Raw genomic sequence first — 206327 nt, forward strand, 5'->3', positions numbered from 1 at the left:
TTTAGTTATACTTCAAGTATACTAAAAGTACATTGTTCGGTATACTTTCTCAACTTATACTTATACCTAAGTATTCTTAATAGAATTTACTTCAAGTATACTACTTTTTGCTAAGGGATAAGAAGAGACTTTTTTTTTTAAACACAGCTGTATAGATACCACTTCTGAATGCTTTCAGGAGATTAAAATAAGCCTGTTTTGTAAAAACAAAAAATACCCACTACTAATTGGTTAAACATATGTTCCACTACCTGCATATTCCTGTATCAAAAATATTTATTGCACATAAAAAAATAAAAGTTGGTGTTTTCATTAGCTGTAGAGGAAATCGTCAGCATAAGAAAACAAATGATTAAAAAGACGAGTGTGTGTTCAGTTAATCTTCACAATGTGTTTCACTTAGTAAAGTGAGTAACTTGAATAAATGATCTAATTAATTTAATGGGCTGTTATAGCACTGCAAGTTTCAGGAGTGCAACTGCTGTGAAGCCCACAAGGGGGCATATATTCCCATTTACTGGAGATGTAGATAAGCATGACTGACAGAGGACCTCACTCATTGTGATTATTTTCTAGCTCAACAAATTATGTAATAGCAGCCAATAACTGTCACACCTTAGAGGACCAATGTTCTGTTTTTGGGTTGTTTTTTTTACACAGCCCATAAAGGGGTTTTCCTTGCTTAATAGACATTGCAATTATTACTTGAAAGTAATTACATTGATATTTATCCATAAATGAAATTATGTATTTCAATATCCAAATTATAGATAATGGTGTATACACTGTATACAATTTAGTGTTTGCAAACGATGTTAAAAATGTGTTTTTCAAGAATAATTTAATGTACAATTTGACTTGATGGCTGCTAAGTGATGCAGTTGGTAGCACTGCTGCCTTGCAGGAAGAAGGTTCTGGGTTAAATTCTCAGCTCTGGGTCTTTCTGCATGGAGTGGTGCGTTCTCTCTAGGTACTCTGGCTTCCTCCCAGAGTACAAAAACATGACTGTTAGGTTAATTGGCTGCTCTAAATTTTCCTTAGGTGTGCCTGAATGGTTGCTTGTCTCTGTATTGCTCTGCGAGGGACTGGCGATCTGTCCAGGGTGTACCCCACCTCTCCCCCGTAGACAGCTGGATATAGGGACCAGCACCCCTCACGACCCCCCTTGTGATAAGTGTGATGGATGATGGATGTATTTAACTTGTTGAAGACATAATCAACTTTACCTATGTAAGCTACACTTAATAAACTAATACCAAATAAAAGCGCTTTTGTTTATTTTTGTATTACATTTAGAGCAGCAGTTGTTAAATATGCAAAATAGTTTTCTAATGCAATGCAGATATTAGCAAAATTGCATAATGTTATTGCCAGTTATTGTGAACTGGTTTTGTAAAATTTAAAATGACCAACATTGCTACAGCATTGGCAGATATTAGGTGGGCAGAAGCAATTTTACCCATATCAAAAACCAGTCTATGTTTACAATCAGATGTTGGTGATTCCTGGTCCACGCTGACTGCTCTCTTACGGGCAAACCATAGTTTAAACAAGTCAAAGTAAACATCAATTTGCTTGGCTGAAAATTGCAAGCCTGCCACGAAGCACAAACACAAACTACTTGCAGATGCAGTCAGACGTGCAGCAGGCTGCAAAACGACAAGCACACCTGTGTGGATGTCTAGATCACAGTATATGAGCTCCAAGGGGACAAAGCTAATGAGGGTGATGGCTTATCATTAGAACAACAAGCCACCTGTGAAACAATAATTAGGTGAACATGTGTGTGCGTTTGAATATAATTGTGTTTCTGTGTAGAGAGCTGTCAAACAAAACAGCTTGCTTGTTACTGTAACAGTAAAGTACCATAGTTCCTCCATAGGCTCAATGCCTCATTTACCTCCATGCCACTGGACCATCATAAGAGAGCATGATGCAGAGAGACCTCACAACAATCTTTCCATTCACTCAGATTGCAGTTATTTTGCAAAACATTTGTATATATGATTGTATAAATAGGTTGGAAAATGTCGGCCTAGTGGTTAGGTCGTTGCGTTTGGAATCCAGAGGTTCAGAGTTCGATCCCCACTCTCAGAGACTGCAACTCTGGCTCCCTGAGCAAGACCCTTAACCCCACACTGCTCCTGTGGGCTGCACAATGGCAGACCACTGCTCCCCAAGGGGATTGGTTAAATGCAGAGAATTCATTTTGTTGCTCTGTACTTGTGGCAGTGCAATGAAAATAAAAGCTGTAGAAAAAGAGTAAATATTTAGAGGGGCAGTGGTTTCTTTCTGCAGTTTAGCTATGTTTAATTCCTACATCAATGCTTTATGTGTTTAAGTAACATTTCAAGCTCCCCTTCTTAATACTTAAATAAAATCATTAACAAAACTCCCACTCTTAATGATACCATGATGCCTCTAATCACAAGACACATCAGCATCTCTTTACATATACACACAAATCTTTGGCACAAAGCTGTGCATAACTAAACACTCTGCACTTTTTATTCAGTTTCAGTCTCCATTTTACACTTGGTATGAACAATAGCATTAACCTGATATAACGCTAATTTGTCCTATTAGGATTTTCTTGGCTTACATTAACCAGCAATGAACATTTTGGATAACAGGATAACTAATATGTATATATATCTTCTTATAATAAAGGCAGCTTGTGCAAGTGCAAATATGCTTATTTTGTTTAACAGTTGGAGGAGTAATGTGTTAATGAATTCCCCTCAGTGTTATAGATCTGAAGAACCTTTGCAAGTCAGGGATGGAAAACAAATTCTCATCAAATCAGCAGCAGGTTTGAACACATTTAAAGAAGCAATGTTTTTGGCAATCTCATGCCTTTACCTAATATCACACAGCATAAACTAAGGGAGTTATATGTAGACTTTGAATTGAGGGAAACTGCCATTCGTTCTGAAACAGTCATAGTTGGATGAACTAAAGAGATCCTCAGAGTCCAATAAAAGCAAGATGGAAAAATGATAAGGCCGCTTATAGATTTTCATGGAAGCATACCTCCCTGCAAGTTTAGCTTTAGGTCAGGCTTTGCAGAGAATCTCCAAATAACCGATGAGCATCATTTCAACCGCTATAGGTTTTCCACGAGCAAATAGGATATTCAAAATTTCATCTTTGCAATTAGACTAAAGACCAAACAAGTACAGTTTATCCAGAAAAGGTTTCAAGGGGGAAACTACTTTCTTTTTAAGCATTGCTTAGTTTGCTAAAGTACGTCTGAACAAATCACAGGATCTGTGGGAAATTGTCCTTTTGACAGATGAGACCATTGCAGAGATATTGGATAAAGCATGGGGCCATAAATACTTCTTATATTTCTTCCCAAAAAACTGCATTGAGAATTATTTGACTTCATTTCAGAATCAGAATCGGGTTTATTGCCATTGTTAGTGAAGGAGTTCACAACTAGGAATTTTTTATGGTACAATCGTGCAACATGAAACATATAATATGAAATAGGTAAATAAAATTATAAAAATCTCTAAAAACACTGGGGTATAAGGCATGCAAAAAATATATTAATATATACACTTAGGATAAAAATATGGATAAAAAAATCTATATATAAAAAGTATAAAAAGTAAAATGTACAAGGTAGTGCAAATAGAGCAGTGTGCAATACAGCAGTGTAAATGGCATGGGCAGGTTATGGAGTCTGACATATAGTGTTCATGAGTCTTATGGCAGAGGGGAAGAAGCTGTTTTTATGGCGGGAGGTTCTGGTCCGTATGGACCGTATCCTCCTCCCTGAAGGGAGAGGTTCAAACAGTCTGTGTCCAGGGTGAGAAGGGTCGGCTGTGATGCGACTTGCACGCCTCCTGGTCCTGGAGACATACAGGTCCTGGAGTGATGTCAGCTTACAGCCGATCACCTTCTCAGCGGAGCGCACAATGCGCTGCAGTTGGTATCTGTCCCTGGCGGTGGCGCCAGCGTACCACACGGTGATGGAGGAGGTGAGGATGGACTCAATGATGGAGGTGTGAAACTGCACCAACATCCGGGTTGGCAGCTTAAGTTTCCTCAGCTGCCGCAGAAAGAACATCCTCTGCTGGGCCTTCTTGACGAGGGAGCTGATGGTCGACTCCCACTTGAGGTCCTGGGTGATGGTGGTGCCCAGGAAGAGGAAGGACTCCACGTTGGAGATGGGGGTAGGGCTGTCTGTGACCTTTCTGAAGTCCACGATCATCTCCACTGTCTTTTGGGCGTTCAGATCCAGGTTGTTGCTGCTGCACCAGGACACCAGCCGGTCCACCTCCCTCCTGTAGGCAGACTCATCACCGTCCGAAATGAGCCCGATGAGGGTGGTGTCGTCCGCAAACTTGATCAGTTTCACGGACTGATGGCTGGAGGTGCAGCAGTTGGTGTACAGGGAGAAAAGCCAGGGGGAAAGGACACAGCCCTGGGGGGATCCGGTGTTGATGGTCCGTGTGTCCGAGACAGTTGTTCCCAGCCGCACGTGCTGGCTCCGGTCCGTCAGGAAGTCAGTGATCCACCTGCAGAGGGAGCTGGGCACGTTGAGCTGGTACAGCTTGTCCTGGAGCAGACCCGTGAGGATGGAGTTGAAGGCAGAGCTGAAGTCTACGAACAGGATCCTGGCGTAGGTTCCTGGGGAGTCCAGATGCTGCAGGATGAAGTGTAGGGCCAGGTTGACTGCGTCGTCTACGAGCCGGTTGGCTCTGTAGGCGAACTGCAGCGGGTCCAGGAGGGGGGCAGTGATGGATTTTAGGTGTTGCAGAACCAATCGCTCAAAGGACTTCATGACCACAGACGTCAGCGCCACCGGCCTGTAGTCATTTAGTCCTGTGATCCTTGGTTTCTTCGGGACAGGAACAAAAGGGGCTCATGGTGTGATTATAAGCAGTATCCACTTGTCTGTATCAGGTTTTTATGGTATAATTAAGAGGAATAAAGCAGCATCAGTGATTCATAATATTTTGACAAAATTGTGACCACACAAATTTGATGGCTTTTTTGTCTAATGATAAGATGAGATGAGATGAGTTGAGATAAGATAGGATTATTGGTTCTTGGGTGTTAGGTATTATGGGTTCCTCTATTATTTCATTTTTCTGTTGTATATGCTGTTTATGATTTATATGCTCAAGGACTTTCAGGACCGTATGAAGACGGGTTCAGGAGCGACTGTACAGTCATTAATGTGAAGGATATGTTTTAGCCACATATTTCTCATTGTTCTTTTTTTTTATTTTTGCCTAATTTTAACCAATCACGGATTGGATGTAGTTGTATGTTGTATGTGACATTCAAATTATCTTCTGATTATTTCATCTGCATTCGCTGTTGCATTTGTCCCTCAGTATGTTTGCTCACTGGCTACCATTGTTCTTTGCTGTTTTTTCATTATTCTGCCTCATGCTCATTTTCACCCGTGCCTTTTCCTTTGTTCCTGAAAGTCCTAGTTTATCTTCATCATGAACAAGCTCTGTTTCACTTAGTGGATCTCTGCCTTTTCATCCCTCACAAACTGAAACATGAAATTTTATTAAAAACATAAATGTGAGAAAATATCTGCTGCCAGAGAAACAATTTAACAGATTGAGTGTTATGGGAGGAAGGTTATATGGTCATATCAAAGCAGTAAATGACATAGTGGAGGAGCAAACACCCCATATATTTAAGGGCTTTTTGAATTAAATGGTTGGATTCCCAAACTGAGATGTCTGAGTAAAACTTTGTCTGCAAAGTTTCTTCAGTCTGTAAAACATGTCAGTTTTGTGCAGAAGGAAAGACTTGAAAAACAAGCAAGTTGCCCTCTTTTAGACAAGTGACCAGCATATTGCAGCAACAGGTTAGTCTACGCTTCTTCTCTGCTATTCCTCAAAAGTTTCTTTAGCTCCAGCATTTAGTGTAGAGCAAATTGCACAGATCATGACCAAAGAAATATTGTCTTTCTTTACCTTCCGCTGGGATTAAGCTGTGTGGTTCAATCGGGCGAACAAGAGATTTTTTCTTGCCAGCTTGGCTTAGCTGTAGGCACAGAGTAATTACTTTTACAGATGTTTGTCTAGTTGATACACTATGTTGCTTGGCATTTAACACTGCCACAGCCTAACAGCGTAGTGAATACTGTAAAACTGATCCTCCATCTCAAATTCACAAGTGTTAACTACGCAGCAGTGCTACATTAACTAAGTTCTAGAATATTAAAGGGGAAACAAATAACTTAAAGTACCTTACAATATTTTACACTTCAAAATATTTACACAAACCCTTTTGTTTATTATTGATAGTATGTTCTTTACCAAATGGGAGTTGCCTGGTTTAATCCCAAAACAGCAACTGCAATCATAACAATGGCCTTCCTTGCTGGGAAGATACAGGATATCTGCATGTTTAAGACAATGCAAGGGAAGAACAACTGATTAGAGAAACAGACTCAGCTTATCAGAAGCAGGATATTTTTGGCAGCCACTTTGCACGCACCTACTGGTAAATTGTAGCAACATATGTAGTGCGGTTGAGATGTACAGTAAAAAGATAGATATCTGAATCAGAGTTACTGTAGTTGTTGGGGTCTATATTTCTTTGTAAAAGTGATAGGCATTGATTATGACACACAGCACTATAAAAAAAAGTCTTTGCCCCCTGGCTTTATTTTTTTTGCCTTTTGGTTCACAATTTAGTGTTTCACATCATCAAGATAATTTTGATCTCAGATAAAGATAGAGAGCATATTTCATGGTTCCAGCATTTTTAATGAGTTGTGGGTCATAGACCCTCGAACAGAGAAGCAACCCATAGCATTATCAACAGTATTTGATAGTCAGTATGACATACTTTCTCCTTCAATATTATAGTTTTACACAGGGAGACACACATCTTTCAAAAGTTCGCTGATGAAGGTTCTCAGTCATCCAGGTCATAGTCATTCCGTAAAAATTCAAAAAATATCCACTGAACTTGGTTTTCAAGATTTGAAGACGTTTCGCCACCTCTCCAGGAAACTTTTCTCAATTCAAATGTCTGGATCCGCAGTGAGTTTGAGTCTTATATAGACAACGCCTTGTATCGCTTGGAAACATGCAATGGAAACCGATGAATGGGTCGTTAGTGCTATCGTTAGCCTGTAATATCTGAACCTGTCTATGATTCTAGGGGTCGGTCGTTAAAGGGGGGATTGTCATTAAGGGGGGGATTGTCTCCTGTAATACCTAAAACCTGTCTATGATTGTTAAGGGTTGGTCGTTAAAGAGGTATTGTTCACCGGCTGGAGCGGGTAGGTCCCTCGTTCCTCTGTGATGGGGTGGGGGGTTTGGTGATATCTGGAAGGGATCATGTCTATGATTGAATTGTATGTTTTTGGAAGCTGGAATCTGAGTCCACCACCTTCAACTTTCATCAAATCAGTCCACAGTTTGGCCAAGAATCAAGATGGAGCAGGTGGATCAGATGAACAGTATTGAGAACCTGGGCAGGTGAATGGAATGAGTAATCAGGCCAGTCATCAGCGCCAAGACCATAATACTGAGTGATTCATTGATAAATTTGTGGAGTCATATTGGTTAGTCAACCACTTCTTGAAAGATTTAACACTATTTTATGTTTTACACTTTTTGGGGAAAAAGTCTCTACACATTTTTTTTTAAGTCATAAAACCTTAGGAATGGCTTTATAAAGCTAACAGAAATAAGATACTTTATTTTCTTCTAATAGGGGGTAATAATGTATTTCTCTTGTCTGCTTCATGTTGTTGGGCAGGTTCTATTTACATGTGTTTTTAATCCTACAGTTCAATCAATAATCTGGCACGGATGATGCAAGTGGTAGTCAGCCAAAATTATGAGTATAATCCTAGTTAATTCATGTTTTACCAATTATGGAATTTCAGTTGGTTTTGGTATCTTTTTTCCTCTTGATAAATAAAAGCATAAAAAAAAAAGAAACTTGTATCTTTCTCTACATGTGATGATTTAACTAATTTAAAGTGACTAAAGAAAGTGAAACAAAAGAAATCATATGATTTAGTTTTTTTCATAAAAATTAAGGTTTTTGTATCTGGAGGATCACAAAGGAACTACAATATGTTTTGGATGCTCTTGTGTTTTTGTCCCCTGCAAATATACTTGACTGTAGACATGAAAAGCTGAGGTTGCTTTCTTGTACAACTGTACAAGATATCTTTATATCAAGCTGTGGAGCTGTGGATACAAACTACCCATCCATCTGTTTTCATTATTCATTTTCCTCAAACCATCTCTTTCCTTTCCTGGTTGATAGTATAAGCATGAGTAGTATAATTCGCAGTAATTTGGTCTGAGCTCATTAAATGCTATGTGTAATGCATGCATGAGTGCAGCTTACACTGGTGGAGGAATATTTTGTATGCATAAGAAAACATCAGTAATTGTTCAAATTCTGCACAAATCAAATGAAATCAAACAAACACGCAGACTGATTCTGTTTTACGCAGTATGTTTTTAAATCCTCTAATTTATCTCTCTCACAAACACACACACAAACACACACATACACTTTGAAGTGGAAACGTTGAGAAGTGTGGGAGGCAGGCAGGGCATAATTTGAGCTCAATAATGTCAAGATGCACACCAGTTAGTTTGAGCTCTGGAAATATGCTCGGTGTCAGAGCTTGTTTCACTTATCCTGCCAAAGTTGTCCCAGAAGCATTTGGGCTTGGCGCGCAGAGCAGAGGAGGATGAAATTGAGCAACCATCAGAACCCAGACTAGGACATGCAGCAGTTACACCACAGCAGTTCCTTAAGATTTAAATCAGCTCATAGCAATGTTTCCTTTTCCCTTGAATAGATAACCACAGCTCATCCCAACTGCCTTATTTTCAATATCTGGAAATGTTCTTATTCTCATACAAATCAACATTCCAGTAACTCCTCATGAAAAGACATTTATACTGTAACCCTGATACTAATGCTGTATAACAGATGTAGTAGGGTATAAAAAAGAGTACATCTTTGGTTGAACAGTTATGCAGAAGCATAACTAAAAAAAATAATTAAATAAACACCAAAAACAGTACTAAAAGTTGGACTGATTTTGCTCATAAGGTGTAGCAGGGACCACATGTCCTCTCCAATTTCATGACAAATCAGAATAATCTTGTATTTTCAGTAGTTCAAAACATCAGTGGCATTTATACATTTTTCATTTATTTAACAGTGGTGATAAAATGTAATTCCTCATGAAAATAATAAAACATTATACCCCTTAAATAAATTAGGTATGTTGGTAACTTAGACTGGGCTGAGCCGTAGAAAGAAGCTGTTTTTCTTGAACTGCGTGGGTCGAGCTCATAACACAGGTTAGCACCATGCCCTGCCTTCCTTGCTCCTTTGCAGGTCAGGAGGGGTTTCTCCCCTTCAGCGGTGCGTGAGCGTGTGCCGACCCCCTGGATTTACCAGGTCCCAGGATTGGCCTGCACCAAGAAAAATGGAAAGGGTCCACTCAGCAATAAAAAATAATACAGCTAAAATACTTAAAATATATGAAAAAATATTTGAAAAAAAAAACAAAGTCTTATGAGTTGACATCAAGAAAGAAGTAATGTCTCTGCTAGCACCACCAACACTCCCTCCCCATTTAGCACACTTTTCAAAGTTAGTTTGGTTTGCAGGAGCAGTGATTGAGACGATCAGGTTGCTGTAACAGGTATCAAGCCCTGGCAATGGTGACTTGTCTTGTCAACTAACAGGAAACAAAGGCTGAGTATTGAAATCATTGTTGCTTAATAGTGCAATATGCCAGAAAATCTAAGGGATATTGTAACTGATCAGCCATAAGGCCTAGAAATTCAGCAGAGCATTAAGCAGGTTTTACAAAAGTTATTGCAGATCTGCCGCTGGTTGGAGTCAGGGTGCATAAACACTGCTAGTCCTGTCCAGGAATCCGTTCAGGGATTGGTTAAGGTTAAAAAAATAATAATGGCTTGGTCTGCTTTTAGACCTGGTCAAGCTCTGTGCAGATTGTGTTTGGTTCAGTAGTGCTCCAATAATGGCAATAACAGAGAAGAAAAAACAAAGAAGGTTTGACTCATGGAGTTTCTGTTGCTACATTCCTCCATGATACATTTCCAAACTGTTTTGTCGTCTGATTCACACTCCTGCTTTGGTTTCCTCTTCTTCTTCTGCTCAAATGCACTGCTCTTACGTCATATCCTCTCTTCCTGCTTTGACATGCTGGCAAAGCAGGAGTTCACCCTGCAAGGGAACTGATCCAAGGTCTGGATAAACTGTGCCAAGACCAACAGTTTTAACCATGCCTTGTTGGTGGTAACATGAGGGAAACAAAGAAACACTTCATTTATAATCTGGCATATCAGAGGTGACTGAAGTCGGCTAAAATAAAGAAGATCTAATGTTGTTGAACTTGTGCTGATTGTAGATGTGTGACCAAAGGGAAGATTAGAAGATGACAGATAACATCTGTTTTTGGGTTGTAGACTAGTTTTTATTTTAATTTAAAGCATGTACACCATGTACACCAAACCTTGATTGGATACGTCCTTGATAAATAGAAAGTCATTAGTGTATATATAGACATTGATAAAACCTTAACTGTCAAAATAGAGGGGGCTCACCCATGGCGCTATTGATGTCAGAACTGCCTACATTAATATGTTTATGTCCAAGTTCAACAAAGATCATCAAATCTTGGATCATCTTTGTTGAACTTGGCTGCTCAAATCCTACAGAGATGTGCATTTTACTGCTGGATCACTGAGGTCACATTTCAAAAAGGTTTATAGGTTATATTGGATATTTAGGCTGCTGCATCATCAGTTTCTTTTCTCATCAGTAAATTAAATGATTAAGTCTTTCACATTTGTGGTAAATTTCAGATTTATTGTTTGACACATTTACAGAGGATATCAAAATTTAATTTAAGCAGTTATATCTATTTAGGAGCCGAAAAATACAGTCATGGTATATAGAAAACAGTTCTATGATACAAATCAGATCTTTCTTCCCTGACTTTTCATGTTCTTTTGCTGTTTTTCCTAAAATATGGGAAAAGCACCATGGTATTCCTGGTACACTATACGTACATGCACCAGGAGAGCATGCAAACTCTATGCAGAAAGTGTCACGCTGTGTGGAGGTTTTGAGGACCCAAATGCAAAGAGGAGTCGGCACGGATGAGTTTGGATGATTTAATAAAAGTCCAAGGGGAACTGAGGCAAAAATACAAAATACAAAAAAATACTGAAAACCAAACAAAAACCAATAACGTCAGGGAAAATACTTGAAAGAAGTTAGAGACTAGAAAGAAACAAAACAAGCTTCTACAACACACACAAAACCAGCACTGAATGGAGGCTCTGGTGCCCTTTTAAGCCCAGCACTATGATTAGAAAGATTATTTTTCACCTTTGTAGGATACCCAGGTTATCCACAAATATCCTCTATTGTAGAGATGCACAACTCGCACTAACCCACACACAGGAACCCTGACAGAAAAATCTGATTAGAACCATATCTCTACAAATACTATTATTTAATCTAAATTTCCCTCAGCCCAGCTTGATTGTTACTCTCTGATAGATGGACGACATGTAGAGTAAATATAAATATGCATCACGCTCCGTGGCGGTACATCAATTTATTAATGTGACCCCCAGGTTATCCAGTTATTAAAAATACAAAAAATAACAAATGTACTATTCATTATATTACATTTTTATGTAAAAATGGAGGCAAAATGAAAAGGTAACTAACTACAGCCTTGCTTTTTCAAAGAAGAACTAAGGCAATATATCAAACAGGTGGTGCCGATTAAATGCAGATTATGCAAAGGTGTGAAATAATCTCTTCTTGTCAGTTGGCTACTCTGGATGTTACAGGTAAGTGTTAACACAATAGTAAATTGGAGAGATTTCAGCGATGATAATAAAGAACATGAGGGTTGATGATCCTTGCTGTTTTGTAGACGTATTACCAGAGAACTTCATGTTCTCTTGTTAAGGTGCGGACCTGTCTGCACACCAAAGTAATGTCCCTAACAGAACAGTTCAATATAAGGCAATCACTCTGACAGCTGCATCACTCAAGCCTGGTCATCAGGAGAGTGATGGTCCCAGAAGCAGCAACTCTGCAACAAAATGTCTGAAAAAGCTGTTAAAAAGTTGACAGTAGAGACTGAAGCTGAAGTGAAGGCTGAAATGGACCTTTAAAAAGCTATGCACACATGAAGGTCTGCAAAATTCAATTAACTGAAGTAACGTTGTATAAAGTTTGGACCAAGACCTGCTTTATGAAGCAGCATCTTACAATCAAGCTTATCTAAAGGCTGAATCAGTACTGATAAAGTCATACAAAGAAAAATACCACTACAAGTTAAAACTGCTAGATTTGGCTTTACAGGGTGCTGAATCAGAGTGAATTTACTTTTACACACATTGAGTTCCCATCATGGATTTTTTTTACTTAATAGCACCTGCTGTGGGGTTTTTAAACAAGACGTCAGATACTATATTTCAGATCCATTTTATGCATACAAGGCATCCTAAAATCTAGGCTTATTTATATATAAATATTGACTTGATTGATTTTTGTCTTAACAATGAGCAGGAGAGGAACTGTGTTGTGTGTGTTCTAGAAGTGCAGGCAGCTGTACATCCATTATCATTTGCCCCATATAGAATAGAATAGAATAGAATAGAATAGAATAGAATAGAATAGAATAGAATAGAATAGAATAGAATAGAATAGAATAGAATAGAATAGAATAGAATAGAATCCTTGTGCTTGAGCATTATTTTGTTTCTGACTGACTGGTGAGATTCTCTTGTTGATGCTCTGTGCCCTCCTAAAGACACACTAACTGACATTTTAACACCTGTCCAAATAAAAACAGGTGTGAGAGTTACACGTTTCCATCATTATAAACAGAAAAAGATACTGGGGAAGTAAAAGTGCCACAAAATCCTCCTTGGTAATGAGCTGTAATGTTTTTGCCCCACAGCAGCAGAATAATGATCAGACACCTGAACTCTCCCTGGATGTCTCACTAAATGTCACTTTCACCTGCATATACCTGCGATTCATGTGCATTAACACGCATGTTCAGGCATGGCATGATTTTACGATTACAAAAAACACACTCAGACTTACAGGAAGAGCAGATCTAATTTAACACCATCTACCCGACAGATAACAATATCCCCCAATTTGTCTCGAGGAAATGTATTTCTGCCTGCTTCTAACTTGGGTTTGCTGTACAGTATGCTGTAGCGCCGGTAAAAAGTTTTGGAAAACTGATTTGTATTCAGAAATATGTCTTTGCAAAAAAAAAAAAAACTCTCATGTGTTCACCTCTTTACTTTAACAGCCGCAAGTGTCAAGTCGTCAGAAATGTTTGAGGTGTGAAAGCTTTTAACAGGTAATTTTCTTTCTAGGATGTTTGAGAATCATTAATAACATTTAGCCGGCTGGTACCAATTTTCTGCTGCGCCGCCTATTTGCATGTTTGCCACTTGCCGTTCTGCATCATTTGGCTATCTGGAAATATGTCAGAGGTGCCACGGTCTCTAAACCTTGTTTATCAGGTACTATCTGCAATTATACTGTAATATGAAAATGTGACTGCATATTGCAGAATATAGACCTATGCTTTTCAAAGGAAATTCTATTCCTTAAACATTTTTTAAGCTATCTCTTGTGTGAGGTAAAAAAAAAAGTCAAATTACATTTATCTGCATCTAGATAAAAACTTACAGTCTCATGGTGAAGTGGTAATGTAGGGGAAGCAGTTTGGTAACCCATTTGCATTATCTAGTGGCCACTAGATATGGAAACAGCTAAAAGGACATCTAGCTGAAAGCATGGATTTTCAAATAGAACCTGTAGTGGCTGCAAACGAATCAGTACCTTGAGTGGAGGTTTATCAGACAGCTAAATACTGGAGGTTTAAAAGAAATGAATCTAGGGTTAAGATTCTCTTCTTCTAGTAGGACTTTGAGCTACTGGGAAGGCTTTGGATCAGAGCCTATTCATGTGCAAGAATTGTCTAAACCCAACTGAGATTTCAAGCCAAATCTACAAATTAAACTTTTGTAGATTAGCCAAAAACAAAGGACAAGATTCAGCCTCTCGTGCAAAGCTGGGTGGGACAGACCCCAAAGACTGACCTTCAATCACAGAAAAAAGCGATTCTTCAAATTATTGACCCAGGGAGGAAACATATAAATGCATGTCTCCAATTAAAGATCTTTACATGTAGACTATTCAGAAGATTATAATTGATTTTTCTATCACACAAAATTCCCATAAAACACAATAAGGTTTGCTGTTGTAAAGTGTAAAAAATCAGAGCGTGCTAATATTTTTGCAGCAAACGTTTCACATACTTCCACTCTTACTAAACACAATTCCTATTCTGTCATCAATCTGTTCATCAGTTGCCTAAAGAATTAAAAGCCTCATTGGAGACGGGCTCAGACTGTAGCCCAGAGGCATATGTCAGCATTTACTGTAAAACTACTGTGTGTGTTACAGTATTTGTTGGTGATCTGTAATGGCACAGCTGACTAAGGTAAAAATAATAAAGTCCTGTAAAAGAGACCATACACAAATGCAGGCAGACACAAACACAACAGCAAGTTCAGCTCCACCCCAACCCGCTTCCATTTCCCCCCTCCGTCAAGGTTTGCATGAAAGCCATGAATAAGTCAGCATTTCTGCATGATAGGTCTGTAACTAGGAGTGACAGTTAGAGAGCATAGTCTTTAGAATCACAGATGGGATGCAGTGTGTGTGTGAGGGTGGGAGGATGGGTGTGGTGGGACTGAGTGCTGGTGGATGGGCCCCTGTGTCCTCCCTGCTCCCTCCCGGCGCTCTACAAATGGAAGCCATGCTGTTGATGATGCTTTAAAGCGAGATTGTTGACGTCAGCGGGAAAATGAAGCAGAGAGGTGGGACCACCAAAGGTGCAGGTAAAGATGGTAGTGGGTACTGGTTAACACTCCAACCAGAAACAAATATTAACTGTTATCACAGTGAAGACATAATATAAAGAGCACTAAGATTTTATCATTTGGGAGTATCGACGTTATATAACAGAGATGCTTCTACATAACAGCATCTCATGTAATTTAAAGGAAAGCATCTATTTCCCTATATATTTTTTGTAACAAATTCCTTAAAGGTACTCCGGAGGATTTTCGCAAACTTTTAAAAGACCCGCCCTCTCCCCTTAAAAAAAATGCACATGCACAACCCTGTACCCGCTCCCAATAAGGAACGCCTATTAAACGCATGTGAGAGCATGCATGAGCCCATTTCTCCTCGTACACGCTCTGTTTAAAAGTTGTTCTCGTAGCTCATACAAGCTTACCGTACCCAAATGTCCGTCCTAAACCCCTAAATCCCTCAATCTCTATTGTAGATTTTATAGTGAACTTAGTTAATTCACTGTTCAGACAGATGATCACTTCTTTTTGGTCACTTAACTCCTCCCCTACTGTGATTTACTCATCTTTGTCCTAGTTGCCGCTGTTGGCTAGCAACAGCCTATGGCATCAGCGAGCCGCTGTGACAGCAAATCCCATGATGCTTTGCAAGGAGAGCTCTCTGCGCAAAGCATTCCGGGATACATCTGCCTATTCTTCGTAGACACTTTGTCTTTTACGAGCCATTTTCAAAGAACTGCAGTGAGAAAAGTGAGTTTCAATGAGTGTCTGAAACCGTAAACATATCACCAGAATGATTGACAATTAAGAGGACCACTTATTTAGACGATCCAGCCAGAAATAAAACATAGTCCTCTATACCTTTAAAACCAGAAAAAAAAAGGAAAGCGCAGAATGGATTCAATTAATTTGTTTGATCCTGTTTTTTAAGATCAATTACAAACACGATAAACTCCTATGTCAATGTTCTTATGACAGTGAGATAGTACACATCTAAACAAGACAAAATGCAGAGTTCAGCTTGTTTCTTTTATTCCCACAAAGCAACTCTAATCCTATCATCAATGACTGACAAGCAGGGTCCATCTACAGTTGACAGCACTGGTTTTACTTTCTCCAAAACCAAAATAAACCCAAAAACATGATTTTCTTCCTTTGTTTTAAGGACACTTTTTTTTAAATAGGCTGCCACATAAACCTAAATGTGGCAGCCTATTAAATGCAGTAAATCCAGGCCTTGGGCAAAGACTTCTGAATTAGCTCTGTGATGGCCTAAAAACTTATATCTAGCTTTAAAATTCTATGTTATTTACTACAGTTCCTACAAGAGGGCCCTGCCAAGGATAGTGAGGATAGTGAGGGGAGTATTAGATTCCCCTACTTTCTGCTCAGAGAGACTGCTCTATTGGCAGTATATAGTCACTATAGAGCGCTGATAAATAAGCACTTTGCATGGTCACTCAGGAAGGAATATAGCTGAGTGTAGACAATTTTACCCATTGTCTTATAGGCAAAGAAGTAGCTCAGCATACATTTAAGCAGCAAAACGTCTAAGAGTGTATTTTATCAGCATTTTTAAAGTACAGTGTAGAGTATACAGTGACATAACACTTACATTATTTGGTGATACTGATGCTATCACCAGTTACAGTCTCTTGTCTCTTGCCTTGCCTTTTAAGACTCTTGACCCACTGATTTGACTTTCAAAACATTCATTAGTCATTTCAGCATTACACCGCTCTAAACTGTATATAAAGAAACAATTTTCTGAAATAGGCTGGGGATGCATATGTGCCATTATTTAATAAACAGCATTGTTTTTCTCATTTAAGCTCTGCACGAAGCATAGCTGACCTTTGTCTCCTTGCTGTCTCAAAGAGCAAACAGGCTATTTGTGTACAGTACATTGTACTTTGTTGGACCTATGGATAGATATCAAGTGTTGAGTTAAATTGATTTTATGGGATAAGAATGCCGCCCTGCGCAGGAAGGCTCTTGAATACCGCCGCAGCACAGGGAGTGGATGCAGATGCATCCATGGCATCATATTGCTGTTTAGATGGTCTCATACAGTATTCATAACCCTTAATCCTTTTCTCAATGTGTCACCTTTTAACCATAAACATCAGTGTATTATATGGAAATCGTATGTATAATAAGTTAAAAGGAATGCACAGCTTCAATGTAAATGCAGACCCCTGAGTAAATAGTGTTCAGAACATCCTTAAACTGCAGTTACAGCTGCCTTTTGTTTTTTGCATTTTATCTCCAGCAGCTCTGCATATTTAGAGGTTCCATTTTTTTTGCCCTGTCTTATTTGAAATATAGCACATGCTTGGTTGGATCCAATGAAAAAGGCCTGTACACTGCAATACTTAAGCCTTAGGTATTTTAGTATCATCACAAGATCTTTAAATAACTTTAGGCCACAAATATTTCATGATCGAAAACATTACATTTCAGCTCGGGGTAAAAGTTTGGGGTCACACTGGTGTTGGAAGATGAACCTCAACTATGGTATAAAGTTTTTTCCCTCTCATACATATTTTCTTTTGGGATTTTCTTTTGTTTAACTCCCTCCATCTTCAAAAGAATCTCCACACCATAATACTGTCACTGCTATGCTTTGAGGTGATGTTCAGATTAGAAAATAGGTATGTTTTTTGCATGCAGAGGAGAAAACCAGCTTCCACTTATTTGCTGTGTCCTCTGCATGGTATGGATTCACTTTTCTTAATGCCATGGCTCCTTAGAGGACAAATTTGAAAATGAATGACTAAAACTTCACCAGTAGTCATATTGTCTCACCTAAGTTTTAGATCTCTGCAGCCTTTAAAGCTGCAGTCTGTAACATTGAGGAGAGAGCAGACTTCGACTGAAAATTTGAAGAAAAACAGGTTTCACGCCACTCCCCCACCCTCTCTGCTTCACTCATTCCCCACCTCCAACCTCCACCCCTCTCACAGCACCTGCGCGGCTACCGCATGCGACCAGAAGGGGGGGGGGGCTGTGATTGACACTCCATCAGACGCTCCTCTGGCTGTGATTGGTTGTTTTGACTCGTCCCGAATTATTCTTTCCAGATTGAAATACAGGCAGTACGCGGTACCAATTGAAGCAGTTTTTTTCACAGGTTACATATCACATGTACTGCTGTCTGGGCATAGGGACAGTTTTAGCCAATATGACAAAAAAGTGATTTTTAAAAACTTACAGACTTCAGCTTTAATGGCATCTGATGTGCTGGACTTTATTTTGGAGTATCAGTAAAAAATGCAGCAGAATCTAAAACATAAATAAATCTTTTTATGTTTCATTTACCATAAAAAAAAAACATCAAAGATTCTTTTATTTTAAAGTTTTATACATTTTATGTGTAAAGTATGCGGCTTAAAAAAAAAAAAAGTAAAAACTTTCAGGGTCATAAACATTTTCATTTTTACAAGAAATTGGAATTGAAATCATCATCCTGGTCTTGTTTTTCTTTCCCAGACCCAGTTTGAACTTCACCTTGAGTTTAACAACTGATTTAATAATGTGTTGACATAGCCCCTACTGAATAAGTCATCAGACCTCAGCTAACACACCCCTAGGACTCATCTGTTTTTCAGTGCAGTGGATTTCTTTCAATTTCAGTGTTTAAACATAAGACCATTAGTTGCTCATCTGGTATTATTACCGGGTGGATTCCTTCTTATTTACAGTGCAGCAGTGATTGATTTTTTATTGAATTGTGTTTGTTTGTGGCTAGTTGGGGTAAAGTGGCCCGGATCTATGTAACAGTAGGAGGTAGAGGAATTGAAAATGGACTTTGCCTTGAATAAACCACGGGATCTGTATTTACTGCAAAGGCTGCTAACAGCTGGAGGTTCAACAGAAACCAGTTTTCTGTGTGTCCTTTAGTCACTTTATATGTTGTGTTGCTGGCTTATCTGCAGCAGCATGGCAAGATGCAAAATACTTCATTTTTTTCACCGTCGCCTGAGAATTAATGTCATCATGATCAAACCGTCAGAGTTCCTCCACAGACAGGTTATAGCTTTGAACTGCTAAATGACTGATGGCAGAGATGAAAGAAAATGTAGGTCACTGTGGGTGAGGGTCGGCAGAAGCGGCATAAATCAGACCGAGATAATAACCAGATATCATGGAGGATAATGGCCTAACCGGAGCCATTACAGGTACATTCAACAGCTGTAACGCCACAATCCACCACAGAGCCGCTAAATACTGGACTGCACATTTTACTGCTGACAGATAATTTGACGTTGGTTTTGTAGGTTTTGAAGAATGAGGTGATCCTGTTTGGAGGTCAGATTGAGTGATGTGTATTCAACAAATAGCAGATACACCACCAGTAACCAGCTGAATTATGGCTTGCCTAAGCTATGCTGATAAAAGGATCTGTTCGGCTTAAAATAGACTGAAAGTGTTTTTTACAGTTGGAAATTGAACTGAATTTGGACATACATGCATCCAGTTTACCTAGAAAGAAGATAACAAACATCTAACTGCTATTATTTCTCAGGATTTCACAGTGAATGTGATTTGTTATCAGATTTCGTTTGAGATTGATCTGTTATGTTTTATGTCTACTTTTTGTTTAAATCCAGATAATCTCTCTTTAATCAAGTTCACCTTGTGTTTTGTAAAGCAGGGGGAAACAGATAAGGAATGGAGCCAAACTATAAAAAAACAGACTTGAGCTGGAAAAAAAGCTGAACATGCACATTCAGTAGCCCAATATTTTTAATTCACTGTTGAAAGAGTTGCCAGTTTTACTGCTTTTTCAAAACTCTAAAGTTTAAAAGTTTGGAGAACTTTGAAAACTTAATTTAAGTTGGTTCCTATTTTTTCTGCTGCTTTTTATGTACAAACAATTTGCAAACGATTTGCTTCGCTCATTGTTTTTTTCCTGTAGAAATCCTAATTGACCTAATTTTCCATGTTTAACTGTGTCTTTTCTGACTGTAGCTAATACTGTTATTAGCTGTTTATAAAATAAATTCTACAAATTAAACTGCCACTGATGTCCCTGCAAGTTATTTTAACCATTTGCTGTTGGGGCTTTTTACATAGAAAGTAGCCATGGGTTATTATTATTGTGTTTAGTCATCTATTTACAGCAGAAAATCTATCGAAAAGCTATGCGTATTCTCTTGTTTTGTTTTTTTTCTCTTACCATTGAATTGTATTCCTGACTTAGTGCTTTGTCAAGTTATGTACTTTTCTGGACAAAGTGTAATGACCATGGATCCAGTAATCAGGCAAGACAGACAGTGGAATCACTTAAAAACGTTTATTTAAAGGCGGGCTGTAGATCTGTGGTATGGGATTCTATTACAATAAATGTCTATTGGAGAGAATCACAGGTAAGATAATTTAATTAAGGATGATTATGAATCTGACAGCTCAGTCCGTGTCGACAGAATGAGGATAATTCCAGCCGGTCGGCTGAAAAGACGCAACGCATGCTGCTAGAGAGTTCCAGATGTGGTAGCCTAGAAGGCTGTAGAACTGACAGGAAATCAGGTCCAAGCAGACGAAGGGAAGCAGCATAATCAACAGGGCGAAGTCAAGAGGCAGATCCAGGTCCAGTCAACAGAAGAATCTAATAGGAGTCAGGTCAGGCAAACACATCAGACAGGGGCAGGGAGGCTCAAAAGTCAAAATACAGAAACAGGTCAGGATCGGGCTATCAGAACACTATAATGCCCGAAAACGCTCAAAGGCTAATCTGGCACTAATGACTGGGACCAAGGAGTTTAAATAGAAGCAGGAGCAGGTGGATCAGATGAGCTGTGATGAGAAACAGGGCAGAGTTAGACAGGTGAATGAAATGAGCGATCAAGCCATCAATCAGCGCCAAAATTATGACACAAATATGCTGCTCTGTTCATATTAGTCTATTGTGGAGGTTTTTTATTTTTGTCTCACTTTAATAGTATAATTCTACCAGCTATATTCCTATTTATTCATGTTTCATACAGAGTCGTTGACAGGACCTTTTGGTGCCATTGACTTAGTCTGTTTTAATTTATCTCTGTTTATTTTGTTTGTTTGGTTTGATAATCCGTGAGTTGTTGTTTGTTTGTTGTTTTTTTGGGTTAAACTGTTTACTTGTCCTTTCCACAGAAAGCGCAGTTTCACTGCACTAAACGCCAACTTTAAAGGACCTACTGTTGATAATAAATATGTGCAATCTGTTTGTCTTTTTCTCTCTCTATGATGCATTCAAGTGGTTTGGTGTTTGATCCCATTGCTGACACTGCCTACTATTGCTATTGCTACTACCAGTTATTTGTACTCTCCTACATTTTTTTCACTGTGAGTACCTGAGTGGTAAAACCTGCATTCCTGTTCTGGATGGTCTAATTGACAAAGCTATTGATGTCATAAATTGTTTGTATTGACCTTGTTTTTATTTTTTAAAGAAAACAAAATTTGGGTCAGTTTTTTTCTGTTTAGCTGTGTCTCTTTTCTGGACATAATTAATACACATGATACCACTCTTATGATTTTTTTTTTTTCGCATAGAAAATGTCTTTATGTTCTGATGTTTTCCTTTTTAAAGATGAAACCAAGTTGAAATGAGTTCAAGATGCAAATTCTACCAAAATATTAAACTGCCACACTCCAGATACAGGAAATCTTTGTAAATGTGGGCTAAGTTTGCTGTTTTTGAGAAAGTTGGAAAAAAGGCTTTACTTTAAGCTCGTGAGACATGAGTTATAAAATGAAATATATATTCTATGATACAACATTGTTGGGAAATATGAAGAAATTATCCTGACATAGCATCTATATTGCATTATCACTTGCCCAATTTTTGGCAGCATTCTTGACACACATTGCAGAGTCCTGAGCTGCCTTTCTCTCCTTTCTGAAAACTCAGACAGAGTTCCTCTCCAAGAGAAATGGGTTAAGTCCCTGTAGCCTTTTTGTGAAACTACGCTCCCTATAACCATATCAAATGCAATCTGCAGATCTGATAAAGACTCAACAGAAACTCTCAACAGAGGGGGTCTAAATGGTTCTCTGTCTATGTGATGGGAAATTGAGACCTTGCTGGGCTATCAAAAGAGTGAAAAGACACAAATAAAAGCCTTTGACAATAGGAGAATTCGGGGGACAGATGGAGTGGGAAGAAAAATGTGGAAATCATAGGCCTAGTTTTAGAGAATAAGAGAAAAGGATGAGGGCCTTAAAGAGAAGACTAGACGCAGAGGAAAAAGAGCAAACACTTTCTGCTGTCAGCATGGAGATGATGGCAGGTGATGGAGGGATAATGACAGAGGGAGGAGCTTGTCTAACCCTTCCTGACCTCCTGGATCCAGCTGCTGCCAAGAGTTGAAGGAAGCGGGTGGAGCGGGAGAACCTAATGTGATGGGATATCCTGCCGCCCTGCCTTCCTAAACCCTCTTGCTTCAACTGCTGATGTCTGTTCCCATCGTTTCACAGCCACCTCTGCAGGATGACTGCGCTGGCAATCACACACTCACAGACACCTCCTGGGATGACGCACACACCCGCATGCACCCAGATGGAGGCAGCATGCTCTGATGTATGCAGCCATTCATTCTCACATGCTGACAGCAAGAAAAAAAAAATCGCTCACAGAAACACACCTTCAGTTGACTCAATATTCATAGCCAAGGATGCTTTCACTTGGGCCACGCAGGGCTGAATGACAGTGTTGAAAATGCAGAATGGAGGACATGAGCTGGACACAGACAGTCTGCCAGAGGAAAAAACTGTTATCTAGATGTGCAGTAGTGTTTGCTTTACTAAGCAGAAAGAGTGCAAGGGATCGCTTTCAATGCTTACTTACAATCTAACGTCTAAATATAAAATTGGGTTTACAGTATATGGATAGTTGCCTCAATATATTAACAAATACTACTTTTTTATAAGTATCCAACTTTTGCCAAATGCTTTATACCATTTTAATGGTTTTATGCAGCTGATTATAACTGCCCTTGTCCTGCCAGACAAAGTTCAGCAACTTGCGGGGGGGAGATTAACAAACAGCCCTCACTCCAACATCATCATCCTTAAAACATCAAAGCAGGAGCCAAAGAAAAACTTCAAGACCTTTCTTCCAATTGCCCTCCTACCTCCATATCCAGTAATTATAGCTTTTGCAAGACATCAGCATTATAACTCGTCTGACCGCTGTGTAATAATACCACAAAGTACTTCAAAGAGGCAACACTCATTTCAGGGGAAAATAAAAACTCATGGATTATGCATAAGGGGGGACTGATTCAACCTTCCAGAGCAGCTGGAAGCTCAAATGGAGTGAGACCCCCAAAAAAAACTTGACAAAGGAGATTTATGCTGCTGTAATTTCAGTGTTAAGCACTGAGGGTCCAGTGGTGAGAGCTGTTTTCACCAGACTGTGTTTTCGCATTAAAAATGAGGAGCCCATTTCTCATGCCAGAATAGGATTATGTAGCAGCTAAAAGTGAATTTAGATTGTGAGGTTCAGTTTTTGCCTTAACAGCATGGGGAAAGAAACAAGACAAAATCCAGAAAGTGTTGTTTTATGTGCTTCAATACTGCCCTCCTGTGGTTCATTTAGGGACTTCTGATAAAAAAATCAAAAGCTACAAGTTTCAGGTGAGGTTGGTGTTGAAAATGAAAACAAATGGGGGGAGGAAGGAAGGAAGGAAGGAAGGAAGGAAGGAAGGAAGGAAGGAAGGAAGGAAGGAAGGAAGGAAGGAAGGAAGGAAGGAAGGAAGGAAGGAAGGAAGGAAGGAAGGAAGGAAGGAAGGAAAAAAATCGGCTAAATGGAGAACCTGTATGGAAAAAAGGAAATAAACAAACAAGCAAAAAATGGCTACTAGGTTTTAGAATAAAAGTACAGCAAGACGCTGCTAATCAATTGCACTTGATTAATTCATCATTTGTTTAACACACCATAATATTTCTAATCACTTTTCATGTCTGTCTGGTCTGGAAACAATGCCAGGAGGGAAATACCCTAACATCAGTAAAAACCTATGTAAAGCGATTGTTACTGCCAGTCAATTTTGGAAGGATTAAAGATATGTTACAAACAACTTTAAGTGCTTGTTTATTCTGCAAAACAATTGATTCGTTCACACCTGAAAAACAATAGAGATAGCTGACAATCATCCCATAAGCGGGCATAACTACACAATTCCTCCAGGGTTCAACACCCAGAGAAATTGCCAAAAAACATCAATTGCATTTAAGACTATACACACTTATTTAGTGTGTCAAATCCAAATAGCACAAGAAAATGTACAACTATGTCTTAATTTGGAAGGATCTCCTCAACAATGCATTCATTTTGAAAATAATACAACAACAACAATCTTTGACATCCTTTTAAAAAAAATGTATCCATTTAGAGATTCTTTAAATAGAAATCAACTGAAATTCTTCTCTTTTGTTTCTTGAGGATGTTTCATCTCTAATCTTAATAGCTTCTTTAGCTCTTATCATGTGTTTACAGTATCAGGCATGTAAATTACACACACAGCCATCCCAGAGGACTGCTAAGGTCACTAATGGGTCCATCAATGCCACATCTGTCACACCCTATCTTCCCTGTCAGCAATAGTCACATTACTATTTTTATCATTTCTGCTCCTTCAGGCACCCACATGCTTGAAGGTTTTGGTTAAGTCTGTCAAAAAAAAGTTACTTAGATTTCTACACAACAATGTAAGAGAAAAAGTCTGATAAATACCAAAATTGTACATATGCACTAATTGTTTGAATGTTTTATACATTGGAGAGCAGATTTAAACCTTCTTTGAATCTGTCAAAAACCAGGATCTAGATAATTACAATTAAAGGACTGAAAAAGGCTCAAAAAAGTGCAAATATATATTTATGTCTAAATGTATTAAAAGTGACATAAAGTCAAGCAATGTAAATTAACCAAAACTCTGGATTTTCTTCTCTCTGTCAGTCAGCACTAAGCACTATTTTTTTTGTGACTCCCAGTTACGAAAACAACACATACGAAAGTGAAAAAACCTTTGTTGATTGTTGCGGCTTTGAATGTTGCCTAGTAAACCCAGTAAAAGGTGGCTGAATTGATGAGCATAGATTGTTCAACACCAAGGCAGAAGGGGTGTTGGAAAATATGTGCATGTGTGGGAGACTGTAGGGAAAGTGCAAAAATTTTCAAATTTTTACACCCCTAGCACTATGCAATGGTTGTTAGATGAAAGAATGAAATTCTAGAAACCTTTTTATATTGGCATTTAAAATACTAGTCCTGATCAAAAATAACATCATTTTTTTTGTTCACTTAGGCCAACTTAATGCAATGCAGAGGTGATAAAAAAACATTCAAAGTCATCCAGGTTGTTAAGTTTTAAGACATGCCTCCAACTCCTACCTCTACTCATACGCCACAATCAACCCTAGATGAAAAAAAGATTGAGCATTTCTATGAACAAATTGGAATTTGACAAACAAATAAAACTAGTGCAGTTCTCTTGATCCCTACAGCACGCCAAGCCTTTTTAAGAATGAATATATCTGTCAAACACAGCACTGAATATTCACATGACAAGTACAGATGCATTAGCTGAGACAATGCAAAGACCAGCTGTGACTTTCACTTCTACCTCTGTGTTACAGTTAATTGACAGTGTTGAATTAAACATGATCAGTTTGACATTTAGCATGGTTAGGCAAAGAAGGAACATTTTTAGAAATGTTGTGACCTACATTCTTACTGGAAGTCAACATTTTCATCATCACTGCATGTCACCAGCCCTCCGCCATGTCACCAACATGTCAGCTATTCTAATTAGTCCTGAAAGGCGTCTGTTATATCTACTGTACGTCTGAACAATGATTTAAAACAGCTTGACATAAAAAAAAAACTTCATTTTAGTCCACATGTGTCAATATAAAGCTATCTTCCTGTAAAACTGTTAGACAACCATTATGCAGATTTCATAATAGGAAAAAAATAAAAACTATGTCACTGAAGAATAATTTATGTTCTGATTCTGAAATAAAAAAATATATTTAACAACAGGGACACCTTGTGGTAGTTTTTGACTGATGCACTGTCATTAAAAGCTTAGTAAATCCTAATCTCACATCTCAGATAAGAGCAAGACACAAACATCTAAAGTTACGCTGTTTGATTTTGGCCAGGAACATGGGGACTAGTATAAAACACTGCAATTATGTTCGATCCAACAAAATAAAAGATATTAACTTCAAATGCAGCTACGTCTGTGCACATATTCAGCCATGATTTTAGAAAGAAATCACCAGAATCACTCTAAAAAAAAAAAAAAGAATAAACATGTTATTCAATAAAAATTTGTTCATATGGGATTACATTTGTCCTTTTTGCACTGTTTGTACCACTATTGCATTGGAGCAAAATAGTCTTGGCCTCAGGTCTTTCTGCATGGTATTTATAGGGTACTCTGGCTTTCTTTACCATCCAAAAACACAATGTCTCTAACTTTCCCTAAGGTGCGGGTGTCCCTGTGATGGACTGGTTACCTGAGCAACCTATACCCAAAGACTGCCTAAGCTACAGTGAGCATTGTGACCGAGATGGACAAATTATTACAGAAGTTGGATGGTTGTCATATCATAAGCTGATTCTACTTAAACAGCTAATTTTGGACTGAAGCAGACCCAGGAGAGCAGGTGATTGAAATGAACATGAACAGAATTTCCTTTATCACTATTAGAAACACTGTCTCAAACCAAAAAAAAAAGAAAGAAAGAAAACTACACTTCTTTACTTCCTTTATGTCTTTTTTTTCATAGCTCACCAGCTCTGTTATACTTTAAATTATGTCTCCATTCATAGCCTCTGTCGATACCGTGTACCTTCTGTGGCCACAAGTAATTAAAAAGAAAACACCTCCTGGTTTAAAATTGAATTTGTGTACCAGTGATAGAGATCTTCATTTATATTTTCAGATTTTTATCACAGCACACCTGGCTATTACTACCTGTTCCCAAAGACACACACACCTTAAAATAAAAGCAGATTATTATACAAATTGAAACATCAATATTTTACCGCTTGTGCATCCCAGGGGAGCAGATATACAAACAAACAGGAACACCTAAGGGCAGTTTAAAGACATTAAACCTTATACTCTATTATTTGTTTGGGCACACGCACAGGTAGAACATGCAAACTCCCTGCAGAAAGACCCAGGCAAATTCATAGCCAGAACATTCTTGTTGCAGGGCACCAGTGTTACAAACTGCACCACTATGCAGCACTACATTTTAAGCATAAACAATATATTTATCTGTAACTTATTAAGTGTACTGTATATGGCTGAATAATAAGCAGAACTTTTAATATTTTTCTATATCATATTAAAGGTATAGAGGACAATGTTTTATTTCCAGGTGGATCATCTAAATAAGTGGTCCTCCTAACTATCAATCATTCAGGTGATATGTTTACATTTCCCCAGTTAGCTATCTTTTTCTCCACATGCACACTAACAGGGTATATCTGTGGTGAGCTACAGTTTCAGACAGTCATTGAAGGTCACTTTTCTTACCGAGGTTTTTTGAAAATGGCAGAGAGGCATAAAAGAAAAAGTGTCCATGAAGTGTATGAGAAAAAAAAAAGGCCTCAGAAGAGGCAGCTATATCCCGCAATGCTTTGCCCATAGAGCTCTTCTTGCAAAGCATTATTGGATTTGTGGTCACACACTAATAAGAAAGATGGCGCAGGCACCGCGCTGTGGAGGAGGAATTACATTACCAACGGGGAACCAAAAGCAGTGATCATCTGTCCAAACGGTAAGTTGACTGAGTTAGCTATAAAGTCCACTATATGGTCCTCCCTTTATATAGAGATTGTGGGATTTATGGGTTTGGGCGTATGTTCAGACACAGTAAGCTTGTATGAGCTATGAGAACAGTAACTTTTAAACAGAGCTTGCACGAGGAGAAATAGCTCCAGCATGCTCTAACACACGTTTAGAAGGTGTTCGTTGTCGGGAGCAGGTACAGGGTTGTGCATGTGCATTTTTTTTAAGTGGAGAGGGCGGGTCTTATAAAAAAAGTTGTGTAAATCCTCCACAGTACCTTTAATATAGTCTTAACTTTTTTCATAGAAAGGGTGATTGAAGAGCCCCCCTTATTTCCTAGAAGGAAGTGAAAGCTTTGTAAATCATGTATTTAGAGCCACTGAGGGCATGTCAGTCAATTGAAAAGATGTTTTTAATTGAACGCTGTAAGATCAAGCCTCTGATTCTTTAGCTGTGGAGGCCAGAGGAGGAACTACAGTAAAATGTTGGTCTGTTACCTGGTTCACATCATTGCTTAGAAGCTAAAATAAATTTCGTTTTGAACAGCTTTCAGACAGTAAATGAGCAGCATCTCAGCAGTGAAATGGACATTTCATTTCCATAAAGTGCAGCAGTGATCAAATGTAAACAGTGTAGGAGAAAAAACATGGTGCAAAACGCATTGATATGGAAGTCCAGTGCATTGCAAGACAAATATATATGGTGCAAATATGCACTAGAAGGAAGAAAAAAAGAACCCCCCCAATGGCTTTGTTGCCATTCAAACCCAGGTTTAAAGCCTTGCAGGGCAGCCTAAAACCCACTTCTCTCATTAAGCCATACAAAAGAAAGAAAGAAAATAATAAACAGCCAGTTCAGGTGTTTTATAAAATATGTGAATCAGGAAATTGTCTATATACCAAACTGAACGATTGTAGTTCTCTACTTAAAAAAGCACTCATATAAAAATGGAAAAATTTTCTTTTTTTTTTAATTTATATTTTTTTTATATAAAAATGCAATGTATAGCATGGATGCATAAAAAACTCATTTTATTTCAGTGTTAATTTCTGTTAAATTAACAGATTATAATTAAAAATGTCTCCGGATCTTTACTGGTTGATGATTTTCTTTATTCAGACCCCCTGATTTTTAATTGGTTACCCATGCCCTGGGGCCTCAATATGGCTAAGTCCGCCTCTGAGTTTTCCCTTCAGTATGTCATGAGACCGCTTTTTTCTTGCTCAACTACAAGCCCCATGATCCTTTGCGGCGACCCAGTCGTTATCATGACACATCTTCAACATAAGGAAAACCTTCCTCTCTGTATGAGCGTTTTATTTGTTAACCTTGGAGTAGGGGTGAATGAATTTGTCTCAGTTTGAGAAGTAAACTTTACCTGGTCTCACCCGGCAGATAATATCCACCAATTAATGTTTGCCATAAGTTGTCTACAGCTACCTTTGACACTCGCGAGCTCGCTGTTAGAGAGGGCTTTACGAGCTAGTTGCAGCTAGCGCAGCTAACCAAGAAGACCCGTAAAGTCGGGGTGCCACATTCGCCGCAAACTGCCGCTGACAGGATCAAATTTTGACTTCATATCTGTGTGGTTATGACACAGAATAACGACAAAAGGTAGGAAGCGTTTTTGATATACGTTTGGGTCTAAAAAACAGCTGGCAACGAGCTAAAGTTGACAGCTAACTTAACGTCCTGTTACACCTGAGTGCAAATAGAAACATGAATATAATGAGTGCATGTTTGCTGTTAAAACGGGGAAAGATTTGTACTTAATGTTGCATTTTATTGGGAGAATGGTGACATTGTCACGTATGGCGTCAAACGATAGGTTTAATGGGTTAGCTTGTGAAACGTTATCACGTGAGATGGGACAACACAGGAAGCTTCTATTAGTTAACTCTCTCTATTATCACTACTTACCACCAAATATTCACACGCAGTCTGCGTGAGCAATACATTAGTAATCATTGTTTTGTACTGTGACCTTAATGCCTGCTAGTAAGAGTTGAAATTATTCCTGAACTCGTGGAATATGGGTCATACGGAAGAAGATTAGGGCCACTGAGAAAAAAAAAGTAAACTGATTTTTAAATATTATTTCAGTTTAATATGGGTCAAGTCAGAATTCTGACTTTAATGTCAGAATTCTGACTTTAATCTCAAAATTTTTACTGTAATCTCAGAATTCTGACTTTAATCTAAGAATTCTGACTTGATCTCAGAATTTTGGATCTTAATGTAGATGGGCACCATGAAGGAAGAGATGTGGGAGCACTCAGCTTCAAAAAATTGATCTCAGAATACTGACTTTTTTCCCCTCAAAATTCTGACTTTAATCTCAGGATTCTGACTTTTTTTCTCAGAATTTTGGCTTTAAATCTCAGAATTCAGACTTGAATCTCAGAATCTTGGATCTTAATGTAGATGGGCACCATGAAGAAAGAGATGTGGGAGCACTCAGCTTCACTGACAAAGATGTAAGCTGTTTGGGAGGGCCACTAACACATTGGTGGAAAATGAAGGAATTAGGCGACTTTTTACGCCCGAGGAGTCCCCAGTGATCCTATTTCATTAATGGAAGAGCAGAAGGTGAATAAAACATAAGACCTAGTTTAGTCTCTAAAACAGACATGGCTACGGCTTAATGCTAACATGTTTGTTAGTTAGAATTCTGAGATTAAAGTCACAATTCTGACTTTTTTTGTCATATTATACTGATATAAAATTCAAAAATAATTTAACTTTTAAAAAAATTTCATTGGCCCTAATCCTCTTCCATAGGATCAGGATGTATGAAAGACAACAAATATTCACCCAGAGATAAATCGAGTTTGATGAAAAGTTGTGAGATAGGGATGCGTCCTCTTGAGCTAATGTGGCTTTCTTAAGTTTGTTTTTTTTGAATGTTTTGTCCCCTCCTATTGGATTTGTTTCATTCCTTATCTCTGCAGTATGTTCATTATGGAGGTCATTTATCAGCTTGTATTACTTCATCCTCATCTGTTAAAATGGCCTATATTCGATTTAGTAATTTAATCAATCAGCTGCCACCTTATGCTGACTGAGCACTTAAAACACATGTTTAAATGTCAAGCTTATTATAGAACAAACACGTTTAATACATTTGTCTAGATTTATCAAACGGTGCCTTTCAAAGGTATTCATGCACAGTGGTGTCAAAAGTACACACATTTGTTACTTAAGTAGAAGTATATATACTGCAGTTTAAAAACATTCTGGTAAAAGTTGAAGTATCAATTTCACCTCTTTACTCAAGTAAAAGTGAAAAAAGTATGTGCTCCAGAAACTACTTAAAGCTGAAGTCTGTAAGTTTTTAAAAATCACTTTTTTGTCATATTGGCTAAAACTGTCCCTATGCTCAGACAGCAGTACATGTGATATGTAACCTGTGAAAAAAACTGCTTCAATTGGTACCGCCTACTGCCTGTATTTCACTCTGGAAAGAATAATTCGGGACGAGTCAAAACAACCAATCACAGCAGAGGAGCGTCTGATGGAGTGTCAATCACAGCTCACACACGCTGAATCCCGCCCCCCCCCCCCCACCCCCCCCACCCCCCACCCCCTCCTTCTGGTCGCATGCGGTAGCCCCGCAGATGCTGTGAGAGGGGTGGAGCTTGAAGGTAGGGCATGAGGGTGGGGGAGTGGCGTGAAACCTGTTTTTCTTCAAATTTTCAGTCGAAGTCTGCTCTCTCCTCAATGTTACAGACTGCAGCTTTAAAGGCTGGCTTAAAAAAGTAACCTTAAAAAAAAAAAAACAGCCAGATGCCAATATATGAATTGAAAACTCAATTTTTCAACTATTTGGAAAAATTCTTTGAGATAGGGCCTAGAATGAGAAAGGTCTTTCAGACATTTCAGCTTTATTTTCTGAATCTGACATTGTAGCATGGAATAGACAATTCATGTTTGCAGTCTGAAGAACACCTGCTTGCTTCTGATGATTTCCTTTAGCAAACCAAAGAGTGTTTGCGTTCTCTGACTCATCCAATTACACTAGTTTTCACTAGATGTGGATGGCGCCAATGATCTGCTTTGGATGGCGCACATGACGTGAAATAAATATTTACAAACATTAAACTGAAGCCAAGAGTAACGAGTAACGTTTGTTTAAAAAATTTAAAGGATATAAAGTGCGAATACTTGTGTGAAAATATAAGGAGTAGAAGTCAGAAGTAGGAAGAAATATAAGTAATGGAGTAAAGTATAGATAACTAAAAAGTGTACTTAAGTACAGTAACAAAGTATTTGTACACTGTTACTTGACACCTCTGTTCATGCACCATCAACATTTTCAGAGTAAAAGCATCACTGTATTTTATAAAGATTTCATGATGGACGCACCGAATTGGGAAGTGGAAAGGAATTATATTTGGTTTTCAAAAGGTTTTTACTCATTGAAAGGTCAGAGAGGAGAAATCCCAACTTCCTTCAGAAGAAGCATAAGTAACTACTAAGTTAATTTGTGTTTAACCACCGAGTAATAAAAATGCACTGCACATTACCCTGAAAACGCACACAAAAAAAACTTGTTGCATTTGAGGGTGCAGGTTCTTGCTAAGATTGCGGAAGTGGGGTCAGCATCATGCTATGGTGATGCTTCCTCCATGGAAGCTTGTTAGTTAGAAAATTGATCAATCTAAATACATAACAGTCATTTGCAAAAACCAGAGATGGCAATAGAATTTAAATATTGCAGGAAGTTCATATTCTATCTGGACAATAACCCTCAGAATTTACAACTAGCCCTACAGTGATTTCTCATTCCTATTTAGATCAAAGTATGTTTGCCTGTATAATGACCAGGTCAAAGTCCAAACCTAAATCCAATTAAAAATTTGTGGTAAGGCTGAATGCAAGCTTGTTATGCAGAAACTCATCCAATGCTTCTGAGCTTTAGCTGTTTTCCCTAGAAGTAAATGTTAAAATGTTATTTTCTTTAATATCAAAGCTTTTGGGAGACAAAGGATGTGCAATTGCAGCAGAAAGTAGTTATGCAATGTCCCACAATTGTTAAAAAGAAGGTTCATGTTCCTAAGCGCTTTAGAAAGCACTGTTTGTACAGAAACTCTTTTTGAAGACTACTAGCATGTTTCTTTCTGTGTGTAATGTATCTGTCCAGCTAGCACATTATCACCTTGCTCAATCACATTTGAAGCTCTGTGAAAGCTCACCTTTAGTTTCACCCCTCTAGTTTCTGTCTATCAGCATTATATAATGCTTGGCAGTTTCCCACTAATCAAGCTGACTTCATGGTTTAAGGAAAAGAGCCCTTAATCATAACCTCTGACTGCCTTGCTTTGATGCTCTACTTAGCTGTGTGATTGCTTGAAAGTTTGCCTCTTTTCATGCACTCTTCTTTTGATTTGCTACAAGCTGCTGAACTATAACCTGATTTTTTTCCTGTCAGAATAAATCCTGTGAGCCTTCGTGTTTTTCAATTTATTTATTTATTTATTTATTTTTGTGTGTGTTCTGCTTACCTGACCGTGACGAGGGAAGGTTTTTTTTTATTTAGATGTAAACCGGATTCTTATCAAAAGCATTTATTCTGTCTTTTCTTGTCTTTGCAGCAAGTTGGCAGAGTTTACAGGCCACAGGCAAGGATGAGCGGATCCATCTCATGGTTTTCCATGAATCTCACCTGGAGTGGGATTGTTTTGTGAAGCTAGGGTGGGGGAAAGGCCATCAGCATCAGCCATGAATCTCCATCAAGTCCTTACCGGGGCTGTCAACCCTGGGGACAATTGCTTCTCTGTCGGGAGTGTTAACAATGTGCCTTTCACGGTAAGATATTTCAAGCTGTAAAAATATTTCCCTTTCAGCATTTTTAGATGCTCTGGTTCTTAAAGAGGTGGTCAAACCTCTTAATTTGAAAGCCAAATGTATTTATGAAATGAGGGGGAGAAAAAATAAAATAACCATAATATTTATGGAATTGTTTTGGTTTTAGCTCCTAGAAAACGCTCTTAGATTGGCTATAGTCTTGTTTTGCTTGATGATGAGTTTTACATATTGCAAGATAATGACCCTTGCCACTACCCCCAATGTTTCATTTATAAGACAACCACTGCAGGGTAAGATCTTTCTCTAAGTAAAGCTCACTCACTGTGAATCACAGCTCATGTGAGGATCCCCTTTTTAAGATAAATACAGACATAGCTGAAATGAATCTGATGAGTAAATTTGTCCCATCTCCAGCTAAAAATGTAGGTCAACTGAACCTTCATGGCTGTATCTGAGCGCAATGCTTATATCTCTGTCCTTTTTTTTTTATCTCTCTGTATCTTCTGTTAGGCCTATGCGTCAGGTTGTGACGTGGTGATTTTAGGGAGTAATTTTGAGCGGCTGCAGATCATCCCTGGAGCCAAACATGGAAATATCCAGGTCGGTTGTGTCAACTGCTCACAGCGAGATGGACAGGTAAGAATTCATGTCGATAAAGCATGGTCTCTGTTCTCTCAGATATATATACAGGCTTTCTCCATCTGATAGGAAGTTCAAATAATTTTAATCAGTTCTAAAGTAGGCCTCTTTAATAAAAATTAGGTTGGAAAAAAAAGTAAAAAAAAAAATCTTCATAGCACATCAAATATTTGCAGCTTTCTTTCCACAAAGACAAAAAACAAATGTAAAAAAAACAAAAAGCATTTGCTTATTTTTCTAATATATATAAAATTAATAGTATTTTTTATGAAAGTTTTTTTAGATAGAGAGATAGAGATAACTTCCCGAACAGTTTGGTTCAAATGTCTGAAGGCAAAGGATATGATTAGAGGCCAATTGTACATTATGACATTTTTTGATTGTTGGCGGTGTGTGTTGGCTATAAACTCTTCTGTTGGCAACATCAAAGGGTGGTTTAATTAACCTTAGATGCACAGCCTAACAATACCTACACTCTTCTATAAGTGAGATAAAAAAATAACCCAATAAAATGTATATATATTTTCATCCACCATTTTGCTGTGGTAAATTGTGCTAAGAAGCCAAACACTCTTTCCCTTTTTCTCTGACATGGATGATCATAGTCATGCTGCCAATGAGCACAAATTCAGTGCCCTGGAGCCTCTCTGGACTCAGAAGCCTTTATGACTGGAGGAAGGTCTGACTTACTCTGTCGTAAAATTCCCACAACAGTTAGAAGCTTCTCAATGAGATGCTCTGCAAGGGAAACACTGGTGAAGCAGTTACTACCATTGGAAAGATGTGTTTGTTTGTTTTTTTTCATCCTGTTGTTGATAACCTGAGGTTTTCTTTTACTGCTGGTTTAGTGAATACTGTGTGGATTGTGGTAGAACTTATAGTCTTGAAATCTATGAGATTCCTGCCCTCTGCAGACATGTTAATTGTCACATTTTGGTAAGCTTTCTGAGTTCTACATATGTCCATGCTACACAAAGGGAAAGAGTAATGAACTTAAAAAATAAAACGGTTAAAATCCTCCCCTGGGACCGGGGTTATGGCCTTAAAGATCTATGACAATGTAAACAGAGTTGAATAACAGTTGTTCAGTGGGTGAAATGGACGTACAAAGAAGTTCAAACCCCATTGACACCTTCTTTCTCTGCAAATCTCACAATTCTAAACTTCCACCATAAAACGGGCGAAAACAAACGAAGCCCCAAATTGACGTTAAATTAGGGATGTTACCTTATTTGGTTCTGGCCTGTATTTTGTCACACCTTGAAATTGACATACAGACCAGCCCACTGGTTCACTGACCCAAGAACATGAATAGAGGTAGATGTAAGACACCAGTTTAGCTGTTTATCCTACAGTTGGGTTTACTTCTACAAGAATTATAAAGCAGGCAGTTTCTCTATTGAAAATGAGCTAGGGCCAAGGGCAAAATACAGTGTTCCAGACTGTGCGGAGAAAGGGGACATTTTTTACAATCTTCCCAAGGATCCGAAAACTCGATAGGCATGGATTATTTTTGTCTATCAGAAGATCCCTGCAAAGTTTGATGCTCAGCTGTTTGCTCAAAGCATTTTACCAAAGAAAGCTTTCAAAATCTTGGACAGTTCAATGCAGGATTTGCTAAACTTCTTTTACTGAAACGAGGGGCTGTTCCGACCGTAAGGCCATCACAACCACAAGCTGTAAGTAATATTCTGTTTGGAATACCGGAACTCAGCAGAGAGCCATGAGCCGCCCGTCCTCAGCCAGAAGAGATGGGCTGGTGGCCGGTAAGGCAGGCGGGGGGAAACACTGGGCCGCCTGTGTCCAGGTTCCAGTCACAGGATCGCGTTCGTTCGCTCCGTCCCAGCTGGCTCCCTGCCCCCTACCGCCGGGGTTCCCGGACCAGTCCCGGAGCTGGCGGCTCGGTTCGAGTGCCCGGCGTGTTGACCAAAATCCCAGAAGATTTTGAAATTGTTGCTATGATGCATCTTTGTTCAGCAGCTTCTCTCGTTTTGAACAAACCAATCAGCGCACAGCTCATCTAAATATTCATTAGCATACCATGAAAAGAAGAAAACCTGTTTCATTCTAGGGCTTATAACCATGCTTACATTAGTGCTCATACAACAGCAAATATGCCATTTTCAGCCCAACCAATGTTACACACCCTATTCAGAGACCTTAAGGACCAGCACCAAATACCTGATATAATCATTCTATGACCCCGTTAAGAGGTTCAGTTCTTCTCGATTCCTCCAGAGTCTGGGATCTTGATTTCCTAATAGAATAAAAAATGTACTTTATCTCAAAGGAGTAATTGGGATAACTATTTATTTCCTCTTAAACACTCCTCAGCTTAGTTTAGAAATGACTAAAAATGAGAACTGCCAAAGTTGTGATTAGATTTCAAAATCATCTTAAAGCTGTTCTAACAGTTTTTCCCTCCACTCTGCTTTACATCAAAGTGAACACCTTGGTAGAAATGACCTGAGCAGCTTAGCTGCTTTTCTATTTGATTTTTATGAGACATAATGTATTTGGTTTGCTTTAGCTATAAACTGTCCATCAAATATTTCAGTCTATAAATCCATGCTAAATATTCACATTTTAAATTGATTTTTTTTTTTTTATTGCCAATTAAGGGCGGAACAAGTTGTTCTTTTTAAATATTCAAATTTGTTGAGATTATCTTTAACAACAGACTCACTTCAAAGATAACTGAAAATACTATTTGTTGCTCTGGTGCTGAATTTCTCTCCATTTATGCATGTAACCTTCTACTGTCCTCTTTTACTAAATATAGACTCTTTGTTTGGTTTGGGTACAAGAACATAGAATAGTAATCCCTTGCATTTCTTGAAAGCATGACAAAGCAGCCCTTCCTTAATTCTTGGTACATACAGTCAAATCTCTGTTCCATTTATTGAGTGATTAGGTGTTGTCACTCTAAAGGGCAAATCAGAGATTGAACAGAAGAAATTAAGTAATGCCTCATCAGTTGTGTTTTAATTGTGGAGGGCAGATTAAACAGCAGACCAGCGTGATGGGATTTCAAATGAATAAAAACTGTTGGCTCATGCTTTTGCTGCTGTGCTCGTGATGTTTAATCCAATTCTTTTGGGTCAAAAGTATCCACCCTTGCCTCCAGAGTGGATCTGTTTAGGAATGTGGAAAGTTGGCAGGATTGTCATTCAGCCTTTCTTGCTACTGTGCATATCTGCAGTACTACACCAAATGTACTCGCTAGTTATCAGCGGTGCCCTTATTAGGGAACGTTTAGGTGTCACTGATTTGTCGTCAAATTATTTTCTTATTATTTGTTATAGTTGAAGAGAACCTTTGCATTTTAAGGCCTTCCTATTTGCTTCTAAATAGCTCCTATTTTTTTCTTAATCAGTGGAATAATATGAAAGCAATGTTGCGAAGCTGTGAAAATAAATCTACTTAGAAGCAGTTAAAATGTGGGGATGTAGAGTTCCAGCTATGCTGTCAACTCAGAACCTTTTTATCGTCTGTTTCTGTTAGTTTAGCAGCATACTGCTGTTTCATATCTAAACTAAAAATAGGTGATATATTCTATAAAGTTCTTTTAGGCCTAACATAAAAACACAGAATTTTATTTATATGTCTTGAATTCGAATCTAAACCTATTACTTTAAACAGAGTTTGTATACTTCTCTGTCCAATCCTGCCTGACTGGAAGGATATCTGTGTGACCAAGCTTTGGCATGTGACCGCTTGTAGACTTTTCTTCCTAACATACATAAACATGCATGTGATTTTTTTTTTTTTCTCCCTTTACTCCTGACTTTATGACTTGCATCTAATATTTCAGGTATTTACTCAGTTTAAAGTTATCTGTGTATTTAGCTTTGTATTTAATCTAAAGATTGGAGCTATAGACAGAATATTTCAGCCTTTGTGTTTTTGTTTTTAATACAGCTAACCTGCTTTCAGTTTTTCTGACCCTATTAGGCATTTATATGATGATGAGAAAGCTTATTAGGTCTGAACTTTTTATTTTTTTGTTGTTTTTGTGGCCTTTCTTTGAAAGTAGGTAGACAGGAAATGGGTTTGAAATAGAAGTGGAAAGAAAATCGGAAAAAGGTCAACAGGCCTTGATTTGAACCTGTGATGGCCCTGCAGGGGACTATGGCCCTCTGAATGGGTCACCTGCTTTACCCCAGTACCCTGCCCTCTCAAATCCATTTTTAAAAATGCACACACACACGAAACCTAAGGCTACAGTACTTCCAGTCAGTCAAGATCATGTGCAACTAGCTCATATATTTTAATTTTTAAATTGTTGCTTAAGTCCTTAATCCTCTTTTTCTGACAGATTGCAGCTTCCTATGGAAGCATCGTTTGTGTCTTTGAGCCAATTCAGCACCAAGATCAAAAGTATACTTCATCAACTGTAAGTGGTCTACAGTGTTCTCTATACCATTGCTTGTGTTATAATTATGTGTAGGTATCTTTTTTCAGCTGGGTAGTGCGTAGCTGTCAGTTTTCTAAAGAAAAAAATATCAGAGTTACCATTAAAAAGTGTGAAGAAGTAAAATAATGCCGCACACGTCCGTCCCTCTGCAGATGTTCCCTAGTTTTATCTCACCATCTGTGTGGCTTGATCACATGTGACTCTTATGACTTACATCTGTTAGTTTTTGTTCAACTTGTGGCATTTCTGAAATAGCTGAAAAAACGGTAGTTGCTTCTTGACTGAAATGGGATTGATTTATTTTATTTATCTTTTTTTATAATTCTCTTGTTACAGAAACTAAGCTGTCAGTGGCAGAAGACTGGGCAGTTTGTTTTAGAGTCAATGGTACGAAACTTGGCTTGGCACCCCACAGGTACTTTCACACACTCTCCTCATTATGTTAAACATTCACATTAAAGAACTGGAACTGCTCTAGAAAAAAAAGAGCTTATTTCAATACACTGGAATATCATAAATTCAGTATATCAATCTAATAGGTAGAGGTGACGTATAGACAACTACAGAAATATTACACAGGCATTTTGTGTTAATTTGATTATTGTTGCTTACATTTAAAAAAGGGAAAACAAAATCAGCTTCTGAGAATGAAACATATCAGACCAAAAATTAAGAAATATCTAATCTAAACAGGTAATGCTTTTTTCAGCTGGAACATGAAATTATCATCTCCATAATGTCAGCAGAAGGAAGCATGAAGAACTCTAAACTTTTTTATAGACTGCCTCTGTAACTTTGGGTTTAAAAAAACAAAACTCTGCAGCAGCTGATGAAATTACCCTTTAATCAGCCCTTACAGTTATGACTTCCTGTTAAACTTGAAGCAAAGAAGCTTTTACTTTCATCAATAGTCCTGTGATCTTTCTCCTTAGCCTAAGTAAAATACGGACATTGTCTTTGGTTCAGGAATCACAGTTCTTAAAATGGGAATATGCCAGCTGTATCCCATGTCTTGGATTTCCACAGCAAGCGCTTCAATGGGCTTTATTTCACTGCCTTCTTTGCTAGGAACTTTTTTTCCAAAACATTTTCCATTTAGGAATCCGTTGAGCCTGAGGACCCGAAATGATTCAGATTCTTTGTCATTTTAATGAGTAAAACAAAAAAATACAGTTCAAGCCTGTGAGCACTGATATAAAATAATGAACAACAGGCAGACTCTATAGAAAGAGGACAAAAAAAAAATATTTGGTGAAAGAGATGGCAGTAGGGAACAAACCATGGTTATGTCTTTTGCTGCAATAACAATTATTTGGCAAATTGATTAAACTGTTCATTATTTTTTCAATTAATCAATAATAAAATAGCCAAAGATTCCTTAAAGAACACTTTTTACAAAGTTAAACCAGGTTAAACTAAAGCTTTTCCACTTGAGTTAATCTTAAATGTTAAATGTTTGTGTATTGTTACAATTTTGATATACTTACTGCTCTAAGTGGGTAACTCTGTCAGCTAAAGGCATGTTTTAGAGTCTCTATACTCTAGTTAACGATTAATACTAAATTAGTTGACCATAATTTCAATAATAGATTCATCAGATTAATTGTTTTAAACCCTAGTTATGTCACTGTGACAGTAGAGACTTCACCGTAGTGCTCGTTATTTCATGGTGGCCATTTTGCATGACAGATTTTATAGGAAAACTCTGTCCTTGGTTTGAACAGTTATCTTTTTACAAATGACCTCTGTGACCTGTGCTGTTTGTGGATGGAGTCAGAGTCTGTCTGTAGATGAAATGGTCAAGTCAGCAGTCTGTCCCACTATTGTGTGAGGCATAACCTGAGCCTGCAGTCTTATTTCTGCTTTAAAACTCATTTGATATTCAACATTTCTATGAATATGGGTCCTATAATGCCATATTTATCCAATTAAAAAAATATAAATGCTTGAAATATATATTATATATGTAATGAATCTGAGTTTCACTATCTGACTGATTAGAATCATATATTGTTTGAGGTGTAGCTGTTAACTTATTTTGCTGCTTACATAAACATATGTTTAGTTTATGACTGGATGTTAAGGATCCTGAAACAGAGAATATATTTGTTGTGTTCAGATGGTACTCTGTTAACCGGCTCTGGCAGCCTTCAGCTGTGGTCCAATGCTGATGGGAAAGATGACGGTGAAGGAAGGGGAAAACCAACAAGAGCCACAGAACGACACTCTGATTCTGGCTGGAGGTGTATCTGGCAGAGCAAGTAAGAAAGGAGTGAAATAATTTTGTTACCTTACAATTACTTGATATTTTATACACTCCTAATTTATGATATTTGTCCTATTACAGCATTGAATAATAAACCAGCTTAAATAATAAAATAAACATTAAGCACCAATTTGTGGTTAATTATCTTCAAATTCCTGTAATATGCTGTTTTTCTTTCATAAGGACTGCATCTCCAGTCAGCCTAATTAAGTTCTCACCTGATGGGCAGTTCTTTGCTACTGCTGGACAGGTAAGTGTATGCTTATAAAGGCACCAATATTACAGTGAAATCCTTTAGTTTAAAACTTTGATAGCAAAACTGCTCTGCGTTGTTTAGATTGGTGAATGTATCTCTTTTCAGGATGACTGTCTGGTGAAGGTGTGGTACAGCACAAACAAGTGGAAGTCATGTGTTGCACAGCTGTTTACTCCACCAGACCCTAGTATGAGTGTTCAGGGAGAGCTGGGCTTTTCCTTCATCTACTTGGCCCATCCTCGCTCCGTTACTGGTTTTTCCTGGAGGAAGACCAGCAAGTACATGCCACGGTATGAATGCTAACATGCTTTCATTTTTACAGCCCTTCATTTGCTGCTCTGGGAGATTCCCATTATCTAATATACAGTAGCTCCATGTTAACTGTACATGTGAATAAGAAAAGCTAAGGTAATCTAACTGCATCTATTACATCTATTTTTAGTGACCTGTTGGTTGAACCTTTTTTGATAAGATGAACTAGAAGTGTAATCTGCTTTTAAATCACTACATTGACAGTGTAGAGAGTCAAAGATATAATAATTAGAAATTCTTGTAAAGTGTTTGGAATTGATTAAATCTGCTAAATTTAGGTGCTATTAATGAATTAGATTTAGTTACTAGAAACTAGATTTGAAGAGATCTGGATTTTTTTTTCTTAATGCTCAGAACCATAAGAGGCAACTGCATGTTATAGCCCACTACTATAAGTCAAGAGTTTAGAAAAACAACTTGTATTAAATTGCAAAGATCAATCATAATATGAAAACTATTTCCATAAATGCAGAATTTCTAAGCATGCTTTTCATAGAATTATAGAAAAGTATTGTCTAGAAAGATAACTGTAATGTTCCTTAAGTTTTCTACAGCAAAGCAAATATGAATGAACAGAACTGGGAAAAAAATAAATGTTTTATTCATGCGGATTCCAATATTTCCAGACAGATACTGTAGCAAAACTACCATCTACTTAAATGCTCCTAGCCTGTCTCTTGGGAAAAGTCATTGCTATCTTTACTGTAGTGTATCTTTTTGCTTGTTCTTTAGCATCCATTCATCATGATATCAGGCTTTTTCAATGAACACATTTAGTTTTACTTCAATTTCTTAAAACATAAAGGCTTGTAGAGTCAACTTGAAGTAATTTTTCTTTTCTTAGGAAAGTATAGACCTTATGGGCTTGAGAGGAAGAAAACATATCTGTTTAAAAAAAAGTTTAGTATATTAAATTAAGTCCATGCTATCAATGTGACTTAGCTTCTAACTCGGATGGGTTCTTTCATAGGTCTTAAATATTTGCTTATTGTTAAGAAGATATTTAGTTGGAGGATAAAGCATCAGATTGTAAGATAATTGACTTTATGCCTGAATGATTCATTGAGTCCAAGTTAAGCAGCAAAACAAACTAAAAATAGCCAAACTGCACAATATATTTGGGTAAAAACAGCCAGAGTTAAAAAAAAAAAAAAAAAAAAAAAAAAAAAAAAAAGAAGAAGAACAGACCAGAAAATGCATTAGGCCACTTTAGGATAACAAAAATAACAGAGGATAGACCTCAATATTATTACAATTATTTACGAGACATAATTATTACCTGATTGCAGATACTTAAACCTGCTTTTGTCTATTGGAACATGTGCAGCAAAACTCTCTTGTTTTAACCTAGTTGTGCCATTACTATAAATGGCAGTTCTGCAGAGCTCTTCAGTAGTTCCTTTTTGTCATCTTTCTTTTTTTCTCTGCTGTTATCTTTCTTTGTTTCTCCTTTTTCCTTTCAGAGGGGCCGTCTGTAATGTTCTGCTCACCTGTTGTAAGGACAGTGTTTGCCGGCTGTGGGCAGAGACTCTGTTGCCAGGTGACAGCCTCATCTCTGGTTACCATAGCAGCCATCTTTCTACTCCTGATGGGGAGACGGTCAGATCTGCTGCCCCCTCTTCAAAACACCCATGCAATGGGAATACAGCTGGAATGTCATCACAAGAGGTGTGTAGCTCTGAATACCAGCAATGGTTACACAAAACAAAGGGTCACAATATAGCTAGAATTGATTTGACTTTGTGGGGGGAAATACTTAACTTTATAGATGAAATAAAAAAGGTAGTACTGCAATGAAACAAGGAAGCTGCAAAATTTTACAAGCAAAAAAGAGAATGTGTGGCTTCATTGTGGTTGCTTTGTCATTACTTCAGCCAGTTATCCTTTGTTCTTCTCCTGTTATATTTTGAAGCAGATTGTAGCTGACAGCCTAACGCTGTAATTCCCAATACAAACTAAAATCCATTTCATCTTAGATATTTAATGCAGTTACAGTGTTCACAAGATCTTATGGAGCCCAGACTACATTTAATTACAGAAAAAGGGAGCTAGCAGATTTTTTTTTCTTCTCTTTGCCTTGAGGACGGTCTGAAAGAGAGCCTGTGTGGAATTATTCATTATAAGACTTACCATGCCTGGTGATGCAAGCTGGATAATATTATGCCTTCAAAAGTGCAGAAACTGTCAAACTATTATCAAGTCAGGTAGATGAGACGAAGATTAAAGCTGGGATGAAAATGACGTCTATTAAAGGATAGCCTCAAACAAATTTACATTAAACTTTAAGATGAATAAAATATATTTATTTCTGTTTCATAAATGGAATGAACAAAGTTTAGAATATTTATTTGGAAACCTCACTTTATGGTTTCCTCCACAAAGTTAGTTAATATATTGTATTAAACTGTTCTTCAATATTTTTTCTTTGGTGGAAATAGGAGAATATGACATGATAACTTGAAAGGTTAAATGAATATATTGATTAAATCAAAGGATTGATTTTCAAATCACTTTGAAATTCAGAACATGTTTAAATAATAAAAACACTTTAAAGAAAACTTTAGACACTATATCTGCAGATAAGTTCAACTGATTTTTAAAGTAGTACAAAATGTTCAACCAATAAGCTTTACTGTTGAATGTGTCCCTTGCAGTTCAGTTTCCAAGAATCGTGGCATTCGTCTTCTTACCGGGATATTCCTCAACCGTCTTTGACTGGCTGCACGTCTCACCATCTGAACCGACACCATAACCACAGGAGGAGCAGCAACAGTGGAGCTCCTCACGCCAATGCTCTCTGCCACTTCCACATTGCAGCCAGCATTAACCCGGCCACAGGTGTGAAGCTAACACGTACATACTTTCTCTTTTTGAGTGAGACCTGTAGTTGGAGCTATGTTTTAACTTTAACACTATCCGATTCCCAAAGTTAAGCACTTGATGATGTGTTCATTTTCATGTTTATATCTTGCAGCTATTAAACTAAATCCAAAATAAATTTTTTCGCTAAAATTTTCACCTACATAAGATGAAGATTTTTAAATGTTTAAATGGGATTTCTTTTGGCTACAGCAGAAGAAAAAAAGTTTTAGTCAACCTCTGATTGTGCAGGTTCTCCTAGTTAAAAAAGTGAGAGGTCCGTAGTTTTCATTTTAAGTACACTTTAGCTATGAGAGAGAAAAAAAGAAAATCCAGGAAATCATGTAGTAGGATTTGCTTTGTGATTTGCTTTATAATAAATAAGGTTTATCGTCACAACTCAGTTTTTTTTTTTATTGTTAATAAAAATGTAAAGAAGTATTTGAAAAATATCAGCCTGTGTGTAATGAAGCTTTATAGCAGGGGTCTTCAATAGGGTGGGGACCCCTTAATTATATATATTGTATGAAATCTTGTTATATCAAACTGAACCTATAGTCACTTTATTACATATTGAGTAATGTAACAAAAGTATTGTGGATTATTAAAGTGTTTCTGATTCCTTGTTGATGGGACATGTGTTGTGAATGAAATGGTGCCCAGTTTGAAATTGCTCTGTATTTAAAGACATTTTAAATGGTGGATAAAATTGCAGGGAGGAATATGAAAAAAAAAAAATCTTATAAACCAAAACTTTTATGACCCCCATGCAGTACCTCTGTGGACCCCCTAGGGGTCACTGACCCCCTGTTGAAGACCTCCCCTTTATAGTATTTGAATTTATTATTTTTCTATTTGAATTCTCAAACAGTTGAGCTGGATGTTATTTATAAGGATGCGTTATGAAATTACTCATTTACCAGGTTCTGGCTGTGAAAGTACAGCCCAATAAGTCAGATGTGACATCCATGCAGTGATTACTGCATAATAAAGTTTTCTGTTTTTGCTTCTGGCTATTTATTTACCATCTCAGTGAGCTTTTGTGCTTAGGGCTGCTCATAGTAGCTGTGAGCGTTTTGTTCACTTCCTGTTTAGAAGGTTTTTTGTTTTTTTTTGTCTTTTGTTTGTGGGACAAGTTAATTTTGCTCAAACTCTTTTAGATTGCTTCTGGCTTAAGGCTGAAAATGCTGTAAGAGTTTATTTGCATGCTTGAACGGTTACACTATAGAATACTACAAGCCATATTAGCATCTATTTAAAGTTATTTGTTCTGACAGATTTAGTGTTTTTCTAATGTTAAATGTAACAGTTTATTTTTTCTTTGTCTTTTTTTTTCCTTAGACATTCCTTTGCTACCTTCCATCTCTGCTCTGAGTGCAGTAGATGATGAGGAACCCGGCGGTCTGTTTACGGTCCACTGGCTTAACAATAAGGAGCTTCACTTCACTTTAGCCATGGAAGTCTTTCTGCAGCAGCTTGGAGGAAGCCTTGAACAAAGGAATGAATCCCCAAATGAAGGTTCAGAAAAATATTCCCCAACATTATTTCTCTATTTCTTAGCAATAAGCCTGACGATTCGCTTTATTTTTTAGACCTTTATGATGAAGATAACTCAGATGAAGAAGAGAATCGGCCAAGTGACTCTGGAGGCCCAGGGGAGCTTCCTGTAGCCGCTGTGGAGCATCAGGTGGACATTTTGTTAGAAGAGTGGAATAAAGGGGCAGACATGCTGTTCAGTATACATCCCCTGGATGGCTCTTTGTTAGTCTGGCATGTGGACTGGTTAGATGAATACCACCCAGGCATGTTCAGGCAAACCCAGGTAAATAACACTTTTTTTTTTTTTATATTTTATCTTTAATGACTTTTAGATTTGCAGCATCTTGCAGATGTATTTATATTCCTATACCCCTTATTGCACTCAAACTATGCTATTTTACTATTATTTTATGAGAATGAAGTAATGGTGAACTAAAAAAAACTTGGTCTTATAATTGAAAGTCAGAAAAAGTGGTTGTCATTTATATTCAGTCCTTTGAGATCAAAACTTTATATATCCTGCTTTTGCTGCAGTTTTTGCACTGTTTCATCTTCCTGTTTTACACATTTAGTATGCCTGCTTGTCTTTGCAAAAAAAAAATCTCAGCTTTAACCAGATTGCGTTTTTGAGTCGCGCTATTCTCAGAAAGTGCTTTAGCAAAGAGGCACGTTCCAAAAAAAACACTCTGACAAATATGCACACATCTAAAGCAGACACTCAGGATATGCAAATCAGTAAGCAACTTGGAGTTTACTGCCCTTTTCAGGGTTGCATCAACAGTTTATTGGAGGAAGCCTGACTCAAACACACATTAGACACCAAGATGAGTATTCTCCCAACTCATCCACTAGCAGCTGTTGACTTGTTTGAATAAGAACCTATTTCTCTTCTCTTTCCAGAACTTTATCTGTTTAATCTCCTTCTTACACTGTGCTATTTCATCATTTACAACTTTTTTAAGGCAATTTGGATTCAATGTGAACATTTTATGCACACTGTTTACTTACAGTGAGAAACGATAAACAACTTTATCATCAGTCACCTAAGCGCATGCCATCTATCTGTGCAGCTTAAACCACTGAAACAAATCTGAACAAAAGGAGAAGATTTTTAATACAACGATGACTGGGGGAAAAAAAAAATTGAGATGCTAGTTTACAGAGAGAGTTAAAGGTGTGTTGTAACCTCTTACCTCTATGGGCGATATTACCAATACCTCAGCTTGCTGGATTACATGTACATGTTCGTTTTGTATACACCCTGTGTGTACAAAATGTCAAACCAGCTGTATTTAATGTAAACAACAACGAAAAATCTCAGCTGTCCTCAATCACAGATCCTCCCATAGTAAACCTAGAACCAAAATAAACTTCAGTGAAATGTCTTTATTCAGTTAATTCAAAGTAAAAATAGTCCCTCAAAAAGAGATGATTAACCACAATGAAAGAACAATGATAAAATAAAACTTACTATTTTGATAGAATAAGAATTACTTGTTTCATTACTGAATTGTCTGCTGAGTTCATTGTTCTCCATGCTGCCGTTTGTTCACTTTTTCTAAGAAATATTTCAGCAATTGTTTATATTGTAGTTGTATTGGGGGTATTAGCTCATCGGGGGCTGAATATTAAGAAACATTTTAATTTTAAACTGTGATAGGATATCATTTTAATTGTATTTCGGTTTTATGTGGCTTTGTGTTGGTCTGTCCAATGCAGTCCCATTAAAATTCAGCAAAGCATAAGCTTTACCATCACAGGCTGTGGGAGGGATGTTTAATGTGGAATTGATACTCCTGAAAACGCTCTATACAGTGATGCTGCTGCTTTTGTAAGTAAGCAGCTTATGAGGAAGATTATAAGAGACAAATCCCACCATCTCAAAAAAATGAAGGACTTATCAACAAAAGATTATCCAGAAATTAAAACTGTTTGGAGAAGAACAACAAAATGCTTTGAGCATGTTTTTAACCATAAGAATTGATTGATTTCTTTCCCCATAAATGAAGCAAATGAAAGGAAGCAAAAGCAGCAGCTATAGTGTCCCTTGTGTCTTAATTATTTTTGGGTCGGCTTGATTTTTTTTTTAATTTATTATTATTTTTTTTATCTTATATTGCCACAAACCTCTTGACAGGAGTTGAGAAAATGTCTCCTGCTTTTTGTTTTGAGATAAAAGTTAATGATCCAGCGTGTTAACTTTGAGGTTTCAGTATTGACACAGTAGCTTTAGCTCCGGAAGAACTTTTGCCTTTTTTTTTTCAGCCTTGAAAAGGATTTCAAACCCTTCTTAATAATTTAAATTGAGCTTCAAGTTTTTCTTGCTCCAGTTTGCGTTACTTGTGTGTGTTTTGTTTCTTTTCTCCCAGGTGTCGTTTGTGTCCCGCATTCCTGTGGCTTTCCCTACAGGTGACGCAATCTCCTTGAGCCACAGTGTGGTTATGTACGCCTGCAACAAGAATGTGGATCTGGCCATTCAACACGGCAGACAGCGGCCGACTGGGACCTCATTGTCTCGAACCAGATCTGTTCTAATAAACTATGGGAGTCATGGAAAGGCTGCATCCAGCAGCAGCCTCAGACTGAGCATTTTCACCCCCAACGTTCTCATGATCTCCAAACATGATGACGGCTCTCTGAACCAGTGGGCTGTCAGTTTTGCAGAGGACTCTGCTTTCTCCACAGTGCTTAGTGTCTCTCACAAATCACGCTACTGTGGTCACCGTTTCCACCTCAATGACCTGGCCTGTCACTCCCTGCTCCCTCTTCTCCTCACCACTTCACACCACAACGCCTTGAAGACGCCAGAGGCTGACAGCATCCTTGCTCCTCCGGAGTCCTACACCACTAATCTGCCATCTCGTGGGTCACGACCCGCCTGTTGTATCTCCCTCGGAGGGGTCTCCCAGGATCCCAATGCCATCTACAGTGAGCTGATTCTGTGGAGGGTGGACCCTGTGGGGCCGCTGTCTTTGTCAGGCGGAGTCTCAGAGCTTGCTAGGATAAACTCCCTGCATGCCTCAGCTTTTGCCAATGTAGCCTGGCTACCAACACTCATTCCCAGCAGCTGTTTAGGTGAGATTTGGCTTTACGGTTTCTTTACAATGAGCATTTATGATGAAAGCAACTTATTTTTTAGGTAGTTTGTTCAGTCTAATGATGGAAATTTAGAGTTTTCTGTTTTTCCTGAATTATCTGCTATGATCACTTGAGGTCAATTGGCTCGAATTCACCATAATTTGCATAAATAATTTCTAAAAATGCAATTGTGTTAGATGTTAAACCTACAAGGGTCAGATTTCAAATCAGTTGCTGCTAAAATGTGCATATTACCTTCTAAGAGTTTCACCAATGGAGTTAAGTCTACATTAACCTTTTTTTCTCTCCATTCTCAGGTGTTTACTGCAACTCTCCCAGCGCTTGCTTTGTGGCGAGTGACGGCCAGTCACTCAGGCTCTATCAGGCTGTTATTGAGGCAAAGAAACTTCTGAGTGAGCTTTCCAACCCTGAGATTTCTGTGAGTGATCCAATCGGAGGGTAAACTATAGTTAGCAGTAGGTGTGTGTGATGTTACATGTATTCCTTCTGAATATATCAGGTGTAACGACCGTGTGGGTTCCGTTCTCACATGCAGAATATTTGCAATGCAACTTTTTTATTTTATTTTAGATACTGGGCAAAAAGCAGTTGATGTCCAGATTTGCCTTCCCATACCATCTAATGAACCCAAACTCCTCTGTGCAGATAAGCACAAACGGGGAATTTAACCAACAGCTGCACATGAGTACAGCTGGTGCATTAAGCTGTTCAAAGACTAAATTGACTTTAAAAGTGATTTCTTTATGTTTCATCCCTTAAATATGGGGACAGGTGTCACAGATTTTTCAGGATCAGCAGTAAGTTTTCTAAGTAGATAATTATATTGTTCTAAAATCTAATTTATCTTTCTACAAAAAGTCTAAATTTTAGAAGAAAATAAAATCTAAAATTTCATTTATTTTTTTTTACTGCTAAATGAATTTAATAACAGCAATAGATGTCGGTCTTGTTTTTCTTTGTAGAATCATCGTAAACTGTGATTCATATACAATTACAGGCTTACTTTGCAAGATATACAATTTGTATAGTATTCTTAAAGTGCTTTGGTTAAATATGGCACAGATAAAGTATCATTTTAATGCAAATGTTACATCATTTATACAGAGCTTCACAATCTGGAACACTACTATCTGCAGTTCAGATAAGTTTGAATAAGCAGAATGGTAAATTTATTGTTTTAGCAGATTTTTTTTCTCTTACTCTATTAAGGAAATAATTTGACTTGTATCCTCCATGTTATCTAAAATAGTGTTGCTTTTTTGGTTTTGCTGTCTTGGTCCAGTAACATTATAAAACGGAGATAAATGTCAGTGGAAATTTTAAGGTGAATTAAGAAGAACTATTTCTGTTGGTAACAGTGTTGAAAAAAAATTTGAATACACAGGCAGAACATTCCTTAATTCAGGAAAAACTGATTCATAAAAGCTCCCTGAAATCTCATTAGGACATCTAGTAGGTTTGTTGACAAGAGTGTTACGGTGCTACACATCAATGAGAGAGTTGGAGCTTCCTTAAAGTTTTTTAGACAAGTTTATGTGATTGCTTTTATTATTTAGCTAGTGGCATAGCCTGTTATATGACATTGGCAGCTCTCCTTGTTTACCTGTTCTAGATTTCCATCAGTTTAACTCTGTTTAGGTTACTATTTTGATAAATTCATTTTAGTTGTTTTATTTCAGAAATACGTTGGGGAGGTGTTTAACATCATCAGTCAGCAGTCCACAGCAAAACCAGGCTGTATCATTGAGCTGGATGCCATTACAGACTTTGTAAGTATGCATGATATCTAATATTAGAGACACAATGTTACATCTTACACACAAAAATCTGACACATATAAGGGGTTGCTGATTCTGAATGTACCTTAGTGCTGCAGCATGTTTCAATAGGCATGAGCCTGTTGGACGTTTGCCTGTGTGACTACATGCACACAGACTTCCAGTGTGGCTTTCTGCACTCGTATAAGAAGCCTTTCAAACTAGTCCATAGGATTTAGCTTGATAACATTTGCTGCTGCTGTTCTCCACAGCAAGGTAAGGAGATCCAGCTTCTGCACGTCTTTGAAGAGGAGCTGATCCTCGGCAGTGTCAAAACCGAAGACATTCAAGACGTTCCCTGTTCTCCTTCTATTGGCAAGAACATTTCTGATTGTTTTGGACATTTGCAATGTGTTTAATTGGTACAAGTTCTTGATTATTTTCTGGTTTTGTGCTCGTCTCCTAGAAGCTTCCAGTAAGCCAGCCTTCTCGGGACATTTTTTTCTGGTGGTAGTGGAATTGACACCTACAGGTCGCTCTCTGCTCCATATGTGGCATCTACATCTGGCAGCTTGTCCTGTCACTATAGGTGAGTACTTTGAGTAACATTGTGCTACATCATAAGGTTTGAAGAATTTAGATGAAGTGTTCTGTTATTGCTTTGCATTTTAATTCGGTGACATAAAAAAGTTTTCATAATGGATAGTTTTAACGTTTTATTTGTTTTTTAAACCGGAAGGAATCCATTCAGATTGTTAATCTCTTAAAGGAATGTCCTGACCAATATGGCCAAGATTTAGATGACTTTATATGAAAACAATCTGATGTTTTGTTTTCCTTCTTTGGTGATATTTGAACTCCCCACTTTTCATTCCTTGGTTTTCTTTCTCTAGCTTAATGAGTCTCCCGACAATCCCGTGATTTCATGACTGTAAATGAAAGTAATTCTACAGGCAAACTGTGTTTGAATTATGCTCAGTACAATATTGGCATTTTAGCTGCTTTACCTTTAGGTGAATGACAGGCCTTCATTTAGGCCAGTTTTGGCCAATAAAATGTGATGAATTGAAACAGTTTTTAAAAAAATCTATAGAGTAGATTCCTCTATTATAAGTTATGAAAATTGAAAATAAAAGTTAGATTTTTATTTTTTTAAAATTACCTCGAAACTGCTTGCTGGGATGCTGGCCACATCAGATCATTTATTCTGTATTTGTAAACCGTTAAAATGTGGGTTTATTTGCAAACTAATTTGTAGTGGATAGAATTGTCTGATGCTTTACCAAATTGGATTTAATCTTATAAAGCACTTAGCTTTTTATTATCTTTATGTCCAAACGTCACTAATTTGTATTCTTCAGAGCTCTATATTTTTCTATATTTGTGTGCTTTTATTTAATATGCTGTACAATTTGTAGCTATGCTGAAAACACACAGCTCAGCATGACACAATAAGAAAATCTCCACAGTGTTAATGAGTCATCGAGATAGAGGCGGTAAAGATTAAATATCAGAGGTTCATTTTAAGTTCTCAGCTATTTCTTTGTTGTAAAGTTCCTTTTGAGGGTACTTTTTGTTTACTTTCAACTCTTTATTGTATTATTACCTTGGAATTTAACCTTTTTGGGTGTTGTCCCTTAGTTTACACATCAACCACTTTTAACCATTTTGTATATAATTGGTGCCATACAATTAAAATCTTTTTGCCTCCAAATTAAGTATAAGTTGGTTTCCATGATACAGGGAAATATGATTGTATGACTCAACTAAGTCCAAGACTAATGCTTTTTTCTTCCCCCTTTTAGAGGAACCTACAGGAGAGAAAGAAATCAACCCAGTTTCTCCTATAACCGGGTCTCAGTTCATCTTCGATGTGCCCACCTCTCCAGTACCGAAGAGTAAACCTTGCACTTCCAACTTAAAGAGCGCATGCCGTCTGAGCCTGACCACGCACATGCTGTGCAGCCAAGAGATGGCTCTGCCACAAGGGGTTGAAGTCCTCAGCATTACTCCTTCAGCAGGTGAGAGTAAAAAATGATCATGTATGAATAATTACAGACACACTGAGGTTTGGATTTCAACAAAACATGAAACACTGGTTTCTTCAATCAATGCTTATTTAAAAAAAAAAAAAAAAAAAAATTATGTTCCTGTAATGATAAAGAAAAGGCCTCGTACCCCAGATTTAAAAGGACAAGATTTTTTTCTTTCTTTCATGTCTGAACAAAGTCTGATTTGATAAAAAAAAAAGCCTTTGAATGAATTAAAGCAACTACTGCTCTTCATTCTTTAAATTTTCTTTACAGTAGCTTATTGTTCTGGTTCTTTTTCAGGGGCCCGACCTTTTCTGTATACGTCCCTCACGTCCTCAGACGCTACAGAAAAGGGGAATTATTTAACATCTTTTTTTTGTTTTCATGTCCTGTAATTCTTATAATGGTACCATATACCCCATTTACACTACCCTTGAAAAACCGTGCCGAGACCGGTCCGAGCTTAGTAACTGAGATAACTTATCGTGTGTAAATGGAAAGCAAACTGAACTGAACCGAGCTAGACACAACCAAACCGAGATAACTGCAGACCAGTTCCAGAGGTGAGCTCGGCTCATTTTTTCCCTGGCTCGGTTCTCTGATAACAGGAGCGCATAAGCAGAACGGGTCATCTCCGTCTGGCTGCACATCGCGATTCACACTCCATTCCAGTAGTTGTCGGTAATGCCCCTCCAGAAACAGAAGAAGAAAAACTTCTTCTTCAACTATAAACAACAATCGAAATCTTCTCCACGCAACATTTTAAATAATGGCATTTTAAACAATAACACCGAAGTGCAGCAATAATAATCAAGCATAACTTTCTGAATGTGACGGGCACCGCCATTTTGATTTGCTTGATTCCCTCCTTCTTCGTCTTCTTCTTGTGTTTTATGGCGGTTGGCAAACAACTTTTGGTGCATTACCGCCACCAACTGCTTGATTTCCTCCTTCAATACTGGCAGTAATACCGCAGATCATCACTAGGAGGCGAGGAGTCGAGGAACCGAGATAGCGTGATGTGTAAACGGTCGTCAGAACCGAGCTCGGCTTGGTTAACTGATCCGAGCTCGGATCGGTTTTTCAAGGGTAGTGTAAATGCGGTATAAGAGTTCATGGAAGCAGGTAGTACTCTTCACCTCCTGACTGGTGTCTAGGGTTGGTCGATAAGTCTTAAAAATCTAAATTTCAGATTTTCTTTTTTGCCTATCACATCAGATTATCATATTCTTTTGTTTTTTTTTCTCTCATAAGTCTAATACAAAAAAATAGACAAAAAATAAGACAAATGACATACACCTTCAAAAACTTATTTTATGTCAACAAGCCCCATTGGGAGTTGACCTTATTTTAAGGGGCAATGAAAATCAAGCTGTGAAACATGCTTCACAAAAAAAGGAAATATACCACACTATTTGCAGCTAGGTGCATTACAAAGTTAGTTTAAGCTATTTTAGCAGTTATGAGTCAAAAACAGATGAAAGTTTGCCATTCTGACTGTATTTAATCTCGTTAAGCGCATTGGTATTTCTTGTTCTTTTTAAATAACTCTTTATTAGCATTTATTCCTTCCAAATTCGGTTATTTGTAATTTTTAAATAATCACTCAGTCTTACTGGTTTCTTTATCTACTGTTAGATACCAATGAGTGATCACATTTATATCCAAATGTAAGCCCAGAACTCGGATAAGGAGCTGTGCCTCTGAGTTTGAGAGGTGGGAAGAGCCTCACTATGTCATCATACATACTGCAGACGCATCGTTTCTTGGTTTATTGGTGGATGTGGCTTTTCCATGCCACCTACAGTTTTGTTAATTGTAGTTGTTAATAAAACAGAGTAAAAAAAAAAAACAGAAGTTACAGCTAGGATGACTAGGGAGAAGAGATAAGGAAAACGTTTTTTTTTTATGTTGAACTTTGTACCTGAGTCACACATTTTTTATGGTATATTATCTAGGCTCTCAAAAGGTTTCAGTCATTGCAGTGAGGTTTGTGTTCCTCCATTTCTCTACAAAGCACAATGAAGTCACTAAATTGAACCTACAAAATTTAATGCTGTTTGATGCAAATTGTTGTTATAAAGTCTGAAAGGTATTTTTAAAATAATACCTTCTACAAAAACAAAAATAGCATTATGACCTGCTGTTATTCGGTTTCACTTATCTCTAGAGAAAAGGCAACATACATTGGAAACATCTGGTTGTATGCCCTAAGGCTGCAGTCCTTTTTAAACTTGCAATATTCAGGGATTCCTAAGCTCATATTTTGAACTGCAATTAAGGATTGATAAAGTGATTAAAATTTTTTTTTTATTAAATCTACAGATATGTTGAAGAAGTAATTTGAAACATAGCAGACATGGTGTCATGTAATGCTCTAAATGCATGTGACACTTGAACCCTCCATGCTTACTACTTCCAAAAGTTAAGATATGCTACAGCAATTAAAGAGGCAGCATGCACAGTGTTCCTCCTTTACAGAATGTTGTTAAAAATGGCCTTAAAGTACAGCTCATAGATCTTTTCCTTTGTATATGCCCTTGTTTCAATGTTATATTAAATCTAACGGATTTTGATTCCAAAAAGCTTCAAACCAAAGATAGTTTTTTTTTGTTTTTGTCTGTTTTGTTTATATCGGATTTTTACTGGTGTTAAATTAAAATTCCGAAACTGGACCAAACCAGATATAAAAAAAGAATGATTTAAGTTCAAGGTTACTAAACCATGCATTGTTTCCGGTCAGTCAGGATACTTGCAAAAAATCTAAACATTTATCTAGATATACAGCACACAGACTTTAGAGTTAGACGGATACAGAACTACAAATTTGTTCTTTTTCTGTCCGTATGGCAATGAGGCGATAACATGTTGTAATTTGAATTTCTTTTGTAGTAAAAGTTAGCTAAAATACGATTGGGTTTTGTCTTGAAATGTGAAGAGGTTTTAATTCAGTTCTTCCCACCTCTCTTCAGGCCATCTGAGTGCATCGTGTTCTCTACCGTCAGGCCCTGTGCCTTATCTCCTTGCCACTTCCTGTTCTGATGGAAAGGTGCGGTTCTGGAGGTGTAACGTTTTGAGAACTGAACCCTCCACTGTCGACCATTTGGTGTATCAGTGGGAAGAGTGGCGTCTGCTGGTGGAGGAGACGCTTCCCAACAGCAGCGCTGTTACCATTCCCGGTCAGCCCATCAAGGTGAGCTGCTGTCACTCTGGAAGGATCGCTGTGGCCTACAGGCAGGCGACCAACCCACCACTCAACTCAACACCCCACCTGAGCTCTCACAGACTGCTACCTTCTCCTCCAGCCTTGTCATCCTCCCCTTTCTGCAACAACGCCTACCTGACCCCGTCTCTTACCTTAAAGCCTTGTCCAAGTTTTGCTCTCAGCCCTAACCCAACCATCACAAGGGAACCAGCAGTTCACATCAGCACCTTTCAGTGTGAGTCCACTGGTGGTTCACAGTGGATATTGGAGCAAACTATAGTCCTGGAGAACACAGAACCCTCAACTTTCTGCGGCTCCACTGATGGACATGCTAATCATGCAAATAACACAGACTTCTCTGCAGCTAATGGAAACTGTCCTGGTTCTGCTAATAGGAGCCCGGTTCATTTAGACTGGGTTTCCCAAGAAGATGGGTCACATATATTGACTGTTGGCATTGGGACTAAGATTTATATGTATGGCCGTCTCTCTGGCAAGCCTCCAGATTTAGGCCTGTCTTCTGAAACAAACAGAGAGCAAAGTCTGTCCCGTCTGGTTCTCCTTCGATCTGTCAATCTGATTTCCTCCGTTGAAGGCTCCTTGCCTATCCCAGTCTCCCTCTCCTGGGTTCGGGATGGAATCTTGGTTGTGGGAATGGACTGTGAGATGCATGTTTACTCCCAATGGCAACCCCCAGTTCCCCCTAAACCCAGCGTTACCGTCGTCCAAGACACGGACATCGGCAGCAGCGTCTCCTCTATACTCTCAGCTGTCAGACAGGAGGACGTTTTCACCACCGGTCCTCCCACAGCGTCACTAACCCTGCCTAAAAGATCCCTAACAAGATCAATGATGAGCCTGGCGCAGAAACTTAGTGGGAAGAAAACCGTCTATGACCTTCCTGTGGAGATGGAAGACTCTGGACTTTTTGAAGCAGCTCACCAACTCTTTCCTACTCTGCCCCAATACCATCCAGTACAGTTACTGGAGCTCATGGATCTGGGCAAGGTAAAAACAAAGTAGAGAAATTTCTCTGGTTTGGTTTTTTAAATTGATTTGCAATTTTAGTTAATTAGGATTTCTTGGTTATCTCTGTTGCTGCAGTGTAGAAACGTCCCAGACACTACCTTTGAGAATTACAGGCGCAATCTGCTCCTTTTCTATTTTATATAAACCTCTGTTTATGTTAAAGTCTAATTGTTACACATGGTGATGTGTTCAAAGGAGCTCTTCTAAAGTTGAGCATAAAACTACTGAGAGATTTGAATATAAAAATATATTAAAACAAGAAGTTGGAGATTAAATGTAACGGTAAATGTAAAGGAGTTTTCACTTCCACTTTAATGCACATTGGCATGTTGGAATATATTTTATCCTTTTTCAAATTAGGAAAAAAATGTATGTCCTTACCAATCAAACCATTGCTTTAAATGCTAACCAGCATCTAAGGCAGAAGCATTAATTTCAGTCATGAGAAACATGTTAAGATAAAAAAACAAACATGTTGCTTACATGTACACACAAAAATATAAAACCAGCATTATCTGATTTTTACCTTTGGGACCTAGTTTTTTTTATTGTTTAAGTTTTCCCAAAACTCCAGATCTGTTTGGTTACACAGTTTCCACAAAATAAAATAAACAACAAAATACTTTTTCGATTACAGCAAATCTATTCATTGTGGATCGGGCAATAGGGTCATAAGGAGATGGAGGTTATAAAACTGATTTAACCACCTCTTTCTTTATGGCCTTTATGGTCTTAAAAAATTAATCAGAAAATTTTGTCATTATTATGAGAAAATCTTCTATATGCGACTGGCAATATGTTTTCTTAATGTTCAACTTCTGTTGGAAATGTGCAGATTGCAAAGATGTGTTTTGAAGGACGTTGCCCCAAGAAACTGACCCAGACTGTTTCACCATAGTAGAAGCAACCACTGTTAGAGTAGGCCTACTTCTCTTCTGATTGACTATTTTGAAATCATTGAGGTATAAAGAAGTTGCCAAAATTTGCTCTTGTAGCTCAAGAGGTTTGTGCAGAGAACAGCTGTTATTTCAATGTAGATTTTTGCTTCATTTCTGTCAGCAGAAACTCTCAAACTGCACAGAACTGAATTACACTCAAATCTGTTTTATCATTCTATAAACCTTGTACTAATTCACTTTACTGTCAAAAAAAAAAATTTTTTTTAGATGGGTTTTGTGGCCAAGGAGAGAGGACATGCCTTTCTTGTAAATGTTTATTTTGTAAAGTGACTCATAAAAATGTTTAGATAAATGTTTGTAACATAATCTGTCTGTCCTAAGGTTCACCGTGCCAAAGCAATCCTCTCACACTTAGTAAAATGCATCGCTGGGGAAATTGTGATACTTAAGGACAATGCCACCCATCCGGAGAAACGTGTGCGCTCTCGGACTATCAGTGTAGGAGGCAGCACAGCCAGGGACCAGAAGATATTCAGCAAATCAGAAAGCTCCAGCCCTGACTACACAGAGATCAGCTCCGTCCCTCCCCTGCCTTTGTACGCTTTGCTGGCAGCTGATGAGGATACGCCACATCTTGGTGAGTTTACAGCATTGCGGTTCTTCAAAATTATCTACATTGGACATAAAACATTCAGCTGGATCTTTGCAAAGTCAAGAAGTTTTTCAGTCTGGTTTTAAAACCATTTGAGTTAAAATATTCACTGAATTATTTCAAAGCAATTTTGCTCTAATAAAGTATAAGAAATGTCTCTCTAAGGGCAGTTTTGCTCTAACCCAAATATTTGATTTATTATTCTGGTACTTTTAAGTTTTTAGCTACTTATTTGGATATTTCCCAGGAAGTGAAAACGGCTTTCTATTTATAACTAGAGTACATTAAAACATACTTATTCCTGCAAAGATGTAAACATTTTACCGGCTTTTTAAAGGTCTTCTTTCATTGAACTGCCTGTGATGCTGACCGAAATTGGGATGGAGCTAGTTTTCTAAAATTTTAAAAATATTTAGTAAAATATAAACACATCTGAATTCACGTCAGAGTCAACCTTCATGTTTTTCCTCTGCTTAGTGTCTCACAGCAGGTCTCAGACCTCAAAGGAAGACACTGGCTTCAGGCACTGAAGTTCTTTTCGTCTATCTCTAGACACTGTTGCTCTGAAAAAGTTTTTAAAAAATAAAAAAAAGGCTTTGAAAAAAAAAAAAGAATCAATTTTCCCCCTGTAGTTATTAAATTACACATGCCGAAAAAATGTCTAAAAAAATGCCTACTAGTTAGTGGAGAAATGGACAGCTCCTTAGAGACGGCACTGATTCACCGACCAGGCATTGCAAGCAGGACCAACAACTCAAGTTTGATCCACTTGTTTAAAATTCTGTTGTTTTTTGTTCATCTAAAGCTTTAATCTTTCAGCCAAATAGTTGTTTGATTGTTAAAAATTTAGAAACATCCAAACACCCACTCCTCTTTGGCAAGATGAAAGCAACCTGAAGGCTGAATCAACAAATGTTTTATAGAACTTCTCTACTACGCTGCAAAAAGAAAACTAAATTTGAGTAAACTTTTCTTTAAATAAGTGTATTTACACTCAATTTTACTAGGTAGGTAAAATGATATGCCAGTGGAATCACATATTTGTACTTGAAAGTCAAACCTAGGGGTGTAAATCACATCCATCATGGCGATTCGATTCAGTATCGATTTCCTGACCCAATGATTCGATTATTTTCGATACTCTAGAATACACCTCGATTCGATTCATCGGTTAATTTTTTTTATTATTATTTTTTTTTTTACACAAACAGGCTTAACAAAGTTTCAAGTTTGAGATAAATCAATGAAAGCTGTCATATCGTTATGCATTTTTTTTTTTTTAGAAACAACAGCAATAACAGAAGTTGCATCAAAAAATACTGCAAAAATACTGCGCAAAATCAGTGCAATGAGTTCAATGCAATACCTCGGCTCCAGACGTCCCCGCCCCCTGGAGAGACGCTCCGCTGCAGCTCTCCCAAATTGTAGCTGACTGCAGACAGTGCCGCAGACAAGAGGCCAGCTTGTTTTGTTTTTATGACCGAAATTGCGGAAAAGAACTCGTGAAGTTTGACCCGCTAGAAGAGCGAGGTGCGCAAGAACGATGGGACCCTTTTTCCACCTGGATCTCCGCTCTTTTTGGCCCTCATGTCCCTCCGTCGTCGGACTAAACTCTCCCCCACTTCCTCGCCGCCTCGGCCGTATCTAGACCCACAGTGTGTAGCACAGACCACGCTTCAATACTGAGCATAATTTAAAAATGTCTGTGTCAAGCTTACTGCAACACACTGCTCTAAGAGTATAACCATGAAGCGCGGTAGGAGGGCAAAATAGATTTAGCGCCACTGCAGCACAGGAGGGAGAATTACGCCCAGGAGCAAATGGATAAAAATAGACCGGAGGAAGAAAAAAAAAAAAACATGAATCGATTATCTTGCGGACGTATCGATGCATCGGATCGTCGACTTTTGGATCGATGCATCGATACAAAAAGATTATTATTTACACCCTTAGTCGAACCTACAACTTTTTTAATCCAATTTTGATGGGTCTAAATTATATAAATATTTACTTCTTGATACTATACCAGTGACACAGAAAGATCCTGCACCATTAGGAATAGTAGGTTGAAATCATGTACATGGAGCTTAGGCATAGCCAGATCTTTGCATCTTTGTAGGAAATGAGAAATGGCTTTGTCTCAGTTACATTTCATAGAGTCAAGCCAAAACAAAACAAAGAAGAAGCAAGTAGAAGTGTCTCTTACTAACCAAGAGAAATAAAACTTTTCAAGTGCATTTTATGTAATTGTCTTATTTTAGTGACCAAAATACTGATTCCATTGGCAGATTATTCTACGTACAGCCTTACATGTAGGGCAAATATGCTTTATTTCAAGAGATTATTTTACTTATTTTAGAAGGATTTTTTGCAGTGTAGGCTATGGTGCCAGATCTTCAGAACCACAGGTCACAGGATTCGGTCTGGTTAGAGAGGTGACTCTTTACTGGGAAGATGTCTCATAGGTTGAACTCTGGATGTGTTGGGCTTTAACATCTATGAGGGCAGATTTCTGCCTCAGTGTGTTGGTGCACTCTCTTTTGTTCCCAGCCTTATCAACAAGGCTCAGAGACCCCCGTGACACTGTCACTGCCTCTCTCCCTCCTGAGGCTATATATATAATTGTCGGCACCATCAACACGAAGGCAAATTCCTTGTAAGTGCAAACCTACTTGGCAATAAATCTCATTATGATTAGAAGACATTCAAAGACCTTCCCCTGTTGATTTCTTTTAGATATATTTTTGGATTTTATGTAAGTTTTGTGAGTAGAATAAATATAATTCTGTGATATTTTTGTTCTGAATGTATTGAATTTTTACTATAATTTCCCCTTCAGAAAGCTTTTAGATAGACAAATCAAACTATAATTTAAGTGAATTTAAGTTAATATGTAGTGATTCTACCCATGCATCATGTGAAAGCTTTTTTAAAAAAAAAACAAAAAAAAAAACACTTTCTAAAGGACTTCTTTTTTTTATGTATGTGTAGAGGAAGAATGGAGCTTTCTTACTTTGTCTCTAGATGAAGAATAGGCACCATTGCAGGCTAATCTCAATGTGGGAGATTCAAAGAAACAGACTGCTTTTCTTATTTACCACTCTTCCTTCCTGTTTGTCTGAAAATGCAAGGCAAACATTATAAAAGCTTGGCAATGTTTTTGGTATTATGAATACTGCCCTGTGATGCTTCTGTTCTCTGCAGCACTCTGCTGTTTCAGGTGCTTTGCTTGTCTTGTCTGACCGATTTCTGTGTCCCTTAACAGAGAAAGGAGGCAGTATGAGTGGTGATAGCGGACATGGCTCCAGTCAGACCGATGCCTATGATGAGCTGTTTCATACCCATAACACCCTGGATCTGGACCCTCTGGACAATGAAGAAGAAGAAACTGGGAATAAGGTTGGCCTTCTGTTCCATGCTTTAAGCAACAGTTAGTTTCTAGATGCATTGATCTAGAAATGTGCATACAAAAAAACATCCTAGCTAACAGATAAAAAAAATATTATACTATACGATATCACTGCTTTTATCAAAAAAGTTTGATTTTGGCCATTGTTTTTCCCATATTTGTAGGTTATAGACCTTTCCCAGTACAGTCCAACATACTTTGGCCCAGAACACGCTCAGGTTTTGTCCAGCCACCTCCTCCACTCCAGCCTGCCAGGGTTAACTCGAATGGAGCAGATGTCTCTCATGGCACTGGCTGACACCATTGCCACGACGAGCACAGACCTAAAAGATAACCAGAATAAGAGCAAAGGTAAAGACAGAACATATGAGCATTATTTGATATGCTCCAAATGACAGAGTTTACTAAATTAGTTCTTCATTTACATTATAATGTGATATTTAGATGTTGAAGAAATGTTTGTGATAAATGTGGCAGGTGGAGAAACTTTGGATGAGTGTGGGTTGAAGTTCTTGCTGGCTGTCAGACTTCACACCTTCCTCCTAACATCCCTGCCTCCTGTCCATCGAGCCCAGCTGTTACGCCAAGGTACAGTAGTCATTTTCAGAGGATCTCTGTTGGATTCATTTAGAACCTGAAGATTTGTTGAATCAATAAATCTGGCAAATTTTCAATCCAGGATGTTTTTGTTTGAAGCTTCATTGTTATTTCAGGCCACTGTGTTGTATAATCCATAAAGAGCTACATAAGCACCAACAACAAACTGCAGTGAACTCATTAGATGGTACTAATGCTCCTAAAAGTAGGTTACCGCCAAACAAAAAGAAAGAGAGTGTTGCAGCTAGCACAGATCTGTGCCTGAGAGTATAGTTGAATCCCAAACCGCCCCCTAAGCACTACCCCTTAAATATGCAGTGTCACTCCCAATGGAGTCACACTTGAAGCTGTGGAGGGCACCTTTATTGAGATGGGGGGGTATAAATGAGAATGGGACCTCTTCCCTCCAATGGAAAAGAAAAGCAACAGTGCTGCCCCCTGTGCATGGCTGTAGATCTGTGGCGCAGGTTGACGTGAAATTAAAAATTGGCCCCTTTCTTAGAACAAATGTTATGCAGTCAAATAAAACTATTTAGAAGAGGACCTTCCCTTTTGGAATTAAATGAACAGCCAAACGAAGGGTTAGTGCAAAGGGTTTTTGCTTAGGGGCCAGTTTGGGATTAAGCCTCGAAGTAAGCGGAAACCCTGAGGTGCTGCAACTGCAGTTTTGTGATTACTGCAAAGGAAAATAAAAAAAATTGTTATTTTAAAGATTTGGCAAAATCCTTAAGCCTTAGATTCTATTTTCCTACGAATCATGCTTTTATTGGTTGATTTACCTCCCCCAAGGAAGTTGTTTTCATGGTTGTTGTTTTTTTTAGTAGGACTACTTGAAAACTTGTGAATGGGTTTTAAGGAAGTTTTTTTTTTGCCAGAGGTGCACATCTTGAAGTAATAAGTCATTAAACATTTGGTAATAATCCAAGTCATGTGTGAGTTTTAGCTTGAGATGTATGTCACAGTATGGGGCAAAATTTAATTGCTTTTCTAGTTTGTCATGAAAAAAAATATTAGCTTAAGAAACACAGAAGAAAAAGCCATTAATATATGTTTAATAATAATAATAATAAAAAATGTGATAACATGAACCAACTGACCACCTCAAAATAGGGTGGAATTAGGATCTAAAGCGGGGGTCACCAACGTGGTACCCACGGGCACCAAGGGACCCCCAGGGGCCTCATGGGGTGCATCTTCTGAAAACAGCACAACACACCAGTCGGCTGAGATTTAAATTTATTTAATTGTGTTGCCCTTCTTTTTTAATCACTTATAGAGCATTTAATCTTTTTAATCATACAGAGAATTTAAGCATTTATAGAGATTTCAAAATGATAATATTAAGAAAATCTGTTAAAAGAAACAATTAAAATATGCTTATTGTGTTTGTAGTTTAGGTGAACATTGATTCCTCCAGTTCATAGGTCACTATTGGTATATGACTCTGTATCCTTGAAGTATCCCTCAGCCTTAAAAAGGTCGGTGACCCTTGATCTAAAGTCTTTAGCTTCATAAGTTTTTCCGATTGGGTTCAAATATTTCTTATTCTCAAATATCCTGTATGTGTTAAATGAAGGAAGGATGACACAAAGAACCTGACTTTTATCCAGTTTTCCTTGCTGTGGTCTGGTAAAGCTACTTGTCGAGCTCTTTCCTCGGTTATACTTAATGTACCAATTTAACCTAACTTTCACCTTTTTAGATGTTTACATCTAGAAAGAGACAATGTATTTCAGACATACCATTCACACTGTTGTGACTAACAGGCCCCGCCTGCTAAACGCAGGTTATAGGGTTTACACTCAATGCAAACTGACATTTCTAAAAAGAAGTACAGCTAATAATTGCCTCTGAATCTAAATATTTGAGTCCATATCTGATCTGATATTTGAATGAATGCGAAGTGTCTCTATGAGAAGTCATACATTTGTTGGCGTCTTAAAATAATCACTTCAGGTTCTACCGCATTGCTGGTCTCTCCACCTGTTCAATTTTGGCTCACTTGCTTTCTAAAGTGTCAGAGCAATAACTCCAAGGATCCCTAAAGCAAGACGGAGAATGCTATGATGATCTTAAAGCTGCAGTCTGTAACATTGAGGAGAGAGCAGACTTCAACTGAAAATTTGAAGAAAAACAGGTTTCACTCCACTCCCCCACCCTCTCTGCTTCACTCATGCCCCACCTCCAAGCTCCACCCCTCTCACAGCATCTGCGCGGCTACCACATACGACCAGAAGGGGGGGGGCGGGGGGGGGGGCGGGATTCAGCGTGTGTGAGCTATGATTGACACTCCATCAGATGCTCCTCTGGCTGTGATTGGTTGTTTTGACTCGTCCCGAATTATTCTTTCCAGATTGAAATACAGGCAGTATGCGGGACCAATTGAAGCAGTTTTTTTCACAGGTTACATATCACATGTACTGCTGTCTGGGCATAGGGACAGTTTTAGCCAATATGACAAAAAAGTGATTTTTTAAAACTTACAGACTTCAGCTTTAAGTATAATCGTTTGACTGCAGATCTCTTAAAAAGAAGTGAACAAGCCAGCATCTATTCATCATCCTTAACTACTGCTGTAAAGTTTCCTTTGAGCAACCTATAAAGCCTTCATTAGACTCTCAACACTTCAGCTGTCAGAGGAACCTGTTACCACTTGTACAGTTAAATTTTCTTTATTGGCTTTTACCTATTTAAATTAATCTTTTTCTGCTATCTCTAGGCCTTTCAACATGCCAGTACTCTTGGGCCTTCCACTCAGAAGCTGAGGAGGAGCTGCTGAACATGCTGCCCGCCCTGCAGAAGGGAGAGCCCACCTGGGCCGAGCTGCGGGCCATGGGTGTGGGCTGGTGGCTGCGGAGCACCAACAAACTGCGCAGGTGCATTGAAAAGGTAAAAACAGACATTGTCATTTATTTATCATTGTCAGCCTTTCTCTGAATATAAATCTTGGACCAGTTTTTGATGAGATGCCAGAAAAGGAGCGCCAGTTATTCATGTTTTGTACAACTGTGAAGCATGGAGGGATCCAGGATTGCCTCTCCCCCCTCTGTTGCTTCACCCTCCTGGTAAGCAGGTTGAAAGAAGGTTCATCATCTTTTTTCCTTATAGGAAAGAAAGTTTTATCTGTACATATTGCTGGTTTTAAGACACAAATGTGGGGAAACCCAACTAGGTAGCAAGAATATCTTGTCTTCAAAAACCCACGAATAAAAAAAAAGGTTAAAAAGAGATTTTCTGCTATAAGTATTTTTACTTGAAAACTACCCTTTGTTTATTCTAAAATGTTGCTTAAAATAATGTCGTTAAATCCCAGAGAATTTTTGAAGACTTGGTTAACTGCTCTTTTATTAGAATATTTTAGTAGCTGTAGAAAAAGCGCCAATACTTTGCTTAAAATAGAAATAATAAAATCATTTTTGTTTTGTTTTTTTACACTGTTAAAAGCTGTGGGATTCTTTTTTAAAAGTCATCTTACTTTGTCAGTACTGTTTATACTAAGCGAGTTTAAGATTAGGCCAGTTTTTTATGAAAGTAGCTGAATATTTTTTAGACTTGACTTCTACAAGACATGGAATAAAATAAATGATCTTAATGATCTTCTTATGAAGAAACTGCTGAATATAATCCTTTAAGGTTCTATATGTTGAATTGGAGGCATTATTTGCTAAATCAAGCTTTGGTCCTCTCGGTTTTCCAGGTTGCTAAAGCTTCATTTCAGAGAAACAATGATCCTCTGGATGCTGCTATATTTTATCTGGCAATGAAAAAGAAGGCAGTGGTTTGGGGGCTGTACAGGTAGGCAGGGCTGACATCATTTTGCACATTGTTCTTATAGAAGCGTAGTTGTGTCAAGTTGCTTAGGATAAGTGACAGTGATGCTTTTTAAATGTCGTTCTCTCCAGATCTCAGAAGAATACAAAAATGACAGAGTTCTTCCATAACAACTTCAGCGAGGACAGGTGGAGGAAAGCCGCATTAAAGAATGCCTTCTCTTTGTTGGGAAAGCAGCGGTTCCAGCATTCTGCAGCCTTTTTTCTCCTTGCTGGTTCCCTTAAGGATGCTGTGGAGGCAAGTGAAAAAAGAAAGACATGACAAAATATTTATAAGAAGGATTTGTTGTTTTACCTCTGCTGTTTTTGACAGCTCTTTTAAGTTTAAATTAGATTGATGGTTTTCAGCAAGAGTGAAGAGGTCCTCTCTTAATTTTCAGTTCCTTCTGTTAGTTAATTTTTTTAATGTTTTTGTTTATTGACGTATTTAAAAGTGCAAAAAATGCTGATTTCATATCATTTATGTTTCTAATTAGTGTGTGTTTATTTTTTTTAACAATTCAGTACTCAGCCCATCTGTTCATCAGTCTTTCATTTGTCACCTTTTTTTAGTTTTAACTATGTATGGTTTCTATAGGTTCCCAGTTGAAACCCTCTGTATAAATATATGAAGTCATTGTTTTTAAATGCCTTCTATTTATGCTTTAACAATGTACAAAAAAATTAATTCAGAAATTGGAACTATAAAAAAAAAAAATGTAAATAAAAGCTGCGTTGTAAATTCTGACTGTTAAAGCAGACTCTATGCTCCAGGCTGTAGTTATGAGTTATTTTTCAGGCTGACTGCTTTCTTGAATCTAAAAAAAACTGTTTTGTTACTGGCTGCATACATTGCTTGGTGCCTAAAACTGCTGTCTATCAGCGTGCAACTGTTACTATCAGGAGGGCTAACACAGGCCATCTGGATTATTTAAGCTTTTACTTATCAAGGTTATTCCTGTTCGGATAGTCCCTTAAGCAGTGAGTCACTTTGTTATATGTGCATGAGTAACCACTACCTCTCTAAGCATTTTATGGAAATGAGCTTCACCCAGGCAAAGGGCTATCATTGACTTTGCTCATTCTCCCTGACTGGGAGGAGGTCGTCTCATTGAAATGCACCTCTCTATGTCAGTACTTAGGTTCCGAGATGTTTTCTGCTAGCACAGGGTTTTATTTAATTTAGTTTATCACATGAGTAGAAAACGATGAATAAATGTAGTGACTGACTGAAAGATTACCTTTGCTTCTTTAGGTGTGTTTGGAGAAAATGCAGGATTTGCAGCTTGCCCTGGTGATCGCTAGATTGTATGAATCTGAGTTTGAGACATCCTCGACCTATAAAAAGATCCTCCAGAGACATGTTTTGGGACAAGACAAACAGGTAAAATAGTTTGTGTATTTGCATGAGAAGTACCCACAAGAAGCTAAGTTTTTCCCACCCAATATTTGATGATGCCACCCACAGACTGCTCTTTTCTATGCATTTCAGATTCCAGTTCATCCAGATCCGTTCTTGCGAAGCATAGCTTACTGGGTCCTAGAGGATTACAGCGGGGCATTGGACACACTAATTGAGCAGCCTGCAAACTGCAAAAGCTGTGGACCCTCTGAGAGCAAATCTGACAGTGGTATGTTTAGTGTTTCCTGAGAGTATTCTCTACTGCCATCGAGTTATTTGCTCTTTTACAAACTAACTGTGTTAATAACATCCAATCTGTTTTGCTTCATTAAGATGGTCACATTTTTTTAACCTCTTACTCTACAGAGGAAAAACTTTGTGCTTTTTCTTAAAAACTTATGTCTAGCTTGCTTTGAGAAAATAATTTATTTCTGATCTCAAGTACTGGATCTCAATACAGGCTTTTTTTTTATGTGCTCTTTATCCTGGTTCCTGTCATAACTCATCATACCTGTGTTTATGTTAAAGATTTTTCTGGAGGTTCTTCTCTGCACACAAATAGCTAAAACTACATAAAAAGATGCTTTGAGTCAAATGTATTTAAAAGCCAAGTGTAAACAGACCGTAAACATTTTAACATGCCAAATTAGATTTGTATTCATACGCATTACGCTGCCCTGTAGATCTTTTTGTTTGAAGGAAATGTCAGTCAAAAAAAGTGTAATACGTCTTGAACGTCTTTGTTGAGTGAGTTAAACATGACATTTTAAAACTGATAACCTGCTGAGGAAATGTCGTTTATTTCCTAATTTTCTTAAGATGCTCAGTTTTGGAACATATTACTATTTTAATTATATATTGTGCTGGGACATCTGCAGCTAAATATATTCGTAGAAGACTTCTCAAGATCTGGGACAAACACTCCTACATTCAGGACACAACAACAGTTGGAGGTTCAGTCAGTCTTCTTTGTTATATAATGTTTGGCTTTCGGCTTTGCAACTTTTTCTTAAATGAGTTAATCAGGTTAATTGTGGTAATAAAGCAACTTTGAAAATAAATGTTTTGTCGTAAATGTATTTTGAGTGTTATAATCTGCTAAAAAGGAAATTACCAAATTGAACCCTGCTGACAAAAATCGAACTTTCAATAATAGATGAAGACCTGAACTTGGTATGAACCCTTATTGGATTATTTTTGGATTTTAAAGCCAACATCTGTTATTGTGTGTTTTATACATTATTTCCTCAAACCACTCATGGTATGCCTACAAAAACGTAAACCCCTCTGGATCTTTAAAGTTAGTCTTTTTCTCTTTGCTCAGGCTGCGATTCAAGCTGTTAGCCCTTTGATTTCTTTTTCTATAGAAATTTACATAAAAGAGTGAACTTGATTTTTCACCTTCCTGCCCTCGAGGCATTCCCTTTCCTTTTTAGCTTCTTCCTCTTTTCTTCTCTTCACATTTCAGTAGCCACAAAGTACAGTTTTTCAGTGAGCTACTTCTGCTGCATATTTCTAGAATCCCAACAGAGGTAGAGTCTCTCATCCTGTTACAGTGACTTGCAAAGTAATCACAACCCTTAAACTTTTTCAAGCTTTCTCTTGTCATAACAATAAACTTTAGTGCATTTAATTTGGTGTTTAAATACTCCTAATGCATTTTATTATATAATCGGACCAAAATCATATGTGGTACAGAAAGAAATTAAATGAAAGGCAATAATTTGCATTCCGCCCCATTTTACTTTGATATTCTCAAATAAAATTGATATTTGCTATAATACCCAACGCCTGGAAAATATTAATCAGATGGATTGAAAAGGCAGGTGACACATAAAGAAAGTCATAAGAAATCCAGTTTAAATGGGGAATACATATTTATTTTATGACATTTTCTCTGATAAGATGAAAACAGAACTTTTTAGACTTAATTGTCATTTTGCAAAGATAAACAGCAGTAATGCTAAGCACACTGAACTCTCTGGCTTCCGGTAAATAGCTACTTGTACAGTGATGAATGTAAGTATGAATACCCTGCTTATTTTCAAGTTCTCCCACTTAGAAATCATGGAAGGGTTGGAAATTTTCATCTTATTTTCATGTCCACTCTGAGAGACATAATCTACGACGGAGTATTAGGGCCACACATGAAGAGAAAAAATATTTTTGCCATGACGAGATTAAACTCGACATGTCGACATTAAACTCAACATTTCGAGAATAAAGTTGAAATGTCCTGTTGAGTTTAATCTTGACGTGTCGACTTTAAACTCGCCCTGTCGACTTTAAACTCGCCATTTCGAGAATAAAGTTGAGATGTCATGTTGAGTTTAATCTCGACGTGTCGACAATAAAGTTGAAATTAGTTCAAGAGAGCCAACCGCTGCACAGGATACATGCACAGAATCCAGAATCAGACATGCCTTGTGTAGATGATTTGGTCAAATTGTACTTTAGAATCGGGTTTAGCAATAAGGAAATCCTCAGTCTTTTAGCCCAGAACCACAGTGTGATTATTAGTGTAAGGACGCTAAAAAGGTTGTGGCGAAAACATCATCTGTTCAGAAGGAAAAATCATACAAACTTGGAAGAAATGGCCGCATTCTTGCATACTGAAATTGCTGGAAATGGGCAGATGCAAGGATATCGATGGTTACATCTGCGTGCAATACAGAGAGGTTATGTTGTATCGCAAAATACAATAAGACAATTGATCAAGTTGCTTGATCCTGAAGGGGTGGAGTACAGGCGTGCGCGACGCCTGTGCTCTTTTCTCCAAACGCAGACTGCAGCTGTGGAGCGCGGTTGCTCTTTTCTCCAAACTTTGGAATGTCGAGATTAAAGTCGCCACGATATATCAACTTTATTCTCGAAATGGCGAGTTTAAAGTCGACACGTCGAGATTAAACTCAACATGACATTTCAACTTTATTCTCGAAATGGCGAGTTTAAAGTCGACACATCGAGATTAAACTCAACATGACATTTCAACTTTATTCTCGAAATGGCGAGTTTAAAGTCGACACATCGAGATTAAACTCAACATGACATTTCAACTTTATTCTCGAAATGTTGAGTTTAATGTCGACATGTCGACTTTAATCTCGTCATGGCAAAAATATTTTTTCTCTTCATGTGTGGCCCTAATACTCCGTCGTACACAATCTGATAAAACAAATCCAAAAATCACAATGTATGATTTTTCTAACTATAGGACAAAGCTGGACAAACCTGTTCCAGATGGAGGTGTGTTTGTGCTGGAATTGCCTAGTTAAAGTCCACTGAGTCTATGAACATTTCTTTGCGTCATTTTTTTTTTTATTCTTTCCTTATGTTCTCTTTGTTTAGATTAACTGAGGTGATTATTTTTTTACTTAATGAAAAATGGTCAGAAATGCCTATTTTTAAATATGCAAAGAAGTATATAAAAGGTTGAGGTTATTGTCCTTCCAATTCCAAAAATCACATAAGTTTCAGGGGTGTTATGTGGAAAAATGCAAAGATGATAAAAACTTGAAGGGTGTGAATTCTTTACAGGGAGTGTTAACAGCTCATCTTTTCAGAGTTTGTACTAATAACTGAGTAACTTCTGGTTTTCTGTTTCTTTTTGTGTCTCTTGCATCTTTTTCAGGTCCCTCTGCCATGTCTGCTTGTAACCCTGAGGTTTTCAACTTTTACATCTACCTCCGGACACACCCTCTGCTCCTTCGTCGCCATTTTAGCTCTTCTGACAAAGCTAAAGTGGCTCTGACCACAGAGATCCGTAGAGCTGACTTGATCAGCCTGGATGAGAGGAGACTGTTTTTCACTACTGCATATGCACACCTGCACGCTGGGTGCCCCATGTTAGCACTAGAGGTCCTTTCCAAGATGCCCAAAGTTCACAAGCACTCCAAAGTTTCTCATCCTGTGCTTAAAAGCATTCCACATGAACTAAGTGTGGGCAGCAGGAATGGGTTGTCGTCGGAACCTGACTGGTCTCCGCCTGGCCTGAACGGCTACCACTCTGATGGGAACAGCAACAGCCGGTCCGATTCAGTGTTAAGTTTTGACTGGAGCCAGCCATCGGTGACCCTTCCAGATGAGCCCCTGGAGCTGAAGTGGGACAGTGACAAAGACTGTGAGGATGAGGAGGAAGAGACAAATCAGGAAAAGCGTAGAAAAGCAGACAACAGCGTGTTTCAGGACCGTCAGGACTCCGTGTTGACGATAGCAGAAACTGTGAAAAGTGAGGAAAGCGAAGAGGGCAATGATTTCATCGCTCCGTCTGAGGACATCTTTTTGGCCCATCTTAAGTTCACCGCCTGCTTGAAGATCATGAGCAACGAGCTTCGGACTCTGTCTACTGGGTACGAACTGGATGGAGGGAAGCTGCGTTATCAGCTCTGTCAGTGGTTGGAAAGAGAGGTACAAACAGAAACTTCTAAATTCATTCATTTTCAGCTTTTTTCACTTCAAGTATTCCTGATAAACATTTCATATTTAAGTTAACTCAGTTAAACTTTGGCATTGGATAACCCCCGCTCAGTTCCTCCTCTGTTGATGTTATTGTTTCAGTATTTCATCTCTGTCAGCTCATATAATCCTCACCAGTGCTTTTCTCTCATGTAAACAACAGTTTGAGGTTTTGGTTTAATGGTTTTTGTCTGTCATGCATAAACAATAACCACTCTCTTGATGAGTTGAATTTCAGAAAAAAAAATGTCCTATTATAAACTCCACTGCAGGTGGTGGCTCACCAGCGTGTTTGCAGCTATAGGCCATGCTTACCAGAACAGTCTGTCCCGGGGGATGGCCCTGTTTCTGGACTGGTGGAGGAGGAGCAGGTTGGTGTTGATTGCTGGCTCCTTGGGGTGATAATGGATATAGAAAAGAAAAAAAACAGCTCAATGTCTTTTCACCAACACAATTTTCTTTTTTATTCCAACTATTGATTGTTTTATCTCAGTTAGCTTGTACAAGTCACACATTCACAAAGAAAAATCAATAGATATATTGAACAGAAATAATTATCATGTATAGTTTATAAACAAATGATAGCAAACGGGTCAGAGTGACCTGTTTTTCTATACAGAATGCTAAAGAGTTTCTTCACAAAATTTCAAAAGCAAAAATATTTTTCAGCCCGGCAGCCCCCCTGGAGACAGCCAAAGGAGCAGGAGACTTTGGCTCCAGAGCAACCAGCCTTTACTGAGGATGTTTCTGAGCTACTGCAGCTTACATGGCTCCCATGGTGGAGGACTTGCTTCTGTACGGATGGAGCTTATACTGCTGCTTCAAGAGTCTCATCAGGTGAATAAAGACGCACACAGGTCCCTGCTAGGCAGGGTTGGGTAGTTATCTGATAGTCGCTGTTACTTTTTATACCAAATCTATTTCATAGGTCATAATCAGGATCAGAAGCTTGTTTGTTTGTTTTTGTTGTCATGGTAAATGGAGATTTTCTCAGAATAAAAATGGTAACATATCAGGTCATGGGTTTCAAAAATGAGCCAGAATAATTTGAAGAATTTAGTTTGATGCGGAGTTCTAATAGTTCACATTTATGTCTTTTATCATGCACGAATCATGCCCTTTTATCCATTTTAATCATTCAGTCATAGCAGGACCTGTTTTTAGGTGTAGCACTAGATTTGGAACAATTCATTGGATTAATAAAATTAATCGATTATTGAAATACCGTATTTTCACGACTATAAGGCGCACTTAAACGTCTTTTTTTCCCCTCAAAATGTGCGGTGCGCCCTATGGTGCGGTGCGCCCTATGTGTGTTGTAACTGCGACTTTTGAGACCACCTCATTGAGGAGATGATGAAAGAGTGGCTGAATGTAAGGAGACCAGGTGTTTTTTTTTCCACTCATCACCATCGCTGTTAATATGTAACTCCATGCGTGCCCATCTCACAGCTGATGTGAAAAACATGGGGAAACAAATTAAGGCTGTGCTCGCTGTTCAACCGCTCGACATCGGTGTGAACCGGACCCAGCAGGTGCAGCAGAAGCAGCGAGTTTACATGCAAAGTCAATGGTTGACGCGCGTATAGGTTCAGCAAAAGGTCCCTCAGCGCGTTTTGAGCAGCAGGCGCAGCGCGTCGAAAGCGTTTAAGCATCTGACGCACCGCCAACGCGCTGCTGCAGCTCGAGATGGAAAAATTTAAGTTTTGCTGCTGGACGCACCGCATCAACCAATCAGAGAAGCTGATCTGGGAGCTGACAGCGAGACAGACACAGCACTCTGATGACATATGATATTAACGCAAATGAAAAAGGCTGGATGGATGAGAAGATGATGAAAGCGTGGCTGAGGCAGGTGTATGTGAGGAGACCAGGTGGTTTTTTCCACGCATCACCATCGCTGCGTGCCCATCTCACAGCCGATGTGAAAAAAAGGTGAATCAAATTAACGCTGTGCTCGCCGTTATCCCGGGGGTCTGACAAAGGAACTTCAACCGCTCGACATCGGTGTGAACCGGCCGTTCAAAGTAAGGCTGCGAGCGGCGTGGGAGCGATGGATGACAGACGGAGACCACAGTTTCAGGATAAGTGGAAGGCAGGCAAAAGCCGGCATTATTTCTGAGGAGCCGCGCTGCACGGAAAGTGACTCTGACAGTGAAGAAGGGGAAATTGGCATGTCTGATTTAGCGCAGCTGTTTAATTCAGAAACAGAGGATGATGACTTTGATGGGTTTGATTAATACATTGTAATAAATACATGAATAAAGCACAAACCTGGTTTAGTTTTGTAAAAATCGATTGGAAAAATAATTGTTAGTTGCAGCCCTATGTAACATTCACTATACCAGTTAACCTTAAAGAACATTTTTTTACAGAACTAAACCAGGAAAAAATTAACTTTTCAACTTTAGGAGTTCTGGATAGAGCATAGATACACAAAAATGTTTTTTTATCTTAAATGGGGGAGTGACGGCCTATTGGTTAGGGCATTGCGCTCGGAATCCTGAGCCTCTATGTTCTAGCCCTACTCCCACAGACTGTCCCTGAGCATAGATCCTTAACCCCACACTGCTCTCTGAGTGCCACTCAATGGCAGCCCACTGCTCCCCTAGAGGATGGGTTAAATGCAGAGTCGGAATTTCGTTGCTCTGTACTGGTGACAGTGTAATGACAATAAAATAGCTAAAAACAAAAAGAGAGAAAAATAATTTCAACCATAATTCCATTGCAAAGGCACTCAGAGCTGTTCTGTGCTCTCGATAGATCCCAGTTTCGTGTTTCCTGTTTTGACTGCCAGCCTACTAAAATGATATTGCCACAGGCACAGTTGCACCCATGCCAAAGGTTTTTTTTGCCCAATCAACAGAACTTCCCCTAAAAATATCCCAAGTTTTCTGCACCTGCACAGTCAGATTGTTTTGATGTAGAGAAGCAAATGGGTTTTCTGCACTGAAAGCTACATCACTGTGTGCAGTCCTTCATGACCTAATCCACTGATTAATAATTATTAAAAGTGTTTTGGACTGGGGTGGGTTTAATCGTCTTCAAAAATGACATTTAAGAAAATTATAATAGTGATGCTTGTTTATTTTATGGTGTTATACAACCAATAACGGTTGATATTGAGGCTGTTTTTGTGATTAAAATGGTTTTATATTTAAAAACAATTGGACAATAACTTATCTTTGGTGCTTAATGAGCAGATGAGCACTGATTTACTTTTATACACATTTGTGGAACCATATGACAATGCTGAATTGTTGTTGTTTCAGCTGGATAAGTGGATGAGATGTTTACCTCGGGCATCAAGCCTGACGGGTTGTGCAGTAAGTGCCCAAACCCTGGAGAAGTTCCTACTTTAAGACTGAGTAATAAAAAGAGGAGTCGGTTGTAAACATTTCCATGAGGCAACATGGGAGCTTTGTTTGTAGCACAGTCAATGGGCACAGGGAGTCCTTCTTGCTCTCCTGCTTTGATTTTGAAAATAAAATAATTTTCTGCTCCCCCAGCTTTGGTCCCCTAGTTGTCAAATTTCCTCATTGTTGTTGAGGAAATGTTCGCGTTCTTCCTTTGTGTTTACTTCAAATGGCGTGAGGAGTTTCTATTAAGTAGGTTACTGAGAACTGATTCTGTGATTCATCAAGGGTGAAGAAAATAAGTCTTCCTGGTATTCTTATACGCAGAAAGTGATGTTCAGAAACATAGTACAAACAGAATCACACACATCTGCACTGCCAGTGTTTTCTTCTTTTCTCTTTAACTGTCAGTGGCTCACAGACACACAACAGATACTTGTGGAAATTATGACATTTCAAGTGGTTGGCTCGTAGTTCATCAATGCTGAAGAAAAGTTTCTGTTTTCAAAGATGTTATCCATGGTTTACGTTTTTTTTTTTTTCTATTTAGCCTGCTTATGAAATAAATTCAAAATTTGAATATTTTTTTAAATTGTGCCTCATGCTGCTTTGCAATATACACGACTCTTGAACTACCCAATGTTTTTCTGCCCTATAAAACCTCAATGATTTAAAAATTTCCTATGTTTTTTTTGTTTGTTTTTTGCAGAAATTTGCGAAATCTGGTCAGAAATGGTTCAAAGAATGATTGAGCTAAACAATCAGAATTAATTGTTTTCCATTTAATAATGACCTAGTCAAAGTCAAGAAACTGCATCTTGTTATGACTTTCAAAGAAGCTGTTTTTTTTACTCTCCTTCCAGTCTGAAAATTTCTGGAGAGTTGATTTGGACTTTATATTCTTCTTCACAATTACATCCAAGTTCATGTTTATACTTTACATAAAATCCCTTTAAATTACATTGAAATGTTTGCTTGAATTGAATTGCATTGAATCTCTTAGCAAACCATCGTGTAAATATCCTCTTGTGTCCTGACACAGTAGGTTATAACATTAATTCTGCTCACAGTTAAATAAGCATACAGGGTTCATGTTATTAGCAGTAATGCTTGAAAATATTCTCTGCCTTGGGTCCCCAGGATGACTCCATGAGGTCAGTGGCAGCAATGAATCCTCAGCCGACCTCTATCCCTCTGCTCACTGCCTGCACAGTCAATGTTAAGACCGTAGTGGCCAACCCCATCGTCTATCTGACCAATCTGACTCACGACATCCTGCAAACCATCAATGCGCTCGACTCACCTCCACATCCAGATGTGGTTAATAATGAGGTAGGACAGTTAGTTTTCCATATTCAATACTTTGTCCAACGGAAAATAAGTTTTCAGTTGCTGACTGAACCAGAAGTGCAAATAAATTTCTACATAAGCAAAAAAGTTAAATAACACTTTTCCTCTCATTTTCAGATCTATGTAATGCATACCCTCGCTGCTTCCTTGTCTGCATGTATTTATCAATGTCTTTGTGATGGACACAAGTACAGGTGAGTGTTGCAGAACTATTTTATCACTTGTTAATTTCACTTATCTCTTTCCTTTTTATTGACAAAGTTGAGTGTTTTTGGTTTGTTTCTGGGTGGAGAAGATTAAAATGCTTAGGGTTCTATATAAGCCACACAGTTTCTGAATTAATACGCGTGTGTGTGTTCATCATTGCATGCACATGCCACTCAGATATTTGCTTGAATGCATTTCACAAGGTGTTCCATCCATGTTGTCCAATAACAAATTACTGCTCTTAGTAAAACAAGTTATCTGCATTATATTGCTACTGCTTTGCTTGTTTTTTCACTGTGCTTTACTTAGAAAGGACCACTGTGGTTATGCTAACCATGCATTTTGTCACTTTGGCAACAAAGCTTAATCCTTATCTGGCCTGACCAGCACTCATTTCTTCTGGGGCTATTTATGTAGATCTTTCTAAGCAGCTACAAATCGGAGTCGGACTTGAACCTTTTTGGTTTTATGAGTTTTAGGCTGTGATCTATAGAATTTACAAATTGAATTTTAATTGAATTATCAAAGTATATTACCTTTTCAACAATATTTTAGATGGAGATGTACCTGTAGGCTTTTATGTTTGTACTAAGCTGTTTTACAAATGGTTTGCTCTGCTTGACTCGACATCTTTAAAAAGTGTCATAAAATGTTTACAGGTTTTGTAGTTGAAGTATAAATCTAAAAGCAGTATCTTGATTCCACAGCTGACATAATCTGCTCAGAGCCTCAAGAACAACATATGACAGCACAATTGCATCACACGCTTTGAAAAGTGAAACGTTCGTGAGCAACATAGCCTCCGTGTACAGTCTGTCTCACAGCTGGGCGCCTCTGTCTTTGTTTAGACCAATACTGTCACGTATAGCAAGGAAGAAAGAGCTGCCTTCATCCATTTTTTTGAGTTACCATGGCAGTGATAGCTGTCTATATAATTAGTTTGCTTAGACGAGCTGTATTGACAGACTCTCCGGTCTGAATGTGAGAAGATTTTTGAACACTAGCGTTTTAAGAAGATTTAAAAAAAATAATTTTTTTGGCTCTCAGAAAATCCTGCTTTTGAAACTTCTGCATGGAACAGAATAGGCTAATTTTACAAAGTTTAAAGAGAGTTCAGCTCATGGCTGATTTCTTGTTGGTGAGATTTTAATTCCCTCTTTAATTTATTTTTACATTGTCTAAAAAGCACAATTGAACCTAACTGCTAATAATAAAGCCAGAAGGCACTGTACAGGTTGTACAATGGTAGCATAATGCACACATACAGTTTGACTAATATACTCCACACAGTATATAACTCCTAAAAGATATGTATGTTTAAGATAAAGTTTGCCTAGGCTTCCAATTTGTTTTCCAAAGAGCTGCTGCAGTGAATTAAAGAATTGGAAACTAGAAGCTGAAGGTTTGGTAGCTGGGAGTATGACAGGCACTTGTCTGTTTTGATCATGTTGAACATGAATTATGAAAGCTGTAAGGATGCTGTTTGTCATTCTTATTGTAAATACTTAATAATGTTTTTGGTTCTTGCAGATGGGGAGCAGCATTGTTTATTTAAGAGTCTGGTGTACTATAGCTTCCAATCAGGTTGACAAGAACACAGTTGGGTTTAAACTTTAGATGGATACATGAGTGTGGGAGGCCTTTTTTTCTTTGTTTATTTATGTTTTTTCAAATAGTCCATTTGGCCTAAAGCTCTGCTGCTTTGTGTGCCTCTGTCATGGTTTTGCCAGAATTCGTTGTTAATTTTCTGCATTTTATACAATAACCTCCAGCTGCACATTGGAGGGGCTCGTTCAATCCCAAATTTTAAACCCCTCAAGACTTATATTTATATTCGCTGCCTTCTAACACTGGCAGGGCTTAGTTGTTGGGACCTTGTTTATTTAGCTTGAACCCATTCTCATTATTGCCTTATTTTATATGTTTATGCTGCATGTTTAGCACTTTGTTTTCAGCTGGTAGCCATTTATAAAGCGCTCTACAAATAAAGATGATGATGATGTTTACTATTGCATGAATGCTGCATCAGACTGGAGGCTAAAGCCACAGCCCTGCAACAATGGAGATTAATTACAGCAGTTTTCGTGTAAAGTTTTAAGGAGAGCTGTTTTCTTCTTTACAATATTGAACTTTCTGTCTCAAAGAAGTTCTTCCAGACTGTTGTTTTCCACTTTAAATAAGCAGATTATGAGCTATATTTTCTTTATTTACAGATATGCAGAACAGCCTTCCTTTGCGTAGACAAGTCAGTGGCATATGTCACTATAGTTACTACTCTTTCTTTTCATCTGTGTTCATGCTTGTAGCTCCTTATGGTATTATTCGTTTCGGTCTCTAAATTTAGAAATATGTAAAAAGGGGTGAAAGAAAAAGCAAGCGTTAAGACAGACGTATGAGGTTTTTTGAAGAGGGTGACTGAAAGTGCACATCACTAACTTGCGGTCAAAGGGATTTTTTCCCTCTCAATGTTCTTTTACAGGCTCAGAGTTATGTTTTATTAAATAATATGGGCCTACTTGTTTTGCAACGTATTGGGTCAAGTGGATGTTCTGATGAGTTAAAGGTAAATCCAGCCATTTAGAGCGTAAACTCACCATTAATCTAAAAGGTGAATCCTTCTCTTTTTTGGGGGGCGGGTTTGTAGCTATTTGACATACTTATTTAAAGTAAAACATGTCATAATTACATTATAATTTTTTTTAATTTTTTTGTAATGATCTCCAACTCTAAATAGGTTGTTTCCAATCAGTTGCACAAATAATTAACTTTTTTATATGGGTCTGGTTTGTACATTTTATAATTTTTGTATGCAGCTTTTGTAGATCTCCTTCAACACATTACTGCAAGCTTTATTTGCGCATGAAATTCAAAGCTCATTTTGAATCTTTGAAGATTTGGCACAAAGTCTCAGAGTGTATCTACCAGCTCTACCCACCAGCTTTAACTCTTTCTTTCCTAGACATAGCCAGCTATGGAGCTAGTCTACTTTTACTAATATAGAAATTATTTCTGTATTTGAGCTTCATTGTTCATTTAATCTATTCTTATCCAAACCCTCAGTCAATCATGGCAGAAGGCCATTAACAATGAGCCTTGTTCTCCTTTAAATATCTTGAAAGAATTAATTCTCAACGGTGATAAATAGCTGATTTGGACAAAAGCTGTAAATTAGGGAAAACAAACATTTTGGCTGAGCTAATTGTTTATCCATTTCTCCCAGTAGCAATTACTAGAATCCCCTACATTACATTATGAAGTTATTCAGTTATTGTGATAATCCCACATTTGTCCATATAATCAATTGGTGGCAGGTAGGTAAACATGCAGGACAAATAATTTGAAAAGTATGTATTTAAGTTAATAATGTGATTTGAAGAGATCAGGGCATCACCTTAGGTGGCTCAGAGACATGTCTTGGATGCCCCCTGGTTCCCTCCTTGGGAGGTTTCCAGGCATGTCGCCCCAGTAGGAGGTAATTCGTGTGTAAATAAAAGTTTAAATTTTATTTCTATTTTATAATCTTAGCATTCTGAGCTTGATAAAACAAATTAAAAGTGACTTTTTTGTTGTTTGCAATTTAAATGTCTGAAACTTAAAAATGTTTAGTTTTTTTTTCCCTATTGCATTTATTACACACTTTTTAGTTTGCTAATTTAGGCATATCCATATGAACTGAACTGATATAATCTGTCAGCTCTGAAGGAGAAAGTATCTGTACTTTTTTATTTTTGAGGATGTTTTTTCTTAAATTGATTTTCATCATTTTTTGTTTTTGAATGGTAATGAAGGACTCCCTGGTGGTCCTAGTTTTGCTTATAAAAAAAAAACGATTCTAGCAAGCATTCCTTCTTAGCCAACAGGATATAAACAGAGCTAAGCTGAGAATTTAATAAAAGCATTTTTTTTATCTTGCCCTAACAAAGCATTGAAAATTTTTATTTGGAAAAAAATAATCATCCTAAGTTTTTTTTTCTCAAGTTTTACCTTTCTGTTCAGCATGAAGTATAAAAGGCATAATTTGTCCTTTTTCTCCTTGTTTCGTAGCCATGTGAACCATTTTACTGGGACTGTGTATCAGAGCATTTTACTGTCTCAGAAGCAGGCACTGAAAGCCGTCAGCATGGATGAGGCTGTTCAACCAAACACTCCTCCTGCTCAGTGGCCTGGTAAGTCTATCAGATTTAAAGGTCTTGGTTGGTTTAAAACAATAACTTCATATTTTCATTTTATTTCAGAAACAAAATAATATGAACTAACATTACTTTAGTCTCCCTTATCACCTAGTACCATTCTTTTGTGGCATTACAGGGCATATAATGACAGGCCATTGATTTTTAAAATAAGATTTCTGCTCATTTATTTATTTGACACTATAGCATTGTTTATATAAAGATGAATAATGAAAAATGGTGCATATCAAAACATATTTATTAGATCCAAGGCTTATTATAAGGGTTATTCTTACAGTTTTCCAGAACTCCTTCTGATGTTTCAACTGCAAATTGTAGCTCTATATTAGCCTTACTCTCACAAAGTAAACCTTTAGCATATGCATAATGACTTAATTGCAAATATAAAACTTAACTTTATGCTATCAAAAGGTAGGATGACAGTGACAGCAGTGTCCTGCCTAAATTGCCTAAAACCTCTAAAAAAAACGCTTTGTTTGACCATTTGTTCAGCAAGGAGAAGGAAAACTATAGAAATTTCATGTAAGAGCAGCAGATTTTGAGACTCAGCATCCTGTCCAGAAATTTAAAATAGCTGAAAAATAATTATTTAAATAGAAATACTATTTTATTGAAGCATTCAGTTTAATTTCTGCTCCTATTCCGACCAGCATTGTCACTTCTAAGAAATACTTTACCAGGATAGCCAACTTTGTATTAGTGACTTATCCAATAAACACTCTCAATCTTCCTCTCACAACTGTTTTCTTTTTGCACCACATGTTTATTCAGTCCTAAAAAGTCCATTTATTCCACCACCACTAAATAAACATATTTTTTAAGGAAGTACAAGTACTGATATGATACACGAATTGTATTTTGTGGGCTTAGACTCTGAGGGAAACAAATTAAACCGCTGGTACATCTAATTACCCTGGAGAAACATGCAGGCATAATGTTTGGATAGAATAATTTAAAAACACAAACTGTGGATATTGACATGTTTTCTTTCACTGACAGAGCACACTTAAAAAAAGATTTCTGTAAAACCTTGGTTACCGTCTCTCATACACACATCTCAGCTGCTCCTTTGTAAACAAGTTTCCAATTGTTTTTTTGTGTGTTTCAGATCCAGTTGGCAAAATGAAATTAAAGCCAACCTGTTTTTCACCCTTTTCTCTATGTTCCCAGTTAGCGACCACACATGCAACATCTTTGTGTTAGAATGATCTTCTATTCCACAAAATGCCAAAGGCAATAGCTATCTTCCAGTTACTTTTAAAAGAGGGAGGTTATCTGAATGTATTTGTAAATTTCTCTACTTTTTCTTCATAAGCCCTTCAATTCTTATTTTTATTTATGTATTTTTTTTTTTTTTTTTTTTTTTTGCTAAAGCAAAACTGAATCACGTGTTTTCATAGCTGATAAATTGTCTCTTTTTCATCAGCCTTGCAAGATAACAAGTAACCATAGTGAAAGATGGTTCATTTATTTTGTAGAGATCAACATAGATCTCTTGATAACTCATTAGATATGTTGGCAGGGATGGGTGATTAGAGATCTTCTAGACGATCTTTCTTCAGTGCGTCATGTATTTTGTAGAGAACCTCAAATTGCATCATTGAGTTTATTAGCAGCAATGTCAGGAAACACTGTTATTGGTTATGACATAATTAGTACAACACTTAAAGAACGTGTCCTGAAAGCATGTTTTTTTTTTAGCTCACTCTATAAGTAGAGAGTAAATTAAGAGCAAGCCAAAAACATACTGACAGAAATCAGGGTTTTTTTCATCAGTCTTCAGGTTTTCTGCGAAGATAGTTTATATTTACATTAATTATTAAAGATCTGTCTTTGCTGCTGTCACATTCTTTAATAATTCAGAGCATGGTAGTTGACAGTAGTATCAGACCTTCCACTCTCATTTTGGTTTGTTTTCAGAGTTAAATGTTATCTTTAAGGTGCAATGTTTCTATTCAGTTGATCCGACTAAAGATATGCAAGATACCATTTGCTTATTAAATAAAAGTAAGATATTTGGAACCTGGTTATTTACTAACGTATTGCAGAGGATTCCTTGTAGATGAGACATTTCGCAGTTTGAGAAAATGCTGCTATAGTTTCCTGTTAAGATTTTGATGATGGAAACGATCCCCACTTTTTGTTAACTGTTACATTTTACATGATAATTTAGGAGAATTTAAAACAGACCATCCATTTTAGAATTGTGTGTTTAATATTTCCCATAATGCCATTTATTTCTAGCCTTGGAAAGAAGAGCTAAGATTCTTAAGTCTTTTTTTGTTGTTGTTGTTGTTGCTTAATATAATACTTTTGTCTGACTATTGATGCATTTGCTGTCAGGAGCAAACGTTTAGGATACTGGGAAGGTCCTCCAACGTCAAAGCTAGGACTTTAAAACCAATATGGTTTAAATTGCAGTGGAAACATGAACAAAGCTGTTCGATAAAGGCTGTACTGTTGTTTTTCTATTCATTGGTTATAGATTTAAAGATGCAGAAAATAAATTATTAAAATGTATTCCCTATCTTTGAAAATTAAAACTTCTTTTGTATTTTATTGTTTTGAGAGGTGCCTGTCTCATATGTGTTTTAATCAAAAAACGGGCTTGATTCAAGGAAATTTTTAAATCAGAATCCCTTTGTGGTATGAATAATTTTGGGCTAAACTAGTGACACATTCATATAGCACAAGATCCATTTGAACTGATACTTTAATTTGTATTTTGTAATTTTTTTCTTTCTATAAAAACTTATAAACTTATAATTTAGAAAAAATGCTGTAATTTTATTGACTCTTTGCAACTTAATGGTTTGTTTGTTTTTTCAGGTGTTGCCTCCCTTATTTGCCTGCTGAGTTCTGCAGGTGAGGAGATCCAGCCGGGCTTGGCTGTGCTGCTCTGTGAGATCCTGACTGCAGTCTTCCTCAGCCTGTTTGTTCACGGGATGGCAACGCACTCCAGCAACGAGCTTTTTCGCATCGCGGCGCATCCACTTAACTGCAACCTTTGGACGACTGTGTTTGGAGGAGGCGCACGTGTCCCTGTCATGGATAAATCCAGCAGCCCTGCTAGAACGCCACCTCCAAGTGATTATTTAGCAAATGCTTACTTTCTCTCTGGCATAGAGGTCATGTTTTCTTTTCTTCTTCTTTTAATTCATTAAAGCAAATTTAACATATGTGTTGTTTTATCAGCCTCCCCAAGTGGGTCAGACAGGAAATCACGACGATTCAGGCTTCTGTCATCCCGCAGCAGCTCCAAGGAAGAGTCAGGAATTGAGCGGGAAGGACCATCCATTCCAAAGATTGTTGTGGAACAAGACACTACCTCCATCTTTAAAGAGCAGTTTGTTCCTCCAGAGCTCAGTATCTGGGATTATTTTATTGCCAAGGTAATCCACAATATAGATGACAATGAGGGCAAAAACCCCACAACTGTTAATTCTCCTGCCACAAAGTCATATCTTCCAGCTGATTCCTTGTTGCTCTGTCCTTCTGCTTCCCAGCCTCAGCTGCCACCATCGGAAAGCAGAGTTAATTATGACTCAGAGGAGAGCCAGGACAGCCAGGATGAAGATGAAGACGATGAATTTGGAGACGTCTTTGAGCCCAACTCTCCGCAGAGAGAACATTCCAACCATAATTCATACAGGTGACACACCACTGAGTGGTTATCTCTGTATACTGTGACTCATCTTCCCACTCAAAACAAGATGTTTACATTACAGGCTCCTGTGTTTCTTCTTAACATCCATTAATTCAGCTTCAACACACCATCATGTCCTTATTCCCCTTGAAATGATTCAATTTTGCCTCTTTTCTCTTTAAGCTGGTGTTTGATGCGTCTAGCCATGGTTCAGCTGGTATTAGTCAACCTCAAGTCTTTTTACCCGATGGCAGGATACGATTTGTTAGGTAAAGGCTAAACTAGTCTACCTGTTAAAAAAGAATAGCATTCAGGACGCAGATGAGTGCTGCCCTCTTTCATTCTGCCTCTCTCAGCTAATGTTGCTACCTTTTTGTGCTGCTGCTTTTTTAAACCCAGATTTGCCTGTGGCCTCTCCACTATGTCACGCCGTAGTTAAGACGCTGCAACGATGGGAGCAGGTGCTGCAAAAGAGGCTGGAGCTGTTCGGCGGCCCTCCCTCTAAGTATATCTCCACTTACCTCCAGGATGAAATCACCACACCTGGCCCTGCCCTGCTCAGACACAAAGCCCTATTTGAACCATCTAACACTCCTTTCAGGTACCAGTGTCTTTTTAGGTTAAAAATAAAAAAACTCGTTTGTCTCTTTTGTTTTTAAAGGAGTAAAAATGGCACTTTATTGACACCTTTAAAGAACCGCTAAAATGTCCTCAAAGCAAATAGTCCCTCTGAATGGACAACAGCTTTTATCCCTGTGCTGCTTGTAAAGCCATTTTTATAAATTCTTCAAATAAATCTATAATCTTCCTGTTGTTGGTCCTTTCTGTTTTTTTTTTTCCCTAGAAATAGCCACCATTCAGCACTGCCTGTGAAGCGTTTATGGCAGTATTTGGTCAAACAGGAAGAGGTGCAGGAGACATTCATTAGAAACATCTTCACAAAGAAACCAGGCACAAATCAGGTACGATACACTTCTAGTCTACCAGCCAACTGCATGAGACTCACTATATTAACTCTCACCAAGTAACATATTTTAACACTATGATAGAAGCCACAGTGCATCTGCATCTACCCCAGATTGATGACGTCATTTGTGTTTTTAAATCACTGTTGATGCCTTTGCTTCTTTTAATTTTTTTTGGGTGCTGCATGCAGACCAGATTTATTGTAATTGCATTAATTTGCATGTCAATGCTTCCATTTTTAATGCAGATAATTAAAAACACTGAGTCAATAACATAACAATGAATTAATGTTTGTGTATTTGCATGTTTTATCACTGGTTGTTGTGTTTTTTGTTTGTGCTGGTCTCCCCTTTCGCTGCTCCCCCAATCTTTAAAGTTGGTTGAGGACCACCCTGACATTATGAAATATTCAGGAGTGGAAGGGGCAGGAAACAGTCAGGTACTGCTTCTTCTGATTATTGCTTGTGGTGTGGCAGTGGGGTGGGTGTATGAGTGGGATGAATGTTGTCAAACCTTACAACACTTAAGTTCAGTCAGTCCAAATGAAATGTTTGCATGAAAGGTTTGAATTAAAGGTGCACCAGTCCAGCTTTTAATGACTTGTTATTTGAGCTGCTCATATCAGTTTTACTATATTAAAGCACAAACAAAACCAGAAAAAGTGGCATTTCCTTCAAAAATGCAGTGTGAATGAAAAATTGCAGAAACAAAGAGAAACTGAAGCAAAAATGACTAAAATGGTATGATAATAGCAGAAAACAAAATTACTACAAAAAACCTGCTAAGGATCTAATAAATTTGTAGAAACACCAGAAAAATGAATATGGGGAAACTGGAATCTTATTTTGTTAAAGAAAAAAATTTCGCGGCTTAAGGATAGTGACTGAAATGTACTGAAATGACCAAGATAGTATTGTTTAACTGCAAGTATCAGCAGGCTTTGTTGAATAATTACGCCATCTTTCCCTCTATGGCTGCATTGTAGGTTTGTGAAAGCTAAAACCTGAAACAGATGTGGTGGACTCAGCTGTTACAGCTTTCAAAAACCTATAATGCAGCGATAGTTGGTTTCTTCCCGCTATCATCGCAACCCCCACCCCCATACAGGGGACCAGAACATCTTGCCTGTTCAGGCAGGCCAACAATTCCCCCTAACAACCCTCCTTTCAGAGGCATAAACCAGTATTGGGTATTGTCAGACTAACAGAGAACCCAATTAAACCCCCATTCCTAAGGGGCAGACCCGTTCGTCCGGTTCAATTAGCATGTTTTTAAGCCTCGAACTCTACCTTAATTCTGACATTTTGAATTTAAAAAGCTTCCTGGATTGGAAGCAAAACGTCTTAAAAATTGCAAACAGTGGTGTTTTTTTTACTTTTTTGGAATGAGTATGACCTGGATGACTGAGAGTCTTCATGACCAAAAAAAGGGTAGTTTTGAAAGATTTTCCTCTGAAGCTTTTTTTGGTAAAAGGCCATTTTGTTAAAAAGAAAAGCGTATTCAGCTTTAAAAATATGCCTGCTGATCAGCAGGTTTGTATGATTCATGATGTGCTTCTAAAAATGTCATGTTTTGCAGTTGTCCCTTCCAGAACATGACATTTTATATAACATTCTTTGAACACTAAGAAATGTTTGGCGGTCTTCTGTTTACTACTCCTGTAAATATAACGCCTTACGTAACAAACATCATCGGTTTAAAGTCGGAATCGTTCAAGCTGTCGGGCTAGTAGGCACACACTTTTAAAGTACTTGTCATTTCTGTTCTAGTTGCATAACCACTTTTATCCAATATGAAAAGTTCTGGCAGAATTACAGTACTTGTTTTCTTAGGGCTATGAACTCCGAATGTTTCTGTCAGGAGTTTGATATTAATCTTACATTTGACTGCCTTAATATTAATGCGAGTGTGAGCCATAAATCTTAAATCATTCTGTAAACCAATGCTTCACAGACACGTTCTAATCGTGTGGCTTTCACTGTGAGAGCCGGCACATTGTAGGTACTCCATTTGGTTCAGCTTTAATTAACCCGGTCTCTCAGAGGACACCCTACGAAGCTGAACAGCTTCACATTAATGGGCTTAGCTCTGTCGCAGTGAATTTGCATCCTGCAGAGATTATGTGCTAGTGAAAATGGCAAAACACCATATTTAGATTTCTGCAGGTCAAGTTTTATTTGACTCTTTAAAATAAAACAACACATTGTTCTCCTACCAACCCAAATGCTCAGAAGACTTTAATTCAATCTCGTCTTGAGTAGCTTGGGTGTCAAGTTCACAATTTTCTGTCTCTACTAGCTGGCACCATTTCACAGATCATTTTGAAACCCTTGACTCTTTCACATTTGAGAATCTTCTTTGTATGCTATTGGGTAAGGGATAATTGTGGAATAAAAGGAAAATTATATATGGCTTTAGAAATGTCTATACTTAAAAACCTTAGTGTTTTATTCATTTATTCATTAGATAAAATCCTGTGCAACAACCTGATTAGTAAATATAGTAAATTAATCTCTAAAGATTGTGTTGGCATCAGGGGTTTGTTGGAGAGCATCAGTGAACAAAAAGCATCTTTAGGACCAGGGAACATAGCAGACAAGTCAGGAGATAAAATTGTGGGAAAGGTTAAAGCAGGTTTAGGCTTTATAGCTATAGTCGAAGCTTTGAATATCGCATTAAGCATCTATCCATCATCTAACGATGGGAAACATTTCACTGTCCAGATGGGCCAAGCTAGTAGAAACAGAGAAGTGCTGCTACATGAAAATGTGTTTCTGCCAAACCACATATCTCTTACCGTATTTTCACGACCATAAGGCGCACCGGACTAAAAGGCGCACTCTCAGTTATGTGTCCCATTTCTGTATTTAACACACACATAAGGCGCACCGGACTATAGGGCGCGTTTTTTATATACAGGTACAAGTCCTCTACTACCTTTAAATACCTCTACTGCGTATTTAAAAATACAGCGGGGGCAAAACTGAGTATGACTGTGCTTTATTCATGTATTTATTACAAAGTATTAATCAAACCATGGCAGCTGGCCATGAGACAGACACATCGCAGATGACACAGCGCTGTGGTCACTCCTAAATTAACTTAAAATCCTGAAACCTGCTGACGGAATATGTTCGCTTTTATTACCGGTATCCTGGTGCCTGCAGCTAAAATTATTTAGATGAAAAACACCTGCCAGCAGCCACGATGAACCCCAGGCTGCCCAGCCTACAGGCTGCTGATGAAGAGATTTCTGCTGTCAGCGCACCGCTGGTATGTGGGGGTCTGAGCGCCTCCGACAGAAATAGATAATCTGGATGAACTGACTGCAATTATTAAGTTTTCAGGTGGACTTTCTCACTTAAAAACATATTAAAACTACTTTATTCCCACTGATCACAGCAAATATAGCTGCAAGATTTAGATTATTTAGATGAAAAAACACCTGCCAGCCACCGCGATGAAGAGGAGGAGACGCGCCGGGGATGCTGTTGAATTAAGTTTTCAGGGAGAAAAATACAGCGGGAGCAAACCTGAGTATGATTGTGCTTTATTCATGTATTTATTACAAAGTATTAATCAAACCCATCAAAGTCATCATCCTCTGTTTCTGAATAAAACAGCTGCGCTAAATCAGACATGCCAGTTTCCCCTTCTTCGCTGTCAGTCACTTTCCGTGCAGCGCAGCTCCTCAGAAATAATGCCGGCTTTTGCGAAAGCTTGAACAACAGAGCCAGCACACACTTTAGTCCAAGCATCTACAATCCATCCGCAAACTGTGGCGTAATCTGCCCGGCGCTGCCTTCTTATCCTGAAACTGTGGTCTCAGTCTGTCATCCATCGCTCCCACGCCGCTCGCAGCCTTCGAACGGCTGCTTCACACCGATGTCGAGCGGTTGAAGTTCCTTTGTCAGACCCCCGGGATAACGGCGAGCACAGCGTTCATTTGATTCACCTTTTTTTCACATCGGCTGTGAGATGGGCACGCAGCGATGGTGATGCGTGGAAAAAACCACCTAGTCTTCTCACATACACCTGCCTCAGCCACGCATCCATCCAGCCTTTTCCATTTGCGTTAATATCATATGTCATCAGAGCGCTGTCTGTCTCGCTGGCAGCTCCCAGATCAGCTTCTCTGATTGGTTGATGCGGCGCGTCCAGCAGCAAAACTTCCATTTTTCCATCTCGAGCAGCAGAAGCGCGGCGCTTCAGATGCTTAAACGCTCCCGACGTGCTGCACCTGCAGCTCAAAACGCGCTGCGGGACCTTTTGCTGCACCTATACGCGCGTCAACCATTGACTTTGCATGTAAACTCGCTGCTTCTGCTGCACCTGCTGGGTCCGGTTCACACCGATGTCGAGCAGCGTTAATTTGTTTCCCCATGTTTTTCACATCAGCTGTGAGATGGGCACGCATGGAGTTACATATTAACAGCGATGGTGATGAGTGGAAAAAAAACACCTGGTCTCCTTACATTCAGCCACTCTTTCATCATCTCCTCAATGAGGTGGTCTCAAAAGTCGCAGTTACAACACACATAAGGCGCACCGCACCATAGGGCGCACCGCACATTTTGAGGGAAAAAAAAGACGTTTAAGTGCGCCTTATAGTCGTGAAAATACGGTAAATGTAATTTTTAAGAGAGTGAAAAAAATAGCAATTATAAGTGTTTCATTTTTAGTTCCTTTTCTATTATTAGATACTGCCCTTGGTTGCCTACCATGCCAAATTCCTATAAAACATAACAGTTGATTTTAATGTGAAGAAATATAATCATAGCTCTGTACTATTATAAGTTTGGCCTGATTCATCTTATCTTTTAAACAGAAGAATGAGCGTCTTAAATACTATAGTGGTGAAAATAATTAATAGGATTAGATTTGCAGATCTATTCTGCAGAACATAACTTGACAAGTGATTTGTTCAGCTCTCCTATTTCTGTTGTGTATTTTTAAGGAAATGGTGCAGGGATTATGTCTGCAGGAACTATTTGCCAACATTTCACTTGTAATTACTAAATCTCCATGGTGGTGACATGGTGTGTGTTTTACTCGCTACAGACGGAGTCAGATCTGGGCTGCCCCGGAGGCAAAGCACGCATCATCCACAAGGAATCTGACATCATCACAGCCTTTGCCATCAACAAGGTAAAAGCCGCTCACATTTATGTCACAAAATAAATACAAAAAATACATTGGTGTTCACAGTTAATCACTTCAGTTTCTTTTTTGGCTGTCCTTGCTTCATGTTTTTTTTTTTTTTTTTTTTTCTATTTGTGTAATGTTATAAAAAAATTATCTGTACCATGGAAGCTGATGCAGTTTTCTGTTTAGTTTCTTTGAAGAACAATGGTAATCAACCCTTTTCCCTAATTTAAAACCAACTCTGGTAAAATATTATGTGATACGTTTTCCCTTTCTTTAGATGTGTATTTATTTTATGGCCTGCTGTGATGATAAACCAGCATAGGTTATAGTGAGAAGGTTTACACACTTATAGGCATTTTCCACTGGAATTGATGACCAGAAACAAATTGAGTATGTCAAAAGAGAGATGTTTTTTATTACTAAATGTTTGTGTCTATTCCAGTGATACATTATCAAGCATGCACAACTATAAAAATACAATAGCAGCAACTAAGGTTAATATTTTTTTTACTAATTTAAAAAGTGAAAGCCATATATTACAGATTAGCATCTATTACAGATTAATTACATTAATTAATTCGTATAATGTTAAGAATTATGGCAAAACCCAAAATTCAGTTTCTCAGAAATTTAGGATACTGTGGTAAAGTTGAATATTGGAAACTAATGATGCCCCACCCTAATCAGCTATTGCATTCTAAACACCTGCAAAGATTTTCTGATCCTCTAAATATCTCTTCTCATTGGTCAGTTTGAGAAAAAAACATCATGACGGCTGACTGGACAGATGTTCACTACACAGTCATTAAGTTCCTCCACAAGGGCACAAAAGGTTGTTCATAGGGCCGTATCTTAGCCTATTCATTGACAGCTGAGTTGAAAGAAAATGTGGATGGAAAGGTGCAAAACAGGGATAAATGCTGCCTTCAGGGGACTGTTGAGCAAAATCCATCAAGAATAGGGGGCTGCTTCACCAGCAGTAGACTGAGGCTGGTGTCAGAGCCCCCATTAACAGATGGGACATGCATTTGGAAGCCTAGCTTCTTTGTTCAAAATATTTTTAATCAATTTCATCCGTCATTCTAGTTTTTAGGGATACAAAATTTCTGCTTTTTATTACCTGTAGCCATAATCATCAAAATCTAGAGAAGTAAATGCTTGAAGTATTTCAGCCAGTGTAGTGAATACATATTATATAAGTTTGACTTTCTGTTTTTACAACACTTAAAGATGTACAGGCGTATTTCTTTGAGTTGATGAAAGGCTCAAGCCAAATTGCTTTCGCGCTAATGCATTTTAATGCAGAAGACAAAACAGAACTCATCGGGATGGTCTCTTACCTTCTACATCATCTGATGCTGAGACTGTCTTCTTTGAAAACAGAATGGGGTTAAGACTAATGGCCTTGGTTCAATGTTGCTCTTTATCTAGTGCTGCCAGAGTCTTTTCTTCTGTGATTAAAGGAAAATAACCCTCAGACTAAGTAATTCTGCCTGCCAAAACAAAGTGCTGTCTGGAAAGACTATATTACCCTCCTCCCGGAACTTTAAAACAGTCTTTAAAAAGTTAGGACGCCATGGTGCCATTACTAAAGGTGTCAGATCAGGTACAGCAGTTTGGTTGAACTAAAGCGTTGTTCTCAGTACAGTTTAATCAAAGGGAAATACAAGCTCTCAGAAGCTCTTTAATGAAGGAAAACCTTTTTTTTTTTTTTTATTAATTGTAAACCATAATAATCCATGCTAACTAAAATGATTGAAAAGTATTAGTTTGTGTCATGAATCTATATGATAAGTTTAACAGTTTCCGTTGAATTAGTGAAATATAATAACTTTCTGATTATTTTCTAATTTACCAAGATCCGCCTGTATGTATAAAAGTGTATATCTGCTGCTTAAGGACAGGTTTGTGGTTCTATAAAAGTACAGAGTATTATTACACACTATTTGTGCCAACAAGTGACACCTTTAAAGTGACATCTTGATTCTGATATGAGGCGACATGAATGAGCACTGGCCAGTAGGCACATTAAATTTGTCTGATGCAGTTCCTCTGAGACTCGACCTATTTTCCCCTCACTTCTGTCACCTCTGCCTTCCATCCTTCTGTTTCCTCACGTCTCGTCTTTGTCTGTCCGCCAGGCAAACCGTAACTGTTTAGTCATGGCCTCCACTCATGACATTCAGGAGCTGGATGTGTCATCCATTTTGGCCACACAGATCTTGACTTGGATCGATGATGATGAAGTGGAATCCAAAGGGTAAGAGAGCTAACTTGCATGTTTGTCCATTAGCATTTATTTACACTGCACTAGCCTGCAACTAGTGCATCAACTCCCTCATTTTATCTACGGTATTGATTTAAGTCACTTTTTTAACTTGATTTCAGACTGTTTATGAAAGCTGTTCTAATGATTTATAATAATCATTTTAATGTCAGTAGTCTTGCAAGAATGGTCATTATGTTAAGGGTTAAAGGATTCATATGTTCCTGAATGAATGTGTAAAGCTGCTCATTTTCTGCAAGAAAAGAATCCCTTACCAGTCTGCTCACGTCTTATGACCCATGTCAGCTAATTATATATGTCTTATTTATTATATATTATTATATATATATTATTATATATTATTAATTATATATTATTTTTCTGCCTGTAGAGTCGGCGGTGATGACTTCCTGGTGGTCCACACGCGTGACGACTTTGCCTCGCTTCACGGCACAACCCCTTACACCCACAGCAGCCCCGGCACACCCATCAATGTGCCGTGGCTGGGAGGCCATCAGACCGGCAGGGGTGCAGCTGTGGTAAGCTTCTAGCATACATTTAAATATAACATTCATGTGAAGAACAGTTGTTTAATAAATACACATTAAAATGTTTTAGGTTCTAAGAATAACACTGGATTGGAAGGCTGCTTTTTTACTGAACAGTATATAAGAGAGGGGGATTGTCCCCTAACAGCATCCTTTGGAGGACATGCTTAATATGCTGCTAACACATGACCTAATGTGTGAAATATGCTTATCATTATGATTTATCTCTAAACACATTTGACTCTGCACATACAACATCAGGCTTTAGTAATTCCATGTCCTATTACTGTTGGCTATGAAGCAGTTTGCTCAGCTGATGTTAGCATATTTTGTCTCTTCGACTGACTGCCTTATTATTTACATCACCGAATATTTCCGTGCACATCTATTAAACCATGTGCAGGCAAAACTACAGGAGAAAAAACTGCTCTTGGTCTTTAAACAGACTGCTTTATTTTAACCATCTAAGATTGAAGTTTTCTACTGTTTCAGTTGCTTTTCAGAATGATCTTTAATGGCAAAGGTTGTGCATAGACAAGGAATTTGACTTTGGTTTTTCATCACTCACATCATTATCAACAGTGCGAACAAAAATCACTGTGTTGGAAGGACTCTATAGGATGACGAATAAGGAGAAAATAAAAACGAGGGATAATGGCAGTATGTGCAAGTTTAGATGTGCAGCCAATCGCTCTTTTTTTATATAGCGTAGATGGAAACAAAAGTGCAAAAGGCCTGAATTGTACCCATCAGTAACTAACTACTTTTTGGGTATAACTGCAAATAAAGCAAATTGTGACATTCCTACACAGGAATGCAGGAATCGGTACAGATTCATAAGAACATTAATGTAAAATGTTAAAGTTTGTTATGGAATACTTAACAGAGCCATTCTTCTTACACAACCTATGATGGCGTTTTAATTTTGTCCTTGAGAATGTCTAATATTTAACAATAAGCTGTGTAGCATACAGCTGCATGGCATCCGATCTGTACACCTGGCATCAAATAACGTAATATATAAGCAGGAGGTTACTTCATTGAGAAGCTTTCAGTATCAGAATCAGAAATACTTTAATAATCCCAGAGGGAAATTACTTTTGTTACACGCTCTAGTTACAGTTTTATATAATATATACACATCCGACTATACAATATAATAAAAATAAAAAATAAGAATAAAAAGAGATAAAATATATACACATATAGCTCTTCTGTATATATATCTGTACATATATCTATGCATATGTAAAAACTAAATCCAAATAAAGTGAAAATCCAAATAAAGTGATAAATCTAAATAAAGTGATACGTGGCGTGCAAAAATAGTGAATAAATGTCAATTACGGGGGGGGGTGTCTGAATCACTTGAGGGAGGCGTTATATAGATTGATGACCACAGGTAGGAATTATTTCCTGTGGTGCATCTGGGTAGGAGGAGTCTTCTGCTAAAGGAGCTCGTCTGCTGGACCAGTGTGTCGTGGAGAGGATGTGAGTCATTGTCTAATATGGACTGAAACCTGGACAGCATCCTCCTCTCTGCCACGGTGGTCAGGGTGTACAGCTGCTCCCCCACAACATCACCGGCCCTCTTGATCAGTTTGTTCAGTCTGTTGTTTTCAGCGACCCTCAGCCCACTGCCCCAGCATGTGACAGCGAAGAAGAGCGTGCTAGCAACAACAGACTCATAAAACATCCTCAGCATCGTCCCACAGATGTTAAAGGACTTCAGCCTCCTCAGGCAGAATAGTCGGATTTGGCCCTTTTTGTAGACCCCCTCTGTGTTTCTAGTCCAGTCCAACTTATTGTTAAAGTACACTCCCAGGTACTCACCGGCCACTTTTTTAGGTACACCTGTCCAACTGCTCGTTAACACTTAATTTCTAAGCAGCCAATCACATGGCGGCAACTCAGTGCATTTAGGCATGTAGACATGGTCAAGACAATCTCCTGCAGTTCAAACCGAGCATCAGTATGGGGAAGAAAGGTGATTTGAGTGACTTTGAACGTGGCATGATTGTTGGTGCCAGAAGGGCTGGTCTGAGTATTTCAGAAACTGCTGATCTACTGGGATTTTCACGCACAACCATCTCTAGGGTTTACAGAGAATGGTCCGAAAAAGAAAAAAACATCCAGTGAGCGGCAGTTCTGTGGGTGGAAATGCCTTGTTGATGCCAGAGGTCAGAGGAGAATGGCCAGACTGGTTCGAGCTGATAGAAGGGCAACAGTGACTCAAATAACCACCCGTTACAACCAAGGTGGGCAGAAGAGCATCTCTGAACGCACAGTACGTCGAACTTTGAGGCAGATGGGCTACAGCAGCAGAAGACCACACCGGGTGCCACTCCTTTCAGCTAAGAACAGGAAACTGAGGCTACAATTTGCACAAGCTCATCGAAATTGGAAAATAGAAGATTGGAAAAACGTTGCCTGGTCTGATCAGTCTCGATTTCTGCTGCGACATTCGGATGGTAGGGTCAGAATTTGGCATCTACAACATGAAAGCATGGATCCGTCCTGCCTTGTATCAACGGTTCAGGCTGGTGGTGGTGGTGTCATGGTGTGGGGAATATTTTCTTGGCACTGTTTGGGCCCCTTGGTACCAATTGAGCATCGTTGCAACGCCACAGCCTACCTGAGTATTGTTGCTGACCATGTCCATCCCTTTATGACCACAATGTACCCAACTTCTGATGGCTACTTTCAGCAGGATAATGCGCCATGTCATAAAGCTGGAATCATCTCAGACTGGTTTCTTGAACATGACAATGAGTTCACTGTACTCAAATGGCCTCCACAGTCACCAGATCTCAATCCAATAGAGCATCTTTGGGATGTGGTGGAACGGGAGATTCGCATCATGGATGTGCAGCCGACAAATCTGCGGCAACTGTGTGATGCCATCATGTCAATATGGACCACACTCCCTGAGGAATGCTTCCAGCACCTTGTTGAATCTATGCCACGAAGAATGGAGGCAGTTCTGAAGGCAAAAGGGGGTCCAACCCATTACTAGCATGGGGTACCTAATAAAGTGGCCGGTGAGTGTACAGGTGCTGGTCATAAAATTAGAATATCATGAAAAAGTAGATTGATTTCAGTAATTCCATTTAAAAAGTGAAACTTGTATATTATATTCATACATTACATACAAACTCATATATTTCAGATGTTTATTTTGTTTAATTTTGATGATTACAAATGACAACAAATGAAAATCTCAAATTCATCATATCAGAAAATTAGAATATTGTGAAAAGGTTCAAAATTGATGGCCCCTGGTGCCACACTCTAATCAGCTAATTAACTCAAACCACCTGCAAAAGCCTTTAAATGGTCTTTCAGTCTAGTTCTATAGGCTACACAATCATGGGGAAGACTGCTGACTTGACAGTTGTCCAAAAGACGACCATCGACACCTTGCACAAGGAGGGCAAGACACAAAAGGTCATCGCTAAAGAGGCTGGCTGTTCACAGAGCTCAGTGTCCAAGCACATTAATAGAGAGGCGAAGGGAAGGAAAAGATGTGGTCGAAAAAAGTGTACAAGCAAGAAAGATAACCGCACCCTGGAGAGGATTGTGAAACAAAACCCATTCAAAAATGTGGGGGAGATTCACAAAGAGTGGACTGCAGCTGGAGTGAGTGCTTCAAGAACCACCACACACAGACGTATGAAAGACATGGGTTTCTGCTGTCGCATTCCTTGTGTCAAGCCACTCTTGAACCACAGACAGCGTCAGAAGCGTCTTGCCTGGGCTAAAGAGAAACAGGACTGGACTGCTGGTGAGTGGTCCAAAGTCATGTTCTCTGATGAAAGTAAATTTTGCATTTCCTTTGGAAATCAAGGTCCCAGAGTCTGGAGGAAAAGAAGAGAGGCACTTCATCCACGTTGCTTGAAGTCCAGTGTAAAGTTTCCACAGTCAGTGATGGTTTGGGGTGCCATGTCATCTGCTGGTGTTGGTCCATTGTGTTTTCTGAGGTCCAGGGTCAACGCAGCCACATACCAGGAAGTTTTAGAGCACTTCATGCTTCCTGCAGCTGACCAACTTTTTGGAGATGCGGATTTCATTTTCCAACAGGACTTGGCACCTGCACACAGTGCCAAAGCTACCAGTACCTGGTTGAAGGACCATGGTATCCCTGTTCTTAATTGGCCAGCAAACTCTCCTGACCTTAACCCCATAGAAAATCTATGGGGTATTGTGAAGAAGATGCAATACACCAGACCCAACAATTCAGAAGAGCTAAAAGCCACTATTAGAGCAACCTGGGCTATCATAACACCTGAGCAGTGCCACAGACTGATCGACTCCATGCCACGCCGCATTGCTGCAGTAATACAGGCCAAAGGAGGCCCAACTAAATACTGAGTGCTGTACATGCTCATACTTTTCATGTTCATACTTTTCAGTTGGCCAACATTTCGATAAATCCTTTGTTTTTATTGGTCTTCAGTAATATTCTAATTTTCTGATATGATGAATTTGAGATTTTCATTTGTTGTCATTTGTAATCATCAAAATTAAACAAAATAAACATCTGAAATATATGAGTTTGTATGTAATGTATGAATATAATATACAAGTTTCACTTTTTAAATGGAATTACTGAAATCAATCTATCTTTTCATGATATTCTAATTTTATGACCAGCACCTGTATACTCCTTCACAGTGTCAACAGGAACCCCCAGGATGGAAACAGGGGTCACAGGTGTTTTTGTCCTCCTCAGATCCACTATTAGCTCCTTAGTCTTTGTCACGTTGAGCTGCAGGTGGTTCAGCTCACTCCAAGTGACAAAGTTGCCCACCACAGTCCTGTATTCCCTCTCCTCACCCTTTTCAATGCAGCCAACAATAGCTGAGTCATCAGAAAACAACTGAAGGTGGCAGGACTCAGAGCGATAGCTGAAGTCTGAGGTGAAAAGGGTGAAGAGGAAGGGTACTGATTGCTACTGATCAAATAAACTGCCTTAACTGGGATCCAGATAGTCCAATAGGAGAATCAATTTGGTGAATTCCTCTTTGATAAAAAAGTAAAAAAAATTTGACAGAACATTGTGGAACAACCTAAAATATATCAATTTATCACAAAAAAAAATGCAGCAATTTGACCTTTTGTAGATTAGAGGTCCAAAAAAGATGAATAATAATTCACTATTTTATTATATCTGACTTGCTGACAGAATCCACTGCTGCTAAATTTATTGTTAATTTTTTTTAAATTGTTGTACCTGTAAAGATAAACATGCTTAATAAAGTTTATTTTCCTGGGTCAAAGCAAACTTTTTTTTTTATTGATTAATCAATATGATGCAACCTAGTTAATTCGTTTGATTTCTGTTAGTTTTCCATGGAGATCATTTAACCTGCCATACAATCTGAAGTGAATTTTTGAAACTTTTCATTTTGTTTATTTAAAAAGCATTTAGAATTTATTTTTTTTTAGGTTCCAAATGACAGAGATGGCACAGCTTTACAAATAAAATACCTGGTAACGCTCTTCTGGAAGTAACTGATCGTGTCTTTCGCCCTGGATCTGCCTTTATTTGTTGTTAAAGCAGCTGAAATAATCTGCATTAATAATTCATTTTCATCTGCGCCCAGTTTGCCGAAAGCGTCTTGGCTGTTAACATTAGTTCCTGTCATAGGCTAACATAGGAATTAACTTATTTCAAATTGCAGTTTCTGCTGCTTTTAATTAATAAAATGCTGTAAAAGTGTTCGGACTGAGGAGAGAAATGTGGCATTATCAGCCAGAAAGGCAGAATCACGTAGATGTGAGTCATGTTTGTTAATTTTTGACCAGTTCGCTTACTGTTATGCAGACTGGACAGTAAAATCCACTCAGGATAGTAATTATTTTACAAACTGTTTGCTAAGCTCGGAGGAGGAAAAAAAAAAGTTTGGCTCAATAATGGAATAATAAATAAAAGTTAGAGCAGACATAGAAGTTAATGTGTGCTCCTCGGGGCCAGCAGTCGGAAAGTAGGATAGAAAACAGAAACCAAGAAACATCATCGATTAAAACAACGATTTAATGCTGTTCCTGGAAAAGTACTATTATATGTTATGGATTTCTTGAATAAGGAACAAAACAAGATTTTAAGTGTCATCAAAGATAATAACTTTAATGTTAAGGAATCCCTTATTTATTTTAAGATATTTTATCAGGTGCTTATCAATGTAATTAGTTGTGTGAATCGAACATAGAAATAATGCAATATGTTTACAGTCAACCTTTAAATATCAGACTTTATCATCCATCATCTAAGCTAAGTATGAATATTTAGTGTTCAGTTTTTACACTACAGACATGAAATAAGTCAAAAAATGAAACTTTTTAACTAACAGTTTGTACTGTTTTCTTTACTAAGCTTAAAATGAAGTAAACGGAACAATGAAGTTCAGTGAGCTAATATCCAGTTGTAGAAATGGTCTAAGAAACGTTTCCATTTTCATCGCATGGAGTCAACCACTTCGGACACCAACCATGTGGTTGAACTACAGTCCTCAATGTTTCTGCATTTGTCAGTTTTCTGTCAGAAACGGCATGTTTAACGTCACCGCAAAATGTGGCTCGCTTACTGATGTATTAGGCGCTGGAAGTTGGAAGGCCCATTCCCTGGACATCATAACACCAGTACGCCCTACTCATGTGTTAATGTATTCAAACTGAAGCCATCCTGTATTTTAGCTTGGAGTATTTTAGTTTGGGGTAGTTTGAACAACTTTTTAGACCAATAAAGAACCTCCTCGCTGTTGTTCCTTTTTCTCAGTTTGTAGAAAAGAAATCTATATAAACCAAACTTGGACCACTGCATTAAAAAAATATTTATTGTGAAACTTTTTAGTTTCTAAAAGTTTTTCTCTGCTATAGTTTGTTTCTAGCATATCATCAACCTTTCAAGCATTGCAGAGGATTTTGTAAAGTCCAAAAAGTTTGCTGTCTTAATTTTTCTCTGAGGTTCCTCCCTATGCACCAAGCCAGCCCTGTTAGCTATGCCGTTATTCTGACTTTTTATATCTTTTCCTGCATTAAAAAATATGTTTTAAATAGTTTCTCAGCGAAATTTGTGTCCACCCCCTCTTCTCTCTTCTTATCCCAGATGATAAAGAGAAATATCAACAATGTGAGAAGAATGACCTCTCATCCCACACTACCATACTGTAAGTAGAGCTCTGACGTCTGTCAGTACATTGGAGGAGTCATTGCTTGTATATTAAAGGTACAACATATTCGTCATAGTCTTCTGTGAAAAGCCTCCATGGAGGGTTGCATCACCTAAAAATGTCTCTAGAGACTTGTTCTGCATCTGAAAAGATTTTTTTTCTCCCCTCTGGTTCCTGTTGCTGCTGTTTAAATAAAGACTCTCTCTGCTCTTTAGCTACATTCTTGTAATTTTTTACAAATGCAACCTGGGAGGTATCTAGGTGGGACGTCAGGAAAACATTGATTAAGCTGAGATCCCAGAACCATACACGCTCTACATAAAAGATATATCTTAATTTCTGCTTGTCCTCATCCTGTTCTGTCAGACCTGACTGGGGCTCAAGACGGTAGCGTCAGGATGTTTGAGTGGGGTCACTCCCAGCAGATCATCTGCTTCAGAGGTCCGGGTCACTCCAGGGTCACCAGGATCCGATTCAACCACCAAGGAAACAAGGTCAGTGCTTCACATACAAGCTAGAGAGAGACGGAGCACTAAAACTACATGTTAAGTGGTAAAGTGTCAGTCTCTTCTACTAAACATGGGGAACATAGGCTTTGTTGTGAAAGTCTTTGCTTTAGGAAAGGCAAAATTTTGTTTTAAAAAACAAACACAAAGAAACGATTCATTAGCTGTTAATGCAAAGTTTCAGAGTCACAATGTAGTAAACAGGAAACTGAACTCTTATTTATATTTATATATATATATATATATATATATATATATATATATATATATTTTACCCAGAGTGTAGGGATGCTAAAATGAACAGTTCTAATTTATGTTTGTGAGGTGAAGATTTATTGAGTTGCAAAGCCAGGAGGTCAATAGAAAGGTTGTCTGAGTAGCACAGGGAACCTGACAAACCGGCATCCTTCGGCAGAGATTTAAGAGCTCTTTCAGATGAGCCAAGTCTATAATTTGCCACTGTGGTTCACAATCACTTTAGCCTGAAACTGTATTCAAGCAGTATAGAAGGCTGAAGTTTTTCCTCTGGCATCAACCAACCTTATTCCTTATATCCCTATATGCTGCGGTTAGCAAATCCATTTCTACTATTTTAATCTTTTTTTATTAGCTGTTTGTGAGAGGCAAAAATCAAGCCTTTTTTTTCTCCACTAAGTAGGTCTTGTTTTTTTATATTTTTATTTTTTTACTTATCTGTATTAAGCCGGGCATAAACTGTGCAATTTTTTCAATCGTTGCCCGCAGCTACAGCTCACACTGTACGTCGTACAGTTTGAGTTCACAGCTCACGATTGATGTTCAGCCCAACGCTCTACTGCGATCTTCCTGCTCACACTGTACATCTAAAAACCACATCAGACTCTGATATGATGGAGCTACTCTGACTCGTCTATCCGGAATCCAAATTAGTAGAAGAGGAATATGAAGCTCACTAGAGAGAAACGCGCTGCCTTAGCAATTTGTGCAATTTTATGCTGAAAGCCCTAAAAAGAAAAGGCGACAACATATTTGAGTAAACGTGGCTTCTACGGTTTGTCAATTTTAATGAAAGAATTCCATTTTTACCTGCTGTGTTTACATCTGAGAGGAAGAAGAAAAAGAAGAATCCTTGTTTGCGCATGCCCATTGAGCGATTTGCCCACGACAGTCGGGAGAAAATCTAACTCTTCCTGATAGGGAGGTGGTCGTGAGAGGATGATCGCCCCTTGTTACCCCCCTGTACACTACACGACGCAGAATCAGGCTGAAAGTCGGCCCGATTGAAAAATTCTCGCACTACTGGTAAATCGCCTCGAAAAGGGCAAAAAATCGCAGTGTATGCCCGGCTTTAATGCAGTCATTAAAACTCTTAAGTCAAGCTACAGTCAGGGTTTCTCCTGTTATTTCTTGCTAATAGAATTCAGGTTTTCTAAAGTGAGCTCAAAATACAGAATAGAGTTGGTAGTTAATTTGGCTCAGACATGAGGTAAATTATAGATATACAAATTTCTCTGTATAATCAGTCCTTTGTAGGATTTATGTAACTACAGTAAAGTAGCTGTTTGTTCATTTGGATGAGTCACTGGCAAAGAAATGGGTCACCACTGCAGCAGATTATTGTAGCTGAATTGCAGTTTGGATACGAGGCGTTGATTTTGAACACAATATGTGAACATCAACAGATGTTTTGTACTACAAAGCCACATAAAGACTAAAAGAACACCTGTGTTAACAAACCTCTGGGGTTAGCTTACTGGTCTGACTGCTGATTCTACTAGAGCTACCTGGATCTTAAGGTAAAGTAGAAAGGCTTAGAGTTAAAAATATCTGCACATTTTTGTCATAAATTCCTCTCTGTTTTGTTAAAAAAAAACAGCAATGACCTTTACACATTCTGTTTAATTCAACTTTTCTATTTAAAGAAAAACTATAATCAGAAACTATTTCCTTGGTTTATACCTTTCAATTTTTCACCTCTACATGTCCTACGACCTTTAGGTGATAGATTGGTATGCTATCCTGAAACCGAACACCATTTTGTTGTTTTCTGATATATTTTCATACTCTCTGAATAATCTCCACTCCAGCTCTCACCACCATGGGGAGTTGGTCCGCAGCACATATTGTTACTGAGCTGAACGAAGCCAACGTTTTGAACTCAGACTCTCGCCTCAGGCTAATAATTTCCTCAGATGGTACCTCTCCTGTGCCAGCACTTATCTGCCTGTGTTGGCCAAGAGAGAGCAATATGCTTTGGAATAAAGCTAATGCAGAGAGAATGTAAGCAGAGCAACTCATTTTAGTTATGTAAGCATATCAACCATAAACATTATGACCAGTGACAGGGAAATTCACTATTATTATTAATGTTTGGTTGATCCTGTCACAGAACCATCCTGGTCCCCACAGCACCTTGATATTCTTTTGCCTGATGAAGAACTGACTTTTAAGTGATGGCAAACCATTTTAGTCTGTTCCAAAGGGACGTAAAGCTCTCAGTATTTAGCTGCAGGCCTGATTTTTGGGGGCTTTTGTTCGTTCAAATAAATAAAGTGGTAAATACTTCTTCAGTAACAGCAATCTGCTCTCTGCTTGTTGTGTGTAGTTTGGTATTGTAGATGCAGATGGAGCATTAAGTCTCTGGCAAACTAACACCAGTGGGAACACACCCAAACCATACCTGGTAATTCATTTATATATTTATTTCCCTTTACTGTCATTACATTAAAAGGATATTTTACCAAGTTTCTTTTACCAACTGCCTTCTGTGCTTCTCTCTGCCAGACTTTGCAGTGTCACAACAAGACCGCTAATGACTTTGTTTTCGTGGGCTCTTCTTCTCTCATCGCCACTGCAGGTCTTTCAACTGACAACAGGTACAAAAGCAAATTGCTACTACAGCCCTGCACCTCTGTTCCCATTTAGTCACCCATAACCCTTCATCTCCACTGGGCTTTTGCTGTGTTTGTTTTGCTTGTTTGTTTTTTTAAAGAGATTAAATTATTTGAAATAAAACCGATTGGAAGCAAAAAGTGATGATTCTTTAAAAGCAGCTTTATAATTTTTTAAGTGCTACTCCGGACACCATGCATGGTTTAAATGAGTAAGATAGTTTAAGGAATTTTTAAGACCTACATGAAGACTTCTGCTTTTATTGCTACGATATAAAGTTTCAGGATCTGGTGTGTTTTGGCCATAGGTTCCTGAAACTAGACATGCAGATTTCTTCTGCCATTATCTGTGAAAGGATGGATGATTCAGTGAATTCTGGAGTGGTACCATGATAGGGCCTCTAATGCAAAATAGATTCTGCTGCTAGATATGCAAGTCAGCTGTCCGTGGTGTTATAATGAAGTGGAAGCTGGGTCGTGTCACACGGGCTCTTTGGAAGCTAAGGTGCACAAAGTCGGTAGTTGCAGAACTCAATCTTCACGCGGTCTTCTGATTAGCTCATGATGCTGTCAAGAGCCTCATAGAAAGGGTTTCCATGGCTATGGAGCTGCATCAAAGCCTTACATCGGTAAGTGCAAGGATAGGTCAGGAGACAAATTGGTAAAAAAAAAAAAAAGGCAGTTTCTGTCCTAGGCTGCACACTGGACTCAGTGGAGGAAGTTGCTAAGAGGAGGTGATATATATATATATATATATATATATATATATATATATATATATATATATATATATATATATATATATACGCACTGTGTACGCACTGTATATACCCCCATGCACCTTTTCCTCCTTTTGGCACCTTCTTTTTGACTATTGAGCAAGTAAATTTCTCCACTGAGATCAATTAATCAATCGATCACCACTGGAATCTAGAGCAAGAGAAACATTCTCTGTCTGGAAATCCAGTGTTCTCCTAGAACCGCCCTGACTGCTTTTTTCCCCAAGTCGTACAGTTTTGTGCAGGGTGTGAAACTGGCAGAAACTGGCTTTTGTAGGACATCAATAAAAGCTTCTGCTATAAAAAGATTTAGAAATCAAAGAAGTGTGGAAGAATTTAACAGACACACAGAGTCTATACATGAATGTGACGGAACAGCTTTGGCATGAATTAGAGCTGAGTCTACCACCCAGGCCTGTGTGTCCAACTCCAGTGTCTAACCTCAAAAATACACTTCTGGGAGGATGTCCCAAGATTCGGGTTTACATTGTCCTGCACTGCATGGAGGTCCTCTCCTGAGCAATTAAGGGTGCTCCAGCTGCAGATCACCCTGTCTTACTCCATAGGATTAAATAATGTGTCAGGCTGCCGTCTGTCAAGCTTTAGGTGTCAGGAGGACACACAAGCAAAGACAACCTTTGAATAAATGTCTTTTATAATGTATGATGAGAAGTGGCTCATTTTTTGGAAATGCTTTTACTTCACAGGAATGTTTGTCTGTGGGACACGCTGGTGACTCCTGCTAACAGCCTCATACACAGTAAGTTATTATTAAGGTTGGCTAAAGATTATTCTGTTTCTCTTTTTCCCATCTGCTTTTAAACTAGATCAATTGTTTGGATTTTTTTCCCCTCATCAACAGTGTGTGGGAAAAACTAAACCAAAAATACTGTGGGATTCTGATTATTAGTGACCGAACAATGAAATTATGAGTTTTAGCACTCATGTTGTTTTTTTTTTTGGTTTTTTTCCCCCAGCTTTCTGCTGCCATGAGTCTGGCGCCACCGTGCTCTCAATGGCGCAGCGGCGGCAGCTTCTCCTCACCGGCGGAAGAAAAGGTTGGATCACCATCTTGGAGCTCCCACACAGACACCAGCGGCAGAGTTTCCAGGCTCACGACTCGCCGGTTAAGGCTCTGGCTGTGGATCCCACCGAGGACTGTTTCATCAGCGGATCAGCTGAGGGAAACATTAAGGTATTTCCATGAGCTGATGAAGATTTGTTAAGACATGCCTGACTATATGAATATGATTTCTTGGTACTTGTAAGGAAAAAGAGTTTAAAAAAAATCTATCCTATTAGCCAAATGGTAATGTAAGAAGATTCAGCCATGGATTCCTCTGCATAAAGTAAACTTCGAAGAAAGAACATCCCTGTAGGGCGTCTGGCACCCAGGTGGGGAAATGTCTGGCCCTCCTCCAGATCGTCAGTCAGATGACTGGTGTTTGTCCACAGGGGCGGCGAGCCCCATCAAAGTCAATGGAAATCAATGTCATATGATGATTAACCATCTGCTCAAGACAGCAGTGACTGATGGAGACTTATGTCGAAGGTGAAAGTGGGTGCCACTAGAAATAAGGCCCTTGTTTAGTTTTTTTTAAATAGTTCCAGAGAGAACGAGAGATGAGGTCTTTAATCTTCTGATTTGACTGCATTGGTGCTGATCACACAGCTGTTAAAGGATGAGCGCATTGTGTTGTCCTGGTGTCCAATCTATCAAACACAATTAACAATTCAAACCCGTTTTACTTTGCATTATTGCTGGGAAAAAGCTTCAGAGCTCTTTGTCGTTTTCCTGATGTGAAGTCATTAATTGTATACTAGCTATCTGAAAAGTTCCCGATTAATCTGCGCATGCAGAAGCTTTTCATGAGTTTGATGACAGACTAGGAACTGGGAGATAAGCTCACATATTTTTAGACTGGTGTATAAAATACTTTATCAAATAATAAAGTGCTCCCGCTGTTTGCACAAAGTAACTTTAGTTCCTTTGAGTGATTTTGGTCTTGATGTCTTTTCCATTTTGGCCAATCTGTGACAGAACCAAACTTATAATTTGGGAGGTTTTTCTTTAATGTCTTCGTTTCTCTAAAAATCAGAACCAGCAGCATGCAATTTAGGGCTGAAACAATTAATCCGAGTAATCTGTTATTGAAATATTTGTCAACTAATTTATTAATCGATTAATCATTAACTGGACCATATAGACTCTAAAACATTTCTTTAGCTGACAGAGCGACCCACTTAGAACAGTAATTATACCATGATTTTAAAAAGGTATTTATATGTACCATATTTTCACGACCATAAGGCGCACCGTACTAAAAGGTGCACTCTCCGTTATGTGTCCCATTTCTGTATTTAACACACACATAAGGCGCACCGGACTATAGGGCGCGTTTTTTATATACAGGTACATGTCCTCTACTACCTTTAAATACCTCTACTGCGTATTTAAAAATACAGCGGGCCCAAAACTGAGTATGACTGTGCTTTATTCATGTATTTATTACAAAGTATTAATCAAACCTGCGAGCTGGCCATGAGACAGACACATCGCAGATGACACAGCGCTGTGATTACTCCTAAATTAACTTAAAATCCTGAAACCTGCCGACGGAATATGTTCGCTTTTATTACCGGTATCCTGGTGCCTGCAGTTTAAATTATTTAGATGAAAAACACCTGCCAGCCGCCGCGGTGAGGCTGCTGTTGAAGGGATTTCTGCTGTCGGTGCACCGCTGGTATGTGGGGGTCTGAGCGCCTCCGACAGAAATAGATAATCTGGATGAACTGACTGCAATTAAGTTTTCAGGTGGCCTTTCTCACTTAAAAACATATTAAAACTACTTTATTCCCCCTGATCACAGCAAATATAGCTGCAAGATTTAGATTATTTAGATGAAAAAACACCTGCCAGCCACCGCGGTGAAGAGGAGGAGACGCGCCCAGAGCCTGCTGTTGAATTAAGTTTTCAGGTAGAAAAATAGAGCGGGAGCAAACCTGAGTATGATTGTGCTTTATTCAAGTATTTATTACAGAGTATTAATCAAACCCATCAAAGTCATCATCCTCTGTTTCTGAATTAAACAGCTGCGCTAAATCAGACATGCCAATTTCCCCTTCTTCGCTGTCAGAGTCACTTTCCGTGCAGCGCGGCTCCTCAGAAATAATGCCGGCTTTTGCGAAAGCTTGAACAACAGAGCCAGCAGACACGTTATTCCAAGCATCTACAATCCATCCGCAAACGGTGGCGTAACTTGCCCGGCGCTGCCTTCCACTTATCCTGAAACTGTGGTCTCAGTCTGTCATCCATCGCTCCCACGCCGCTCGCAGCCTTACTTTGAACGGCCGCTTCACACCGATGTCGAGCGGTTGAAGTTCCTTTGTCAGACCCCCGGGATAACGGCGAGCACAGCGTTCATTTGATTCACCTTTTTTTCACATCGGCTGTGAGATGGGCACGCAGCGATGGTGATGCGTGGAAAAAAGCACCTGGTCTCCTCACATACACCTGCCTTTCATCATCTTCTCATCCATCCAGCCTTTTCCATTTGCGTTAATATCATATGTCATCAGAGCGCTGTGTCTGTCTCGCTGTCAGCTCCGAGATCAGCTTCTCTGATTGGTTGATGCGGCGCTTCCAGCAGCAAAACTTCGATTTTTCCATCTCGAGCAGCAGCAGCGCGTTGGCGGTGCGTCAGATGCTTAAACGCTCCCGACGCGCTGCACCTGCTGCTCAAAACGCGCTGCGGGACCTTTTGCTGCACCTATACGCGCTTCAACCATTGACTTTGCATGTAAACTCGCTGCTTCTGCTGCACCTGCTGGGTCCGGTTCACACCGATGTCGAGCGGTTGAACAGCGAGCACAGCGTTAATTTGTTTCCCCATGTTTTTCACATCAGCTGTGAGATGGGCACGCATGGAGTTACATATTAACAGCGATGGTGATGTGTGGAAAAAAAACACCTGGTCTCCTTACATTCAGCCACTCTTTCATCATCTCCTCAATGAGGTGGTCTCAAAAGTCGCAGTTACAACACACATAGGGCGCACCGCACCATAGGGCGCACCGCACATTTTGAGGGGAAAAAAAGACGTTTAAGTGCGCCTTATAGTCGTGAAAATACGGTAAGCATTTTGAACTTCAGATGAAAAACTTTTTCTTCTGCCAATATGCTCTATCCTGAACTCCTGAAGTGGAAAAGTTTTAGTTTCACCTCGTTTAATTTTGCAAAAAGTCTTCTTTTAGGAACTATCTGATTAGTAATCGATTAATTGAAAAAATAATCTGCAGATTAATTGATTTGCAAAATAATCGTTAGTTGCAGCCTGAATACAGTTCCCCCACAAAACAAATCACTTGGAATAGACCGTTCTTGTTTAAATGTGGCTTAATATAAACTGTTCCTATTGCAGTTCTCTTTTAAGGTCAACTTCCCAGTCTTTTGCAGGTTTTCTTATACCTTATTCCATCTCCATCTTGCCCTGGCCAGCTTCTCTGTTCTAAATCATGATGCTGCCACTTCCATGTTTCACAACGAGTGATCCAAAGTTAAGTTTTGTTCTTATCTAATCAAAACACTGCCTCCTGCAATGCTTGTGCCAAAATGTACATTTTATTTTACAGGAAAGTTTTCTTCCATAGACTACAGAGTTTTGCAGAGTGCAAAGCTAATAACGGCTTGTCCCACTGAGCTGTGAATGTTTGGCTGCTTCTCCTTGTAATACTCTCCTTGGCTAAATACGTGTAGGTCGATCTAACCGCTTGTTTAAAGCTTTAACTTATCCTCATTCTAACTTAAATTATTGAACTTTGTTTTATTATATATATTTGAAGGTAGCAGATGTTTTTTTTTTTCCTGTGGGTTAAAAGGCAGTATCTGTGTAATATTCCCCTGATGTTCTTTAACAAACCTCTGAGGCCTTCAAAGAGCTGCTGAAATCACATTACTCCCATGTGGTCGCAGTTTGCTAATTAGTTCACTTCTGAGGGAAATTGGTTGAGCTGGATTTTATTAACAGATATCAGAGGAAAGTGGGTTGAATACTAATGACTGCAGCCCATTTCAAGTCTTGGTTAACTGTAAAAACTTCATGCATGCCAGCAGATCTCAGACGCCTCTGTATAGCAAATGTTAGAGTGTCCATCAGGTTAGTTTCTGCAGGTATAATGTCTGTGAGGTCAGTTTCTCCTTTATTGATCCGTAGCTTTACTTCAATTCTCCGTTTTGTTCTCCAAACAGCTTCTTTATAGCTCTCTACATGCTTTAGCCTGGACTGTCTCAGTCCATACGGTTCTGCATTGATGCAAAGAGCTACAGAAAGGCATCAAAGCAGAACTGTCCTTCTAAACCTTTAAAGGACTTTGAAGACTGGTCTCCTCTGAGGGCTCATGCTCTTCTGAAGCCCATAGATTGCTGCTACCCTCGTGCTCCTTCACTTGCAGTCTCTTCTTTGAAAATTTGTTTTCTGAGGCTTCTGTCCTGTTTTTTTTTTTTTTTCACGCTGCCGAAGATTTTCCTCTATAGGAGTACTTTAATGCCACTTGAATCACATTAGGGAAACTGAGCTTCAAAAAGAGCATGAGCACAACTGGATAACTGCTGAGACTGAAGGGAAACCACTTTGGTCATTTGCTTAGAAACGTTTGAAAGAAATGCAGCTGAAACTGAATGTGGAGGTGCTTTGCCTTTTATCTGATTGACAAACACAAAGTAGTGCATAATTATAAAATGGAGCACAAATATGTTTAGGAAATCCTCTAAAAGGGAAAATCTGCCCTTAATTAAAAAGAGAATAAAGACAAGCTGTAGGTTTTATGAAATAATTTCCCTGTTTTAGTGAACAAATAGTTTCACAAAGACCAAGAAAGCTCGCGGTAACTCTGCAGGGTGAGGTGCTTTAATTTATTAGTCATGCATTCTATTGATCGGGTCTTTTAAGGACAAAGAAAAAAGGTAAGATAAAATGTCTAGTTTAACAGGGAGGACAGCTAACATGTGATTGATTTCTTTGGCTTTTCATTTTTGTTGGTTTTTTACCTATTTTTATTTCCACTTCACTGTCTTTGTTTCACTTGTGTTGAATGACCTAAATTCTCCAATTAAATCACTGAATGTAGCAAAATGGGGAAAGAGATCATGGGTTTGACTACTTTTCTACTCCTGTGAGGAGCATCCTGTCATCCTGCTGTCCTAAAAACAGCCGTGTTCATCAAAGGGTAAACTAGTAGGAGCTGGTACTGTAGCTTGGTTCAGTTTCAGATGAGAGGGGGACGTAGCAGCAGGCGGACGGTTCTATTCCAAGGATCAGTTGCATCAAGCTGCTTGGAATTGTGTTTCTAAACATGACTTTTGTTTTTCCTCCCAGGTCTGGAGTCTAGCCACGCAGGGCCTCCTCTACACTTTTCCAAACGAACACGCCCGCCAGTCGCTGTTCAGGAACCTCGGGACGGGAGTGATGCAGATCGAGGTGGGACCATCTAGTCACATCTTCTCCTGCGGCGCCGACGGAACCATGAAGATGAGGAACCTTCCCAACCGCTTTGCTGTGGCGGAAAACAGCAGCAGCCCCAAGAGCGACGTCAAGTTCTTCATATAGAAGGAAAACGGCCGCAGTGAACCAAGAGGAACGGAGCGGCGTGCAAACCAGTCATTGCAGTGATTCTTTTTTTTTTTTTTATGAACCTAAATCTTGTCTTGACGGGCAACCAAGCACAGGAGCTTTTTATAGATGGTGGAAACTGTATCTGCTGTTTAAGGCTTGTGTAAAGAACAAGAGGCGGCCGTTTATGGGGCAGAGTTCTGATTCAACAGAATTCTGATGTACGAGAACTGGGCGGGGCCAGACAGAACCCATCATGTTTGGTGGGGAAGGAGCTGAGCCGAGCGAGCCGAGGACCATCAGGCAGCACATTGGAGGCCAGCAGATGCCATTTGTTTGTTTTTTCCACGTCACTTATCTTGCATCACACTTTACTGGGCGCTCCTCTCCAGCTGGACTCAAACTCATCGTATAAAGTTGGAGGTAAATAGCAGGTCGCCTTTAAAGGGAAATGTTATTTTGCTTTCTGATAGTTTGGTTGGATGAAAACCCAACAGATAGCAGCTTCTACCTCTGCTGTTGCCAGGTAGTATCGGCAGGGAGAAACCATAAACAGTTTTACAACAATATTTATCCATTTATCAGCTGTATAGTTGCAGTCATGTGGACCGGCGCTCTGTTTGGTTTGTATCATCCAAAGTCTATCTACTGTTTCAGATTTCTGATTAAATGTGACGCATTTCTGAAAATGAACTGATCCTAACCTGGATTACATAAAAAAAAAAAAAAAACAATGAAAATAAAATTTTAAAAAACATATAGGCGTAGCACTCTAGTAGGTCGTAAAAGGATTTTTTATTTTTTGCAATAGATTTTAGATTCTCTTCCTTTCAAATAGAGAAACTGTTCTTACACTTAAAGGTTACGATAAGTAGTGTGACCGAACCACTGAGTCACAGTCAATAGAACCGATCACATTTTTAGATGTATTAAAACCACCAAACCAAACTCTCTGACCTTTTAGTTTTCTGCAAGCGTAATTACGTTTATATAGCAAACCACTATTCCCATGTGTCTAAAAATTACACACAATATTTGTCTATCTTTAAAACAGTTTGCAGATTTCACTCAAACTAAATCATACTTAAGATATGAGCTTCTTTATAATTTCTTTAATATATAGAATTGCTATAAAAATGCATCAGTTTAACAACATTGATATAAAATGGTTTTCTTCCAAGCATAAAATGATAAAATGGGGATCAAGAGACTTCTGTAAGCCCCTCTTCTATCACCCATCTCTGTCAGAAAGCAAATATTTCTCTGAAAGGGCGGCCTCTTCCTCATCTCTGCACCAGTTGCTGTCTGTATTTGCACATAAGATAAATGAAGCTAATTATATGTACTCAAATGCATATAACTACAGTAGGCAGGTTAGAGGTGGTAGGATGATAATAATAATAATGGGGGTGTTTGTTTATCCTGGCCTAAATGTAACCATTGGTGTTATAATCAACATTAAGTGACCTTAATCCTCTGAATCTCCTTCTGCCCAATCGGCACACTGTATTCCATGTGTTGATTATAGTGTTGAGACTCTGTTGCACAAAGTAGCTTTAATTTATTGAAGCTTTTTGTTGATGTTGGACTCCACAGGTTATTTTTTCCTCCTTTGAAGATGTAGCAGGAAACCTTGCTGTTGACAATGAGGGGTGGGGGGGGTGTAAGGCTCAACTGGGGAAGTTGTTTTAACATAAAATCTCGTTTTATTCCAGGAATAGTGCAATCCCCTTCTGCCGACGTGCTTATGTTGGTTTAGTGTTAAATCATCAGTCTCCTTGTTTCATCCAAATGCAGCACTTTTCTTTCAGAAAACTATCCAGAGATGCACCGATCAGGCTTTTCTAGGCCGGTACCAATTTCTCATTGTCCCCCCCTCCTCGCTCGTTTCCCCTCTCTTTTTCTCTCAGGACTATAAAATATGAGAGGAAAGAAAATATGCCGCAGGTTTGTCGTTTTTAAAGCCAACAAAGCCAATTAAATGCAACATTTTTCTTATTTATGCACCACAGGATCTCGCCAAACATTTATTAGATATTTTTTTTAACTCCAAAGAAAAGTGCATCACTGTAAATGCTGCATAATGATGCGGTGTTCTGAGGAGTTCTTAGTTTTGCTTTAATTTACTGTGGGGGATCAGAAGTATGGCCAACTGATTGGTGCATCTCTGCTTATATAATCTTGGTTGATGTTTAACATGATGCATTTCCTGAGATTGTGATTATCTTAGAATTAATTTCTTTCTTTAAGCTTATATCAGATATAAACTATCTTAGGAAAAACTTTAGATGGAAACACATTAAATGCAGTTCTGTATATATTTATAAACATCCAGAAAACTGAGCTTATTTTAATCTCAACTAGTCGTAGATAAATGTTGGGTGATGCTAAAACTCACTTTAGGAGGATTATTCTGTACAGACGGGTATGTTTATGAAATACGAAGTGTAGACTTCTCAAAAGGATCATTTAATTTAGATTCCCCCTTACTTTGTTTGCTTTCCACAAATCTGAATGTTTGGAAGAAGCTCTGAAGAGGAAGGTCAGTTTTATCTTAGCCAGGCAAGTGTTTTCTTACAGAAACTGAACAATAAAATAATTTTTTTTTCTTTAACCAAAAACCGCTCATTTCTTTATCCTGCAGTTTCACTGCATTTTATTTCATGTTGCAGCTGCTGCACAAAACTAACATATCTGACCTAAATAAAAATTGAACTGATCATATTTAGTCTTGTTTTCTCCTCTTTTAATCTTCCAAATGTGAACTTGAAGTAATAAGTCTAATTTTCTATTGTAAATCATTGAGTTATATACAAAAACCTGTTGAAATAAAGGAAAAATGTGAAACAAGGTGCTGTTTGTAATTTTGCAAAATACTGTTTTGGGTTTTAACTCAACTTAAACTTTAATGATATCAAGTAATAATCTTGGGAATCATGTAAAGGTTGTTTTCATGCAGACTGATGCATCTGATTAGCTTTAATTTATCTGTAAATGACTAAGACTGAGACAAGCCAAATGTTCCCATCTCTGGCCAAACCATGAGTCACATCAACATGCAGACCTCACAGGTGGAAGCAAGCCCGTCACTACTGGCTATCATCATATCTAACATAATGGGCCTCATTCACCTATATGGAGGCGACTGAGGGGAAACTGACAAACATCTCGCCTCTGTAGCTTTGACAGGAGTGACAGATTGTAGTCAATTTATAAAAGTAGAGGCTGGAATGAATAGATTTAAAGACAATTCAAGTACAGCTAAACTTTTCATCCTCCAGTTTGGTTCGGCTTCAAACATCCAGTTTTAAAAAATGCATATATTTATAATAACATGACTACAGTGCATCATCGATGTAGAGAGGTGTTAATTATTATATGAAAGTTTTGAGAACCACTTATCTGAAACGGCAAAACAAGTCTTTAAAATGTTTTATACCTTACCCTCTATAGTTGGAAAAAAACAAATGACACTGCTACAGTGACATTTTTCCTGCAGCTATAAGGTGCAAGAGTCTTTGGAACTGAAACAAGCTATTTCTCCTATTTCAGCTATTGGTATTGGCTCAAAGTTAAATCTGAACCAAATTTAAGCATCCCCCACACAAAGCTCTAAAAATTTAAGCATCATATAATAATAAATCTGACTGTTCTTTGTTTCTGAGCACTTTGCTCCCAGACTGCAACGTTTACAGGTTGTTCCTTGAGTTTCCAAAAGGCTTCTCTATTTTAGAACTCACAATTTCAGTTATTGAAGCTTACCCCTGTATACTGTCAACACGAGGCTTTAAACTCTTCTCTTTGAGAAAGCTTATAGTAAGAGGAGCTCAGATTATCCTGAACCATCTGTGTAGTTATGCTACCATAGACTTGGGCTGCTGGAGGACAAAGGTTACTTTTCCTCTCTATCTTGTACTTCTCTCTAGTTGTCCACTATGTGCATTTATCATTGACATAGCTATAGGTTGTGACTTCCTTTTGTTATTCATTTAAGTTTCAGCTGTGAAAACTTACTAAAAAACTAATCCACTGGTTGGTCCATATTAAGATATGTTCCCAATATCAGTATATATGCTGCTCAAAAAGGTAAAGGGAACACTAGAATAACATCCTAGATCTGAATGAATCAAATATTCTCATTGAATTCTTTGTTCTGTACAAAGTTAAATATACTGATAACACAATCACACAAATCAATAGAAATCAAATTTATTAACCAATAGAGGCCTGGATTTAGAGTCGCAGAATTAAAGTGGAAAAAAAAAACACTACAGGCTGATCCAACTTTGATGTAATGTCCTTAAAACAGGAAAAAATTGAGGCTGTGTTGTGTGTGGCCTCATATGACGTTCCTACAATGCATGGTCATGCTCCTGATGAGGTGACGGATGGTCTCTTGATGGATCTCCTCCCAGACCTGGACTAAAGCATCCACCAACTCCTGGACAGTCTGTTATGCAACATGACATCGGTGGATGAAGCGAGACATGATGCCCCAGATGTGCTCAGTCAGATTCAGGTCTGTGGAACAGGTGGGCCATTACATAGCATTAAATGCCTTCATCTTGCAGGAACTGCTGACACACTCCAGCAACATGAGGTCTAGCATTGTCCTGCATTAGAAAGAACCCAGAGCCAAACATATCAGCTTATTGTCTCACAAAGGGTCTGAGGATCTCATCTCGGTACCTAATGGCAGTCATGCTACCTGTGGCGTGCATTGGAGGGCTCTGCTGCCCTCCAAAGAAATGCCACCCCACACCATTATTAACCCACTGCCAAACTGGTCATGTTAAAGGCAGCAGATCACTCTCCAAGGTGTGTCCACACTCTGTCAAGACTGTCACATGTGCTCAGTGTGAACCTGCTTTCATCTGTGAAGAGCAATGTGCCCATGGCAAATTTGCAAATTCCAGAGTTCTTCAGGAAATGCCAGGCGACCTGCACGGCTGTGACCACAACCCTTATCTCCATGAGGTCGGGCCCTCATGCCGTCCTCATGGAGTCTGTTTCAAACTGTATGTGCTGTTCATTTGTGTCCTCAAAGTCTCCTGTTGCTCTAACACTCAGAATAAGACTGGAATGCATGTCCTCAAAGTCATATGTTTGTATAATGGCACAGATTTATTTCAAAAGCCTTTCAGATGATCTGTGTGAGATGGCACCATGCACATAAAATGTACAAAAAGTTGGGTCAATACATTACTAAAGCTTTATTTTGAATCATTTTTATTTTTTACAAGAGCAACAGTTATATTGAATAAAATTGCACCAAACAGTGTTGAAATATAGGAAGTAAGTTGATTAAAGTATCAGACACAAAAGAACTGCCTCTGACTTTGGTGAATTAGCCTCCAAATCATTTAGTCATGAAATTAGACCATAAGGATTTAGATCATACCTGCCTTAGATTTGTATTATTTCACAAAGTTAAACTGATATGTTAATGAATTAAAGTTATGACTTATTAAAAAGTGAATAAATGCTTCATGACATCAATTAAGACTCCTATGGATTTGTACTTAATTAAATATTCTGAACACCTCTATGAGTGAAGCGACTCTGGCAGCTAAAGATGTGACATTTCTCCACCTTATGCTCGGATTCAACTCATTTAATCTGCATTTGAAACTCTCTGGAAGTCTTTTTGACAGCAGAGGAAATTAATTCATGAGGGATAAATTAATTCCTGATGTGTCTCAGTGGGTAACTTTTTTTTTTGTTTTTTTTGAGAGCAAAGAAATGGCCACCAAACTCAAGGGATTTGGACAAAGAAGTAGGAGGGAGTCGGTGTGGTTTGGTTCCTGAAACCATCTGACTTGTTAGCGGAGGAGCTCACAGCTTGGCATAATCCTTCAGGATGACCTCCATTTTCTCACTCAGCATGACGTTCCCTCTAACCTTCAGCTTGCCGGCGAAGAACGCCTAAAAAGAAAAGCAAATGTAAATGCATGAAGCCAGGAATCAAATAAAAAGGGATGAAGATGATCCCACTTATAATCGGGTAGGAGGAATAGTCCCTTCTGATCTAACCCAGCCTCTGATGATGTCCCCTACCCTCGAAATCAACCCAAAGGTGGGAACCTGGAAGCAGCTTCCCTTTCAACTCAATAAACTAATCTTCCTCCAGCTGATCATTTATCAAAGAACAGTGTAGACAACCCCACCTGAGGGATCTTCAGGGGCTTAGGCTTGTGACTCTCTACAAAGAGCCCACAGACAAACACATGCGGCCCTGAGATCAATAACAAGAGCTCCAGGAAATCAGAAATTCTGCCCAGTGACGACCAATCCCACCGACAGATGGGATGCAACAGACATAACAAGCAGCAACCATTGATTATCTGCGTCGCAAGCTCTCAGAGCTAGCTATGAAAAAACGCCACTTCCATGTTTTATCTGACAAGATGAGATCAGTAAGGACACATTTATGGATCAACGGCTACAGTACCTTTAATGAACTTTTTGCCCATTCGGAAGTTGCAGGAAGTCATTCAGCGTCACAATGGCAATTTAAAATCACAGTGAATTAATAAATATGAGGTGAAAAAGATTTAAAGATGGCGGAGGGAGCCATATAAGCATAGTGTGTTACCTTCTGGGGTGAAAGTTTCCCCGTCACCACCTCCATGAAGTCCGCGTCGGACACGGTGAAGGTCACATCGACCTTCCCGCTGTACGGCCCCTTGAGCAAAGAGCCGCTACCGTTCTTCAGATCAATGGCTGCAGGACACAAAAAGAAAGGGATGAGAGTAAGGATTTTAAAACAAAAAACTTTACTTCTTCACAGGAAGACTTCCTATATTCACTTTCTGTAGCTCATTAAGGCTTTAAATAACAGTGCAAATAGCTTAATCTACAATCATATAGTGAGCTTTAAAGTATGAAAGGAAATCATGTTATTTTGGGGAATAAAATACCATCTAAAAGTTTTATGAAAAGGTTGCAAAGTGCAAAAAGCATTCATGTTTTATGAGGTCTAAATAAATGGTTGCAAGTGTCTTAACCATGGCCAAAATCTAATAAGTAAATCACGATAATCTCAACGAAATCACAATGTCTCTAATAAGAGAATAAAAACATTAAATAATTAAATGTGGATTATTTATAATAAACCTCTCTTTTCAAAAAGTTAATGACTTGATCTCCAATAATCACACTGATTCATGTTGTCTCACAGAAACCTGTCAGCAGAAACGGGGCAACTCCCTCCAGCTATTCCAGCTTTGACATACCCAGAAATTCTGGGAGAGGAACTGGGTGACAACAATCTTTCAGTCTGACTTACTGATTAGTCCAGAGCCAGTTAATAATTAGAATTATTTTAAACATTCAACCCTAAGTTTGCCTCATCCAGATTGTAAAGCAACAAACCTTATTCTGTTTGTAACCCTGAATCATCCACCAGATCCTTACATTCAATTTTTAGATTAGTTCTCAGAATTAAAATCAAATTTAGTGCTAAATACCAACAAGTTTATTATAGTGAGGGATTTTAATATTAATTCTGACATTGAAAGTGTTTGCTTAAATGCAACCTTTAATGTTATATTAGAAAACAATGGCTTTGTTCAAAATGTCCAGTCATACACATTTTCATCTTCATACTTTCAACCTTTTTTCTGACATATTACATTGACTGTGAATAAATAACAGTATTTCAACACTATCCTCTCTGACCCCTTTTTAGTAATCTTCAACATTTCTTTAAAGGGGAATTTCGTATTTTTTTTTTTACATTTGGCCCTTGATTTTAGGTTATTACATCATGATCTACTCACCCATATAGGTTTTGTGTCATTTGGAGCCGTTCTGAAGATATTCCGTTATGTTATATTCAGATAACATCTTCCTGTTATGAATGCTGGCGTACCATAAAGAATAAATTAGGAACAGTTTAGTTTGTGCCTTCAAGTCGTTACCCATAGGAAGATGTTACTTGGATATAACCCGATGGAATATCTTCAGAACAGCTCCAAATGACACAAAACTAATATGGGTGAGTAGAACATGATGTAATAACGTAAAATCAAAGGCCAAATGTAAAAAAAAAATGCTGTTCCCCTTTAACAGAGTTCTCCCTCACCCAAAGAATTTTTCACTTTAGCAGGTCATTATCAAATAATGCAGCAATAACATTGATAAAATACGTTCCATTTTCTATCCCCTCTGAACAACACTGTAGAGGGCAAACAAACTTATTCCCCTTCACAAGCTTATGATTTTGTTGATGGGGTCACCTCTTCCCTGCACTTTGCTTTGTACAACTTAGCCCCTATGAAAAAGAAGAACTAATTATTTAGGCTAGCTCCTTGGTTTATTACAGAGCTGCGCACGTTGAAGCTTAATGTTAGAGAATAGAGAATAGTGCTCTTAATGTCAACAAGAATCCTACCTAGACTGGAAAAGAGTCTACTGCTGTATAAAATTACCTTTTATAGAAAAAGAGCAGCATATTTCTCTTCATTAATATAGGAGAATGAAAACCATTTTCTATTAAAAATAAAATCGCTGCAAATAGGATTCCAGGTCATGGGTTCAAAAGGTCGAAGAGGGACCAGAAAGGATGTGTGCTCCCTCCAACAGGTTCTGGGTCTGGGGTTTCCTACCAATGGGATGTGCCAAGGATGCACCTTAACAGTTCCCTTTCTATGTGGAGAAGCAGCAGCTCTTTTACAGACTCTCCAAGGCAAACATCCAGACAGTTGGTAAACTGTTAAAAAAGTTAAGGTCCTGTAATGTTGCGAGGATCTTAATAATTCCCTGAAAAATGGAGAACTTAGTTTTTTAAATTGTTCTATAATATTTGAAGTATTGCCTTAATTCAAAAGGGGTGTCTACATTTCTGCCTTTGGAAGAATACAAAATCTTGAACTACAGTTTTAGTTGTGTTTCAGGGATAACTTACTCCAATCTGCAACTTTCTTGCCATCCTTGGTGATCTCCCAGCCAAACACAGCATTAACTTTCTTGACCAGCTCTGATCCCAATTCTTTAATACGTCGCCCGATCTCTGCAAACACCAGCTCGCTCTGAAGGCCACCTCCCTGCAAAAGGAAAGAAAAAAGGACAGACCTGTCAGTCTCCTCAGGTGCTAGTTGAAAATATACACTTATTTTGTCTAAATCAAGGGTTCAAAGCGCTGCTGGGATACCAGGATAGGTGGGATACTTGTGGAAGAAAAATGAACACATCAAACAACCTGTGAAAAACAGCTATGCCAATGGAAGTCCTGCAATTTGTAAAAAAAAAAAAAAAAAGCTTTTCAAAGTCAGAGCTCCTCATTTAATTACATAAGATGAATGCAACTAACAACTTCATGAGTCCAAATCTCATTTTCTTTTAACACATTTCTTTCATTTTATTTTTTTCTTATGCTGAGGTTGACAGTGCAGTCAGAAAAATAATCAACATCCGTGATCCGCGTTAGGATCTTAATGCAGGACCGGCATACTTCAGCAGGCTGAGGGTTTAGTGTTCAACATTAGTTGGAGTTTCATCTGGTGAACACATTGATGCCCTGAAATGAAATAAGATGTCTGCACAGGTAACATTTTATTGTTTTTTTGCTCAATATAAAGGCTGCAATGACCACTGTTGGTCCGCAGTCTGCCCTTTGAGAGGGAAAGAAATCCTGCTACAGGGAGAATATAATGAAAGGAAAAAGGAGGAGTAATTGACAGTGAAGATATATTTGCCCCTAGGCCCGTGTACCTGAGGGAGATTTTCAGGAGAAGCTTCTGATGAGCCATGTAAGTCCACGTAGGCTCCAGCCAGAACGACGTCACCCGTCTCCTTCACCTGCATAACAGAGATGAGATCCCATCAGCAAGCAGAACGAAGAGTGACTTTAAAAAAAAGCTCTGACTCATTTCTACTTCTTTTCTGTGCTCACTTTACACTGGACGTGGATTCTACTGCCCTCCTTCCACATCTCCGTTTGCAGCGACTGACCCGGAAACACGGGCTTTGCGAAGCGAACCTGCCAGAGGATAGCAGATGGGGAAATATGTGATACAAGGTCTTTTTGTCACTTGACAAACCCATAATTAGATGTGTCTGGATGGAATTTAATTAAACTAATTAAATAATAAATAAAGAAATCTATAAATAAGTCATAAAAGCCTGCATCTCTGCATGCAGTCTGTTATAATGGTTCATCAAGGTTTCCATGTTTCATCAGGTCTAACAGAGAAACAAGAAGAGGTGATATAAAGAGGGCTCGAAGCCCAGCGAGGTCACACTCACCTTTATAGCCCTAAACCTAGAGGGGTCGTTGTTGGCGAACTGTTTGAGGACGTGTCTCGCAGCAAAGCCGAACGAGCACAAGCCGTGCAGGATGGGAGTGCTAAAACCTGACCAAAGAGCACTCATAAATACCATCAAGAATAAATCAGGCAAAAATTGCCGTTTGAATAAAAACCTAAAAGGAAGAGGGATTCCTGGCTAAAAAAGCATTACAACTTCCACAGATGCTGTGGCTCTCACCTCCTATGGCGGCGAAGCTGGGGTCGATGTGAAGAGGGTTCCAGTCTCCGCTAAGACGGTACAAGGCAGCCTGCAACCGTACAGGGGGAAGCAGGCATTGTTTAGATTGATATCTTATTCATAAACGTCTCAACTTTGAAATTAAATTATCATAAAGACACCGAAAAAAATAAGAAGGCCTTTGAAGTGATGCAGTTGAAGTCATTTTAAAAGCGCTTCAGGGATTGAGCTCCTTATTCTTTTCCCTCTTTCCTTTTTGCTGCATCATGCAGTCAGCAATCCCTCCTCTGCCACATAGTCACACATATTTTGTCTCAAACTTTATGATTATTTCAGAGTCGAAAGAAAGAGAATCCAGCATGTTCTATTTTCACCCTTGCATCATCAATTCAGCTGATTTATTCTGCAGCAAAACCCACACCGACGCACTCACTTGGTCTCTTGTGGTTGATTCAATCACCACGGCATCTGGTGTGCGCTTGGGTGGAGGCAGAGGAGCCTGGGGGAAAATTAAACAAAAAAGGGAAAGAAAACTGTTAAATAGGATGGAGAATTCATGAGAGTTTTCACAATAATTAAAGTACAAACTTGGATGCCGTAAACAGTAAATAAAATTGTGTCAAATCTCCATGAACAGCTGGGAATAGAAGATTCACAGACGGGGAAAGTGAGAGATGATGTTTATGGAAAATTTGATTTCATACCAGCAGCATTCTACTATCTTCTAACACAAAATGAGCGGGCAGAGAGTGGGATGTTTATGGCCATGGTACTCATAGATAAATTGCGATTTTTTAAATGCTAACATTAAGTACGAGCCATTAAAGTTGTATTAAAGTAAATATTTGTTCAGGTGTTTTAATATTAACAGAGTTAACAGTCTATTATTTTTCTACTCTACCCTAAGTAACCCCTCCTGTATTGTCCTAAAAGCAGATACTGTTCTTCAACGGTGAGCTTTAGGAAATAGATTTTGTCCCTCCTTTATCCTGGCTGTGGCGGCTGCTTCTCTCTTGTTATCATTTCATGATCTGTTAGGGTCAATACCCCTCAGCTAAAGGAATAGTTCTCTTGTATTTCCTTATTAATTGTTAATTGAAAATGACAATTAAAAAAAAGAAACTCTAATTTACAAACACACTTTAGTCACATATAGTTTACTTATCTATCAAAGGAGGACAATGTAAACTAATGAGCCTAATAATTCCGTCCAGCATGTAAATGTGGCAGATCTGGCCACATACACTCATCTACTGTACATCCTCAGTTTCTGACAGACTAATGCTAGAAACACAGGATTAAAACATGAACACCTGAGATTTAAACAAACAAAACCAAAAAAAAAAAACTGAAACCAAAATGTAATATTTAGCGGTCACCGATTTATGAAAGTTTGCAGATTGCCTCTAAGTCGCGATTTTCCTCCGCTCATTATTCCAGGTATAATTAACATCATTAAGATTAGATTCGTCGACATAGGATATACTCTAGTTAGACATTCTCAGGAATAATTAAATTTTTATTAATTAAACATGGTTTATACAGGAATGAATAACTCAAATTTAATGCTTTTTAATGCTCTTTTAATGCTCTTAGAAATTATTTTAATGCCACCAACAGGTACCTGTCGACAGGCTGCAGCCATGTCCCGAATTCCTTCCTTCCCGTTTTCCAGCCACTTTTGTTGAAATTAGCCCCCCCCCCCATTCTCTAGTTTTTTTTTTAATAAAGCATTTTAAATGCCACAATAAACACATTTAATGAATTTTAATGCCAATTATGGCCTTAATTCAAAAAATAATAATTTAATGAATTTTAATGATTTTTAATGATCCACGGAAACCCTGTTAAAGTATTTGACAGACCATGCAAAACTGAATTTATCTAGTTTAAAGACCATAAATGTCCAAGCATGAAGCTTTTAGAGAACTGAAACACCTGTTCACCCTAGGTGCACAAAGGAGCTCTACTGTAGATCCTTGCTTTTATTCTTAATATTTTGTATTTCATATATGCTACTTCCAACAGGCCCCGATAAGTTTAAATAAGGTTGCATACCTTTTATTTTTTCATTTTAATCTTGAATATATTTTCACTTAATCTCAGTATTCAATTTATTTACTAACTGCACAGTGCTTTATTTTCTGAGATATGCTTTCCCCCTCCCACTTTGCTTTATTGTCAATTTCAACTTTTTTTTTTGTTCTTTCTATAGCTTTTTCAATGCATGACATATACATACACAGCTGAATTTAATAAAGGATACTTCTATTCTAAACTATAAAATGATGCTTGATTAAAATTTTTGCAGTAATAAAATGAGTCTGAGTCTCTATCCAGTCGTTTAATTGATTATAACATAATCTTTCCTGCGCCGTTTTTTGTTTTTCCAGCATTTTTATGTCATTCCACTGTCACAAGTATGGCGCAATGAAATTTCCCCCTTTGCATTTAACCCGTCCCCGATGGGAGCAGTGGGCTGCCATTGTGCGGCAACCGGGGAGCAGTGGGGGGCTTTGCTCAGGGACCCAGAGTGGCAGAGTGGCAGTCTGTGGAAGTGGGTTTCGAAATCACAGCCTCAGGATTCCAAGCTCTAACCACTAGGCCACCATGACCCCTTTATGTTTATTTATGATTGCATACCTATAGAATTGCCTCCAGATCTCTATTTTAATTCCTTAAAAAAAATACTTAGCATTTTCAGTTTAAAATAAAATCAGACATTAATTCAAAAAGGAAAAAGAAAGTTTCTGCAAAATATGCTCCTGCAGTAAAATGTTGGTTTAATTTAAGACACTTTACACAGAGGAACTAATGGAAGTAGTGGGTTACTAAATAGGGCATATATTTTTACATAACATTTCTTACTTGTTCAATTTACCCCTCTATTCACAGACACTTCTAAAGTATGAATGTGAGGAAAGATTGGAACAATATGTCTCCTAGATGATAAAAGGTCTACAATCTCTGAAACAATTTCAAGTTTTGATTGCATATAAAATGAATGTTTCTACTTTGCTCCCGCTGATTTGAAGGAACCCAATATTTCTTTAAATCTGATCTCTGAATGCTCCTCCAAACATTGTTTACTGATACACTAACAGGCCACTCAGGTTTTCATGCACATCTACTGATGGAAATAATTTTCCCGATCCTCTGAAAGATCCACAGAAGATGAAATATTCAGATTTTTTTTCTCTCCCTTCTGCATTTGACAAGCTTAAATAATTGGAATACCACTTCGTAACTCTGCGCCGTATTTCAGAGCTGGAAGAGTCTCTTGATATTTTCACACTTAAAAAGGTTCGACACTTCACCATGCTCTTTACTTAAACACACAGATTCTTTTTCCTCATAAGCAAACATTCAACACAAAGCTCCAACATACTTTGGCTTTATCGGAGCTTCTCTTTCCTCCGAAGCGTCCGGCTCCGACCACAAACACTGAAAACTGGTTGTAGCACACAAGCTCGTTGAAGTCGTAGGTGTTCACTGCAAAGCAGAGCAAATGCTGGGATATTAAAGGATTATTCAACAGAAAACTTGGTTTGTGAAAAAAAAAAAAAAAAATCCTTTTTACATTTTTTATAGGTAAAAATTTTGGGATATTATTCAACTCTTAATTCTAACCACACCATTCAACTGGTGAAACAAGGCGCTGGTGGAGTCATGCTGTGGGGATGCTGTACTTTAGCAGGGATTATGAACATAATCATCAGGCAACCATAGAAATAAAGCTTGAAGAAACGGCAAGAGAGTGGAGACTGAGGCTAGTGTCTTAGTCCAGACTCTGGGACCTCGATTCCTAAACGAATCAAAGAATTCACCTTCATCTAAAAACATTACTTTGGATTATTGAGCAACAGTCCAGTTGCCTTTCTCCTTAGCTCAGGTAAGACCTCTGACGTCTCTGGTTCTGAATGAATATTAATCTGGGGGCTCCTGATGGACCAAAGGATCCTCACGATCTGCAGGTTGTTTTTGTTTTTTGAAGGCAGTTAGCGTAATACGCTAACCAGTCCTATTTAAACAAAATATATTTTACATTTAACACGAGTGAGGACATTTTATTAATGCCCCCCTGAGTTCAAACACTGCGGAACCTCAGCTCCAGTGTTTTCTAGTTTAAGATGGATTAATTATAGATCAAAGTGGTTTTAAATAACATTCCTCTCTATGGAGTCACAGTATAGTATGAGCCATTCATAGTCTATTATTCTAGTCCCTGCAGACACAGACTGTAAATGAACTTTATTCAGCCAGAGAGGGAACAGTGAGGGTAAAAAAAAAAATACATTAAACTAAAGACAAATATTTGTGAAATAAATCATCTAAAATAATCTAAAATTCTGCTCCATAAAGTGGCATCAAACCTCACCATCCAGAAGGATGACAGCTCCAGATCCTTTATCCAGGACGTCAGCTACGGTGGTCTCAGAGGTAAGGGTACCTGGAGGTAAAATTAACGACTTTAAAAAGGGATATTTAAGATTCATGAACGTATTGAGCAACATTCCAATGCAAGAAGCACCAGTAAGCATTAAACTACTGAGACCCTGTTTGATTTTTGCAAGGTCACTCAATGAGATAATTATCAGAGGGATCAGTCAAACAGAAAAAGCGACAGATCCACTACGGTTTAAAAGGAGCATTTTTGCTTCCACCATACAGCTCATCTCATTATTAATACAACTTCATACTCACATTCTGGATTTAAATAAGAGCTCATAACGTGTAGCTGCGGGATACAGGCTGTGTTCGGAACAACAAATCTGAGTCACAGCAGGTTAAAACTCTTCCTCAAAATCAAGCAGCTGTGTATAAATATTAAAGTGGTTACCATAGCATCTGAGGATTCCTAAAATAACAACGGAAACAGTTGTTCGACAAGCTAATGGGTCCCAGATTAGTTCTTAGGATTTTAGCTTTAAAAACATGAAATAAATGCTGATAAAATGAGGACAGACTGGGAAGATTTCTCCTAAACAAACAGTAGAAACCAGAATGTTTGTAATTGGCTGTGGTTTAGTCAAAAAACTAAAATGGCAGGTCTTTTTCCACACCGAACACAATGCTCTTCACAATGCTCTTGGAAGTTGTTACTGAGTGAAGAAAATGCAATCTTAGCCAATTTCTGTAAAAAATAGAAGTTTAAAACTGAAACAGAGATGAAAATTAAAGCCCAATCCTGCAGGAACAAGCAATCTGTCAACAGTTAACAGGAGGCTGTAAAACAGAAAGGTTTATCTGGTTTGTCCTGTTAATGTGTCATTTATTTTATTTATTTTTTTTTAGATTATTTTTGAACAGGAAGACAGGAAATGGAATTCGAGAAAAGGGGATGACAAGCGCTGAGCCCTATATGATTATTCTGATACTATCCTTCAGAGAGGAAAGTGGCAGAGAGACTCTGGGCTTCTATTACCAAATTAATTCCTATTTAATCTAGTTGTATTTAATTTAGCTTTATTTAACCCCAAAGATTTTCTTAAACAGCTCTATTTTTATCCAGAAACTCAAAGGAAAAGTATTCAGATTCTTATTTAAACTTCCCAATTAGAGTCAGATCATGTATCAGAAGCTCAGAACTTTACAAAGATAAAACAATTAATACATCTGAAATTGGGGCAAGAATCTTATGGCTGCATTTTTTATTTGAATAAAGCACTTAGGATGATCAGTTTACTATCTTCTAATTGAATACTAATATATAGGGCACCTCGGATGCGGGTTGGAAGGCATCCAGTCTTTAAAGGGCTGATTATTCAGCAGCACCTCTAACAAACTCATGACTTAGGCTATGTTCACACTGCAGGCCTTAATGCTGAATTTCGATTTTTTTTTTTGTTTTGTGAAATCCGATTTTTTTTTGCGTTGCCGTTCATATTTCCAAATATATGCGACTGTGATCTCCTGTGTGAACTGCATTCATACAACGCAAGTGTCCCGCATATGCAGTAGAGGACGCAATGATGTCACAGGCCAGCGTGCTCTATTTTTACGGAAGTAAACATGGATGTTAGTGCTGGCGCTCATCTAGCGATATTTTCCAACCATAGAACTCAATCTTTTCAATATGGTTAAACATAAATATTGCTCTCCGCATCATCATCCGCCATGGTTGTTGTTTTTCTTCCCGCTTCTGCATCGCAAGGACGCATAATAGTGACCTTTGTCAGGTATTAATGACGTTCAGGTCGGACGAATGTGACCTGACCATTCAGACGCAGGTCGCATTTTAAAAGATCAGATTTGTATCGGATTCAGGACCAAATAGCCAAGCGGCCTGGGTCGGATTGGAAAAAATTGGATCTGTGTTGTTCAGACTGCCATGAAAAGATCCGATCCAGGTCGCATATGGGCAAAAAAATCGGATTTGGGTCACTTCAGGCTGCAGTGTGAACGTAGCCTTAGAACTGTGAAAGCTAACGGCCATGTCAACCCACTAAGTACCAAACAAGGCTGCTCAAATCACTGAGTCATTTATGACAGCATCAGATACATTAAGGGAGATAAATGACCCACTATAGCCCATTGGGGAATACTGATTAACAACTCTGCTCGTATCGGTGTTGAATGTCAATTTGACTTCCTCACAAATGGCCCAATTTCCCTGCAGAGCAAAGACCAAAGCATCACGCTGATGCTGTCCTGCCTTCTATCTTCCTTCCAGAAATACAAACTCAGTAAAGGAAAATGGGATTTATTGGGTCAGACCAACTTCTTCCACTGCTTTGTTACGGTTTTTGTGTTGTACAGCTACCTAAAAAAAGATAATATGGTCTACTGCTTCTCTCCTCTTGGCCTGTCAGCAGAGGTTTGTTTCTCAGCTGTAAAAATCTACACCAACCTTTTTCTACAAACAGGTGCACATGATTAACAAGGAAAGGTTAGGGAACAAAATGCTTGGTACTACTGTGATGTATTTGGGGAGTAAATACCTGAAGTTGGTAGAGGTTTGTAGAGTTCCAGATACTGCTCTCCATGTAAAACCTGACAAAGAGACAACAGCCGTGAAATATATTCACCAAAAAGTCTCATTAGCATGAGCGGTGTACTATTTCCTGTTCTTAGTTCCACAAGATTGTGTGAAATATCACATATGGAAACCAATATGCATCAACATATTTACAAACAGCAAAGCTGTTTTGCAAAGGATCTATATTCTGGGGAGAACTAGGGATGTTTTCTGACCTGTGTAAAGTCGATGTTGAGTCCAGGGACTGAGCTGAGGCCGCCGCCCATGGTGGCTGCCTGGGAGGGGATGACCCCGAATGTAGGGAGGCAGCTGAAGTCTTGATGCCCTTCGTACAGAAACCTGCATTAAAATGTAAAGTGTTAGTGAACGGTCCAAAGAAAGAAGATCGAAATAACTGCACAGATGGCAGCACAAGGCTCTACAAAAAAAAATGAGTGAGGCAGCTATTATCATTTATTTCCATTTGAATTCACACAAGTTGCCTTGTTGATATGCGCTGGGGAAGCTACAGGCACTAACAGACTGGGGAGGAAAAGAAAAAATAGGCAAATACACACCGCAGACTGTCTGGGTCCTTGGTGGACATGCCGACTCCGAGCGCGTAGAGAATGCACTGGGTGGGAGTGAAGCTGAACGAGCTTGTTGGGAGCTTTTGTCCCACAGCTTCGGCCTGAAGAACAAAGGAAATAAAGGGAGAGGTGGCAGGAAATTTATGTTTTTCTGTACACTGAGGAAGACAAAATTAAGTTTTGAGGGTGGATATAAAACAAAACAAAAAGCAAAACTAAATTGAATCCCTGGAGAAAATCGCCAGCAGCTGTTGGAAGTTCTTTACATTGTCATTTATCAAAGATTTATCAACTATTTGGTTTACATTTTATGAGATAGATGAAGCAAAGGGAGTGAATAAATTTAGAGTAGAAGGGAAAAAAATGCACAGCATTACTTTTTCATTTATACAAATAATGTGTATAAAAAAAGTGTGGTGAGCTGCCTTTATTATTTTACCCCTAAATGAAATCAGATTTAGATGCTATGCTACCATATGGCACAAACCAAGCTGTTCTTTAAAGGTTCTTTAGGGAACATCAGGAGACAAGCAGCATCATGCAGGAATTATGGCTTCAACATTGAGACTACCGGTACCAAGACATAATCTGATAGCAAGGAAAGGCTTGCTTTAATCAGAGAGGCTGTCATGAAGACTCTGGAACAATCGTTAGAGGAAGAGTGCAAGAAGAAATCCATCATTGTTAAAAGAAGGCCAAAAGCTCCAGAAGGGGATCAAGCAAACATGAAGAATAAGGTGCTTTTAGACACAATTAAGGAAATATGAGGGGTGGAAAACTGACATCATAAATTCCTGTGAATATTCAGCAAAACTTGGTGGTGGAAAGGGGATGCAATGGGACCGAGTCTCTTCAGGAATAAAAAAAGCTGGCCAGGATTAATGAAAAGATGGAGGGATCTTAAAAAAAAGTCTTGAGACTGGGATTTTCAGCAGGAAAATAATTCTAAAGATCTCTGGAAAGGTTAAAAATACTATCTCCATAAAATCCGACTGAGTCTGAATTATTTTGTAAAGAATAATTGAAAAAATATATATATATTTCTACAGTCAACAAAAACAGAGCAAAATAAAAATGCAGGCCACACTTTTCAGATGTGTATTTTCACTTTCATAAACAATCACATAAAAACCAAACAAAACACTTTGAATTCTGCAGCGGTAAAGAAACAAAATGCACAGATCTAGGGGGGTATGAATATTTTGCAAGGCAATGATATATACTTTTTTATTTCTATGCGTTCCTTAATTATTATATAATAAATATAGCACTTCGACTGGCCAGGATTTATCCCGCCTCCTGCCCAAAAACTGCCGGCAGCACCAGCCCCACCGCGACCTTGAATGAATAGGATGGAGAAGACGGATGGATGATTGGATAAATAAAGCATAAGAGTCATCAAATATTCCTTCTAATTAAAACATTATTTCCAGTATTTAATAAAATTATTTCTGTTTTTCTATTAAGCTTACATCATAAGGAAACTGGGGATACAGTAAGTGAAAGAAAGGAAGAGCTCCATTGTGCCACAAAATACTGTTAAATACACTCACTGATAAGCTAATAAAAATATCACAAAAACGTTCTGATGAGCCCAGAGGACAACAGGCTTTACATGAAGCAAACATTATGCATATGTTGTAAGACACGAAAAAGGACAGAGGATATTCATAAATAAGAGAGTAAAGTAAAATATAAACAAAAGCATTCAAAGTTTCTTAAATATGTTAGCATTGCAAAAGCAAAAACAAGATAGGCTGTTTGCCTTGAAAAGGAAACAAAGCAGCACAACCAGCAAGAAAAATGTAATGAAAGGAGCCCAATTCATTCAGCGCTCCTTAGACCGAGGACTTGAGGGTGGTCTCTCTAAGCAGGGAAAAAATCTGCGGTTCAGGGCTGAGCTTTGGGGCTGGATCAGCACAATTATACAACAAGCAGACAGAGGAGGGTGAGGATTGAGCAAAATTCGATTTGTGTTTGCTCTGGGAGCCAACGGGAGGCATGAAAATGGGCAGAAACTCCTGAGATGAACAGTAATTAACTGTTAACGATTCTAAGTAACAAAAACCTTCTGAGGGATCGATAAGTCGAGGTGATCCGCTGTACTGGAAATACTCTCAATCTGTCGTCAGCCTTCATTTTTAGCACCTCTGGCTGACCTTGCTTTAACTGAAGACTCAAAGTGGTCATGAATTTCCCACTCCAGCTCCAGATGAAAGCAGATATAGTTCCATCTATTCTTAGCAGACCATCCTAATAATAAATGGACTCTCATTTGTCTTTAAACTCAGTCTGATTTCAAAGGCCTTCCTACTTTTTTAACAAACATAAAATGCCTTGCAAAAGTATTCACAGCAGCTATGATCTTTGGAATCCTTTTGTCATTTTTTAAAGATAGCTAAAGTAAAAGGGCCAAACCATCATCTACGGCCTTCACTGGTTGGATCCATACAGGAATCTCTATCAATTAGATAAATTGGAAGGTCAGTGTTTGCAATGGATTTAGGGGTATCGGTGTAAGAAGGGGTTGATTACAAATGAATGCCACACCTTTACAATCTCTTTATCCAATAAAAACCTGAAAACAATTTTTAAGTTTTATTCTATTGTACAATCATGACTCTTTATTCATTTATCGAGTCAAAAACAAAAATAGAAATACTAAGGATTAAGGATAATGATTAAAACCATCTGTAAGGCACTATGCTAATTTACCAATTTATACTTTATGATTATTCCTTGAATGCAAGGAAGGAGTTGCACAAAACCTCTCAAACTGAATTTTATTCTTTTATTTTTAAATCTTTATTTAAGTGAAAAGTTAAATTTGAAACTAAAATCTTTTTACCTGGCTGAAGCAGCAGCCATAAAACTATATGCATCATGTAGCACAGTTACAATACCATAAATTATACAATAAAATCTAAATACATCATTAAAGTTTAAGTTAAAACTGTGAACTCAAAACAAAAACAATGACATATTGACATATCCTTAACATGTTCTGCAATCATTCTTATTTGATTAAGAATATTTAAAATCATTGGAAATTATTTTAAAAAAAGTGTTACTCTAAAAAATGATCAAAATATTAAAGATATACTTTATGTATAATAGATATTGTGATGAAGGGCTGCTAGCCTTATATTCTAATCAACAATTTTGATAAATTAACAATTATTAACTAAATTTACCAGCTGTGTACCTGGGGTTTGTTTACCCAATAGTAAATGTTAATAATAATCTTAAGATAGAGCTGCAATTATTAATCATTAACCAAACCACAATAAATATCTCTATTATCAAAGCCGTTAGCTTCAAAGGGTTGTTTAAAGCCTTTACAAACAGTAGATCACTGGTACGTCTAAAACAACCACAGACGCAACCACTTTATCTATGATCATGTTGAATGTATTAAAAACAATCATTTCCGCTTTATAAGCACTTATTCTGTTCAGGGCTGCTGAATGAGAACACACAAAAACTACCATAAGAGGAAAGAAAAAAAAAGTAATCAGTACATTTAATTAACCAGGATAGCAGCCGTTCTTAGATAATTAAACAATTAATCAAGATTCAGCTTAATTTCACCGCTAAAGGAGATAAGAAATAAACACAGCTTTGGGTGAATCTGGAATGAGAGGCAAAATTATAGCAGGACACCAGTTTATTCACTTCAATTCAGTTTATTTATAAAGCGCCAATTCACAACACACGTCATCTCCAGGCACTTTCCAGAGACAATTCAACCAGATCTTACAGTCAAGTTGATTCAAGGTTTTCCATCTAAGGAAAACCAGCTGATTGCATCGACTCGTTGACTTGAAGGTAATCCATCACACCAATCATGCTTGGAGACAGTGGAGAGGAAAACCTCAATTTAAAAGAAAGAAACCTCGTATTAATCAGAGAAGCTAGACACCTGGCAGGGCTTTCACCAGCCATGCATCACCTGAGGTGTAAAAGCTGCAGGGCATGCTGGGAGATGTAGTTACAGTATTTTTTATGTAAAGCTAAGCACAACGGCTGCGTCTATTATGATAGTGCTAGACCACAGAGTGTGCTAAAACCTAAACTATAGTTATATTTCACCACAGAGAGTGAATGAGTCAAACAGAGCTGGAGAGGAATGGTGGTTTGGAGCGGCTCATTCATATCAATCAGAGTTATTAAATGTGGGAAAATATATCCAATTATCACACCTCTGTGGTGACATAACAGTCACTGTTCTCCTGCAGCAGCTGATCTGTCATATTAATGACCGCGGAGCCTCGGCTTGAAACAATCCTGCTTGGCGGAGGGCTGCGATTCACTCTGCATAATATCACCTCTCAGTTGGTCAGAAATCACCATAAAGCCTGGCCTCTGGAGGCCCACTTTTAATTAAAACTGCATTAACATGCAGATGTGGGGAATGGTGTGCTTTCAGAACTGCTCCCACACTCATTTTTGGTTTCATTTTATATGCTTTCATGTGTTCACAGAGAGATTAATGCCACAGCCTCTTGACAATATCAGGAGGGGGGTCTAATATGTAATCAAAATTAATTTAAGGCTGGGAAAACATTTTAAAGGCTCAATAATTTATTAAAAACTACAAATACTGTGATATTCACTACATAGCATGTTTACCTCAGAAGACATGACAACCAATAACTATTGCATACAGGTCTTTATATATCCAACTTTCTTTATAGCTGCATTCCATAGCTAACAATTTATAAATCCACTAATACTTAACTAGTGTTAATACAGTGCCTTATTAATGAGTAAAACTGTTCGCATATTATAAAAATCAAAGGTGTTTTACTGCATTTTGTGAAGTAGAACCAACACATAATTATGAATAATTAGAAAGTGAAAGCAATAAATACTTTGAAAGGGAAAGAAATAATTACTTTTTACAATTTTTTTACATAAAAAAAAAAACATCTAAAGAGTATTGCCCATTTTTTTCTCTGATATCCTTAAAATAAAAACACAGGACTGCCAATTTATATAATTTAATATGTTACAAAATTTCAATACTAAAATTGAGCCCCTTTATCATCGAGCTGTAAAATATAACAGCCTGACCACAATGATAGGGGGTAAAAAACACATTTTAACTCCTGTTTGTTTCTACTTTCTTCAGTTTTAATGGACTGCTTTAGTAGATGGAGTGTGTTGCATCTGGATTGCATAGCAGCGTTAAACAGAAAAACATCTGTGATATTCAACATGCCGTGATGTGAAAGCAGCGCAGAAACAAACTCTGAATAATACAACACAGTTATTTGCATGGGAAACTACAGCCGGTAATCATCACGCAGCCTCTCTGAAACTCTGTAACCTCCTTACTGCCTTTACGTTCGCCTCCCAGCGATTAAACCAAACACATGCAACCATTTAGCTCCAGCAGACAGTTGTGCACTTAGAGTGGTGCATGTCGTGAGATAAATACAAGCACAGCGGCACCATGGCTTGGCTTGACTTGAGCAATGCGCTGCACATAAGGACAAGAATACAAATACAACAAGTGAAGTGGCACACACATACACACAGACCCACACACCCTAATGAAGACACAATGAGGACGTTTGTCTAGAGGCTACAGTGCGACTCTCTTCCAAATCCCAAGCAGGCAGAATAAACACAGCGAGGAGGATGGAAATGAGAGAAAGATTCATTTCAGGAATGATTCCATGAAATCTTTCCATTAATGTGTTTTTGCTTTTTTTATTTTTCCCCCTCTGCTATCGTTCCAGTGTCTTTCTTACGACGGAGTATTAGGGCCACACATGAAGAGAAAAAATATTTTTGCCATGACGAGATTAAACTCGACATGTCGACATTAAACTCAACATTTTGAGAATAAAGTTGAAATGTCATGTTGAGTTTAATCTCGACGTGTCGACTTTAAACTCGCCATTTCGAGAATAAAGTTGATATATCGTGGCAACTTTAATCTCGACATTCCAAAGTTTGGAGAAAAGAGCAACCGCGCTCCACAGCTGCAGTCTGCGTTTTAAGAGTGAAGGTAGTCTTTGACGTGCTGCAACTGTATAGGATTCTGTGCATGTATCCTGTGCAGCGGTTGCTCTCTTGAACTAATTTAAACTTTATTGTCGACACGTCGAGATTAAACTCAACATGACATTTTAACTTTATTCTCGAAATGGCGAGTTTAAAGTCGACATGTCGAGTTTAATCTCGTCATGGCAAAAATATTTTTTCTCTTCATGTATGGCCCTAATACTCCGTCGTACTTTCTTCTGTCTTTATAGTGAGATGAAAGTAAAGCTTTTGACCCTGCAGCTTCTAAATAAATGCAACAACAGTTTCTCGAATTACTCAACCATGTTAGACTAAAAATGTTAGGATGAGGTTAATGTTGTTATTTTAGGTCCAAATGTGAATTGACTATTGCATGCTAAAAGCCTAAAGGAGAACGTCGAGGCTCAAATAATTTCTCATGGTAAGATTTCACTTGTGATGCTAATGTTTAATCTAAGTAACTGCAATGAGTGAGCTGTCACTGGCTTGGTGTCTGAGGATCAGTGAACAAACATCTACTGAAGGCAGATACTCTGCTGTGCGCCGACTCAACTTCTCAGATTTGCAGGGGATATGAGCATTCCTGCATTAAGCCCTTTGCTCAAGAGGGTATTATCATCCCTGACTTTATACTGTGTGGGGTTTTTGCAGAATTATGAGATTTGGTGTTCGAAAGAGCCAGAGAGTTTACAGCTGTCTACTTTCAAAAGTCATGGCTTTTGTCGTCACACCTACTGGCCAGAGGGGGAAGCCTTAAAGCCTTCTTGTAAGTTAATCCAACATAAGAAAAATAAAGCAAGCAGAGATACCAGAAGACACTTGTGTTTCAGACTTAAGTCTTTACCTTATCCTATGTGTACCTTTTGAATGCATGTCTGCTTCTTAACACCAGCCAGCAGAGAGATCGAGAACTGAATCTGCTTTCATAAGAGCAAGAACTAGAGATGCACTGATCGGACTTTTACTGGAGGAGATAAACTTGCAATTTTATTTTATATCTGACTGCGCAATTTTTTTTTATTTTCAGGAATTAAAAAACTAAACTGGAAAAAAAAAAAGGGACGGCAGGTTCTTTAACAGACGAAGATATAACATCAATCCAACAGAACATGACGGAATTAGAAGATTATCTCCATCTGTGAACCAAAGTATCATCCCCTAAACTTTACTTGATTTTTACTAAACACAAAAATCATTGTTAATAAATTTACAGACTAAAATTAATATTTTGATTGATATGATCAATAAAAGAGAAAGATAATGTTTTTTTCCACATCTAATCTTACTATTGCTGATTGTAGAGTCAAAGAAAAAAGTTAATCATAAAAATGCTCACGCAGTTGGCAGGTTTTTTCTTCTGAAGATCAACTCTGTGTCTGATTCATGCTTCTATTTTTTATTTATTTATTTATTTTACTTCTGAACAAAACACATGATTGTTAGATTCCTCCAATTAGGGTTGATTCTTTAAAGCACAACTTGGGAACTCTGATATCTTTAATTTGGTTCTAAAAGTAAAAAAGGTTGCTTCAAACTTTCTTTCTCAATCACCTTTGACATTTTTCTCCATTTTGATAAAGCCTTTTTTTTTGTGGATCATTTTCTTTTTTTTTTATCCAGCTTGGAAAACCAGAAATTCATTGCTATATAGCTTTTCTCTTACATAACAGATCCATGCTTGGTATTCACAAACAAAAACAAAAAAAAGAAGGAAAGTCACCGATCTATGACTGTCAACATGTAAACCAGATCAGCACTATCCTGAAATCAATTTCCTGTTGCATGGATTCACTGTCAGAATGCAAATAATCTCTCATTGTTAACAGAAATCTGACTGAATGTCTGGATCAGATACGAACACCTCTACCTTTGACTGAGGCTACAATCGCCTTTTCAGCTCCTTCTTCTGATAAGTTTATCCAAACCAACATCTGTTCTTCACCATGTGCTATTCATCTATTGATTTAAGTCCTGCATTTATGATGAGAATTTAATCTGCAAGGTTTTGCTTGGGTTTGAAACATGCAGCAAGGCTTTTAGGTTTCCAGATGCACTAATTTACAGTTTGGGCCTAAAGAACCACGAAAGATTACCTTTTTTGATGGAAAAACTTAATGCAGATTATTAAGGAGATCAGCTGACCTCATTTTTTCCTGGAGCCTCACAATATTACTACACCAGAAAAGGATTCAATGAAGAAGAAATATCCCAGGCTTGTTGCACGGTGGTGAAATTCAGGTGCATCAGCAATAAACTGAGCACAACATACAGATAAACACAAGAGTAAAAAAAAAAAAACATTTAAAATTAAAACAAGAAACTGTACAGCAATGGAAAATTTACAACATCAAGATGTGAATATTCTACAGTTATAAAAAAAAAAAAAAAAAAAACACTTAAAAACTTTAGTGTGCAACCCGATATAGCAATCTTAAAAATTGTGCAACAAGTAAATTTATGCTTAAATAACACCGTTAGAATATTTACAGGAATTCCACAGACCCAGCAAAGACAGCAGGAAGGTATTGATGGTTAAAAAGGGCAAACAGCAACTGGGAGGAAGGATCTGCTATAGATCTTCTAGGAAGTCTGTCATTAAAGCATCAGTAGATCCAGGTCTCACTTTTAACTTCATCATTTAAGCCTGAAAAAACATTTATTTCAAAATTGGCTTTCCACACAAACACATACTACGTATTTGCTTTATTCCAGAACCTTATATGAAACCAAGTTTTTCGCTTAACGTTTTAGTGATGTGTGTAAAGCCACCTCGAACACGACACAACTGAGGAAGCTCTGTTTATTCAGAATGTCGGATTATAATCGACTGAACTGGAAACAAAGAAACTCTTTGGTCAGTCGTGGTGCAAATCTCAACGGCCAAAAAAAAAATCCCTAAACGTTTTTGTGATGTAATAAATTTTATTTAAAATTACTGTGATACATTTTGAATTAAAATGTTAAAATTTGATTCAAAGGAAAAGGAGCAGAAATTGTTACTTTACTCACAGGATTAATTCCCGACCCTGAAATACTGGAGGTTGCAGCTGCTGTTGGATTCGCACCGACTTCTCCATCAGACTCCACTTGAGACAGAACACTCACAACAGAATGCAAAGACTCTGCAGACAGGAACGAAGCAAAATAAGGACATAGATCTAAGATTCTTCTAAATACTGGAAAAATTAAGTAATGATACTATGATGGTAGGAGTTATATTTTATAAACAGGACGAAGAAACTGGCCTTTTTCTGCATCAATCTAAGAATACATTTCACACATTTTCTTTTTTTTTCCTCCTTATTGTTTTTGTTTTTTTAGATGTTTTTGGGAGTTTTTACTGCACTAGTGGCTGTTTTTTTTCGACAGTAGGCTGACAGGAAAGAGGGTATGAGAGAGAGGAAGAGACATGTGGGAAAGGACCACATGTCTCGAACCCGGGTCGCCGGCGTCGAGGACTGAAGGGCAGATTATACTTCTGCAACCCACACATCAAATGTCGCTTGGGTCTGGTCGCAAACCAGTTTTGCTGGTATGCTTCTGCAATGTCTGTCAGGAATTTCAAGGGACGCACAGCAGTTTCCAAAGCCAAAGCGCTAGGGGGAGCCTAGCGCTTTGGCGCGTCTGCAAGATATCACGGTCACGGAAATGGATCTAGAGTTGCGAGACATCAAAAAGGATATATTTATTTATATAATTTTTCTGAGATTTTTCCGAACCTCCTCGCTTAACCTTTTGTCATAGTTGTCCATTGTTCCTCGGTTTTTTAAATATGGCGCGCCCCGGCACTGAATCGAGGAGGACGACCACGCAGACAGCCGAAAAGGCATACCAAGGACCAAGCACAGCCGCTTTTTGTCTGCGCACTTCCACTTGAGGTCTGCGCGGGTTTGTGACTGTCTGATGTGCAGTCAGTATTTTTTTGCACAGAGACAGATTTGACGTTGCAGAGGCTATGCGTCAGAAGCACATTTTGGCCTTAAGGCATCTATACATGGGTTGTAAGCGCTAACCACGGCGCCACCTGCACGCCCTGACACGTTTTTTTTTAACTTGCTTCCTAAGTAGTGTAGTGAAGTTTAAACTGGTGAGTATTTTTACACAAAGTTTGTACCTTTATCAACCTCAGATTTCTGTAAAGAAATTACATTTCACTAGTTGTTTTTTTTTAAATAAGATGATAATAATAATATTCAGAAAGAATTAAATGAAAATCACATTTTGATCACTGTCTGTGTTATGATGAGAAAACCACTGCAGACAGATCACGAAATCCCTTAAGAGACTGTAGGAGATTCATTGCTGGATGTGAAAAACGTGCAACTTTTATTGCAACATTTTTGCTGGAGAAATATTGATTAATGAGATTAATTAACTTCAAGAACAAGAATAAAGTATAATTTAAAACTTAAATGCTGGAGATCCATCTCCATACTGATTTCAAAGCAGCTTTAATATAGTGAACACTTAATCATTGTGAAATAAAAAAAATCCTAAATCGGTAACTTCTTTTTTTCTGCAGGAATGGGCGGCCAAATATAAATGATTAAAGGATTTAAACTCTTGGAAATGTATAGTTTTATGTAAATGCTGAGGCAACAGTTCAATGAAAGACAGTATAGATGCAACTTGAAAAAAGGTTCATAAAACCTCTTGTTTTCATCATTAAAAGCAGAGTGTAAAAGCATTTCCTCTGGGAAGAGATTTCAATGTCTATGCGTACTGAGACAACACAAGCGGAAGGACGAGAGAAATCAAGAAGCAGAATCTGAGGGACGATTTAAAGCTGCTCATTAGCATCAATCAGTGGCGAGTGGTTACCAAACAGGCAGCAACAAGTCTTCCTATTAAGCTACAAATGAGGAGCAACAACAAAGCCATGCTAATGAGACCCACTCACATCCTGGGGGAACGCCACCCCCGTTCGGTTCACTTCAACAGAGCCTCCCTCCCCGTTCAACTTAACATCTGAGGACGCAGAGAGCAGGGAGGAGGAGGCGCAGAGAAATAACAATCAGGATTCGACAACCCTCTTCGTTTGCAACACACTTTCCCAGAAAATTGCACCTGCTCAGGTTCAACGTTGTTTCCACCTTCACTCGTTCTCTCCACCTTCTATAAACACTGCTTCTTTATTTTTGAAAGGTAGCTACAGGTGCACTGAATAAAATAAAAATAAAAACGGATGCCACTTCAGAAAAGAAGTGCCGTGGACTTCATTTAGTGTCCACTCAAATTCGCAGCATTTTAATTCAGAATGAATTATGATTCAAAAGACATTTAAAGTAATTGTCAAATTTAGTTGAAATTTAAAATAGTTTAGCCTCATATTTGTACAGACAAAATGATTGCAGATTGTAAATAGAGTAAAAAATTGGCCTCAGTTATTACTGACCTTGTACATTAGCCGGCTTGGTGGCGTTTTTAAAATCACAGATAGCGTCCCACTGGTCCCGGACCCCCTCAGGGTTCATGGGTTTGTTTTTCTGTCTCACAATCCCGCCCTGAGTGCGCTCCCAGCGTACTGCCAAATGGATACACATAAAACGAGGAAAAAAGGGGGTCAGTGCCTGGTGAAAATCCCATGCATACATTACAAAGGCGCCTGCAGCTAATGAATATTACAAACACATGTCGACATCACCTCAGGCGAACTACAATACTCACATTTACCAATCCAGCCTGCACCGGCCTGCATGAAGATGAAACATTAAGATGAACAGTCACACACTGAGATAAAAGAAGACGAAGCAAAAAAAAAAGGCATCTTATAAAGGCTTTTATATTGGAGTGAACATTTTTTACCTCAAACAGTCCTCCGTTCTCTTGGCATTGTTCATGACAAAGCCAGAGCACCAAAGGTGCAACATACTCTGGCTTCAGAGATGCCACAAGGTCTAAGAACACAAAATACACATTTGACATGGAGCAGCTTGTTATCCAATAATTCATCTACAAGTAGAACCTGTACAAACCACAGACAGGGAGATGGAATGATATTAGGACAAACAGGTGAGGGATGAAAAGATGGAAGAAAGGAAGAATGATGGACAAATAGGTGGAAAGACGGAAGAGCGGCACAGACAGATGGGAAGACAGGGGGACAGATGAGCAGAGATAATGGAAGGGGAACGAACTGATGTGTGACCAGATGGAAGAAAGAATAAACGGATGGATGGATGGATGGATGGATGGATGGATGGATGGATGGATGGATGGATGGATGGATGGATGGATGGATGGATGGATGGATGGATGGATGGATGGATGGGCCAAAGAATAAACGGATGGATGGATGGATGGACGGACGGACGGACGGATGGATGGACGGATGGATGGAGCAAAAAGAATAAACGGATGGATGGATGGACGGACTGATGGAGCAAAAAGAATAAACGGATGGATGGATGGATGGATGGATGGATGGATGGGCCAAAGAATAAACGGATGGATGGATGGATGGATGGATGGATGGATGGATGGATGGATGAATGGGCCAAAGAATAAACAGATGGATGGATGGATGGATGGATGGATGGATGGATGGATGGATGGATGGATGGATGGATGGATGGATGGATGGATGGATGGATGGGCCAGAGAATAAACGGACGGATGGATGGATGGATGGATGGATGGATGGATCATAGAATAAACGGACGGATAGATGGATGGATGGATGGATGGGCCAGAGAATAAACGGATGGATGGATGGATGGATGGATGGATGGATGGATGGATGGATCATAGAATAAACGGATGGATGGATGGATGGATCATAGAATAAACGGATGGATGGATGGATGGATGGATGGATGGATGGATGAAGCAAAAAGAATAAACGGATGGATGGATGGATGGATGGATGGATGGATGGATGGATGGATGGATGGATGGATGGATGGATGGATGGATGGATGGATGGATGGATGGATGGATGGATGGATGGATGGACGGTTGGAATAGGATAAAATCCAAAGAAACAAAAACACATTTTTGAGGAAGCATCAGTGCTGTGTAAGGAGACAGCTGCAACCTTACATAGTTTGGACAGGACAAACCAGGATGGACAGCGAGAGAAACTAGGTTATCATTGTCTTATGACATCATCCATATCCCCTAATGGTCATCAAAAGTGTGCTTTAATAGTACTATTACTGCCTCTCCTATCAGATCTAATCTAACTCCACAGGAAGTAAAATGCATCAAGATATTTTTTTTCTGTCAATTTCTATAATGGATAAAAGAAACAAAGTGGGCTCCAAATAATTATATACAGACAGATACACGTGAGCTTAAAATATCTGCACCCCGGTGGCAAAAAAAGGAGGCTTTCTGCCTCGCTGCATTCACCATGTTTGTAGCTGGGCGAGTTCTGCTCTTTGTGTTACAGAAATGCCTGCGTCAGTGAGCATATGGAACCAAGTCATTTACCAAGGTGAGGCCATCCTGAGACAGTTGGCACAGCACAGCGTGACATGCTACTGCACACAAGCCCAGCACGACAACAAAACCATTTCTGTTTATACCCCCCCGTCAACATAGCTGTAGTCACAGAGCATGTCCACCAACCAAAGACATGTACAAACAAATCAGGCCAAGTCTCCCCTCTGCTAAAACGCAGCACAAAGTCACATTTTGAACTCACCAAGTGGTAAAATATTTAGTGTTTTTGGTAATTTTATAAACTTCAGAAATTCTGTTTTAGTTAATTAGAAAGTGTAGTACATACATTTGATGAAATAGTAAAAAATTAAACATCAAAGTGATTTATTTTAAGCATTTATTTCAATTAACCATTTTAATTATCAGCTAAGGAAACAAGTCTACTTCTTAGAAGGTCAGAAAACTATATAAAAATCACACCAATCTTCTCATAGAGGGTGAGGCACACAAGGTCATAAGATAAGATAAGTTTATTTTTCATCCCATTTCCTGAGGTGGAGATTTGTCTTTGACATCTGGCAACACTTCACACATAAAACATCATTTATTACAAATGTGGCCATGGTAATGTCATAACTATGGAAAGAGGCTGTTCAGAGAACTGCTTCTAAGCATATTAATTGAAAAAGTGGAAGGAAAAATACTTAGAAAAAGGTTACACAAGGCAGATTGGAATTTTATTTTATTAAAATTATTTTTTACTGAATTTGTTTAATATTATAATTTTGTTGGGTTAATTTTTTTAGAACCTCAAGGCAGAGCTAAAAAAGTGCACAAATTTGTTAAAAGAGCTATATTTCATCATGGCGAAAAAAAAATAGTTGCTAAAAATGAACGCCTCCCTTATTAACAATTTACTATCAACACAGCGGTCGTTTAAAATAATTTGTACCTATTTTCACCTGATTAGTCAAATATTGATGCTTTTTTTCTGATTACCTGGTGGCATGACCGTCTCTGTGAGGCGGGACCCTGCAACGGGAGCAATTGTGTTGCAGTGGATGTTGTACTTCTGTCCCTCGATGGCCAAAGTGTTAGCCAGCCCCAGCAGGCCTAACTTGGCAGCACTGTAGTTGGCTTGACCGAAGTTACCATAGATGCCTGCGGCTGAAGCAGTCATGATAATTCTGGTAACAGAAGAAAAGCAATTCTACGTTAAAATATGTTTGACAGGAATCTCTGTGCACTAACCGAAGACAAGAACATCCAAAGAGGGAGCACTTATCCACGCATACCAAGCATCTTTAAGTCATCCAAAATAAATCATTTTTTCTTTTCCCTAACTCTTTGGTGTGCAATCCAGATTTAGGAGCTTGTGAATGTTTTGCATATCAAACCCACGGATTGCTACGTGCACAGGATCTCTCACTGGAAAGTTTATCTCAGGCGAGCAGAAATAACAAGGTTAAGCATCAATGCCAGATTAACTGCAGGAGACATCTGTAAAAGTTCCCTGAGTACAAATGCATTGACCCATGACATCCAGCGGGCCAACAATGCAACACCAAGGGACTGGCAATGACAAAATATTTTTCACATCGATAGCTATTATGCACAAAGGGTCAAGGAGTCATTTGCCATGAGGAAAATTAAAATTATTGACTTTTACCACATAAGAAAAAAGATTTCCACTTTTACAGATGAACATGGAGAAAATGCCCCATCTGACAGCCAGTCCAGAAAAAAAAAAAAAAGATGCTCAATAGGAGTATTCCTTCACACCATTAGAGACAGAGAACAGGAGAGTTAGCTGACTGACATTTTGGCTTTTTTTATTTATTTATTTCTCCACAATATGACTTTTCCTTTCAGTGCACCATAAATATTTTCTTTAGGATGGCTGCACACAAAGATTGAATTTCGGGGCTGTACGCGAGAAATGGAAAACATATGGGCAAACAAAAGAGAATGTTAAATGATTTCTGTCTCTATTAAGAAAAACACTATAATATATATCTGTCAAAGTATTGATTTAAAACTTTTATTACTTTCAACAGTTTTTGTTGTGCTTGGTCAACAGCAGCAACTGCAGTGTGAAGAAAGTTCACATTGAACTCTTGTCTTTAAAGGTACTTTTTCACTTCAAGGAGAGCAGCGACTGTGCGTTTATGAAGGGCAACTGTCGCCTACTTTAGGCCGACAACCTTCCTCTACTAATTATAATCCAAAATGGAAATAGACCTGTCACTTCATGCTGTATTTCTACATATCAGCGTGGCTGTAATTAATAAACATTCATTACTGTTCAGTGGACATTGGTTGTGTAACCGAACTAAAAGTCTATTAAAAAAGAAAAGGCAATAACAGCAAGGACATTGAGCACCTGAATGCTAAGTTGCTTTTAATTCAACATAAAATTCACGGTATTTAAAAAAGAAATCAAAAATCAATACAAAGAACAGCTATAAATTGAAGTCAGTAAAGAAATGATCCTACTTTTTAACCACTTTTTAGCTTACTGCACCTTTTTAATCTCTTCCATTAAAAACAATTTGGTATTTTAGCTTTATTTTCTCTTGGAAGCCAGACTAAAACAACTCCTCACATGGATTTCAAGATGGGTAAGAATTAACTTTTCATTCTTAAACCTCCCAAATATTTTCAGGAGTTGTGTTCTACAATGAAGTATATGTATAATGTATGACTGATGATTGATTTATTGACTTTATTGATCTCACAGTGGAGAAATTCACTCGTCACATTGAAACAATAGTCAAAAAGAAAGGTGCGAAAGACATACACACACACACACACATATATATATATATATATATATATATATATATATATATGTGGGGGACATTTCAATGTGGGGTCACATTGAAACGTCCTTATTTTTTAAGAAAAAGCGCTGTAACTATCAATGAAGATAACTTTAAACTAGTCTTACCTTTAAAGAAATACACTCTAAACATTGCCAATGTGGTAAATGACTATTCTAGCAGCAAATGTCTAGCAGCAAAGGTGTTTGGGGCAATATCTACATAGGTGTATAGAGGCCCATTTCCAGCATCTATCACTCCAGTGTTCTAATGGTACAACTGACCTTCCTTTGAGCAGATTGAGTTTCTGGAGCATCACATTTGTGGGGTCAATTAAATGCTGAAAATGGCCAGGAAAAGAGAACTTCCATCTGAAACCCGACAGTCTATTCTTGTTCTTAGAAATGAAGGCTATTCCATGCGAGAAATTGCTAAGAAATTTAATATTCCCACAACGGTGTGTACTACTCCCTTCAGAGGACAGCACAAACAGGCTCTAACCAGAGTAGAAAAAGAAGTGGGAGGCCGCGTTGCACAACTGAGCAAGAAGATGAGTACATTAGAGTCTCTAGTTTGAGAAACAGATGCCTCACAGGTCCCCAACTGCCATCTGTCAAGCATGGTGGAGGTAATGTGATGGTCTGGGGTTGCTTTGGTGCTGGAAAGGTAGGAGATTTGTACAGGGTAAAAAGGATTCTGAATAAAGAAGGCTATCATTTTGCAACGCCATGCCATTCCCATTGGACAGCGCTTGATTGGAGCCAATTTCATCCTACAACAGGACAATGACCCTAAACACACCTCCAAACTGTGCAAGAACTATTTAGAGCAGAAGCAGGCAGCTGGTATTCTATCGTTAATGGAGTGGCCAGTGCAGTCACCAGATCTGAACCCCATTGAGCTGTTGTGGGAGCAGCTTGACCGTATGGTACGCAAGAAGTGCCCATCCAACAGCTAGAATGCCAAAGGTCTGCAATGCTGTAATTGGTGAAAATGGAGGATTCTTCGACAAAAGCAAAGTTTGATGTAAAATAAAATCTTATTTCAAATACAAATCATTATTTCTAACCTTGTCAATGTCTAGACTCTATTTTTTATTCATTTCACAATGTATGGTGGTGAATAAGTCTGACTTTCCAGGAAAACACAAAATTGTTTGGGTGACCCCAAACTTTTGAACAGTAGTGTGTATGTATATATATATATATATATATATATATATAAATTAAACAGCTGAAGTCTCTTATTTAACAGGACTATTACTCAGAGTTAAATGGGAATTTCCATAAATCAGTATTTATAAATATATATATATAGTTATTGAACTGGATATTAAATATAAAAAACTGGTAATTGCACAGGGTATTAAAATAGTGATAAGTCTGTTGCTTATATTTGTACATTTAATTTTCAATTGATAGATTATATATACGCATACTAATATATACAGCCTATACAGTAGCTTTTTTTTCTTGGGCAAAATGTCCCAGGTATGATCTAAATCTTGGCTGATCAGAAATTCAAAATCTCTTACATGGAAGCTAAATAAAATGATCTGATCTATGCATACGTGTACCAACCGTTTGATCAAATTAAAATCTTTTGGGCATGCGTTTAAGTGTGTAGTTTTCTACAAAGGCCCTAATACTAGAAGAAACTGCCTCTTTTTCTTCAGTCTTCTGTTGTTGCATTTTTTTTGCCATTATGGACCATCCTGCGATGGACTGGCGAACCTGTCCAGGGTGTACCCCGCCTCTCGCCCATTGACAACTGGAGATAGGCACCAGCACCCCAGCACACCACTTGGGAGTAAGCGTGTTAGAAAATGGATGGATGAATGGATTATGGACCTTCTTTGCATCTTTGTCTCCGTGCTTTTGTTTTTGGTGGTCATGTAGGTGAAGTTAACGGCTCAGCAGTACAGAGACTACATTTTAATAAATGGTTGCTTTGATCCTTACCTGCCAAACTTTTGATTTTTCATATGGTTCCAGGCAGCTCGAGTAACCAAGAATGATCCTCTTAAGTGAATTCTGTGAATGAGGTCTGGAATAAAAAGCACAAAAATATATATTTATATAATCTGTCTCCATGTGAGTTCACCCAGTTACAGATGAACAAATAAACAGATTTATAACAATGTTTTTACCCCAATCTAAATCACTGGTCCTAGCAAATGAACGGTCACGAAGGATTCTGGGCAAAAAGAAGCAGAAATTTAAAATCAGCATTCACTTTCTAATGTTTACTTAATTTAAAAACTGCTTTTTTAAGACCAGATGATTGACATATTCATGACTAGGGAGAAACTTACCCAGCATTGTTCACAACAATGTCTGAAAAAGAAAAATATTACCAAAATAAGTTCTAGTAAAATCATCACATTAAGAGTTACATAATATACTGATTATAGCTTTACTCAATTTTAATACAAACCAATTCTCCCAAAAGCATCCAGGGCAGTTTGGATCAGCTTCTCTCCATCTTCAACAGAGTCTGTATGAAAGATTTTACTTGAGAACTAAATTTTGACGACAGTTTATACTTTTTCTTATAAAGGAACAACAGACAAAGTTACACTTATAAAAAAAATTTATTAAAGTCACAAATAATGTATCAGAAGAAGCTGTTTATTTTTTTCTTGCATTTAATTTAGCTGTAGAAAAAATATATATATTTAAAAACATACATGTCTGACATCATGTCAGAGACTGGTTTTGGGTAATAAATCTAATGTCTCACATTACAAAAAGGAAAGACACTAAGAAAAAAAACAGGTGGTTCTGTCATTATCAATACTCACTATAAAGAGAAATAAAAGCAATGCAGTTTTTTTATCCATTATTAGAAAAACTACATAGTATGTATAACATAGATGTTCCTTACCATAGTTTGCCACAGCTTTTCCCCCCTTTGCTCTTATCTCCTCCACCACCTTATCAGCAGCTGCAGAACTTCTTCCACCCCCTTTTGTGTCTACCCCAAGGTCATTCACTTTATTGCAAAGAAGAAGCAAAGATTTGCCAAAGGTTGGTTTACCGTGTAAACTGTGCAGCTCTCTAACAGAGATAACCGTAAGAGAAAATTGAAGAAAAGGAGATTCTTGGTCAGAGTTGAGAGCAGCATTCAAAGTAAAAATAAAAGGAAGCATCCATTGTAAAATCCACTCACTGTTGTTGTGGTATTTTCAATGCACACAGCTACAGAGAGAGGTACGAAAAAGGAAGCAATATAGGAAGGAAGCAAGGAAGGAAGGAAGGAAGGAAGGAAGGAAGGAAGGAAGGAAGGAAGGAAGGAAGGAAGGAAGGAAGGAAGGAAGGAAGGAAGGAAGGAAGGAAGGAAGGAAGGAAGATAACTTGGCGTGAGAGATTGCTGCATAGGAGTGAATTCTGCAAAAAGTCAATAACTTAATGCAATCTGCTGGATTTCTTTAGATGTAAAATTTCTTAACCATTCTGATTTGATCCAGTTGTTATTTTAAAGTATTGTGCAACTTTTAATCCAAGTTTTCATACAGTGAGAAACTCCCACCATGCCTATGGTGCCTCTGACTCAGTAAAAGCAATGCAATGCTGACCAAGCAGTTTTCTCCAGCAATGCAATGTACAGTTGAAGTAATCTTGATTTTCTCATTATAATGTGTGCTATATCACTTAATGATTAAATATAATCATAACAATGGGTAAAAAGTGGTTGGAGCATTGGTGCAGTGGTTCAAGAAATGCAGAAAGTTCATTTCCTTGCTCTGTACTGTGACAGTATAATAACAATAAAAAAAAAGCTTTAAAAAAAATCCTTTCCCATTTATATTGGCAGGGTATCATAAAGGTTGAAGGATATTTACTCCAAAGTTCTTGCTGTAGTTTATTTATCTATTTACCAATTACTGAGGCTCCTCTTGAGGCGAAAGCCAGGGCATATTCTTTCCCGAGACCTGCATAGAGGAAAACAGGAGGTTAAATAATATTAACCCAAAATCCAACAGCACCTGCTGCCTTTGTGCTTGTGCCCTTTCACACAGTCAGGGTAATAATAGACCATTGCGTTATTTGTACTTTGCTCCTCATGTTTGATAAATTAAGTGTCGTTAACCCGATATTTGTATTATATATGAATTCAGTTACTTTCTGAGGTTGTTAATTGCAGTTTGTTTCTTCATTTAGAATTTATGAGAAATGACATCTCGTCAAGGCAGCTTTCGTAACTTTCTCCAGAGTTCTCCAGAAACAAACTCAGCCACAATTAGCTCAATAGCATCGGGAGCTAAAGGTCTAAATCCAATCTAATGTGACATGCTGCACAATCCGGCGGTAGTTTTACCTCCTCCAGCACCTGTGACGAGCACCACTCTTCCTTCAAATGACAGGGACATTTCTGCGAACCTCTGTTTCAGGCACCGACACAGCAGCTAACACCTGCAAAACAACTGGGAGCAGCGAGTAAACTACAACTTCCGCATCAAACAGGACGACTCACAGCCAACCAATTGGAGGGCCGGATTATGCTACGTTATTATTAGCGTCATTACGTATCACGTAAAGGCTACACACTTTGATTTGATGATCAGAAGAGCGCTTCTTGTAGTGTTTTACAGTTTTTAATTATGTTATGTATGTTGTTAGTCGTGTAAAATGTTTTACTTACCCATTCAGCAATAGCTACTGTTTCTGGCATGTTGTTTTTATATTGCTACCTTTTGTTTTGTGTCCTCAATTCTTTGTAATGCTGAAATGAGCATCATCCAAGAAATTACAAAAATATTATTGGTGACATCCAGAAAATGATCTCACAATGCAGAAAATCGGAAGAAAGAAAATTAAGCATCCTTTAATAAATTTGTTTCAAATACGTGAGATCAATGGCGTAAATGTCGGTAAGCCGACACTGCAGTTGCTTAGGGGCCCCCGACCTTAGGGGCCCCGTGTTGCAATTGTGGACTAGGACATCTCTTTGTAGATGTAATGGTGTGAAAAATGTCTCTTATATCCACCTGATACTAGATTGATTGACCGGACCTAATTTATACTCCAACATATGCCAGATTTCAACATGATGGAGAGCTGTTTAAACACGACACCAATAGCAAAGCACACCGTGGTACTTTTAATTACTATGTTGATAACTATGTATAGTTCATTAGACGGTTGGTAAAAAATACACTCATATAATATGTCTCAAACCGCAATAAAGATCTTAAAAGAACGATGTATTTGAGTATTTTATTTTTTACAATACAACTTGGAATTATGGGTAATCCAGAGCGTAGATTAAAACCGTAACTGTTACAGGGTGTTGTACTTCATATGGGGCGCACCAGTATAATGTTTCTTACGGGTCTATTGTTGTGCCGTTACGCCATTGCGTGAGATTTTAATAGTAAGGGTAGAAATCAACTCAAATAACAAGCACTTTCTGTTACATCACCAAAGTTGGATAAAGTAGGCAAAATTTGAGTAAAAGTAGCACTACTTTAAATTGACCTACTTAAGCAGGTAGTAAACAGAAGTTAATCACAGGAGCAGGAGTTTAAAAAAAGTATTCAGTAAAAAGCTACTCTAGAAATACGTTTTTAACCTGACTTAATTTGTGGAAACTATGTACTTGTACTGACAAAATATAATACAATATGAGATTCTGGTACTTATGAGATGTATTTTAGAGTATCAAAATACAATGAATCAAAATAATATGTTAAAATAGAAGAAACACATTTCTAAATTTCGGTTTCAACAACAAAGCAGCTCCGAAACCAGTAATGTATGTTATAAGAGTGCAAAGGGATTTTATTGACAATGTCTGTTGTTTAGTACATGTTTAACCTTTGGTTGACCATGGAGGTTCAATAGAAGGAAGATAATGTTAGAAAAATTAACTCTACAGACCAGAAGCCTCACATTTCCTAAAATGTCCTTGTTTGTCATTCACTTCAGAAACTCAATTTGGCCAAAGTAGTAGTAGAAATTGTACAACGTAAGTAAGAGTAATTAATGTTACTGAAGTAGTAATTGAATGTTGCAGTTAAACTGCTAGTTCCTTTTCTTCAAAAAGTTACCCAAGTTTATGAAAATGACAGTGTAAATGAAAGCATACATAGTTAATAAATCACATTCCTCATTAGTTTTGGTAGAAATAGATATTTATCTAATTTATGGCTTCCACTATTGAACACATACATGCATAATTTCCTCAAATCTCTGAGCATTTACAACAGAACTGACCTTACAATGCAACTTCATTTGTCCAAACAACATAGCATAATTATTTTCCTAATCCCAGGATCGGACAGTGTTTATCTGCTGGAAAATAATATATTATCTTGCATATTACATTCAGTTATAGTTATCCTTAAATAACTGGATATGTTCTTATGCCCCCCACAGCCCTGTTATAGCTCTTACACAATCATCCAGGTTTTGTCATGTGTTGGTTTGACCCTGTCAAAATAAACCTGTCATTCTGTCTGTTGACTGTGGAACAAGCAGGGGCACCCAGCAGTGTTTAGGTGTAAACATACAGGAAATAACGAGACACTATAAAAATAGGAAGTAAAAGTCCCCAATTTGTGCGCATCAGAAAACTGCAAATGGCCTCAACAACTGGATATCGTCCCATTACTTGATCCTCTGCAACAACCAATTATTTTTTATCTATCTATCTATCTTTTATTTAACTATAAAAGATACAAGTCAACACTGGCAAGGTCTAAGAAAATTAACTAATTAGAGTGTATTGATTAGCCACCATAAAAATACCGTAAAGAAAATAGAAATATTTGTGTCATGATTGGTTACTGAGTAAGCCCAATATGCAGAACACACACGGAGGCTGATGAAAAGTTTAACAAGGTTTATTGTTATCACAAGCACATGAATATTGCACTGGAACTGGTTCAGGTCTGGGGGGAGGTTCACTGGAGTCTGCAGAGATGACAGTTCAGTTAGCACAGGAACTGACGAGTTATGAGTCTTAGAGTTTGCTGAGGAATACCTTGAAGGAGTCCGGCTTCCTCTTTGAGAGAGGTAACTGTTGGGTCCAGAGACTGTTTGTTCAGCAGAGACCGATAACTGCTTCAGCGTCTTACTTCTGACTTTGAGGGCAGACCTTGATTTGGGTTTCCAGCTCTTAACCAAGAGCTGCAGGGGAATCCAGAGAAGAGTCTTCAGGTTAGGCTCACGAGGGGAGGCTAGGCAGGTTAAGCTCATCCAGAGCTTCACGAAGAGACAGGATTCCTGTGAGGCAAAAAACAAGGAAGAGTTAGAATTTTATCTCAATAGAGATAGCAAAGATTCTCAGGTTTACTAGGCTCAGGTTGCTCATCAAACCAGATCAACACTGCGGTGTTGAGGCAAGGTCTGAAGGCAGGTTATATAGTAGATCCTCTGATGATGAGATGGGCCACAGGTGTGTTGGAGGCTCAGCTCAGGAGGACCCACGGCGCACTCTGCTGGAGGAAGGTGGTACAGCTCCAGATCCCAACAATTTGTACAGAGAGTTGTGTAAACCAAAAATTCAATCAAATGATAAATCAAATCAAATTTGACTGAATACCTGCAAATGTCTTTTTGTATTATTGTCAGGTTTAATGTTTGGCCAAGCCCATCTAGTGGACCATCCTAGGCCCCAAACAATACTACTGCCTGTTCCCTCTCCTCCGTATCCTTCCTGCGGGTGACCGTTGCCTCTGTCCGCTGGTATGTTGGTGGTTCTCCAAGTGCTGAGCTACAGCTCCTTGGGGCCTGAGCAACATAGTCTCTGGGCTCTGGCCCCAGGCTCTCATATGCCTTTTTTGGGAGGGTGTGTCTGCCTTTGTCCTTTTATACTTATATACTTGTGTCATTGTTTTGGTTCTGTTTAAGTTATATCTTTGAGTTTTCATTGGTTTTATTTCTATTTTGTATTATAAGAACACAAAAACAATCAAAAATACCTAGAATAACACAAAATGGAAATAAAACCAATGAAAACTCAAAGATAGAACTTAAACAGAACCAAAACCATGACAACTTGTATTTACTGTATGTCTGTGGAGTACTCCCTCTTTTGTCATGGATGGTGTGTTGTCTGCTGTTTTTTTTTTTTTTTTTTTTTATCTCTTCCTTCTCTTTTTTTGCAGGTATGAAAGCAGAATTTTATGAGTTGTTTTGTATTTTATGTTTCTTTTTTCTCCCTTATTTACTCTCTTTCCCATTTTCCTTTCTTTCCAGCTTCTCTCTCCATTTAACTCAGATCAGCTCTCTTACCTCTCTTTTTGCATGTGTTCATTGCATATGTTTTTTGTATGTATGTCTGTTTGTTTGTTATTGTTTTTTTTTTTTCAAAGACTCTTCTCATAAAGTTTCATACACAATTACAAAACAGAACCTTATAGGAACAGCCATTATGGTCCTTATGTAAAAGCTAATCTATTGGGCAATTATCAAGCACTGGGACATCAATTCTCAATGCTTTAATGACAAACAGGACAAGTAGGTGAGCTGTTACCAAACTCCGGTAGTCATTTAGTGAGAGGCGGATAATATCCTGGATAGGTTACCAAAATTGTTCAGAGGGCATCTCAGAACAAATCACCATGCACACACTGGGCACTTTGGGGCAACTTAGTTCATTGGCTTTTAATGGCCCTTTTTTGAATGATGATTTTATCTAAAACAAGAAGCCCTGGCTAACAGTTTCCATCAGTTATATGAATTGTATGGTGTTTCTGTGGTCTCCGAGGTTAATGGTCACAGTAGATAGCAGCTGGAGGTCTTTGAAAACATTGCAGCACAGATTTAGAGAAACCAATTTGCCTAACAGTCATGTTTTTGGACTGTGGGAGGAAGCCAGATTATGTGGTGAGAATACAAGAATCCATGCACGTGAGGATTCGAACCCATGACCTCATGGACATTCAGGGAACGGACATTGAGATAGTGGACTCTTATAAGTACCTAGGTGTTCATCTGAATAACAAACCTGACTGGACTCACAACACTAAAGCTCTCTACAAGAAAGGTCAGAGCAGACTCTTCCTGCTGAGGAGACTTGTTTTGTTAGTGTTTTGGAGTGCAGGGGACATTCCTAAAGACCTTCTATGACAGCCATCCTCTATGGAGCCGTCTGTTGGAGCAGTGGCTTATCTGCAGCTGAGCGAAAGCGTTTGGATAAGCTGATCAGGAAGGCCAGCTCACTGATTGGATGCCCCCTTGACTCAGAGCAGATGGTGGGAACCAAAACGATCCTATCTGAATTAACATCCCCAGTGCATTATGTCTCCCAACCCCATGCATGAAGCTGTTGCAGAACTTGAGAGCTCCTTCATTGACAGACTGCTGCACCCTAAGGGTAGATTATACTTCTGCAACCGCACACATCAAATGTCGCTTGAGTTTGGACGCATACCAGTTTTGCTGGTATGCTTCTGCACCATCGGTCTGGAATTTCTGACGCACAGCAGTTTCCCGCCAAAGCGCAAGGGGGAGTCTATTCGAGAACTTCGGTGGACTGTCCGAGAACTTTGGTAGTGCCGGCGGGAGTTTTTAATTTCCAAAACAAAAATGGCACGTCTACAAGTCACAGAGATCGATCTAGAGTTGCTGGACATCGAAGAGGAACAGGTTCTGTTAACGGAGTTTGCAAAAAGAATGATTAACCTTTTGTCCTAGGTTGTCCATTGTAGTTGTTTCTCGGTTTTTAAAAATGCCACGCCCTGGCAACGAATCGAGAAGGACGAACACATAGACAGCTGGAAAGGCATACCAAGGACCAACCACAGCTGCTTTTTGTTTGCGCACTTCCGCTTGAGGTCTGCGCGGGTTTGCGACCGTCCAATGAGTAGTTAGAATTTTTTTTTAGGTGCGCTGCAACAGTTGCAGAACCTCTGCGCGGGGGGATGGTTACAGACGCCTGGTTGCTTCAGAACCATAAATTGGCCTTAAATGCACCAGGGAACATTATCACAGATCCTTCCTCCCAGCAGGTGTAAGACTATATAACCACCACTGTTCCCAGTAACATTTTTCCTATAGTCTTCTTTCTGCTGTAAACACCAGAATTTCCTCATTGTGGGACAATAAATTGATTTTCTATTCAATTCTATTATTTTCTATTCTAATTATAAGGGTTCTATTGCTTTTTGTTTACTTTGTCAAATCTAATAATTTAATTTAAGTAATCTTTGAAACGTTCATGTATTTACTTGTTTAAGGCATTTATTTAAAGTTTTACTTCACCTTTGCATTGGTGAATAATTATTTTTAGTAACAGAGAGGGAATTTGGGGCAAATGAAAATGCCTCAGCTAAATATATCTTCACTTGGTTGGTGCAATAACAGAGGATGAATGTAATGAAGGTTTTCAACCACAAAAAACAATACAAACCTCCTCATAATACAAAGACACGACATGGGGGTGAAAAGTAAGCCTGTCAGTAGCAACGTGAGTAAAGAGCGCGAAGGGGAGAGAGAGAGAGTGAGAGAGGGAGGAAAAGAGAGGGAGAGAGTCCGGACATTGGCTGCTTTCCTCAGACTCTCCAAGGAGGCAGAGATGGAAACAGAATGAACCTGGCAGGGAGCTGTTTCAAAGGAAAATGCCTCTTGGGTGTCGTTACCCACTGGCATCAATATCAGAACCGAGTATTTTGGAGAATGAAGCAGAGACTTCCAATTTTTTCTCGATGCTTGGAGGATTATGGACCTTGGCTGTGAAGGTTTGGATAGCTACCTGCTTCTTTATTTCTCTCCCCTCCCTCTGCTATAGTCAGCCCTTTATTTCCGTCACGTGTTATATTATTATTATTTTCTAGGAAGAAGGGTCAGCCGGGCTTTGGCGCCGACGTTGAAGATGTTTTTGCGTCGTGCTTCGCCTCCGTTGGACGCAGGTGCGTTTAGATTCCCAAACCTGTGGCCGCGCGCTCCTCAAACACTGCGCTGTGAGATCCTTGCGTCTTTGCTCCATTGCGCATGCTCAGTGTGAGATCCTGAATGCTGCCCCGACGCGTCTGCGCTGCGTCCTGGCTGCGATGTAGCAGCAGCAGCAGCTTTGGGAAGTGGAGAGGAGCGGAGGACTGAATGAGGGGGGAAATAAACATGCGCGCTGGGACAAAGTGGCTTCATCAAAGGATTTGAGCCGAGATAGAAAACAGTGGCACTAAGTGAAGAATGTCAGGGGCACCACATGCGGAGGCTGAAGGAGTAGTCTCCAAAGTAAAAGTGAAAAAGGAGATCAAGACAATCGTGGAGAATTTGGAAACCATTCTGGGAGACCTTAAGGATGTGGCAAAGGAGCTGAAAGAGGTAGGCTAATATTTATAGAAAAAAACAACAATATTTTTTAACCATCCTGTTTGAGAATGCTCTCTTTAGGATATTTTGTCTGGCAGAAGATGAAAGACTGGCGTCTACCTCTACTGTGGTTTGGACTGTGCTCCTCCTACCCCACCATGCCCACTAATGCATGTGATCATTATCACCAACATGAAAGCCATTTGGCACAGGAGGATGTAGGGGTGTGAAATGACAGGACAACTCCTTGACTCACAAGCCATGATGAAAGTGAGAAATTGCAATCACAATTAATATTTAATGGACAAGTTGGTCCAACCACAGAGGCGCCTTTTGCATTGTATTTCATCATCTTAATGCAGACTGTTGTTCACTGGGAATTGGCTCCTGCCAGATAATAGGGATGTGTTTGCATCTCTGTTAAGGTGTCTCTCTCACTGCCTTCTAAACTTAAACTCTCCTCTCTAACCTGCTTTGGATTCTTTGCTAAAATACCAAAACTCTTGGATCTCAAAGGCTTCATTTGAAGAAAGTTTTTCAAAGGGGTGGTAATATATATTAATAATAATTGAACTTTATATATCTCACATTGGAGAAATTTACCTCTGCATTTAACCCATCCCCTTAGGGAGCAGTGGGCTGCCATTCTGAGGCGCCCAAAGAGCAGAGTGGGGTTAAGGGTCTTGTTTAGAAAACCAGAGTGGAGGCTGTGGGGATCAAACCAGGTACTTGCAACCTTCTCAGAGCACAAGCACACTGCTCTAACCTCTAGGCCAACACTCCCCGATATCAGGGACACTAGAGACGTGAAGGAAAGACATCTGGGACTAAAATAATGATATAAAAATGAGAGATGCTTCAATCAATTAGCAGTTTTTTTCCTTTTAAATCCTCTTTGATAATTCAGATTTCTTTTTTTTTCATCCTCATTAGATGCACTACATCATTTACAAAATATGTATCAACCTCCAGATAATAACTGGACCCAGTTTTTTTTTTACTTAAGCACAGATTTAATGTTTTCATGCATTAAAAGTGGAGAAATTCTAGTTTAGAGTTCTCAAACTCCAGTCTTCCTGGGACACAGTAGAATTTGATTCTAGTCTAATAGGACTCATCTAAAGGTGTTTTTAAAGTTCACTTACTTTGGAACAAATAGGCTGATGAGTTTGTTCACTTTTGGCCTCTCCCATTGTTTTGGTTTCTTTTTATACAGAGAGAAAAAAAGGCAAAAACAGAACCTCAGTCTGTTTGTTTGTTAGATGTGTCTGGACAGTGACATCGAGGAAGGATATATTGTGTTCAGAGCTAGTTGGAAACATAAAAAACTTAACCATATCATTAATCTATCTCTAGGAAGCTAGTATTTCAGTTAAATGTATCTGTGCAATAATGAAAGTATATTTTGAGGATGCCTTGAGCACTTACATAAGGATTTATCACTTTAAGAGAAAGACGTCATACTTATGTTTATCAGTCTGTTTACTACTAGCTTGAGACTCATGTTAATCCCTTCTTTTTTAATTTAAACCTTTGACATGTATCAAATACCATGCACCAATGCTTTTCCCTTTTTTATCAAACTCAAATAAGGTAGGTGAGAGGTCAAAGATCACAACGTATCCAATCAACAATGGGTCCCAGCAACTCTTTTAAATATTGATGTTTTAACTGTGGGAGAAAACTAAAAGTTGGCCATTTTTCAGTATAAGTGAGTTGTTTAGACAACTATGATAAAGCACAAAAGCACAAGAAGCTAATTGAAAGCACTTATATTGTAGTTACGTGACTGTATTTCCTAAGGTATGTCGCTGTATAAGCAAAAAGACATCTGCTGTTTATAGTTCGTCTAATCTTGCTACTCACAAATGAGATGTGAAGGGCAAACAAAACACTTGGTCACAAAATTCTAATATATGCATTAAAGACAGCTATTGTATTCCCCTAAAACATTTACTATCTCCTTTGAAATTGATAATATTAAAAAATCCGCTTACATGATAGCACGGCCTCCCTGGTGGGACCACGTTAATAGACGTTATGCAACACGATGAGAAGAAATAGGTGATGATAGAGACTCAAACATATGGCTCTGGGTTTCTACGTTGTATTTAATCTGAACTTTAAATATTTATACTGCAGGCTATCCACCCTTAGTCCCCCTGTGACTTGTTTTCTTGCATCAAATCAGTGCTTCTTCTGATGCCAGTCACTGAATCACAGCCTGCCACTTCGGCTGTAATCAACCTGCAGCCTTAGTTGGTCTTATGTTTTGCATTCCTGCACTGGCTACACACCAGGCAAACCTTTCACCTTAACACGACAAGCTGTCATTCTAATAAAATCTTATTGCATACAGCCTCTGCTTCCTACATTATGGATGGCTACTCCACAGCATCTGTCTCCCTCTGCTTCCATGCTTCCCTTTTTTGCCTTCTCTTCCTCCGTTGTTCTTTTTTTCTCACAGTTTGAGATTAATAAGTCTTCTTTTGTCCTTTTCAACCGTTTACAATTTATCACAGCCTGCATCAGAGTTAAATGACAATAGGAGGGCATTTTAATCTGTTGTAATCTTTGCTGATATGCCCTTTCCCTTTATTTTTCTTTTATTATTACTTATTTGTTCTTCCTTGCAGGGATTTCTATAGAGGATCAGTTATTCTGACACCACTCACATTAAACACAGAGCTGGAGGGGATGTTACTATCAAAGCCAGCGTTTAGGGCCTAATCCATTTGAAATGTGGTTATCTTTTAGAACTTGCAGACAGGGCTAGAGCTAAGTCTGGCTCTGAGGAAGGACCCCGCTCAGATGCTTGGCACTCCCACCCAGGCTGCCTGGCCTACAGTAGGGGCTGCACATCGGGATACTGGTATTACCTCTTGTGTGTGTCCCAACAAATTATCCACTTAAAGACTGCAGGGAGAGCTAAGCTCTCTGGCTCTCTCCACTGCCCTTCTCCTGCTTTCCTTTCTCCTCTTGTCCTATGCCTCTCTTTTTCTCTTGTAACCACTGCTCTGAACTCTTTCGACAAACATTTAAACCCCACACAGTCACATTGTGGCATAGGTCAATAAACACTTTTCTTACTTCACAATAAATCAAAAGCTTTTGTTTAGAAGTGCGAGCCTGGGAGAAAAATACATCAGAACTGCCGGTTCTTATTTTAAGTATCCACACTTTGGATCGTTGTGTTTAGAGTAGTATTTAAAAGTATGGTTTGATTGCAGCTTGCTTCTGTCAAATATGGATGTGCCCTTGGGCAAGACGCTTAGCCTCAAGTTACCAAGAGACCTGGATATCTGTGTATGAATGTGTGGGTGGTTGTGAGCATGACTGGATGAATGTGACTATTGTGTGAAGCCCTTTAAATAGTCACTTTGAGTTAATAAGTGCAATGGAAACTCAGCCAATTTGCCCTTTAAATGGTATTTATTTTTTAATCTAGTACATCTATCTAGATGGATGGATGAATGGATGGATGGATGGATGGATGGATGGATGGATGGATGGATGGATGGATGGATGGATGGATGGATGGATGGATGGATTTTTTTAGATGTTTGTGGATAAAAAATGTTTGAAAATCATCTATCTTTTTCTTTTCAGTTTATGTGTTGCTTTTTGTTACTTAAATTCCATGTAAAATACACAGAAGTTTATGATTTTAAGTTGAAAAAATGTCAAAAGGGTTCAAGGAGTATACATGCTGTTGAAAGGCTCCTTAGACATACTCAGGCTCTTTAAGATTTTCTAGTATTTAAGAAGTAAGGCAGTAATTACTGACATTCTCAGCGGTTCAGTTTGGCTGGCAAAGTAGAAACAGCCCTACAAAGGAAGAAAAAATTGGCAAGAAGAATCTTATCTAAGAGGAAATATTTTTGGTAGACTTGTAAACATTACTTCGAAACAAAAAACGCAATATTTTTTGATATCTGAGGAGTTAAAACACAGTTACTGATTCCTATCTGTTGTTAGTTGTAGTAAACATGTATTAACCAAACAGACCCCTGAGAAAGATGTGCAAAAACAGCTTAAAATAAATAAATTTTCTAATGCAGTGACATAACACAGCACTGAGAAAGGGTGGATAATGAATTATTGTTTTGTAAACAGAATAAAAAAGTATTCATATCCCTGCTGTTGATACAGTGTATTTTATGCCAGAAGGATAGCATTTTCCAAAGTTGGAGCAGGGGGATCTTTATCATTCCTCTTTTCAAAATCCCTCTGATGAAGAGTCCTGCATCCTTTATTTGCTTTTGTTAGAAAAAGTGAGGAGGAGTAAGGAGTAAGGAGTGATTAGGGCATAGAGCTTGGAATCCTGAGATTCTGAGTTCGAACCGTTCTGAGCAGGACCCTTAACCCCACACTACTCCCTGGGTGCCGCACAATGGCAGCCCACTGCTCCCCAAGGGGATGGGTTAAATGCAGAGGTAAATTTCTCCAATGTGATCAATCAAGTGCAATTATTATTATTAGTTATTTATATGGTACATTTCAGTGGCAAGACAATTCAGAGTTTCGTACATGAGAAAAAAAAGTAGATAGCGGAAACACAAATAATAAAAGAGAATAAAAGCAACATGTTCAAGTAAGATGAGTATATACAAAAAACAATAGGATGATTAATTAAACATTTTTAAAAATATAAACCCGAATGAGAAAACACAATGATATGTTTAAGTAGGACAGTAAGAGGTAGTTAGGCTCTCATCCAAAAGCTGTTCTAAAGATTCAGTTCTAGGGAGTGAGATTGCCATAGAAGAACGTTGATTATGTGTCTAATGGACCATTTGCATTCATAAGAACATATTTTTTAGCTTATTATCCTATTAAAAAACCCAACAACGAGACATTTTCAGTGCCTCTTAGAGGACTACACATTTTGTGTTAAGATGTCTAGGTGTTTCATATAGTTTATGCACAATTTAACAAGATTCAAGAGATTCTGAATTAAGGGGGGGGGGTTTCCTAATTCTTCCAGCCATCCATTTTCTGTCACGCTTTATCCCAGCTAAGGTTGCGATGGGTGCTGGTGCCTATCTCCAGCTGTCTACGGGCGAGAGGAGGGGTACAAATTCTTCCAATGCAAGATAATTTACTTTAGGGGTGGATTTACATGTTTTGCCATAGATTTTACAAATGGCTAATGTAAATGTAATTTTAAACCATGCGGCAGTATGGGCACTACATGCATGAATGAAACCCCTTAGATTGGTTTCATATAAACTGATTATTCATCATGTGTCCAACGTTTCTATCAGTCTTCATGTTTTGTAAAGAGAGACAGAGATAGATTCAAATAATACCATGTTTTCTCGTCTTTAATTTCATAGGATTCCCATTACTTGCCATAAACATAGGTCATATCTGTTCCAAAATTAATAAATATTTCTTTGCATGCTAGTTATGAGCCCAGATAAAAGCACTTTTTCTTTAGTATCATATGTTTCCTCTTTAATTCTGAAGAAATCTGATACAAATTTCTGCTGCATTTTTTAGCAACAACAGTTTTTTCTCATTTCCTTCTATTGCCCTTCCTTCTAATTGTTTTCCACAGAGTTCTGTATTCATGAATTATATAACGTTTAGAGATAACAGATTAATTCTGTTGCTTAAGCAGTTCTTCACTTGCGTACTTTGCAACAGACTGCCAGTATATTGATTTTTCATATTTTTGTCCATGCCTTCTTTTCCTCCTGACCTATCTTCTTATATAAATTATGACTCTTGTGTCTCCTTTTTTGCATTGGAATTGTTGCTGTTAATTATTAAAGTAACAATAGGAGAAGTTAGATTTTCATATGTGAATATCTTCTGTGTGTTTGCAATTGGTTTACAGAGTAAAGATAAGTCATAACTCAAATTCTCGCTCTTTTTGGGACCTTGGTATCTTTATCTCTCATCATTAGTGCTATGTCTGGATTTTATTTTTAAGGAATGTATCATTTGTTCTTTGTTAAACATCTTAACCCTCACCTAAGAATAATTCCTGCATGAAAATGATTGTTAAATTGAAGGGATAAACCTGTCTCATGAATACACATGACCACTGAGCAAAGAAAGAGTCTTACTTTGGCAGGTGCCATCTGTGAAGATGAATTTTAAAGTCTTGAACAGACTCTTAATTGGAGTTAGACTTTGATTAGGCAATTTTGACCCCTGAATATCTTTTAATCCAGAGTTTTCCCATCAAAGTCATCATGACCTTTTGTCTTCCATGTTTTTGGCTTTTCTCTGACTTCTATAAATGTGTGTAGAAGTGCCTTCTGAGGCCCTTGACTGTATGCGAGGAGAATACACAATCATTTGCTCCAGTTCTACTGGAGCACAGGCACGGCTTAAAACATGGAGGACAGTGGGCCCTGAGGTCCAGGGTTGAGGACCACTGGGCTAAGCTGTTCTGTTACAACTCTGGGTGTGGGTTTACAGTTATCCAGATAAAAGTGGAGCCTTCAAGCCAATATTTCGCTTTATTTAGTTTAATACATCCTTTAATTGACTCTGACCCACTGGTAAAGAAAAACCATCCCATCAACCCGAATTTACCACCATAAAGTCAAGATGTGTGATGGGTTTTTTTTCTTTCAAAAATAATGGTTTTGCACCAAGTTGATTTTGGGTCTAATATAACCAGATAATGAATTGCTTTTTACCTATCATTCTTTCATAAAAGGCAGGTGCTGCTTTGAGTGTAGTGTTGATTTCTGTCTTCAAGTTACCCATGAGCTTCTTGGCTGCCTCTCTGAGCAATGCCTGTCCTTGTCCGTTTAGGCCCAAGTATTTCTGAGTCCTTTCAGTTGCTCCCTTATTCAAGTCAGTACAACTTGCTTAAAGACTTGGCAGAATTTTCCTACACCAGATGTTTTCTGATGCAACCAGAATTTGAAATTTGGTTCCCTATACTCATACTCATCATCCTACTCTTTATCCTGGACCGGGTCATGGGGGCAGTCTCACCATAGACTCCCAGATTTCCCTCTCCCCAGACACCACCTCCAGCTTTGCTGGGGGAAGCCCCAGGCTAGCCGAGAGACATAGTCCCTCCAGCTTGTACCTTCTTGTCCCCCTGGTGGTATATGTCTGGAACACGTCCCGAGGGAGGCGTCCAGGGGGCATCCGAAAAAGATGTCTGAGTTACCTCAGCTGACTCCTCTTGATGTGGAGGAGAAGCGGCTCTACTCCAAGCCTTTCTTGACTGCCTCCTAAGCCTGACTCCAAGGGAGTGCGTAGCCACCCTGCGGAAAAAGTTAATTTCAGCCACTTGTATCTGAGATCATGTTCTTTCAGACATGATTCAAATTTCATGATCATAGTTAAAGGTAGGAAAGTCGACCAACTGGTAATTCATGAGATTTGCTTTTCACTCAGCTCTCTCTTTACCAAGACAGACCAGTGCAGCGTCTGCATTATACAGTAGCCGCCGAAATTTGTCTATCGATCTCTCGCTCCATTCTCCCTTCACTCTTGAACAGGACCCCAAGATACTTGAACTCCTCCACTTAACGCAGTTTGGTGAGGGAATAGCTAACTGTTGAGAAAAGAAGGAAAACTACAAGTTGGAGGTGGAGGGTATGAGATCATTTTTGATATATATAGGAATTTGTAACGATTTTTTAAGAAAAGAGGTCACACCCGAGAACAAAAAAAAGTATAAACACTCTCTAAAGGAGATTAATTGTTTGTAAAAGTAATTAACAGAGAGCATACCTGAGAGAGACATCATCCTCCATTCTTCATGTCTTCTATTGTATTCCATTCTTTTATCTAAAAGCTCCTTTGAAATTACCGTAATTTTACCAAAATAATGCTTTATTTCTGTAAAACTGTAGTGTCATAAATATTATAGATTCACATTGCACTAAGTCTGTTAGCTTAGTGCATTATCCCAAACAGCTGTTTGGATACATTATTTCTGAGACTGATGTATTCCAACGTTGAATATCTGTAACAAAGCTGGTGAGTCAAACACTAACATTCTTTTCTGCCCACATATTGAAGTCTGGATGTGCAAAACCTGTAGAGACATGTCAAATAAACCTGCAAATGTTATAGTTCTGTATAATAGTCACCTTAAGGAACCTGAAAATAAATGTACAACACACTTTAAAGATGTTTATTTCATTTTTTTCCACATTGCTTCAATTTGAGCAATAGTTTTGCAAGCTTAGCAACCATGACAGCAGATCTCCAACTGACATTAATTTTCTCGTTGTCACCAGGTTGTCCATGACATTGACACCCTGACCGGTGACTTGCAGTTGGAGGAGGACGGACTGACCGATAGCTCCAAGACCGACACGCTTAACTCCAGCTCCAGCTCCACCACTACCACAACGACTGCGTCCAGCCTGGAGAAAATGAAGCTGTTCCCAGAGGACTGCATCTTCAAAACACAGGTGCCCATGAGTCCGGTACAGCTCCATCAACCGGCAGTTCTGACAGTGCTCAAGAAATCCCACCCTCCCCTGCCACCGCCGAGGCATACCACACTGAGAGCTGAGGAACACAACATAAAGAATCTGCCTCATCCGACTTTGGTCTTATCAGGGAATACGTCAAAGGCTAACGGGTCTTCGCTGAGGAATGGCGGGGTTTTCCCATTAAAACCAAACAAGGATTTATTCTCCTCTACTCCCTGCTTCATTTCTGGCGAGAGCGAGATGCAAGAAACTGGTCTGGTTCCTACGCTGCCAAGGCCAATGCCGCTTCTTCGGCATGAGAAAAACAAATGCCCCAAGGCCCCAGGAAGAGAACACCGCGAGAGAGAGCGGGTTCGTTTCAGCGAGAAGGTCCAGTATCATGGTTACTGCCCAGACTGTGATCTCCAGTACGATGTAGACGATGCAGAACTGGACTTACAGGCCGAGCTGAGTGACTTAAGGCTAAGCCCGGTGCATTGCTGCTCTTCCTCCCCTTCTCCTCCTTCCTCTCACACACTCCCTCATGCACTAATGTTGGAAAACGGGGGTCTTTCAGTCAGCCACAGTTTCCCCCCGACAGCACACACTCCCCCACCTTGTGTGTCTCCATACACACCTTCCCTTAAGCCCCATAAAACAATCCTACGTAAATCAACCACCACCACTGTTTGACCCCCCCTATTAGGTCTCAATTTAAACATTGTTGGATAAAAAAATCCTAGTGCTTTCTACTTCAGCTGAACTTCGGATTATTCAAGCAAAGAGAGAGGAGGGGTCTGAAGACCGAAAACAAAGTGGATAAAGAGAAAGGCGAGCAGGACATCACAGCGAGATGTGAAACGGCAACATCATGGAGGTGAGTTCGTGTGCATGTGTGAATGTGTTTGGCAGAAAGGAGGAAGAGCAAATGCATGTGTGAGGCAGAGCCGTAAGTATATCTTTGTACATACATTTTATTCATGTGTTTGTTGGTGCTTTAATAAATGGGCTGAGAATTCTGCCTGAATTAGAAAAGGATCGGGGAATAGACAAAAAGATGACCCAAATCAGTTAATCTCTGTCTCTTAGGAGCGCTCCTTACAAGACTCAAAGTCAGGAAGTTGTTTGTTCGAGGGGCCTCTGATTAATTCATCTATCTTGATGAAACAAGGACACCAGCCTCTTTCATTGTCTCTCCAACAAATTATCCAATTTCAGGCACTGACACCTAAGCACAGAAGCAGTCGGAGGTTTGAACACACCACAACCTACGCATGAATCTTGCAGCCACTTCAGGCTTGTGATGAATTGCTTTTGGTGTTCTTCTTTCAGGTACAAGAAGTTAAAATTTAATTATCTTTAAAAACAAAAAAAGGCTTACCATTTTTTTTCAGGATTTTTTCTATTTCACATTAGGCCATCATTATATAATGACCTGAACATGTGTTCGCCTGCTTAAAGTGGTTTTCTCTTTTTTATCAGATTTAAATGTTTCAGATCATCATGTTTCAATATCAGACAAGGATCATTTGAAACCTGATCCTTGCTCAGCAAATCATTACCCACACGACAATACCTGGTTGAGCATTGCCTGGAGGCAAAATTGTGAACCGTTTTGATAAACTGTAATCTGTATTTTACATTGTTGCTCTGGTTGACTTCTTCTTGTGGAATTCAGTTAATCCACGAGTGGGGTTTTAAGCCTAAATTTCCTCTTTAAGGTCCTTCCTCCAACTTTCATTTTGTCGACAGGCAAGTGTTTCTTTATATCATACAAAACCGTAGTATTGTTGATAGTGTTTCTTCCAACTTCAGTCGAGTTACTGGTGTGTTTCAGATAATTTTCCTAGTGCAAAAAAAGTTACATTGAGTTGTTGGTTACAAAGGGGGGCAGATTTGTGGGTCCGATCATATAGGGCTTGTCATCCAGCACACAAAGTACCCAAACACCATCATATTTCAATGGAGGGAATTTGAGATACACTAGCCTGAATAATCCACTCCAAAACCAGATTTGATGTGTTTTTGGATCATTGTTCTGTTGGAACATTCTTATGTTCTTCCATCTGTGCTACTGGCAGCAAAAACAGAGGAAACATTAGAGAATAAGGAGTTAGTCCCTCCTCATGCTATATATATTTTGAAATATACAAACAAAACACTCTTTAAGATGATGTTTGACATTTTATACTTTGTTCTTGGGTTTGAAACCATGACTCCTGAAAATGATTCAGCCTGGTATGAATATAAAACCTGCCTGTCTGCAGATAAAAATTAAATTCTAGCTTTCATGTGTCTGATACATTGGCTGGCCGATATTATTCTTTCTCTCAGCTGATATGTCTATACATACCTAATTATTAGGACATTCAGCAGCCATTCCTTAGAATTCGTTGCAGTGCATTACTGCTCCCTCCATTTGCTATCCATTGTTGATGTTTACTTAGAGTTGATAATGAACATTTCTTTTTTTTTTATTGAGACTTGTTTCACATCTCTTATCATTTTGTCATTTTTATCATGTAAATGGGGGAAGATCAAGCAGTATCAGCCTAAATAATCAGCCGGGAAAAAAAATAGCAGCACAATCAGTTACCATTTCTATTTCAAAGATTTGTTAAATATCCAGCCAGAAATGGTGGCAAGTGTAAGCATTTATCCACATTTTTATATTTGCAAATAGCTTATAAATGAATGAAGTATTAGTTAAAAGCAGCAATAAAGCCTGAAATCAATATAACGTTTTTGCCCCTGAGATTTCAAAAGCTTCTGACCAGAACCTCCATAAATAGAAGGTCATGTCAGAGTAGGTCAGCTTAGGAAGTTATTTCATTTCTCTACATGCATACCGTGTTATGTCTTTGTGCAAACCTGCGTAAATCTTTCAAACTTCTTCATTATTTCCAAGTTCAAGTGCTGCTTATCTGATGCTATCAGATTAGTGGAATGGAAAGAAGCAGTAGATAATAGCGAGAGAGTTTCTAGACTGATGGAGGTAAAACATGCTGGTAAACAAATGCTAGATCTGTCACCAGGTTCTGCTCTCCAGACATTGAGTTTCTGACTGTTTAGTGTGCTTAGCATTGCTGCTGTTTATGTGGCCCCCAGTGCTAATACAAAACAGGCCATGAAGATTCTATATCAGGATCTCTTAGCTTCAATCTGCACACACAGACGGCGTTTTCACCATTGCTGGGGATTTTAACCAGGCTAACTTGAATATTGAGCTCCCTCATTTTTAGCAACATGTGGACTTTGCAACTCGGGGTGAAAACACTTTAGACCTGGTTTACTCTTAATATCAAAGATGCATTCTGAGCAGCTCCCCCACCCCCACTTCTGGTCACCAGATAACCTCTTTGTCATGCTAATCCCTGCATACAAGCCCCAGCTAATCAGGGCTAAACTGACGGTTAAAGAGTTCCGTGTGTGGTCTGAGGGTGCCATGCAGAAACCTCAAGACTGTTTTGAATGCTTGGACTGGAATATCTTCAAGACTGCAGCAACCTATAACAGCATATTAATAGTAGACGAATATGCTATGACTGTATCAGCCTACATCAACAAATGCATTGAGGACGTCAGCATCAAATAGAACATCACCTGAGCAAGCAACGGTTAGAAAATCGCTAAAAAGCAGGAAACTCAGCTTTCAAGTCTGGTGATAAAGAGGCACTGAGAACAGCGTGTGCCAACTTAAAACCTGCCATCAGATCAGTGAAGCAGAATCCCAGCCAGAAAATCCAGGATCTTTTCCACGATGCCAGCAACACCAGGAGGATGTGTTAAGGCATGCGGGCAATCACAGACTACAATACACCCTCCCCCCAGGTAGATGCAGCAAAAACTGACTTCATAAATTAACTAAACAATGTCTTTGGAAGGTTTGAGACACTAAACAGCACTCCAACAGTGAAAGCCGTTCCACACCAGGGGCAGGAGACACTCAACCTTGACATAGCTGAAATGAGGAAAACTCTGAGGAGAGTCAACCCAAGATAGGCCCCAATAATATACCTGGGCGGGTGTACAAGAAGTATGCAGGTTAGCTGGCTGGTGTCCTCACAGACATTATCAATACCTTGCTGGACCTATCCATAGTGCCAGCATGCTTCAAGTCTGCCACCATCATTCCAGTCACAAAGAAGCCTCAGGTCACCTCACTCAATGATTACTGGCCTGTTGCACTGACTCCAATCCTGATGAAGTTCTTCGAAAGAATGGTTAAAGAACACATCGTCTCCACTCTCCCCCCAACATTCGACCCGTTCCAGTCCTCCTACCAATAGAACCTCTGCACTGAGGACACCACCTCTGCCGCTTTCCACCTGAGCCTGGCACAGCTGGAAAAGAAGAACAACCACGTGCGGATGCTGTTCCTGGACTTCAGTTCAGCTTTCAACAGCATCATCCCACAGCATCTGATGGGTAAACCTAAACAGCTGGGCTTCAATACACCCCACTGCAACTGGCTGTTAGGCTTCCTCACAAACAGACCTCAGTCAGTCCGGTTCGGACAGAACACCTCTGATGTCATCAGTCTAAGCACAGGCTCCCCTCATGGCTGCGTCCTGAGCCCCCTGCTGTTCACTCACCCAGGTTCACCAATATACACATCGTGAAGTTCGCAGATGACACCACGGTGGTGGGCCTCATCAGAGACAACACCAACCGGGACTACAGAGAGGAGGTGGAGCAGCTGGTGGACTGGTGCAGATATAACAGCCTGATCCTGAATGTGGAGATGGCGAAGGAGATCATAGTTGACTCCAGGAAGAACCGGCCCAACCACGCTACACTGCTCATCAACAGCTCAGCTGTAGAGGTGGTCAACAGCACCAAATTCCTGGTGTTGAACATCACAGACACCCTCTCCTGGACTGTAAACACCACCTCACTGGTCAAAAGGGCACACCTGCCCCCAACCCATCCTCACCACCTTCTACAGCAGCACCATAGAGAGCGTTCTGGCCAGCTGTGTCACTGTGTGGTGTGGAGGCTGCAGCACCTCAGACTGGAAGAACATGAGAAGAGTGGTGAGAACAGCAGTAAAGATCATTGGGGCTCCTCTTCCCTCCATAAAGGAAATTTCATCCCAGCGCTGCCGGTCCCGAGCCGTAACATTATCAATGACCCCTCACACCGCCACCATGGACTGTTCTCCCTGCTGCCCTCTGGGAAGAGGCTTCGCAGCATTAAATGCAGGTTCAGCAGAATCCAAAACAGCTTCTTCCTTATTGCCATCAGACTGCTGAATGCTTAATTAAAAAATTTAAAAAGCTGAATGTCGGAAAACTGTAAATCATATCTTAATCTTATGTTTACATTTGATCACCATGTTTACATTTTATCTCTGCTCCACTTTAAGAAATGAAAATGTCTTGAGAGCAGTACTGAACGGAATTTCGGTTTTGTACACACCCTGTGTATACAAAATGACACTAAAGTTTGTCTAAGTCGAAAAATAGATGTTTTTTTTATACACATACCTTTGATTTGTGAGAAAATTCACAGTGAGAAACCTTCCTCGACTCTTGCTTGTGCCAACCCAGCCAGCCTCCGCTTGTTGAGAAGGCCACACACCGTCCTGTTCTATTGTAATCAGCTGTAAGCTTATCGGTTCTGCTATTAAATGATGATGATCCAACTGAAAAGTTCTGCATTAGTGTAACACCAGTCAGCAGAACTCTGTTTTATCTGCTTTTATTGGGAAGTTTATTTAATAAAGCCTAGGACTGCCATGTGTAGCTGTAGATAGCTGTTATGGAAATGAAGTGGAAGGACTTCTGTGTGCGTGTGTATGCCTTTCATACTTATATGTGTTTTTGTAAAAGCCCTTGTCAGCATGGCAGACTTGGGGAGACAGCATACCCTTGAGTCAGACAGGAATAGTAGCACCTTCCTCCCAGCGCTGCCCTTAATTAGCCACATTAGACAACAGAAGATAACAGTGCTGCTTCAGACAGCCTTTGTAACAACCTTTGTTCCCAGCTTTGCGTCGACAAAGCTCCAAACTGCTGCTGCACATATTATTTATGATAATATGGAGGATAAGCAGTAGAGGGGGTTGGCAGAAAGACATAAAGCAAGAAACCAGTTAAAAAGGTACCACTGTAAAAGGTTCACAATGTTGGTGAGTTTATTTTTGGGAGCAGGGGGATTTAGAAATAATTATATTCTGGAATGAGGAATCAGAGCATAGAGTAACATGGAGTGATGACTAAATCTCATCCGTGAACTTGATCGCTTTACAATCTCAAATTGGCATCTGGATTAGGGATCAGCAGACATTCAACCATGAGAAAAAAAAGGGATGAAGTCGGGCGAGGACCAGGAAGAAAAGTGTGGAAACAAACAGAGACGTACAGTCAGGTCCATAAGTATTGGGACATCAACACAATTATAATCTTTTTGGCTCTACACACCACCACAATGGATTTGAAATGAAACAAACATGATGTGCTTTATCTGCAGACTTTCAGCTTTAATTTGAGGGTATTTACATCCAAATCAGACGAACGGTGTAGGAATTACAACAGTGTGTATATGTGCCTGACACTTTTTAAGGGACCAAAAGTAATGGGAGAATCTGCTGCTCAGCTGTTCCATGGCCAGGTGTGTGTTATTCCCTTATTATCCCATTTACAAGGAGCAGATAAAAGGTCCAGAGTTCATTTCACGTCTGCTATTTGCATTTGGAATCTGTTGCTGTCAACTCTCAATATGAGATCTTAAGAGCTGTCGCTATCAGTGAAGCAAGCCATCATTAGGCTGAAAAATCAAAACAAACCCATCAGAGAGATAGCTAAAACATTAGGTGTGGCCAAATCAAGTGTTTGGAACATTCTTAAGAAGAAAGAACACACCGGTGAGCTCAGCAACACCAAAAGACCTGGAAGACCACGGAAAACCACTGTGGTGGATGACCGAAGAATTCTTTCCCTGGTGAAGAAAACACCCTTCACAACAGTTGGCCAGATCAAGAACACTCTCCAGGAGGTAGGTGTATGTGTGTCAAAGTCAACAATCAAGAGAAGACTTCACCAGAGTGAATACAGAGGGTTTACCACAAGATGTAAACCATTGGTGAGACTCAAAAACCGGAAGGCCAGATTAGAGTTTGCCAAACAACATCTAAAAAAAACTTCACAGTTCTGGAACAACATCCTTTGGACGGATGAGACCAAGATCAACTTGTACCAGAGTGATGGAAAGAGAAGAGTGTGGAGAAGGAAAGGAACTGCTCATTATCCAAAGCATACCACCTCATCAGTGAAGCATGGTGGTGGTAGTGTCATGGCGTGGGCATGTATGGCTGCCAATGGAACTGGTTCTCTTGTATTTTTTGATGATGTGACTGATGACAAAAGCAGCAGGATGAATTCCGAAGTGTTTCGGGCAATATTATCCGCTCATATTCAGCCCAATGCTTCAGAACTCATTGGACGGCGCTTCACAGTGCAGATGGACATTGACCCAAAGCATACTGCGAAAGCAACCAAAGAGTTTTGTAAGGGAAAGAAGTGGAATGTTATGCAATGGCCAAGTCAATCACCTGACCTGAATCCGATTGAGCATGCATTTCACTTGCTGAAGACAAAACTGAAGGTAAAATGCCCCAAGAACAAGCAGGAACTGAAGACCGTTGCAGTAGAAGCCTGGCAGAGCATCACCAGGGATGAAACCCAGCGTCTGGTGATGTCTATGCCTTCCAGACTTCAGGCTGTAATTGACTGCAAATGATTTGCAACCTATTAAAAAGTGAAAGTTTGATTTATGATTATTAATCTGTCCCATTACTTTTGGTCCCTTAAAAAGTGGCAGGCACATATACACACTTTTGTAATTCCTACACCGTTCATCTGATTTGGATGTAAATACCCTCAAATTAAAGCTGAAAGTCTGCAGATAAAGCACATCTTGTTTGTTTCATTTCAAATCCATAGGGGTGGTGTATAGTGCCAAAAAGATTAGAATTGTGTTGATCTCCCAATATTTATGGACCTGACTGTATACATTATGTTTGCTTCCTTTTGGTCGTCTTGATGATTGCTACATGTGTACACATGGGTCCACATTAGTGCTGAGAAGAATGGACCACAGCAAGTGTCCACTCTATATTCAGCTCCTGTGAGCTGTGAAAACCCAGGGCGCTGTCAGTGGTGCTGGAACTTCTGCATTAAAATAACCAATCCCTTTCATTTTCCTGCATAATTGGATGGATGATTTAAGCTGCGTTTGGAAATGCATAAAAATAAACAGGAGCTCATTTGAGAATTCACATAACCCAGTGATGACACCTGGGTCCTCGAAATCCTAGAGTAGAGCATTAATATTTATAAACAGTGTGAGGTAGAACACTCACCTTTTTTCAGACTGGGAGGATAAACATTTATATATTTCATTGTAATTTTATGAGATCAACAAACACCAAATTCTATATAATTATCAATAGTTGAGAAAAGGACACCATCATTATAAAGTGTGGTACTTCTTTCCTTTATACTATAATACTCCGGTGCTAACAGTTGCACTTGTACGGTATAAATCCAGCTGTTTGTGAAGGTCTCAGAGGTTATTTAGAGATTCTTAGTGAACAAAAAGCATCAGAAAAGGCCAGAATGAAGATATTAAAACGTTTGTCAGGGTCCATCAGCTTGTTATCTTTGTTCACAATCCAAGTGTTTTTGGTTCAGTCCCAATCTCTGCAATTTTTTTATCCCAGAGTTTAACTCCTAGATTTGATTTAAGTTCTACTTTGCCAAAAAAGGGTCATCAGCATACTGGAAAGTCATTTTTCTGTATATCTAACCAGAGCCTTCTAATCCACATGGAGACAAAAAGTTGAGATTCCTGCAGGAAAATCTGCAATCAAAGATCAGCACATGGGGAATCTGGGTAAAACTTTTGTTCAGATTCAGAAAAGGCTAGGAGGATTATTTGCCTTTCTTTTCATTGATTTTTCAAAAAGAAACCTTTAGGCAAGGGTGGCTTGAGCTTCCTTTTGAGAAGCCCTAGTGATTGAGTGTATCTTTGACATTCCTTTAACCACAAGTCATCTTTATATATAGCTGCAGCCACGAGGAGCTGGGAGCATTTCTGCCAACCAGTTCATTCTGTTTATCTTCGATTTTATAAAGGAGTTGTAGCCTTTGTGTTTTTTAAGGTGTACGGTGTTGCTGACAAGAGAGGCCTATCTCACCAAAAAGTCTCATAGGGATGATAAAATAATTAAATAACATTAACCATTAGTTCAAAGTAATACGATTTTAGCAAGAAACGCATTTTCTCATCAAAGACAAAAAAATTAACATCCAATCTGTTAATACTATTGGTTAGATACATATGGTATCACATAACTGCCTCATTTAAAGACAAATAATATTTTTTGACCTTATTTTACTTAATCTGCATTGGCATTTTTTTTGTCAGCCAACTCTGTTCCATTCTTGAACTGTGGCTAGAGACTAAACAAAATCACTTAGTGAGCCTCAAATGTCCAAACAGGAATCTGTTGTTCACAAACACTCTACATGCAATCTGACTAAGCTTAAAATATTTTGCAAAGAAGGAACAAAACCGTCATGCTCTAGATGTGCAAATTGGTTGGTACATAACCTAAAACATTTTAACTACCGTATAATGTTGATTAAAAAGTTGAAAATATTGCAAACTGTGACGTATCCACTGCAACGTTCTCCTATCACACAAGCTTTAATCTCATTATTATTTTTGAGGTACAGAGTGTCACTAAATATTGGTGCAATCTTGCAGAAAAATCAGTAAAGACCCCATGCTAGACAGCTGACGATTGACGCAAATTAAACCATGTTTTGGAAAGAAATGTATTTTGACATTTAGGGTACTCAAGCAAAACCATAATGGAATAACTTTTATATTTATAAGACACATATAGAATACATCCAGGACTTAGAATGACCATTTACGTGGGAGTGTTTTGCTCCGGAGCTCTAGGCTCCAGGATAAAGTTGTAATGGGCAGGGAGGAGGTGGATCTTCATCGCCTCCATCGTGAGTCAGGGCTGACTCAACGGCACTGACCCACTCCCTACAGCTCACCGCTCTAATTCGTAGTCCAGCTCCCTTTTTTCTTTTCTCTCTCTGTATCTCTGTCTTTCTCGCTTTCACAGTTTCTTTATTTTGTTGTTTCCTTTCCCCTTGGCTGATGCTTCACTCCCACTCAGCAGCATCTGTATGCACAGCAATCTCTCTGCGTGCATGCATCTATGTGTTCATGTGGGTGAGATTGCTATTATTAAAGAAACAACACTGTAGAGCAAAAAGCATTTATTTCATTGTTTATGGAGTAAAGAGTCAGGGTTTGACTTCTTAAAGATTTACGTATCTAACCACTGTACCTTCAAACTACCAAAACTTTTACAGTTTACACTAAAAACTATATTTAAAATCACCTTCAGCATCTTTATAAAGTTACCTGTGCAGCTCTTTTTTGTATAAGGTTATACTTCTGAATCACAGAGCCGCTAACTCGGATTTATTTCTGCCAAACTACAGCCACATGTCTGGTTATTATCCTCCTACACCTCGTGTTGTCTTATCAGATTTTCCAACCTGGCAAGTCGCACAGCGAGTGATAAAACCCAACAGTCAGAGAGAGACCCTCATTTTGGCAGTGAATATTAATTAGCAGTTGTTTCTTTATCTGATTGCTGCTGGTGATAGTCCTGTTTGCTCGTCACTGTTGTGCACGCATAATTTACTTTCATTCCTGTTTTCCTCAATGAGCCACATTTCAATATTATTACATAAAATGATGAGGAAGCTTGAAACAACATTAAACAAGTTATCATGATATAAAGGCCCTTTTCCTAAAAAAGAGATTATGTATCAAAGGTTCATTTATATACATTGACTTGACAATTCTGGAATTATTTATTTTTGTTTGTCTATCTCTTCATCTATCTTCCACATATCAATAGTTGGTCTGTTCACCTAACCATCCATCCATCCATTCCATTCCTTTGCCGATCATCTATCCATTTATCCATTTTTATGGATGGATGGATGGATGAATGGAATATACTGTGTAGTGATTGTGAGATTAGGGTGCATAGGACATCCATAGTTAAAGGCAGGCCTTCCTCCAAATATAAGTAGTTAAAAGTCCTTTACAGCAGGAAATCTTGACACAAATTATTTAAGAGGTTCTTTTGTCTTCTTATAGTTATAAGAGAATTTGCTATTCGCCTGAAATCTGTGAAAGCAATATGTGTCAATACTCAACATAAATATATACGTATAGACTTATCAGTGTATATCTATAATGTTTTGTTTATGGTTTAGAAATGAACCAAAACAGGACTTTGGATATTGGAAGTATTGGTCTACAATGGCATGATGTGTAATCATGACTTTATCGTTTCAAAACAATACATTTAGATGTCAATATGTTGGCTGTAAGCATTACATTCCTGTTGGGATCATCGTTTCCTCTGTTCATGATTTTCACCAAGTTATGATTACATTCATCATGACATTAAAGGGCTACATATGCTTGCTTTTCAAGGCATAGGATTACAAAGAAAGAACGCTAATGGGCAGTCATGCGGTCATGCGTGTAAGAAAGAGCCAAAGGCCATGATGGTCCAGTTCAACCTATAGAGCAGTGATGGGGAGGGTTTGCTTAATTTGAGGCTTTCACAGCCCTTTAAAGATAATTAAAATTCAGAGGCCTCAGCTGCATCGTGTTCTGGAGAGAAAGAACATATCTCAACAACTGGATCAAATGCATGAGAGCAACACTGGCCCAGAAGGGGCTTTGGCCTCAGTCACCCACTACTCCAGACTTGGCTAAAGAAGACAGTTCTCTAAGAAATGACATAAAATGGTTGTAATCCTCAGACGCAAATGTGTCAAACCATTCCTATTCAGTTTGATAACCTGTGAATGTGTGCTTGTGAAGGGGTGGTAATACCTTTTTGGCTCTATAAAAAGCAATTGTTGTTGCTCTGACTGTCAAGTGCCTCTCTTCTGTGCAGTCAGATATTCACATTGATGTGTGTCCCCTTTTTTTTCTCCTCCTCTGCAGGGCCCATTGAGATCGTTGAGCTCAGAGAGGAGTGGATGCCGGCTTCACACACTAATCGACCCGAGTTGATCAGGGAGGAAGAAGCCTGAGCTGAAGCCAAGCGTCAGCCTTCTAGGGCTTGAAAGTGCTAATGGCTCTGAACTGACAGGAGACAATATCCTCCTCTGAACATGAAACAACCTTTAGGTGGCAGCTGTGCAGTTGGAAATGACGTAACTATCAAAAACGAGGCAAAGCAAGAAGACCGGCCACTGCTAATGATGTGTTTGTTCATTGGATTAAAGGTCAGAATGCTGCCAAAACCCATCAAAAGTAATGGAGTAATTCTGGATAAAAAAGAACAAGACAAAGGATGAACTGATGTCAGTCGATGTTTGATTGATATCTGGAGATTTTTGCTCCGTTCAAACTGAAATGGAAATCAATAGCTCCACTCAACCGATGAAATTTGCCTTTTGAGAATGGTAAATGTGTGCAGATTGCCCCACAGGCCCGCCTTCATACGACAAGGATAAAATAGTATTTTAGAATATCCCAACCATGGACTGTTTCTGTTGCCACCAATGCTTGGAAATGAACAGTGGTCTGGTCACTGATCTATGTCTAGCTGTCAAAGTTCATTGTTGATGTATTTGCTCAACCGGTGCCATGCATCCACACCTACTCCAGAGTTACAAAGCAGAAAGATTCAGTCCATGTGGGCAAACCTATAGCTTTAGGGGATTGCTGGGGAGGTGATAATTTGCATCAAATTTTATTTGTATACAAATAAACATATACATGTTTGATATCTATATATTTCAGGCATTTTTTTCTACAGAGACTTTTAACATGAAAAAAAAAAGATATTTTTGTATTATGTTGGACAGAGGTTTATAGACTAAATATGACATTTCCTCATCTGGTTCTTTTTCCAGAAGGGCAAAAGTAGAAAATGCAGGAATGTGTATGGATAAATACTCATAATTAGTCTGTTTTGTTTGTTTTTAAGAAAAGGAAAAATAAAATGGAGAAGAAAAGCGTCATAGACCAAATAAATGCTGTGCTTTTGGTGAGGTTGAGGTGAATGAATGCATTACTTCACTTTGTTCTGCCATCATTGCATTGTTCTATGCATTTCTATGGAGGGGGTTGTCTACAGATGAATCCATGAGGCAGTTCTTTCAATATTTCAGAAATATTCTTCTCCCTTTCCTCTTAATGTATCAAATCTGGTTCATTTCTCACTCTCTAAATTAAAATCAGGTCATAATTGTAGGTGTTACTGATGAGTGTGGTACTTGGGAAACACTAATACAGTGCCTTGCAAAAGTATTCGCTTTTTTTCAGATTGCCACCACAAACATCAGTGTATTTCAACTGAATTTTGTGTGACAGACAGACTGCAATGATTTTGCATGTGGGAGGAAAATAACCTCTAATTTTAAATGTTTTTGCATTGGAATTTATTGAGGTGCATCAGAATCAAGGGGAAAAAATATAATGAAAAACATTAGTTAATGATTATGGCTTCAACACGATAAAATGGAAAATGAAGAATGATGTGAATACTTTGGTAAGGTTCCGTGTAATAATTGGTAGTCAGGGGCCTGTTTCAATAAGGAAGTTCAACCAACTCTGAGTTAAAACTTGAACTCTGAGTTGACTTATCCTGAGATTGGAAACTCTGAGTTTTGGGTTTCAGAACAGCTGAAATGAGTTAGTTCAATCAGCTCTAAATTGACTGACTCTGAGTTAAGCGTGTGCACCACAACTATAAAAAGCCACTATCAATGGAGCACAGATATTACGAGTCACCATGGCAACAGCGTCAGACAAAAAATTTGTGCATATTTCTCATCAGCAGAACTGGATGTGCTTATGCAAGCATATGCAGAATTTGAACATGTATTTAAAAAAAAGCAACACGGCTGCAGCGGCGAACGAGAGAGAGTTAGCTTTGGTGAAAATAGCTGCTCGAGTCAATGCGTAAGTTTACATTTTAATTACTTTTATACAGTGTTGGGTGTAATGAATTAAGTTACTTAAGTCATATAAATACTGTAATTAAATTAAAGACTATAAAACAATAGTGGATTTAATATCAATTTTTAAAAGGTATATTTTGATTTGAACTTTCTCCCTCTAGTTACACCCATTTTGGTCAATTTAAGATTAATTCATGCAATTGAATATTGTTTATTTGAAAGCATTAGAAGTGCAGTTTCTTGTCTCTCCTTGTATTGTTCAAGTGGTTGAGGTTGATTTGGGATTTAGAAAGTAATTAATAAGTAAGTAAAACAAATTAGTAAGTAGACCAATACCTTCTAGAGACAGTAATTATTACATTAATCTAATTAGACTTGTTGAAGATAAAATTTGTAGTTAGTAATTAAGAACTATTTTAGAGTAACTTACCCAACTGTTATAATATCAGAGGTGAAACTGGAAGAACAGTATTTTATTAAACCTAATTTAGTTTTCATAGATAGGTACAATCCTGCAGGCATCAAAAGAACATGGCAGCAGCTGAAAATGAAATATAAAAACATACTTCAAGCAGGTAAGCCTTGAGCACATCATGGGAGTAGAGTAGCTACCTGGCTTTACAAACAAGATCATCCATAAAAGGACATACCATTTCATTCCCTTTGATGCGCTCTACGTGACTGAAATGTGTGCAATGAATACTGTATGTCCCCAAAGAATCAATGAGGTGTTTAAACACCACTTCCTCTTTAAAAAAGGGGAGGAGACCAAAATAAACTCTGGATTTTCTGAAGAAAACCTGCTCCCGACCAGGTTAGGTTCACAGAGTAAATTCCCATGGTAACTGACTCTGAGTATAAGTTACCTCTCTTTCAGAAACGGGCTTGACTTACTCTGCTTTCTCAGGTTTAACTTACCTCCCTTTCTGAAACAGAAAACCCAGAGTTTCCCTCATTTCAGCGTTAACAAACTCAGAGTTTTCACTTAACCTCCTTTCTGAAACAGGCCCCTGCTGTTAAGCACAAGGCTTAAATTCAAAGCCTGATTAGAGAATCAAAATAAGAATACAAAAACAAGAATGGGGTGATTCAGAATCAACTCTGCTCCTCTCATTGGACAGAGAAACTGAATTCATGTTGATTTGAAAAGAAAGCTGTCAGTGAAGTTTTTCCTGTGTTAACAAACTCTTTGAAACTAACTTGTGAGAAGTAAACACTTTGCACTCAGCATTGGTGTGTGTGTGTACTTTACACCATCTGTATTGGACTTTTGGAAATGTGCTCCTCTAAACTAATCCCTTACAATGTCATGGCTCTGTGAACCGAGTGCCAAAAAGAGGAAATCAAACCGACTGCAAAGAACATTGCATTTAATCAAAATAACTAACAGATAGGGGGGGGAAAATGGTAGTGCAGGCAAATGGTTTCCTAAAAGAAGGGGGGGAAAGAAATCCAGTAAATGGCATCATCCACGGCATCTGTTGACTGCAGATTAGCGTGATGAGATAGCGGGCCGGCGATGCTAGGGGCCGTGAACTGTCTGCACAAGATATTTCAGCAAATTAATGGTAGCTTGTCACATTCAAAAAGACTAAATGACACAGAGCCTCAGCCAGCAATCTGAGAGCCATATTAACGAATGGCAGGGTCACAGAGGACTGCCTGAAGGACATGGAGGAGTCCTGAGAAGCTTTTTCAGTTCAAACCTGTGAACTGAAAACAATGTGCTGTAAAATTTGCCAAGGGGAGGGGATGCTCACTGCCTCAGTGCCCCTGAGCAAACCAAACAAAGAGGAATGTGCTTGTAGCTGAGTTGCACTGACGGTTTATCAAGTCGTTATAAATAAAAGAAGCATTTTTGGAGTACAGTATGATAATTTATTTAAATATCCAGTTTGGTCTGAGAAGCATAGAGTATGTTTGAAAATGCTATATAGCTGCATAATTAATTAATTAAAAATGTAGAGGAAAAGAATGGCTCTGATATGCATTTTATGATTTGTTAAAAAATCAACTATGAGTGTCAATAATATTCAACCTTAAGGACCAATATATCATTATTATTATTCAAACATGCTAGTTTTGTTTTAGATCCTTATATTATTTACTTTGCACACAGAACGTGACTGCTACACAAAAATAACAAAACGGACATTCATCACATAGGTTGGCAGTGAGATGTTGGTCTAATGGAGGGCTGAGGGAGGTTTTGAGTCAATGCAGGCTTGGAATACAAAATCTGTATATAGAATAATACATAAAAAAGCACATATAAGACAAAAAATACAAGCTCTCTCCCTTGTCAAACCAACTTAAAACAAGTTTTAGCATGCTCAGTAGGTTTTAACCAATTCACATATTTTTGCATGTGACCAAACATCTCTGTGAACCAGGCTAACAGATGTACCAATGATACTCTAAGGTGTATATAAGCAGAGCGGAACTTCCTAAACAACTTAATGGTGTGAAAGTTAATTGTTAATTTAATCAATCCCCTCAGGGAGCAGTGGGCTGCCATTGTGCGGCGGGGGTTAAGGGAAATTGTCAGGAACCCTGATTGGAGGCAGTGGGGATCGAACCGGGTACTTTCAAGCTTCTCAGAGCCCACTAGGCCAACACTCCAAATGTAGCATAGAATCTGAACGTAAACATTTATGACAACAAAATCTAAACTTTGATTAGGGTTCTAGGGGAGGAGTTATCGCAGGGGGCTTATCAACCAATCAGAAGCAAATATTGTACAACAGGAGCTATAAAGCACAAAGAATATTATTTTCAGGCAAGAGAGATTAAACATGCTAATTAACTAAATTGTAGATAGAATAGCTCCCAACTCTAATTTAATATATCAAAAATGTGATAATTCTGTTGAATATTTAAACAGGTTCATATTACTAATGTAACACATAAATCAAAAATTAAACAAATAATTCAGTATTGATTATTTCAAGCTTTCTGAGAATCCAGCTTTGACATACTGTATCATGGTAAATGTTCATACATACAATTTTTTTTGTGTGAGGATAAAATCTGATATATTAGAATGCACTACATTGACAGAAAGTATTTTTTATTTTTACAATTACAACAGTAATTGTAATTACAATTACAACTAATAAAGTAAAAGACAGAAACACAATGTCAACCAGGAGAGACTCACACAGAGAAAAGCTGCAATTAGAAAAGTTTTATTCAAGGAAAAGAAGTTTTATTCAATTCAATTTATACAGGTAACACAATCAGATTGTTTTTTTTTTCTATATAAGGAAAAGCAGCTGATTGCATCAACTCATTGAATCAACACCAAGCATGCTTATAGCAACAGTCCTTTAGCAACAGCTAAATGAAGGGGATTGTTAAAGACGATTAGGCTTAATTAGGATTTGGGTTATATTAGAATATTACACAGTGAAAAGCTTCAGAATTCATTCATACAACTACTCTGAATCTAAAGGAGACAACAGTTTCTGCAGACATGCCCGTCGAGAGCGAGGGGTAGGGGGTCAATTGTCTCAGGCCCAGGAGAGAGGGGGTACAGGTGTAGAGTGGGGGCCCAAAAAGACTGTGTTGTTCTGGGCCCTCGGAAAGCTGTCAGCTGGCGTGTCTGTAGATATCAGCTTTATCTGGAAATGATTTTCTTTTCCAACATTATCTTTATTAGTTTTTCAACAATTTTTCAATAATAGTCAGGACATAAGTGTGCTCTCACATCGAAGGAAAAGTCCAGGGTAGTTAAATTATTGTCCAGCGTTCGACTTGTCTTTCCGGAGTATTTTAGAGCAGCACCTATGACACACAGAGTATATGAGAAAATACAAACAAATAAAAAAAAGAACAAAAACAAAACACAATGCCCCGAAGCGCAAACCCCCCTGAGAAGAAACAACAATTACAATAATAACGGTTTCTCTATTTTCCATAAATTAGCCCATATTATTTTAGTATTGTACGTGGTTCAGAAAATACAAACTCGAATATATAATCCAAAGTCGTCAAGTATACAAATGAAGATTATTTTAGGACACTGCAGGGGACCAACTACAACTATAACTCATCCCCGACACCCGTCATATCCATGTTTTCTATATATTCCATAAAAGGACTCCAAATGTTTTGAAAAAGTGAAAGTTTCCCTTTTAAAATGAAAGTAATCTTTTCCATTGGTAATGTTGTGGATATTTCCTTAATCCAATTAATACATTTTGGTTAACTGGTACTCTTCCATGAGAGTGCTATGACTTATTTTGCCAGTAGTAGACATAAATCCAAGGCATTAATAATATTTCTGGACATATGATGTCTGTCAGAATATAAACCTAGAATGAACAATTTGGGGTCAAAAACTAGTTTTATACCCAGTATAGTCTCCAGAGCTTGTTTAATCTCCCTCCAGAATAGTTTAACTTTCTTGCATTTCCAGATACAATGGAGGAATGTTCCCTTCTCTTCTCCACATCTAGTACACAGGTCTGGGATGGCACCATTGTACTTATTAGGAAATGATTTCTTAGTTGAGAAACATAGAAACAAAATTCAGCCCTGTTTTGATTAGTTCTGGCCCCTGTTGGGAATGATGAGTGAACATATTTGAGATGACCTCAGGGGTCTAGATGGTTCATTAAGCTAACTTCAAATTATATTTGTTTCCAGTAGCATTCAGCATAGAACTATAACATTTTAAAATATAACCTTTTGCAATGTGCATTGATTTAAGGACTCTGGTAGCAGCATTTTGGATGAGCTACAGCTGCCTGATTGATTTTTTTTCTCTAAAACCAAGAGCATAAAACTATGTTTTAGAATATTCTCTATATTGTTTCTGTAAAAGGAATCTCTGTCAGTTAAATTACAAAATGATGAACTGTCTTACTCAGGAACCAAATCTGTGCTTGCTCTTATATAATTTATTTAACAGACAGTAGTGTAGTCCTAACATGACATATATAGAGTAGATTTTTGTTACATGTTTATTTCACTTTGATAAACCATCATAGTTTAAACTTCAGGCAGTGCAAAATGAAGAACTTAATGATCATTTGGAGGGACTTACTGTCACACTGCAAAAAAACGATCTAGAAATGAGTAACAATTTCTCAAATTTAGCCTTATTTTCCCTTAATTTGAGCAGGTAAATTAGATAGTTTGCCAATGTAATGAATATGTTTACTCTTAGAATAAGATAATTCGATAATATGCACTTGAAATAAGACAATGCAATTGTTTTTCTTATATTAAATGTAAATTGTCTTTTTTATTAGCAAAATGTCTTAGTTGCATCCTCAATTCAAGACTAAATGCCCTTATTTTTTTTTTAAATTACTTATTTAGATTTACTTTTTTTTGCAGAGCACAGACTGAACCGTATGTACAGTATCCTTGGAATAATACCTGAACACATGTGCTTTCTCAGTATTCTTTATGTTTCAAACACAACACATTTTTACTAAGTTTTTTTGTGTCAGTCCAACACTACTAAGGGGATAATTTTGATGTAAAAATCATTGAAAGGCATCCAGCAGATATATGGGGAAAAAGGTGCCTGTTGGGATCTGGAGAATCACCACCTGTCTCCAGCAGGGTGCGCTGTGGGTCTCCTGGGCTGGAGCCCTCCAGCACACCTGAAGCTCATCAGCCCATCAGGAGACCTTCCTATATAAGCAGCAGCCAGACCTTCCTTCAACGCCGCAGTGTTGACCAAGTTTGGTTAGCAAACCTGAGCCTCTGTCATTTTTAGAGAATCTTAGTTGGCTCTAGAGAGAAACTAGATTCTAGCCTGCCTTTGTCTTCTTTGCTCACAGGAAACCCAGAAGCTCTGGATGAGCTTTGCCTGGAAACCTGCCTGCTGGCCCAAGGAAGCCAAACCAGAAGATATCAGTCTGGATTCCTCCTACAGCTCTCAAGGAAGAGCTAGGAAACCAAGTCAAGTTCAGAAACCCAGAAGCTCTGGATGAGCTTTGCCTTGAAACCTGCCTGCTTGCCCAAGGAAGCCAAACCATACGATATCAGTCTGGATTCCTCCTATAGCTCTCAAGTAAGAGCTAGTAAATCAAGTCAAGGTCAGAAACTCACGAGTCAGAAGCTAGACGCTGCTGCTGCTGAGCTCCCTGCTGAATCCATAGTCTCTGGACCCAACCGGTTCCCCCCCTCTCAAAGGATCTGCCAGAACCTCTCCAAGGTACATTCTAAATTAACACACTCGACAAGCCATCTGAACTGCTTGGCTAATCAAACTATCCATCTCTGCAGATATCAGTGATTCCAGTCCCGGACCTGTACCAGAACCAGTTCATATTTCTCTGTGTGTGCCTTTAATAAACTGTTGAACTTTTACCCCTGACTCCGTGGTGTGTTCTGCATATGGGTTTATCAGAAAGCCATCATGACAGTGCCCAAGTCAGCTCAGACCAAATTCAGACTTTCTAGTTAATATGTAACTCGGATCAAAAGATCCATCCATGCGCCTTTTTCTCCCGTAGACTTTCATCCGCAGAGCAGAACTACGATGTGGGAGACCGTGAGCTGTTGGCTATCAAATTGGCGCTGGAGGAATGGAGACATTGGCTGGAGGGAGCTGAGCATCCGGTTCTAGTATGGACAGATCACAAGAACCTGGCTTACATCCAGTCAACCAAGCAAGCCAATCCCCGTCAATCCAGGTGGTCCATCTTTTTCTCACGGTTTCACCTCATAATTTCCTACAGACCCGGATCCAAGAATGTGAAACCAGATTCTCTCTCTCGTCTTTACTCCGTCGATCATCCTGAGACACCTGAACCTATCCTCCCGGCTTCCTGCACTGTGGGAGTGGTAAACTGGGAGATCACTGACCTAATCAACTCCGCCCTGGCTACAGAGCCCGATCCAGGTAACGGTCCAGCTAACCGAACCTATGTGCCTTCTTCTGTCAGGTCCCGTCTCATCCAATGGATGCGTGCTTCCAAGTTTTCTGCACATCCGGGGGTCAGTAGAACCGTCGCCCTGATCTCAAGACGCTTCTGGTGGCCAACCCTCCATAGAGATGTCAAGGAGTATGTGTTGGCTTGCTCCACATGTGCCCGAAATAAAGCCTCACATCAGCCTCCCTCTGGCCTGCTACAGCCACTTCCGGTTCCCTCGCGCCCGTGGTCTCATATAGCGATTGACTTCGTCACCGGCCTCCCCGTTTCTCGAGGTATGTCAACTATCCTCACCATTGTTGACCGTTTTTCGAAGGCTTGCCATCTCATCCCCCTTAGGAAACTTCCCACGGCCTTCCAAACAGCCCAGCTCCTTGTTAAGCACGTCTTCCGCTTACATGGCATCCCCCAGGAGATCCTCTCGGATCGAGGCCCTCAGTTCATATCTCAGGTTTGGAAGGCATTTTGCTCTGCACTCGGCTGTAAACCCTCTCTGACATCTGGTTACCATCCTCAATCCAACGGACAAACAGAGAGGATGAACCAGCAGCTAGAATCAACCCTTCGTTGCCTCACATCCAACAACCCAGTCGACTGGAGCCAATATCTTACGTGGATCGAATACGCACACAACTCTCTCAAATCAGCTTCTACGGGACAATCTCCATTTCAGGTCAGTCTGGGCTATCAACCTCCACTTTTTCCCGCAGACGAAAGTGAAATCTCGGTCCAGTCTGTCAATCAGCACAACAGACGCTGCCAGAAGATTTGGAGAGAGACCATTACTACCCTCAACCGATCTTCTGAAACCAACAAACGCTTTGCAGATTCCAGGAGACGTCCCGCCCCGAGTACTCTGAAGGCCAGGAGGTATGGCTGTCCACTCGAGACATTCCCCTCAAGGGGATGTCTCGAAAACTTTCGCCTAAGTTTATAGGTCCCTACAAGATCTCTCAAGTCATCAGTCCATCTGCCGTCCGTCTCCAACTGCCTCAGTCTCTCCGGATTCACCCAACCTTCCATGTTTCTCAAGTTAAACCTGTCATCTCGAGTTCTCTGTGCCCACCGTCCGACTCCCCACCACCCGCCCTGGAGGTCGATGGTCATCCCGCCTTCACCGTTCGACGCATCGTGGACTCCCGTCGACGAGGTCGCGGCTGGCAGTACCTCGTCGACTGGGAGGGCTACGGACCGGAGGATCGCCAGTGGGTTCCGGGCTCGTACATCCTCGACCCTGCCCTTATCGAGGAGTACGAGCGTTCCTGCCCTTTGACCTCTTCCGGACCACCAAGGGGCGGTCGTTGAGGGGGGGGTACTGTTGGGAGCTGGAGAAGTTCCACCTTTCTCCAGCAGAGTCCGCCGTGGATCCTTCTGAGTGAACCTCCTGCACAGCTGCAGCCCATCAGATCATCAGAGGATCCACTATATAAGCTGTCTTCAGACCTTGCCTCAACGCCGCAGTGTTGATCCAGTTGGTCAGCGCCTAAGCCTAGTCTCTCTGTGAATCTTTTGTGACTTTGAATCCAGCCTGGATTCTAACCCTTGTCTCTGTCTTCCAGGAAACCAGTTTCTCCTCAGTGGAGCTCAGGAAGAGCTAACCTGCCGAGCCGACCCTCCGAGCCAAACCTGAAGAACCTCAGTGAACTCTCATGCAGCTCAGGACTAAGAGCTGGAAAACCCAAGGCCAAGGTCTACTCAGAACTAGATGTAAGACGCTGAAGCAGCTAGCGGACTCTGCTGATAAACTCCTCTCCAGATCCAACAGTGACCCTCCCAAAGTTTCCTACAAGAACCCTCAAGGTACAATCAGCAACAATCAAAAAAGCAAGCTCCAGAGTGCAACGCTAACTGAACTGTCTCTCACGCAGACTCCGGTGAACCAGTCTCCAGGCCCGAACCAGAACCAGTCAATCAGTGTGCTTGTGCTTAAATAAACTTTTACTCCAGTGTCCGTCTAGTGGTGTTCTGCATATTTGGGTCGCTCTTTGAGTACCCATCATGACAATCCCCGACACCCGTCATATCCATGTTTCTATATATTCCAAGCCCAAGTCAGCCCAAGTCAGCTCAGGCCAAATTCAGACTTTCTAGTTAATATGTAAAATGTTAGGTGGTGGAAATCTAACACTGCATATCACCCTGGCCTGAACACCCCTTCCACACTGATGGATACTCTCTCTGCAGGGACAGGGAAGATGGCTGGAGTTGGTGGGTTGATGGTTGAAACTGTTTACATGAAAATCATGGAAGATACTTTGAGATGGAGTCGGTGGCTCTCTTTTCGGTAGGACAGCCAGAGCTCCTTAGATCAAGGCATGTTAGTTAAGCATCATGAGAGAATTACCCTGTAAAAGTCCAGATTAGAATCAATCAAAAAACATGTTCACCACTGCCTTTCATCAACTATCTTAGGTAACTGATAACCCAGGGTGCAGACCAGGAAGCAGAGTCGGAGTTTAACACAGCTCTCTGCAGCTTCTCTACTGCTACCCACTCTTTACTTCATCCAGACAGTGTCTTGCCCACAACACAAATCTAATAAATTAGAAAAGATTCCCAAAGGAGTAAATCATGATGATGTAATTAAAATTAAAATAACTCCAATTGAGGAAAAAGTTTAAATGATTAAATGTGGTCTATTTAACATAAGATCCCTTTCTTTAAAAAGTCTGTTTCTTAATGACTAGATTAGTTATAATCGCTTTGATTTATGTTGCCTTACAGAAACTTGGCTGCAGCAAGAGGATTATGTCAGCATAAATGAGGCAACTTCTAGTTATTTAAATATTCACATACCCAGAAATTCTGGGCTAGGAGGAGGGGTAGCAACAATCTTTCAGCCTGAACCGGGTTTAGACTGTTTTGATCCAGTTGAACTTTCAGAGTTAGCAAAACTATTGTCTTCATCTAAGCCTTCAACTTGTATGTTAGATCCAGTTCCCGCCTGGTTATTTAAGGAGGTATTCACTTTGATCTTGTCCTCCATTTTAAATGTGATTAATCTATCCCTTTTACAGGGATATGCATCAAAGGCTTTTAAGGTTGCTGTAATTAAACCTTTACTTAAGAAACTGTCTCTTGACCCAGATGGCTTGGTCAATTATAGACCTATATCCAATCTTCCTTTCTTATCTAAAATTCTTGAGAAAGTAGTTGCCAAACAAGTGTGCACTTACACAATAATATTCGGAGAGTTTCAGTCTGGCTTTAGAGCTCATCATAGCACTGAAACAGCTCTGGTGAAAGTCACTAATGATATTCTCATGGCCTCAGATAATGGACTTGTATCTGTACTTGTCCTGTTAGATCTGAGTCCTGCAGTTGATACAGTTGATTATAATATTCTTTTAGAAAGGTTTGAATGTTATGTAGGAATTAAAGGAACAGTACTAGACTAGTTTAAATCGTATCTATCTGATTGATTTAAGTTTGTTCACGTTAATGACAAATCTTCCTCATGCTCAAGGGTTACCTGTGGAGTACGACAGGGATCAGTGCTAGGACCAATTCTCTTTACCATATATATGCTCCCAAACGGTAGAATTATTAGAGAGCGTGGGATTCATTTTTACTGTTATGTTGATGATACTCAGCTATATCTGTCTATATACCCAAGATGAAGGTAACCCATTTAATAGATTACAGGCATGAAATAAAAACCTGGAGGGCTCTTAATTTTCTGCTCCTGAATACAGACAAAACAGAAGTTTAGTCGTTTAGTCTTTGGACCAGTCTTTGAAAAAGAAACTGATCAGTCGGTTACTTCAACTGGATGGGATTAAACTAATTTAAGACAATAAAGTAAAAAATGTTAGTGTTATTTTTGATCAGGACCTGTCATTTAAATCCCATATCAAAGAGGTTTCAAGAATTTCCTTCTTTCATCTGTGCAATATTGCAAAAATTAGGAATATCCTGTCCAGGGGTGATGCTGAGAAACTAGTCCATGCATTTGTTACTTCAAGGCTGGACTATTGTAATTCTTTACTATCAGGTAGTCCACAAACTGTAGTTTTCTCCTATCCTGGCTTCTCTTCATTGGCTTCCTGTTAAATCAAGAATAGAATTTAAAATCCTCCTTCTCGCATATAAGCCTTAAATGGCCAAGCTTCATCTGATATCAGAGATGTGATTGTTCCTTATGTTCCTAAAAGAGCACTTCGCTCTCAATCTGCAGGTTTACTAGTCATTTCTAGAATTTCTACAAGTAGAATGGGATGCAGATCTTTTATTTATCAGGATCCTCTCCTGTGGAACCAACTACCAGTTTTAGTGAGGCAGACACCCGGTCTACTTTTAAGGGTAGGCTTAAAACTTTCCTTCTTGATAAAGCTTATAGTTAGAGTGGCTCAGGTTATGAGCTATCTCTATAGTTATGCCGCTATAGGCTTAGGCCTCTGGAGGACACAGGGACCCATTTTTCATCATTCTGCTTCATTCTATCTCTATTCTCCCACTCTGCAGAATTAGTTCAATCTCTAACGTTATGCTCTCTCTGCTTTTTCTCATTGAAGCGTCGTCTTGTCTGTTCTTGTTTGGCTGTGACTCCATCCTAGAGAGAAATATCAGCTGTGCTACTGCCATCAACACTTTTGTGTATAGATGTTCGAAATCGGCCTGTATTTTAGTGTAGTCCTGTTTCTCTGACTGTGACTGGTTGGATGTGCTCTCTTCATCCTCTGACATGGGACCTGGCTGTGAGCTTGCCTTCCTGGCTGCTTCCTAGACTGCACCGTCTTTTACAATTGCCTTTCATATCTCTGCTTCTGTCTCTTTGTCGGCCTCGGCAGATGGTCGCTCACACTGAGCTGGGTTCTCCTGAAGGTTCCTTCCAGTTAAAAGGAAGTTTTTCCTCTCCACTGTCGCTACAAGCATGCTTAGTGTGATAGATTGCCTTTGAGTCAATGAGTTAATGCAATCAACTGGTATATTTTGCCAAGAAGAGGGGGGGGGCAACCTTTTATATCCAGAGTTTTTATCTAAAGACTGTAGTTACAGCTGTGATGACTGCAGTATATTAACATGTTGAAATACCTCTCAGGAGTGGTGTTTCTAGTTGAAGTTTATAACAGTTGCCACGCCAGGGTGTGGCCAGTAATTATTATTATTATTTATTTTTTTTTTATGGAAGCACAGAAAAAAAGAATAATAAACATATTTGATAAATAAAATAGGGTACCTATAAATTGTTTAATATATTAAGTGAGCCACAAAGACAAGGTTACAGACTCCTGATGTAATAGATAAAAAACTGTAATCCTATCTAAATACGTACACCAGTCCAATGGATTTGTTGCTGTGTTTTCTGCCATATTGTCATAAGAAATTGATTTAGTATTATAGTGCAAAATACTGCAGTAAAAAAGCAATTATTTTCTAAAGTAAGTGTATTTGCCCTTAATTTAAAGAGGCAAATAAGATGATTTACCAAAGTAATGAGTATTTTGACCCTTATGATAAGATAATTAGATACAATGCTCTTGAAAAAACATAATGAAGTTGATTTATCTTATTTAAAACTAGGGCAGAAAGATTTAGCGAAAAGTAAAAATTACGATTACTTAATACCAATATTCAGATTTATATTTCTTTTCACTAACTACAATCATTGTTGACTGTAACCTTTGTGTGAAAAAGTGCTAAATTCTACTGCTTGCATGAATCTGCATGCTAGCTGGATCTTTATCTTCCCTTCTCTGTAGTTGCAAACCAACTTTGAGAATATTACCGCCAACCCAAAAGGCTGGAGTGGGAAATTTAGCTACTTACACTTGTTAAATGTAACGTGACCAAAATTAAGGGCTTCTGTGATTTAAAAATGGGATTCATTAAATTGCGACTATCATGCAAATGCAAGTAATTGCCCAGCCCTAGTTCAAACACAAATTATCTTCTTTTATTTGGAAATGTTCTTACTTAAATGCTTAAATAAAGGGGAAAAAACACTCAGTTTGAAGAAAAAGATGACTTAGATTTAAATTTTGAAATCAGTGTATATCAGTGGCCAAACATTAGGGGACTGCGGTCTGGATCTGGACCCACCTGATGGCTAATCCGGACCCAATCTGATTTAAAACATTTAGAAATTACCTCATATTGTCTGACAACAGTGTCTAAATGTCACTTGTGCCGCTTCTCCTGTTACCCCAACATCCAACATCCTCCGTTACTTCTGCGTCCCGCAGCGCTCCAGACCGCCTGTGCAAAAGCAAAGCCTAAAGCCTCCGCTGTTCCTCCCGTATTGCTGCGCTCAGACTTCTCCTCGGAGCTCAAGGAGAGCATGCGCGATATTGTGATTAAATTTGTAGGATCAAAACATGCAGAAATTAACGCTTTGTTTAATATGACAGGTTAAAGGATCCCGATCAGCATCCAGCATATGAAAGATGAGAAATATGCTTCCTGGTGAAGTGCCAATAGTTTGCATCCATTCTTTTAAATAAACGGCATTAGTGTTTTCGAAATATATAAGAATTATGGTCTAATTGGTAGTTACCGATCTGTTGTTACAATATTTATATTTGAGAAACCGGATCTTCTTGCCGTTCTTTTTCCTGTTTGGTGCGTTTGAAATAGAGGACCTTGACCTGGCCCGCACCGGAGTGGAGCCTGAACATTTGTTTATGTTTGGCTCAACCTGCTGCTGTGAAGCAGCTCAAAATGAGCACCTTGATATGTGCTGGCGAATTGCTTTTTCTCCATTCAAACCCAGGTTTAAAGCCTTGCAGGGCAGCCTAAAGCCCACTGCTCTCATTAGAACAGAAATAAATAAATAAATAAAAAAGTCTGTTCAGGAGTTTTGAAAAAAAAATGTGAATCAGGAAATTGTCTATATACCAAAATGAAAGATTGATGTTCTATAATTTTGTTTTATATTTTTTTAATTTCAAAATTCAATGTATAACATGAATGCATAAACACCTAATTTTATTTTGGTGTTAAATTCTGTTTAAAGTAACAGATAATAAAAAATGTCTCCGGACCTTTACTGGTTGATGATTTTCTTTATTCTGCTGATTTTTTAATTGGTTACCCCAGGTGTATATTATTAGAATAAGAACCATTAACAGCTGGCAGAACAAGTTCTCCAGGGGCCCCGCCTGGCCCCTGCTGGCCCCCCTGTATAGAACCGTCCATGCTTCTTCGACAGCATCTTGCAGCTACACATTTCCAAGGACAACGACGTGTTGTGCATATTTTGCTCTCCAGCTCAACCGGGAATGAAGGCGCTTCACCAGAGCGGTAGTGGAACCGCCCACGCCAGCCGCTCCCGGTAAAAACAACAAGCGTCTTTTTGATAGGTCACGTGACAGGGAAGCATAGAAACGGGAGGAAAAATGGAAAGGCGATGAAGAACTAGAAATAAAACAATCTACGGAAGGAAAACCCTGGAAGAGCACATCCGCAGGTACTCGCTTTGTTCTCCTGAGACGTTGGAAGTACTGTTATGAACTCTGGGGATGCTTCTTTTTCTACTAAAGGAAGCGTTAAATTCTAGCTAGTTGGCACGGAGGAGTGAGGCTGGCTTTTCGCAAAAGGTGTTAATAAAAGTTTATTGCGTGTTTTCTTGCATGAATAAGTTGTCAGGAATAGGTTTCTGCTAAAGTGCTGATGCGTCAAAAGCTTGTGACCCAACAGCAGAGGGCTGAATCATCTCCCCCCCCCCCCCTCCTTAGCTCTAGAGGTGCAACAAAAAAAACCAACCCATCCAGTCATTTAAACCGCCTGTTTTGGTCAGACTGCATCCTGATTCAGTCCTCTGCTCTGCGCCTCAGGAGACGGGATGAAAGGTGGAGAATCGATGCCAGATGTGACTGGATCAGCGAGTGGATGTCATCTGGACATGAGACAAACACGTAAGAAATAATCTCTATTTACCATCATCCATTTATTGCTGTCTTTACATTAAAATAGAAATAATAATGAGGGCTGAAGTAAAAGGAGAAAAGCTGGATTAGATGTTGTTTATTCCGTAAAAATATCTAAATCTGGTTTATTGCTGGGCATGTGAAGTGTCAAATAAAACCATTTGGATTTAAAGGTGCTTTTTTTTTTTTAACAGGGCTTTAACTGCCAGGAAATGAAAGTAAAAATATGCTTTTTCTATCTTATCTTAAGAGGGAGGAGACTAGTGTGGAATTTTGGTTGAAGTAATACCAAGAATAGATTTTCATCTTAAATTGTAAGTTGAAGAAACGGGTTTGTTTACAGGGCTGGCGACCCAAGTCGGCCTCGGCAGATGGCCGCTCACACCGAGCCTGGTTCTGCTGGAGGTTTCTTCCTGTTAAAAGGGAGTTTTTCCTCTCCACTGTCGCTACAAGCATGCTTAGTGTGAGGGATTGCATTTGAGTCAACGAATCGATGCAATCAACTGGTTTTCCTTAGATAGAAAACTTTGAATCAATTTGACTTTATGATCTGGTGAATTGTAAAGTGCCTTGAGATGACATGTGTTGTGAATTAGCGCTATAGAAATAAATTGAATTGAAATTGAATTGAACTCTCATCTCAGTGTTTTCACACACTCTCACTCCATAATCCCAGTTTCTCACACTAAAAGATGACAGACGTTAAAACTCGACTCGGTTCCACTTATTTATGTTATTTTGTATAGTACTTGAGTAAATATGAATAAAAAATAAAGCAGCTTGCTTATATTATTGCTGTGGAGGCTGAGTGTAGGATCACATCCAATGGTTTGTTTTTCTCTTTACCTGGTGCTTTTTTTAGTCCCAGTTTTAGTCCATGTTTTGCTCAAGTTAAATAATTCGTGCTTAGTCTAGTTTAATAATCTCCTGTTGGCATTTAGGAGTAATTAAACCAACACAAATATTTTAATTCTTAAAGCTTCCAGGTTTGCTTCTCAAACCCATAGGAGGTCCACAAAAAGAAAAATAATGATTGCATTTTATTTTTCAAATGATCAGCCACCCATAAAAAGATCAACCACATTCAGAGAGGATGTGCAGAAAAAGTCATTTATCCTGGATTCATAGAGGATAAACCACAGGAATGTTCTTTTATTATTACTTATCTTATTCATTTATCTTTATTTTGGTCCATTGGATATGTTTAAAAACTCAATTACCATCACACTTTCCAAATGAAACATTCAGAGAAGTGCTGTCTCCTGTCATGATGAGTTTGTGTCAATTGTAAGATTAATTGTAACTAATAACATAATGAATGAAGCGTTTTATTCGTTAGCTTATTACCAAATATTCATACATAGTAAAGTTTGCATAGGTTTCCATTGCACTGGTTCCTGTATCAGTGCCAGTAATCCAGTAATAACTTATTAGTTCCCCATTGTTTAATTTACTTGAACTGCAGAGAATAATTAATGAACAAAGTTGTGAAATTCTTAAAGTATATTTAAGATGCAAGTATTTTAGTAGGATCCATTCTGCTTTACTTTAGTTCTCTACAAATCACCAGAAAGTAGAAAATAATGTATATTGTCAGAAAAATGTTCCAGGTAACTACAGATCACTTATTGTTACGCAGCTATAAAAAATTCATATTTTGCCGCTTTGTTTCAGTTAAATCCTCTGAAAACCTCCAACCTATAGCTGCACCCATCCTCATCTAACCCTGACAGAGTTTCATGTCCAAACTATTTTAAAATCTCGCCCCAAGGTTTGGTTAAAAGTTGGCAACCCTGTATTTAGCAGGTTTTGTTTTTGCCTGCTGTTGCATGGCAAAAAAATAATCTGTGACAGAAGGTTTCCTCTATTGAAATATGGCAGGTTTCTGCACCTCCATGGTCAGTTTCAGACAGTTTACTGGTCATTAACAACCTCTTTAAACATCTTGGAGTCATGGGGAGTGTTGGCCTAACCCAGGGGTCGGCAACCCAAACTGCTCAAAGAGCCATATTGGACCCAAAAAAAAAATAAAATAAGTCTGTCTGGAACCGCAAAAATGTAAAAGTCTTATATAAGCCTCATATGGCAACACGGGCTCCAAGTGTTATCCCACTTTAGAAATGGACAATGTGGGCTTAAATATATAACAATCATTCATGATTAAATGTTTATCCTGTGCAAATGTTACATAGTAGCATGAGAAGGGGGAGGAGCAGTGAACGCTCTCATCGCCCTTCACTGCATGGTTTAGGTTTTGTTACATTGATGAAATTATAGAATAAGGAATCTTACTATGGTGGACATGTTTCTGTTGAGAAGAGCTGAATTAGTCATATGGAACTAACGTCAATCAGAGCCGAGCTCTCTAACCCTGAAACCCGACATCCTCCGTCACCAGCGTTCCTTGGTGTTATTTATATTTTGAGGATTTGGGGGAAAAATGGAAGAAAGTTCACATACCTGCATCAGAGAGCTACTTGTGTGGACGGTTTTCCATCCTTGCAACAAAACTAGCAGCAGTAGTGGAGTTTGGAGATGCAATCTTTGCGCTCCTGTAATTTATCCAGGAGTTCTGCAAACTCTTTTCCTCACTTTTAACTTTTTGTGATTGGCTTCATATTTAGCCTTCCCTGGAAATGCCTTTCCAATTTTTATTTTTTATTTTTTGACAACATCTCATTACAAAGCAAAAATGCAGGCAATCCTTCCGCATTGATAATGAAATCAAATGATTCGGTCCATTCTTTGAATCCTCTTTTCTTATCAGCCATATTCTTTTTTTCCCTTTGGGATCCATGGTCTGAGACACACCTGCAGCTTTGTTTGCAAGTTATGACCACTGATCTCTATGGCTATGACGCAAATTATTGTTTACATTTATTTATACATTATACAAATGTTTACAGCATTGGAAAACATAATTCATTTTGTTTGACCTCCTGCACACCATATTAAGACAAACAAAAAAAAGAAAAAAATATTTTTTTTAAAACTACAGGGAGCCGCATGGGGGACACTAAAGAGCCGCAGGTTGCCGACCCCCTGCCTAGTGGGTTAGAGCAAGTAGGGCTGCAGTACCCGGTTCGATCCCCACAGCCTCCACTATGGGTTCCGGAGCAAAACCCTCAACCCCTGATCCCCAGGCTCCGCACGATGACAGCCGACTGCTCTCTAAGGGGATGGGTTAAATGCAGGGGTACATTTCTCCAATGGGAGATCAATAAAGTTCAAATATTAAAATTATTGTTATTTAGTGGTTTTTTTTTTTGCAGTTTATCAGCAATACTACTGAAGCATGCGCTCCTTCTCCTTCATTTTTTATTTTTTTTGATGACGTGGTACAATCTTAGCCCAGGCTGGAGGAAGTGTCCACACCAATGCACTGTATATGATAGATATTAGCTGTTGTTACATTTCATGTCTGTCCTTTTTTCAGGTGATTGAAGGTTCTGTAGGGCGTAGAAGATGAAGCTAAACGAACGCAGCGTGGCGCACTACGCCACCTGTGACTCGCCACCAGACAAGACGGGCTTTCTGTTCAAAAAGGGCGAGCGCAACACGGCATATCACCGTCGCTGGTTCGTTCTCAAGGGCAACATGCTCTTCTACTTTGAAGAGCGAGACAGCAGAGAGCCGATCGGTGTGATCGTACTGGAGGGCTGCACCGTGGAGCTGTGCGAGTCCGTGGAGGAGTTCGCCTTCGCCATCAAGTTCGACTGCGCCAAGGCGAGGGTGTACAAGCTGGCTGCAGAGAACCAGGTCGCCATGGAGTCATGGGTGAAAGCTCTCTCTAGGGCCAGCTTTGACTACATGAGGCTGGTGGTGAAGGAGCTGGAGAGGCAGCTGGAGGAGATTCAGGATGCTTCAGGAGCTGGAGGCCAGCAGGGCAGGCAGAAGCCTTCCCGGCGGAATCAGATGGCACGATCCAAATCTGCCGCATCCTCCTCTTCGTCGTCTTCATCTTCCCTTTCTACGTCATCTAGCGCTCCTTCCATGTCAGCTGTTTACTCTGCTCAGAAGAGTCTTCAGGATGAGGTGCAGCTCATCCCTGGGAATTCTAGGGAGAATGGAGTGGCATGGAGCAAGCCTCCATCTGCCTCGGCTAACGGATCTGGGGAGGCGGCGCCGTCCTGCGTGACCTGGGATGGCAGCACGGACTCTGGGATCGTCACAGGATGTGGGGCAGATGGTGGGAGAGCTCCACCAGTCCCCCTGCGGAGGTTGGGTGCGTCACTTGAGAGCCCGGTCTCTCCCGACACCGGCTGCTTCTCCAAACTCCACGACTGGTACGGCAGGGAGGTGGAGGAGCTGAGAGTGCAGTGGCTGCAGAGCCAGTGAACCGTTCAGTCACTCCCTTTAGACCCGATGTTCTTCCTAAGCTTTCCAGACAGAACAGAATGAAACAGTTTGATGTAGCTGGATAAACACAGTCTTATTGTTTCTACAGAAGCAAAACTTTATTGACTGTCTTCCATTCTTCTCTAGCATGAAATAATAATGCAATAATGTGTATGTAATTTTTTTTTTCAAATATCAAACACTTGGTGTTCTGCACTTAAAAACCTCAAAATTAGCTTTTTTTTTTTTTTACCACAGTTATCACCCAAAAACTATATATAAAAACACACTACAAAGTATGCACAGATTTCCAAATGCAGACAGTTTTCTACAGCAGTTTCTGCAGATCATTTTCATGCAGTTTTTTTATTTCCTTCTTTCTTTTAAGTTTTATATTATTAGAAAAAAAAGTCGATGCATTATTAAAAGTAAGAAGTAATCACTAGAATCAATGCAATAACTTCTTGAGTGTTATAAAGCATAAACTTGATCACGTTACAACCAACGACTTTAAATATTTTACTGGTTGGATCTGTGTTAAGGCAACACAAGGCATTGCACCACTGAAAAGGATTTGATTTTGAGTTTATAATTTAAAAATAACAATCTTAGAAGTATTGCATGCATATTTATTAAACCCTTCATAGTCAGCTTTCCCATTCTGCGTTTACAGCTCCAAGACATTTTTAGGTACATCTGCCAGTTTTGCACATCTGGAAACTGAAATAATTTCCTTTTCTTCTGTTGCAAAGATTGTTTTTTGCCAATCATGGTAACAAATGGCAGCAGACGGCATGACAACAACTTAGGCTTTTATGTTCTTGAGGTTCCTCTATCAAAGATGAATGCGTGGATTCTGATGTAATAGTTGAAGCCGCAGCTACTATATGTCCTGCCTTAAATCCATAATACTACAACTCAATTGACTGACCTCTTTCAGGACAGTCTGGAAGGGTCGACCCAGGAGAACACGGATTCTCTACTGTGTTTGTTAATGCAGAAGAATTCAACTTGCAGGATAGGTTATTGGAGAGTAGATTCTTTTCTGATCTTTGAATAGGCTATTTGAACACATGATTGTGCTTTGATCTAAAACATTCCTTTTTTTACTCCTTGCTGAATGGAAAAGAAAACCTTCCTCACAGACGTTTTTTTAAACACTATGTTTTGTAAAATCCTTGGTCAAAGTTATTAGTAGCCTCTGTGGGGGGGTCTAGAGCACAACATGAGATCTTAAAGACATGATCCAGACCCACATTTAGGTTAACCTCCATTTAGGGCTGCTCGGTGTCATGCTATTGCTGAATCAATCAACTTACATTGTGTGATTCTTTTAGCTTTTTATTTTTACTTCTCTCTCTGTCGCTCTCTTAGGACTTTACTCTTTACCCACTTTAAACATATGAGCATTCAAAGCACACAGAGTCTATTTTTGATCAATCCTCTGAGGCCCTTGCAGAACAGCTGGATGTATACAGAAATTAAATAATGCACAGATAAAGTCTTATTTAATAATTAGGCGACATGTGGTAGGCTAGTGTTACTGGATATTATTTTAAGAGGGGGAAAAACCATGTACCTTTCAGATTTGTTTTGGGAGTTTTTACATTCCTAAAATACGCTTAAGTTTTATCTTTAAATGAGACAAAGTATGTATGGAAAGTATTACACACATGCTCTTAGCCGTACATTTCCACCGACTTGTGCCAACTAAAATCAGGATCCCATCGCTGCTGTAAAATAATCGATCCGAAGATTCTTCTGGGTTTTGCAGCTGCTAACATGAGAGCATCTTTGCTGCGGCTCCATGTGAGGAGATGGATGTCCTGCTCAAAGCGAGAGAAACCCTTTTATTTTTAGTCCCTGTTATCCAGCGGCCAGATGATGCTGTGTCATAACAGTACTTGTCACTTATTCCGCTTCGAGTCTCTCGCTCCATTGGGGGAAAAAAGAGGCTTTTTATCCATGGAGTTTATTGGTCTAAGTTCCTGATTCTGTGCAGTCCAGTTTGCAGTTGTCTTATTTACCTTGAATGTTACTGATTAGAGGTCAGTTACTTTTCTTTAGTGTAGATATTTAGTGTTAAAAATGAACGACAACACTCCTCAATGCAGGCCTTTTGATTTGATTATTTTTTTATCTGTTGCAGAGTTGATTGATCTTTTGTTTTTCATGTGCCTTAAGTTTTATGGGAACTATTCATCTGCATGATTTTACCTCTTACTGCCTTATGTTATTTTTTTCTTTCCTGCCAAAGGCTCGTCTTAGTGCAATCACTTTTTGATAATGACTCGGTTACTCTAGTCTGGATCAGTGCATAACACTATCATCATTCCTGTTCTATGCTGCGCAGAAACGACTGAACATGTGCTAGAGTGGGTTTTTTTTCTTTTTTAAATGCCAGTACCTACAAAACTTTCAATATGCTATCTAAAGTTCCACGTGCATTATTATTATTAAATTATTTACTGACATCTATGTAATCATAAAGTAAAGAAATACATCAATGTTTTGTATTAAGTATGCAATAATTGAATTTTTTTTCTAAGTGCCAAATAGCATTTTCCAATGTTGCATTATTCAATGAAACATAATTTTTTAAGAACAACAGCACAATGTTACACAACTATGTCCCCAAACTTTGTTTTATGTTGTAGTCCTTTTTAATAAAGTTTTTTTTTTACCCAAGATGTGAGGGTTTTTTTTTTAAATGAATAAAATGTTTTTATTTTATGTCATTTTAAACATTAAATATTTTCACAATCCAATAGAAAAATGACATATGTTTATAATGTGGCGTTATTTCAGTTACCTTTGACTAATTCGCCTTCAACCACAAAAAACTCCCCAAATATAATTGTGATATATTTATATTTACATTGATTAAGTTTATTTAGAGGTAATACATGCAAATGTTTTCTGTTAAAAGGAAGGGGAAGGAATTACTGTTACACAAATGTGATGTGATGGCCTACACAGTCATGACTCTACAGTTGTTTAGCAGACAGTCGTCCACAGGGAAGGTAAACCACTGTCTTTTCTAGAGTAGCTGGCTGTGCTCAGAATGCCATCTCCAGGCAGATTTGTGGAAAGTTAAACAATGGTTACAAGATGAAGCCTTCAGAGGACTGAGAAGGAAAATTCATTCAAGATTTTGGGGGGAGATTTTTAAGGAATACCCCCCTCTGTGGTTCATTCAAAAATTGTACATTTGTTCAGTAATTACAGCTAAAAAAAAGTTTTAAACATACGATAATTAAAGTGCATAAAATCAGATCTTAGGCTAGAGTGGTTATAAAGGAATGGTGTCCAACCTTGGTATCAATTTTAAAGTATTCAGAGTAGTTTTCCAAACTTCAAAAACAGATTTATTTCATTGTGTGACCATTTCTTTTAACCAGTTCAGCAATAGATTGAATACACAACATTTTAATATCACAATATGTTGGTTCTTGAATGAAATGTTGCATATCAGAACTGTTTAGATCGGAGGTCTTCAACAGGGGGTACGCGACCCCTAGGGGGTCCTCAGAGGTACTGCATGGGGGTCGCAAAAGATTTGGTTGATTAGACTTTTTTTTGATATTCCCCCCTGGAATTTTTTTTCCCATTAATTGAAATGTCTTAAAATACACATTAACATGAATTCAACACACTGTAATAAACAGATAAATGGAGGCAGAAGATATCTTTCAGTCATCAATGCACACAGGAGCTCTTTCAAGCTGGGCACCGTTTCATTCACAACACCTCTCCCATCAACAAGGAATCAGAATCAGACTTTAATAATCCCAGGGGGAAATTACTATCGTTACATGACACTATATGAAATAGACTGACTATAGGACCAGTTTGATATTACGCAATTTCATGCAATATATATAAATAGGGGGTCCCTCGCTCGATCTGGCCATCAGTTTGGGGGTCCTTGGCCTGGAAAACCTTGAAGACCCCTGGTTTAGATCAAATGTTTTCTACCTTGCTGGTCCATAAAATGTTTTACTTAAATTTTAGAAAGAAAAAAAAAGCTATAACAGAAAAAATAAAGTTGAACTTGCAGTGGTTTGCGTGCAAAACCCATGTATGGAGGCCTTAGACCTCGACGAGGCTGACCCGGGTTCGAATCCTACCTGTGGTCTTTTGCTGCATATCTCTCCCCCTATATCATAGCCCCTTTCCTGTCAGCCTACCCTCGAAAAAAAGAACCACTAGTGCCTTAAAAAAAATTATTTCTGTTTCTAGCCTAGTTTATGGAAGAGGATTAGGGCCACTGAAAAATAAAAAAAAGCTAACTGATTTTTAAATTTTATTTCAGTATGATATGAGAAAAAAAGTCAGAATTATGACTTTAATCTCGGAATTCTGACTTTTTTCTCAGAATTATGACTTTAATCTCAGAATTCTGAGTTTTATCTCAGAATTCTGACTGAATTCTGACAGCTATCAAACATGTTAGCATCAAGCCATAGCCATGTCTGTTTTAGAGACTAAACTACTGGTAGCCCTCTTGTTTTAATCACCTTCTGCTCTTCCATTAATGAAATAGAATTACTGGGGACCCCTCTGGCACGTAAAAAGTCACCTAATTCCGTCATTTTTCACCAATGTGTCACTGGCCCTCTCAAACAACTCAAATATCAGTGAAGCTGAGTGCTCCCAGATCTCTTCCTTCATGGTGCCCATCTACATTAAGATCCAAAATTCTGAGTTTAAAGTCAGAATTATAAGAAAAAAGTTAGAATTCTGAGATTAAAGTCAAAATTCTGTGAAAAATGTCAGAATTCTGACTTTTTTCTCATATTAAATTGAAATAATATTTAAAAATCAGTTAACTTTTTTTTTTTTTTCAGTGGCCCTAATCCTCTTACATATTAGTTTAAAGGAAAGGAAGTTTGCATTTTTTTCACTAAGAAGTCGCTCTTTACTTCCGACCATCCTTGCTATGAAATTAGAATGTAAGAAAAAAAAAAGCTAATTACAGAAATGTACTATATGTCATAACCCACATTTTCCATTTCAAAAGATAGAAATTTGTCTTTAAAAGTGTCATACTTGTGGCTGTTTTTTGCTGGAGTTCATAATTTCTACCATTATTGATCTGCCGGCAGGGACTGCACTAAATTATTCTAAGGGGCTGTAAATGGACCCCTTGTCAAAAACAGTTTATTTACTGCAAAGAAGCATGTTTTATCATTTTTTTTCTGTACGTTAACAGAAACCCTGCTTGAGCAGGGTTCTTGTGTTCAGATATAAAATTTGGTGAGTTTAGAGTAGTTTCTCCTGGTGAAATAATGCACACATGCTTGATGCTCTGCTGCTTGTCTTTCACCAGGTGTCACTGTGCAACTGTTTTACACCATCTTGTAATTGACACTTCTGCTCATAAAGGTAACCTGTAAACCATCTGTCCAAACAGTATAAAAGAATGGAAGTGGGGGGGGAAAGTTGACATTAAAGAGCTGATCTGGGTCAAGGCTTTGAAATGTGCTTTAATTGTAATATCAAAGGTGCATACTTGAATATAAGTGGCCCTCCATTGCACATTAGTGTGTTGTGTATGTCGGGGAGGGGTACACATGACAAGTTGCATAAGCTGATAGAGATTCTACACCCTCCCTGAGTTTGAGCGGGTTGACTTGTTTGTTATGTCATCCTTAAAGCTTCAGCTTCACCCTAAAATGAATTTTAGGTCATAAAAATAAGATTTTTTTTTATCCATATGCATACATAGAAATAACCCCCCTAAACGGATAAACTTCTTAAAAATACAGTGCTGTTGATGGTTTTTTTCTTTTTCTTTTTTTCTCTAAAGTTGGAATACTTTCTTCATCTTGCACATTCCATTCCTAAAACTCCAGGCTGCAGTCAGAGCAAAGCATAGAAGAGCTTCTTCCTGTCAGGGAATTTCAAAATAAAACCACCAGTTTTGACGGTAATGTTTAGCAAACTTCTCCAATCAAAACAGCTTGAATGTTTTTTTTAAAGCATCAATAAAAACTAATGCAATCCATCATGCTACTGTGTTGTATTTATCAACTACAACTGCAGCAGGTCTGCTCAGTGGATATTTGGCTTCCCACACCTAGAGCTCTCTCTCTTTTACGGACTAAATGTCATGCAAATTTGCATCATTGGACTTAAAGACGACTTTCCCCCCATTGCTGTGAAAAAACAGCTATAGGAACACACTTAAACACACATTACTACCTCCCAGTCCAATCTTTTTTCACTAATACCTAAATCTGACTATTGATTTGTCAAACATCTTAACTCTATTCAAATGTAATGGAAGCTGCTGTAAAGAAATACTTTTAAAGTAAGGCTTCCTCTTTATTTTACACCAAGTTACAGAGGTAAAAAAGTTCAGGATGAAAGACCAGACATCCAGTCCTGTGCTCCAGATCATAGATTCAATTATTACATAGTAAAATAAACAGTTTAACATAATATGAAAGTATTTCAGTATATTACTAATGTTGCATGTTACTCATGTGTTAATGCATCAATGATAATGAGTAATGCTATTGAAACTGGTAAATCAAAACTTTTTCTCTCGTTTGCAGAGAAGCTGCATTTTTTGATTCACAGATTGCTTTCACAACCTCCACATTGCAGGTATCTCTCACTGTAAGCCAGTTTATATATATGCAATTCAAAGTATTGTACAATAATCAAACAAGATCACCATATATAATACACAAAATTATTCATAAAAAAAATAAGGAGAAAATTTGACTTAAACATGAACTGATAAAATTTAGATAGCACGATTAAAGGCAATACAAAACAAATAATATGTTTACAGTTTCCCGGAAGTTTTTCTCCAAATTAGTGAAGCATAATAACTAAAAGCTGCTTCTCTACATTTGGTTCTGGATCTGGGTATGCAGAGTAGATTTGAGCCAGAAGACCTGAGTAGACCGCCGATAAACTGACAAAAAGTATTTTGGTGCAAAGCTATTCAATGATTTATAGACTACCAGAAGTATTTTAGAGTCTATTTTCTGAGTTAAAGGGGAGCCAGTGTAAGGAATTTAGAACTGAGGTGATGTTTTCTACTTTGTCAGCTTTGATGAGGGCGCTAGCAGCAGCTTTCTGGATCGGCTGACGCTGCCTGATAGTATTCTTTTCTATTAAAGATAAATGCATGACAGTTTTCCCAAGGTCCTGCTGAGACATTAGTCCTTTAATACTGAAGATGTTCTTTAGGTGGAGGAAGGCTGACCGTGTCGCTGTCTTTATGTGGCTCTGAAGGTTCAGGTCTAAGTCCAACACTAGACCCAAAGCCTGATTGTTGGTTTCCAGCTTTATTAACTAAAACTATATGCTAACTTTTGATTACTCTTCCTTTGGTCCAACCCGAAAGCTCTAAAACAATTTGAAGCTGACAGGATTAGTTGCCATGTTGCAATAGTAGAGCTAAAATGAATTAATTTCACTGTGTCACTTGATC

General features: G+C 38.7%; 4 protein-coding genes across 7 annotated transcripts; 3 read left to right on the plus strand and 1 right to left on the minus strand.

Annotated features, from left to right (window-relative positions):
- Nucleotides 1-33346: 33346 nt before the first annotated feature.
- LOC119798582 (dmX-like protein 1) lies at nucleotides 33347-112536 on the plus strand. Its single transcript, XM_038308125.1, has 50 exons — nucleotides 33347-33544; nucleotides 34055-34180; nucleotides 38502-38579; nucleotides 38937-39015; nucleotides 40720-40861; nucleotides 41050-41116; nucleotides 41228-41412; nucleotides 42898-43102; nucleotides 44089-44272; nucleotides 45635-45811; nucleotides 45886-46115; nucleotides 48202-48907; nucleotides 49228-49349; nucleotides 50611-50700; nucleotides 50961-51063; nucleotides 51155-51277; nucleotides 52494-52709; nucleotides 55694-56934; nucleotides 58236-58491; nucleotides 61772-61905; nucleotides 62080-62266; nucleotides 62393-62503; nucleotides 65232-65401; nucleotides 66210-66307; nucleotides 66415-66580; nucleotides 67577-67705; nucleotides 67814-67952; nucleotides 71355-72130; nucleotides 72451-72549; nucleotides 72848-73015; nucleotides 76675-76866; nucleotides 77002-77078; nucleotides 81136-81257; nucleotides 84111-84368; nucleotides 84477-84673; nucleotides 84788-84933; nucleotides 85111-85196; nucleotides 85327-85528; nucleotides 85772-85889; nucleotides 86270-86332; nucleotides 90955-91041; nucleotides 93183-93301; nucleotides 93699-93846; nucleotides 100964-101024; nucleotides 101394-101521; nucleotides 104118-104195; nucleotides 104297-104388; nucleotides 105890-105942; nucleotides 106160-106377; nucleotides 111557-112536. The coding sequence occupies exons 1-50, from the start codon at nucleotides 33458-33460 to the stop codon at nucleotides 111785-111787; spliced, it is 9270 nt and encodes a 3089-aa protein (XP_038164053.1). The 5' UTR covers nucleotides 33347-33457; the 3' UTR covers nucleotides 111788-112536.
- Nucleotides 112537-116979: 4443 nt separating this feature from the next.
- hsd17b4 (hydroxysteroid (17-beta) dehydrogenase 4) lies at nucleotides 116980-150542 on the minus strand. The gene is made up of 25 exons (XM_038308116.1): nucleotides 150391-150542; nucleotides 149951-150004; nucleotides 148957-149064; nucleotides 148507-148566; nucleotides 148385-148406; nucleotides 148220-148266; nucleotides 148032-148116; nucleotides 144248-144435; nucleotides 141668-141759; nucleotides 141530-141554; nucleotides 141258-141386; nucleotides 138872-138984; nucleotides 129815-129927; nucleotides 129473-129596; nucleotides 129220-129271; nucleotides 126657-126728; nucleotides 125667-125770; nucleotides 122712-122777; nucleotides 122279-122348; nucleotides 122039-122145; nucleotides 121686-121772; nucleotides 121505-121591; nucleotides 120699-120837; nucleotides 118386-118513; nucleotides 116980-117715 (listed from the first exon to the last, which is right to left on the minus strand). Exons 1-25 carry the CDS (start codon nucleotides 150440-150442, stop codon nucleotides 117626-117628), a joined length of 2214 nt encoding a protein of 737 aa, XP_038164044.1. The 5' UTR covers nucleotides 150443-150542; the 3' UTR covers nucleotides 116980-117625.
- A 5977-nt stretch (nucleotides 150543-156519) lies between these two features.
- On the plus strand, nucleotides 156520-178630 carry prr16 (proline rich 16). 2 transcript variants are annotated; one of them, XM_038308124.1, is made up of 4 exons: nucleotides 156520-157343; nucleotides 165557-166613; nucleotides 166955-167068; nucleotides 177806-178630. In XM_038308124.1, the coding sequence occupies exons 1-2, from the start codon at nucleotides 157209-157211 to the stop codon at nucleotides 166427-166429; spliced, it is 1008 nt and encodes a 335-aa protein (XP_038164052.1). In that variant the 5' UTR covers nucleotides 156520-157208; the 3' UTR covers nucleotides 166430-166613; nucleotides 166955-167068; nucleotides 177806-178630. The 2 variants fall into 2 exon arrangements, with proteins under 2 accessions (XP_038164052.1, XP_038164051.1); XM_038308123.1 differs by lacking the exon at nucleotides 166955-167068 and having other exon boundaries at nucleotides 156520-156757; nucleotides 156854-157343.
- Nucleotides 178631-193881: 15251 nt separating this feature from the next.
- Nucleotides 193882-199666, plus strand: pheta1 (PH domain containing endocytic trafficking adaptor 1). 3 transcript variants are annotated; one of them, XM_038308142.1, is made up of 3 exons: nucleotides 193882-194076; nucleotides 194345-194524; nucleotides 197973-199666. In XM_038308142.1, exon 3 carries the CDS (start codon nucleotides 198002-198004, stop codon nucleotides 198872-198874), a length of 873 nt encoding a protein of 290 aa, XP_038164070.1. In that variant the 5' UTR covers nucleotides 193882-194076; nucleotides 194345-194524; nucleotides 197973-198001; the 3' UTR covers nucleotides 198875-199666. The 3 variants fall into 3 exon arrangements, with proteins under 3 accessions (XP_038164070.1, XP_038164069.1, XP_038164068.1); XM_038308141.1 differs by having other exon boundaries at nucleotides 194407-194524; XM_038308140.1 differs by having other exon boundaries at nucleotides 194444-194524.
- Nucleotides 199667-206327: the final 6661 nt, after the last annotated feature.

This window comes from Cyprinodon tularosa, unplaced genomic scaffold (genome assembly GCF_016077235.1).
Source record: "Cyprinodon tularosa strain WSP-4 unplaced genomic scaffold, ASM1607723v1 ctg63, whole genome shotgun sequence".
Taxonomy (NCBI): Eukaryota; Metazoa; Chordata; class Actinopteri; order Cyprinodontiformes; family Cyprinodontidae; genus Cyprinodon; species Cyprinodon tularosa.

Coding starts and splice junctions, on each gene's coding strand:
- pheta1 (XM_038308142.1), top strand. CDS start 198,002: ATGAAGCTAAACGAACGCAGCGTGGCGCACTACGCCACCTGTGACTCG.
- LOC119798582 (XM_038308125.1), top strand. CDS start 33,458: ATGAATCTCCATCAAGTCCTTACCGGGGCTGTCAACCCTGGGGACAAT. Junction 51,064..51,154: donor TCCCTGTTCTCCTTCTATTG/GCAAGAACATTT, acceptor CTCGTCTCCTAG/AAGCTTCCAGTAAGCCAGCC. Junction 106,378..111,556: donor CAGCTGAGGGAAACATTAAG/GTATTTCCATGA, acceptor TTTTCCTCCCAG/GTCTGGAGTCTAGCCACGCA.
- prr16 (XM_038308124.1), top strand. CDS start 157,209: ATGTCAGGGGCACCACATGCGGAGGCTGAAGGAGTAGTCTCCAAAGTA. Junction 157,344..165,556: donor TGGCAAAGGAGCTGAAAGAG/GTAGGCTAATAT, acceptor CGTTGTCACCAG/GTTGTCCATGACATTGACAC.
- hsd17b4 (XM_038308116.1), bottom strand. CDS start 150,442: ATGTCCCTGTCATTTGAAGGAAGAGTGGTGCTCGTCACAGGTGCTGGA. Junction 148,267..148,384: donor ATTGTTGTGAACAATGCTGG/GTAAGTTTCTCC, acceptor CTTTTTGCCCAG/AATCCTTCGTGACCGTTCAT. Junction 141,387..141,529: donor TGCAGGCTGGATTGGTAAAT/GTGAGTATTGTA, acceptor TCCATTTGGCAG/TACGCTGGGAGCGCACTCAG.